This window comes from Ascidiella aspersa, chromosome 3 (assembly GCF_963924565.1).
Source record: "Ascidiella aspersa chromosome 3, kaAscAspe10.2, whole genome shotgun sequence".
Lineage (NCBI taxonomy): Eukaryota > Metazoa > Chordata > Ascidiacea > Phlebobranchia > Ascidiidae > Ascidiella > Ascidiella aspersa.
The window spans coordinates 33,224,640-33,488,566 of NC_139449.1; the positions used below are offsets into that span (position 1 = coordinate 33,224,640).

The following is a 263,927-nucleotide window of genomic DNA, read 5'->3' on the forward strand; positions in this document are numbered from 1 at the left end:
ACATGACGTCACGCGGTCGATAGGCTGTGACGTAGCACTTTCGAGTGGTATTCGCGACTGGGGGAGTGTCACGTATTTTTGGTGTTCTTTAAATCAGAAAACTGATCGTGCGTTATGACTTCTTGAAATCAATATAATTTTAAACAGTACGAGCCTCAAATACCAAAAACATTTAATGTCGATTTTTTTATTGATTTAACGGCATTCTTACGACTGAAGGAAACCTTTTGTCGTGACACCAATTATAACAAGTAACAAACGTTTTTCACGAACAACACGTAATAACTCAAGAGGGTACATTGGGAAGAATTTACATCAAAATCTACGAGAAGCTAACGAAAAGTGATACATAGCGTTAAATAAAGGGAGCGATTCAGGGAAATTTAAATCGGATTTTTATTGGATTAAAATTTAATGTCGATAAAGAATGTAAGGTAGAGCATGACAAAGGGGTTGCGCTTGTTAATAGTGTTTTCGATGTCATTGCATTTTCTTATGGTCACAAGATATGTTACTTTACCTTAAAAGGAACAATCTTAGTTAAAAATAGCTCGATTTAAGCCTAACACGCAAGTCTTTATGTAAAGCCGCAAATCCAATTTTTTAATGAAATATTCGTTTGCCAATAAGCGTCCCGCGACGATAACTGAAATTCTTACGGTCTTCCGGAAGTACGTCATTGAAATTTGCGTCACAAAGACTTTTTTGTTTCTATCGTTGACGTTGATTGTCGAAATATATCCTAAATATGTTTAAAAAATGTAAGATTTAGGTCGACAAGGGCATAATAATTACGATTTGTTATGGTAACTGTATGGGTTTTGGCGAATAAAACCCATACAATGCAAATTCCCATAAGACCATATATGTGCTTTGTTAATGCCTAATGCCATTATGACGTTGTAAAGAGACAACTTGTGGCGTCGTAAAGGGACAAACATTGTGACGTTGTAAAGGAACAATAGTTTTCGGGAGTCGGCGCAATAAAGCCTGTTCGAGGCCACTTAACATACCCGAATATCGATTTTCGAGAAGTTGATGACACATTAAGCGATCGTCGGACGTTTAACTGCTGTATACGTAAGTTGTGATACAGGTCGAACTTTATGTGCAATATCGTACAGTTTTACAGGTCTAAAGGAACTTGGCTTTAATTAGTCAGCATTGATTTCAGTTTTAAGGTAAAGGAGTAGTTAACATAACTTATAAATGTTTAACGTTTAACCGCAAGCAGACAAAAAACAACCTTAGGAAAAGCATCTTATCAAAGCTGTTTCACCATAAAAAAGTTACCAAAGATGGTTAATGTGTAAAGTGAGCTAATTTCTGAATAGCAAGTCGCATTAGAAGAATGACAAATTCATTATTCTGTTGGAAGCGAAATCTGTTGGTTATTTTTAGGTTTGATTTCTAGGTTAATAGGATTACGGGATACAAGCGAGGCGTGGTATAGCAAGATTGGGAAAGAACTTGAAAGAATGCGACTAATCGTTTGAAGTGGCCAACACCAGTCGGCAAGCAATGGCCGGGAACCCTTCTATTTTCGACGGCAAGGGTGCTTCATTTCTATTAACAAGCAATTCAACGCAAGCCAAAAACGGGTAAATCTTCAAGATTTTCTTTTTGCCTAAGTGATTTCAATTGGCCTTGTCGTGCTACCGCTATTAGCGTTCTATTGAAAGTCATTCAGAGACGCAAACGCTGGGAATGGCGAATGCTGCAATATGTTTTAGTTCAGTTTTCAATTTAGGCTATTGGCTGCCGAAGCTTATAATGATTGAAAGATGAGATATTATATTGGTCGCGTAATCCTGCGAGCTTTGGTTCAAATCACACTTAAAAATAATTGCAATGATTTGAACTTATTTTAAATGTTTTCTGCTCTATTAAAACTCTATACCAGCATGTTCGAACCGAATGTAGATGAAATTAAAATGGAAAGTTGAATTTAAAAAACGAAGATTGCTAACAAGTGTGCGACCTTAAATAATAGGGTTCAATTTTTTCAAGATACATTGTAAATGGCCCTTGCAAGAGGTCTGCTTCTTAAAAAATGATAATCTGTCTCGATGTACCTATAGAAAAAAAAATAGCAAAAATCTACCAAGTAAAAGAAAATTAGTATTGCTAACAAGTGTGCGACCTTAAATAATAGGGTTCAATTTTTTCAAGATACATTGTAAATTGCCCTTGCAAGAGGTCTGCTTCTTAAAAAATGATAATTTGTCTCGATGTACCTATAGAAAAAAAATAGCGAAAATCTAACAAGTAAAAGAAAATTAATATTGCTAACAAGTTTAAGAAACAAATATTGTCGTTTTTTAGTGGTGAGTTGTAAAATATGTAGCCGTGTTAAAAGAGATTTAGTTGTCTTCCGTTATTAGTTTGCGAACACAATTAGCTTGCCTGCAGGTTAATTAGGCTGCGACCAATAGGGCCGCGGTACACCGTCAGTCGGCCTTAATTAGGATACAATTGAGCGAATTGATTTTCGTTATGGGGGTGCCAAGCGCCTTTATTGTGAATCTGAAAATCACAGGTGCACAAAAAAGGTAGTGGATTATTTTTATCGATGCGGTTTGTAGAAAAAAATGCGTAAATTCTGTTCATATTGTCTATTGGTCGACAAAAACAACAATCTCAATGTGTTTCTCCTAAAGAAGACCAATATGTTGATTTTTTTTGCATTCAAATTGGGATTTGATAGTCACTAACAAACAGCTGGGGTTGAAGTCATGAAAAATACCCGAAAATTGAACCAACTGTCGAAAAACTGACTGTTTTAAAAGTGATTTATGCAAGCCTAAATAAAATGCGGCTTGCGTGTTTGTTGTTTCTGCCATAAAATGATTTTCCGTTATAGTTTTAGAAAAACGTGAGTTCCGTTAGAGTTGAAACACAGTCGCTTACGTTAAAAATTTACAGTCATTTGAAGTCTTGAATTGAGTTAACACGTGTCGTATCGTTTTTCACAAAATAAACGAGGGTGGAAAAATAGAGTGGACAAAGAAGGGTGGAAAATACATTGGGAAAATTGAAAAAATGGCGAAGGATAAGTGGTAAATTTAGTAGAAAAAACTAAGGGAGATAAAAAATGGGGGTGGAAAAGTCAAGTTCATTAACTAAGATTTCTTATTTAAACCTGTAAGCCTCTAGTGTTCCTCCACTTGTGATAAAACAAACATGTACAAGGGTTTGCTCGATCAGCCCACCTTTGTGTACACCGAGTGCAGCGACGTCACTGAAGTGTTTGTGACGGAACAAAGCAAACCCGCTGACGTCAGCGGGGGCGTTACGTCAGAGCAGCAAGCGCCGAAAATTCGCTTTCGCATTTTGGACCAAACGTCTAGCGGGAAGTCTCGCAAGACCGCGTCGCCGCCGCGCGAAAACAATGGCGACCACTGTGACGTAGCACCTGCCGATGACGTCACAGTTAGGCCTCAGATTCGCCTATCGGTGATATCCAAGCATAAGGACGAAACCCCGTCGCTAGAAAAACAACAGCAACAACCCGCCGACCGCCTCGACACGATCCCAGAGGACTCGCCTGACGTCATAAAGAAACCGCTTATGACGTCACAGCCGCGTCGCGCGTCGTCCGACGCCGAGTTCCTGGAGTTTGCGCGGGATTTTGCGCGCCAGGTGCGGCGCCGGCCAACCGAGACCCTCCTGAACCCAAACCAGTATGACGTGTACCTCCAGAAGGTTGCGTCGCGCGACCGGTTGCACGGCAACGGCGTGACGCAGGCGGTGACGTCACGAGTGTCGTGTTCTAATGTTCGCAGCTCGTCGCTGGAGGAGAAGGTGACCGGTGATGGGGGAGGTGACGTAGATGGTCACGTGGTCGGAGATCTGGTGTGCTTCGCCGCAAACACGCTCAGGTAACCATGACGACCGGTGGTTTAATAAAAATGACAAAGTAAAAAAAATAAATATGAATTTCAGTAGAAAAAGTAAACGGTGACCCAAGTGGTTCATAACGTTTTAAAGGCGAAATTTCATTGAATATGTTTAGATATTAATTTAATGAATAAATAATATCATAGGATGACCTACTAGTGGTATTCAAACGAACATTGAACATGTACACGATTGGAGGGCTGTATACAAACAACACTTGCAATTCAATGTGAAAATAGCATTGCATATCAACCTCACAATTACCCCCTTAAAAGTATTAAATTGTAATAACCCAAAGGGTAAAAATCACTCTTGCAGTATACTATCTTGGAGACAGGATTTCTTTACTTCTGCTCACCGAATCTAATTTGTTTCTACGATGCTCCTAATATATCAATCTAATTTGTTTAAGGGATCTGTTTATACATATCTGTTATACTGAAATGGCAACAAGTAGTCCCAATGTACAGAGTTTAGCACTGTTTATGGATTTGGTTGGATGTGGTTTACGGTAATGGCAATACATACTGCCATACCAAGTTTACCAAAAATATTCGTAAACAGTTGTCCTCGGGTACCAGCAGCAGAAGCACTAGAGACGAAACATTTTTGCACAAAAAATGTTGACATTTTTCTGTGAAAGATACCAAACCGTTTGTTTTTGGCTCAAATTTTCATTTGGAGTTTGTTGTGGTACATATTTTGAGTCAGAGAACGAATAACCCAGGGTTTTTAAACTGCCATCCGTAGAACCTTCAGGGTACGCGTTTTGGGTGATCCAAAGGATTTATTGATCTAACCGTTACTTAGAATATGTAAAGTTTAATGCCGACCCTGGCACAAGCAAACCAAAAAGAACTTGGGGGTTAACTCGTAAATTAATACCGGATTTTAATGCACTTATAAAAATAATGTCAAGATACCATCTTTGTCTGATTCAAAAACTGAAAACAAGTGGCACTATACACTCATGACAAAATGTATTTTACTGTTAACTAGCTTTATCTCAAAAGGTAAAGAAACAATGCAGTTTAGCCTCGTAAGTGCGATAACTTCATTACGTCACAGGTACTTCGACAACCCCGATCTGAGTGACGTCATCATCGTGATCGGAGAGCACCGCTTTTACAGCCACAAGATGGCGTTGGCTGCGCAGAGTGACGTGTTTCGTGACATGCTGATCGTGAGTGACAGGTGCACGGGATGTCCGGACTTTCAGAAGGTTGGTGACTGTAATGTCATTGTGTGTTCCCGTGCCCCCCTCTATGGAAGACTTATTCCGATTTATGCGTTATTACCACTATTAGCTATTAGTTCTATTTAGGCCTTGCTCCGAACTGCCTTTTTATTCCGACGTTTGACTCATGAAAGTTTGAGTATCACTGGTTACGTTTATGGAGACTGAATTTACGAAATCCCTTATAGCCGAAATGTCAAAAAAATCAATTCACATGATTGTGTTTATTTTAAAGATTGTGTTGTACTACTTTTATTGTGTGTCGATGATGGCATTTTTCCACTTTTATTATAGCTTGCTTTACAGTAAAATAAGTTACATCTTAATTTGACGTTAAAAAGAATAACCTTAAGAGCACAACATAGTTTGTTTATTTTGTTATAGTTCTAGGTCGCAGAGGTGTTACTCCTAATATAAAAGCTACGTTATGAAGATGTTATTTATTCGCACAAAGCGAAAAACGCCTTTTTTCATTTCGAAGGTGCGCGATAAGACGCACAATAAATTTACAAAAGAGGCTAAGACATACTAGAAAGAAAATACAAAAAAATCTGCATTTACTTAGTTAATCATCTTTTAATGGAGAGACATGGCCATGTGCCCTACCCCCGATGGATTCGCGAGTAACGCAACAAACATATTGTCTTATGGCATAGAGTGGCGTTTTATTAAAAACAAATTGGGGCTTTAATAAAAAATCGCTGTTTTTAATGCTCATGGCGATATTTTCTCTGAGACACAACACAAAAAATCTTGTTTTATTTCTTTTGAACTTGAAACATCGACAATATACAAAGCCCTTTCTGCACAACGTAAGCAATTGTCCTTCGAGTAAATAGGCAAAAGACATTTCTGTATCTGTTAACACATCGAGAACTTGTAATAGAAAGACAATTCTAATGTTTCGCTGTAAGAAAAATATTATCAAAATTCACCAGATTCAAAGTTTTGCAAACACTTTTGAAGTGTAAAGAAAGAAATACTATTTGCCTGGTTAGCGGTAAATATCCATTTAAGCACAAAACAACGCTTTGAACTTTTAAATTAAATAAACACAGAAAATAAAAACATGGATTGGTGTAGAAACAAGAAATTCTAAAATATAGCAGAAAACATAATAGGGCATATTTTATTAGGTAGGCTGTAAGTATTTTAGTTTAACAAAGCCGCAAAGCTGGATTGTGCTTTTGACTTCGGCGCTTTAGTAACAAATATAAACGGATAAAATAATCGACAACTGTTTCAACTGTAGAAACCACAAAAAAGGGACACATACGTTAAACCCATATCATAAATGGATTTTTTTTAAAACTTTACATTATATCAACAATCTATACGATAACTACGCGCTACATTATCCTCTCAAGTTAGGGGGTGTGGCATTGCACGAAAAATCAATCAAAATATTTATTTTTTTAACCGCTTGTTTTCGGGCTCGTTCCTGTGACGCAATTCGTCGGGCGCCGTTCTTTTCCTTGATTGGTCACAAGAGGGGGTGTGGCTTCGAGCGCTTCTCCGATAGTCTTTGTCGCTAAAATTATTTGCAGGCTTCTCGTTAAAGGGGCTGCCCCGAGATCGAGAACGAGTGCTGCAATGATGCATTTCTCCTTGGCGTTTTTCCGGTTTTTCGTTTACGGGATTGCTCCTTGAGTTTGGACGAATTCTTTTCTGGTAACGTTTGTCGTCCAAACTTAAAGGTGCTTTATTTGAGGTGCTTTCCCTCGAGCAATAACGAATTCTTTTGTTATAGTGCTTTTCGTCGCATGTCACTCGAGGATCATTTAAGGGGGCGCCGTTTGAGTTAGAATGGATTCTTTTTTGATGATGTTTCTCGTTGCATGTTGAAAATGACTCGTTTGATTTGGCATCCCCCGATTGAAAACAGATTTTTCTTTGTCCGATTTCGTCGTTCAGATTTACAGTTATTATGGAAGGTTCCTTGGATTGAGAACGGATTCTCCTTCGGTGATGCTCGTCCTTCAAACTAACCGTTTTTCCATTCAAGGGGTTGTCCCTCGGACGAGATTTCATTCTACCCTCTCTTCCTTTCTGATCAAAACTTGATGAATGCTCATTGGAAAGGGTGTCCCTCAAGCTAGAACGAGTTCTTCTAGGAGATTGCTCGACTTCGAAATTTTCATGTCTCCTGTTTAAAGAGGCATTTGTTATAGTAGAAGAAATCCGACCGCTGCGTTTTGTTTGCGTAGGTTGCTCGTCTTCAAAATCAGCTTTTTTGTTCAAGGGAACATTTTGCGAGCCAGAGCGTATCCTGGTACAACGATCGGGCTTAGTTGACTCTTCAAGACTCCTGTACTTCTCTTCTACGTTTTCCCGTGCGCCGCGAAAGGCCCAGACGCCGTCGGCGCGCACCAGCTTCAGGACGTTCTGGTCGAACTCGATGACGTCACGTGCCGAGAAAGCCTCAAAGTCCTCCACCAGTTGGCGCACGTGCCACAGGCCTCGGTTCATCAGTTCCCTGAGGCACTGACGACTTACTTCGCTTACGTCTACGAAGAGGTGCAGTACTTGCAGGTAGGTGTAGATGTAATACAGAGCTGTACAATAGGAGGAAAGTTCGTCTTGTTCGCAGCCGACGAAATGGTCAAGGGCCAGTTCCGAGATGTTTCTGTCTACCGTTGCAAGAGCGCGCTCCAGCTGTACGTGGCTTGGTTGAAGATGGAACCAATTTGTCGAAAGCTCCTGAGTTTGGTGTTCTTGTACGGGGAAGCTTTCGGTCATCGTGTTTAGTTCCTCATTTTCCGCTTCTTTGTGATTAGGCAAGTCAAACTTAGTCTGACATTTTTCTGAGCTTGCGGTTGTTATAGTGTTACTTAGTGAGGTTTTTGTTTCTTCTGGAAGAGTAGTTGTCTCGGGTGGATGTAGGAGGCCGGGTCTACTGGTGGATCTTTCAAGAAACGGTTTTGAAACTCCAAGAGAAGTTGCTGGTTGTTCTGGGGGAGTTTTTGTTTCTCCTGGAGGAGGCTTTAATCCTCTGTGGGAGGTATTTAGTCCGGCTAGAGCAATTTTTGTGCTCACTTGGGAAGTTTTCGACCCTCCTAAAGAAATATTTGAACTTACTTGAGAAGCTTTAGATTTTCCTTCAAGTGCTTTAGATTCTCCCCTAGCTTTTAATCCCCTAGAAAGCTTTTCCGCAGCGATTTTGTGTTCTGAAAGTCCATTGCTGTCTTGACTAATGCTTGCTACTTTTTGAACAGCATTTTCGCTCTTTAGAGATGGGAGCTCTGCGGACTGAGTACGATGGAGTTTGCGGAAGCGTATGCGGTCAGTTTGTATCGCCACGCTGCTGCAAGGCTGCTTCAGTCGCCAGCAGGTCTTACCATCCGCTTCCTGACTGGAAACCACCTTAACGGCAACGGTGCGTTTCACAGTGGTCATTTTGGTTGTGTGTCTGACTGGAGGATCGGTCATGGTCATCTTGGTGGCATGTCTGACTGCAGGATCGGTCATGGTGGCCACCGAGGAAAGACAAGTATCAATAATCTTGTCAGAGTCGGTTGAACACACGTTCTCTTTCCAATTCTCGGCTTCGCAGTTTGTTTGGGTTTCGGCTTCGGTTAGAGTTCTTGAGCAGCGTTCACAGCTTCGCTCAGATACGCTGAACAGCGACATTGCGCGCAGAAACCAATCGGCAGAGCACTCAAAGGTCTCAAAGATCTTCTTCTCGCCCCCCGAGCTTGGCCTTATCAGGATGTAGCGGTTGGCGAAGAGCTCCAGCAGCCCGCTCTCCAGCGTTTCGCTTTCCTGAGATTTCATCTTGGTGTGATTTTCATGTTTTATCAAGGAGCTATGTACAAGTAACCTGGAGCTACATAAAGGCATGTTAGACCAACCTTATAAGTTTGGCAAAATACAGACTTGACAGCTATTAAATATACTGCTACATCTTTCAACCACCATAAAGTGTACATTGACCTATAGGCTTTACAAAGTGTAATAATAACATTTATGAGCGCGATGCCGTTTATCTAGTTTAAGTTAGTAAAATTGTGATTTGAATTAGGTCTTTAACTCTGGGTGATTAAAAATGCATTTTTTTAAGTTTGAAAAAGGTATTAGAGTTGGCCAAGTTGCACACAGCGCATTTAGGCTAAAATATTCTCCAAATTATGTAAATATATAAATAGCTATAAACGATTTAGAAAATATACATTTACGTAATATTGGGTCCATAGCCTCGTGCCCTACGGACCCCCCTGTTTAACGAGTAGTAAAACTAATAGTTGGTGTTTAGTAAAGTGATTATTGGGTCTTACATCTGGCCACAAAATCTGAGCTATTTCAAATAGGTCCTTAGCTTACAATACAACATAGTTCAAGATAAGTAAAAAAGTGTTTTGTTACAGCTTGACACTTTCTACTATACTGATCGAATCTGTAAACTCTTCGTATACCGTTTGGCAGTTGTATAGCCTAGCTTTTATCCGATATTCACTTGGGTTTACAGCACAACTAATTGAAAGCACTATGTATAACTAATTGAAAAGCTAAACAACATGGTGTTAATTGTTCAAATTGGCTGTTTTGAGTAGGCCAATTGAATGCTTAGAAATCTGTCTGGGCCTAGATTACGCGCTACATTGTGTGTTATTGTTTGCCGTTAAAAATGAATATAGCAATTGTCAATGCCCTTGCGCGGATGCACTGTTGAGTTAGTTGAATTTATTTGAACAATCCCAAATAAGCCTATCATGGTTTTCACGCAGGTTTGATAATGTGCGTATTACGATAGTGTACCCAAGGCGTAACGTCTCGTTCTAAGTTGAACATATTGTCAATTTAAAGTTTTAAACCACATAAACGCAATAGTTTTAAAGGCGTTGCTGCCATCTCGTTGAATATATTTAAACGTCTTAGTGCAACATTTGTTCGACCGGGAATTTGATGCTTCCTGAAATTACTTCTATCATGACGTCACGTTATGACGTAACTTTGTCTCTCTAAAGGTTTTATTAAGTAGATCCGTCCATTTTACGGGACATACTAACTATACCTTGATGTGTACAACTTACATTTGGCCTTTAAAGCCGCGACTGAAACCGCCAACCTTACGAGTTTGCACCGGTGCTCCAACTGGCGAATTTAAGGCCTTGCTACTACGATCGACGAAAATTATAGGAATCGACGTTGATTAGATATAGTTGTACAATTAAAAAATAAATTTGCGAACACTATGTACGGATCTGTAATGTACCTTGACTATAAACAAGCCAAAGAGGTCGAGTAGATCGACATCATCTTGATAAAGACGTTTTGATACCTGCTTCTATTATCATAAGTTCATATGCAATATATTTTTAAGAAAATAAATTGTATGGAGCTTTCGGCATAATTAGTTTCTAAACAATATTTTGTTGACTATCCTTTAACTTATTCAACTGCGGAAACGCGACATAGTCCATGGGCTGACGCTGCCTCCGTCTGTTGGGCGCATTTCAACAACAGTGCTTGGATAATTTCGGAAACACCGCGTAACGTCAGGTTTTCCTGGTAATGTTAATAACTTGAAGCCGGCATACCCTCACTTGCGGCCGGTTCAATAGCCATGGGGCAAAACATTAAGCGGAATGGCTACCACAGGAAAACAAGTGCCCGCAAAATTACCAAATTTTTAGCAACCAACCAAAGGAATGAAACTAAAAGACGGAATAGCTGTATGAGAGTATGGGTTTTAATATGAGTATTATTATTAAAGACGGCGTAGCTTGTTGTATTACAATAATGGATGTATAGGTACATTTCTATTCCGAGAAAGCGCATATTACACTTAAAAGTAATTCTGCAGATATTAAGTTTGTGACTTTCCTCCAAGTTATGCCATTTGCTAACTTTCCATCACATCAGTTAGCTATAGCTAATGTCACCTAACTTTAAATCTCGTAAGGGTTAGAGCAGGGGTTATCAAAAAAGGGCATGCCCTCACCGATGGGGCTTGGCAAAATTTGAGAGAGCAAACACATCTTTAATGGGTGTGGTTGTTTGGGTGGGTAATAGCGATTGTTTAACACCTAAACTGCGGCCTGGATGAGAAAAAGTTTGAGAATCATGGGTGTAGAGTTTGTAAACGTTTTGACATGACACGAATAAAGGAAATTTGGCATTAAAATGGCTGGACAGCACACGCAAATACCACAGTACGGTATGCCAGGGTTTTAATTTTACACATTGTGCCAGCGTTTTGTTTTAAATTTTTATGCCTGAGCGATATAATTTCAGTAAAAGCAATTCAACCTACACCAAAGCACGTTCAAATGCCCCCACAACCCAACCTGGTTTCAAATCGTACAAGAGTGACGTTGCAACGTTCAACACAAACTCTCACATTTCGGTTGTTCAAAAACGTGACGCGAAAAAAAAACAGTATTTACATGACTTTTTTGTAAACCGTAATTTTGAAAACTATTTACTTCACGATGAAATAAATTTGATTTACATATTTTTTTCCTTTTTTATAACATATTTTGAAGGCTGTAAAAATCACACTTCCAGTAAGCTTAATAACGGTATGTAAGGTTTTAAATAATGCGCGGCTAATGCCTGGTGTTGGGCTGGTAAAAACTGCCTACTTATTTCTCGTAAAAGTGTAAATAAAATAAAGTAGAAAAAACATTAACAAATTGAATTAAAACACATGATTAAGTTACCAACTTTAAAGCCCCGTTGGACATATTTTGGCACATTTAACACTTGAAACCAAAGAGTTCCGTAATTTTGTAAAAAGGCACAAAATTCACCAGTTAAACCATTAAATTTCATTACCGTACAAAGCATATTACTTATGCTGTCGGTTAAATTTTATTTGTAGTCGTCTTATACAATTACAGTCAAGCTATATTGTGTGGGCCTTTGTTTTATGCAGCTAAACTTGTATTACGATAACAAAGCACTTATCAGTTCAAATCAGCGTTATCGTAAAACACGTACTAACCCTTGCCTTTCATGAAATTTTCTGCAATCAAATGTCTTTGCCGTTCTACGAAAGTGCAATTCGACTCCGACTTAAAAAAGACCAAGCATATGTTTTCTAGTACAGCGGTTTCAACCGAAAAATATAGTTACTTGAAATCAACCACTTTAAAAAAAAAAAAAAAGCCATAACATCCGTTGTTTAGCAGTTAAACTGTTTATTGTAATCCTGCACTTGTTATATACGTCGTTTTAAGTCCCAGTCAAGGTATTTGTCTGAAAGACTTAAGTTAGGTTAAGTCATGTTACAAAGAAGGACTTCAAATACTGCCTACCATACTGAACTTCAAAGCTCTACCAATTATACATTAATTGGTATCTGTATTCTTATCGTTTGAAAACCGATTCAAAAATGTAATTAATTACCACTGTTTACTAATAAAAAGACAGATAATTTGCATTGTTTTTTCCCCTGCCACACACTAAGACTTGGTTAGGCTACATCGCAAATATGCTCCCTCCTATATTAAACCACAGCTGTTTAGTCCAGTTTTGAAAGACTTGTACAACACGCCGATATCACAGCCGCCATGCAAAAGGAAGTGTCTAATTTAGTGTAAAGGATAACGTGTTTCCGTTCCGAGGCCATCGTAACTTGCTCCCACCGAAATTCTCACGGTCAGTTATTGTCCGTCTGAAGCTTTTTGTTAAGCTTTAAATTGTTATTTAAATACAGGGGTTATTTTAAATACAGTTTTAATTATTTAAATACAGTGAGTAACAAATTTTAAACGTTCCTCGCGCTTACCGGATTGTGATGTTTGTCGAAAGTTGAAAAAGCGAACTATTGTTTTTTGCTTTTCCTCTGGTGCGGTTCGCATACATATCTTTAAGGAGGACCATAATTCATTGCAAAAGAAAAATGTCGCTGCATAGCACCTGTAAACTCTCCCTGCGTCGAGATTAAAACTTACAATCTTAGCAGTTTTAAATCAATCGTTCTACCTACAGACAGTGGCAGTTGTATCACAAATAGAGAACAAGCCAAAAAAAAACAAGACGTCGCTATTACCGGTTATTTGCAATCTTAAAATGTCGACAGAAACTGCAGGTACCTTGTGATTCTATAAAATAGGGGGCAATTATTATATTATTTCAATTTAAGTCGAAATTAAAAGAAAGAAAAAAATGCGATTACAGGCTATTTGTTTTAAAACGAAAATTTTAATTTAGACATAGAGGGGAACGTCAAGCATTGAGCACAGATCAAAAAATGACATTGCTTGATATACCCCAAAATTGAGTTTAAAATACGTAAATATTTCGCGACGGTATAAATCGGGAGAAAACACACAACATGGCATTAAATAAACTGGGTTAACAAACCTTGAATCGTTATGTTTCAGAGTTTAAAAAAACGTCAGTATTTCGGTTATATTTTACAGACGGAATTCAGTTGTCCGAAGCGCAGAAAATATAAATATTTGGCTAAGTTTGTTATATTTTTTTGGGAGAAGGCTACGGTGCAGAGAAAGCTTTTTGTGTGTAACGATACCAAAAAATCGCTTGGAACTTACGAGAAAGACAGAAGAGATTGGTGCGAGGCGTGAAAACAATTTGCAGTTAAAACAGGCTAAACTACAGTTGGGTGCGGGTTCATGACTAGATCCGTCCCTGGAAAGAGTGTTTACGATACAACCAGTTTACGATACAACCAGATGTAGAAGCTCGCCCTTGTTTTTGCTTAGCCTATGATTTAGAAAAATGAGCCGCGTGCCGTATTAAACTGCTTTGCGGGCCGTATGTTACCCAGGTCTGTTCTAGAAGCTAAATTGTAAAACAGATATTCGAATTAACAACACCACCTTAAAAATATAACTTTTAGGTTTTCTTCTGAAATTCAAAGTTTTAATCTTGCCTAAAGCTCTAAAATCGCAAAGTAACATCAATTGAGAAAATTCTGTTTATAAAGGTGGTAATAGGCATCGCGAAGTTATTTTTTTGCAGAAGCTGAAGTTAAATACATTTAATAAACGTGATTTCACAGAACTCCAGCAATAAAACTATAATTTGAGTAAAACCAAACTCCCCTTTTTTATTTTGCGCTTCCAGGAGCTGGAGTTGGAAGAGTCGAAGGAGTGCGAGCAGGTTTTCTCCTCCTTCCTTCGCTTCTTCTACTGCGGCAGGATTAGCTTCACATCAGAGACTGCTCTTCCTCTTCTTGTCCTCTCGGCAAAGTACAGAGTCGAGTCGCTCCGGGATGCCTGCGACTCCTTCATCACCGGGATGATAGAAGACGGAGATCTCAAGAGCTCGGTCAAGTGGCTCCGATACGCGGCCAGATATCAGCTACACGTGAGTGAAAGCATTTTTTGCTGGGATTATGCGAAGAGGTTCTTTGATGAACTATATCAAGGTCCTTATTAAGCAGGGCTTTCGAAGTCGAAAGTCGGATTCGGGACTAAACAGGGTCGGTTTGTTTTACTGCAGTCGGACTCGGGACTCGAGAAAGACTAAGGGAAAACTACCCGAGTCCCGAGTCCGGCGTGCGCATGCGTTGTACCAATATTTTAATTTTTTAGATGCGCGGCTTGAGGTCAGCTGCACGTGAGTGAAAAAAAAAGTAATTTGGGTTAGAATAGGTTTTTTCATAAATAGTAAAACACCCTTTATAAAACTGTTTAAATGTTTTCGATAAATAGTTTAAAGATCTACTATGTAATTTAATTCAATATTCTTTTGTCTTTTGTATAGTTTTTCAAAAGTTTTGTTTAAGGTGAGGTATTTTTGCAAACCTTAAAAAGGGGGTTGGGGCCTGGTTGACCACTTAGAAGGTTTTACAAAAAACACTAACCTGGTACAAACGCACTCCAAGCAGCTGGTGATAAGTTTAAATGTAAGCAAACTAAAAATAAATAAAGGGACAAATCTACAAACGCCATACATAGAACATAAACTCAAGCTTATTTTCCAGGACCTTACGACAAAGTGCGTGGACGGTGCAGTGGCTGACAACATTGAGGAGCTGGTAGATTCCCCAGACTGGCTCTCGCTCCCCGTGGAGTGCATCGAGGCGATCCTGAGCAGCTCCAACCTCCTCGTTCCCGACGAATTCTTCCTCTTCGAGTCCCTCCAGCGCTGGATGATGAGCCGAAAAAAGTCCGGAGCCGAGGAACAGGTCGCTGATGAACTGAGGAGGGTAGGTTCCGTCGCATTACGTTAAATTAACGTACGTTTGTGTGTGTGTGTGTGTGTGTGTGTGTGTGTGTGTGTGTGTTTGGTTGTGTTTGTTTGTGTGTGTGTGTATGTGTATGTGTTTGTGTGTGTATGTGCGTGTATGTATGTGTGTGTCGTCCGCAATATGAGATACGATGTTGGTCGATCGCAAGTTAGTTTGTATGACAAGGTATTTACAAATATATGCTTAGGCCTAAGTGGGATATTTACGATATTTGCTATGTAACAACAATTTTTTTCTCCTTTAGAGCCTCCAGCACATTCGTTTCTCGCAAATGCAGGGAACGCAGCTTCTGGCCGTCGAAGAATCGCCTGTGGGACTCCACTACAGATCGATCGTGAGGACTTACTTGGGGGACGCTTACAGGTATTGAGACGTAATTATCAGATCATTTATATCGAACATTTTGCCGTCATTGGTGCTGTACTAACTAGAAATACTGATATCATTAGATCCGCATAAATGTTGTTCCTTGAAATGATTTTGATCGGTTACAAACCTTTCGTAGTAATGGTAATGTAGTATTGGGTAAATTTGTGGCAATAGAAAAACGACGTTTGGTTTTTGTTTGTTGTTGAACAGATTTAACGTGTTTTAAGTTATGACCACAAGAATCATATTATACTATGTTTATATTTTAGTAGCATCACCGATTTGCTTTATTCAACTACCGGCACTCTGTTGGCTGAACAAAAGTTACGTATTGGTGTATATGTTGTGCAATTACACGGTAAACAGAGTTCAGAGGTGCAACCTACTAGCTTGTCGTATGCTATTCACCTTAATAAAGCAGTTTTTATAACACCAATGTTTAGGATAAATATAATATCAGGTGACATTACATTTCTTAGTAATTCGACCACATGTCAGTGTAAAACTGAAGGGTTAGTGTATGTAATTAAAACGCAAAATAAAAGCACCCGAGTTTTTCAAGATATACAGCCCTAATAAAGGTATATTTCAAATTCTAACCTTCGTGGGGTCAATATAACATAGGTTTACGCTTTTCTGCATGGGTAATTTTGCGTCACTAGATGCCATATATTAGCTTGTATAACGTATCCTGGTAATTTTCTTTCTTGACAGATACCAGATATTAGCCAAAGAGAGTCCGGAGTTTCAGGAACCCCAGTACTTGCCACGTGATTATACGGACAAGCAGTGGTGTGTGCAACTCTTTTATCATCCGACCAGGAACAAACGAAACGCCACTTCTGTCTTCTACGGAAATGGGCGCTGGGAGATTCAGCCGAGGCGCTACTACGATACGCTGAACGTTGTCATTATATTGAAGGTAAAATGAAGTAAGAGTTAAACAGCGCGAAATCAAGCATTTAAAAAACTTAAGCCACAATTAAGTCATTTTCAACTAATAGAAAGTCAAGTATTTACTTAACCATGCTACGCCCCAAACCAAGTCATTGTCATCGCAAGACAAGTCCAAGTCATTGAATTCTAAATGTAATGTTAAATATTTTAAATTGGCAAACTCGCCGGATTCAGAGCAATATTTCGTTATCCATGTCAAAAACCAAACTTAACGAGCAACTGTTTTAGGTGCTGTAAGTAAAATTCAAGTAATTTTGCCTAAAGTTAGTACAAATTCATGTCTAAAGTGCCAGTAAAAATCATAGTATTTCCAACACTTATGCAACGTGTGCAGAACAAGTGCTATTAAAAGAAAATGACTGAATGCCTCTATTGTAAATATACGTGTGGCTATTTGACGGTGTCTTAATTCTAACCGCTTAAGGAATGATAAAACTCTCCAAACTTCACTTTATTTGATACTGCTTTTAGAAAGCCCAAGTCTGGAACTAGCAAGACATAACACATAGAAATGCATAACTAGCTGTTACATCGGTTCTTTTTTTGACAGAAACCATTGGAATGCGACGTCAAAGTCTACATTTCCATTTTAATATACAAGAGGAATGGAACGATTCAGATGCGGCTTCGCAGAAAGGCATGTGTTCTGCGCGCCCTTGATCAAAGTGTGAGGTCGAACTCATTGGGAATCGGAGGCAGCAACTCTAACACTACTTCGCCAAATAACACGCCAAGGTAGAAGAGAACAGAAACAGAACTAATTTACACCCCAAAAAACATCCTAATATGCCCAACAGGGGTTTCGCAAAGTAATCTACGTATTTTATTCTGTCACATATACCAGTAACAAAAAACAGATCCTTACTATAACTATGCTAGGGGTTCTTATATTGGGGGGCACGCGGACTATTTCTAAAGGCTATATGAAGGCCTAATGAAAACTTGAGTAGCCTATATTACTTAAAAAATAGAACACTTTTTTTCATAAAAAGAGTTAAAAAAGGGCTTTGGTGCCTTCTTCTTAACTGTATTTAGACTTGATTTCAGTATCATATTTGTCAGACTGAAAACATCCGGCTTTAAATCTTTTTCTTCCATGTCGTCATTTTTAAAAAATAATGCTGACCCATGGTCCACGCAAACCAATTTTTTTATAGGTCCGCTTTAAATAAGTTTAAGAACCCTGATCTAGGTACATACTGGTTTCTTCCTAAAACTATTACAGTTTTTTTTAAAATATTTCAAAAAAGAAGTTTCAGGGTTTAGGTCGTTACCTTTAGGTTATAAAGTGGAGTATATGTAAGGTACAGTATCTTCAAAATTCGTATAATCACATTTCTTATCAGATCGAATTCAGGTGCGTCTAACTCCGGTTCCACTAGTGGCAGCAAAGAGAACAGTCACGTGAGTCCCCACTCAACAACCTTGCATCCCCACCGTTCGCCCCACGGCCCCGCAAGCAAACTTCATGGTCCCCACAACGGACAGGAATACTACGCCATTGACAATATTATTAGCGATAGCGACTTTCAAATGGCTATGAGCCAATCCGGACCAGCTGGGTTGAAGCTCGGCGTCATTATCCGCACCTGGGGAGTTAGTGTTGCTTGAAATGCTCTTGTGTAGTTGAATTGTGTATACTCGGTGATGCAAATAAAGCTTTAGTGCCTTCGTTGCTGTTTGCGTACTGCCGTACACTGTTGAAATTTGGCAGAAAGTTTTATATGGTTAGAGTTATTGAGATAGAAAAATAAAAAAATCTAAAAAATATAAATAAAATATGCAACAGCAATAATAAAAAAAAATGCAACAGCAATATCCCTAAAAACATGCAACAGCAATATTTGAGTTTTGATTCCTTTAAGTTAAAGCTAACAAAAAGTTTAATCAAGAGAATTAGGTCGCCCAAGTTTTTCTGTTCAACTTACACTTGTTAGTTGGGTCGCAACGATTCATCGAGAAACACTATTCTATTGACAAATAAAATTAGAAGTAATAAAAAGGGAATTTCCCTAGGGTAATTTTTGTAATGCAAAAATTGTGGTTGCTTATTTGCATAAATTGCATTGCAGCAGTAACCATTTACGTTTTGTAGTTTTAGTTGTTGGGGAATACGGCATGTTAGCGCCTTACGATGGTGGTAATCTTTTAGTTAGAACTATGGAGGCAATCAAGTTGTTTTGAACTTATTTTGGACACTAAATGGCGTAGTTGAGAGTGGAGTTTGACTCTTTATGTACAGTTCATGTTTATTTTTGAAGTTTGTTTACGCTACTACGACGCTAACGAGTTAAACAACTAAAACAGCAACAAAAAAAACAGCAACCTGTTTGTCCATTCTTTTTAATTTGTTTACTTTTGCTTTGTCACAACACCACTAAAAAGTACGGATCAATTAAAAAATAAGATAGTGTTAAAACTTTAAAACGTGATATCCCATTGAGGTATTGAGTTACAGCAGTCAGTAACCTTACACCCAGCTTACTTTATAGAACTGATGATGCGAACGTGTAAATTATGGAGAAGACCGTTTTAGCTGTTAATCATGCTTAGCAAATCCTGTGCTAGAAAACGTTAGTTTTTCATTATGGAAGCTTCAATCAGTGTTTCACAAAGTATTCGTGTGTTGATTTTAGCTGTTGAGAGTGGAGATGTCTCAAAGGTAAGATTTTTGGTAATATTTCTTTAGATCTTCAAGATACGAACAGAACCACCATACCTTGGTTCAAAACTTTTTAGTATTTGTGGCTCCAGTGTGGAAAGTTTGGCAGATCTTGAAATTATCTCACAGGTGCAAAAAATTGGGGTTGCCGGCTAACCAAAGTAAAAACATTTAGAAAAAATCTGGTGCATTTTAATTTTGAGGGGTGCAAGTTCGGTTAAAAAACTTTTTTGCAAAGTGGTTGTTAGGGTCCATCCATTGGACACTCAAATCTCTAACTTATGTTTTTATTTTATTTTCTGATTTCTGTGTGACGCTGCGTTGATGTATTATCACTTGATACATTGATCTTGATATGAATTGTTAGGACTAGTCTTTGCTTGCAATAAATTCGCTTTAAATTTTGAAATGTACTTGGTTATTTTTTGTGCGAGTCTTTTAAGCTATGATATTAGCAGGACGCTCTTATATACATTACTGTTTGTTGACTTTGTTGACGTAATTCAATTCTTATGATGGACATTGTTTGCCATCAATGTTCAGAGCATCTTCAGTGACAACATTACATATAGTTGTCATATAACTAGAAAGCAAAATCTTATGTTTTTTATATTATTGTTGTTTAAGCATGGTTTTGTAAATATACACCTTATTCACCTTTCTAGGTTCAGAAGTTACTGGAACAGAATATATCTGTTGAAACAACAGATGCAGATGGTAACAGCCTGATGCATATTGCTGCTGCTAATGGACATGAACATGTTGTAAGAGTCCTTTGTATCAAAGGTAAGCCACAGAGGTATTGGTGGTTTCATTTTAACTAGTACTGGCAAAAAATACAGGAGCCTATTTCTACATGATGCTATTTTTGTTTATTAGTTTTGGTACTACTTAATATAACAAAATTGTTCTTTATTTTTGATACATATGAATGTTACAACAGTAGTTATGGCATTTAACTCATAATTCAATCACCAATGTATAATTATCTATATAATGATGTAACATTCCATTGGTAGTTTTGTAGGATTTTGTGAAAAAAACACCATTTTGCAGTATGAGTATAACAAGAACAAAATAAAATAAATCCCATCTACAATAAATAGCCACTAAGGTTTCCACTTGGTCTATTTCGTTCACTTTTCTATTCAGGTGCTTCATTAGACCGCACAAACCTCTATGGGTGGACGCCTCTGATGCAAGCTGCTCGTTTTGGTCACGAAGATGTGGCTTTGCATCTTCTGAACAACAAAGCGAAGATAAACCACACCACACCAATGGGCATAACTGCATTAACTTTGGCAATACATGGAGGTCATGGCAAGGTAATATCTCAAAAAAAAATATATATTTTTAATCTAAAGCAGTGGTTCCAACATTTTAGGTGCAGAACTTTTGGGTGCAGAATCTTTTAATGCCATCAATGCCAAAATAAACCATTTTTCTCAAATTTATATTTGTTTATTTAAGCCAAAAAAGCTGCATATTTAGAGTTGTTGGTAGATTTAGTGTAGCAGAGAGAGGATATAACTTTCAACAGCCACAATAAAAATTTGTTGATTTTTTAAAAATGTGCATAAACTTGAAAACTTCATGCGTTCCACTCAAAAACATTCACATACAACTTTGTACATGTACCACGGTTTAAGAACCACTGATCGAAAGAAATGCACAATATAAGATAGTTGGTCAATATAACATCTTGTTTTTGTTGTTGTATTTCTGTTGATGCATGTTTGTGCTTTTACAGAAAATTGTGTTAATACTTGGAATTTGTCCCTAATCTGTTTTTTAATATGGCCCAGTTTTGCATCTGGACCAGGAGTCACTATATGTTTTTCATGAAGGTTTGATAACATTTTGTACGATAAAATTGTCTATAAGGCTTAATATAACAAAAATATAATAAGCCTTTATAAATTGTGGTACAAAATTTCATCAAAAATTAGTTTGCAAAATATTGCATTTGAACCACATTTCAACTGTGCTTCATTTTCATTTAATAAATATACCCAGCTGGATTATTTGACTTAGAGGGCAGCAGTTTGGTGATTCTGGTCTGCATGGATAACCATTTACTCAAACCTGAGCCTTTTGTTTATTTTTCAGATGGTTGACCTGCTTCTGAGCAATGGTTTTGCATTAGACGACTCTGACAAGGTGACTTATTTCACCACACCTTTATCTGTGGCAACCCTCCACGGTAGAGATGATATATTAAGGAACCTTCTGAGGAAAGGAATTCCTGCAGATCAGAGCCTGAAAGACACAAATTGGACTGCTCTAATGGTGGCTGCCCTGACTGGTAAATAGTGCAAATATTTGTTGACATTACTTTTAGCCTAGGGTATCCTTAGTATGCCATTACAGGTTTTTTTTAGTATGCTATTACAGGGGGTTTACCAGTGTGTTGTTTGAACGTTTTTTCATCCTTATATAATGTCACCAAAAGTATATACAGATAATATAACATGCCAGTACATAGCCACTAAAAATAAGGTACTATCATTTTATGCTATTATTGGGGGACTAATAAGTCCTTGATTGGTATAACAGCACATAAATTTATGTGTGCTTATAGTAGAAGAAGCAGAATCTGTTTTGATTGTATTGCTAGTCAAGAGATTAGTTTTATTTCATTTGTAGACATCATTGTATTGCTTCATACAGTATAATAAGCACCTCAAACTGCTACGAAAATCACATCAAGAGAACACGTTTTGAAAGTTGGCATTGTATTTCATATAGCACCGTATTTGCTGTAATTTGTGTTTTGTCAGGTTAAATCCTAAAAGAACCCGTTTGGAACTTTATATTTCTCAAACAAGATATTTGCTGTAAATTGTTTTTTGGCAGGTTAACTCCCAAAAGAACCCGTTTGGAACTTTATATTTCTCAAACAAGATATTTGATGTAAATTGTTTTTTTTTTTGCCCAGGTCATTTCCCCCAAAAAACCGTTTGGAACTGGGTATAATATTTCATAAAACACAAAGTTTGCTGAAATTTCATTTTGTTCGTCAAGCTTATATTCCAAAAGACCCCGTTTTAAAACTTGTATTATATTTAGTCAACAATAAATTTGTTGATAATATTTTTTTTTTGTTTGGAACGTCAAAAAAAAAAAAAAAAAAAAAAACGAGAATCGCCAAAATCACAATGTTTTGAAATATTTGACGTTCCCAGGAGACAGCGAAAGACCGTAAGGTTCATCAAGTCAGCTGTCTCCTGGTTTAGATTCAGTTCGAAAAAACGATAAAATTGGAATGCTAAATTTAAATTACATAATTGACATTACTTGTATTACTTACAATACAAGTAATTGAATTTTAATTTCTTTGCCCAGATCATTTCCCAAAAGAACCTGTTTGTAACTGGGTATTATGTTCCACAAAACACAAAATTTTGTTAAATTTTAATTTCTTTGCCCAGGTCAACTCCCAATGGCCCGTCTTTTGGTCGACAAGGGGGCAAATGCCAACTTCAAGAATCGGCTGGGCAAAACAGCCCTGGAAATCGCCACCGATTATGGAATGAAGGAGGTCCGTGGTTACCTGGACAGGAAAACAACGGAAAAACCTGAACGCGTTGTTGAAAAGAACGACAGCATTATAACGGCAGTCAAAGAGGGTACAGTGGTTGCGCTTTCCAACATAATTTATTAACCGTTGGACCATAAAGAAATGCGGTTAAAAATTCAAATTTTTAACTTTTTTTTTTTTTTTTTTTGTGTTGAATATGACATTTTTTCTGTTTTGTTTTCAAATTATATTAAAAAGACGTCGAGCGATTCTATTTTTGATCTTTTAAATGCGATAGAATGTCTTTGAAAAGTCTTTAAATATCTTGAATTTTTTTCATAAAACTATGTGACAACCCAGTCATACAAAATTAGGTAGCTTTTTGGTGAACGTGACAAATAAATTTCCAATCATTTGATGTTCAAAATAAAAAAGTTTAATTGTTAAAGAAACCCTTCCAACTTCTTTGTGGGCTTTATTTTTTTAACCAGTGTTTTCATGTCATGGATTCCATTTATGCGAAATAACATAAATAACTTCTATCAAGTTAAAAGTGACATGACCTTTTTTGAAATAATTAGATATTTTGCCAAGAGGGTGTGAAAATATACGTAATTCTATTCTTATTTAATAATAGGATCCTATGAAAAGGTTGCCGCCATGTTGAAACAAGATTCCGGTCAGGCGAACAAATCTTCAAGCGACGGGGCAACTCCGCTAATGTACGCTTCCATCACGGGACAAATCTACACGATAAAGCTTCTCATTGAACACGGAGCCGACATTGACGCCACCGATTACGAAAACGGGTGGACGGCCCTTATGCAGGCAACCTATTACGGGTATAATAAAACTCTAAATTTTAAGATAGAAAAATGAATGTTAAAAGTTGGGATTTGTCTATTATGTCAGATTCCTATAGACAATGAACCATTCACACATATGTGTGTTAATAGCTGAGATCTGGCCCTTCGAAGCTGCTTTTTGACCAAGGACTACGGCTTACGTATAATTAGTACACCGAAAGCCATCGCAGACTCACCGAATCTGTTGATCTATGATGCAAGCAGAGCAGACTAGAAAAACAACTAGCCTGCAGTGAGGTTCGAACTCACGACCTGCGGTCAAGCCGGGACCGTCGCTCTACCAACTGAGCTATGCAGGCTCAGAGAGGAGCGAGTCGAGAAACAACCATGCGCCAATACTTGCACATTTTGTTAGTACAAGCAACCTCATTGAAGGGGATCCACATTCAATGATATATTCCTATAGACAACTGATAGTATTAAGTTAGCTTTGTCTAGGGATGTTCGATACTTGACATTTTAGGCCGATACCCGATATTTCGGACAAAAGTTTTGCCTTCCGATCTCATACCAAATGACGCCATTACTGTGCTTAAACGCAAAATAGATGAAATTAACGTTTAAACGTAAGTTTTTTAGGCTAAAAGGTTGTTAGGCTAAAATTTGGTATCGGATCGCGATAATTTTAGTCGAAGTATCGGGGATATCCGGTAAGACAATTTAAACCAGGGTGGTCCAAACCCAGGCACGCGGGCCACATGTGGCCTGTGACATCATTGTTTGTGGCCTGCGAAGCACTTAGAATTATTGCAATGCGTACCTTTGAGGGTTTATTCAAAGAAACCTAATTGACCAACGAACAGTAAGCATACTGCAATTGTTCGGTTATGATCACATTTTTCCGGTTATACCATTAAATAAACCATTTCACTATCGCTCACCAAATTCGGATCCAGGGTGTGGCAAGAACGCCTAATTTTTGTATGTGTTACACTCGTTTGAGAGAAGCCGCAGTGCGTCCTATATGGACATTTCTAAAATGCTGTATTGCGAACTTATAAGTTATATTTGCGTTTTAAACTAAATGTGCGATAAAATATATCGCGCTGCTTGAAAGGATTGTTTTACAGATTTTCACTGCGATTTTAGTCTAAACGCCCTGACCTTTTCCAAGATGCAAATTTATCTGGTTAATACCTTTTTGCGCGAAACAATAGCTTCTTTGTAATTTAGAGATTGTGCAGTATGCAAGATCTCTCTTAAAATTTTAGTAAGATACGCACGCGGTTTTAGCGAACATTCTACGCTCATAAAATGCAGTCTTCTGAACGTTTTTTTGTCAAATACGCAAATTTTTCGCGCTTTGCGCGCACCATTTTCCCCAGTCTCATAACACTCGCTTTCATTTGCGCACAAGTTAGACGATATCAGCAAGTTTCTGAAGCTTACATGTCTTTGACGATGCTTTGTTACGGGTCACTTTTCACCATTTTATGTCCCGGTCAAATGAATGATCCGCTCCTGGTACGCATGCAGCTAATTTACGTGGCCCGCGATGCAGTCAACCTTGGACCACCCTGATTTAAACCACTGTGTTTCGCAAATTTATTTTTTTAGTTTCTTTTTTCTTTTTGCTTTGACTTTCACACAATTTCTTGACCAGTAAACCTAGATAAAATGAATGATGTATTTCACCGTTTACTTACGATTAAAACGAACTGATGTATAGACAACCCTAATGTTGGCAAATTTATAGGATAGCAAAAAAGCCAAATGCAAGTAATTTGTGGATGCCGTGTTTTTTCTTTACCTGAAAGAAGACTGTACATTTTGTAAAATATGTTGAATATTATCTGACGTGATTGTTTGCCATTATTTTATCTGTGTGCAAACGAAGAAAATAAACATCCCAGAATGGCTTAAATAGCAAACAACTGTCCCCTTTACCCGATGTGCTTTATTTACACAAGACCGAGTGACGAAAGTAATCCCTTCCGGTAAAATTATTCGATTGGCTATATATGTTGTGACTTGACTTAAGTACACTTGAGTCACTGATTCGAATGCCTTGGATTATGTGTTTTTAAATGAGTATACTTGGACTTAGGCCAGTAAGCAAAATTTCTATATACAGTGACCCAAATGGTTTCACTAAACGACCATTTGGCAAAGTGGCGTTGTATACATTATTTGTTTAACCTAAAACAGTTTGAATGCTTTTTCATATAGCGTTATTGTTGTCTTCTATTTAAATATTTTGCCGAATTGAACGAGTTTAGATATTTTATTACATTAACATGACTTTTAACTTTGGGTAAAATAATTATTGTCGGTACGCCAAAAAATGTTCTTTTTTTGACCAAGCCACCCCGCCATCTCCTTGAATGTATTCTGACTAAGGTTTTAGTTGTATATTTGTACACCAAATCGAATATGATAATCTCAGGTTTCCTAAGGTTACCTGTTTTAGACCCAGAGCTTTAACGTAACTTTGTGATGCCATTTCTAAAAGTTTTTTCTTAATTTTCGCACGTTGCGTAAATAAATTTTTCTACTTTCTACATTTCATAGGTTTATTTTATTTTTTAAATGTGCTTTTTTTGCTCTTCGATTTTATTTTGATTTACGTTATTGATTGTATTTGATTGCAGAAAAACTCAGGCCGCCATAGCGTTGATCAAGTTTGGTGCCAACGTCCACATCCAAGCGCACAACGGGGTCACCGCCTTTGACATGGCCATGCTTATAAGTAGGTTTACTTTGTTCAGAAGTTTTTTAACGCTAAAACGTTTTCATGTAAATGCCCTTCGTAGCAATCGCCAGGACATCGACATTTCTACCTTTGGATCACCGCACCCCTGGCGCGTATAAACATAATTAAAATAAACCAAAAAACAGTAAAACACGGTATTAGGCGTTTGTTTAAAAGACCTATATATATATATATATATTGCGGTGGAATTGGTGATCTTACTTTAACGAGCATGTTTTCATTTCAACAAACGTACATCTTTATAAAAGTCTTGCTTTCACAAAACGTGTCCCAAGACTTTCTCCATCTAGTTGGTGAGTCGTAGAAAATGTGAAAATATAGCAAACAAAAAAAGTAAGGGGTTGCGAACCACTGCATTTGAACCAACGCCGCTTCAAACAAATTTTAACGTGTGGTAATTTTAATTCTTGGCCAACGTTTCGGCAACCTATGTAAGCCGCCTTCGTCAGAGAGAATGACGCAGAACCCTGGTACAATAAACGAGATGCTTATAACATGCCGAGAGCATCACGTCTGTCACCATGAACATCAAAACAGACGTGATGCTCTCGGCATGTTATAACTACATCGTTTATTGTACAAGGGTTCTGTGTCATTCACTCTGACGTTGGTCAAAGAATTGAAATTACCAGAGGAGCTGTTTTTTGATTTGTAAAATTTAAAATTTTTCACTTGTTTCCATTCAGACCTTAACGACACGACCCTCTTCCGCCTCCTTGCGGAAAAGGTGATGCAGGGCAAACGGGCGCAGGACGAAGGGACCGAATCCACGCAGCTCACCAAGGCCTGGCAGAGCGGTTCCGGGTCACTGCTCACCGACCTTCACTCGCAAGTGTCTAAGTCGCCAGGTGGGGCTAAAGAGTAAAACATTTTTTCGTTGTTTTTTACCAACTTTGATCTCCCATTGTTTGCGCTGATTCTATTTTAAATACGTGCGTTAGTTTTAAATGAATCGTTAGCGGTGGGAAAATTTGTTAGGATTATTGCAGAGCAAAAATTGTTTAAACTTATAATTCAAAAAATAAGTTTAAATGCAAGAAATTAAATATCTGGATTTTTTTTCAGGAGCATGAACTTTCAGAAGCATGAACTACGTAACAAAAAAATTTTTTTTTTACACGACTTGGTCCTTTGACTGGACTAGCGAATTGCCGCATACTTTTGAATTTGTAACCAATCGCATTGATATAATCGTAACAACTGCAGGGAATTAAACTGCTTAACGCCAAATAACCTTTGAACGTTTTAAATTAACATTTTAGTTTGTTTAAACATAGTAATGACGTCATATGTTATCCGATCAGATTGTGAGACTTTTTTCCAAATCGGTATCGAAATAAAGTGTCTTGTATCGGACATCTGTAAGCAAAGGTCTACCATTTGGTTTAAGGAGAAATAAATCTGTTTAATTGTAATTCAGAAAGACAACGGTAAATGCCAACTTACATATATATGCTAATTCACATATATATCAATGATCGGTCATCAATGGATTTTTGTTTTGTTTTTGCTGTTGAATGCCAATAAAACTAGTTTATTTCTAATAAAAGTCCGTTTTTCCTGCAGGCAACACGACCAACCTGACAGGCACGAAGCGTACTTTCTGGTCAAAGGTGACCCGCAGTGTTCGAACCATGAAACTTCCCCGGCCCTTTAAACCGACCAACAAGGTGCTTAACTTTGAGGAGACCCTTATTGCACCTGACGAGACTGACCGTAATCAGAAATGTGAGGGACTTGCTTGTTTGATTTTTTAGTAAAAGTGGCTACTCGACGAATCGCAAATTTTGTTAAAAAATATAGGGTTTGTATCATAGCCATTGTTTCCGGTGTTTTAATTCCCAATAAAATCAATTTTTTAAAGGGTTCAAAGACTTGAAGAAGACTAGTTTTTCAACTATACGCGAAGTCCATTTAATAGAAGTACTATTAGGTGGTATTTGATATAGGTTCAAATTAATTCAATTTATCTTTTTACCGAACGTTTGGACACCAAAGGATTTATTACAGCGCTTAGCAATGTTACCTTGCCCATTCTTAAGAGTTATTTTTGATCGACTCTCGGCCAAGTCTTTACCAACTATCCGTTCAAAACATGTGTCAGATTAGGCGCAATATGTCAGTCTTGCATATGTCAGTTTTGCATTAAACTGTAACAATGAAACACCGCCCCTCAATATTGTGTTTCATTTCCAGTTGATGCCAACGGAACAAGCAACATAACGATTACAGAGGTAAGATCGGAACCGATTTATTTTTATCCGTAATTTTTATTGAGCTACTTTATATATGCTAGTGACTGCGGTACCTTCTTGCAATGACCTAGATAAATTTGGTAAAATACTACTATTTGGAATACTGTAATAAAATTAGAGTTAAGCTGAATTACAAATCACCCCTTTTAAAGTGGTTCTCAACCGGGGTGCCGTGGCGCATTGAACACAAACATTTCTCTTAAAAGTTGTTGTAATACTTTTTAACCATTTTTTCTCTTTAAACAGTTTTAAACTGTTTCATTGCCTTTTTCAATTGAATCGCTTTCAGCCCAACAACCTGGCCCCTTCCACTCACTTCCCAATGGACAAGCTCTCGCCGGTGATTCCCCCCTTCCAGACCAGCACCGGCATGGACAAGCAGTCTATGACGTCACAGAGGAAGATGTCGTCATCAAAGACGTCGATGTCGAACAGCCTGAACAGCAGCGGGGAGGTTAGTGCTTTAATTTTTGGCCGCGTAAAGTTCTTGAAACGATGAAACTTATTGATTTTTTTCGTTGAGAAACTTTTTTCAAGGCGCTCTCGTTAGTAAAAAGATAATAAATTAGTTTAAACGAATTATGTTGTTTAATCGTGAGAGCCACCTTAAATTGCACACTTTAAACAAACCAAAAGTCCGATTCGTCGTTAAATCAGTTCGGTAAAGTTTAATCAAAAGTTAACTTTGGGTTAGGTTTGAATAAAAATTGTTAAATTCGGTATTACAGTTTCATGTAGTGTAGTTGAAAATTTTTCACGAAATATCTCTACCATAGCCGATATAATTAAGATGCCTGTCAAAACGACCACCCTAACACGTATTAGTATTCACACTGTGTGTTGGCTACATAAATTCCATCACGGCGTCGAAGCTCCTACAATTTATTGACTTGTATCTACAAAAAGCGATTGAATCCAAGTCGGAACAGCAATAATAATAATAATAATCGACAACTTAAACAAGCGAAATCAACACGGTACAGCATCCTAAAAAACAAATACAAATGTCAGAGTCTCATAAATCCGGTTAAAGAACTGCTGTTGGCGACTTGCTCTAGGCTAGGGCTTCTTAAACATTTTTACCGCGGACCTCCCAAATTTTTTTTCGCTTCGCGTGGACCCCGATAGGCAAGACATTTTTTCGATACAACTAGACTTCAGAAATCTACTGATTTCGTTCAAAAACTAATTTCTTTGAAAAATTGATTGCTTTTTAAATATACACTAACATTTCAATTAGGCCTTCACGGACCCCATAAAACTAGTTCACGGACCCCCAAGGTGTCCATAGACCCCAGTCTGAGAACCTCCTTTCTAAGCATACATAACTAACCAATACTCCAGTGCTCCCCAACCATTTTCAGTTCGCGACCCACTTTTAGTGCAAGTTTTATTGTGCAACCCACAATAAGATATGATCAAATAAATAAGGTTACATAAAACCTCCAACTGTATTACGTGCGTACTACAATAGTTTATGCGCCACAACACATTTAATTGTTAAATATACGTGACATTGTTGCATAAATGTTACGTGGTAATGCAAAAATTTCCCGATCTAATAGAAAACTGTAACGTTTAGAGATGCTTTGCGACCCATGAAAGCTGCCATTCGTGTTGTGGCAAGTCGCTTTGATGTGGCAACTGTCACTGCCATTGTCACACTTGTCAACGTATGTCGTATGTAGATTAAAAACTTGTTTATATTGTTTATGTCCTTCTATGATTGTGTCTGTAATAGTCTGTTTGTAACCCATTGAGCTTTTCAAAGATAACTCGTCAACGTCTGTAATTGAACTTTTACAACACTTTTATATTTGTTAAACTCGCGACCCTGAATCACTGCAATACTCCATTCCTTTCTTAGAGTTCCGCAAGTCGCTGCGTCGTCCGTCCATCCAAATTCCTCTACAGCCCCAACAGCTCGGGTCGTTACGCCAGTGGAGCCGGGGGGAATTCCCACAGCCCCCACTCGTCGGGTGGGGCCGCGTCGGCCACGCAGAGCTTCACCCTGGGGCACCGCCGCTTACCCTCGTCGGGGGCGCACGAGCCCCACAATGTGTCGGGTGAGTTTTTGTGATAAAGTACCTGTATTTAATATACAGAGTGTTAAAAAAGCATATATATTTTTTCTGAGTTCATCAGACTATTATTTAGGGGAAGCAGCTAAATCTGCATGTATTGAGATCCGCGCATGACTAGCAAGCAGTTATAACAGTACACAGTGACTTTTCAAACACCCTATATTACATTAAAAATAACAATAAAAAAAACAACAATGAAGAAATCATTTGCCTAAATGTATAAAGTTTTTAAATTATCAAGGTTGGTGGATTTAATTACAGATTAGCTTAAATAAATGGGACCATTCTTCCAAGAAAAAAAACAAGAGGTAAGGGTTGGACATGATTCTTTTCAGCCAAAGTGCTAATGTAAAGCAGTATGACAGAATGCTGACGTTGCCCGACGAATCAGCCAGAAACCATAGAAGTTGGTGCAAAAAACTTTAATTTGGTGCAAAAACACACAAGTTCGTACAGGAATGTTTTTTTACCTCGGTAATTATTTAAATATTTCAACTTTTAGTGGACAATTGCTTAATCGTTCCCTTGTTTGTCGACTAAACATGACAAGGTATATACATTCGTTAGGCGGACACACTTTTAGAGAAGTGTCCCACCAAAAAACAATTTTGGTCAAAACTGCTCGTAAGCAGAAAACTAACAAGATTCTTCCAGTCTAATGCAAAGTACCAAATTATCAGGAGACCGCCACTCGGACACTGTATTGTCCAAGATTGCGAAGAGACGTCAGCGAAAGTACGCTTCTACACCGGGAAGGTGAGTAAAGTGTAGTTCACGTTTATTATGACCCGGCACCTTAACTCTCTTAATCGGCACGAGAAGTAGAATTTTTTAACTTCAATTTGGTCGCTCAAATAATTCCGACCAATTATGTGAGGCGATGGAGTCCATATGAAATCGACTTTGGGAATTTTTAAAATAGATTTACACAATTATGACAGGCTGTTGTGTAAAGGCACAACAATTACTCCAAAAACCTTAAAAAATTACCAATGCCTAATAGACTAAACCTTGTTCATGAGTGCTTTAGCTAACGAAATACCTGGATAGTTAAAATCGATACCAGTAGGTAAAAATGGGAAAAGTAGTAACGCTACAATAGCCTAAATATAGTTGTATTCTTGTTTCAGCATGGACAATGTTCAAATACGGTCGACTGTTTCCGCTGAGCAACTGTCAATCGCAGCTCAGGTAAATTGAACTTAACTTGGTACTATGTTGGTCTGTTATGTTTAAAGTTTTTTTAGCCCAGTGGTTCCCAATCTTTTTTGTCTTGCGGCATCCTAAGAAAATTTAAACATTTTGCGGCACCCTTACTAACATTTTCCCTAAGTTGTTTACTGTTATGTTGCATGAAACGAAACTAAAGAAGTCCACATCAACTGTGCACAAAGCAGAAAAAACTTCTTAATTTGTGTCACTCTAATCGGACATAAAAATTGTATCAAGAAGCTTATCAATAGAACAAAAATTTGAACCTAAAAAAGTTGAAATATCCGGAACTCTTGGTTAAAAACCACACCCCGGTTGGGAACCACTGCTATAGTGTTAAGAGACGAGTCAGTTAGTCATTTACAGTTTTCTTTAGCAAACTGATTCAATTTGTAAGTTGTTTCTCGTTGAACATAACAATAAACTGTCTTTTATTCAGTAATTAACCGTATTGATCAAAACGCGGCAATCACTTCTCAGAATTATTAGATGAATCGATTTTTTGTTCAAATATGCTCTTTAGCATTTTCTATTGTCACGTCACAGATAACCCTGTCGTAACAGAAGGTGATGTAGCCGAAAACATTCTGGTGAAAAACGCATTTATCAGCATATTTGCCTCATTTATTAGAAATATGTCCAACTTTATGTGGAAGGGAGCTTTCCAAACTTGGGTCCGGACCCCATTCGAGGTAGCTTAACGAGTTTTAAGGGTCCGAGTTTTAGGGGTATTTGTCTTGACTAGGGATGTTCCATACTTGACATTTTATTCTGATACCGATAGCCGTAATTCTTGACAAAAAGTATCGCAATTCGATCCGGTAGATAATGACGTCATTGCTAGGCTTGAGCAATCAAAACGACAAAATTAAAACGTCAAAATAAAATTTTAACAAGGAAAAATTAAATAATGATAACATTTAATTGTTCTACCATTCAAATCAGTAGCAATCCAAACTACCTAACATATTTAAACTGTCAAATGATTTATTATTATCGTTTTAATTCACGAAGAAAGATAATCTCCAGACAATATCATGTATAACTAAATCAACTTGCACTCGAATACGGTGCGCGGAATTCCTAAAACTTCCTTATGGACCCCCCAGTTTGATAACTACTTGTCCAGACCCGACAACATTGCATAATTTGTGGCCACGAGAGATTCGCGCGAAAAGTTTTTATTTTTTGACCGACATTATTTCACGCCATCTGATGTCACTGGCAGGGTTTTGGGCAAGGTTGTCACTCAAAACATCTTTGGCTGTTTTGAACTGAAATACAATCAGGTTTACGCCAAACAGTGCTACAGCAAATCCCTTATCTTTATCTCCTAACGTCACACGCCCCTTTGTGTCGTCACAGAAAGCCATGCAGCAGCAACAGCAGAGCAACAACCAGTCAAGCAGAGCGCACAGGAGGCGCACGAGCAGTCGGGCGGAGTCGGTAGCCTCCTCCCAGAGCACCAACTCCACTCTCACTCCCACCCACTCCCCGAGGAGCGTTAGGAGGTCGGAGAAGTCGGACGCCTCCTCCGCTCGGAGCAAGAGGAGCAGCAAGAGCGTCCCGAGAGCGGCCCCACCGTCGCTGGACGAGGAAGGTGGGGCGTTAAATTTGTTTGGCTGCTTTTTTAGGCGGACATAGTAGAAATCAGTGGTATTGTTTTCTAAAAAACTATTTAGACTTCATTTCAGTTTCACATTTGTTTGACCCCAAAAGCAGGTTTCTGAAGTCTTTTTGTGTTATGAGGTCAATTTATAACATCATATTGGAAAAATCCCGCCGACCCTGGGAGCGCGGACCAATGTTTTTAGTCGGTATCCGCGTTAAATTTGTTTTTTCGGAGCCCCTGATTTGACATACATTCGGTTCCTGTAAGACAAGCTTTAGTTAGGTCTTCTTCCGAACTATGCTATATTACAACTATTGTTATTCTAAGTTTTTGGTGGAAGTTGTTGCTTGGGTTAAACTTAAGACTCTTAAGAGTCCAATAGCTCTCGAAATGTGCCTTAAGTTTGCGGCACGTGTACAACTTCAATAGAAATGTCAGAACATTTTATTCCTATACTGATACCCGATATATGTATCGCTACCAGGACGGCTTAACTACAATTAGATGAAATTGGAACGTTCGTTGAGAATATTTTACAGATTTAAGTCCATAATTTGGTTTAGTCGTAAAAATACTTAAAGTCGGTCTCAAAACGTGTTTAAATAATTAAACATGTATGTGTTCATTTAAGACGAGCTTAGCGGAATTCTGCTGAAGCTCTCGCTTGAGAAGTACCATCCTATCTTCGAAGAACAGGAGATTGACATGGATGCCTTCCTGACCCTCACCCATGGGGACCTCAGCGAACTCGGAATCACGCAAGAGTTGCCAAGACAACAGATCCTACAGGCCATCAGTCAAGTCAAGGTAAATATAGGGCTTTTTTGTAATGTTTTTGGTGCTGACTAACTGTTATGTTGGCCCAGAATCTTCATATTTTTCGCACTGGTAAACTGTTACAGGCTACAGCGTTTCGACTAAGATTTATGGACTCTGTACTAGAGATGGTGAAAATATAAAATTTGTGTTTAATGCCCGCACCGCAATTTGATAAGTTGTTCGCAAGCTGCGCTGCACCGCAAATTATTTTCGAAATCTTAAGCTGCACTGCACCGCAAAATTTGAGCACTATAAGCAATATATTCCAACACTTAAAAACACCATTACAAACACCTAGAAAGGCAGTTCAAACATAAAAGTACGGATAACAGCTACTTTTTAGTGATGAAACATCCATGTTTAAACTGCTTACTATTTCACTTCAATTAACTAAAAACACAACCTTGTCATGCTGCACGGCGCGGCAAAATCTTTAGACTTATTTACGCGGCGCTGTGCAGTAATTTGGCCAAACCGCGCAAGCGGTCGCATACGCTGCGCGGTTGACATCTCTACTCTGTACCTTATAAAACGTCTGTAAACAAACAGCTGGTGCTAAGGCTTTGTTTAGGTTCGTTTTTGTCATTCTCGCTAAGTTGGACTTCTGACGCTGGTAAACTGTTAACGCCCCTTGTTTACGATTCGAAACGTTTCTCTTTTTTTCTAGTTGGCCTACCACAAAGAAAAGTTTTGTGCTCCTTTTTTTTCGATTGCTTTATGTCGTCATTTTGGTTTACGTAAGCTATAGCCTGAAATTTGGGCCTGGTACAACATTAGGCTGCAGCTTTTCTGTTTTAGTTTTAAATTTTGAATCTGATATGGCCGCGAACTGTAAATTTTGAAGGCGGAATAGCATATGGTGGATATTTTCCAACCATGTATTGTGAGGGACTGAATTATATGACACCCCTAGAAGTGGATTGTTGAATATCAATTCGTTACATAAGTTGGGGGAATACAGGCTGTAAAGTCTGAGCCGGACTCGGGACTCGACGAAATTATACATTTTGCCGGAGTCGGACTCGGGTTTATGTTTTTGGCCGGAGTCGGACTCGGGTTATTTTTAACCGACTCCGCAGCCCTGGTTCGTAGGCTAGCCTCAAATCGAAAAGTTTTTTGCGCCTGGTGCAACATTAGGCTGCAGCTTTCTGTTTTAGAGCCCCTAACTGGGGCTAATTGTTTTTTCGGATTGTTTATACCCGTTAAATGAGTTCCGATTAGTTAACATCGAACTATTTGCCGCCGATAAACTCAAACTGTTGCAGCCTTGCGCTTAAATTCCTAATACATCTGCCTTTTTACAAGGACAACAAACAGAAGACTGGTTCTACTCCTTTGTTCGGAAATGGCCCACGAAGCACTTCATCGCAATCAGGATCTAATCAAGGTAAGTAACATTTGAAATGTCTACCAGGTTTTGTTCACTGTAGGCCTATAATCCTAATTCGTCACACTCTTTTGGCAAAGTGGAAAATGTTTAAGACTTTTTTATCTTTGTTTACGTTTTTAGTGAGATTATTTTCTTTTTTAAAGATAAGGAACAAAGTATTTCTTGTTCGGACGGACTTTCAAGTATTGGTCGTTGTCGGCCGATGTCAGAACTAGGGACGCGATATTTCTTATTTTTGTTTGATACTAATACTTTGGACAAAAGTACAGCCGATACGATACCAAATGACGTCATTGCTATGTTCAAATAAGGAATATTGATGAAGCGCTTGAAAACCTACCTTTATTGTTGACATCCTATTTTCTGAAAAAATCCCCTTTTATCTGGAAACCGTTCAGCTAATTGACAAAGCATGACTGAAATGCCTAAATTAATTTGTTGTATTTTTAGGTTCTTCACAGGGACACCGCGTTACACAATGGTCCTACAACTCTTTACCGCACATCTCGTCCTAAACCTAGCTCAAGTGCCAGCAGTATACGTTGCTTTACCTGTTCGCCATTCTCTTCTTCCCTGAATGTATTGTCTCCGTGCCTTTATCTACCTAACCATGTGCTATTGTGCTATATACTCGCTTCCACACAACTACTGTGCCAAATAAAGTGCAGAGATTATTATTACCTACACCACAGTGTGGAAAAAATAACAAAAAAGCTATTTACAGCTTGTTTTACAAACAAAAATTAGGCCTAACCTAACTTTATAAAAAATATTTAATGAAAGTTTACGTATATTTCGCTCTTATATATACTGACGGTGTATCCGCGTCAAGTTTGTAAGAAGACATTTTAGTTTTCCCATGACCTACCCTACAGCAACGCAGAGCGCTCCGTTTTTAGCGTAGTTAATTAAAGCATGTGATGTGTATTAACGTCAGCGTAAGGGGATTTTCATGAAAGGTTAGTCTTCCGCTTTTGTGCCGTTGGAGAACTGATACTATTTTAGTATCAGTTGTAAACAAGTCTTTTTAATATGACTCGAGCCCGAAACAAGCAATTTTAAAACAAATAGAAGGTCAAGTCAATTTATAAGTTAATAGTTACCAACGTCGAGTCCCATTCGCAGTCAAAAAGCAATATATAACTTACAATTTAGGTGACCACTGATCACGTTACATTCTGAGCAATATTTTGCACAGCAATCACCAAAACGACGCAATAGCAAACTAGGATTTTTACATATAACGATTACCCATTTTTACTGAAATCGATTTCAATTAACACAGTTGAGTTTAGGCCCAATCATTAGAGTAACCTATTCGGGAACACTGACTTAAGTGAATGTCAATGACTTGACTTGGGGTTCTAGGTCATTACAACACTGCTGAAAAGTAAGGAAATTTTTGCATTTCTTTATAAAGCTTTTTTGTGAAATATGTTTTCGATTTATATATTTCTATTTCACATACTGTAGTGCAATGCTTCTTAAACTTTTTGCCTAGCATCTATCTCCAGATTTCATTCACCCTTATGTCATTATACGATAAAACTGGCTCGTCTATATATAACAGCACAAAATAACTTAGGTTGTTTCGCCAGCATTCACCCACTTCTGATGGTTCACCCTTATTCGCCCCTTTTGGTTGGTTCTTCCCTGCAAAAAAATTGGTCACCCTGGGGTAAACCATTCACCTATTTAAGAAACACTGCTGTAATATAACACATTCCAAATGTAGTTGATTGAACAAAGGTTTTTCATTTGAAGTGGTGATGTAAAACATTTTTAATGTCTTGGTAGTCTTTTACTATCTTGGTTGCAGAGCAAGGTTTAAGTAAAGACAATCTGTAATTTGCTTTCAAAACAGTCTGTTTGTTTGTGAGACCGAAGTACAGTTATTTGATTTGATTCGATTAGTTACAGCACATAAACACACAACTGCATACAATACAAAAAGTGCAATTAGAGCACATTTACAAGTAATAGTAGTGTCTACCGAAAAATTACAGTCCGTTTAGAGTTTAGACCCTTAAGTTTAGTAGTGATGGAATGATGTGAATTTTCTTAAATGCACATTTAATTTAAAAACTAATAGGTGTAGACTTCAAAAAAAAAATATCACTATAAGCAAAGCATGTATGAAACTTTGTGAATACAGTTTGAGGGAATAGAAACGTTTGTTTTGGGGAGAAAAGGTACATGGTTTCAGTAACCTAGTGCAGAACAGCAATTGCGTGCCTCAAAACTGGGCCTTTTGTCTAAGACCTCACACTAAAAACCATGGTGAGAAACTGCTCATAGGAAACTTGAATCCAACCATTCTGATTGGTGTCTTGCTTCCTGAATGCATTTGTCAGAGTCTGCAATCAAAGTTGGTAAAAATGTTAACTTGGGGCATGCGAATGAAACAGAAACATTGTTTTTTTTTATATAGCTTCACATTTAATTTACACTAGGTAATGTTTAAAATATAAAAAATAAATAAAAACATAATAATTCATTGATTATATAGCTGATCCTTACATATTTATATAAGTTTAGTAAAACAGCAAATTGTCATCTTCAAATTTTACAATCAAACCCCTTAAGAAACACCTATTTGTTAACATTCCTGCATAAATACTTTTATAGAGCTAATTTGTTAATCCTACTGGTGGTTGGACCTATTTACTGAACTTGACACCTACTTGCAACACTACACAGCACTGTATGAAGTCGTCAAAGGCAATAGTGCCACGGTTTCCACGATCAAACTTGCGCACAAGAAGATTGTAGAAGTTATCTGACAGCCGATAACCTGCATGAAAAACGGGATAATTGAAATTACAATGAAATAAAACTTGTTTATCCAATGTTTACTTAGCATTTTGATATTATGTATTGTACTACCATGACTAACTTTTTAGACATGTTATTTAATACCAATTCCTATGATTATCATTCCTATGATAACAATCTCTTGGTGATACAATGAAAAATACTTGCTGTGTAGGCAGACTTCCTTTAACCTACATTAAGGTACTGGACAGTTGAGCACTTGTGAGCTACACTAATGTATAAAATGTTGACAATCACAGGCAGAATTTAAAGCTTTGTGTCAGTCTAATTAACCTGGTTGAAATTAAACAAAAAATATTGTGAACTAAAAAAACTGTATTGTTCAGTTTAAAATTTTGCCGAAGTCCGAGTTTCGTGAACCTTGACTTAGACCAAAAAATGAGACATTTATACATCCCAAAACACTAATTTGGTTTGGCGACCAAACAAATACAATAAATAATAATTAACGTTAGTTAATTTGTAAAATCTGCTGGTAATAATATAGTTTATAAAATATAAAGTTTTTGCAAACAACCAACAGACCAAATGATGTCAGAGCTGTTTGTAGTTCCTTCTTATCAATGGTTCCACTACTGTCTCTGTCATAACCTCTGAATGTGTTTTGCCAATCCGTCACATACTTCCAGAGGCCCGAAAACTCATTGAAGCCAATTGTACCGCTGTGATCATGGTCAAACATTCCTTTGGAAAAGTATAACACCAATCTTCAGTATAATGCTACTTTTGATAGTAATAAACAGGTAAATGATGAAATAAGAGAAAAAAAACTTTTTGTTTGTTTTTTTAAAAGGTTTGTTCAGTGGACAATGAAAACTCAAGAGTTTACTTCTTGTTGCACATTTACTTAAAATTCTATAATATTTATTTGTAAGTGTGTTTCCAGGTATGTTTTCTCTATAAGGCAGTCTGCATTTCTTATCACTTTTCGGCAAGAAATCAGGTGTGCAGTGACAAATTTTAGAAGATCATTTTCATTACACACCTGAGGTTCAAAATGCAATTTAATTTTTTTCAAATTTAGGTGTGCAAATAAATTGCTTTGAAAAAATCTTGGGTGTACACGCCACAGAATGCAGACAGGGCCTTAAGTGAATACACAAAATTCACAAACCCCTAATCAACTATTTGGCCTCTAGAACTACTGAATTTTAGAATGCAACTGGTATGCTAAAAAGTTTGCCCATGTCTGACATTGTCTGTACTGAAGTAATACAATTTTAGAGAATGCTATAATACTTTCCTGATTGTGATGTTGATTTTGCACTTTAACAAGAGGATTACTTACCGATCATAAGTCTGACAGTTTCTGGATTAAAAGGTTGCCATGTTCCATTTGACAAGGCTTCCTGTAATTCCTTAATGGTTATTTGTCCGCTGCGATCTCGGTCAACTCTTTGAAATATTTCCACAAGGTTTGGTTGCTGCAACAAAAAAGATAATTTTCAATTGATAGCAGCTTCACAATCCGCAAACTGCAAACACAAACTGACATACTAAAATTACCTTTGTATGTGAGTAAGCAAAACACAAATAATCATATTTGTATACTGATTTTTTAATGTTTATTGCCTTTTTAATATTTTAACATAAAAAGTGTTATATTCTTGTGCCAAACCACAGCAGTGATAACACTTGGTGTAAAAATATCGCTGCATTACAATGAAAAATAGCATTTCAACAAATCAGTGATTTAATGATACAAGTAATGCAGTATGTCAACTTCAGGTGTAGAATAATACATTTAAGCCAATATTATTCGTTAAAAAGAGATTTCAACAGGCCTAGATCATAGTTGTTGTACATGTATGTGTATATATCTTTCTTGTGTATATAAATTGCAGAATTTTGTCGAAGGATTTCGGCCAAAAAAAAATTGGCGGGAATCTTTAGTGGCCAAAAATTGCTGATTTAGATTGTTCATACCAGTTCTTTTCAACCCGTGGGATGGTATGCACTTGTGCGGATGAAAAAAATTGTAATGCGGATGATTAACGTCGTGCGGATAAAAATGGTGTAATTTTTTATTATGTGTAATACAGGAATCAAATAAGCTGGTGGGCCCACTTATGAGATACAGGTACAGTAATTTTGTCTCGTATAGTGGTTCATTGCAGATTAAGCTATCTATTTTATATCGGCCAAGGATTAGGCACACGGTTTTAATAAACAAACCCCCTTTTTCATTGTTGTTTCACCAATAAAACTTGCAAACTTACTGTGCTTGTTTTGTGCGGATGGAAATTTTCCGAAATAAAAAAGTGCGGATGGAAAATGTAAAGAAAAGCACCAGTTGGTTAATACCATTTAAACAATAATACTAAAAAATTGTAAAAAAATGAGCATAGGAAACTCTAAAATACCTGCGGTGGTTGTCCATATGCGCCAGGGGGTGGGGCACCATATTGTCCCGGTGGTGGGGCCCTATATTGACCCTGGGGTGGGGCCCCATATTGCTGTGGTGGGGCTTGACCGTACCCCTGTTGTTGTTGGTATCCTTGGGGCGGAGCTTGTCCATATCCTTGAGGCCTGTACGCCATTTTTAAGTCTAGTTTACTGCATCAAAAATACAGTTACAAATGTAATAGTTTACAGGTTTTTTTCGGGCGATCAATTATTCAGGATATAAGTATAAGGCAAATTAATAGTACGCCAGACGCTGTGATTAATAATCAATAACATTTTTGTGAACATAGTTTACACACTTTGAACTACACATTTTAAACATTGTTAAAACACTCAACTCCTTCCGCCAAACAACACCCTACGCGACAGAAAAATATCTAATATTATTTGTAAATCTAATATTATTTTAAACAAAATACATTTACCACTTATTACAGGTACAGTAACAAATATAAAAATAAAGCGGTTCGCGGTAACATTTTTGTTTTGTTTAGAAAATAATGTAAGTATTTTTAGATTATTTTTCCGTATTATTAGTAGTTGGATGCTATTTTATATTTATAAAAGTTTTGTTTTACAGTTTATTTATTTGAGTTTATTTGAGCCTGTACCTTACAGGATGTGGTATTGCTGTTACAAAAAAGTGCTGACTTATAGATACGTCACTTTGTCAACCTCAGCATCATTTACTAACGACCAACGTGAGTTGTTTACGATGACAGATAAAGGTGACTCTTCCTAAGCAATGGATTTGCAGGTATTTCTAATATAATTGTAAAGTACACTTTTTAGTAGAAGCTACTTGATACATTGATAAGAAATATCGTTCTTTAATACGCCTCATTTGCCAAACTTTTATTGTTTATAGCTGATGGTTGCAAACCTTATTGTAAACATTGGTAAAATAGAATTTAATTTGGCGGTAGTCTAGAATTCTATCACATTTTCATCATCGGGGTTTATAATGCCAAACTGTTTGGGTTCCGGTGGGCTAATATTATATTTGTTACCGCATTGTTCTTTGCAACTTCATTTTCAACAACTTGTTTTAATAATTAAAAAAAGTGGTAGGGTTCTAGACCAGCACCCTTAATTTATATGTATAATTTGTTATTTACATTCTGTGTGGCGCATATTATGCTATAATTTTATTAATAACAAAGATTTGTGCAGAACTGAATTGGTAAATTTTGTTGAAAAGTTTATCTGAGATTAAATGTTATATTGGAATAAGCTTACCTTCTGCACATTTGTGTTTTTGTTAACTTGCAAGCCTGAATAAAATTAAATTGTGTAGCTATGATTGCATTTTTTCCAACAATACCTGGATATTCTCAAAACTGCACTTAAATAGAATATTTTAAAGAATATATAAAGTCAACTAAGTATGTTTTAAAGGAACAAGTTAAGGCCTACACCGCTTGGGTAAACAGTCAATTAAAGAAGAAATCGCTACAAATTAAGGACTTGAGCAAAGACTTGAATGATGGTGTCCTTCTGATTGCCGTGGTGGAAATTGTTTGTAAGTTAATAAACGAAAAAAACAAAACTTTTTGAATAAAATTGAGTTGTTGTGATATTATATGAGTTGACAGCAGGGAAAAACTGCTTGTATTAACAAATGACTGAGCGAATGTACGCTTGATACCAGCATGATAGAATATGCATGTCGAGTGTAAAATAAGAATATGATATTGATACGGCATTAAATTATCATGGATATCAGACTAATCATCTGTAACAAAATGCTTTTTGTATTATTCAGGAATGTAAAGTTATAAAACAAAATTTGTCCTAATATTAGGTTGCCTACCAAAATGTATATTTATAAAAGTCTATTGTATTATTTTTTTAAATATTACTTTTTTAATTTTTGCAGCTGGCCAGCAATTGAAAACCGTTCAACCAAAAAATGATGAGGACAAAAAGGAAAATGTCCTGAAAGTAATAAACTTCATGAAACACAGTGGAATAAAGCTTCACCATGTAACAACAGAAGGTTGGTGCTTAACAGTGATGTATATTTGAAATAAAAATCTCCTATTAAATTTATAGATTAATACATTTTTAGGCTAGGCTCAAACTAAGTGTTACCAAATGCAGACTTAAAATGAAATTGTATTATTTTATAATTTTGTGTAAAAATGTAAATCACGAAACTTGTATATTCGCTGCATTCATTTAAAAAAACTATTAAAACTAATGTGAACACATTGAAAGCGTAGCGCTATGTAAACTTATGATTGCTAGGTGTCACAAATTCATGCTTCATTATGTTTAAAATATTGCTTCCAATATAAAAAACACTGATGATAAGTTGAATATTTGAAATGGAAATTCACGATGTCCCACATGTAAATAGTTACAATAAATTGTGAATCTTTTAGAGATTATTGCTGGAAATGTGAAAACCCTGATGCAGCTAATTCTCGCACTTGCTGCTCATTTTAAACCTGCCAGTATTGGCGGCCGACGAAGCGCGACATCCTCTCCCCACACCTCAACCCCCAACATACACAGGTATGGCAGTATTACAACTTTGAAGTGAAAGCTCTTTAAGTGTGTGATAGATTTATGATTGTTATATAGGGACAACTGTTTACTGTTCTCTATTGCAAGGAATTTTTTATTTCACATTATGCAAAATATATTTGTCTGTTGATAACTTTAATACGACTTTGTGCGATGCAAAAACAAAGAGTTTCCACATGTTAAAGTTTGTCTTCTAAAAATAAAATATACTTTACTTTTAAAACACCTCTGGTCCTCTGGGTATGCCATTAAGAAAAGGTCATTTCGGATGTGGTTTCTTTGATGTTGCTAAGGTTCAAAATAAGCATACTTACAACCAGATATCATGTCTTAAAAAGTATTATAAAAATTATTGTATTCAAAAATAAAAGTTTTTTCTTTGACAGATTAAAAACTTCTTCTCGTGAAAGTTCCCCACCAGCTAAGAAGCAAATCGATTTTCTTAAAGGTTTGCTTATTGCTTTTGTTTGATCAATAAATAATAGTAATACTAAATTTGTATTCATTTTGGGTTCACAAATTTGTATTAATTTTAGGGTCACAAGATGATTTTCAGCAAGAAATCAAGGAGATTGAAAGTCTAGCACTAAAACTGCAACAACTTGTAAGTTTATTGCATGTTATTTATTAGTGTGACACTTACTGTTGTACATTTAGTAGCAATTGACTTGTGCACTATTTCTGTTTGACCTGCACACAAGGCAATAAATATCCTTAATCTATGACCATGTGAAAAAGCAAGATATAAAAATTTGTGGTGAAAAGCTTTTTAGCTTTATAATTATAAATTTATTTTATAGCAATTGATTTTATTTACCAGTTTTGCCATATTTTTTCACTAATGTAAGTTGGATATATTTATAATAATAATTCTGCACCTAACACAACTGATAAAAGATGATTAATTCATCCCTCTTTATTAACTGCCAGTTCCTATTGTCACAAATTCTATATGTGGCATTGTATGATAATGTCATGACATTTGCTTTTTTCCATCATTTGATTGCATAAGCCCCATAGCTGTTTACTTTATTAGTGCCCTGATAAAAACGTAATTCTTAATCTAGTAGTAAAAGCCTTAGCTTTTTAATTAAATAATTTTTTTTGTTTAATGTTCTGATAAAACTAACCAACAAAATCCATGTTTAGTTATTGTTGGAGACTGATGGTGAAGCTATAGATAGCACAGAAGAACAGCTTGTTATCATGCAAGCAAAAATGAACCAAAGCAACGTTGCTAAACAACAATACGAAGTAAGATAGTTATATACTGTTTAAGCAATGCTTTACACCTAATAATATTCTCTTAAAGTAACTTTCTTAGAACTCAATATTTTTCAAGGCATTATATTATCTATGTGACAAACTAAAATAAAAAAAATAGTGTTAAACCTTAACTTAAGCACTATTTAGTATGGTGGTTTTCAACCCACAGTACACATACCACTGTTGGTACGCCAGGACTTTTCAGGTGGAATGCTAGCAGGCTCTTGTCGAGAGTTTGGAAAATTCAATTGTGTTATGACTATTGCAAACTCTCATTGCAATATCCAGACGTCACATTATCTCTGTTTAGTGTTTATTCCCTTTAATTACTAATAAAAACACTAGGTTGTGAGCCACCAGAAAAATTTGAAGAACTTTGTTGCCTTTTGGCAAATTTAGATATGAGATAAAAGGTATCTTACCAGGAATCCATTTTCCCAGGATGAATTGGTTCAATTGCAAGAAACTTGCAAAGACCTCACTACCTCCAACACTGCCCTCGAGTGTCGACTCAAACAGCAGGAGAACGAGCTGATGTTGCTGAAACAGGAGCTGATGCGAAGCAACCTCGCAAGGGATAAGTTGAAATCAGACAAGGTAATCACAATATATACTTCATAAACCGCTTTCCTGTATATTTCGTTAGATTCAACTCCAACAATATTATTTATAGTTGATTTAGAATTTTATTTAAAATTTATTTATTCAAAAATAAATAGAATTTTATTTGCTTATATCTTGTTGGACCTTGCAACTTGATTTTAGACAAAAATACTCTGTTAGGAAATGTTTTTTAAACCACTTTCTGTACATATGTTCAGATTACTCCAATAATGCAATTTTTTTTAATTGATATATTTTTTTAAGGCTAAACTCGAAATAGTTTAGCATTTTGTTTTATTGGTAATACTTAGTTAAATTGTTCAGAATATGTTGTAATACAGTTAAACTGAAGCTTATGTTTTAGAACTTGAACATTAGGATTTAAAAGGGATTGTTTAACATATTATTTGTTCAAACTTGTCCGCTCTGACTAACAGTTTACTATGATTTTCAGGCAGAGTTGTCGGTCGATGTTGAGGATTTTCGCGAAGAAATGGAAAAGTACCGAAGCAAATTTCACGAGAAAGAATTGCATTACGTGCAACTAGAAGACGACTTTATGAAAGCAAAAGTAATAAAATTTAAAATGCTTAATTGTTTGTTTTCTAGGACACAACCACCATGTCACTTTGGTGCAAGATTTGTAATATTGACTTGACTTTCATGTTACTAAGGTAGGTATTTCAATTTTGACAATCATTATCATTATAAGCATAACGAGTAAGATTTTTAATGTTTTTTTCAAATCTATATTTATTGAAAATGTCCTAAATAATCCAACAAAAATAAACACGCTGTTAATATTTCTACTATTTCAGGCCGACCACGTTCGTGCTCTTGCAAGGAAAGACAAACAAATCAGAGAAATGGAAAAACAACAGCAACTGGTAAGAATCAATTATTTCCAGCAGCTCTAGATGGTTGTTGACTTAGAACAATGGTTCCCTAATTTATTTGAAAGAAATAATAGAAACCACGGGGCCTCCCCCCTTTCTTGGAACCTGCTCCCTCTGGAGACTGGTTGTCTGTTAGCTATAGGCTTAAAAATCACAAAAAAATATTTTAAAGAATATATTTGGTAGACTCACTGCAAATTATTTGGTGGTTCATGGGCCCTTGTTATAATATTGAAAACAATATAGTGAAGTCTAACAAATTAGCAGCATTTGCTTTATTAAATTAATTTATCATTTCGGTGTTAACCTTGTTATAATGTAAAATAACAATATATTGAAGGTAAGTAAAATAGCAACACTTTGCTTAAGTTAATTGATCATTCGGGATTAAGTTTTCAAACTAAGACCTAAAAACACTTTTGGAAAACCACTATTATGGAGTGTAATCGTAATCACTATCGTTGTTCATACAAAATTTATAATTTATTTAATTGCATATTCTTTAGACTTTCCTGTCTCAACCAAAGTCAGTCTTTTCTAGTTCAAAGCCACAAAATAGGGAATCATTAGTCTCTTATTCAAATAGTTCTCATTGTTGTGATTTACTTGTGAGGGCGAGGAGATTACTTCTATTTTTGCACATTCAGTTCGTTATTACTGATTTGTTTATGATTTGTAGATGTCGCCCACTGTTGACAATGTATTCCGAGAATCGTCATTCAGGTAATTTTAATTTTCATTGTACTAATATCACTCCAAAATGTAGAAAAAGTTGTTTTGTTTTGGCAATCTAGTATTTAAAACTGTTTCTGTGGACCAGAAAAAAATGTTGCAGTAGATTCACAACAAACTTTCCCCCTGCGCTATCGTGCAATTAAAGTCTATTTATAGAAAAAATGGACGGTATTAAAATGTTATGCTGGTGCTTTAGCAACTATAAACAATTCACATAACAATAAATCAATCTATACATTTCACACGGAAGTTTAAAAGCTAATCTATTTATCATAATATTATGCCTGTTTTTGTATTTAGGGCCAATCGGAACTGTTAAGAACCCCTGTATTTTCTATCTATTTGGCTAATTTGTATCGCATAAGTTACTTTCCTCTTTTAGCTTTTTTAACACTTACTTTGCTTTAGGCATTGCTATTTCTCATAGGTCTACTTTTAACCAGATGTCTTGCAGAGGGAGTCTCAGGTGCGCCTCGTATCAATCTTATCCCTTTTACTTTTAGATTAAGCTCCCCCAACTCCCCCAAACTGGGCAGGAAATCCCCCAGCATGCTGAGCAGGAATTCCCCTACCCTTGCACGGAAATCCCCTGTTTCGAGACACAATCCGCCAAGGAGACGTAAGACCCAAGTTATCGTTACGATTCGCACACGAAGTTGTTAGAGTCCACTGGTCGGTAAACTTTTTTTGTCGCGGCCCAAAGTACTATTTTCAGAGCTATTAAAGGCCCATTACGTAAAACCACTACAAAAAAGCGGCTGATTCCGGACATTTGTTTTAAGGTGAAATATAACACACATCGCCTTGGCTCCCAAAACACTGCCATATCATAATGTAAACCATACTATAAAACGAAGAATTTACACGCGAAGCGCCAAGCGTCTTTAAACCTTTTTAAAAAACAAAACGTTATTTAAATGGAATGTTAACACTGAAATGAAAGTCAAACAAAAACGAGAGAAAGTGTAACCACTAAAAGTAGTTTCCTGTGTGCTCTGCTTATTAAAAAACGAACCTAGCGGACAAAAAACGGTTAATTAGGTTTTGGAATCCCCGCCTAAATACCCTCAAATTAATCAGTACCAATACTTCGTAAATGTCGGAAAAATTTCGATAATTTGACCTTGAACTGATATCGCTCGCTCCGATCTGATATTGTTTGACATTTCAAATGAGGGTATTCAGAAAAGTAGGTTAGTATGGAACAATGTACACTTTCACTTTCTCACTCAGCGGACTTGATTTCCACCGTCTGACTCTAGCCTGTTGAAATTGTTTGAGCTGTAATGGTTACAGGAATATGTGACTTTTCGAGCTGAAGAGCTAAACATAATTGGAAATATTTTTGACTAATTAAAGCAGTGGTTCCAGAGGGTCTGCGAGTCACTGAAAATTGAGACTAAAAAAAATACGTAAAAGTAAAATGTCTTGCATGTGAGTACCTAAAAAAAAACGGCTTCAAACCACTACATTAAAGAGAAATTTCCCGCCTCTAATACCTAAATCATTCGTCATTTCGCTAGGGAGCCTAAACAAGCACAGGCTAACTTATCACTGTTTTGAGCCAACCTTGAACTATAAGGAAAGATAACAACTGAAAAACTTACACGGTTGGAATCTATAAATCCAGGATTTTTTAAACCTGGGGTTCGCAAAAATATTTCCTTGGTCACTTAAATGGATGTTGAGTTTCCAAGTTTTACTATTACATGTTGTGCTATAGAATTTTTACTGAATGACCGGCCACCTGGTTGCCATATATCACAACTTTATTAGTTTTTGATATTTTGATAACTCGGGGTGTCTAAAATGGAAAAATTAAGAACCTCGGTATAAGGAACAAAAAAATTGGGCATAAAACTGAATTTGCTGGCTTAAAATACACGAGAACAGTCGCTAAAACTGGCGCACATTTGTTTTATTTTACAGGAAAAATCTCGGACAACTCGCAAACTCGAATCCTCTATTTCACCGACCGCGATATGACGCCCGCCATGACCACGATCGCCAAGCGGTGCGTAGCAGTGACGTAACCGTGACGTATTTACGACGCAATAACAAAAGGAACCAACACAAACGCAACAGCACGCAAGCGAAATCAAAACAGCCAGAAAAAAAATTTACATTAAGTTTAACGCTAGAAAAATTGCTTTATGTATATAGACTGTAAAATGTTAGCTCCACCAGGCAACATATCAATAGATACAAATCGCTCTTCTGGTGAAAACATAGTATCAACCGACGTTTCGGCAGCATATACATTATATAGGCTTTGTTGAAATGAATTTTTTGTCGTTAATCATTTGTTAGGATCAAAGCTTTAAATCTAAACATTCCTTTGTGTGCATTACAGTCAGTTGTGGGCAATAATACATCTGTCAGTCACGGCGAGATAAATATAAAACACGCACAAAAACACGAATTAAACCTGCACAATGTTATATTACAACGAAGAACGTTTTACTCTTGAAACGCTACAAGGTATGGCGTTTATTGTCATCCGTATTATGGCCCGGCATTTTTATTAACGATTTTAAACACTTTATCTTAGTTATTTTAAAACCTTCATTTTAAAACCATTTTATTTAAAAGATGAAGTAACCAGAAATGCGTCTACCGTAATGACTGGATTTTGTTAACCGAATATTTTTAGCTTTTTTAGTAATCCAGAACAATTCTGGGACTAAAAATCGCCCGGGCTCAAAAGAAAAAAACAAAAAATACACAGACCCTAAGACTTAAAAAAATCTTTAAAATTAAAAAAAACCTCCTGTTTATTCCAGAGTTGGCGACATTACGTTGGGAGAGTTTAAGGCTGCCGTGAAAAAGCAAGGAAATTTCCGGTTCATATTCAAAGCCCTCGACCCGGAGCTGGGAACAGTGAAAGAAGAGGTAGGGCGACCAGTGATACGATGATGTCAGATTTATAATTTATGACGTAATAACAAAAAAAATGGTGACGTCACGATGAAATATTTTTACAGGTGTTCAGAGACGACGACGTGATTCCGGGATGGGAGGGAAAAATCGTGGCCTGGGTCGAAGAGGTTTTGCACGTATGACGTCATTAAATGCGATAATGATGACGTCACGAGGCGATGGTAGCGATGACGAAATACGTACGCGGAAAAGGAATAATTAAAAAAATATATATAGCGTTAGGATATTTTTACTGTTACGTCATCACTGTCGCGGCCGCAGTGACGTCATATCTTTTGTATGTTGGTGATTCCATGACGTATGCTGTTGACGTCATCACTGTGCGATCGGGTGCAATTCGTTGTCTATTTAAGTGCACTTATACAAAAAATCTCTGGTCTTCAGTCTTTTTACTTCTCCTTGGTTCATTTGTCCATGATTGGACGAAGCTCGGGTACAACCAGTTCCTAGAAATGTCAACAAATTATTATGTTTTTTTCCTTTTTGTCAACAAGGTAATATCTGAAAGCGTCAACATTTTTGTTGGTTGGATATTTATATTCGTTTTTTTGGTTTGAAAGACTTTGTTTTATTGGTTTCAAATGATTATTGATTATAAGACTTTGTGTCCACTAAATATGTATTTTATTCGATCACTAACAGAACTGTGCCTGTGCTATTGTCATATGAATTACATTTTATGGTAAGAGTAAGTTAATCTTGGGTGCTTTGTCTTCTGATCAGATAGGGTATCAAATTGTTCTTCAATTGTTGGTGCTTTGGGGGATATTCTTTTGGGCGACTCAGTATATTTGTTGAGGAGGACCCAATCCTTCTAAAGCAAAACGTAAACTCTATTGCACAAAATTGCGTCATGTTTTTTTTTAATACGAACATTGACAAACGTTTCATTGTATTTTTTTAGAATTTTAATCAAGAATTATTTTTGTTATTGTTGCATTTACGCTAGAGTTACTGGACATATAGCGACAACTTGTTGTAAATGTTTTATTCAGAAACATATATTATTGCAGGTGCTTAGTAGTTTGAGGAAATATTGCCATTAGTTTTCAGCGTAATTGGTTTTCATATTATACACATCAGCTAATTTATCATGTTTATTTTTACATTTATTCTCCTTACGGTTGAATACTGATCCGGCTGGGCATCTTTTATCACACAAACAAAAGACGTGTAGTGCCATTTTCAACTAGTTTGTTTAAAAATCTGCCAAACAGCGCTGTTTTTTAGTTTGTGCTTCCATTTTGGAAAATTTTAGTAGTAGTAACGTGCTTTCTTCATTGTATTTTTTAAGTATTTTAGGCTTGACATGATTTGGTAGTCTTAAAGGTTTTTTTGTTCTATGATGTTCAACTTTCAGAATCTTATTCCAAGGCCGAAAACCTTTTAAAATTGCGATAATAGTTGTACAAGTTAGTTTTTTTAAACACAATATATGTAAATTTTAATACACAATATATATTTTTCTATTGTGATGATTGACTATACCTTCATTGCATTAAACAAATTGATCACAAAGTTGATTTGACCATTCGATTGTCATATTGCGTGTGTATGTGATAGGTAATAATTTAGCGTTGAAAGGTTTTTCTGTCATGATTATGTGGTGCCTTAATAAGGTTATAAGTTCATATTTATTGTATTATGATTGTGGTGCAGATTGCTGTGTAGATGTTGGAACAGCCAGTCATATGTTAAGTCATACGCCCCCCAAAAATTAGGGCATTTCCTGTTTTTCATTGGTGTATTTTTACAGCTGTTGAATAAAACACCATTCTTATTGAATTTCATCACGAGTTTGAGGTAGTATTTAAATGCAGGATATGTTTTTCTAAATTTCGTTTGTATAGTTAGTGCAGATTTATTATTAGATGAATGCAAATCTCTATATGTAATTTTTTTTTTTAGGCTGTTTAAGATTCTTACTATGACAACTAACAATTTGACTGGCCGTTTTGACATCTACCTAGTAGTATTCGGGGCGTAATTAAAAATTGCCGTTTTTTGTCGCTTTGTTACTTCAATGTTGCGCCATCATCCTAATATGGACGACCAGCTATACCAAATAAACTCAGTCTCGTAATTGTGTTTGTGTATTTATTATTTTCTAGTCGGCCTCCCAACAGTTTTTAGTAAAAGGCAGTAACTTTTATTTACTAATCAATGGAACTAATATTTTTCATCTTCCGTTTTAGTTCAAAGGTGAATAAAAAGTCGACTTTAAGTTAAGTTAATAGATGTAAAAAGAACATGGTACTTGTTTCAATTTCTATATATATTCAAGTCACGGGCCCAACTTGTTAATAATAAAAACTCCAATGCTTGTCAATTTACATATGGTTTTATTAAATTTTTGGTTGGAAATATATCTATCTAGCATCTGAAATGTTTTTTTGTGTGTTAGATGTCACTACATACAACATGACGCGAAACGCATTTCAACACTTTTTTGTTGAAAATTTTTAAATATTTTTTTTGAAAATTTTATTCCAATTCAATTTATATTTAATGAATTCTTGTCAGCAATAAACGCGCAAACCCCTATTGAACGGAAGGTTACACATTGGAATCTACCTCAAAGGGTTGGTCCTGCAGGAATCCGTAGAAGTTGTCGTAGAAAGAGTAGCTGTTGTCCACTTCTTCTTCACTCTCGGTCTTAGGGATCGGCTCCCTCGTTGGAGGAGCTGGACAAAAAAACGAGAACGTGGTTAAACGAGAGATAAAGTTCATGAAAGCGCCGAAGTGAAATTTGACTTTGCGTATTGAGCCCTTTGAATCGGTAAGCTATTGCTGCGAGGCATAATGTATAACCGAGTATTGTTCATCCAACAGCTTTATAATAAACAAAGACAGACATTCTCAATTGCAAGATATGCCAGTATCCTGATGAAGGCGTCTTGTATAGGACGTCGAAACGTCGGTTGTTTATTATAAAACTGCTGGATGAGCAATACTCGGTTCTTCAAAACGGTCTTTAAACAACTAAATACTTTTTTGACAAGTTGAGTTTGCACATTGTTTTTTTGACCACCCTAGGAAAAGGTCCGTAAGCTCAATTTTCTACTCACTTTTCGTAAATGTTGATTGCCAAATATTTGTTCCCCATGATTAAATAGTGTTGGGTTGATGTTAGCAACCTTTGATAGGAATCCGATGTAAGAAGTCTTATGGACCTTAATTCAGTCCCCCTGAATTGGGCATCACACAAACACAGTATAATGTTATGCCCCGTGAGTTTGATATGGCGTTGGATCAAAAATAGCCTTTGCTAAGGTATTTCCTTATGCGCAAAGATTAGGGCACCGATTTTTAAGAAATAGATAAGGCTTAACAAAGGAATATAGTGTTACTATAAAGCTACATTGTTGTACAGTTTTCTGCCACTTTTTAGTATAGAATTCCAATATAAAGCACAGCAATGCAACTAGTGTTGAACTGCCAAGCAGTAAGATAAATGGAACACGTTGTGTACGTTTTTCTACTAAGATCATTTTACAATTGTCAGACGCTAAGCACCGCATTCAGTTTGATCTCGTACTACAGTGCTTCTTAAGTGCGTCATCATTTGGTTCGACCAATCAGAGAACGTTTACCAGACACTCGAATTAACAAGTCGTATCTTCGGATGATTTATGCGTAATGAGCAGACAGTTCAAGTTCTTCCCCTTAAGGACACTTATGTTAATTTGTTATTGGTTGAATTTCCTTTATTTACCTTAATCTTGTAATTTATTGAAAAGCATGTTTGTCAGACAGTTTTAAATCGAACCAAGAGGACAACCTTCTATATTGCGTCACATCACGAATGTCACAAAAGGATATTTTTGCAATAATCGTATTTCCTATGTTTTTGACACAATTTTCGGGCCAAAACAAATTAAATCTTTTAATCCAAACAAAGTGACAAACCTCTTTATAACGTCACACGTGTCGCTTATTACATCACCTACAAACAATCGTCGCAGTCAGGCTTATTATCCTTGCTATGCCCTTTTCTCGGTATTAATTGAAAGGTATGAAAGCGAAACACTTTCAAATCCAAACAAAATCACAAATCCCAATTATTTCGTCACAAACTCACGTTTGTCGCAGAATGTCTCGTCCCTGGTTTCGAGCGTCTTTCCCAGCTCGCACCCGGCCGCATCCATTCGACAACGATTGATGTAGATCACCCCGTCCGAACCGCAAACCGGGGGGCCGTCGTATCCGCACTCATGCGTGCAATGGCACTCGTCGTAGTCGTTTGCGCAGCCATGCGTGCAATCGTCGACCGCTTCTATGACGACACAAAAACGTTTGTTTAATTATTTGAATCGTAGCACGAAAAAAGTTGTGACATTTAACGGTAAACGCCATGACCAAGAATGTGTTGTTTTTTCAGGCAAGGTAAATATTTTTTGAGAACCTGAAACAGCGGTTGTTTTACTTTGCTTGTCTTACTATTATTTGTTCTAACAGGTTGTTTTTGTTATTCAGTGGTTTAAAAATCTTTACGGGTCAAAGGACCAACTTTGCATAGTTATATTGAATTTTTCTTACTCTGGCATTATAAAGCACGGTTGTACAAAACGAAGAAATGAAAATACGAAGTGCCAGTAAACACCTGATTTACCATCGCCGCTTTCTGTGTGTTAAGGTTTTTCTGAGTAAAAATCTACATCACTTTTAGTCCTTTTATGCCGCCTATAAAATTCCCAATTTCTACTATTAAAATAAATATTTACATGTTTCTACTTTACTTACCCTGAGCCTGTACATTAGCTTGGCAACTTGTAACGTTTTCACACAATCCCTCCATCATTGCGGCTGAGGGCGAGTAGAGGTACTCGGCTGTGAACTCTGTGGGACAAAATTGTCGAATCAAGCAGCTGTGGGTTCCCAGGTTAAAATTATGTATGTTGGCTGATTTTAAGAGTGGCTGTTCTGATAAGTGTGGCAACTTTGTGATAAAATATTAATTCTTTAAAATTATAATAAAGCATTTTTAAGGCTCCACGTAGGCCTACATCATATTTTGTTTAAACTATAAGTTCTGAGCATAGTTTGCGTATTTCGCTTGGAGTTCTTTGTGGAATGAAGTTATTTTTAAGTTTAATGTTATATTTTTGTATCCCAAATATACCCCAAAGTATTAAGTCACACGTGTTTTCGAAAAAGTTTAATTTGCTCTGAAAACGATGTGTTTCAAGTTTTTTATTGTTATAAAAAATGACGACATTTTGTGAAGATCTCACCAGGCTCGTAATAGTCGTAAACGGTCACGACCTGTTGTTTCGCCTTGCCTACGTCATAGTCGCGATGTGCCAGGAACCGAACGCAAGTCTTGCAAGTGCTCGGGATTTCATCGAAATAGAAGAGAACCGTTTTACCCTTGACCTCGTAGCGTTTCAGGTTCACTGAGTTTTCCCGCAGAGCCTGGAAGGAAATTGTTGCAAGCATATCCGGTTAAGCCTTGGAACTAGCGACTGGTATAAGTAGGGGTTTAAATTAGTTTTACGCGATTCGTTTATGATGTATGTTATCTATGTTGAGCTTGCTTGGTTGGTTCTGGGCTAATAGTTTGAAGCTGTGGTTGGACGTCAATTGAATGCTAAATTCCATAACGAAGCGAGTAACGTGGCGGATATTCTAGTAAAAATTTTAACCATTTGAATGGCTTTACTAAAAGTTGGTACATCTGGGATAAATGTAACCAAAGGATTGCGTTACAAAACTCACTAATTTAATTTGGTAAATAATTGATTCTGAAGTAGAAAACTGGTAATTGCATTTTATAATTTCATATTGTTAAGTTGCTGATTATGATTAGGTTAAGTTTCCCAAATCATTCATTTAAAACACATTTGACTAGGTTTCAAGTTTAAGACAAGATTTTGAAAAATATGTTCTTTTGCATATATGTGACATGAAGTCCGTTTCGTATTTGTTGTATACAATGAAGTCAGGATAAATTGTACAATTTCGACAAGTACTCTTATTGTAAAAGCTAAAACACCGATCTAACTTATAGTTTACCCGCTCAATGCTCTCCATATCAGGACTGAGTCCTGACAGTAAGTCGAACTCCATAACAGCCATATTAGACGATCCACGGTGTGCCCATCTTACACAACACTCCATCTCGAATGCAACGTCCATGCGACGACTCACGATAATTCCACCCCCTGAGAATATAGAGAACACTGTTTAAATCTCAGTTATCAGACTTTGTTTTCTCTTCGTGATAAATGAAAGAGAAAGCACACAAGTTGAATACAAAGCGAACCTGTTATGCAACTTTTACACACTTTTAGGTGAATATTGTTACCACAAAAATAACGATTCTTAAGTTTAGTAGACCGAAAGCCATCGCAGACGCACCGAATCTGTCGATCAATGATGCAGGCAGAGCAGGCTAGAAAAACAACTAGCCTGCAGTGAGGTTCGAACTCAAGACCTTCGGACATACCGGGACCGTCGCTCTGCTAACTGAGCTATTATAAGCTCAGAGAGGAGCGAGTCGAGAAACAATCATTCGCCAATTCTTGCTTGCAGCTTCATACGGGCTATGTGTGTGCGTATCTCTCATTGGCTTTTTAATTTTGTAACAATGTAGACAATTTAATACATTATTTTGAACCATAACCTTAATTTCAACTTATTTTAATAAGGTTTTAACAGTTTACAGGAGTGTCTTGTAATTTTTAGCACAATGTTTTAGGTCGTTGTACTAAAACAGTTGATCAGCAGAAAACTGAATGACGTCACTCACCCATTGCGTGGTTGTCACGTGGCATCGGTCGATGACGTACTTTAATGTCGAAGGCGGGCCGCGTGTCGGGTTCGGGAATGTTGTAAGTGACGTCAATCTGCGTCATAATACGATTTAGGTAAGGGTACGAAATTGCTTGGATTTCTTCTTCTACGTCATGTAGTATTAAGCAGAAATGGAAATAAAGTATAAAAAGGGTAACAGCCTGAACATAAAAACAGACGTTATGCTCTTGGCTTGCTACAAACACTTGCTGAAAGACTACTAGAGGCTATTCATAACGCTAATTGTTTTCTTATCGTATTGTTACGCGTTTTTCTTTGCATTTTTTCCTTTTTTTGCGTTTATGTACAACAAGTAATCGGAAGTACAATACCAAGGGTTAAAACAATCAGAGAGTTCCGGAACCAAGATAGATCATATAAATGATAAAAAACGGTCATCTAAGGTACCCGTGGTACAAAAGTAAATATGTCAACCATTATGTTGGATGATGAAATATGCTGTTGCTACCAGGCATAGTATATTCTGAAAATAAGTTCTTCTGGTATTTATTTGTTTACCAACGTTTCGGCTACCTATCCAGGATGCCTCCATCGGGGAATATAACAAAACCACGGTATCTTGGATTGGTAGCCGAAACGTCGGTAAACAAATACTCACCGGAAAAACTTATTTTCAGTATAAGTCGGTCGATTGATTGCGGGACTTAACACGGTAAATCACCTGTAAAAGTGCACAGCCATCCCCAGTCGCCTCCACAAACATAGTGGTTGGCAAAGAAGGCACCCCGGCACTTTGAAGTACTTCGCTGTTGTCGTTGGTCAACTGGAACTGACGCTCGTAGTCGAGGTTGAGCGAAGCCAGGTTGATGTCCAGGTTCACTCCCCCGATGTAAGAATATATCGCGTATTCCGACAACGATTGGAGCGCGACGCACGTGTCCTGCGCGGGAAACTCAAATTTAAATTGCTAAATCAGAAAACTATATGGCTGATGCTTTTTTCTGTAACTGGTTTAACCCATTGGAGGGTCGGTGATTTTAAATTAGTGATTTTTAATCTAGTTGGCCTATTTGGATTACATGATCCAATCAACGAAATTAAAAAGTGAAATAACTGTGTTTAATGTGGAAAAACATTGTTCGATTTACTACACTCCGTACAGGAAGAATAGGAACAATAAGCTTAATGGAAAAAATGTAGAAATCTTAAATACTTTAAAATGTCTGGGTGTTTTACCTGCGTGGATGAGAAACCTCCGATTGAGTTTCGCTTTTGCGAAAGCCATTTCACGATGGGGAGAGCAGCAGTGACGTTGTTCTGGTGTGTGTACGCCAGAAGGGCGTATGACGTCATCTCGATTTCTGCCGAAGCGACTGTGGCAAAAATGAAGCAAACGTTTTAAATATCAAATAGCCTCACAAAGTAGGCACTAATAGTACATGAACAAATATTAGTTCAAATGAAGTAATTTAAGCTATGTGCCCTATGTCTTAAATGATTCGTTTTACTTAAAATGGTTTCTCGTTGATTCAATGGACATGAACCTATTTTTTCACCTGTTTGCTTAATGGAGTCACCCAACGTGAAAGCAGCATCGCCAGTAGTATGACTGTCCCTCAGACTCCAGTGGGTCAAGCCGTTGCGTGATCTGGCCATCCTGGTCAACCTGAACAGGGCGTCCTGTGCAAGGTCGCTGTGCAGAAGGGTCAGGGCGTAAGCCGTCAGCGCCGCCGTGTAGGGGTCAGTGTCCCGGTGAACCCCCGATTCTAGGAACTCCTTTGCCTTCATCACTGCTATTTCTTCGTCCTGTTGAAATATTGGTCGGTTTTTAAACTTACTGTGGATGAGCACACCCTAGTGTGGTCGTGTGGGAATCACAAGTTAGTTGGCTGTAGATATTGGAAATTGGGCTGCTAACGTTAAAGACCTGAAATATCGACAGCTCTAACTATCCATTTACTTACAGAAGCTGTTTACAAATGCTTTCATATTCAATGCTTATGATACTCAGGACAACACTGTTTCCTCTTATACAACTATCGCCCAACGTAATGTATTTTTCGTTATTTTAACGCCAGAAGAAAAAACCAACAAAATAAATAGCTCAAACGTATATCATAAAAACTCATTTTCCGTATATATTAGGCTTTAACTCGTACATTTTGCTCACAGAAGTTAGGGACGTTGTTTACAAGTAACATAAATTGCTACATTTACCATTGAAAAAGCAATTCTACAGGAGTAGCCGTACGTATTTTGGAAAACTCTAAACGCTCTATCCAACACAGACCGAATCGACCATCGAACAACAACTGACTCACATCGCGTTCCAATCCCGCTTCGAGCAGCGCTATTGTGACGTAAGCGGTGAGCGCGACGTTGCTGTCCACCCCGGCCTGGATGTCCTTATTCCAGATCTTTCCAACAGGAGGGAAAGCCCCGTTCCGCTGCTGCCAGCTGATGATCCACTCCTTGGCGTCGTGCAACTCGTCTGGGTCGATGTAGACGAACTCGCGCGCTTGCGCAAACGATTTCAGCACAAACGATGTTAGCCTGTTAAAGGTAAAGGTGTCATATGTAACGTTACGTAAGTATAAAGGTTGCCCGTGGGTAGAACGGACCAAACGAAATACTACGTAAGTTATTCAAGTTTGAATTGGGTTAACCTGTGGCTGGAACGAAACGGAACGAAATGTTACGTTACGCAAGTTCTTACGGAGTTTTCCATTGGTGGAACGGAACGAAACGAAATGCTACTTAAGTAACGTAAGTTTGAAAGATATTAACCTGTGGGGAAACGTAACGAAGCGGAACGTTACGTTACACAAGTTTGAACGAGGGTTAACTGGGGTAGAACAGAACGCAAAGTTAAATTTTTATTAATTTTTTTTTTCGCAAGTTAAATTTTTATAGGGATGACTCAAAAAGTTGTCAAATCGTGACGTCATAACATAATTAATCTTAAAAAGACGTTTTGTTGTCTAACGAACTTGTGGTAAAATATGGAACCTAAATACAGATTAATCGCGCGAAGCGCGAAAAAATGAGTTTATTACGTTTAGATTTGGCAAAACTTTTAATTAAATCGAAATGGGCTTAGGGACATAAAATAATCGCATATTGTTATAAACACAAGTATTTATGTAAGAAATGGATTTTATTATTAATGCGGCGCAAAAGGAAGTAGCACTTTTGATATTAACGGATTTACTTCAAAGGGACTAAAATACAATAAAGACAGATAGAAGAAGTTCGCGTAAAGCGCTAAAAAATAGCGTTTGCATTGAAATTTGTCAAAAAATAATATTTTTAGGGGGCTTGCTCTAATGCTCTTAGCCAATCTATTGAGCACCAATGGTAGACGAATGTCTGGCTGGCCTATAACATAAAAACCCCGTCTAATTTAACACCTGTTTCAAAGTTCCAAATTAAGCATTTGTTTTCTATACTGGCATTAGTTTTAAATTTCGTGCAAGTTTTTAATACATTGCCAAAAATTTAAAACAAATAAAAAATATATGTCCAAAATTTTTAATACGGTTTCCGTTTGTCCGCAACCCACTTGTTAGCCTTCCACTGTTTAACGGTAAAGAAGCGCTGATCTAGTGTAAAAGACAAATTTTACGCACTTGCCGAGTTAAAATAGTTAAAAAGTATTTGTACTGGACTCGTGTCTATAGTTTGTCTAAAGAGGCCGCGGGCCGGATAAATTACATTGGCAAGCCGATCCGGTCCGCGGGCCGTAGGTTGCCTACCCCTGTCATACACTGATTTATTTGTGCATCAACCAATCAATGAAATCAAGTTTTTTGAGCGCACATAAGGAATCTGTTCACTGAGAATGTAGCGAAAGAGCTTAGCTAACTGATTTAATTACACTCCCTAAAGTCGTAAAAAATTCTAATCTGCATTTAGCATATCAACCATTAACGCATGCCAGCACGGTCACGGCCGCCAACACATGCTTATTAAAATACGTGTTAACGGCCGCACAATTATTCATCGACGGCCGCAGGTTGGACACCGTTGATTTACAATATACTGGAAAACGACTTGGCAGCTGGCGTGCCATTTTAAAAGGTAGATTACGTAGGTCATTCCAACACAATAACTTAAAAGCAGCCTAACAATTAAAATGTTTCGCTACATACCACATGCTGCCGGAAGAATCTTTGTTACCGAACGGACTGTAAGAATCATCCACCCTTTTGTACGTTAGCTGACGTTGGTAACCTATAAAGCAGCGGGATTGAGATAAATTATTATCAACAAGGTCAAACTTAGAGAGTATGATTTCTTTATAAATTTGTCTAAATCATGTCAAACATAGGCAGCAAATATATGCAGCAGCTGCTTTTCATATGCCTATAGAACACAACAAAAAATGTCTTAAAGAAAAATAGTTAGTACAGTTGTCTCTAAAAATCTGTATATTTTTGGAATTTTACATTGCATTTCACACTGAATATTGTATTTCATGTTTTAAAATTGTACTCTGTTAAAAAAGGAATAGTTCAATTTTATTCTAAACGTTACCTGTTTGCAAATAATGCGTCGCCTCCGCTCTAACTTCATTCGTGATCTGCTTGGTGGCCACTAGATAGCGCAATACGTAAATGTTGGGGGCGAAATTTGCAAGGTTCTGCTCCCCACAACCGAAGGGGAGACGCAGAAGGTTATTCAGGTTGCTCAGGGTTGGTCCCATGACGTCACCTGCAATAAACACTTTATTGCACACACCTTTTTTTCTACACGCAGGACAATAAACTGCAAATTTGATTAAAATTTACACATAACATAATAAGTTGATTTATCACCTGTGAAATATTAATGTTGCACTGAATATGTGATAAAGGAAATCAATAAATTTAGACCTTAATTCCTGATTAGTAATAGCAGAATATCTAGAAAAGCTGGCAATTCAGGTCAAACATTTTTTATACATGTTAATATATATATATATAGGCCCTATATATTTCGCCAGCAAAGGCATCGTCAGTATATCTTATTCAAATACAATCTATAGAATCTATTCTTTTTGAATAAGATACTAATATACTGACGATGCCTTTGGTAGCGAAATACATATAAATATTTTATTTTAACAACCTTAAAAAGTGTCTGAGTATTAGTTTTAGTAAATTCAAATAATTGCAAATTTTCCAGTTTCCTCCCCTATTCGCAACTCGCTTCTTTGTTTACTTCATTTTGAGAAACAACTGAGGAGAAACGTCTGCTATCCTTTCAAAGGTCAAAATATAGAAGTTTAACTTACCGATCATTGAAGCCACTGCCCTTTCGGATCCACTAACAGTACCGGCGGGTAAGATGAGTTGAAAGATTTCCGAGAAGGAACCGCCAGAATCTGAAAACAAGTTGTTTTAAATTTGACAACGCGAAAGAATCGAATATAGTTATTCTTTTGATGTGGGTTTTCTGATGGGAAAATAACAGAAAAAATATAAAGGGATCAATGTACACTTTCATTATTTCGTTAGCTTTATCAACTTTGACCGATAAGATTATAGCGAATAACTTTTCGTTAAACATCAACAATGTTGTTTGATTTTACAAAGCACAGTGTGTTAAGGTTTTATGTGTAGAATGCTAAGATTTGAGAAAACGGTTCGACCAATGGTTCTTCAGCTGTGTGCCTCGTGTGCCAAGTAACTTAGTGTTATTTTGGAAACTAACCTTTTGGGCTTCTGTATTGCGATGAGGCATGCAAGCAAGCATTTGAGACTTGAATGCACACTTTTTACAAGAGACCCAATAACATTAAGGCATTTTCATCTAATGCCTTGTATTGTAAGCGATTATATCAAATGAATGTGTTAAATTTTAAAACGAGTGTCGAGAATGTTTTTTAATTTGTTTTGAAAAAGTTTGAGCTGAAAAAGGTTGAGAACCATTGTTTTATACACACGTAACTAATGGTTGATCAAACTTATTTATTTCTTCTGAACCACATTGCGTTGTTTCTAACCTTCTTTCTTCCAGAGTCGAAATTCCCCTGTAGCACCCTCACTCGTTGCGAACCCCACATATTCCGGGGGTGCACCGGGGTCGTCCTGGGGTTCACGCCACTGCATAAATCGCGATTCCGGACTCTCTAATCTCCCTGTTCCAACCTGTGGAGTAAATACAACTCTATTGTTAAACCTATAAAATTAAAGCTTTTTTTATTTTTTTTTAAATTATAAAGTTAGTATTGTCAGCTGTGATGTACTTGAACAAATCGTTATAGTGTCAACAAAAATAGAAATGTCTGTATATTCGACGAATAGAAGACAGTGTTTTCTAACCAAAAGGATATTGTTTTCAACCGATATGTTAATTTACATAAGATGCAACCACTAAAATAATATTAAAAAGGGTTTTGTTCATACAGCGGTAGGATTAAATGTAAAAAAAAGTAATTGCACATAGTTGTTTGCTTTTCAAAATGTTTAATCTGAAAACAAAAATTTAAAAGAGTATAGAAAAACTCTGGCAACGCATAAATAAATCACAATAAAAAACTTTAATGAAAGTAAAAAAAAACAAAAAATACACTGACAGTCTGACACACATTCATCAAAAGGCAATCAACAGCACTTAAACAACACCAACGTTTACCTGGATGTTTCCGCCAGTCCACGTGATCCAGAAATGGCGGAATTCTTCGGCTGAAAGGATCTGATTGGTTGCCGCTGTCACGAGGTGTTGCGACTTGCGAGCAATCCACGACCGTGTATTCTCAGCTCCACCCAAAACGACCTCGTACGAAGCACCAGTTGCCCCCTCCTCAGCAGTTAGAAGCAAGTGGACGTTTTTTTCAGCTGGGAAAGAGACGAGGTTAGGATAAAAACGTAAAGCGTTTTAAGTTTTTAAACATCATATTTAAAAAATGGCTAATTATTAGTGAACTGAATAACGCATTTTAAGCTTTTTTCTGGCGGGATTTTGATTTTGTAAATGGGCAAACAGTAATGCTGTCTCGTCAAGGTAATCGCAAAATTATACATTGAAGTCGAGTTATTAGTAAAACAAGTAATGAGTTACAAGTATCATGTTTTAGGGACACATAAAATCATTGGTTGTTCAAGTCTCCTTTAAGCGCAGAATAATACCATGTATGTAAGATAACAACTAGAAGTTTGCATGCCGAAATAGATTTTTGTCTTTTCTAAATTTTGAGTGTGTAAAACGTTTTTTTTTTCAACCTTAAATAAAATATTGTTAGACGTAATAAGAATATCAAAGCCCATACAGAAGTAGGTATCATTTTGGACGTTTCGAATAACTCTTTATTCATTTTCAACATGTTGAAAAAATTCTTATTACGTCTTACTACAACCTCCAACCATTATGCTCCAAAATATTGTTAAATTTTTTACAAAAAAAAAGGAAATTGAAAGTAGTATTTTCCAACCTAAACCTTTAACAAAATCAATGAACTGTGTAATGTTTTTTAAAGTTACTTTACGTTATCACTAGGGCGGTATGGTGATTAGGGATGTTCGATGCCAAATGGTATTATCGGGCAGCAACATCTTAGCAAGAACAAAACAAAAAAAAAACATTTTTAAACTACTAAGAAGACGCTTTCTTTATAAAGGTGCATACAATATGAAAATATCATTTTTCTGTTTAAAATGTTAGGGAACAAGTTAATCAAGATAGAAGTAAGTTACGCTGGGATACCTTTTGCTAGGAACTGAAACCCGGTCATGTTGCTTGGCAACCGTACAAACTGGAAGGTGTATGAGGAAGGAGTGGTGATGTTGATCCTCTCGTTGGGACAGAAGTAGACGCTGTGGGTGTACTCACGCTTGATACCCTCCGGCTATAGGAAATGCAAATACAGTGCAAATCACATTTTAACGTAATGCAACGATACCATCTTGCTTATAATATTGCTTGTTGAAGTAAGCAACATCCAAATAAAATGCGAGTTAATAGTTTTCTTTCACGCAAAGGTAAACTGTCGTTTAAGGCCAAAATGAAAACAAGACACTCTTGCACGATGGTTCACAAGAACAAATCGGACAACTGTATCTCACATTTGCAAACATTACTTTTTTAATTCAATAAACGACTGTGCGTACACATGAAGCAGCAATATACATGTTAAACATTATGTTTACATTTGATTAACCAACCTCAACGAGGACTGATCTTGTGATTAGATCAGTTGCTGCTGTTGACTTTCTTCCACTAGCGTTGGGACAACACGAAGACACTCCGTATACAGCAGTAGCAGATGCTGTAAAAACAATCACACAGCTTAAAATAATATATAGTTTTAAGTCAACAGGAAGTTGTGGGAAGTCAGGTATTATCTCAAGCCGTTCAAAAACATGAATAATACATTTATCGTTGCTAAGTGCGTGAATGATGCTGCTATGATTGCTTTTTAAACGTGAAATGTTTCTTGAAAAAGGGCAATATCGTCACATTATCGCATCGCTACTCACCAGTTACGTTCATGTTGCCAAGGTATTTGAACTCCAAAATCACTTCGGTGGTCCTCGTCTGTTTCGGTTGAATGCACATGTGACGCGTCATCCGGTTGCTATGGCGACGATTAAAATGGACGCCGGGCGGGATGATGACGCTAAGTTCCACCTGTGACGCAATAATGTGTAATGTTTAGATTATAATTTAGGGCAATTTGATTTCTTTTTTATGTCTATGAGAATAACTATTTTGTAATTATAATTTCATTCAGTTAATTCTTTACTTGGCTAAACTTTGTGCCGCGCCCAATAAACAAAACTTGCCTGTAAGCTCAAGTCTGTAAAGTAAAACGACTATACGCCCTCTTAAGATAGGCGCCCACTTAGTTTAACATATCAATGTTATTTTATAACAAGCAAAAGTTGTTTTATGGAACGTAAGAAAACTTGATAAAAATTGAACGATAGTTTATTAGCAGCCGGTAAAACTTTTATTCATGTACTGTACTGATTGCAAGGTTTATAAAACGAAATCTTATAAAAACAACTTTAAGCTTAGCTAGAAATATCAAAATCATCTTTCCTCAATTTGTTTCTTTCAACCTACCAGATTAACAATTTCACACCACTTGCCTGAACGCACGACGACAAGTAGTTGTACACCGTGAGTGGGATTCGAACCTGCTCCCCTCGTACCACCGAGTAGGGAATGTTAAAGTCGACGAAGAACTTCTTGAAACTTCGCACGTTTTCGGATTCTGAAAGGGCGACCCCAGTGCTCGGATTTAGCGACACGGCGTCGGCCTGCCACGTGGTTATTGAATCGGGGATTTGAAGAGTAAAGTTCTCTTTGCCAGAGCTGAATATAGATTTAGAGACTAGTTTGAAGTACACATTTTTGTGTAAGGGATACTCCAAAGACAATAAAGTGCAATTGAAGGTTCTTGCTTTAAATTACAATATTCGTAAGACTCTCGATTAAAATAGGATTTCAATATCCAAAAGTAAACAGAAATGTAGATCCATACGTATAAAAACCGAAAAATGGGGAAAAAAAATAATTTTCAATGTTTTATAACTGAAACCAAATTACCCTTAATAGAAAACGTTATATACAACACGTTATAACCAGGAAAAATCGTGCATTGTCAAATTTTTATCACAAATATTTAACCAATGTCTTAGAAGTTTACCAACCTCATGTTAAAGCACTTCCACATCCAAGTTTCTGGGAAAAACGTTCGATGTCTCCGCCTTGCTCTGTCAAAAAAATGTTGTTATGATGACGCTTGACAGTTTTATAAGTGGAGGTGCTTCGGTAAATTTCCCAAATAAATTTGTATAGCGTTCAGACAAAGGTTTACATTAGTTGTACACTAGTTGGTTCTGCTTTTTAATGTCTTGGTTTTGTTTTGTTACTGCCTCTTTCCTTTATGACTGTCCGGGCAGCTCACTTAGTGTCCAAACAATTTAGTGCGTATTGATAGTAGAATCATCATTTTTATGTTTTAGTAAAATGGTTTAAATGACAAATAACAGTGAACCAATGTAGAACAGTGGCTCTAATTGAAATAAGGTTAGCCCATTTAACTTGTGTCCTACATTCTAATAATCTGAAACATAATGGTTGAATATTGTAGTTAGACGTAGGAGAAATATTAAAGGTCTCATACATTTTTTAATTATTCAAAACGTACGAAAAATGTTGCCTACCTCTATATGGGCTTTAATATTTCTACTGCGTCTAACATTTAAATGCCCGTTTTTGTTCGGTCTTATCGCTATAACTCAAGGGTTCTTAAACTGGGGCCTCTGGACCCCTTGGGGTTCCGTAAAATAGTTTTACGGGGTCCATGAAGGTATAATTGAAATATTAGTGTATATTTAAGAAGTAATCAGATTTTTAAAGAAAACAATTTAATCAAAAATAAAACGGTTTTGCACTAAATGTATTTAAACTCCATTTCACTTTCACATTTTTGGACCAAAATCAGCAAATTTATGAAGTCTACGTCATTTTTTAATTTTTTTTGCCTACAGTGATCCACGCGAGATGAAAGAAAATTTTAGGGGTCCGCGGTAAAAAAAGTTTAAGAAGCCCTGCTTAACTCAACCTGTTTCTCTGGTTTCTAGCGTCATCTAACGGCACTTCTTGAGCGCGGAAAGCCTGCTTCAAATGGTGGAAGATGTGCGCGTTCATCTTGAAGTTGAGTCTTACTACGTCAGTCATGACAACCAATCCCGACTCGAGAAATGCGTGTTTGGCGTCACGTGACATGTCCAGCAGGAAGTTGTCGTTCCAGCGCCCCCTAGTGATACGCCACCAGTCGATTCCTTGCTCGTAGGGAAGGTTGTTAAGGTCGTAGTTGGCGACTTCTTGGAAGATCTGGAACACATATATAAGTAAATTTAAACGTTTATTTGCGAAAGAGTTATATGGCGTCAAAATTTGGTATATGACGATTAAAATATACGTCAAAGTGGTTGTCATTTAATGTTTTCTTTCTAGGATAAAAAAAATCTTGAACAAAATTTTGTGTTACCAAATTTACTCGAAAACTGTTGTTTTAGAATTTAAGCAAGCGTAAAATGACCGAGTACGAAGTTATGATTGTTTCCATAATAAAATAAGGGGCAAATGTATCAGTAAATATTACGCCATAACATAAATACCTGTACTAAAGTTTGGACAATAAAAAGAAATGGAAAAAAAGGAGTTACAGGACAATGTATCAAAGCAAATTATTGACGAGGTATCAAGCAGATTAATGATCGTTACTGATAGTTATTTAGATAAAAAGCTTGTCAAGTTGACAGTGTGAATAAAATGTTTAATTTAAATGGGTCATAAAACTGGTCGTAAGAAAATTAGTTTCGTGGGACTAAAAAACTACAGCCTGTCGCAAAATGGCGTCTTATAAGTCCAACTCACATCCTCTCGGTTCAACATATATCCCGGCTTCATGATATGAACGCTCCTGTCCACAAGAGCAAGGCAAGCGCATGATCCCGGGTCTGACGTCACCGTGACATCTACGTCATCACCGGGCTGGTACTCATCAGAATCGAACTCGACTTGGACCTGAAATTTCATTTTGGTAATTCAAATTTGAACAAGACACACAGCGTAGAATTAAAACAGCGATCCAACTCTCACTCGTCCAGAAGGGCTTTATCGCAAAATATACACACTTTGTACGTAAAATCGAAAATGTTTGAGTCACTATTAGTCATGACGTGAAATATTTTAATTTTTGATAATCCCTGTCGCGTATTTACTTATTTAACATCGGTAAAAGTATTTTAACTACTATAAATAAAAAACAGCTCCTCTGGTAATTGTAATTGTTAACTAACGTTTCGGCAACCTATATGTATTTTAACTAGATTTAAAACACCAGCTGGTTTGAAGGCCGACGTTTGTATGTTTGACTACAAAACTTAAAAAGAGCAACCCTGAAAAACCCATAGGCAACACATTACTTCAACCAGATATTCAAACCAGACCTTATTTTGAGTACAGCTTGACATTTGAAGATTATTTTAAAGCTTATTTAACCTATACTTCATTAACTTACTTCACCAACTTAGGTTTCACATAATGTGTTCCAAAATATTCCGCTCTTATCACTTACATTGTTTTCGAGCTGAGGTTCGACCGGAAGATGAATGCTGTCGGCGATTCCCTCCCCATCCTCTCTGACGTAATAAACCAACATCCGGGACATCGGCGACATGTGCGGCGTGACGTCAACAATGAGCGACGCTTCGCACGCTTCGTTGTTGACCACTTTGTGCGTAATAAAGCGTATGTAATGGTTTCGATGCGTGACCAATCGAATACAAACGGCGAAAACATCAATTTATTGACGAAATAAGCACGTAGGAATTTCTTTGAAAATTTTCGCTGTTGTTGCCCATATTATAAAGCAAAACGTTTGTAAAAATGCAACAAGGAAATATTTGGGTAAATGCCAGTTCACTTGCTTAGAAATCATTAAGCAGTTACAATAGAATTTACTGAATTACGTAAGCGTTACATCCCTTTTGCGTAGATAAACATTTACTTTTCGGATTTTTTTCTATCACACAGCCGTGCTTTATAAGATCGAATAAAGCAGTGCAAATAATGCTTTTTGAACTATTTAAGAATGCAAAATATTTTATCTAAGATTCTAAGTCTTTCCAGTCATAGCTTGACATAAAATGGCGGCCGTTTATAGAGCCCCTTCGTGTCACTCACCCTCATCGCCTACGTCCGGAATCTCGGGAGGAGAATCCCCAAATCCAGCCGTTTGAGCTGATCTTCTGTTGCGTGAGAGAACTGGGGAGCTGTCACTCGGAAGTACCCGCTTACTTCCGGTCTGCACGATGTTCCCACGCGCCAGGATCTCATAGTAGAGAGTGAAATTGCACGGACAACTGGATTTCACGAGAACCGTGACCGGACGGCCAGGCTAAAAATTCGAGATTTTTTAGGTTTCGTGGTTTTGTTAAAATGAAACTAAATATAAATCCTAGAAACTAAAATAAATATAAAATACAGATGAATGTATTTTACTCCTATGCGAGCAAGTGCCCTGATTTAGTGCCTAGTTTGATTTCAACTCATAATCAACTAAAATCTTTGTTTTTGACTATTTGCATTCAGGAAGATTTTTTTATGAAAGATGTGATTGTTTTTTGGTTTTTGGATAGAACAAAACTCACAGTTCATAGAAAAAACAAAACACAATCGTAATATTAAGACTGTTAAAACAAATTAAAATGGATAAAGGAGAATCTGATCAGGCTGTTGGAACCCAGGCATCAGTTACTATTCTTCTTTATTTATTAAGACTCATTGTCTTGACTTTTAGCAACAAATTATTTGTGGTAATAATTTACTCACCATTGCAGGTTCACCAGGTCCCTGGGCCATAATGTGGCAGTTGCTCGGTGCGAACCAGTTGTGCAAGTTCTTGTACACGGAGAGGTAATGAGCTCCCACCGGTTCACCGTTGATCGCGTACACTCGAGCCTACGGGTAAAAGTAAAATACCGGCTGACCAACTTGTATCTGACTGAAAATCAATATTACAAACGTACTACATTGACCTGGTTTAAATTAACAAAGAGTTTAAGCAGGTAAATAAGTTAAAATTGATGCGCTGTTAGCATGTTATAATAACCGAAACAACAGCAGAATTAGGGTAGGAATCCAGAATAATATAGAAACGGTACATAGAGCATTCTTGCTCGTCTCAACATAACTCCAACACTTTGGTTATTTTTACTTGTATCATCTGTAGGCTACCTGCGCACCGACAGGACAATATATATAGCCGTTTGGTTTTCATCAAAAGTTATTAGGTGGACAGTTTTGCTGTTGAGAAACTTTTAAACTGATCTTCTCAACACAGCCTACTGCGCCTTGAATCAGAGCTGGCAATGTGACATCAACACACAGCAACAATCAGCAGACTGAAGAGAAAGCTGCTGTAAACCTACCTCAAGCCAAATGACTTTGGCGCTATTGGGAAGAGCCGGCACCGTAAAGCGAACGATTCCTGATCTGTCAGAGCGCAAATGCTGCCTGAAGAATTCCTCCCCGTTCACCGCCACATTCATCTGGATCGTCACGTTACCAGCTCCACTTCCGTCAAGGTTCAGGGCACGCAACTGTGACGTAACAATGTTTTGTTTTCGTTTAAATTTATAGCTCATATAAGGGCGAGAATCAAGCTAACTTCAGGGAGATTTAATTCTAATTTTCTTAACCTGACCTTGAAAAGAGACACAGTGGTTTGAAAAGATCTTAAATAAGACAAAATTAGCTCTGCTAAGGTTGGTTTATATTTAATTTAAATTATGACTGTAATTTTCTTTTTGATTTGTTGATTTGAGTAAGTAAAGAATTAACTCAGCCTTGGTTTAACTTGAACTAATTTTGCAGTCGAATTGATTGAGGTTTATACCATTTTAAAATGACTTGTTCACAACAAAGGTAAAAATTATTTAGATACAGTTCTTAATAGCTGAATTTTCCGCCCATAAAAGTTTCAATTTTCTGAAAAAAAAGTCTTTGCGATACCTTTCCCTTGAAAGGGATTCCCGGCTTGAAGTGGGCGCGCGTGTCCTCTGTAAACTCAAGGTCACGCTTCTGAAAGGCCACTGGTGTCGTGTCGTCGAACGCAGTGAAGCGTGAACCATCCTGTGACGTCACTTCAGCGTAGACGAGCAGCGTCCCGCGAAAAAATGGACCCACTTCGGTGGGAAGCAGCTCGTTAAGGCAAACCGCGAAGCTGGTACTGCCCCGGATCTGCAAAAAAGCAAGTTGGTGTTTTTCTAAAGTTAAATCAAGTTAGTTCTTGCATTAAACGCTGCTTTAAGGAAATTGTTTTTTTTAGTTGTGAGTGTGATTGAAGCATACCAGATTATGGATGTTCTTTATGAATTTACACAAGGGAATAATGTCTAGCCCTGAAACTATAGGTTTTTTAACTCTCGCTATACAAAACAAACGTTTTAACCAGTTATTACATTCTGGTAAAAGGAATTTGTCTCCCATTAAAAAAAATGTCTTACAAAGAAAAAAGAAAAAAAACAATTATGCACCCTATATAACGTTTTATTATTTTGAATATCACGGCCAAAGTGAAAAACAAAGAAAAATTCTGTTGTTTTCCAAAGTTACGTTTCAAACCTACTATTAATTCTATTGAAGTAAAAAATAAAATTAGGAAAGTTGTCTTACCGTGAGGTTCCTCTCTACGGTCTGACCCCTCTCGAAGTATCGCGTCTTTGAGTATCCGACCCCGCTAATCGTCATGTTGACCTTGAGGCGACCTTGCACTGGCTCGCCAAACACGTGGTAGGCCCGCACCGAAACCTGCTCGCAGTCCTCACGAAAGTAGGGCGGCGCGACTATTCCAACTTCGAACTTTGGCAAAACTGTAAAAAAAACGATATTGGACTATTATAAGATGTTTAACAACAATTTTAGGTAACAAATCGTATAGTAGATAGTACAACGATGCCAGTTTTGAACTTAAACGGTAGAACAAACGACACTAAATAGCAGGGTTTCTAACCAGGGTTGCTAGCAACCCAAGCGGGGCGAGAACCGTTCCTAGGGGGTGCGGAGATGCTAATTCTGACACCGAAAATATATTACTGTAATTTCTTTATATAGGTATATGGAGATTTTTCCAACCAGTATACCTTTAACGATTTTAAATATCAGGTGTAAAGTAGGGCAGCGCCACGATTTCGACTTGAAACTTGAGAAAGTCTGGAATTTGGAATTGGTATTGGTACTGGATACAACGATGTGATATATAGCAAAATTAAAAAAAAAAGTATTTATAAATATTTCGATATAGTTTAAATTGAACTTTTAGCTTTCCTTGTAGTCAAATAAATTTATGTCGCCAGGTCTGGGTGAACACGACAGTTGCACAGTTAGTTAATCGCTTACATAAGTGCAGCGCATCTTCAGTTTGGCTGAATGCGCTCAATCTAAAATGCGATTCACGCCCGGGTAGAAACCACAGTTCCAAAGTACAAATCCAGAAGACGATTTATCGGCGAAAGGCATACACTGTTTGTTTATGCTCGACGCAAAATCTAATCTTCCAATCCATTTCGCTCGACACAACTGCAGCGAAACTACCTTTCAGGCGATTAGAGGGAATCCAAATGTCGCCTGCATGTTTAGGTAACAGGATCTCCCACCGATTCAGTCTAAGTCAGTAGCATATCGGTGCACAGAAATGCCAACCGTTTACTTAAACGTCAAGTCAAAACAACTAGCTTTTCTCGGAAGTGGATAAACGCTTCATGGAAGTCATTTGCACACTGCCAAAAGCCATATATATCTTCTTGCGTATAGACTCCTGTCGGTTGAAAGACAAAAGTCTCGGCTGAACCCATCCTACTTATTTGGATTCCTTAATGTCGGGTATAAACTCTTACTTATTCGGCCTTCAAGCTGAGTAGTAAATAGCTGCTTATCTACTGATTAGCCTTCATAAAATATATAAGCCACACATTTAAGGATAAGGGCATATATAACAAATAAAAAGCTAAACTGGGGTCATTTATTTATGAATCCATTCCTGACACCACCTGAACACAAACGCTCATCCTAACACCAATCCAAAATATTGTAATGTTTAAAAAAATTATAAACGCTGTAAGAAATCTATCTTAATAGCAATGAAGAAATAGCGTTTTTCTTTAAATTCGATTCTGGCGTGACGAGATCAAACCATACTATATCTATCAGACGATCAGCAACTAACTACTGCTCGGCTTGAAAATGGGAGAAGCTTTTAACATGGCTTAAAGCTTTTCAAAGTATTCGGTTTAGGAACGGGAGATAATAGCCCGACTTGTAGCGTTATCATCCAAAGTAATCGGATCAGGCAAACATGACTTAAACTTACCATATTTCTGGATCTCGAAAGTGCTGTTGTAGCTCTGCTGCTGAACTTCGGCGTAAATCCGCCACACTCCCAGCAATGGTTGGTCCGAAAGAGGAAAGCTGAATGATACGATGCCTGAACAAAGCGGAGCTGTTATTGTTGAAATCTATTTGGGAGCGGCGCCAAAATTGAGGAATATATTGATCGGCTGAAACTTGCATGGTGTGAAGTTAACTTTTTTCAGATCGTGATTGTATGTAATTTTTTAAAGACCAAAACTTCAATCCATGATTGTTTCAAAATATAAAAAGCAATAGACCGTTAAGCATAACAAATGTTTATTCATATTATGGCATCAAATTACAATCGAAGTATTTCTTATCGACTAAATCAGTAGCTCTCCAACTCGTTAAGCTTGCACTATTAAAAAATCTCGGCATACTTTCTATCATTACATAACAATCCAATATTACCTCGCAATATAGGTAAACAGTATACGATTATCCGTTATCTATTGGATAGTGCGCATTCAAGCATCACACGCTTCTCTGCATTTGTAGTACTAAACAACTAAAGGGTTATTATTTAAAATTACAATGTTTCGTGACACCTTTGAGAATCTCTCGAGTCACACTGAGCTTAAGACTAAATGACCTTAAGTTAAACAAGCAAAGATATTGAATATTCGACGTGTTTAAACCAAAACAAAACATAGTGTGCATTGTGACGTCACTTACCGCAGCACATCGGTCGCAGTCCTTCCCACTGCGCGATCCTGACGTCATTCGGAGCCTTAAGCGAGAAAAAAAGGGGGCGTAAAAAAGGTGACGTAATGGCAAACAGAAATTTAATTAGTACTTCAAAGGCATACTTACCACCACGTAGGCGGTCACCTGCAAAACAAAACGCTGGGTTAGTTAAAGCGAACTGTTTGCTTACGTCAACAATGCGTCGTTTGTGACGCAAACAAACTTACGTTGTCGTTGACCGGTCGGAGATCGCGATCCACGATAAAGACGTTGACGCTTACTGAAGGGAAAATAAAATAAAGGTTGTTCGGTTAATTTCTCGACAAACTGCTTTAAATGAACTTCCCTAGAGCTATGATTTCATTTTAAGATTACATTTGTTTGCACGGAGTCGATACAAAAGGTTGCTATTGTAAAGGAAGCTAGAGAGAGTGTACAGACAAACACTTGAAAAGTCGAGGGCTTGCTTTAACGCTGATACCATCAACACATAAAAACATATAATCCAGATAGGTACGTTCGATTCTCAAAGGCCATCGCTGCAAGGTTCCCTCCTTTTAACGGACTAACTTATAATGCTATAGACAAGTTCACATTGTTATATACAATTTACACTTTTTTTAAAGTGATAAAAATCTACACATTCATCATTAAATAATAAACAGTATAGAAAAATCCTTATGTATGGCAATAAAAACCTTTCAAGAGCTGCTATATTTAACTTTTATTCCAAACCGAAATGTCGTAATACATCGCGAGTTTTAATTCATTGTTTTCTCCTTAACGTTAAGCAAGCATAAAACTCAAGGTTTCGCGGAATTAAGATTTCTCCTTAATTACGGTCGTCAGAATTTAACATGCGTACGCAGGCCACCTTCAGACAACAAACTACTTAAACGCAAGGGAATCGCTATTGTCTTTAGCCGGAATAAAGCGCTTTAGACAAATCCTATAATCAACGTCAGTAAAAATCGCTCAGCAAAACAAAAACAAAAAAACAACAAAGAAAAATCGTATTTCACTTAATTTTGCCTTAAATACAAAAACAAATCTCCTATGAGCAATTGGTAAAAGCTGACTATCTAAAGTTAACATGATAGCCTCTTGTAGTGTTGTTGTCCATAATGCAATTCTGGCATACAGAGCAACTAAATTATCTTGTTTACAAGCGAGCTGAATGGGTTTGGGGGTGGGGAGTTTAATCAAGTGGCAAATGTGAACGAAACCATTTGTAAATGTGACTTTTCTGAAATTTACGTTGTTTAGTTCGGCTTAACTTAATGTTTGACAACTTCAATTTGTCTTGATTTACCGTTAAGCCGATAGGTTTAATGAATTGAACCAGGACATTGAGTACTTCCTAATTTACTTAACTTAAAATAAAATCGATGTAAAATGTCACGCCTAAAACACCGCAAGCGTGCGATCGTGTAGTAAGCTGTACCTGTTTGCGAGGGCTTGTAGACCGGCTTGTCGGTTTGAATGAAGGCCGAGGAGCCTTTTAGTACCACAGTTACTGGAGTAGAGTTGTAGAAGCGGAATCCGGAAGTCAGGTGACAATTGCCGCACACCCTCAGGCTCGCTTTGCCCTCGCGGCCGACCGGAACCTGAAACATGCGCATACAGTGACGTCACAATGGCGGTCGATTGTTGTTTGTGCGTTCTAGAACCGTAGACAATCGATTCGGCCTGTTTTCGACCAAACAGCATTTTGTGGACCTTCTGATAAGCCTGTGTGGCTAATTTTAATCTACTGGCACGCGCCGTTTGGGTTCTGCCAAAGGCTGCCTCATTTTGCACTCAAATCAACCGAAAACAGACCCTTTAAAATTAAACAAAATCTGAAAGTGTTTTGCCATCCAAAGCAGCCTGAAGCGAAGGGATCCTGTGCCCACAAGGGCAAACATTTGAAATGTTTTGGTACTTAATACTTTCACGCCGTATATAATTCCTTAATTGAGTGATTCAATCGCACATTGAAGCATTTCTCAATCAGCTACAAGAGTATGACGCGTTTGGTCTATTTCATATGAAGAAAAATACGGCGATAAGTGGCCAATTTCCACCATATTTCTAGAACACTGTCATTTTTGGGATGTTTGTTGTTTTTTCTGTTTAAGGAAGTGGAAAAAAAATCTGACAATTTGGAATACAATGATTTGAGATTGCAGTAAGCCGCAAAATAAATATACATAGGTATAAATATGCCCCAAAAGATTTTATTTTTTATTTTTACGTGTTTTGTTAATTACAATGACTTGCACTATATTACACATATCGGTTTACAAGAAGTGTTTCGGGAAATTTGACTAGTTAACGATTGCATAAAAATTCACAATTCACTGAATATTACAGGATTTTGTCACAATTCACTGAATATTACAGGATTTCGCCATGAAACGACAACCATCTTATTGAAGTAACATCTAGAATGTTTTAAAATTTGTCGCGATTTTTGAGTCAGTGGTTATCAAACTTTTTCACTTGCGGACCGCTGTTTTAAAATAATTTACGGCCCCATTTTTAAAACAGGAAAAATTAAGGCATTTTAGAGCAATACTATAACATTCAGAAATACTCACATATAAATTGCTTAACCTACACAAGCTGTAATAAATGCGTTTCTTGTCTTTTGATTTCTAATTAGAAGGTTTTTCTCCAGGTAATTTATTTCATAAAGTAATGAGTTTTTCGTATTCCAAAACTTTTTTACGGACCCCGATGGGTCACCGGACCCCAGACTTGGACAACTAGATAATTCCACTTTTCTAATTTCATGAATTAGAGCATAATGTGGCTAATCTCTGAAACTAGTTGTAATATAACTCTTAAAGTCGTGAGTATAAAAAATAGCACACACATATTGATCATTCACGTTCTGATTAGAATAAAACGCGATTTAAATGAAATTGATTGTGAATAATCAAATGTAATTCTAGTTGAAACTCGTTATTTTAGGAATTCGGCTGTTTTAATCTAATTTAAATCTAATTGAGAAAAATTAAAATGATCTAATTCAATTCTAAATTGGAAAAATAAATCTGGTTGTCCAAATTTGGCAAACCCCATAGTTTAAAAACCACTGTATAGGAAGAAAATAATCTATTTGTTACACATTAATTGTCCACTCACCCTTAGTGAGAGCGATCCAGATCCCATGATCTCCTCAGACATACTGGCGATCATGTTCTCACGGAGGTCGATCAGTTTCACGTTCACCCTCACCGGTTCATCGTGATTAAATATTCTCACGTTCACGACGTGATCAACGCCCGACCGGAACACCGATGGTGACGTAATAATGTAACCGCTGCATAAAAACAAGGATAAAGGTTGGAATATTTCAAGTGAAAATCAAATTTGGTATATAGATTTTTTTTATTTTTTTAAGAAACAGAAGTGTTCTGCTTATTAAGTTTTCAACTCAATTGTGTTTTCGGCGATACTGACTTTCCCCCCAAAAGTAAGACATACAATAACAAGCAGTGTTCCCTCTAAGATGCGCACTGTGCAACTGCGCAAATGATCAGCAAACCCATTAGGTTTGCTTTTCGCGCACTTGCATATATAGTAGCCTATTCTAAATTAAAAAAAAAATCTTTACATTGTTTGAACACAAATTCAGCAATAAAGCTGAAAATATTGTACATCGTAGGAAAAGCATCAATAAGAACCAAAGGTATAGGTGGATTTGGTTCAATTTTTGAAAAAAATTCGGAAACTTTTAAGCAACTTATTCGGATGCGATAAAGACAAACCGAAAGTAAATAACGTCATTGAAAACCGACGCTACCACAATCAAAACTGGTGTCAAGAAAACAGTCATTTCGGATTCTTTTTAAAATTTGGGTGTTAAAAGACTACTTTCATTTTCGAAATACTCTTACTACCACGTCACTACGCGTAACACTGAAAATTTTTGACGTAATAACCAGAAAAAATTACGCAATAGTAATCACTTAATGACTTTCGATAGACAGTATGATATTTCAAACTTTTACATATTGCAAATAACGCCGATTTAACAGTAGTGCAATTAACTCAGTTTTCCACACGGCCATACTTTGCCCACGTTATTCCCGTTTCCGAATTCGTAATTAAAACCAATTCCAATTGCGCAATGGCTACAACGAGCGTCATATTCGCGCCGCATTGGTCAACAAATCGTTTGTCACCACGGGGCGGAAGTTTTGGAGCGCCAAGAGCTGCCGAAGGCGTCAATACTAGGTTTGTCGTCAGAAGATCAATTTCCGACAAAAAACTCTGTCTTCGTTTGCGTTAAAGGCATGACTTCATCGGACAACAATAGGTTGAAGTATTTTATTTGAATGTTTTTCGTGATTTGAAAACAGCAAAATCAGCACTACGACTAGTTAACCTTAATTCACCTACAAAAATCCCATTCCATCACAGTTTCGGAGTTTTCGTTTTGGAACGACGCGGGCTTGGATATTTAAACGGTTGCAAATATTAAATCGAAAAGATTTATATTCAGTTTAAAGTTTCATAATGAGAATCTAGTTTAGGCCTTCAGTTAATTAAAGCAAACCAGACACCTGATCAACCTATTTGCACTTTTACAACAAAAATATAACGTATTTATTCATCTATTACCACTTTTGTTTTTAAACTTACGGGAACGACCTTGAAATAGTAATTTCTTACACTTTTGTGATCTAACCACCCCAATACTTTGCATCCTTTTAAATTTAACTGCTAAACGATTTTCCAATGCAGTGTTTGTTTATAATTGATGGAAAACTGGGGGTTATGTTAAAGACAAAAAATATACTACTACATAATTAGCCCATCTATTACAGGGAAAAAGGTTATCATATTCTGAATTCACACATACAGTACTCGCCTGAATGAGTAATTACATTATAAAAAAACATGTTTAATCTGGAGGATTTTTAACCAAATTTTGTACCAAAGTTGTGAAGTTTGACCGCAAAAATGTAATATTTTACATGATTTGTGGCAAAGTACAACGCAAAACGCTTTCCATATGACGTAACCTGCTTGTGTTAACGACTTCAGGAACGCGTTGATTATCTGACGACAACAAAGCAATTGTCATTCAGGCGGAAGTGGTTGAAGTGTGCCACCCAGGCGCGATTGGCCGCATCGGCGCCGCCATTTCGGGCGCAATTGGCCTACCAGGGCGCCGCCGGGCCTTTGAAGGCGAAAGAGCGGCGGCCAAGATACGATCTCGCGTTTTGAGTAGATTTTATCGCCAGATTCCTGGAAGAGCAGTTGCTTAAACTTGCCTTTGTCTGTTTGATGGGTCGCTGGTAAATTACGGAAACGGAAATAATCGAGCAAAAGCGGGAATTTAAACCGATTTGATTTCTATCGGGGTAAGGTGAGCCCGAATATGCGCCAGGAGTTCACAAACGAGTGGTACTTAACCTGTGGATAAATAACCCCAAAGAAGTTATTTAGCAATATGTGAGCAATAATTTTGAAAACGATATGATGTGCTCTTTTAGCGGCTGAAAAAGTGGTATTCAGCCTTCTGATGGTTTAAATCAGTGTTACTCAACCTTTTTTCTTTCGTGGCAAATTACGTGGCCAAAAAATTATGTGGCCCAGTAAATTTTATGAAAGAAAAAACTGTAAAATAGGTTTAGAACAAAACACAGCAGAACATATTTCAAAACAGATTATTTATTCCACCGTGCATTAGTGAGATACTTGCGGCTGAACAATAAATTTACATTCCTTTTTAATCCTCCCCAAGACATTATTCCTGTAAAATTAAATATAATGACACAAATGAAACTAAATCTAGCTTTTTTAAATTGGTCTGTGGCCCACTTGAAATGTTCTTATGGCCCAATTGGGCCATGTCCCACTGGTTGAAAACCGCTGGTTTAAATCTTTAATGTTTCTTTAAAAGCAAATTTCTAGGTCTTCTAGTGCTGCGTGATAATTAACTGATTTGTGGAATTAGTTGATTCGGTAACGACATCAAAATGTTAAGAACCACTATTATAGATAAATGAGCTATGCCCGTTTAGATGCAACAAATCAGTTGCAATAAAGAACAAAACCCGATACCGCTCAAATAGATATGAACTTGAGCTCCCTGAAACGTTCTGAAGGAAACTGTCCTAAAAATATCGAAAACTAATTTCGCCTTTGCTAGGTTCGACTCGCATTACGGAACATAGACCGCTTAAAGAGGCTGCAAAGACGCTCCGGCCCTCTTTGGTTTCGAAACTGGAGAAGGTTATCAAACCCCGGTTTTCCGGCGATTTGAAACATTGTGAAGCTGCATCGCCTAAAATACGACCCGGTTAACATTTGTAACATGAACTTGAAATGCTGCAAACCTAGGGGACCTCGTGCAAAATGCAAATGTTTTCCCAAACGATGATACAAGCTCGTATCAAAACGTCTTAATCAAGATAATCTCGATCTACTCGACATGTTTGACTTTTCAATTTATTATCTAGCTACATTGCAGAATATAGTGTTCCCAAACTATGTTTCTTTTTTTGGCTTGTTAAGTTAGGTTACGAATAAAACGATAAATAAATACTTTTTTTCTCGATTTGCAGGTACCATGGGTGCCGAGTGTTCCTGTTGTGAGGAAACAAACATTGGAAGATTAACAACTACTCCTATACACCTATAATAAACCTCCTAATTTTCTTTCTCGCACCCCACAATCACAAGCAAATGATGCTTTATCTGCCGATTTCCTTATTCCTTAAGTTTGGAGCAATTTCGCGTCACCCCCAATACGCAAAAAATAAGACTCGCAAAATAACTTTAAAAAATGAGGCTAGCAAAATATCTTACCTTTCAGAAAATCCTTGCGCAATATTCCAAAGCGAAATGGCGACGACGCAGAAAAATCTCAAGCCTATTTCCATGGCGTACAAAATCCGAGTCTTTTAAATTTTGAGATCCTCTTGGTAGCTCGTCCGCCGCTAACTGACTTGTTCCGGGCAGCGGTCGTTGCTTTTTGCTCAATCCTTGCTCAATTGTTACGCATCAATCGGCACTTTGTGACGCGAGCGAGAAAAAAAATCTGGCTCCGGGCGACGGCTTCATGCACATAACCAGCGACTCCCGTGTTGTGAAAGTTCGCGCTTCGCTCGCCGCCCAGCATTGTGACGTAATAGTTAAATGGGACGTAGGCTCTCGAGTTCCCACGCTTATTAGTGCGCACGGCTAAGCTGACGAGTTTCTGGTTGCGATGCAAGGGTTGATTTTTTAGACTTTATTTTTCGTTCGTTTTCGAAATAAATTTGTTTAGTGGAATTTATTATCGAGCAATGGTTTAAACGTAGTGTCATTCATGTAGGCGTAGAGTGATACAAAGTATGTGTTTTTCAGTAACGCTTGCATTGCATTGTTTTCGGTTTTGACTATAGACAAGTTTTATCTTATATGAAAAAAAGTACCAAACTTAGTTTACCCATTCGTTGTGTCATAAGTGCGTTTTTCAAACTTGGGTCCATGAGAAAATTTTACCGTGTCCGCTCAACATATGTAAATTTATTCTGGTGTGTTCTTATTGCGAACAACACTTCATTGATTTAAACCTTAAATCCTTGGTTTTAAACGTCGGGCCTAAATGTTTTAATAACGTGCAGCTAGACAACGTATATATTTTATTTTCTACTTTAACTTGTCGAAGCACTGTTGTGTGGAAGCTTGTCAACATTTCAATACAGATTAATCATTAAACAGTGTGAACTGATTTACCTATTCAGAATTAGTCAGACCAAACACATATTATAATGACATAAGATTGATCTGGTGGGGCCAGACGTTCTTTTGAAAACATGAGTGGAAAAAAAATCACTGCCTTAGTATTATTACTGTTTTTCATAAATTTTTTTTTTTTTTAGGTCCTTTGTTGATTCAGAAACACCCAATTGGAAGGCCGTGTAAAATAGTAAGAAACGCTGTTTAAAAAGGAGCAGACTAATGATATATATTTAAGAATTTAACCGTGTGGTTTTTATGCCTTACATTTAAAGGAAAATTAACTGCCACTTCGTTTCACTTAATCAGTCAATTCATTAAGCACAAAAAAACAAAAAGGATAAAGATCAAATTTACAATACTGTTCTATACGATTCTTCTTAATGGTAAGCACAATTTACCAAATGCTACTCATAAAGAACAGACAAAAAAGGTAAAATATTTTTTCGTGTGTTTTTTTAGACCTTGCGTGTAAAAAAATATGTCATTTTATTGGGGACAAATTGCCTAAAAAATTGTAAAATCGAATTTAAATTACTTAGCGTTATGAATCTAGAAACGTTTCGGTTTTCAATCAGTTGAGGCGCAGTGTTGTCTTTTGCGCGATAAAGGTCATTGTGAGTCATCAACCAGATAGTCGTGCGTCGACCGACGTAAGAATCCATTTTGAGAAAACGCGCACCGAAAGCTGTACATCAAAGGCAAAACACACATAAATCACTTCCAAATCCGCCAAAAACAATTTTGCTTAACTTAACCGCACAGACCCACCTTTATTGTTACGTCACAACGTTGCATAAACAGCACTTCTCGAGCTGTGCAGAGAACGTCACGCCGGATTGACTTTTCCAACAGGTGTGTGATGTCACAGCGGTTTGCAACAATGGCGCATTGTGAGCAACTCGAGGGTCTCGTATCATCTGAACAGCTGGTGTGCCACTGTAAAGAGTAACAAGTGTTTATGGGACTCAAAGACTTAAGGCAACAATAATTACAGCTTGTCAGGGATCGTGTAAATTGCTTGAACGCCTTACGGATCTAGTTTGGACATACTTGACTTCAATGCTGTCAGTGCTCAGCAATTATTGGCTTTGCGACTCCAGGAAGTCTTCCATCGTTGCTGCATTGGCTGAGTAGCTGACAGAAGGGATAATTTTAGAAGTTACCACAGCTGGGCTTCTGAAGGGGATTCGGAAACGACAAAATCGCGACCGTGAACGTAAACCAGCCTCAATAGCGACAACTTAAATGTTTATTTTGGGTTATGTGTGATTCTGTTGAAAAAGGTTTTCTTAAGGTCATTGAACCGTAGCCTAAAGGTCATTGGGTGAACTTGCTGTTGAGAATCCCATCCGTTGTATACCAGTACGCTCAATCGGGCAAGTCAGATCGTTGACTGTAAAGAAATAGAAGTAAACAAACCAAGAGTTGAAAAATTACAGGTACACCGTGTTTAGGCAAACGTCCATTTGTTCTGTTTTTAAACAAAATGTGTGTTGTTGCTTAAAATTTGTGAGACATTTGCTCCTTTGATTTACAGATATATCTTTAGTTTGCAATTCATCATAATTAAAAACTGAAAAGGTTACGTCAAACTTTTTAAGAGCATTGTTTAACTCATGAAAACAAAGGTTTGTCAAAGAACGACCAAAGTAAAATAGGGCATTATTGACAAAACAGCGCAAGGCAATTTATCTCTCTTAGACATGCAGACTTATCTACAAACTAAACAAAGTTCGTTTTAGTAACATGCTTACTTTCAGTCAATTACATAACGCTGATTTATCAAGATTGAAGACGTTGGGCTTATCAAAAAAGAATAGGCCCCTTTAGCGCATGTGGAACGGTTTCGCCTTCTACTTTCTCCTTTGACAGGTAAAGATACTAATCGGAGTCTTACGTTTCTCCTGATTGGGTTTTCGAGCAAAATACTAGCTCGTTTTACCTTGCGAACTAGTTCTGCGGTAGGCTTACAAGTGTTTAACAATTGCCACGTTTGTTTGTAGTTATGACGTCACAAATCGTAATAAACAGTTGCATTATTCAAAGTTCAAGCCATCACGTTTTTCTCTACACTCTACACCTAACTGTTACGTCAATGACTAAAACGATTGACTTGTGATTTATTATTATACATTACGCGCAGAAGATAGAAACCGTCACATAAGTACAATCGCTGTGGCTTTCTTTCTATTTTGGTCGAGATTTGGTATTTTGAAACGTATAGCATAACTAGCATGTAGTTCGAGCACCGCCATAGCCAAAGGCTCTGCAGTAGATTAGGATGTTATTCTTGTCTACAATCAACATAAAATGCTGACAGGGTTGCCGATTATCTGTATCTTAAAATAGCCGCAAACAGCAAAATGAATTGCATTGCACACTAAAAAAGAACCGACGAATTATTCTATTAACGTGAATTATACCAACTCTTATCATGCTTTTTCCTAGAAGTGGTCTGATTTAGTAAAGCGCTTGACCTTTCGTGAATTGTCATGTTTACATAAGTCAAAATGATCACGTAGCAAAAAGTAAGTTTGTTTTAATAAATAAACAAAGACAACATTGTTTTAAAATATAATTAAAAAATACACCTATTTTTAGTTAGGGGCGCAACCAAACGGGCACCAGGTCATGACCCTTCACTAAGCTATATTTTCGGCCATCTTTTACAATGTAAATATATTTTTTGTGCCGAATACGCCAAGTTTCCTTTAAGATTTAAAGTTTTGCCAATTCAAACCAAATAAACGCAGTTATCTGTAACTTTGTGACGTCATCCATAAATTTTCCATGTCCCCAAAACATAAAATAAAATCCTGGTTCGGCCCTTGCTTTCCTGCGACACAGATTTTTATAACATTTAGGACAATAAAAAATCATTATAAACCATAAAACCAATTTCCAGAACAACGTTAAACAGTCTCCATGCAGAGTTTTGCTTGGTCTTCTCCACTCGGAAGAGACTGTCAAAGCTACTTGGTCGGCCGTATCTAGTTTCAATGCGGCCGCCCGCAGTGTTCTTAGGGGCACGGAAATTTGAAGTGCTTCGACCCAGGCCACCTATAAAGCCGCTTATATATAACCTTCGAACCTGACATCAAATCCGGTTACTTTTTGAGAGGGCAACTCGTGAAGCGTGGAGCTGGGAACCTAAAATATATATTATTCTATCTTCAAACCCTAGAAGAACACGTGATTAATGTGACAGTTTTATTTTGCTGATTTTGCTTCCTGTAAACTTCGAAATAGCATCCATTTGGAAATAAGCTACGCTGTTTGGGGGAAACTAATCATAGGAGAAATTTTAAGGATATGAAAAATAAAAAAAATAAGCTAGTCAGGGTATTACGAAACGTTTTCGAATTGTTTTTTTAATCATTACCACCTTTGGAAATGTAACCTTATTCTTTAGTATTATACGAACTTAAATTTCTTACTATACCGAATACAATCCAATACATGCTATATTTACATATGTATCAAAAATTCGTGTTTTGGGTTAAATTAGTCATGTTTTACGTTACAGTATTTCGAGGTGATTTTATCTATGTAGTTCATCGATCGTGCAAGGAATCGTCCAGCACTCCTTATGTACAATTCAAAGGCCGGCATTACGGCTGTCATGAATCTGCAAGCACACCTTTGCCACTCCTTTTGGTTGCTTTGCTTCATCAAGATGAAACACAAGCTATGGGCTTAGTTTGGATTGACCTTGGGCTCCGTTGTTCAATAAATGCCTAGCCTCTTATCCGTTTCGGCAATCTATTACATGTACTAGTGGTCTCTTCCAGGAGAAATTAAATTATATAAGGTCATAACAATCCAAGGCCAGCCTTACTTTAATTCTGTTCGAACAGTTGTGAGTTGCAAACACAAATAAGGGTGTGGGTGGCATTTTTTTCCACTCCACGCGTGGTCTATAAGGTCAGCGGAGGATAATTCGTTTTTAAAGTTTCACACAACTGCGGTAAACTATGTAAGAAAGGTTTTTACGTTGTCGTACTGTGACCAAAAAACAGTGTTGTGAACAATTCATTTTAAAATGACTTAAGTCCCAGTCAAGTCATTCGGAAAACAACGTAAGTCCACGTCAGCTCATTATCAATATTTTCAAAACAGCAAGTCAAGTCCCAGATCTTATAGTTACGAAGTCAAGTTCCGGTCCAAGTCATTGCCATAATAATTTTTGGAAACTAATTAATTTTATAATTGGCTTAAATAACCCAATTTAACCGAAATGTATTTCATTTAAGCCCCTAAGAGTAAAGCCATTATAAACATCCGTCAGGTCAAGTAATTTGAAAAAAACGTGACTTAAGTGCACTTATACCTTAAAAAATCAATGAAGAAGCTACATAAAATCATCAACAGTTTTATTTCCACAAACGAAATCTTTGGCGGACTTAAAAAAACGCTTAATTACAATAAAAAAAATGTGTTCTACCAAAGTAATCCGTTGAAAGAAATTACTTAAATATATCAGACATCGCAATAAACGGTACAAGTAAACATACCACGAAGTTGCAAATATATACTTTTTCGTGCTGTCATTTCTAGGCAAACAACATAAAATCTAATGGCACACAAGGTAGAAAATAATGCAAAAAACGCCTTTGATTATTATTTTTGGAAACGTAACAGACGCCGCGTTTTTCAGGCATTTTTCCCGCTTTCAAGCACTTTTCAATGTAATCTAATACGACAAACAAACCTACAACATTGCAAAGTTAAAATCATGTAAAACGCATTTCTTTTCGATCTATATACCACAGTGCGTCGTTCGTTTAGCGTATGTTTCTGGTCACTTATATGTGACGTAACGGATGTCTCACGTCACGCAAACATGCTTGACGAATCCGTGGTCCATTGTTGCCACTGTTTTCCAGTTGTTCAGCTGCGTGTCATAGGCTTCGATGTATTGCAATGACGTCACTTTGCTCCATCTGTAAAGAAATGATAGTTTTTAGAGGAATGATTGTGCAATATCCTTGATGTGGAAAGAAATACATCAACTCTTTAGCTCTATAGCTACCCTTTCTTGCCTAACAACTCGCCTAAGACTTATTGGTGGTGTATAGAAGTGCCCCCCTGCATTATTCGCCGCGTAACAAATCGATTGTAAAGAATTTTCAAAGTTAGGTATTCTTTCAGTCAACCAACAATCGACGCACATGCATTGTGGAATGTGGATGTTTGGCAATCTACTTTCAATGGCAGTAGCCTAAAGCTTTTTTCTCGTGTTTCGGTTTCCTTTTGACCTAACTTCAGGACTGAAAAAATATTCAAGAAAAGTAGGATGCAAACAGCACATAGTTAAAGTTAAATTCGTTTTTAATGCCTGATTTGTGATTTATATGGTTGAGTTTAATCGAAAGCACATTTCAAAGAGCACTGACACATGAGTTCGCAAAATGTGGTAGATAGTGACACTTAAACTTTGTTCTAATTTGAACTTTATCTAATTCAAACTTTTTTAAACATTTCATATTATAATTTGTTATTTTTGTTAAACAACAAGCTTTATCTGAATGTTAATGATATGATAATTTCCTTACTTACCCGCCGACGAGATATATCTTGTTCCCCACTGCGCACGCGCAGCCCTGCGACCTTTCGGTTTTGTGGTCGTCAGCTTTGTACCAACAACCCGAGCCTATGACGTAACAATCGATGTTGAAGTGGATCGTCTGTGACTTCACAGAACCACCTGGAAAACATTTTTTTAAATAATGCAGCAGTTTAACGAGGTTAGTGTGGGCTGAAAACAAACGCGCTTTCCGAAGGTTACTAGTTCGAATCGCAATCGAGAATGACTTAAACTTTGTAAGTTTCCAGGTAAAAGCACTATTGTTTGTGAAATACTTTTCTAAGTTCGTGAAAAGAACTAGATATGGCAGTATTCTTTAACTTTTCCCGTTGTATACCATTATCTACTTATTAATAACTTAGAATAATTCACGAACTGCAAACCGCAAAAGAGCAAATAATTAGTTGTGTGGTTAATTCTGGCCCGAAAAGCACTTTCACATAGGTTAGAATACCCTGACTTTAATGATTAAAAAAAGTAAACAAATCCAACATAGAACTCTAGCTGATGTAGCTTTGATCCAGTATACACTTGGGTATACAGTATATACTCGGTTGAAGAGCACTATAAGGTAAAGCATTGTGTTAAACTCACCCTTGTCCGTACTTAGCTTTGCTTTTCTCCCTGCAATAAAACATAAATAAAATAAAGTTGAAGCAAAACTAGATAAGTATTTCGGTACACCATGCACTGATCTGTAATGTTGCTTAACAATAATTAATGAATTGCCAAGGTCGAGTAGATCGACATCATCTTGATTAAGACGTCTTCAGTTAACGTGCAAATTTATTACATTTTAACTGAAGGTCAAGATTATTTCGATCTAGTCGACCTTTTTGGCTTTGCAATTCATTAAAAAGTAATTATGATATTCGAGTAATATTACATCGCTTCTTGTAATAACATTTTGTAGTTTTTGTTAAATAACTTCAAACGATTTAACTGCCATATTATAACGTAGTAACATAATATACCGATGTCGTATATCGTTCCGTCACACATGACCGCGCAGAATCCGTTCCGGTTGGGTGTCCTTGTGACGACACAAGTGCTGCTGTCATGGGGGTCGAAGCACTCGATCGAGGGGTTTGCACCCCCGACACAGAAGATTTTTCCTGAATCATATGAGGATGGTTAACATCCTTTGCTAACTTTTAGAGAAATGGGTTTTATTTTTATATTTGCTTTTGCAACGTTTTGATTTGGAGGACAGATTTTTGGAAAACCGGATCACATTAAGAAAGGTATACAAAATCTTACTTAAAAAGTTAAGCCTGGCTCAGTATAAGCATGTGTAACACAACTATCGATAACAAATAAAGCATGTTTAAGTATAACTGAAGCCATGAAATCTGTAATTTAATGACCTGTAAGTGTTTACAGTTGACATTTTTTAGTACGACGAACGTAACTTCTGCATTTTCGATAATGGGAATAACTTGATACTCAAGCGGCAGCATTGCACCCAAACTTGCTATATGTTTGTGCAACCCACAACTACTAATATACTAAAAAAACAATGTATTTACTAGCAATTTACTATAAATAATGCTGAGCGTCTATATTGGAAATTACCAGCGGGAAAACGCATAATTCTATGTATTGTTATTAACAATACATAATTCTATGTATTGTATTTAATAATTGCGTCACGAAAATGAAACAATGTCCCTATGTTCACCTGAAATAGTATCAAGGTACACCAATTGGACTAAATGTTGGGAAAGCCCCGGTTTAAAGGTTAAAATCTAAATTTACAAACTTTGGAGCATCATAGTTGTAGTAAGACGTACAGTACGAATATCAAAGCCCATACAGAGTATAAGTAGCCTTTGAAACGTTTTTAATATATTTTTATTCATTTTCGACATAAGATTTATTTCAAACGTTTTAAAAGCTATATGCTTCTGTATGGGCTTTGACATTCTTATATAATATAGTTACAAAAATTTACCGTTGTGTTGAATGGCGCTGTGCCCAAACCTCCTTTTCTTTAGCTTCCCGCAATGGTTCCATGCGTTTATAGTCGGATCGTAAACCTCTATATTGGACAGAAGCTTGTGGTGTATATCGACTCCTCCCAACACGTAGATCTTGCCTGGGAAATATGATACGTGGAAAACTGATTACATTAGGATAATTTGCATACTGAGGTTGTGCCGTTGTAGGTTGATTAATAGTAATTAGATTGGTTACAAACAACTAGATATCTGATTTATTTTTAAGACTGCAATCAAGATATTAGAATGTTTAAATTTCTCAATATACGAACCAATTCTGCCTATGGAAAAATAATATATTAACACCATTGATGTTTTAGCATTTAAATTTAAATTATTTAAGCCTAAGAACAAAATGAGTATTTTTCTGAACCTATTGATGGTTAAATTATACTCCCCTAATGGCAAGAGTGTCCGTGCAGAATTCATTCTCGTTGGTTCTGGTCATATCCAATATAACCACGTAACAAACCACCGATGTAATCGGAAAATGTGAACAGTACTGGAATAGTTTCGATAATACGCAAATATTAGAATGATTTTCGAACTCGGGCCCCCCAAAACATTAGAGGGCATCAAATATAGGACGAAAACAAAAACGGTGTTACGAGTGTTATTCCGAGCAAGCAGCAGTCATTCTCGTTGATTATGGTTACATCTATTATATACATGTAACAAACCAAAGACGTAAACCAAAAAAGGTAAAAGTATGATTATCTCGAACAGCGTTAATGATTCGCAAAAACTAACATGATTTTTAAACACAGGGTCCCCCCAAAACATTAGGGGGCAAAAGTGAGAGTAAAACAAATACATTCAAAGAAAATACACACGCATATGTGTTCAACAACTGTGATTCAGCACGATTACGGCTTACGTATTAGTACACCGATAGCCATCGCAGTCTCACTAAATCTGTCGATCAAAAATTAAATGATACAAGCAAGGCTTTCGGTGTACCAAAACAATAACAGTATTAAGTATAGTGTTGTTTACATCTTCAAGTTATAACTATCCCAGTCACTTACCATTAACCACGGCGGCCGCTGTGTGGGTCCGGGCCGTCTTCATTGGGGCCCTGGACTCCCAAGCCCCAAATTTTGCACCCAGGTTGAGGGAAAACACCGAATTGGCCCCAATCACGAAAAGAGTGTTGTTGAGGACAATAGCCGTCGAGTTGTTCCACTCCCAGAAAAGACGCTAAATGTTAATAAAAATAATAGTGTGATTGGGCAAAAAGTTGGTTTAGAAAAGAAAAAAGTCACCTATAGGTATATGTTGGTAAAATTATATTATTTTTATACTTTAGGATCTATGCCTGTTCCAACACTGTCCGTTGTTGACCTTTTATCCATTCGTAACATAAAAAGCATGGTTCTAAGATTATTTTAAACTGTATTGTTAATAGCTATTTTCATTTTTTTTTGCGTTTTTGTCAGTTAAGAAGCCTGATGTTACGCTTTACGCAAAAACATCATTTTATGTTTTTTTCATAAAACGTTTTTATTTCGCGCTTTATTTCATCTTAATTTGGTAATAGAAGTTATGTTTTGACGCGTTCAAATTGATCACTGTTAATTGGCTTTTAAATTGGACTATTTTACAAAAAAGCCAAAAAACCTAAGATGTGTCACTGAATAGATTTTTTATTGCAAAATATTGCTTGAAAATCTAATTTAAATTCATTGCAGGGTCAACAAATTTTAAAGCTCTATAAGACTAAAAAGTCATCATCATACTCCCATAGGCGTTTTGATCTGCGAAAGGTCAACGAACGTGGGTTGAGCTTACCGGAAGGTCAATGAACTTTTTGGTGCTCGGCGTGAACTGATAAACGTCACACTGTTCCACCTCATTCGTGACGATGAATATGATGCTCTGCTCGTGTTGGGGACTTTCCCGAGGAGTCTGGGGCGTGGCAGGGGTTTTGGGCGTGGCCGGCGTCACAGCGTAGCTCCATTCTAAACCATTAACAGCGAAATGCAAAAATAACTTCAACTGGCTCTTTACTGTCGTCTGGTGGTAATTGAGTTGGCAAAACATTAAAAGAAATAAAGTTTGGATTTTGAGCTTTAAGATCTAGATATTAAGACTAAAAACTTTTATTTACTATACTTTACTATTAAGCAATTTATTTACTATACTGAAATGCCTATAATTTATTGAATAGATTTTATAAAAATTTATGTGTTGTTCCGTTTTTCAGTATATCAAACACAGCTTTTTCTAGAGAAAACCTGATTTGAACAGATAAAACATGTCAAGTTTTATAAAATGAAACTACTTGGGGTCCATGGATCCCAATTTGTGAACCCCGATTTAGGCTTACACAACATAGGTGGGAAAAATCGCTGTCATCGCAGAACGTTACCACTGAAAGAAAAACGTCTAAAGCACTGGTAAAATATCGTTTGAAGCATTAAAAAAACGATAATATCGGATCGGCGCCGATACCCGATGTCGAGGGTTGGTATCGGTATTCGTCCGATACTAGGGTGGTATCGGTAATGATTCGAAACCAAAGAACATTGTGCATTAGCGGCGTGTTTTTTATATAACGTAGAGTTTCTGAAATTGAATTTCTTAAAACTCAATTCACCTGTGCTTAATTTATTGCCTTTCTTAACTTATCGGATAAAGTCCTGCTGTGGAAAAAAAAGCGATTGAAGCACTGAAATAAAAAATGTCTAAAGCACTAACAACGTCTAAACGACTAAAAAAACACTGGAAAAACAAACCAGCTTCGCTTGCCGCTGGTGAAGTTGGCGTTCTCGGCGCGAGCTCGACTCGACTGAAGCTCTCCTCCAACGTCATCATGCTGGTGACGTCATGGTGATGCGGTTTGTGCGGTCCTCTGGTCTGGAGCGCTCGCGACGCGGCGGCTGTGAAGTCACAAAGGGTGATTGTCGACGACATCCGACTCAATTCAAGGCGAACTGTGGAAAGAAAAACACAAATTGATCGAAAACAACTTGATTTGTTTTTGCAAAATTTTCTTGGTTGTAAGCAAAATTTACTTTTACGAGCAACGGCATGTAAACTGCTTTTTGTTGACTTTATAGAATGTTAACGCATAAACCGCAAGCCCAATGGAAAAATTGAAATCATTTTACGAACTTTTTCTTTATTTAAATAGCCTAAAAATTTAAGATAATGAAGAGAAAAACAAAAAGAAAAAAATACCTTATTAACTATAACTTAAAGTTCGTAATGGTGGAAATAGCATGATTTAATATTTTTCAATAACATATTATGGGCGGATAAGATAAATAATACCCCTACAAGTCGATTGCTGCCTATCCAATCCTCATTATTACGTTAATGGTTAAACAAGGGCTGTCCAGTCGGAGTCGGGATCGGGACTCTGGAGTAAAGCTCGACTTTATTCTGGAGTCGGACTCGGGCTGTTTTAACCGACTCAAAAACAACCCTTAAAGCCAGCTATACAGTCTCGCTCCGAAGCTAAATTATCTACAGTTAAACAACATTTTCTAACCTGTTTCAATCTGCGGGCGATAGGCTGGATTCTGATCCCAGGTTTCCACCATCACTTTGCGCAGCAAATCGAATATCTCGACGTCCTGGGTGGACCGGGCAGCCTGTAGCTGGCCCCGTACCGTTGTTAGGGCGCCCTGGTCCGGACGTGTGCCCTTGGTAACGATGCTGGACAAGAGCAGGGTCAGGTTGCCCGAAATCTTCTGGTAAACCTTAAACCGCGTGATTGTTTCGTACACGATCATAGAAAAGCTGAGAAAAATAAAAGGCAAGCTCTTTGAGGAAATAACAAAATGGTTTTAATGAATATACTGTTGCAGCCAGGCATTATATAATTATAAAGGGCTTCTTCTGACAAATATTATGTTTACCGCCGACTTCGATAACCTATCCAGGTGATTTTCTTTAGGGCAAAAGACTAGTAACTTTACAGAAGGTTATATGGTATTAGTGGCAAATCCAAGAGAGGAATGTTGCCATGCCTCTACCCTTACACTGTATTTTTGCCTATATTTTCACTATTCGGAAACGCTTTTAGCGCTTCGCGCAAATACAGATTGTCTTTATAATAGGCTATGTCTTTTTTGCTGAGCTCGAACGGCAGTGTACATCTCATCGAACCCTCTAAAATGGCAGTTTTGCTATTTTTCAAACTATGCTAAGGCTTTCTAACGATATATGCGAGTGTTTTTCGTATTTTTTATTAAAAAAACATAATATTTTGATGTATCTTTGTGAAGTCACCTCAGACATTTGTTTTGTGCCCCCTAGTTTGAAATCCTTGATCTTCTCCCGGATTAGTGGCATGCGTAAATAGCTGTGATAACGACAAATCGGCTGGATTTCAAATTGAATAATTTGCCATTGCATTAAATAAAGAAAATTGAAACTATAAAAATAACGTTTTAAGAATTTTAAGTTGGGTTTAATAAAAATGAATTGACTGAAATTGAATTGCATCTAACGGCTTTTACCTTTAAATATATTTAGTTGGTTTGCCCTATACATTTTACCGAATTATATTTCAGTAAATCGTGTGTAGATTAATTTCCTAGAAATTCTAAAAATATTTTAAAAATAAACGTAAATAACTTCACTCTGTTTTTATGTGTCTTTTCTATAATAAAATAGTTTTTTTTCTCTAATGGAGAACGGTAAAAGTAAACCAATCTACCTGTACATATCCATCGCCCTGTTGTACTCCATTGTGATGTCATTGAGCAGCTCGGGCGCGGTGTACAACACTGCGTTCTGGTTGGTCGAGCCGTTGTGGACAGAGCTGGACGCCCCGCATGACGTAATAAGCGCGGTCAAGCCGAAATCGGCTACTTTGGCCCGAAGGTCATCGCTCAGCAAAATATTCTGTGGCTTTAGGTTTCCATGCACTGCTGGTCGGTCTGGAAAAGCAATCAACGAGTATAAATAATTTTAAATGATAAATGATAATGAGTCAATAGTTAAGTTGTCGACATATACATTCAGATAAGATTATGACGTAGTTTGAAGGCTTCCCAATTGGCTGGATCAAATTTATCGGAAAATAGCTAAACTAGGCTAAAATGGAATAGTAACAAATAAACTTGAATAAACGTTGAGTCACAAATATTCGGTTAGATAGTGAGGCAACTTTGCCAAGTATTCTCTTGAATAAATCAAGCGTTAAATCTATTTGCACAAGTTGATTTGAATATGCCAGTGGTATTATTTACACTATTGTGAATACATAATTTTTCTCTTTATATATTTAAAAAAGGGATAAACATTGGCTTTTTCATAAAATAACTCAACTTCTAGCGACGCAACAGAGTTGGAATGACCCAAGTCAATAACGACTAAAGTTACTCTTTCTAAATGATTTGATTATACTTAAGTCATTTAAGTAATTTATATGTTGACAATTGCTTTTTAAAGAATTGCAGAAAATAGTTTTTTTTAACACTAATAGTTGGACATTTATTTGAGGTGCACATAACTTACTTGGTTTGCCAATGAATTAAACTGAAACCCTCCCAACTATTTGTCGTGATCGACTTGAATTATACTAGGTTGTGGTGCAAATTACTTATTACGCACCTTAGTCCTTCAAATGTGACTTGTTTTACCACACTACAAGACCAAACTAGTCAACCTACATAATTTATCCTACGACAAACAAAGATGCTTACCTAGCATTTAAATTTTTAAAATATATAGACCAGTCTCACCTTAGCTGTAAAATTGATTTCAGGAAAAGTGCTACGTAAGTATGTTTATTTTGTCGAATATATAAAAGGACCGATTATTATATTAGTTGACTAGACTTTGGTCACCACAATATGCTTTCATGTAAAACAGTCACACCCCACTACTGACACAAAAACACTCACCAGGATCATAGTTGTGTAGGAATGCGAGACCGTTCGAAACGTCTGTGAGGATTCGTAACCTCAGGCACCAGGGGAGGTCAGCTCTTCTTGAGGCCAGCAACTCCCTTAAGCTTCCTCCCCCCATGAACTCTGAAATTATGCCGAAGTTACTCGACCATGAAGATACGCCATAGAGCAGAACGGTGTTGGGGTGAAATAAGCGGGTAAGACCTTCCATCGCTTCTGTTAAACTTTGAACAAAAATGAATGTTTTTTTACATGTTTGTAAATTGATTATACTTATATTTTATTATTATATTAAAATGAACAATATCCTGAAAAACCAATTGCATAACTGCAAGTTTAATCGTAAAAAACAAAATAGGAAACTGCAACTGACATAAAAAAACTATACACTATTGACCTATTGTACAGCATTAAGATAATGTACATTATCATTGCTAACTAACGCGTTGTTTCCCTAAAATCCTGATGTTACTTGTTTGTCAGGGTCGAACCGTAACCGAACCGGAACTTTATGAACCGGTTTTGGGTCAATTTTTTTCGAACCGTAAATAAACCTGAAGAGTTTTTAAACGATTTTAAGGAGTCGAACCGGAACTGAACCGAATAATTTAAAAGAACATGAACTTTAACCGAACCCCAACCTGTAAACAAAAGCGGTCACTCCAGCATGACGTCACAACGTGTATTTTAAAGACTCAAGTTATGACATGTTTAAAATTTTATAAACAAATTTGAATATTGATTAAAAAACGTTGATCTTTTTGATTTTTTATATATTTTTAATAATAAGTTGCTGTTTTTTAATACGTCACGTGACTTTAATTAAATGACTTACAATTCAAAGATTATTCTCTACATTTGTTGACGCACATTTTTAGATTTAACGCAACTTAGATTGTATCCGAACCGAAACTTTTTGAATCGGTTTTGAAATAACGATGGTTGAACCGGAGCTGAACCGGAACTTTTAAATTGCTCCGAACCGAAACCGGAACTGAACCAGATTCCGAAAAAATCCTTGAACCCGAACCGAACCTGAACAGGAAAAGTCAAACGGTTCGACTCCCTGCTTGTTGTTGTATCACTACAAAAGGTATTTTTCAGTCGCAAGTCTGTTACCTGATTGTCGTTAAATCATTATTAAAATAAAATAGTTTTATTAATTTCGGCGTCGATCAATCATCACGGGCAATAGGGGTGTACAATATAATTGGACCGGGCCTTGCCAAAATGAAAAAAACTTGAAACATTTTTGGGTTAACAGTTGAATAGCTTAACTTCTCAACTTTCAAGCTCGTTTTGGCTGACCTACTTTTGCGCTTAGTTTCGAAAGTTTAGTTGGTTTGAGCATAGTAGTTACGTCATTCGGTATCGGATCTGACAAAAATATATTTTTTTCTTAAATATCGTTTATCGCTTTTAGAATAAAATGTCAAGTATCGGACATCAGTCATTTCTTTTCTTTTTACATCCAGGGCTGGATCAACCATTAGGCAAAATAAGCACATGCTCAGGGCACCAAGGAAAGGGGCACTACATAACTTTTCACAACAGATATTTCAATCTTGCATCAGTGTTTAATGAAATAATTAAAATTGGTAAGGCGACTCAGACCTTAATAATGGCCCAGTTGAGATACATTTTGCTTATTTTACTTTTTCAGTATCATCTTTACCGTAATCATTGAATTTCAGATAACATGTGGTTTATTTTGTTAAATTTTTAATAACAGAGTGCTAAGGGCCTCTAAAAGGCATGCGCCGGACCTGTCTATCAACAATTTACATTTCGACTTACATAACCGAACTACTACTAGGTGCACACTTTTCCCAGATATACATATATGCATATATAGGTTCCATGCAAAGTGTTTGTCACTCATAAAAGCTATACCTTTGTTCCATCTCCGACAGTATTTGAGCAGTCCCGCTCACTTGCAAGCATTTCACTGCCACCTGACCCAACTTTCTGTGGTAACACTCCCTCACTACCCCGAAGCTGCCGTAACCAACCACCCCCTCGGCCCCATCGCGCGTGTGCAGCTCTGCCGCGTCGTACTTTGTGACGTCATAAGGCATGTCAGTGGTTGTAGTAGTGGTCCATTGTTATAGATTATACTTTATACTAAACAGTAAACAAGTCGGAAAGTGTTTACGTGATCTTAAAAATAAAGCTTTGTGTCAGAGTCGACTGTTAATTATTTTTAATTAAGAAAAAAAGAAGAACAAAAAAGGAATAAAAAACAACTTCAATTGATATGTTCTGACAATTAGCATAACAAATATTACAATTTCATTCACATATATGGAGATATATATATTAACGAGTGAAAGTTTAGAATAATTTTTACAGGAGCGAATTCTCTATAGCCGAACCTTGCAAGCTGGAAATTGCGACCAATCAATATTAAATGTACATGTTTGGCTTTCGGTAGGCACAAAAATCATACACAGCATATTTTGAGCTGTACATTACTCTACCGGATATGGAAAAAAGTCAACAAGACCAATTTTGGTAAATTGACCTTATTTTTAATAAATTCAAAGATTTTGAAACTAAAACGTTTTGGAATCCCTGCTCTGCAGCAAAAGTAAGGACGAAAAGTTTACTAAGATCCACTGGGAATGTTTATTGTTTATAGATTTATTGACTTGGCCGATTAATGACCACGGGGAGTCGTTTAATCGGAAAAGTTTGATGCTTTAATGTAAATTGGTCGATTAGTTCAAAACGTTAGCTTAGTAACTTTCTCCTGTACTTCAGTTTGCCTAATCAGAAAGCAACAATAATTCGTAACATTTCCAACGAGCTCTAGTTCCTTTTTTAAGATTTGAATATAAACGGTATTCTGCTTCGAAATGTAACGTTCGGTTTATAGTAGTAAGAGGTCGTCCTTTCCTTATGTCACACACGCATTGGCTTTTTAGGTGTTTTCAGGGACTCCAAAAAGAATAAATACGTCTCTCAAAATATCCTACTTCTGTACCTCGAGCTAGAAATCTCATACAATTTCCTTGGGATCATCAAAGCTTAAAAAACAACGTATATCGTTAAGCTAATATGTAAAGCTAAAGCTATTTTACCTAACTCAATCAAAATATTAATTACAATAGCTATAGTCTCAACAGCTTTGTGCAAAAAGTTTGAAATTAAATAGTCATAGCCCAATGTTATATTGGGCGCTGCGTTTAAATTGAGCTGTCTTGAAATAACTCAAACTGTGGCGCCAACATTGCCACAAAAGTGAAGAACATCACGGCCGGAAGCCAGTAGCAACACGCATAACGCCATGTAATATGGAGCATGCGTTGACTCGCCAAAGCAATGCAATTAGCATGATCATTGTCATAACTGAGTCAAGCAGGCGCTAATCTAGGATTTTTTGGGGGGCGAGGCATGATAATTTTTTAGAGACTACGTCACAATGTTGCATCAGAATGTGACGTCATAAAGTTACATCTAAGCGTGACGTCATAGAAAAAGTGAATTTAAGTGTACAACACAGTTCGTTCACTTGTCAAAGTTGTATAGGTTGGAGAGATGGTATCGATTTAAGCAAAGCGACAAAACGCCTTTCTGTTGTTTAAGTTCCCCGAGTTTTCATTTTCGAGGGTGCGATGAGACGCACGACACCTTTGGGCTAAAGCGATTTAAAAATATGTGTTAATTGAGGTACTTGAAACATGACTGAGATTCGCACGAAGCGCGAAAATAAAAACTGCCTATTTGGGCATGGCCACGTGACCCCTTTGAATTCGTCCTTGGCGTCAAGCTACATTTGAGCCTATAAAGCGAATTCGCATGTAAACTATAGTTTTGATTTCAGGCAGATAAACGATCCCACATTTACACGCGTTTATTTTACAAACATATTACAAATATAATTTATTTTCTCCAAAAAGGATTGTATCATGGAAAAACTGGCTGAATAGAAAATATAACTTTTTGCTGGTCAGGTTTTATATCATATTGCACAACTGTTCTACGCGATTTTTTTTTCGATTGGTATACCGGTGATTTTTGCTTTAGAATTCTGGTGTTTTTGTTTTCCTTTATGTTGTTTTCCTTTATGTTGTTTTTGCCCTTTACTTTTTGTGAAATGTTTGTATTGTGCTCCCTTTATTCTTATTTTTTTGCTAACTAAATGAAAGCAAAGAAAGTAAGAGAAAAGTAAAAGGTAAAACGGGCTAGTGGCTTTATCTTTCCATTGGCCAAAAAGGAGGCCGGGAATATCTGAAATGTCAGTAATGGTTCAGGCCCTCCTCCGGACAACCATTCCCAAAGGGAGATGGTGCCGCCACAGGGAGGGGCCCCGAGTTATAACTGCGCATTGGCAGAAGGTCAACTTTTCGCCTTTTTGTTTGGGTGTAGGTAATAGGTAATAAATAGTACTGTCAGTATTAGTAATAATTTTAGTTTTTATACTGGCCCCCCCAAAAAACGGTTTTACCCGGGAAAAAAATGCCAGGACACAAACCCCACAGTGATCCGGTTAAAGACCACTGTCAGCAGCTAGGGTAGACATTATTGCAGTTTTATTTGTGCCACTTAAGCTCTAAGTGTTCCTACGATTTATTTCAAATAAGGAGAAATGAGTTTCGCAAAAAAAACAAAATTTTCCGGTAGGTGGCGGGCTTGAGCATATTGCCGAAGTGAGAAAAAAATAGTTGCTTGACTACTGAGAAAAAATGCCCCGAGACAACACGCTGTCTAAATCCGGAGAAAGCAAAAGGCGCAAATTTGTCTTAAAACCAACAGTACAGTTTGAAGTGTGATAGTTGCTTCTGTATATAAATAGCAACTCTTTTGAGAGAGAAGTAATTGCGTGATTATAGTTTGGTAATTTTAACATGGAACATGTTTACTGTTAAAGACCAGAATCCAGGGTACATCGCAGTAGACATTTAAGGACTGGGGACTATGACTAATAACAGACTGCCTACAGCGGGCGATGTAATAAATATTACCGCTAGGATAGCTGTACTCGTACGAGGTTAGAAACACGATTGAAGTTAATTTAAGTAGGATAAAAAAACATCAAAGTAGAGACAGTAAAAAGAGCTTGCCTTCTGCGAAAGTTTATTCAATATATAATACAACTCAATGTCTATGAGATATTATAACGGAACTACATACGTGAAACAATCAAGAAAAAAACATAATTAGGAAACTTTTGTACACACTTTTTTGTGTTTTTGGCAAGTCTTTAAATATCCCTTATAGTCAAACTGTATTTATTTTCAGTTTTAAGTCAACGCAAAAATGTTTTGCGGTCTAGTCCTTGTTTTTCTGTTTGCAATTCTGTCAGCTCGGAATACGGAGGCGAAAAAGCATTTCATTCAATGGGACTCCTCACTCACCCCCGTGTAAGTCGCCATTTTATCTTTTGTTTATTTACCCGTTATTACGTATACAAACCTACGTTGGGGGGATTGTGACGTAACACAGGGGAAAGAATACACAATGGCTGTTTGTTTTTGTTTAACAATCGGAGGTTGTATAGTTGAAAACCAAGTTGTTTATATGCTGTTTGTTTGTTCGTTGTTCAGTATACTTGTGTGTCAGCGTACAATTACTTGGTATTACTATTGTGTCTGGCTTTTCAAAACAATGTAAAAAAATAGCTATGTTTTTATCGAAAAGTGATGCTTTTTAACTATCCATTTTTTGTTTATTATGTTTGCGTTGGTTATTTAACCTACAAAATTATTTTCTTTCTTTTTATCTAGTTTTGATCGCGGAAGTAGGGCCTTACAGAAGTTTTCTATTTGGTTTCCAAAATGTAAATGACAGCAAGAAACTCAAACTATCTATTCTTGATTTTTATAAACTTTTGCTTGCTTGTCAAAGTATAGAAGTGGTGTTTTATTGAAACTATTGTCTCCATGGTTTGTAAAATGTAAATGACACCTTGAAACCTAGTAAACATTCATTTCGAGCGCTGTTCGTCGTATCTCGGTTACGAGAAAGCTTAAGACTTGGGTTTTCACGCTTAGCTTTACCAAGAAAAGCAGTTGTTTACTCGCATATTATCGCGTTGAGATTGATCGCCCACCAGGCGTTCGTCTCTTGTTTATACTGCTCTTATCGCTGGCCCTTGAGAATGAATCGCGAACGGCCCGACGAAAGACAAGTCACCCCCTTAACAATGGAACAAGTTATGTACCCAGCGTCTCTCATACAAACTACAAGTCGAATCTACTAACTGGGCCGATAATTGGCTTTACACTATAGCGTTTTAAACTGCATGTCTTGTGTAGCCTTCTCGCTTACCATACAAGCTCTTAAATAGTTCGATCTGTTCCAAACCCATAATCCTTGCATGAGTTTGCCACGTAGGCATTCATGGGATTTAGACACTTTTTGTGGTCTGAGGAATAGAAGGCTGGTGCGCTTTTGAAAGATTAAGGATTGTATTAAGATTGCTGGGTTTGGGCTGGAATCAGTAAGACCTGAAATCCAGGGTTCTTTATACTTGACACTTTACTTTAAAACCAGTATCGTCTGGCCAAGAAAATGCAGCTTGAAGTCCTAGTTTATAGCAATTCGTTGATTTCCAAGGCCAACCGAATGAAGTGAAAACTCAAAACTGGCCTGTGAGATAATTTAAGTCATGAATATCTTCAATATATGAAATGCCACTTTGGATCGTTAAACATGGCTTAAAGCCGACAACGTATTTTACCTGGTATCGGCTGCGATCCGATATTATCTTACGTTTCAAAGCAAGGCGTTTTTCGGTGCGGTTTTGGTGTGATGAGAAAAGCAACTTTTGAATAGCACCGATATCCATCATCTTCTAATATTAAAGTTGAAGCAAAATGAGTCGGTTTTTAGCTGAAAATAAGCTTTTATTTTATTTAAAGCGCGAACATTTGGGAAGGAATTCTGTTCGCCTAGTAAACAGCAATTTTTTTTGAAAGCATTACGAATAGTTTATTTATTTTGGTACCATATACCACATGCCTGGTCATACCTGTATTTTTTTTATGAAACGTAAAGTGAGTTTAAAAATATTAGTGTTTTTTTATACGGACTCCCCCTTTAACACTAATGACCCAAATATATTGTTCGTCTGATGCATTTTCCTAAATAGCAGGTGCTTGCCTAACGAAATTGTCCTGAAGCGCTTTTAGATTTTACAAGGGTATTTGGCCATGGGTTTAAACATATTTGTTTGTTTTATTGTCATACACAACTAAATATATGTGCTTTCTAAAGAATAAAAGGTTGTTTGAAGACACATTCTGGTTTATTCAAACGACTTACTTATTATTAAGCGTATTTATTCATTTTATTGCTGTACGCTACATATCGGAAAACAAACCAACTTCCCACAGTTTCGAAAACCTAATCTCCTTTGTCGGCGACCGCACAATACCAGAGGCTTTATATCTGGTGCGGTTACGGCTGATACGACTGGTCGCACATTGCCTATAGTGCAAATATACGCGGGAATACAATGCCGTTGATCTTTACATGCACTACTCCTATTACAACCACTATGCTGTTTCCATTATTTTTCCCGGCGCGAGTATAAAAGCAAATATACGTTCGCTGCGTGTTTTCAGGCCGCGTATTTTATTGGTAAAAAGCGTTCGGCAAGTGTAATAGAGTCTGTGCCTAAATTTGTTTTAAAAGACCTAAAAAAATTTTGCGTTCATTGATTTATTATTATATTCGTCTTTAGTTAAAACGCTTGTTATGGGCATTACATTTTAATATTATTTTAAAATATTTAAATATGCCTAAAAATATTCCCAATAACTCTGTGTTTTACTCTATTATGTGTTCCACGATACTTTATTGTAAAACTTCTAAATGTTACTGCCGTATCTTGGTCTATTTAACTATGCTTTTTTGGGAGAATCGCAATTGCACATATAAAGATTCAGAGGTTTCCAATAATTTAAAAATATTAACGTAAGACGAAAAGGGTCCAACGAGATCATCCAATTGTTCAATACACTGCGCTGTGTTGAATTGCAACTCGCATTTGCCACGTGGTGTACCCGAGAAAGTGAAAAGATTAGGATTTATGCAAGCGTCCCACTTTCCAGCCGTTTGTTTGATACATCGCCAATAGAGAGGGGCAGCCGCGGTTGTTTATTGCGTGTAGAAGGCTCGGATTAGGCCGCCTCGTGGTAGCAACAACGCTGGCTTACACACGTTCGACAGCTGGGCACCATTCACTCCCCGAAAGCGCATATCCCGTTACTGGAAAGCCAAAAGGTAACAGAGCCCCGTTGGCGCGGCCCGAATAAAGCGCAAACAGATTGCCGTTCCAGACCTCCGGTTAGTTCTCACAGTTTGGGGGCCATTTAATCCCCCGTTTGTTAGTTCACCCAGCACTCGCTCGCACGCTTTGCCGACACAATGGCTGGCAAGACTGTATAGTGTATAGAGCCGCCCGGTCTAAGTACGCCTGTTGCTTTTTGCCGAAGGTAACCTAATCTCATTTTGTCCTAGCGCCTCGCGTGAAAGTTTGTCCCGTTTTCTAGCAATTGGGCCGCCGCAATTGGCTTTGTCACGGCGCCTGACGTTTTCTGCGCCGGTGAGAAAGCGATTAATCCATTTATTGGCTTCTAATCCTATACTGTCGCGACGCTTGGCGGAATAGAAAGCCACAGTGTGGTGTTTCGCTCTAACCTTTGAGATTAAAACCAAGAAAACCCATTTCGTTTGTTGCCTTAATTGCAACGGGAACCTTTTCTTCCCTGAGGCCTTTTTCATTTATTCTCAAAGTGGGTTAGACTGTTAGGCGCCCGCAACCCCCAGACAACCTGTTGTTTTTCTTGGCTAATTTCATTATTTTGTGTCTCGCCGAAAGTCCGAAGTCCCGGTTATCGAGAATTGTGTTTCTTTTCGCATCCGTAACCTAGATAAGAAGTCTTCTACTTTCATTAGGATAGGAAGTCTTGAACGTTTCGTTTACGCTTTCGTTAGGATTTCGTTTGGATATACGACTTAAATTTCGGTTTCCTAGTCCTTCAGTGTTGGTCAATTAAATCTCTTCCGTAACCCTTAAACATTCTACTACAGTTTTTCAAAGTGATCTATGGGGTCAGTTTTAACCCGCAGACAACCCTGATTTATAAACTTGATTTATTTCTTCTTATTTTATTTTTATTCCATTTGACTTTTAAAAGATGGTTAAGTAGATTAGTAAATCCGAGGCAAATTAAAGTGAAATACGTACAAAAAGCTGTCTTTGAATCTAGCCATTTTTATTCAGTTTCATATGCTGCGTCTAAACCTTTAGTTATTTTCCCAAATTATAGTGTTTAAGTGATAAAAGGACATCTTTAGTGATATTTTTTACATCTAAAAAGCTGAAGAACGATAACTTAGGAAGGGTTTCGAGCAGTTTCTCGTCAATGCTAATGTAATTACTGAAATGGTAAACTAAATGTTTACAAACAATATACCCTCGTGTTAATAACGAATATGATGACTCAAATAAAAAGGATAGAGAAGTCTAAAGAAGTTTTAGTTGTTTTAAGTTTTTTTAAACTTACACTTTTCATCATAAAAACCTAACTCCAAACTTTATTAGAAACGAAACGAGACCTTATCAGTCCCAAAAGTTAATAAAAAACATTAAATAAGTTCGTGTCAATTTGTGCAAATTACGCAGTCTCTCCCTTTTCAAGCATCGGCGACTTTCAAACGCTCAGCTGGGCGCGTTCACATGGCATTATCTTCGGAGCTACACGTGAAAGAATCACAAGCCATAGAGGCGAGAGTCGAAACCCATACAACCAAGGGAGTTGTTATGTCAGGCCGCTTTTGTGAGTCAATGGCGTAGTGAGCGTTCTGTACCCCCAACCCCCCAAAAAAGAACTGAAGGCGAAGTTAGCGCCTATCGCCTGGCAACCCACTTTCGCTAAGATGATTTTGATGCGAATTGGTTTTCAAAGCTACGCAGGCAAAACGCTTTCGAGTTTGCTACTTTTAGGTATTGAACGAGTTAAAATGAACCATGTCATAATGCATTTTAAGGCCTTCCTTGAAAAACATGAACCCTAAAACACCGTATAGTCACGCATTCGCCAATAACATAATCGTTTTCATTTTGCTGAAATCTGCTTATATACGCCTCTTAAGACAAACTAAATTTTACCCGCCTTGTCCATGTTGAAGTTACGATTCATCTGTTAAAGATACAGGCCTTTTTCGAGCCATGAGACCTGTAACAGCGTTCGGAGTTTATTTAGAACACACTTATTGGGTTTACAATGGAAACACTCGTGTAAAGCTTGCGGCTTACAAATTTGCGTATAATTCCGTTGTAGCCCCAAAATTACCTATTTTGGCTCGAGGTATTTTTATTCGGCGTCTGGTCCATTTTTTTATCTCCCAAGAAATCGAACAAGTTTTTTGTTTTCAACTGTGTCACTCTTTATTCTTTTTTTGAGACAAATGTTAATGCAAGATGAATTGTTTTAATTTTTTTACAGCTAAAGAAATCTTGCCGGGGATTCGCGAGTTCACTAAAAATTAACAGAATTTTTTAATATGAGATTACAGCTGATAAATGTTACGCTTTAGGAATGAGGATTTTTTATTTTAGTTGATTACATAATATGCATTATTGCCTTTGAAGTTCGTTAGTATTTGTTATTATCGACCTGTGTCGCAGAATTATGTTATATGATAGTTGTTAAGTTTTAAAACAATCATTAAAGTTCCGTAAGCTTGATAATTTGTTCTAACGAGACCGTGAAAAAAAATTGTTGGGACCATTGTATTACGTGATTAAACCAAGTTGATTTTCAACGGTCAACGATTCAAACGCGATTTGGGTTTAAAACTGATGTTCTCCACTCGCCAAAGAGTTAAACCTCATTTTGAATAAAGGCGCGATTTTGGTTCCAACTTGTAAAAACTTGTCGTTCAGCGGCCAAGGCAAGACTAGTGGTGCGCATCGGGCGAGACTAAAGAACTGAAGAGCCGTTGATTTCACTCCGGGCGTAATAACCGAGGCACTTTCTCGTTCGTTTCAAGGCTTTTTATCGTTTTATCCCAAACCGCACAAGAGGCAATAAGCCTCAAGCACCTGTGATCCGAAACGCTTCAGACCTTTGTCAGCTTTTTAGATAACGTTGTGTGGTAACGTTTTTTTTAATATGGAAATATCAAGGTATCTTTTAGGATTCAAGTTCTTACCTAATAGATAAAACATACTTTGAATCAAGAAATGGCATAAAGTATTACTTTTGTTCTGTGTAATGACGTCACATAAATATCTATTTTGAGTTATATTTTTATATATATATATTTATTCAGAGGGGCGTTTAATGCCGATATATAACGCCAAGGTACTGATGTACGGCCTAGCTTTTGTGATAAATAATAGTTACGGTAATGTCGGTTTGCAATTATGGAAAATATGTTTTACGACTATACCACCTGATATAGTCGTAATTTTACTTTCCTAAATTTTTTTTATTAATCGTTTTTGTTGTAATCTCGTTTGAAAGAGCAAGATGCTTTGAAATATATGAAATTATTTTGTCCAAAAATTTCCAAAAAATATGCCAGACGAACCAAAAAACCGTTTATAAGAGAGATTAGGTTTCAAGGAATAAGTCCAACGTAAACAAATCATAAAAAAGCGTTCAGAAAAGAATGTAAATAAACCTGTACGACCTGTCCACACTCCGGGCACGAAAAAAGTAACAAGAAAATCAAAACATCGCTACTACAAGTGTTCATCCGCCACAATCGCGCACCTCCTCATATGGTGTCCCTCCGCCGTGGCGAAAAAGTAGCTCAAATCCTCTTTTGTCAAATCCCATCGGTTTTCGGAATTTTACGATGCTATTTCGGTCGACGGCTCAAAACGTCAACACACTCCGACCTCGGCGAGCTGCGATGACGTCAGAAATCGTGACGTCACTAATGCGCTTTTGATCGCTTGATCTTGCTTCTGCTGCTGTCGGCGCTGTACTGGGAAAACACGTTAATCTGTTGTTTTTGTCGGGTTGTTGAGTTCGTTGGCTTTTAGGCTCCCGACTACTGAAGATTCTTGCGTTTTTTTTTTACTGAAGTGTGCTTGAAAAGTTGGTGAATCAACCGCTTGTTTTTGTGTTTTTTCATGCGCTGTTTGTGCTAATTTTGTACATGAACGATGATACATATTGCGCAAGCTGATCACTTTTTATCACTAAGTTTTACAATATTTGGATCACACAATTGGGTTTCTAAGGCCCCAGTTTTTGGTAACGCAAAGCCGTGTGTTGTTTTCGAGATTAATTTTATTAATTGCGATACAAAAAACTGGCAATTTTGACGACCATTTAAAACACCTCACAAGGTTATGACTTATACTCGTCAGCGTTTTTTTTTTATTTTGAAATATATTAATACCCGGTAACCCTCAAAGTTTTAACACCAGAAGCGTGGTTACACCCATGCTTTTTGTGATTAAATAAGTTTCAAGGGTTGGTAAACGAACCTAATGTTTTGATGCGTTTTTGATGATTCGTTATAAATGAAAAGTTGGCAAATGACGTTTTGTTAATTACTCCACAAGTATGTCGTTTGCGTTTTTCCAGATAATAAAAAAAACAACTATAAACACATTTTATAAAGCAGCACAAAACTCGCAAATCGTCGTTTGCATTGCCAAGTCCATGGCTCCCCCGTCTTTGTCTGATCAGAGGGTTTTGGAGTTTTTTAGTTAAAGGACTTAAATGTGTCTTTAACTCCGCTCTCGAATTTCAAAGGGTTACAAAAGAAAACTCGATACAGAGGTCTTCAAACGATTTAGCTCCTGTTTGAAAAGCGGCGGGTCAAGCGGCTGACGCTTAAACTTGTCTGTAAACAGAAAGATGAACGACTCTTAAGCGTCTTATACGTAAACATACAGCACCATGCCACTTGCCCTTTGATTTGGGCTGCAGGGAATTAAGAGGGCCGCTGTGACAACTCGACTTACCGCAGTGGCCCTGTAATTTATTTTGCAGGGAATTACGAGGGATTTTTGTTACCACTAGGGCCCTGTAATTTGCTTTGCAGTGAATTGAAAGAGCGAGGTTTTTAGAACAACTTGTCCCTCAAAAGGCGCAGCGCTACAAAGGAATTTAAACAGCTTCGGGCCTTCTGTAAACAACAGTCGCTCTTTTCTCGCAACGCTCTTGCATACATAAACAAACCAGAAGCTCGAAAAGGCCGCTTGTGTCTGTGCCTTAATGCGGAACAATTGCTTTTCGTCAAATTCAAGGAATTTTTCGGCGACCATTCCGTTTTAATAAAATTTGTTATTATTGAGTCGGGGATCAAAATTGGAACACGGTATTTAAACTAGTATTTCTTTTAGAAATTTAGACGGTTGTTTAAAAGCGATTTTGCTATGTATTTAAAGTGTGGAAATAACTTTATGCGTTTTTTATCTGATAGAATCCAATCTCTAGGTTAAGAATTGTTTTTTAAAACAATCGCTCTAGGATGTTGGAAATAATTGCTGTGCGGTTTTTATAGCTTGGCACAATGCAAAAATAGCTTAACGCACTTTACACTTTATTTTTTAACATTTTGGTTCAGTTTAACTTACTTGTCATTCGGTATTAGCGAAAACATTTAATATAAAAGCAGTTATTCGTGGCAACTCCCGTTTTCAGACAAATCCGTACAAAACGCAAAACTGACATGTCGAATGAAGTACCCCTCATAATTTACTTCATGATAAACAAACACATATAAAACAGTAGGCTTCGGGACTTTTCATGGTCGTATTCTTCCAGCCTTGGTCATGTCCTTTCCGTTAGTGTACGTGTCCCGCGATTCGTTTTTGCTGTTTTCCTACGATTGTTTTGGGGCCAATTTCCTTCTGGACGAGTTTGCCATTTTCTTGTCGCAAGTTTATTTAGCGCCGTGTAGCCCCCGACATGCTTAACTGAGCGTTTCCAAAACAAACGTGACTTTGACGCCATCGCCAAATAGGCATTGTGACGTTGTCGCGTGTGGCCTTTGTGACGCAACTGTTACGACGACCCGGCGAATAGCTGCGGTTCTGTTCAAACTTCCCCTGTGCGTGCCAGGGTGATCGTAAAGTGAAGAAAATAACTACACGAAATGTGAATTTGTCTGGAATGTACGTTCCCATACAGTTTGTACAGTTGCTTTGTAAAGCGATTCTCTTTTGATGAGGCGTAGTGTTTTGTTTAAATGTGGGCAACAAGCTTTTCTCCATATTACATCCACTAGCAAATTGATACCGCCATGCGCCGTTTTATACGAAAGATTGACCCATTATGACACAATTTATCTACATATTCCTAACCTTGGCGAGACTAACGTGAGCATTTCAGCTCTAAAACTTGATTTCGACTTTAAAACATTGTTCTACCTGTTTCACATAGACTTATTTGCACTTGACAAACACAGCATTTTAAACTCGCAAAGTAGTTAAAAAGCTTGCGACTACCCTTAAAACCTCCCCCTTTATTTCCCACCGGTGCCAAGTTTTACGATATCCCCATTCTTCATTGACGTAAAACCGCCTCGCGTTTACGAAAGCTTCGAAAGCTTTGAAGTTGGCGACAGCCTTGGCGTTAGTGGAATTCGGCGCCCCGAAAAAAACAAACCTGACTCCTTTGCCGATTTGTCTCGACCGCTAATTTAGGGGAGCGAGAAACGGGGGCATTTTATCGAGGGCGCAAACAGTGGGGACCCGTGGGTGGTTGTACCCCAAAATACCGTTTTCAAGTTCTGTTTCGGGGTAACGCATTGTTTCGTTTTACCGAACTAATTAAAAACGTTAAAAACGTTTAAATGAGCGTGAAAATTATTTTAAAATTATTGTTTGAAAAAGTAGTTTGCCTCTCAGTGTTGTTTTTATCCCTTTGGTCCCTTTGAAACTCCTGATCCCTATAAACTGACCCCTTTTGGGGGGCCCTGGCTGCCTACCTAGTTTCCAACGTTGTATAAATTGTAGACAATTATCGTGGGGTAAAGATTTTGGTTTTTCAGTGAGCTTTTCGCTTAATTTCACGAAAAATACAGGCTAACTAGCGAAAATTTAACCATCTGTTTCTTGAACAACATTGCCCAACCCTAATATCCAGGGGTATTTTGAGATGAAAGCAGAAAAACAGTCCCCTTGTCAAAACGCTGCAAGATAACATTTTGGGCGATAGGAGCCCCGTCTAATTAACGCCAGAGTAAAAGGTCGCCGATGAAAACACGGGGAGGTTTGCATGTCGATTGTGCGGGGTTATTACGGGTCACCGGGTTTACCTCGGGTCAGTGGTACTCCTGACTGACACGGGTTTGTCTGTGTTGATTCTGCATTCTTATCGCGAAATCTTCAGCTCTCTACGAGTTGAAGACTTGAGTGGATTTTTCGTGCGAATTCGGCGTAAAACTTGAACGTAAATTCGAAAGAAGATTAACAGTGCTTAAGTAAGCCTGCTTTAAAAGATGTTATCCGAATTTTGAAAGCAAATCATTTTTAACGAGTTAATTGTTTGGCTTCAGTTCTTAAACTGCTGTAGCTATTTTTTGTGTTCCGCTATTAGCTAACAGCCTTTTACTCATAGGATCCCTAATGCGACAAAATACTTACAAGGCTACTGTTGTCACCTACACACTTTAACGATTTTACGTCACAAAATCAACGTAAAGAACAAATATTTGCAATAGTGTTTGGGATTCGACCGTTTTGTCGGTAGCGTTTTTTTAACAATTTGCACCAAGCATTTTATTAAGGTTGGTCATGTTAAAATATCCGGAATTTTACATATATGGAGTTAAAAGCTTATGCTATTAACTACAGTAACTCAATTAAACTCTAACTATAGCCTATGTTGGCAATATTTCTAAATAAAGAATTTATTTCATTTTACAGCAGCTTTGGCGCAAACTATTTTGAAAATAGGTTTAGACTTCGTTAAAACCTAATTAAGGTATTTCGTAACCGTTTTGTTAAACTTCGCTTTAAGATAATTCTATTTTGTATTCAACAAAGCTGTCGCCATTGGGATATAGGCTTCCTATTTACACTTACTTAAATGAAAAAGACTTTCGCGAATATTATGAATCTCGTTCCCAATTAGTTTACTGGTTTCCAAGGCGCCTGCGGTTGTTTTAAGCCTGTAACCGTGCCTGGGCACTTGACCTTGGGCCCGTGACCTTGCTGATGTTGCGGCGTGCCGATCCGGATCACTAGGGGCGCTGACAAATTTATCTTTTTTTCGATTTGGGAGCTTTGGGCGATACCGAAATAGCGCAAAATTCGCGAGCGCAGAGTTCCATTAAAAAGCCGCAGACGGACGATTTCCAATAAACTTGTAACTGGATATCCTTCGTTTTCATCTCTGGCCTTTGCTGTTTTTACGTGTGGCGCCTTTTTACGTTTTGGTCGGCCAAAGTTGGGAAAAGCACGAGCTTCTACTCTACACACGGCCACATTAATGTCTCGGCGACAGACGTGAATGGCAATAACGTGTAACGGAATATCTTCAATTTACGTCTGGGCCTCCCACTTTGCCGCTTTTAGTATGCCACAAGCTGTCAGTGCGTTTACCAAAACTTGCCTTTTTTATCCGCATCCCCAATCTTGAGAAAGTACTTTCCTATGATTACTCCAAAGTGCGCATGAACAAACAAGAACTTACCTAAAATAGTCAAAGGAATTGCTTTGTATGCTTCTAGGCCCATTCACCTGTTGTTGTGTGGAGTTTTTTTTAGTCAGAATGATCTGTTTTAGGATGTGGGCAACTCAACCTCATACATTCAATCAACTTAAACGAATTTATAGCGTAACAGGCTTCTAAGTAAAACGTACCACATCATACATTCAATCAACTTAAATCAACTTATAGCGTTACAGGCTCTTGGTTAGAGAGTACCACTTAATAATTAATATCATCCACCAATGTTAACCAACTTATAACGTTACAGGTTTCTGATTGTAAAGTAACACATCGTACATTCAATCAACTTAAACTAACTTATCTCGTTACAGGCTTCTAAGTGGAGAGTACCACCTCGAGGTTGAGGTGGACGACTGGATGGACGTGCTGTGTCCACACAAGGCCACCGGAGCCAACCACGAGCGTTTCATCCAACTCTACAACGTCACGAGGGAACAATTTCGACGCTGTCACGTCACGAGTAAGTTAAAACAACGCCTTACTTGACAAACTAGGGCAGGGGCGGAAACCTATGGCTCGCAAGCCATATATGTCTCTTCTGATGAACGAATCTTGCTTGCCGAAATATTTAAGCTATTATTTGATCTCAAATAAAACTCCACGCGGCCACGACCGCTTTCTTAACTTTATTTTTCCTTTTTTTAACACACCTAATAGCAAAATTTTCGGCGCTTCGCGCGAATCCTATTTGTTTTTCGAGGCAGTTATCCCGTTCAAAGGAACCTCTTATTATCCAAAAGGCCCTATTGTTTCAACGGAACTCCGTAATCAAAGTTGCGCAAACTTTTCATTTTTGGTGCATAGCATGTTCTGGTCCTTTAAATGAGAACAAAATAAACGGCACTGCTCAATTTAGTATTTTTTGCCAACCCATACCGATATGGCTCTCATGGAAATATGGTTTATATCTCTCCTTTAACGAGTTTGAAACAGTACATAACCGTGCGACAAGGTTGATCAAACTTATTTTTTTAGTTTTTGGCACTTTTAATGTCCAAAAAAAATGTATTAAGAAGCTTACCGATAGAGCAAAAATTGGAATCCTAAAAAATTTAAAATATCTCCCGGCACCCTTAAGCGTTAAAATGGCACCCTGGAGTGTTGCCCCAGTTGATAACCACTGGTTTGGCTGATTTGATCGCTCAGTAAAATCAAGCTGGTAATTTTTTCACAGTATTTTATTCATTCGAGTAGCAGATATTATTGTAAAATCACTTTTTTGTTAACTACAAGTATCTGTTTTGAAGTAGTTTGTTACCCTCATTGTGTTTTACAATTATTACCCTTATTGGTTTTTAATATCGTTGTTAAATTTGGTGTTGGCTATAAATCTTGCTGGTCTAACTGGTCGTTGGTTCCGAACAAGTTCTTTTAAGTAAATGGATAGTGAAGTTGGTGGTAAAAGAAGGTTATACATTTCCAAAACCTAAACAACTTTGGCTCAGTTGTGTTCAAAGTCGCGTTAAGCAATTGACATTAAAACCCAACTGATATATCCCACGAAAAAATCGCTGCTGTTAGCTAAAGCGATTGCGCCTTGCTGTGTAACTCAAGAACGCCGAATCTCGCGATATCAAGCCCTAAATCGTCCCCGGCGCTAGTTATGTAACCCCACACCCCTTTGCACCCATTAACTCACCTGTCAGGGTACAATCGCCGATCGCTACGCGGGCCAGGCGTCTTTAAAACGCCGCGGAAAATACTTGGCTTTGCGGGTCCCGGCCGAACAGGCCTTATATAGAAGCGGAACTAAATCGGGAGAAGCTTTTTGGCAGAATAAAAGGTCACGAGTATGCTTTATCGTCGTCTGATCGAACCGCTTTATCGGAATCTTCATATCGCGAGCATGAGACCGAAAAACAAAACGCTTTTAGGCACAATTTAATTTATCCAGGCGAAACCAACTTTACTTTTTTTTCAGTATTTCAAAGAATGTTTTTGACAAAAAGTTTTTAAGCGCCAAGAATTTCTAGCAACAAAGAAACGGGCGCAAATAATTTGTTTCCAGCTAACAATAGTCGCTAATATAACTCTGGCCAAGCATGTTATACGCCGTACAAAACGGTAAGAACAAACAGAATATTAAAAATATTCGCTTTTCGGAATAAACAAATAGCAAAATAACGTTTGTTTAGCGCAAAGGTTTAAATAATGTCCAAATTTCAGTTTGCGTGCTTGCCTATTTCGCCTTGTAACATCTAACTCTATATCTGGTGCACCGTTTTTATGTAATAAAAAAAAGGGTATTATACCTACCTCCTACTCTGCTCACAGTTTACAAGTTTTTAAATGATTTATAATTTATTAACACTTAGTGAGAAGGCAGTGCTCTATAGGTAATATTATTGATTTAATCAGTTAACTCAGAATATGTTGCGCGTAATCCTTAAAATTCCTAACGGAACCCAGCTATCGAACCACCGGTCTAATTCGAGTATCCAATATCGCGCTGACCGGAACCTTTCGGAAGCCATTGCACGCGCTTGTCGTAAGATTAGGCTTCTCGCATTCGTGACAGCAGCGAGGCCAATATCCACGGTAAGCCATCTTTTCAGTGGAAACACGACGCCGCCTAATACCCTCGACATGTCGGATTTGGGTCGAAGATATTTCAGTGCTCGGCTACCTTTGTTGTTCGTCTAAACAGGTTTTGCTGAACCGGTCGTCTTTCGTTATAGGTTGGATAACCGCCGCTGTTTTTAGCCTAAGTCTGTTGATTGGCGTTGACGATTAGAGGTATTCAGTTTGCGTTTAAGGCGGCCTCGATCCCCTTTGCTGATTGTCTCGTGTCGATTAGGCCTCTCTGGTAAACTGATCAGATGTATGTAAATCGTTGTAACTTGATGCCACGCGATTGTAAGAAGACACGAAAAGACGCCAAATTTTCATGTGAGTGTGTGATTGTGTGTTAGGGTCGCGCCGTTTCCCACTGAAAAACGAAAGGGCACGTGGATAAATCCTTCGCCTACTTGCGACCATTTTACTCCCCTAAACATACTGGGTTTTCCTGCTCAGCAATTTGCATCTTAGAAACAATTTTCTGAGGAAACACAAAAGACGCAAACGCTTCCATGTGGTTGCTGCTAGTTTTGTGTGTTAAGGTCGCCACGTTTCCCACTAAGTAAAGATATGTGGCTTTTATTGTATTGTAAATTGTGACTGAACTAATAGCATACAATACAATAACTGGTATTGCTTATAAAAGTTCAAATCGTAATATTAGGGCCCAATCTTCCGAGTCAGTTTCCCTCATTCTAATTAATTCGTGAGATCTCATGTAAACTATACGCCTTTATATGTACCACGACTGTATTTCCCAAATCCCGTCGCCCAAACATATTATCGCGTACAAAGTACAACCTTGAAATTCAAACCTTTGTTTTCCCGCCTCGCAGAAAAGCAACGCATTCTGGACTGTCGTTTCCCCGAGCAGGAGACCAAGCTTACGACCAAGTTTCAACGTAGAAGCCCCACTCCCTACGGATTCGTGTATCAGCCCGGAGAGAGCTACTACTACATATGTGAGTTTGCTGTGAGAAGCTTGCAATTTTTATTATGCTTTGGTATAAGGCCAACTTTTAACACTTTGTGCCTGCTTTCAGGCTACTATGTGTAGTAAAGGTATGTACGATTATATCAGATCGAATATGATTGCAGAACTCTCATTTCTTATCAATGTAATAGGTATCAACCATACCAAATGGAGAGACCAAAAACGCTAAGTTATATAACTAGAAATATTTTTTGATAAAGGATATCTCTATCAAGGATAAAAACCCGTTTTTTTAATTTTTAGTGCGAAGCAGGCCTGTCTAACTGTAAAGCAGGCCTGTCTAAAAGGTGTAAGCAAGGGCTGCAACAACACAATATTGCGGGCCGCATACTGGCGTTCTTGTAAACATTGCAAACTGCACTAAATGTGTTATAGTCAAATAAGTTATGTTGCTCAGTCAAAATGACAAAGAAAATAAATGAACGCAACTCCATAAAGAGTTCATTTTAGTGTAAAACGTACAATAAAATATTGTAGTGGATTACGTTGTTGGCATGTCTTTGTAAGCACTAAGCAGGCCTGATGGAAAGCCAGTGATTTGATTCATTCTAAATATCAATTAGCTTTTCTCTTCAAGAAATATTTTCAAAAAGATACGGTTTAAGCATATTTTTTGTTTTGTTCGAGGTGGTTTGTATTTTATTTACAATTTATTACATTTTAATCGGATTTAATACTTTTTGTTTATTGAGCGAATCTCATAGTGTAATCCGCAAAAATATGTGTATTACCGACCTAATAAAATTTCGTTTCAATTCAGTCAATGCTTCACGGACTTTTGCACATCCAATGGTATTCCATAATGTTTTCGACTGTCGCGGGTCACCCCATTTACTTTGACACTTTGTTAATTGATCGTAAATATGCCTTTCGCGCAATGCACTTCATCAGGTCAAAACAACCGTTAAATCCGTCGCATTGCGTCCAAGACCTCGTCGCGCGTCCAAGTTAGAAGTGCGCTTTCCTTGATTAATGTGTTTAAACTAGATAGCACCCCGTACTTGAGTTGACATGTTGTTTGGATTGATTTCCTTTAAAGGTGTGCAGAGGGTCTTGGTATGGGTTTTCTTGCGACACCGTGCTAAAATAATGAATGTGCTTTTTGACCTCAAGGGTTTGAGTTGTACACCGTTGGATTTTAGACTATACACCAGTGTCTATCCTTAAACACCAGTGACCTATTTGATCGCTAAAACACGTTTACCTAGAGTTTTTCTATTTGCCACATGGAAAAACAGTAAGATATTCCGTTATCTCCTGGTTACCTGGATTATATTGGCTTTATGCAGTACGATAATGGGCAGCTATATATCGTTTTTCTTCATTTAAACTCATTCTTGAAAGTTGGATAAACTCAGCACTTATCATTGGTTTGGAAAAACAGTTCTGCCAATTTGTCCTTGTTTCACTTAACTGAAAGGGAATTGATGTAGCCCGTTTAGTTGAACAATTCGTGAATCTAGCTACATGAATTCATCACCATAGCCATTTTTAACATTGTGTTTTGAATTTAAAGTGGTTTGAAACCCATTCTAGCAAGCTAGGTCAGCTCAATACTTGTGGTACTGGCTTAAAAAAAGCATTTAGGAATTGATTTAATCCATGTTGTATAAATATCTTATATAGACACTTGAACATAAGGTCGTTGTTAGGCAGTTAAACATCAATTTTCTTACATTTAACCCAAAATTTTGTAACCTGAGTAAACCCAACATTTGTTTAAAGTGTTTGAAAAAAAAAAATGATTACCTTCCACTGAATTCTTGTTTAACTGCTGCTAGAATTGATGTAACCCGTATCGTGTGGAAACCTTATATAGACGTGACCCCTTGGAGTCTACAGACGCCACAATTAACCTATCACGTGTAAATTAAGAGATTAACCCCCCTCCCCTGCCTTTTTACCACATCTACCCTTTTACCGCCGGCATACGCTCGCCAAAGACCCGAAAGTTCTGTTTTAATCATGATTGAGTGTGTACGCCTTTGGCCTATTTACTTAAGGTCGTGTTACGGCTTAGCGTTGTCTTTTGAGCGCGTGCTAAAGTGCTCCATGGAACGGTGCCGACGAAGTGCATTATTCGGTCAGAGAGACCCAATTTTAAACTGAAAATGTTTTCGATCGTTGGCAAAAATCGGCACGAAAATGGTTTCGAGGGTGGAAATGTCAACTGCCTAGAATGCGGTCAAATAATATGCCAAGTTAAAAAAGAACTGCTCGAAACAGGGCGTGAAAATCAAAGTCGCTTGCTTTTAATACTTTTTGTATTAAAACTAATACGTTATGTATGCAGATACGAAAAGGGGTCCTATTCGAAAGATAAAACACCAAATTTACCTATGATGTACTGCCACAAACATAAAAAAATACCCAAAGCTTGGTACCAAACCAAATGACAACGTCTTCGAGTGTATGTAATTTTTAAACTTGAATTTATCTAGTGAATGACGGACATTCCATGGTCCAATACCTATGTTATTTTCCGCTCCTCGAGCTAGCTGTCGTAAATTTAGGTTAAGCAGAATCTTTTTGACTCAAAACAAATGAAGCTTTAAACATAAAGTGACAGATTTTATCGTGCAAAACTGTGCTATATCCTGCTCTTTGAGTTTAACATTAGTACCAATAAGTTGCCAGTAAGCTTTATGCGAAAAGTGACAAATTTAATTGTGCAAAACTATTTTATATTCTGTTTCTTGAGTTAACAGTAGTAAATTAGGTTAAGCGGAGTTTTTTCGGACTCAAAGAATAGTGAGCTTTGAACAAATACAGCCCCGTCTCTATTGACACAATACATCACACGACGTCCATTCGCAAACGTTCGAACAAAACCTACCGGATTCGAAAACAAATCATACCCAACCGTAGTCCTTATGGCTAGACGGAATGATGTTTAGCTTTTAAATTTAACCCTTTCAAGCACTTCAGAGTCCAGTGTTTGGTCAGCTAATCGATGTTCACTCGTGCGTAAAATCACCTGGACCGGTCATTTTACATCGATTGCTCAGGCGGCCAGCCGGACGCACTGTTACGCACTTGCACGAAAGAGCTTTAACTTTTAGCTTACCCCCCGGTTATCACGTCACTAATTTCGGTTTGTGACGTCATTTAGCCGTCGCTGGCGTAATTTTAAACTTCCTGGGAAAAACGTTTCAATATAAGATGCGAGACATGTTTTTGAGGCATGTGGAATTGACTACATTAATCCTGGTATTCATTATGTCCGTATAATTAGGTATTATGAATTGTCCTAATTATATAACCAAAGGTAGCGGTTGTTTTTCAGAACATACATAACCAAACTTTTTATAAAGCGAAATAAAATTACTGTTTTGTACCTTTTTAAGCTGTAATCATCAAAGCTTTAGTGTACTTTGAAATACAGTGTGAAAACTTAAGAACAGATTTATAATCTTTTATCATTTAGCATGTTTATATTATCCATAATAACCTAGAAATTTCGGCATTTTGAAATTATCATACCAAACGAAAGGCGAAAATAATACCTTATTCGAATATATTGAGAAAAAATAAAGGTATCAATTGACCCCCATTTCAACAAATAAGAGAGTTTAAAGTTTGCCAATCCCATGACCTTGAGTGGTCAGGTCAAGGACAGATAACGATCTCGCATGGCATTGGTCACATGACGCTGGGTTCGTGGGGCATTTATAGAAACCCTATAGAGGATTAGTAACTGAGACTGTACAAACTAAGCTTTATTGTGTTTTTGGCTTAAATGTGTTTCCGGGAAGCTTAATAACTTGCGTCTTGGGAAAAATGTAAATAAATTCTTAGTTTTTATATATTTTCGTGTTTTCATTATCCCTCACATCATCACGATTTCAGTTATTATGTCTGGTAAATTTTTCCTTTTGTAAAACGTATTATTTAACCAAGCAGGAATTGAAAACAAGTACCTGGCCATTAGGTTGTAACTAAACGATATGTTCCCGGTTCAGTTAGCGCTGCAAATTAATAATTTATGACAAAAATAATTACAAATACCTAGTGGAAGACTCGGCATCGTTTTGTTGAATCGATTTTATAGGTTGGTAATGTGAATTTAAGGTCTCGAAATACTCAATTTAAACTATAAGCCTTTTTTAGTGTCTGTGACGGTTTTAAATTACCCCTATTTAAAAATAAAAATAAAAAAGACTTAACTTGCACTCATTTCATAAAATGCAGCACTCGAGTGATCTTATAATTTAATTTCACAGTAAGAATTTAATTCGAAGGATGGATAATTGATAATAAATTGTCAATCGAAAAAGGTCGTGCAGAGCTGCATTACAGATCCGCGCCGAAAGTGTACCGAAGGATAGACAAAATTTTTGCATTGCCATAATTACCCCAGAAAAACTGTCAATCTACCCGTTGAGATTAGGAACCACTGTACGACGTAATAATAGTATTTCCAGCACTTTGCAGGGATAATGTAGCCTTTTAACAGAGGTTGTGATGGGATTCGTAAGTTGAGATAGCATCGCAGGCTAGATGTTTCCCAGTTTGCCTAACTTTTATGGAGTTGCCTTGCTTAAATTTCCAGTGCAGAAATTTTCACCTATTTCGGCAAGCTTCAAATTCCAAATTTTAGGATTACAAGTGTTCACGTCTTCACCGCTCGACATTTGCGCTTATGACTCCTGCGTAAGACAGTCGCTGGCATGTTTTCCTCCAAAAAGACACGCCAGAGATTTGCGCGCAATTTGACGGTTTCGCTTTCTACCGGCATTCCGCCGTTTGAAGCTGGGACTGGCGTTAATGCTCCCTGACAGGCCGAAACACAGCTTTCGCTCCCACCACAGTCCATCCCTCAGCGCTTGGCCTGTTTAGCTGCAAAACCCCTTAGTAAACCAGCTCGACTCTGTCGCCTTTTTATCGTGATTAATCGCTTAAGCGACGAGACGCGACGTAATGTGATTTATCTTGATGCTCAGGGGGTGTTTTTTTCGTTGGATACAACCCCGCGAAATTTAAAAGCGGACGTTGATTGAGCGAGCTTTTTACGCATGACGAATAATGTTGACATAGTTTGTTACAGGATCCGTGCTTGTTCCAACGCACTTAGTGGCTGTTCTTTTTTTACAAAGGAAGTTACAAATTGTTTAAAATGATTTAAATAGGAAACGAAAGAAATTGATAAAGTTTTGATTAAAAATCAAGTAGAGTTGATCGTTAAAATTGAGCTTAAGTTTGGATAACCTTAACTCGTCTTTAAATCTTACGAAACGGCGGTATTATGTGTGGAGAAGATATGCGTTTATTTAACCTCGATTCATGATGTCCGAGAAAGCATTTCCGCTATTTCGCTATTAAAACTAGCGCATTGACAAAGTTTAATCGACCACTTAATTGGACAGTACATATAAAATGTTCTCAGGGGACTGTGGGTCTACACTAATTACCCGTGTTTTCGACATGCATAATGCAACTCAACAATTTATTTATCAGCCCTATCCTTGTGTGTCCATTTCACTTAAAAAGGCCTTAAATGATTCTTTATAGAGTATAACTCTAACGCTACCAAACCGTTACACTCCATGAACATATTGTATTCGACATACTGAAGGTTAATACACATATTCAAGGCAAACCGGGTTTTGAAAATATCGATTAGGAACAAGTGTTTAATGCTTTGATACGAAAACCAACCGTATAGTGCAGGGGTTCTTAAACTTTTTTCACCGCGGACCCCACAAGTTTATTTTTGCTTCGCTTTGTCCAAAATGACGTTATAAATTGACGTCACAATCAAACAGACTTCATAAATTTGCAGATTGTTTTTATAAATTGACGTCACAATACAAATTGACATTCAGAAGTATGTTTTAAGTAAAATAGAGTCTAAATACATTCAGTGCTAAAAATGTGCACTAATATTTCAATTTGGCCTTAAGGACCCGCGAAAATTAGTTCACCGACCCCAAAGGGTCCGTGGACGTCAGTTTAAGAATCCCTGGATAGTGGTAGTGGTACAAGAACAACGCTTCAAGCGTTTACGTCATCATTGTTCGGTTCATACATAATTTCAACAATATATTGACACGGAAATCATAATTTCCACGTGACTAAAGATTCGTAACCGGTGAAGTGGGCCACCAGGAAGCTACATTAGGAACAATAGAAATACTGCCACCCTAAAGCGTCTGTTTTCCGTGCTTGTTTGCGGTTCCCAAACCTATACTGAGCGGTCTGCGCTAGACGTTCATCATTTCCGTTTTCTGCCCCCCTGAGCGGAACCCTAAATATTTGAAGACCGCTTTGGCGTGAATATAGAAATTTTAAAAGGGGTGAAATGTAAAATGACTTTATACCTTTAAAAGGTTTGTGTTTCCCTCGTATGCTTTATTGCCTTGACTGTGAGTTTTGATTGAGTTCAAAAAATATATATTTTCGATATTGACACGTTTAGAGAAAAGAATTAAAAAAAAATTTTGAAATATTAAATTAAAATATTTCTTGATAAACGCGAGTTGGTTTTCCACACACATTTACAAAGCGTAGACATTAAGTGTTCGTATGGCGTTCGATCGTGTCTTAAGTTACTGAGTCAAAGGGTTCGTTTTTGAACCAGGGTCTCACCGCCGCACGTTCCTTCAAAATATCTCCGTTTTAGGATTCACGCAATTTAAAAGCTTTTGCTATGATGCACGATTAACAGAGGACAGGCGATTTGTTATAATAATATAGCTGGGTATGTGTGGTCATTGTTTCAACAAAATGACAGATCATTATAGTTTACGAAAAACGCTAAATTTGTGTTATTTTCGTGGAAAACTGTAAGTTTTATTAAATATTTGACTGGACTTCCGCAAATTATCGCGTGGCTTTTTTGTATAACTAGTGTCAAAAACAAGATATCTGTTGTGTCAGAAAAGAAATAACTGAGATAGAAAATAACCAACGTATGTTGCTTCTGAAAATACCCGAGCGTTTTGTGAACCCTGAATACCTGACCGGGGTATAAACTTACCCCTTTAATCCCCTGTTTTGGCCCACAGCAACGTTTCGGTGCGATAGGCTTTCGTTTGCTTTTTACGCCTCATCACAAGAGATAAGCAAAAGCAAATATCACGTGATGCCGGTTCCGCTTGACTCGCTTCTGCAAACAGGACTGAGTACCAAGAAATGGCGAAGGCTTAAAAACAAAGTTCACATGACAGAATTTCTGGGTAACATTACTTTATTTGTAGTGGCAAGTCAGCAGTCACAAAAACTTTCGCACATCTACCCCAAAGTTGTTTTTATGGACAAAATACGCTAGGAAAGAGGAAAAAATGAGATATTCTCAACACCAGGGTGGTCCATACCCAAGTCCGAGGATCATTACTTAATGTAGTTATTCCTAACTGTATCTCTTTCACCTACCTTATTTCTTATTATATTGACGCACCACCTGCCACCTCTATCCATAAAATCTCCTATTATATTGTTTCCTATTATATTGACTTCCTATTATATTGACGCACCACCTCTATCCATAAAATCCTCTATGGTTTAAAACGTTTGGTATTAAAATAATAAAAATACTGTTTCTAATGTAGCTTACAGTGTGTGTAACCCGCGAAAAATCGGCACATAATAATATTGAGGTCCCCATGCTGGCAATCTTGGATAACCCTGCTCCATCACTTTGTTGTTTTAAAGTAAGATAAATTGAGGATGTTCCAAATTCCAATTGATATTTCTATTTCACAAACTTGCCTAAACCGCAACTATATAATCGACAGTTCAATTGGAACCATTATGTGGAATCCATTATTAGTTACTGAAAAGCGCAACTTTTGAAGGTGGCATAAGGCAGCAGGCACTTGGGTATCGTCTGTAGAGCCCTCACATGCCGTCTATAATAATTATCGCCAAAAATATATATATATCTAAATTATATGTGACCCAATTATATAAATGCCAATCGCAAAATACGTGAATTGGGTGGAGAGTGTGCGTGATACTATATGCCTTTATAGACTGAGTCGGATAACGTTCACTTTGTCGCAGTTAAATGCTTATAAATACGTACATATTTGTTAAACGCAATTTGTTATTTAACCTGATTTTAGTCTAAAATTTTTATCTTATTGAACCCATTTACCCTTGATTTTTAAATCTGTCTTTTGATACTTTTTGAAATGTACCACGGTCCTTTAAAATAACCGGAGGGTCGACTTATGAAAAATATCATCCAAACTTTCACTTGACGAAATTCCTTCTCATATACCTGCGTCAGACAACATTGCGTGGTATTCACCCCCCCCCCCCCCCCCACACACACATAATTTCTCTGCATGCATTTTGAGCCAAACAAATTTGCAACTCGTCAATCAGCCCTGGCGTTTCCCAGTCAAGCATAACCGCCGCCCGTCACTCCGCTTTTGCGCTTCCGATACGACTGAGTGACTCCGCCTCCGATTCCCGTCGCTTTCACATCTGTCTCAATTTGCGCGCGCCAGAACGTCGGGTCTGCAGGGATGCTCCCCGCTCAATCAATCTTTTCCGTATTCCCAGGCCCAATTTGGCCGCTTAAGATTACACTGACCACGGGTCATTTGGGACCAGACGCAAAAGCTAGACAATTCTGGTCACCTACTACAGTGCTTCTTAAACTGTTTTAGTTTTGTTCACCCCTAGCATCTATCTCCAGATTTTATTCACCCTTGTCTCATGATTTGATCAAACTATCTCGTCTATTTATATATAACAGCACAAAATGATTTAGGTTGTTATCATTTATTGCTGACGGTTCACCCTTATACACCCCTTTTGGTTGGTTAACCCATGCAAAAAGTTTATTCATCCTGGGGTGAACCATTCACCTGATTAAGAAACACTGATCTAGTAAATATTTCTAGTCGTCTAAATCGACGATCTATAGCGATTTTCTTCTAAAACTCTAATTTTAGTTCTAATTTTAGTTTCAGTCCAATTTATCACGGGTTAGTTGGGGCCGATTTACCACGGGTTATTCTAGTTATTTCGTAAACAATTCTAGTTGCCTAATTCGACGATCTAGAGCGATTTGCTGCTAATTTTTATCTGATCTGTAAACTGTAATTCCCATATAATTTTCAATTTTTAATTCATTAGTTAATTGCTTGTGTGTTCTGATAATGATTATTATTATCGTTCTCATCTTATTTCCGATTTTACCGAAAATGCCAATCTTTCCAACAGTGTTCTTTCACTTTCTCAGTCAAACAAAGGTTTTTAGCCATTCATGTGAATTACACAGCCTAAAGCGTGTCAATTATAGGGTTCGAATGTTTCTTTTTTATTTAAATTTTACGAAGGGAAAGGTGCAATTTTATGCAAACGAATTAAAATAAGTCAAACTTACGCAAATTACAGAAAACGCTCTAAATTTAATTTAGAAAATCTGAAAAAAATAATTCTATATAGTTGTCCAAGTCTGTTGAGGGTCCGCAGCCCCAGCAGCCCCATGGCTCCGCACCCTCCCCCTTCTCTGTATCAACGTGTGTCCATCCATCATATGACTCACCCTCTTTGCTGTGTGTTGTGCTTCGATAAACCCCTTCTATAACTATTTAAGATCGTTAGATGCAAACGTCAAAGCGGCGCTTTCTAGACAACTGTTCTTGCTTAATGAATAGGTTTCCTTAAACTTTGAGTCCGAACAGGGTAGTTAACATTTATCAAACGTTCTTTTAACAAACCTTTTGTGCCTTACCTTATTGGGTAGCACGAAAAATCCTTTTTGAACTTTGGTGTTTTGTTATGCTAACGAGTTTTATCTTGGTATGGTTTACTTTGTTGTAATTAACTTTAGTATTTTAATTGACTTTGGTAAATCCTAATTACTGTGTCTATTGAAATGAACAACTTAAATAAAAAATCGGATTTTAATTAAATCAGTGATTTACCACTACTAAAATCGAATTTCTAAAAATTTTATGCTGAATCACTGATTATTTTTTGCACCGATTTATTTTGGTTAAATCAAAATATTTTTTGTCGACACAAATTGACTTTCTTCGCCCTGACCAAGGAAACCAATCTACGAGACTCTTTATCAATCAACCTTGGTTAAATCGAATTATACGATAATTTTATGTTAAATCGATTGTTTATGTTAGGTCGATTACGTATGTGGAATTGATCGTTTTTTGTTGAATCGATTGATTTTTGTTGAATCGATTGATTTTTGTTGAATTGATTGTTTTTTGTTGGATCGATTGAATCTGTTAAATCGATTATTTTTGTCGAATCGATTGTTTTTATTGAGTCGTTTCTATATGTTAAATCGATTAATTTTGTTAAATCAATTGTTTTGTTGAATATAACTTACAGTTTCTTGTGTTCTTTCTAGCCAAGCCGAGCTCCGGAGGTTCGATCGGATGCGACAAGAACACGATGAGAATGGTGATCACCGTTTGCGACGAGAATCGCAATAGTGAGTAAAATTAGCTTTCTTCAATTTTTGGTTTGCAACAACTTTGCGTTGGATATTGAAAACGTTGATGTGGAATATCATTTGACGTTTTGGTTGTTGGTCCGGTTCATTGTTGAAGTAACAAGCAAAAAAAAGTTAATTTAACATAGCTATATTGTATATATTTAGTTATAGCAGCTTTCCAATTTTTGTAAGATTAGTTACTAGTGCTAAGTTCTTAAGGGAAACTATATTTTCTTAATTTAGGTTTTTAAGCAATGTGTTATAAGATATTTAGAAAATGTTGCAATGTTCACTAGTGGACGTTCGCTAATGATGAGTAAATTTGTTCAACTATTCGTTGAACGTTTTAAGAGTCATCAAACCTGACTACATTTTTATTGAAACGCCGGAACCCTAAAATTTCTTGCAACGCTAGTTAATACCCTACATTGTGCTTTTAAGGTGGCATTGTTGAAAGGCGCATTCAAACGACATACTGTTGTTACATTAAAGCAAAATAAAGTTAGGCGGTGATAAAGCGACGACGTAACAGGCTGATAAATACACGCATGGGCCTATCGAATGTTTGCTTTGTTCAACACTGACAACTTCATTTTGATCCTAAAATTATATAAACACAGTTGCAACCTAAATGAGGTTGTTTTGAGCGCTTTTTCCGTTGTATTTCTTTCACTTTAGATAATTTTGTGTCGACAGTTCGCTAATTAGTGTTTTTCGCCTTGCTTATGTATTTCCTGATTCTAACAAACCCTTCCGTAAGCTTTACCGGTGTAGTACATGAAACAGCTGCACGATTCCGCACGTGTCTTATCACTGCGCGGCTTATTTGTGTAGCAACGAATGTCCATTAGCAGCTACCTGTGTAGGAAATCATCCAACCAGTCGTGTGTCTGTGTTTCAGGTTGTCGCCACAAAAAGAAGCCCTACCTATCAGAGTGGGACACACTGGAGCACTTTCAGAATCCTGGTAAGCATGTAGCTTCATATCCCGGGCAAATATTTAAGCCGATATAATTGATAGCGACTGCATTACTCCCGCACAACGGCAAACAAGTTTTTATCTTTCGGGCGCCTTGGGTTTTTCGAGTGTTGATTGTTAGGCCGAAACTCTTGATCGGACTTTATTAAATTTACTTAAATGATTTGCCAACAATGTAACAAAATTTGAACTCTGTGACTATTGTCTTATTTTGGTATCTCGTTTATAATGTTTACTAATAGCTAGATTTTTTGAAAATCTATAAATTAAAGATATTATGTTATTTTTCATTAAATTATTTTTTTCCCGTTATTTTCACCATTAAATATATTATATTGTTTTAATCGGTATGGGTCCTATATGTATTTATGAAAAAAATGGTGTATAGAATCCGACTCTGATGTTATGATCAGTGTGCAGGAGTCAATGACTTGGATTCATATCTTGCTTAGATAGAACATAAATGAATACAAAGCATTGTATGTTTTTCAAATGAACTAGTGTTTTAATATTTACACTGAAATGCGCAAGGTTAATAGTGAAATAAAGTCACTGTCTAACCGGCTTTACTTGAGTGTTTTTTTGTCACTGTTTAACTGACTAGAGTTGAGTGTTATTAAGTCACTGTCTAACTGACTTTACTTGAGTGTTATTAAGTCTTTGTTTAAATGACGTTACTTGAGTGCAATTAAATCTTTGTTGAAATGAATTGACTAGTACAATTAAGTCGCTGTTTAACTGACTTGACCATTCCGGTTCTTTATCCCCAGGGCAGCGCAAAGGAAAGAACGGCAAAAGCGACTTCGAAAGCCGTCGAAAAAGTCCTTTTCACCCCGAGATTAAGCGACTGAAACCAGCTGTTGCAGCAAGCAGAGACAACACGGGACCTAATGGAAGCGGCTTGAGGACATCTCCTTCTTGGCCGCTCTGCATTTTCCTTGCTTCGCTACTGGGCGCGCTTGTGGTGGTCCTTGAGTGAAAGCGGCTGCCACTGTGAACTCACAAAGAGCTAGTTGTGACGTCACGCCACGTGGGTGCTACGTCATTGGCCGGATGACGTCGAAATTCGGGACCGACAGCTTCAAGAACTCGGGTGGAAAACAGGCGTTGGAAAGGTTTTACGCCGAAGAAATATATGAACACAAGATGGTGTTAAGCCAACGCAAGGCACATTTTTTGGTGAAAAATATTTATTTTTTGCTGCATACAAATCGTAAAAATCATGCCAAAATTATAATTACAATATGCGCTGTTTAAAGTGCATCAAAATCCAACATTGTGATATATGGTGTTTTCGTTAACACAGTTTAAATAGTTTGAATCACTTTTAAGATATATAAATTGTACACCTAACTTGGAGCAATCGGATATTTCTGGTCCTTTCTATACCATTTTACTACATTTTACTTGCTTCATTGTGTTTTAAATAAGTTTTATTATTTTTTTCTCTGTTTGGTTTTGCTTTTGTGATTTTTATTTTGTACTTCGATGGCGCTAATACTAATTTGAGAATGTAAAAACCTCGTCTACTCTTACATCAAATATAATGAATTTCGGGAAAATAACGAAAGTAAATTTGTTGATTTCCGTTTAGATACGTTGATATTTAGCAAGAAATAAAGAAAAGACTTCTCATCATTTTCACAAGAACATTTTAAAATCACATTTTTTTAATTTGAAAGTTGTAATACGTGTTTTATTGTTACCCATCAGCTGGCACTGTTTTTTTACAGTTGATTTCTGCTCTGATTGAAACAAAAAACATGGGTAAATTGGGCACTCTCTACCGCTTTCTAACGGAAAATGTTAGTTTCATCAATTGTCCTGATTGAAATAATAAACAAAACAGATAAGGCGTTTTTGTTGGCATTATGTTAGTTACCACAACTTTATTAAAGTTGCAATACGAATGAATTCAAGAAAACACTTGTAATGTGTTTATTATTGTTAAAAATGTTTCTTCAGTTAACGGTTTTTTTTGCGCTTTCGTATTAAAATTGTTTACAAAGATGTTGTTTTAAATTGTTTACGAGTTGTAAGGTGCACGTACATATTTCAAGATAGGATAAATCATTCATAATTAACTTTAATTAGTCTAAAACCTTTTTATTTTATATTACCTTTTATTCTGTAATAAATTAGTTCTACAGGTAGTAAAAAACATAATTAATTCCTATTAGACACCGTATATACTAGGGCGGCCAAATGTCGTTACCAAAACGGCTAATGTCAGACGGGTGGCTTCGACCGTCCCATACCCTCTCCCTACAGTAGTGGTTCTTAACCAGGGTTGGATGGGGTTTGACGCAGCTGTTTCAAGGGTTCGGCGAGAACGTCCTTTGAAACATGTTTAATGCTGTTATTTCAAGCTAAATTCGAATCTCTTTTAGGCGCCAAGGTGTCATGTAACGTTATAAATTGAACGTTTGGCCAATTTAACCTCTATAAATGCAAGTTTGTAATTTGAATATGCTGCTAAAAGTAAGAAACGAGACACTGAGCGAAAATTTGAGGTTCGAAGAAAGCTTGCAGAATAACGTAGGGGTTTGACAGGTTACCAAAGTTTAAGAACCACTGCCCTACAGTATCAGGCGTTTTTTGTCTACTTAGTCGTTATTCAGATGAATTTAGAACTTATTCCGACAGCTTTAGGTCTTATTCCGAACATTAAGATCTGATTCTGTAGTGGATATTACTGAGTATTTGGCTTTACTAAGTTGTTGGTACTTAGATCAAATTCAATCATTTGTCTAAGACCCCAAGTGACTTAAATCAAGTCAAGTGTCATTTTGTCCGAAGGCCGGAAAGTCAAGTCATTTGAAAACGTCAACTCAAGTCATCACAGCTCTGCTATTATGCTATATAAACTGATGAAACTTGAAATTATTGAATTTGAAAAAAGGTAGCCTCGACAAATATTTATGCCAGTTCGCTTTATGTACTAGTTTAGCGCTCCAGTTTCGGACTTTATTTGTAAATGCCAAATGGAGCAGGAAACTTCTGACAATTTAAACTACAAATTCAAAATGTAGAACCTAGAATATTAACATTAATTTTCCCTGAACCAGCTTTCTAGTTGTTTTAAAAAAACAGCTTCAAGTTGAGGGAAAGTTTAATTCGTGATACTGAGTACATCGGGCTTGTATAACGTACCGCTTATGACGCAAGACATTTTTGATGAAAAATCTAACATGAAGTTGAGGTAAACATAATTGTAGTCAAATAAACGTAGAAACATACACAAAATAGTGGCAAAAGCCCAGCATTTTTATTTTATTTATGTTAGATTTATTGCAATCAGACTGAGTAGGGAATAAGTACATTAAAATGCCTCATTTGTGCAATCTAATTAATATTTAAATCTGAAATTGCGGAAAAATAATTTTAGAAAATTGCGGAAAAATAATTTTAGAATTGAGTAAATACTACTGTACCATGTTTAAACCATGAATAAAGCTAAACAACTAAACTAATATAATTAGGCAAATTTATCACATAAATCAGAATTTATTAGACTTTTTTTTCAAAATGGAATTATGTCAAATTCGAAGGCAATAAAGGCCGGAGGACATAAAGCAGAAATGCGCCAAACTGGTTTGCGTTTCAAGAAAGAAATCAACAAATCAAAATAAGAATCTTTCGTTTTTTTTTCAGCCTTTTTGCTGGGTGGGAGTCAAGAAAGAGGCCAGGGCACACATAAGAGCAGACATAACTAACAGGAGGATCGATACATCAACGTAATCTCCTTCATCTTCCACTTGTTCTTGTTCTTCTTTTCCTTCTTCTGCAAATTCATTTGCGTACAGCTCGTCGTCCTCGTTGTACACGACCTCATCCAAGGCTGTTAAAAAGTGCCGTTTTTTTAAAACGAAGAAGACCTCTTGGCTCGTAGGGTAGATTTATTTGAAAAGGTTGGAAGGAGGGTGATTTTAAAAGTTTTAACAAAAATACTTAATTTTAATCCAAGTTATTTGACACCATGATCTAATTACAGTCAAGTCATTTGAAAACAGTGACTTAGGTGCACTTAGATCAAGTCACTGAGGTCGTTATAACATAAGTTTGTCAACTAGAGGCGCCTAAAAAGTTTAAAGGGGTCACCACTGCTTTGAAAACTAACAAATTTTATTAATGTTGGGCAACAATTACTGAATAGAATAGTTCTTTATTATTGGAATTTAAATACGAGATTGCATTGAAAGTCAGCTAAAATAGTAGGCTATGGATAAATTTAAGCATGGGATACCAAAATTATTATTTTGGGGTCATTGTTAATGTGTAATAATGTTGTGTTAAAGAGAGACTGTGTTGTAAACAAGTCATTTCGAATTCAAAGTCATTTGTGAAATACCTTGTTTAAGTCAAGTTTAAAACAAAATCAGGTCAATTCCCAGTCCAAGTCATCAGAAGTCCCTGTCTAGTCCCTGTTACGTTTTATGAGCAAGAAGTCAAATACAAAATACCCCCCCAAAAAAACAACTTGTAGCAACCAATTGTTTCAAATGCAAAACTCGAACTAAATAGCTCAATTTCAAAAATAATGTTGAATGAAAACACTTATTTTTAATCCAAGTAATTTGACTCAATGACTAAAGTCCAAGTCAAGTCTTTAAGTCAAGTCAAGTAATTTCACCACAACGACTTAAGTCAAGTCAAGTCATTTAAAAACAGTGACTCAAGTGCACTTAAATTAAGGTAAGTAATTGACTTAAGTCATTACAACACTGAACAGAGATGAATGAATTTACCTTTCGGTGTGTCCCAGTTCAAAAGACAGGTGAGACCGTCACTGCTTAGTGCCAGATGATCGGGACAGAAACAAGATGCGGCGCCCTCACGGTCGGAACAAACGTGCGAGCAACCTCCGTTATCCTGAAGATGGTAAGTTCATAAGATGTTATTCCTAGCAGAGTTGGATCAATTACAATTCAGCCTTTCTTAACCTGGGGCAAATTTACCCCAGGGGGTAAATTGTCTCGTTTTAGGGGTTAATGAGCTATCAATCAAAATATCCACACCAGCTGACAGGACAGAAAAAGTGTCAGCTGTTTGGGGTAAATCTGATATTCATCATTGTTAAAAAAGGGTAAAACATACAAAAAAGGTTAAGAACCCATGAATTACCGTAATTCAGTTCAATTTAAATTACGATTACAATTACAATTACTCCCATAAATGTTTCAATTACATTACAATTACATTAAAAACCATAATTAATTACATCAATTACAATTATAAATTAGGTTTTCTATTGATGCTGAAATATGGAAAACAGTTTATGTCTCATTGCTTTTAAAGAAAAAAAGTAGGACATTATTCAAACTTCAATTTTCTCAATATTAATGTATTGAGCCAAAATTGTAGCAAATTACCATTACAGTGACACAGAATGAAAATACCTCGATTACATTACAATAACAATTACATTAAAAACTGCAATTAATTAGTTACAATTACAAATTACTAATGATCCAACTCTGATTCCTAGTGATGCGGTTCAGACGAAGAAGTCACTATCTTTTATTCGGCTTAACTAAAGGTTAAATTAAATAAGATTTCGCAGAGTGAATTGACTTGGGTAATTGGCAGAGGCGTATCTAGGATATTTGTTTGGGGAGGCCATAAATTTGCTTTATGAAATGACGTCGCAAGTTACGTCATAAAGTTACGTCAAAATGTGACGTATTTTATATTATGTAATATGACGGAAAACACTTGAGGAGAAAAAAAACACTTTTGTATAAACTAATATGGCGGAAAACGCGTTTAATGTGCAAAAATGTCTTATTATAGTTAACTGACCCAATTTTTCGTTTAAGAAGGCGATGAGACGCACGGCGCTTTGGGACAAGCCGATTTAACAAAAAGGCATATTATAAACATAATGTGCATTCAGCGCGAAATTTTTTGTAGTTAAAATGGACAAAAATATCGTTTAGGGCAGCGATTCCCAAACTGTGTGCCGCGGCATACTAGTGTTCCTCGAGAGATTATCAAGTGTGCCGCGAAACTTTTTGTACTTCGGAAAAAAGAGGAAACGTAATGAAAAAACAAACATAAGTAAATGAAATTATTTACTGGACGGCCGATTTTTTTTAGGGCTATGTAGCCTCAGTATAGCCTAATAACTAATAGGGTACTACTTGTACGGGCTTGAGGCACTCTGTTTCTGTTTATGTAATTATTGACAAATCATAAAAAACACCCCATTGAAGCAATCTGTTAAGAATTGAAATTGAAATGAAGAATTCGACAAAAATAGAAGAAAGACGTTAATTGTCAGCAATACGTCATCAAACAGCTCGAAATAAACTTACGTATTGACAGGATCGCGCTGGATTTACTTGAATATTGCCAACTTGAACTTGGACAAGTGTTTCACCTTTTCTCAGCACTTGTCGCTTCTTGCGTTTCATGCAGACCTGAAACGAGGAGGTTTTTAACTTAAGTTATGAAAACACTCATTGAAAGTAGAGACCAATGCCAAGCGGTGATATCGATAATCGTCCGACACTTGGATGGTATCGGTGCCGATCCGATACTAAATTAAAATAGGAAATTCCAGCCATGATTTGCGATCTAACAATGGGATTTTATAAATCTTTGAAGGTAAACTTATGAAAAATTAAATTATGTTAACAAAAAACTGAACTCCTCTACTAAAGACTCTACTAAAAACCAACTCTACCAAAAACTTATTAATGACTGACTGTGACTGAGACAGGAAAGTCTAAAGAATATTTGCACCCATTTGAAGTCATTGTCGTCATTTACGTGTAAGGGCGAGAAGATATCTTCATTTTTTACATATTCAGTCTGTCTCCTTAAGTCTAAAGGAAATTTGATCTATATCTGAAAAAATACTACCTTTGAACCTTGTTAATGTCAACTACATTGCTTGTTTAGGCATAATAATGGCGTTTGCTTTTGGAACGGATCGCAACAATATTTGTCTAAAATATTGGGTATCGGTATTGGATTAACCTGTCAAGTATCGGATCGATGCGCGATATTTCGGGCAAAAAGTATCGAGTTCTATCCGATACCTTTGACGTCATTAATATTTCTAGATAATTAAACTGTAAAAAGGTTGTAAAAATATGCAATACTAATGATTTATGTGCTTGTTAATTGATACTTTACGCCTTTTCTTCAATATCTTTACCCCAAATTGAGTCACTGATGTAAAAAGAGTTAGATTGTAAACAAGTCATTTCGAACTAATCGGTTGAAAAGCAGGTTCTACTATATTTTACAAAATCAGTACCGAAAAGCAACACCACATTGGTAAAAATAAATCTTTCTCTGATAAAACCTCAAAACATAGTTTTACAGCCGTAAACCCTCAAATATATAAGCAAAAATATAGCATTCGGACAAATCATTTAAATAAGGAAATATGACTTTTATTTAGGGGTTTCTGTTTAACTTACCGCTGGTGCAGTGCAATTAGTGATCTCGGTGTCACATATAATGACGTCACAAATGACCATCACGTTTTCCTGAAGCAGACTGGGATCGTCGGCAAAAAGAAACGAGTTGAACTTAAAAGTGGACCGGGCTCCAACCCGGTCATTCACGATAGTGACCCCAGGAGTCGCACATCTGTGAAATCATTGATGTCTCAATCAATCAATCAATCAATCAATCAATCAATCAATCAATCAATCAATCAATCAATCAATCAATCAATCAATCAATCAATCAATCAATCAATCAATCAATCAATCAATCAATCAATCAATCAATCAATCAATCAATCAATCAATCAATCAATCAATCAATCAATCAATCAATCAATCAATCAATCAATCAATCAATCAATCAATCAATCAATCAATCAATCAATCAATCAATCAATCAATCAATCAATCAATCAATCAATCAATCAATCAATCAATCAATCAATCAATCAATCAATCAATCAATCAATCAATCAATCAATCAATCAATCAATCAATCAATCAATCAATCAATCAATCAATCAATCAATCAATCAATCAATCAATCAATCAATCAATCAATCAATCAATCAATCAATCAATCAATCAATCAATCAATCAATCAATCAATCAATCAATCAATCAATCAATCAATCAATCAATCAATCAATCAATCAATCAATCAATCAATCAATCAATCAATCAATCAATCAATCAATCAATCAATCAATCAATCAATCAATCAATCAATCAATCAATCAATCAATCAAAAAAGAAACGAGTTGAAAGAACTCACCCCAAACTGATCAGATCTAAAAAGTTGCAGTAGCACGGTGTCAAGGCGGTGCAGTGAACGAGCTGCGAAATAAAATACTTGCGGTGAGCAAATGGCAGTGTTTTGTCCGCGAGGGTAAATTTTCCTCGATTGTTGGTAGTATATTAACATAAATAATCGTCAGAGGTAAATTTTTTAACTACAACTTCAAAATATCACAATATATTTTCTTCATTAATATTCTGCCTATGATTCGCTTAATGTCGATAAAAAAAGTAGAAAAAAAAATTGCAAAATATTTAAAAGATTTATAAAAAATCGACAAAATATTTCGAATCTTGCCAACTATTGGCAGTCAATACAGTTATACAACTCTTCATAAAACCTTTGATGAGCCCCTGCTTTAGAACAATCATACGGCGGTATTTTTTAATAATGAGTATAGCGACGGGTATCCTATCGGATATACCCAAATTTCTAGTTAGTATTATTTATACTCGCGTTTGCTCGAACCCTTAACCCTTTAGAGGCGTTAAGCAAAATCAGTTAATCAGTCTAGGGTTTGTTATGCAAGCTAGACCAGATTAGTGAAATATCACAACATCGGGCATACCGGGACTGTCGCTTTACCAACCGAACTATATAACAGGCAAGCTATAAGAAGGAGCAGGTCAAGATACAACCATAGCACCATTGACCATTGCATTCTGCGTTCTGTCCAATCTCGGCCATACCGTGACTGTCGCTTTTCCAATTGAACTATATAGGCAAGCTAAGAATTTAGAGCAAGTACAACAATACAACCGTAGCCTACTGAATTTTGTCCAACCTTGGCCATACCGGGACCGTAACGCAAGCTAAGAATGGAGCACGACAAGGAACAACCACAAAACTGTTGGCTACTTCATTCTGTCCAATCTCGGCCATACCAGGACCGTCGCTTTACCAACCAAACTATAGGCAAGCTAAGGAGGAGGCAAGTCAAGAAATAACCATTGCACCTTTGTGCATCCTGACCGTAAAACTAGCCTGTGGTGAGGTTCGAACTCACGTCTCGGTTATACCGGGAACGTCGCTCTACCAACTGAGCTACACAGGCTCAGTGGCGAGCGAGCCGAGGAACAACCATAGAACCGTTGCCTACTGTACTCTGTCCAAACCTGCAGAATGAACTTTTCCGGGTCGACGTCGGCCACTTGTAATCCGACGTACACCGGCTCGGGAACTGACACTGAAATGTTGCTGACCGGGACGGAGAAGGTTTCGTCTTCAAAGAGGAAAGCGGACACCGAGAAACCGCCGTAAAAGTAACTGGGGTAGAGGTCTAGAACCCTGCGGCAAAAAAAGAATTAATATTCAAGCCCGGTCAGTGGTAGGTTTGGTTAACTTTTGGCACAATTGTTATTGCATTTTGTTTTTAATTTCATTTCGCTTTACCACATTGAGATAGATTTTCACGCACTGACTGACTTGACTTGACTTAAGCCTTTTGGACAAATGACTTGAGTTTAAATATAGGGTTTTCATTAAGCATATCTTATAAAATTGGGTTATTTATCTGTTTTAAACATAAATCCATTTGCTTGCTATATATATGTTGCTTTGGTCTATTTTTACGTGAGTTATTGCTCATAATAATCGGACGAATTTACCAATTTGAATAATTTACCATTAGCATTTCAATTTTTCGACAAAGAGTAACTTTCAAGTGACTTGTTCTAATTATGAGTTGACTTGGCCAGTTGTTTTACAAATAACTCGACTGGGACTTAAATCATTTTAAAATAACCTGTTTACAACACTGGCGATTACCTCCTGAAGGGTTCGATTGCTGTGTTGTTTGGAATCATCTCGAACTTGTTGGTGATATTGCACACAAGGGACACTTCCACTACCTCGATGCGTTTAATCACGTCAGCGTTGCTTCCTGTTCCGAAGAAGGCTTCCAAGTAAAGATCGTAGCTGTACGCGAAGGCATAGCCCTCGTCCTATAAAATCGTATACTGTACATCAGAGGTGGTTGAAATTATATTTCCATGCGTCAACAGATTTTACTTAAGATGTGATGGTTTTAAGAAGATAAGTATAATAACTTATAACTATAAGATATATAATAAATTGTTCTTCCGGCAAAATTTTATTAAAGAAAAACTGAAGCCTCGTTTTTCGTATTGTTCGGTAATAATCGGGTGTTTATTTCGTTTTTCGCGCCTAGTGCTTTGGAACGTGGTCCATTATTGTTTTTCTTTTACTGTTTGTCTGGTATATATATGTATTTTTCGCCTATCGTTGAAATTATATTGCCCTGAAGAAGATTACCCGAATATATGCGATCAAAACGTCGGCCATTTTTGCCGGAGGAACAATTTTACAAGTTAAACAATGTCTAGCAGCAACAGCATATCCATAACTATATAATATGTAATGTGTGCATATTATGTTATTGCTTGACAAAAGAGCAAGCGATAGAAATCATTAAATGTGTTGAAGTTACATAAATTCTTGTTGTACCTTGTTTTAGAAATCGTGTATTATTAATATATTTTTCTATCAGGAATGCCTTTTGTTGTATTATACAGGATATATATACTATAGGGTTGTCTGCTACTTTTTACCGATACCGATAAGCGACATTTTGGACAAAAAGTACCGCGATCCTATCCGATAGCAAATGACAGCATTAATATGCGCGAACTACAAATGCTTTTTTTTCTAGGTTATTTGGCAAAAAATTGTCCCGGGTCCGACTCTGGAGCCCTGGCTTCAACAAACCAGTCTCTATTGCGCACCAAATTTGTGACGTCATATTGAAAACAGTATGCCCCCCCCCAAAAAAGAAGTCACGGACCTGCCTCTTGACCACCTATTTCACGTACCTGACCCATGGCGCCGCAACCTGCTATTGGATTAATGGTGAAAAACTGTCCGTCGTCCATAAAACAGGCGTCCCCAGTTGTACCTATTCGTGCGTTTTGGATGTCGATGCCTTGAAGGGCGCAGTGGTTCACGCTGAAAACGTTAAAATCGCTATAAATGTTGACATATAGATATCAAAAAATAACAAGTAGAACCAGTTGTGTATCTAAACATTATTTTCCCGTTGGCAAGAAAGTCTAAAAACCTGAACAGAGGAAGACTTTGGAGCCTAATGGTTGGAGGTTGTAGTGAGACGTAATAAGAATATCAAAGCCCATACAGAAGTAGGGATCATTTTGGACGTTTCGAATAACTCTTTATTCATTTTTCCAAGTCCGTAAAAAAGATACGTCCTCTCGCGTTTTGGCAAGCTTGCGAACGGTACTGTCCAGCTTGCGTAGAGTGCTTGTCTTTTCTCCATGGTGGCTGACAATAAACTTTGGAGAATAATGGTTGAAGGTTGTAGTAAGACGTAATAAGAATAACAAAGCTCATACAGAATTAGGAAGCATTTTGAACTTTTAGAATAACTCTTTATTATTCGAAACGTTCAAAATAATACCTACTTCTGTAGAGGAAGACTTGTTTCACTCCCGACAAAACTTCCGGCCGGATCCCATCGCCAGAAATAATAGTTACGGTCTGCCGACCACCGTACAACGCAAAGTTTCGCGTTGCCTTGACTTTTTACCACTTTGTGCAGCGGTTAAAAACTGTCATGAAAACCACTTGGAGAACTGGCTTATTCGCTCGCGTGCCATACAGCATAAACTGGTGAACAAATCATTGGTGGCATCGTTAATATCGCTCTGGTTACAGTAACTTTCGCTTGGAACTTTTGACATGCACTGTGGTGCGTTGCTATAGTTCTATTCCAAAATGGCCGATATTTTAGCCACGTGCGGATTTGATTCGGTTAAATTTGCGAGAGTGAATTAAAGTGCAACTGTTGCACACAAAACAGCGAAAATTACAGGAAAAATTGGAATCGAAAATCTTTTTAATATAACCAAAATAAATAAAACTAAAATGCAGTTAAGGCAAAATTATACACCTAAAAATATATTTTGTTTACAAAATCTATCGATCCATACTAGCCTTTAATTCTACACATGCACTGGAAATCCAATCCAACCATTTAATAACAGATACTTTGTCATTAAGAAAGCCTAACCAACAAAGTAGAGTTTGTCATGGCGAGAAAAATAATCCCGCATATTTTTGCATTGCTTATAAAGTATATTTTCTCGCCGAATAGTTGGCATTTTCTTAAAAGTACAAAATGTGCTCTGCCTGGGTTTATAGATAACATTTTTTAAGCCTGAAACAGCTCACAAAGAAAAGGTGTAAAATATTCCTCTACGAGAGTTAGTAGATTAAAATGGTTGATAACTGCTACTATAAATAGGCTTTCAAAATGAAAAAACATTCGGGCGTGGAGCTAGACTGACTTTAGTGTGGGCTAAAAATAAATATGTGTCTCTATACCAATGGTCGGCAACCTTTTACCAATCTTGGGCCAAAGTTAAAAGCAGAACAATGTCGGCAGCCACTAATTTTAATTGACAATTTTGTTGTTAAAAAGTTTATTTTGTTGCATTTTAAAGAGGTATTACAAAGTTTCGAGGGACTCCATCAATCGAACCTTCAAGCTTTTTATATTTTGCTTTGTAATTTTAATATGGCTGAACACTCGGTATCATTTTCATCTTTAAAATACACAATGACCTATAGTGCGAAGCACATGTTCGTAGTTGGTGAAACCACAATTAATTATAAAGAGGGTTCTTCCGACAATAATTTATTCTGTACCGACGTTTCGATAACCTATCCAGGTAATCTTCATCAGGGCATATAAACTTGTAACCTTGCAGAGGTATATATACAGTGAAGAAAAGGTTACAAGTTTATATGCCCTGATGAAGATTACCTGGATAGGTTATCGAAACGTCGGTACAGAATAAATTATTGTCGGAAGAACCCTCTTTATAATTAATATAATGCCTGGCAGCAACAGTATATTCATTGAAACCACAATTGTTGATACTGATAGTTTCAGGTTATGCACGGCGACTTTAGGCCGTAAAGATAACCTCAAAACGTAAATACACCGGATGTTAATCTATTCATTGTACTCCGAGCGTTCGGTGTTATTCACCCTGAAGAAGGCGATTTAAATAGTTGGTCCAAACGCTGGTTAATAATTACAATTACCGAAGGATTTGTTTTTGATTATCATTACACTTAGTGTAAAACCCTTATTTGCGCGAAACGCGAAAGTCATTTACATTTACGTAGTTAAAATACCCCCAAAATATGGGAAATGGCCTCGTATCTATTTGTAAAAGAGGTTGCGGACCGAATGATTTAGATCAGGGTTTTTTAAACTGGGGTCCATGGACCCCTTAGGGGTTCGTGAACCACTTTTAGGGGGACCGTGAAAGCCTAAATGAAATATTACTTATTATTTAAGAAGTAATCAATTTATCAAAGAAAAGAGTTTATTTAAAAATAAAACAGTTCTGCACTAAATGTATTTAGACTGCATTTCACTTTCCAATTTTTGGACCGAAATCAGCAAATTTATGAGGTCTATCTGTACTGTGACCTAAATTTATGACGTCGTTTTTGAAACCGTTTTGTGTAAAGTGGTCAACGCGAGGCAAAACAAAATTTAGGGGTTCGCGTTAGAAAAAGTTTAAGAAACCCTGATTTAGATAGACGGGCAGTAGATTGTCGACCTTGCTTACTTTAGTCAATTCGGGCAAAAAACGATAAAACGAAACCAGAGTAGAACTATAAAAACGCCTAAGAAAATAGGATCGCAAAAAGTGCAGCCAGTTTTAAAAAAACTGCCTGCTTAAGCTCGTACACAAAACAAACTCACGAGACAGAAGCAGCAGCCATCCCGCACACCAAGTTCACACCAAGGTAGTCCCTGTACACGTCGTTGGAGTTTGTAGAGTTGCCCAGACTAACCGGTGGGTCCATGGTGGGACAGGCTAAAAAGAAAAATGACCGATTGAGCTGCAGCCTTTAAAAATAAATTGCGTTTGTTAATGTTAGCGAAAGTAAACTATAAACGGTTCTTAAGCTTTTCGAGTTTTCCAAAATTGTCTCGTAATCTGGGAATAATATGTTAAGTAACCACAAAGACCAAGTGTATTTATTGTTGCTTTTGCTGTAGAATAGTCTGCAGTATACAGCCAGGGTTTTTACAATAATATAACCAACGCAAGATATAAAGGTTATCAGCTTTTCTCAGTGGGTCCTTTCTTTTGCCGTCCCCCCGGTTTAAGAACCCCTGGTCTAAGACGAATATTTATTAAATATTTTTTTTAATCTAGATATTTTTCCTTTAAAGTGCCAGTGATTCTTAAACTGTGTGTCCAGATGTTAATAAGTCTGCGACTTTTTGGGTAACTTCGGAAAATATATTGTTGGTGTTCTAAAGAAAAGGATACGAAACTAGAATAGGCATTTACCAAATGCCAAAATGTACAGTGTGGCCTTAAGCTAAATAAGTTTAAGAACCTTTGCTGCACGGAACACTTGCTATTTTGTAGGCCCAACGGTTTAAAGCCAGGCTTTCCAAATCAGAAGGAATCAGTTATACACAAAGGGTATCTATAATAGTTAAATTTTCACATCCTTGCGATATGCAAAAAGTAATGCGCAACTTAGCCCTATAAGTTGCATATTTCTCTAACAAATACGCGCCAAAGCAGCTAGCAAGAAATGTTTTGTTTAACACACATAAAGAATCGCGAAAAGTTGTCGCAAACCTAAAAGTTTCGCAGACTTTAAAAGGGATCGCAGATTAATATATAGTTTTAGGAAGCCCTGGTTTGGAGTATTACTTTTTTTTCACGTAACACGCAAAGCTAAGTGACGGAGACCTAAAAGCTCACGTATAGCTAAGTTAAGTGACCGTACATAATTTCTGGCAGACGAAGTGTCGCTGTTCCTGGCACGCGTCCATGAACCAGGCCGACGTGCTACAGCCCTCTATGATCGAGCAGTCACGGAAATCGACGTAAGCGCATGGTTCGGCCGACGGCTGTCCCGGCGCCCAGTCGAAAAAGCTCAGGTTGGTCTCGTTTTGATTCTGTATATCGTCTCCGGTGCAGTTCTGGTCTGCGAAACACGAAGTGGCGAAATTGGCGCCCAGAAACGGCCCTGGAGTGTTGGTCTGGCAGGTCACGGTGTGTAGGGGGTTGTTGCAGTCGATGAAAAAGCCAGGGTCTACGAGCCAGGCGTTAAGGGTGGAGATAGCGCCGCTTCTGTAAGCACCAAACCAATACTGGCGAGCGTTCGTGCGTCCCACTGTGTCGAGCAGAAACTGCTGCACACTTGGAGCATCAATCTCTGCCAGTTTCCCGCCGTATCGATTGCAGTAAAGGAAGGCCTCGAATGAAGTGGTCTTCGAGAGGCTGAAAAGGTAGATGGAGCCGTCGAACTCCACCTCTGCGAAGAAAAACGACGCCAGGCTGAAAATGCGGTGCTTTGCTGTTTGAATTTCGCTTTTGTCAAGTTATTTTGCCGGGCGAAAAATTCGCCGTGAATTTCTGACGACTGTATGACATATAAAAGTCGCCGCATTTGAAGGCTGTAAACGCCAGAAAAGGTTCTTTGCTGAAATTTTGACGACAAAAACAAGGCACTGAAAAATCGATTTCGTTTTTGGATTTTCAACATGAGAATAATGTTATAAAGTGGCCGAGTACAAATAAAGTAGTTTATTCGATTTTTGCGACAAAATTAGGATCTGCAATATACATGATACTTACAATTTCAATATGTCTAGTATAAAATAAATTAAAATATTGACCTACCAATTCCACCAACGTTTCCGGTCGATGGTTCTGAAACGAAATTACACTTTGTTCAATTAAGCACAGCATTTATAATATCAAAGCCCATATACAGAGTATCATTTTGAACGTTTCGAATACCTCTTTAAAGTGAAATAAAGAGTTATTCGAAACGTTTAAAATGCTATACCTACTTCTGTATGGGCTTTGATATTCTTACTACGTCTTACTACAACCTTCAACCATTATCATAATATTTATTGAAAACGTTAACAACATGTTACCTACTATAAAGATAATGTTAGCATACATTTAAAATGTATTTCGTATTTTTACATTTCTAAATTATGTTAGATTTTGTTTCTACTTAATCTAAATAGAAGTAAAACTTACTTGGTTGTCCCAACGAGTACTGTGCTGTACACAACACAACTAAGAGTACAAGAAGCAAATTGGATTCCATTTTAACCTAACTTAAACTAATATCCAGTTGAGGTAAAATGTAACACACCTAAAAATAGCTTCTGTTTATGAAAACGTGAATCCATTAGAGTATTTTCCCCGTTTTAAATGGTCATTTTGTGACAAAGACAACTTAACTTTTGCTAATTAGTCTAATTTCCGCAGATAGAAAATCAAACGACAATATTGTCAACATATACTACCCGGTATTCACATCCCATTTCCAAATTTCACCCAAGAGATAATACTTCGATGAATGCCTGTTATAACGAGATCTGCGTTGTAACGCAAATGTCAAGACAGGATATAGTGACTCAACATAATAAACCATCGCTAGCAGAACAATAGACCAAGCGGCCTGGAATATATACTACGGCCCTTTACGGTGTCGATGTATGTACGTTGCTATATTGCGTACTGAGCTAGAAAACATAACGAAAAGTATTATTTGGGCGTATTTAGACTGTAGTACATAAAGTCGCACATAATGTACGTGGTAATCGTGCTTGCAAATTGCTGATGTAAATATTGCAATATGCCTCAATTTCAGTAAACTAATTAAAACTTTGGAACACTATATACGGATCTGCTCATAAGTTTAATGGTGAAAATAAACAACTGATGACTGATGATGGCATGAGCATTTGCCGAAACGTTTGAACAATAAAGCATGTCGCTTTTTATGTCTATTTGGGCCGTTATTTTCACCATTAAACTAATTAAAACTATTGCTAGAAAAAAGGAAGCATAATTTTTTGGGTAACCATCAAGGCTAACGGAAAATTGTTTTCTAAAGGGATTTCCAAAATGTCTATTCGCGTACCAACATTATCTATAAATTATACAAAATAAACAATCAAAATGTAAATTCCGCGACTTATTAAAAAAACAGCAACTCAATATTAAAATATCTAAAAAATAAAAAAATGAACTATTTTTTAATTGAATATTCATAAAATTTCGAACATGGCGTAACTTGACTCTGTAAAATAGAAGTTGTGACGTCATGCTGTAGCGAACCGCTTTTGTTTACAGGTTCGGTTAAGGTTCAGGTACTTTTAAATTATTCGGTTCAGCTCCTTAAAATCTTATAAAAAACGGTTCAGGTTCGGTTACGGTTCGGAAAAAATTGACCCAAAACCGGTTCATAAAGTTCCGGTTCGACTCCCTGAAAAACTCAGATAATTGTTTGAAATATAATTTTGTTGTAAATTGTAGCGGTCCCTCTATATTCTTTACTGCACAGGGTTGATACGAAATACAATATTTGTTGTTGAAAATATTCCACCATATGCCATTCAACCTCGATTTACTGTCTGGAGTGTCTGCGCTCATCGGGTTCTGAACTTGATCAGTCTTAGCCAAATAAACCGACTCTGCCCGAGTATGACTCCGACTCAGCAGCCCTTGCTAAAAGATGAACAAGGTGAAAGTGAGAATTACACATTTCATCAACAGGACACCTGACTAAAAAACGAATACTCAATATACGCAGCGTAAAAAAATATTTTATTTAATGAAAAGACGCTATACTACGATTTCACATATAGGCATATTAGCAATATATCAACACAAGTTTTTGCCAATGGCTTGCACAGTAAAAAACATTACTATTTGATAACGCCCTGATTTTCTTCACAATCAAGCACAATAATAAACACACTGGGTGACGTAATAGCAGCAAATTGAAACTTAAATAAGAAACATGTAGAAATGCAGAGAGCGAGACACTAAAAACAGCTAAACGAAAAGCATCACCGCTTGTGTTACAAATATGAGGTTAAGTATCACAGTGAAAGGTAGCAGCGCTGAGTGACATTTAAGCGCAATGATAAAGACTTGTGTTCTAACTTGCTTGCGAGACAATTCGTAAAAAATATCACTAATATTTAGGTTACCCTGACGTTGAGGCAGGTTAAATAGAACCCTGCAAAAAATCAATAAAAAATTCGTATATTTGTGTAGATCGTAGCGGCCCCTTTATTTTCTATACTTCACACTCTATGCTATTTAACCTTTAGGATTTACTGTGTGCGGTCTTATCGGTGCTGAACTTGATTTAAAAAAAAAAAATTGCACCATATATTTAAAAATTCCACCATATTGTATGTTTCACAATCTAAGGCAACAGCAGGAGGCAAGCCGGAATAGCTATTTGGTCAGCAGCGAAATTGAAGTTGTCCAGTTAAAAGAAAAGCTTTGAACGGTGCTCTACTGCCTTTGTAGCTCTTCGTCATTTTAAGAAAACATTCCATTGGATAACGCCTGTTTTTCGACCTCGCAAGTTGTTGGTTTAATATGCCAAAATAGCTTTAGACCTAAGCAGTTACCTTCAGTCAGGGTTGCCAGATGGAAAAAATAAAAAAAAGCCAAACTCACCTAAAAAAAAGCCAAAACTACTACAAACTCTAACAAGCCTATGTTTTTCCTTAGATTAATAAAAATACAATAAATGATCATGCTTGTACATTGAATTTCTCTTTTTGTGGCAATTTTTCTCAATTTTTTGTCGCTTTTGGTAAAATTTTATTGGTATTTTATCTCTTTTTGTACATTTTTTTTGTGATAGTTTGATCTCTTCATTTCTCAGTTTGATCTCTTCCTAACATAAAACTCATGAAATTTCGGAATGAAACAAAAAAAGCCTAAAAAAGCCAAATTTCATTTGGATTTTTTTTTTAAATAAAAAATCCCAAGAGGTTAAAAAAAAGCCTAAATTTTCAAATTTGTCTTTAAAAAATCCTAACTGGCAACCCTGCCTTCAGTTGCCTTAGATCGCAAGTGATGGCTGAAATTCCTATATCATTTGGTATCGGATCGGCACCGATACCACCCTAGTATCGATACACCCGCTTGAGGTGTCGGGGGTGTCGGCTTTGATACGATATTGTCGAACACTCGACCACCGACACTTTGGCAAACGGACACCAAATACAATTTCATCAGACATCCCTATACAAAGGCGGCTGCTGTTGAAAGCATACTTGCGCCCTTCCTAGGTTTGCCTTCGCAGCGTTATGTTGGTGATCTCGGGAAAGGAGCCGAGACGAATTGGGAATCCGTAGTAGACGCTTCCTTGCGAAACGTAAATGTGAGTGTTGGCTCTTTTGTGGAGACCTTCGATGTAAGAGGAGCCGAGACGAGCCAGCCAGACTATGGGGTACATCTGGCCGCCGTGGGTGTGCCCTGGTAAAAATGGGGGTGGGTCATTCGTTGGGCAAATAGCTAGACCGGACACCCTGGGCCAGGGTTATTTTTAAGGTTTGGTTTGGGTGACCGCTAAGTAGTTTTAAGAGATCGCAAGTGTTTCATTTAAATACCAAAAAGTTGCAAGTCCAAAATTTGGGAAACCGTTTCGGTCCCCCAAAACACCTTAAAAAATCACTGCCCTGGGTCACGACTTTCTAACACACACCACAAAAACAGTAGGTTTGACGATAATGCTAGACAAGGCACTAGGGATGTGCGATATTTTTTATTTCATTGCGATAAAGATACCCGATATTTTCGAAAAAAAGTATATGCCCAAATCAAAATGGATGACAAAAACAGTAGGTTTGAGTACAATGCTAGACCGGGCACTAGGGCTTTTCGATACTAGCATTTATACCGATACCCGATATTTGACAATACAAGTATCGCGATCCGATCTGATACTAAATTACATCATTGTAACTTAATGCCTCAAAATAAGGTCTTCATGCCATTTAGGTTACCTTATTAGACAAGTTGGCTGTCAAAATTGAAGTCATTTAAAATTTGCATTTAGAGTTGATATGACAGTGCGAAACATTTAAGGCAGGGTTTCTTAAACTTTTTTTACCACGGACCCCTAACATTTTTTTGGAGCTCGCGCGGACCACGCCAGGCCAAAAAATTGAAAAAAAATGACGTCATAAATTTACGTCACAATACAAATAGACTTAAATCTTCTGATTTCGGTCCAAAAATGTGAAAGTGAAAAGTCTTATTACAGTCAGTGTAAAGCCGTTCTATGTTTAATTAAATTGTTCTCCTTGATAAATTTATTTACTTCTAAAACATACACTAATATTTCAATTAGGCGTTGATGGACCCCCTAAAACTAGTTCACGGACCCCCAAGGGGTCCATGGACCCCAGTTTAAGAACCCCTGATTTAAGCTTACCTGATAAGACAAGCTGAATGTCGTATTTTGAGTCGGCGGCGGCCACAGCGGCTTTCGGTTGATGAGCGACCAAAATAGCTGCATGTGACGAATCGCATCCCGCGTAAGCTTTGTCCAAGTCCATTCCGTGACCCTCGTATCTGGCATTTACAGAAGCAAGACTTCAATATTTCCGGTTTACTCACTTCTCGGTATGTGTTTTTTACAAATAGCATACAAACAGCATATTAATTTTTTTACACTTTTTCCATAAAAAATATGTCGGCATGAGATTTGTCAGAGAGAAGTCATAATACACGTAGCCTAAGAAACCTTCTGTTTTCAGGGCGAACTCAGGCACAATATTTTTTTTAGGTTATTTTCTTTGAAAATTCATTACATTTGTTATAAATTTTACGCTAAGATTTCAGTAAGGCCTTTATGAACTAGTTCGTAGCACTTAAGTTTAAATAAAGTCATTTATCCAACTGACTTAAGTCAAGTCATTTTGCCCAAAATACTTAATCAAGTTTATCTAACAGTGACTTCATGACAACAGTCATGACAACACTTTTCGCTAGTGTATAGTCGCTTATAGTTATAAATACATTATTTCATCGACAAATGCTTACAACGCAGATGCAGCATTTTTCTGGGTTTTGATAATATTGTCTGACTAAACTTGTTATGAAAACTTCAGTGTTATGAAAACAATACTTTGAAAAACCCATGATGGTGGTTTAATAACTTTCTACAGTATGTTTTGAATGCAAGTGGTAAAGTAATGTAGGTAAGCACCTTATTTGGTTGGCTTGGATGTCATCAGTTCCAAGAAGGCAAAACCAGGAGTCTTCATCTGGTCCAGTGTAGATCTTTTTATTTGAATTATGCAGAATATGGAAACCTTCACAAAAAGCAGTTAGATTACCAAAGTCCAAAAGTATCCAAAAACTGTTTTAAGTCAGCAACTTAAAAAAAAAACTCAAAGTTTAAAAACCCGAGGAAAACCAAGATCAGACCTTTTTAAAAAGAATACATATTTGGTATATTTGGCAACTCTGTTAAGTTAAGTAAATGAGTATACCATGTATACTGTACATTGCAAAAACTACAAATACATTTGCTATGTATTTACTTTGAAGCAGAAACCTGCTGCTGATGGTTTTGGATTCCATAAAGATACAACCTTTTATTTAAGTCATATCAAAGTTCCTTCTCATCAAACATTTATGAATAGTAGACAAAAATTATGGAATCTTAACCATAGAAATTTTATTTTCAATGCAAAAAGCTACTGTGTTAATAGTTTAAAATTGAGTAATCACACAGGTAAGGTGTTTGAAAGAAACATTCATAAAAATTATGATTCGTTTTTATCTTACCATACTCTTGTAGCAACTGCAACCAGTTTTCAACATCCCCGGTATAGTACTCATGATTTCCTAACCAACATAAATATCACAAAATAAAGTTCATTCTAAGAATAATTGGTATAAGCCAGGGGTTCTTAAATTTTTTTTACTGCGGACGCTTAAAATTTTGTTTGGCTTCACATGGACCACTGTAGGCAAGAAAAAATACAAATAAATTTAATAAATTAGTTGATTTCAGTCCTTAAAATGTGAAAGTGAAATGGAGTCTAAATACAAGTGCAAAACCGTATTATTTTTATTTAAACTGATTAAACTGTTTTCTTTGAAAAATTGATTACTTTTGAATATAACTGATATTTAAAATAGGCCTTCATGGACTCCCTAAAACTAATTCACAGACCCCCAAGGGGTCCATGGACCCCAGTTTAAGAACTACTGGTATAAGCTTTACAGTTATAAAAAATGTATTTTATATATATATATATAAAGCAGGTTTTTACTGGGGTCCATTAACCCCTTGGGGGTATGTTGACTAGTTTTGGAGCTCCATCAATACCTAATTGATATTGTAAGGTATAATTTAAATATGGAATAATTTTTTTAAAGAAAATAGATTGAATAAAAAAATGCTTTTGCCCCTTCTCCATGAATGTACTTAGACTGATTTTTAGTTTAATGTTTGCACAGGTATTCAACTAAAACAGCAGGCTTTTTTCCAAAAAAAGTCACAATCTCCAATATAAAATGTGAAGACTTAATAGAACGGAAAAACTTTGAAAAAAATAACTGCTAGATCTATATAACAAACAGCTACCTGTGACAAAGTATTTTCCGTGCTTGGCTCTCAGCTGCTTTAAAGTTGAAGCCGCTTCACCCATTTCCGCCACAGTAGCGTCTGTCAAATCCCCAGCAAGGATAAGTATGTCTAAAGGGAAACAAACATCAAGTTTATATGTTAAAATTGTCATTATCAAAGAGAAAAAATGAAGGGAATAGCTGATTGGGTTGGATCTTTCCTGAGGAAAATAAAAAAAAATTGAATAGATTTTAGTAAACAATTGTCTGTTCAGAAAAAATGCCAATAAATTGTGTATTTCCTGAAAAATTATTGTTCAATGAGGAATGATTTAAAGCAGCAGTCATTCAACCTTTTACACGACGAACCCGATTTGCTTACTTAAAACAATTGTCGAGCTCACACATTTTTAAAATAAGAAAAATTTAACAAATCAGAGAAAAAACATTTAAGGTACAAATAAATAAAAAGGATGCGATACAAGTAATAAAATCTAATCAGAACCAATTTAAAAGATGTTAAGTGGCCACTTTGAAATTTACTTGCTCCAGTTTTACAAATCACAACCACTGGTTTAGAGCTCAGTGCTCCTCAACCTTATTTGGTTTGGTGCACCCTTAAAGTTGTTGTGACGAACTCACGCACGCTGTTTACTTGAAAGCTAAACTGAGGCAAAAAACAATTTGGAAAATCATTATGCATATCAATATCCACATGTCAATTAAGCCGATCGGAGCTGCCAAAGTTTTACACACTGTCGGTGAGAGTTTGATTATGGCTGCAGGCTACTTGCGAGTACTATTGCATGTCATTAAACAGCATTTAAACTTTACACAAAAAACAGAAATAGAACTTGCATCCTGACAACCATGCAGAAAAGAAAGACTTCATGTCTAAGAAAGTTAGTTCCCAATGATTACAGCACCAATGTCTCATAGAAATCGGTAATTGCTGGCAAATACGATGTAACATTTATAATAATTCATTTAAACTTTGTAATGCACCCTTGACCCTTATATCTATACCTTTTTGTACAGGTAAAACCCATGCATTTTTTTTTTTTGGTGCACCTAGCACACCAGTTAAAAAGCACTGGTTTAGAGTGTTTCCATGAACTTGACTTTACATGACTACATCATCCAAATATTTGTTTTTTTGGTTTGAAACTTACCAGCATCAATGTTCTTTGTTATCTGCACAACCCTGTTTAGAAGAGTGTAGCCAGCGGAAGGGCCGAGATGAATATCACAAATCATGGCTATTTTCACTTGATCGGACGGCAGTTTTGCAATCGGTATATCAACACTGTAACAACAGTAGCCAAAGAATTAGATGTTACACCAACCTTTTACAAAACCAGGATATATAAATGTAAATGTACCATCAAAGTTTATTGCATAATATAAAGGGTAACATACTTAAGGAAAAAAATTACAGATTCTATTTTGTTTTTCAAAGACCTGTTTTTATTAGGATGACTGTTTTTAAACATGGACATAATAATTTTGTTGCATTTATCAAAACCTCAAAGCATGACTAATGGATAAATTGTGAGTAAATTTGAGCTCCTCATAAAGATTTTAAGTTGGGGGGAATTCTAAAAGGCATTAAATTAAATTTTTATATTGTCTTCTTTTACAGGACTAAACCCCTTTTACCTAACTGATATGAATATTCTATAATTGCTGCACACACACACACATATATATATATATTCAACTGTAAAATCTATAGGCCAACTTATGTATAAAAAAAGGAAGTGGTTAGTTGATCCGAATAGCTATTAAGCACTTGCACTATTATATATGCGATTATTTATTGAATTGTGTTAGGGTTCGTTTTCATTTGGGTTTAGGTGGTGAGATTTAATATTGAGTTTTGCATAATTTTAATAATTTTTTTCCGAAATCAATTTAAATTACTTTGCTAGTCAGGTAAATAGCCTCAGAAGGTGCCTAAAGGCTATTTTATGCAGTGCACACATAAGTGATTATACGTTGATTCGAAATACTTGGCTGTCCGGGTAAATAACCTTTTTGTAAAAAAATTACCTGATGATTTGTGGTTCAGCTAGAGCAGCATTGTATCCGGTGTAAGTACAAAGAGCAGTAATCAGGACAGCAGCAAAGGCCTGGCGCCGGGCTGTGAGTATTTTAACCGGTGAAATGTGATTTAAGGCGTCAGAGATCACTGTCAGGGGTGCGAGGATGCTGAAAAGAATAATAAATGCACCAAAGCAGGTCCACGATGCCATTCCGATGAAAGTTGGGTCACGAGAGATGAAGTAGTTTGTGAAGGACGCCAAATGGGCGAATGCCAAGAAAACCAAAACTGAACATTTCCACAGAACCTTCACCAAACCAGGGGTCGATTTCTTCAAAACCTTGGAGACGAGATGCAGCCAGAAAAACCTGGAGCCGATTAAAAGGACACAGTTGAGGACGATGACAAACTGAAGTCGGTAGAACTTGTATTTGAATACTGAAGGCATTACAACAAATCCGACAAACTCAAGGCCAAGAAGAGATAAAAAGCCGACCGAGATTGACAAACTTCTTGTTGAAACTAAATTTTCGGAAGGCATTTTGGTCATGAAATGTGATGAAAATGACCTTTAAAAAGAACAGAATTTTTTGTAATTTTAGAGTGCATTATCTCTCAAGGTACATATTTCTTTGAAAACAATTTTTGACTGCAATTTTAGGGCTAAATAAATTGCCTTTATCTAAATCTTCAAATTATTTAAGAGCGTTAATCTATTTTTTAACATCTGTCAAAAAAATTTGTCTAAACAGATAAGACAATGCGCTTCCTCTTCATTTGATGTCAAACTTAGCTCTCCAAACACTAGGTTGCGCTTTGTTTATTCTAATTACAGGGATATTTTAATTCTGTGTTGATGGTATTTTAAAAATTCTTAAGTTTAGGTTAAAGTAAAACTGTAGGTTTTGGTATTATCAGGAAAGGTATTTTTTGTTTTACTTCAAGTTAAAAATTCAATAAATATCTTTAACAATATACTTGGGTACACTATGCGCAGATCTGTAATGTAGCTTGATAATGAATTGCAAAGCCAGAAAGGTCGAATAGATTGACATCATCTTGATTAGGATGTTTCAAATATTAATACAAGATTGTATTATCTTCAGTTAATGCGACTGAAAAGCAATTCAGCAAATTCGTTTATAAGTGGTGCCTAAATTGACTTTGCAATTCATTATCAAGCTATATTTAAAAATATTTATGAATATTTCGTTGTTGGCGAATGTGTGCTGTCCGCTGAATGACTGAAGCAAGAACAAGGTATGTGTGGAAATGTAAGATCTTTCTTATTTTGTATGCCTATCGTCTTGTAGTTTACATCGCAAAAAATTTAACAACAAAGCTCTACAATAAAGTATTAATATGGCTGAATATTAATATTCATATACATGAAATGTAGGAACTATACGCTGCAACGTTTTTTCAATGAAAAACATACATTTATTAGCTAAATCGAAAAAAAAAGAAATTAAATAAGCAACCATAGTATACCAAGGATCAACAGGGGTGCCAGATGGCCAAAATAAAAAAGCCAAATATACTACAAACTCTAACAAGCTTAAGTTTTTCCAAAGATTAATAAAAAATGCAATAAATGGCCATGCTGGTACATTAAATTTTTCTTTTTATGGCAATTTTCTCAATCTTTTTCATTTTGGTAAATATTTTTTGACAATTTTTCATTTTTGTTAAATATTTTTCGACAATTTTTTCCTTTTTGTGGGAAAGTTTTTTTTTTCTTGTGTTAGTTTGATGTTTTTTTAACATAACACTTAAATAAAACCAAATTTCATTTGGATTTTTTAAAAAACAAAAACCAAAGAGGTTTGAAACAGCCTAAATTTTTTAATTCGGCTTTAAACAATCCTAAGCTCCGAACGAGCAAGTCAAACCCGAGGATCAACAGATGGCATTGGAACAATGCAATAACAATCATTGTTATTTTAACCAAGGTTTTTTGTAGTTTATATTATTATTTGCCACCGCTTACCATGATTTTGGCAAAACAGATTTTAACCTTTTTTGGATAGATCAACAACTTGTAAAAAAAGTTTAAATCTCTTTGTTTTCAACGAAAGGATTATAAACCCTGGTTTATACTGCCCAAGTTAAATACTATAATGCAATTTTAACAATTTTTTATTAAAAAATTATAATAAATAATTGGAAGATTTAATTTTTTTCTAACAATCGGATTTTTTTGGTTTGCGTTTAAAACGCCTGAACAAAAATTAAAAAACAAAGTTATAAGATTAAAAAAAATGTAAGGTTTACATTACTATAATTTCTTCTATGGTAAACGGCAGTAATATTTTTTTAAATCAAAACAAAGAATTTTTGGGAAATTCCCTTAATAATAAAAGCGCCGATGATAAAAGTTAAACTTTGACCTGATGAAGCACGGATGTACGAAAGCTTGTCGAGAATTCAATACAATTTGTCTTTATACAGTGCCACCTGATTCCTCTAAAAGTCAAAGGATTATTGTAATTAGTAAAAGAATAGACAGTTAAGTAAAAATAAATACAGTCCAAAAAATAAAAAAATAAACCCGAGTCCGATTTCCGCTAAATGTGCAATTTTATCGAATCAGCCTCCGACTCTACAGTCTGTATTTCACCTAATTGGTGTAACTAAAATAGGGTGGATAACTGGATATATAGCAATACAATCACAGAGTTATCACCCAAATTATCACTTCACAATACGTTGTTGGCAAATATTCTACCACATACTATTAAATCTTTATAATTTACAGTTTGCGGCCTTATCGGTTTCAAAAATTACTGTTGCGCAGTGCGCATGCGCACGTCGGGCTCGGTACTCGGGTGGTTTTCAGTAGTTTTACTCGAGTACCGAATCCGACTCCGCAGCCGTAGCTGTTCGGAATATTTAAAATTAGGGAACTAACTGATTAAAGCCACGTTGAATGGTGAGTGAATAAATACCAGCTAACTGATTAAAGCCACGTTGAATGGTGAGTGAATAAATACCCATTCGTTACATGTTAACGTCACAACGTCAAGCCATATAGAACTTAGGCAATTTTACGTCCTTGCAAAGCTGGCTCAAATTAACAAACAGAACAGTAATGCGAGGTCGGTAACCGTTAATGTGCAACGCTTATATTTTTATTTTGATAAAATCTTCGACAATTTGACCAATGTTCTTCACAAATTCTGTTCCACCGACGTCTATAGTCTCGATATAGCCGGATTGAAGTTTCACATCACAAAAAGCGGTAAAACAACAGCAAGGGTTTCAGATGATAAAACATTTCAAAGATGGTTTCGGTTTTATTTCTTGGCTGACGGCAAGTTGCCTCTTTTCTGATGTCAAACGTATTGTAGGTAAATTCAGGGGTATAACAACAGCTGATTACTGAGTGCACAGTTAAATTGAAATCTGTTTTATCACTCGACGAGAAAATTTAGTTTAATTCGGCAAGTTTTTCATCGGATATTTAAAGCCATAAATCAAAATAATTACAAAGACTTATAGCGGTCCATAAGTTGTTCCATTAACAATCCACCCAAACACGATAATATCGGTGTTATGGTGTTCCTCTTATCCAGGGGTGTCCAACTCAAACATGCTGGCGTGCCAATTTTTATTTTGTAACTTTTTCCCGTGCCAAAGTTTCGTAACCGAACCAATTCTTTTTAATTATAAAAGCGCTTTTTTACCAAAATTAAGAACGTTTAGTTAAACTTGAAACAAAAAACTGTCTAGTAGAAATGCGCATCACTACATCAAAGTGTCTTTCGGTGAGCTGACTTCTTGTTTCTTCACAGCAAGCTATATAATATTATGTGAATGCTAGCCTACACACAGTATAATGTTACAATATCAAAAGTAATTGTTGGTTGTCGTGATTGTTTTATATTGTGAACAAACAATGGCAATTGGCTGTACAACAAACTTTATATTTTCTGACAATTGGCTGAATAACCAATTGGACTCTTTTGGCAATTGGCTAAATAACAATTTTAGTATTTGTGGGGAGGGCCTGCGTGCCATTTTTTATTAGGTCCGCTTGTTGGACACCCCTGCTGTAATCTGATAGATCAGCATGGTTGGCCAACCAGTCATTTCTGGTGTGTTAACCACAAAGAGCCACATCTTACAAATGAGAAACGACTATAATAAAACGTCGTTTCTACTAACATGCACCGATAGTCTATCTTTACTCAACCAAATTTGTACATAATGTCACTAAAAATTGTGTTGCTAATTTTCTATTGTGTTGGTAATGAGTGACTAAACTTATTACCTTAAAACATACTGATATAGTGATTGAAAGCGTAAAACGCGTCTCATTCAATAGAAAGGAAACAAAATTTCACGATAAATAGACAAACGCCAACTGTTATTCATATAATCGGGGATTTGATAAACGAAATAGAATGAAATCAAGCTGTTAAGCTTCTGAGGTTTAATTAGCAGTGATAGATATTCTTCAGAGTGAAAAGTCAGGGACAAAGTAAAACGACGACTTATCCGATGTTGACTTACAATCGAAAAAAATCAAATGCAACAAGAATCAAAGAGCTGCATAAGACGGTTAAAGAGCCGCGTGTTGGCCACGCCTGCTATAGAGAAATACGATGTTGTTCTCAGAAGAATCGTCAGGTTCGAAGACATAAAAACGTTTCGCTAGTCTTAAAACAAAGTGAAAATTATGATCTCGCTTAATTAAAAATAAGATCGATACTATTGCGAACAATCGTAGTAAGTTGTTCTTTATGCGAGTAATTCGCTGGTCAACAAACTATACTGTAGACTAAGCATCAATCCTTTCGAAGGGGGTGATATGTAATTCATTCGCCCACAATCCATGGATAAACTATTTCATCAAATGCAGTTCTATCATTACTACTTACAGTTTGCGGCCTCGTCAGTTTCGAAATTGGGTACAGCGCATGGACACGTCGGACTCCGTTAAACTTATGTTGTTTTACTCGAGTCCCGAGTACGACCCCAGGAAAACAAACCGACTCCGCCGAGTACCGAGTTCGACTCCTCAGCCCTTCAGATGGCTGATGCGATTGTGCTCGAGTAAAAGGTAGACCAGGTCGTTTAGCTCAGTGTTTCTTGATCAGGTGAATGGTTCACCCGGGTGAATAAAATTTTCGTAGGGGTGAACTAACCAAAATGGGTGAATAAGGGTTAACCGTCAGAAATGCATGATGACTTGCGAAATAACTTAAGTTATTTTGTGCTGTTATATATAGACGAGATAGTTTTATCATATCGCGAGACAAGGGTGAATGAAATCTGGAGATAGATGGTAGGGGTGAAAAACAAAAAAGATAAAGAAGCACTGGTTTAGCTCAAGCAAGCAGTACAAGACACAGGTAAGGTTGCACACACAGCGGCTAAAGTAGGTTACAACACGAGATTAAATAAATAAATTTATGTGTAATTCACAAAGCAAGATACTAAAACGTTTGCCAACTTTGGACGATTGCATTTATACACGAATTAAGGCGAAATATCCACACTTTGCGGAGTTGAATGGTTGCCCAATTGGTTTTGTATTGCAAAAGCAAACGGTGCCCAAAAATGCGCGGACTGTATATAAATGGATGTCATTATATGTTTATAAGCGTTTCATGAAACTGCAGAAACATTGACTCTTAAAATTTATCCCCCAAAAGAACCTTAAGAATTCGGCGCCATATGTAAAGCAACGTTCAGACGTTTGCAAATCAACATTCCGTATCCTGATAAGACGAAACCGCGACACCGCAGAAACAGGCAAAACAACCTCAGCTAGCATGAGCTTCAGTGCAAGGTACAAGCAAATGGAAGATCAGTACACGGAGACTTTGCCAAATATTACTGCGCTTACCAACCAGGCTCTTTCTTAAGGCTATACACCAACGGCTAGTTACAACATTTACGCACTACTGTCAACTACAACAACAGAAAATGTTTCGGCTTAGCTTTTTAATTCTAGTTTTGCTGCAAGTTTGCAAGACTCTCGCCTACGGACAAGTTCAGTCCAATGACTTCTTGGTGTGCAAACCAATTGGCAGCTTGTTCGAGATGCAACAATCCAGCACCGGAGGGAACTCAACAGCCATGAGGGGAGCTCAAGGACCTCCAGGCCGGAGAGGCCCGAGGGGCTTAGCTGGCCCGATTGGCCCAACAGGATCACAACCAACTGTTGATTGGAACAGAATTGAACAAAAGGTTGCCAAGAAAATTAAAGGTTAGATTTTTTAGGCAAAGTTATTTTGATAATCCGAAATATATATTCATATAATTTTGGTTTTAGTAAGTGTAGTTTTTATGTTTTAGAATTGTCGCGGTGCCCTGGCGTTGTATTCAACGGATCTTGCTTCTGGCTTCCACAAACTGTTGTATATCAGAAGTATGGAAAGGGCAAAGTTGCAGCAGAAAATCTTTGTCAGTTTCACAACGGAACTCTGGTTGATATTGAAAGTGAAGAAATGTACGAAGCGTTGTATTTGTACATCCAGCGTGCATGGAACATGTATGTGGACCAGTTTGCTGCCAACTTCGTCGAGGTGTGGTTGGCGTCAAGATACGTGGTAGGTTTTTATTAACTCGTTGGTTACAAAATATTGCGATTAATGCTCATGCATAAGAAATGTTTATACAAATCATACAAAGGGTTTTCTTTATTGTAAATCAGCAATTCGAATGCCTTTTAAATTAGTTACTTTAAATAAATACCTGTTTTTGATAGGTTGAAATATAATACGCTTAAATGTTTTAAAAAATTACAAGAAACTGAAAAATGTCATGCTCATTTAAGAGATATCAAATTTTAGTAAATACTTTAGGCCATTTGTTCCTAAAATTTCACATTGGGCAGAATTAATTTACGGTTTTCTCAGAACGGAGAGTTAAGAAGTTCAACTGGTGGAAGTGTTTACGTTCGTTGGTATCGGCGATATCCAAGAGGATCAGGTCAAGCAATGTCTTGGTACGTTGGAACAGATCCATCAAGACATATTAACATTGGCATGCAAAATTCCGGAGACCTCAACAACAAATGGGCGGTCCCATTGTGTCGTATTGGAATATCAAACTAACACCGATAATCAAAAAACATTTTGCTTTGCAATATTTGGCAGCACACGAAATATGGTATTAATTAGCCACTTGCTGATCGCATGTTGAGCAGTAAAGTGCTTTTACCGTTGTGTTGCGCTATTATGTTGAATATACAATGTAAATAAATAGTAATGCCATTTGATTAAGTTGTAGTAATACCAGAGTTCCCTCCGCCTAAAAATGCTCAGACCAGTTTAGAATCTTTCCCTGAGCACAGCCAATGGTTGCGTGGAGCCGCATCTCCTCTTAAAGTGCTGATTCAAGCTCTTGAAATGAAGGTTTGCTGGATGAGAAAGGGGCGCGTATACGCTCCGAACCTTTGCGCACTTCGCCTCAGTAACGTATTCTGTGGCGAATTTCGATTGTAAATGTTATAATTCTAAATAAAAAATATTTGGAAATAATGCGGGACAAACACAGAGTAATTACTATGCAGAGTAATGACGACGAGTTATACTTGTTACTTTTCCGAGTATGCATTATATAATTACTTCAAATGTAGCGAGTAAATCAAGCAGAACCGAAACAGTAGATCGGAAATGACTTTGACATAAATTTAGCAACAGTTTTCAATAATGAAATTAAAGCCGTACCTTAGTCAGTCTTGTAAATATTCAAATAATTAACAGTGCCAGCCTAAATCTTTATTACCTCACATATGCCGAGATTTTAAATAGCCTAAGCTAAGACTGATGGAAGCAAAATCAATAAGAAGATTCATTTTATCTGAACACGACCAAAAATTTAGCGCTAATTTTAACGGAAGACAATTAATGCAGCATAGACCCCGGGCTAACAAAAATTATGTATTCAAACAGTGAAGAACCTACCTTTCAAGGTTACTTTGCAAGATCGATACGTTTAGCGATTATTCCGATTTTTGAAAAACAAATCGCATTTTCACCTGGTATCATTGCCCTTCATAATACAAAACCTGATGTGACTTTTTTACGAATGCAAAATTAGATCTTATGCATTTTTGATTGTTAAGCCTGCGTTATATGTTGATTACAATTTACAGTTCTTGATAAGAAAGAGCCTATAAATAAGCAGAGTCAATGTCGCTTTTAGCTCTAAATGCCGCGCCATTACGACTTTGGTAATTTTTAAATTCTATGACGATAACAAAATTCGAGGGGCGCGCTTACAACATCATAAGTGTGAGTAGGTCACGGCTGCGAAAAATGTAAGTTGTAAAAGTGTAATAGAAAATGGTGAAATATGTTTAACCTTGTACTGTCTGTGGATCAATTATGACTCCCATATGAGTTGATTGCAGAATACCCACCCTAATTTAGTTGCGTAAATGGATAAAATACAAGCTGTAGAGTCGAAGTCGGACTCGGGTTTATTTTTTGGGCTGGAGTCGGTCGGGTTACTTTCCAGATCTGCAGCCCTGTTGTAGGCCTAGGAGGCTTGTGCCAACCGAACGGAAATATTTTATGTCAATAAGCCGTATTCAATAGCGTTTTAATTGTGCCACGAAATTAAATACAATATTGTTCTTCCTCGGTAGTAGCCTACGTGTGGTTTGCAGAACCGAGCCACGCTCATTCAGAACCGCCAAACTACAAAACCCTAAAACTTTTGACGTAACAGCACAAAACCTCGTAAAAAAATCAGCCAACTTTAAGCTGAATGGAACACAAATGTAAATATGTAATAGTGATTTAGGCCACAGCTTGCAACTATAGGCTATCGATATTGTATGTAGCCTACTCAATGGGTACAAAGCTTGATTGAAAACTATAAAAGTAATTAATAACGTTCAATTGACTTCCAAATGTGATTTCACTGTACTATCTACCTTCATGTTCAAGATTGATTATGCTGGTTTAACGAATACATCGAGACGACCAAGAAACAACAATTGTTGGGTGTGTATGGCGAAATTTGTGTGCCCTTATTTATCGCAAAATGTATATCGATGCTATTTTAGTAACAGTGGCGACCAAAGTATGAGAAGCGATTGAATAAAAGATATTACAAATGCACTGACACTATGAAGTTCGGTAATTTCAATGGAATTTGTAAAACAAGGTCATTGCTGTGAATGCCAATGTATGTGCTCATATGTTTTCATGAAACTGTAGAAACTTGCTAGTTGAAATTGACCCAACAGAACCTTGGAAATTCGACAAATAAGGCCCACTGTGTAACATGACGTTCTGACGTATGCAAACGCATATTCCGTAACCTTATAAGAGCAAACCGTTTCACAACGCGAGCAAAACAACTTTCAAATGCGAGCAAAACAACTTCAACTGGCATGAACCATACATAGAGAGTTCGCCGTATAAGGTTGGGTATACGAGCGAAACCTGTCTTTCCAAAGTCTATAAAAGAACGGTGAATCACAGCACCGACACACAACCTCGAAGGCAATCTCAAGGAGAAACTACAACAACAAAAGAATGCTTCAATTTTGCGCTGCATTTCTAGTTTTGCTGCAAGCTTGCAATTCGCTCGCCTACGGACAAGTTCAGTCCAACGACTTCTTGGTGTGCAAACCAATTGGAAGCTTTTTCGAGATGCAACAATCCAGCACTGGAAGAAACTCAACACCCCTGAGGGGAAGTCCAGGACCTCCAGGCCGGAGAGGCCCGAGGGGCTTAGCTGGCCCAACAGGACCACAACCAACTATTGATTGGAACTGCATTGAACAAAAAATTGCCAAGAAAATTAAAGGTTAGATTTTTTAGCTATTTGGATGGTATTTGGATAAAAAGGTATTTGGATAATCCGAAATATATTCATAGAATTTTGGTTTAGTAAGTAGGATATATTTTTTTTATGGTTTAGAAATATCGCTGTGTCCTGGCGTCGTATTCAACGGATCTTGCTTCTGGCTTCCACAAACTGTTGCATCCTATAAGGACGGTAAAGGCAAAGTTGCAGCAGAAAATCTTTGTCAGTTTCACAACGGAACTCTGGTTGATATTGAAACTGAGGCAATGTACGAGTCTCTGTATTTGTACATTCAGCGTGCATGGAACTTGTATGTGGACTACCCAAATCAAAACCTAGTGCAAGTTTGGTTGGCGTCAACATACGAGGTGGGTGGCTTTACATTTGTTATCGGCATTACATGAATTTATATTTCAAATAGAGGAAAAATATAAATCCGTATTGCATTTGCTTCTCATTTAATTTTTAAGCAAACAGCAGTTTTAAAAACCCTAAAATACACTGAATGTACAAGACACAAGTTATCAAACTAAGAATTTTACATTTTATCTGCACAGAATGGAGAGCTACGAAGTTCAACTGGTGGAAGTGTTTACGTGCGTTGGTACCCGGGATATCCAAGAGCATCGGGTCAAGCAATGAGTTGGACTATTGCAACAAATCCATCACGAGGATCTAGCATTGGCATGTTTAATATCGGAGAGCTCAACTCCAAATGGCCCGTCCCACTTTGTCGTATTAAAACATCAAACTAACACCGACGATCAAAGGACATTTTGCTTTGTAATATATGACATCACCAAAAATGTGGCCTTTTTAGCCACTTGCTCATCGCATGTTGAACAGTAAAGTGCTTTGAACGTGTTAGCGTTTTTATGATCATACAATGTAAATAAACGATTAATGCCTTCCGAATGAGGTTATATTAATACTAAAGTGCCATACGCCTAGACATGCTCAGAGCAGTTACGAATTTAACCCTGAGCACAGCCTTTGGTTGCGTGAAGCCGCATCTCCTCCTGAAAAACTGATTCAAGCTCTTTAATGTTTGCTGGATGAGCGAGAGGCGGGTCGACGGTCTGCGACGTGCGTATACACTCCGTTCCCTTGCGGAACTTCACCCCATGGACATTCGCGCACATTATCCTACACGAATTTTAATAGGAGAAAATTTGTACAATCAAACTTGCCAACGTCGTAGGCTAAAGACCTTTGCAAATATATGGCGAATTTACTTACGTACTTCGGTAAATGTTACAACACATTAAAAATATTAGGCAATTGTGCAGAAAAACACTTGCACATTAATAACAATGAGTTATACTTCAACAATAAAATTCAAATTTTAAAAACCAGAGTAAAACCAGGATCAGACATTTGTTAAAGAAATGTATATTTCAATCTTTTCTGGCATTGTAAGTTGCTTTGAGCAAAATACATATACAAAGAAAACTAGCAATAGAAGTCTGGAATCAGTAGAGATTAAGAAAAAAGCTTAAAAACAGATTTATACTTGTTAGATGTTCGAGTATTACCCAGTTACTGATACGGGCATTTAAAAATCAACAATAAATCGTTTAGAACTGAGACAAATACGGAATATTTTTCAATCGTGAAATTAGCAGCGTTTTCTGGGGCAATGTGAAAATCGTTATTAGACAAGTTTACAAATGAAGTGAAATTTATTTACAAATCAAAATAAAACTTTTTTGAGTAATAACCTCATACAGAATGTTTTTAATAAATAACACAATCGGCTGTAAAATAACCTTGATAATGTTTATAAAATTCACATATTAAAAAATTCAAACTTTAACATGGAATGTGTTACTTATAGTTAAAAATGACTTTTAAATAATTTAGTTTGCAAATTTAATATTTTATTTTTTGTAAATTATACTAGTGTTGAAAGAATATTATTAAATGCAAATATTTAAACGAAAGTTGATTTGTTATTGCCATTGGTAAATATGATTACTTTTGCTGCTTTTGTAAACAGCATTACCAAGCATTTTGACTTCCCTTACAAAGTCGCATTTGTTAAAAGGGATGAATGAAGTTCAATTGAGGAAAGTAATTAGATAAGATTGTGATCTTCAATATCCACCAGAATCCGGTAGTGAAAATTTGTATGAACTGCAAAACAGAAAACATCTTAAAAAAACAAAAAAATAAAATGCTAAAGTTTTACAAGAAAATAAAGCTTTTTAATAAAAACAAGCATATATGAAATGTTAAAATTTTAATCTAAATAAAAGAGCTGCTAAATTTCATTTGTGGAGATTGGTGCTGGTCTAGAATCTTACCAATCTTTCGTCCAGTGGTTTTATATTGCTAACAATATTTGTATAGGTTGGGTGTGAGTTAACGTTTGGGTGGTTCAAGTATTATTATTATATTTATTCTTTCGTATTTATTTATTTCTTGAAATTTCAGTTTTGACAACTCATTTTATTACTGTAAAAAAAAGATATGATTCTAGACCAGCGCCAATAGATCAAAGTAAACTATTTAACTTGTTATAGAAAGTATTGAGAATATTTGTTTGTACTTAAGATGATAAAATTTAGACAATGTGTAAATTATTTGCATACTAATTAATACATTAAAAATATGTTAAACAAACATAGCTAACATTCTTAATCTGTTTAAAACTGAAATGTGCATATACACAATGTGTATTATTGGAAGTCCATCTGAAGAAGTATCGACCAACCATAACAGCACCCATATATGTAGTACACAAGTTGCCCACGGAAATGCTCAATGAAATCAGTTATCCTGATCAAGAGATCAGGACTGGCAATCTTTTTAAATGAACAAAAGGTTTACCCTGAATTTAGCAAAAAAATAAAATATTAGGAATACAATATTACCCTAATTTTTAATTAATTAGGCAAACATTCCTTTTTCTTATCAATCTATTGTTTTTTGTTTTAAGCATGGTTAAATTTAAGTGTAAAACAGCCTTAACTTTTGCTATTCTTCTACATTTTAAATATTATTCATAAAGCTTATCCTAAAACAGTGTTTCTAAATTTGTGTAATGCTTACCGTTTGGATGTATTTTTATTACACAAATGACATAAGGCGCTGGTGTAGAACAGTGCTTTTCAATATGGTGCATTGTACACCTCAGCGTGCCAATCTACATTCTGTGGAAGGTGCACACCCGATATTTTTCCAAAGGAATTTGTGCGCATGTTTGGGTACGGGAGGGTTGTAGAGGAACGACGCATGTCTGTTTGTGCTTGTAATTATAGCGTGTTCGCCTGGTAAATTGTTAAATATTTCACCTCGATACTCATTTCCTTTCGTGGCCGTTCTGGCAAATCCAGCCGGCATTTTGACTCAATTTATCCCCATCGCAGTCGCTCTTGTGCTATATAGTGTCACGCTACTGCTGGATAAAAAACACTACAGTCAACTGATGCATGCCTACTTGCGAGACCCGTTTTTACTGCGCTGTAAGTTATTTTATTAAAAGTGAACTAAGCTGAATTATGTGAATGTACAATAAATCTATAAGCGACCTGACAGTACGCTCTTTGAAATGCAATGACAGTTCGTTTTAGTTTCGAGTCAGATAGCACGGTGGTCATGTCTTCCCTGTTGAAATATACAGGGTCAAGCATTGAATTCATTCTTTTTACAATTTTAATGTTGATAAAGTTGTTCGTCATGCAATCACTCTCACTTTGCTGAGTGTGTTTTTGGTGGTCTGTTACTTTCTCTTTCCACAATTTATAAAATATTCACAAAACATTTTTAAAAGAGAAACTCCACGAAGCTATATATATATTTGGTGGCTCAGCATTTTCTTTCAGCAGCAATTGTCAATTTATGGGGATTTTGAAAAAGTTTGCTGAGTAATTTATTTGTCGAGAACGCAAGATCTAGTTACGTGAGTTATAATTATAAGACAAATCACAAATCAACGAAATTCTCTTTGGAGAAATGCAGCAATTTTTGTAATGTTATATCCAATAGGCAACACTGAACAACAAGTTGAAGGAGACTTAAGCTTTTGATACTGAACAAACAACACTAGGTAAACAAATTCGTTCGGATATTTGAGCTTCTAAAAATAGAGCGACCATACAACGCCACAAATTAAAGTCAGCATAAATCTTCGTGACATTTTGTGAAATGCGAGAGCAAGTTAAGTAAATTTTATTCGAAATCCCTGTTTACCTTATATGTCCACACTAGGTATTGCAAATTAAGCGTTCAGCCTTAAACCTCAGTGTTTGACGTAATGGAGCTGGAGCCGGAGCTGGAGCCGGAGCAGTGGTATCAATAAGCTCCGGAGCTGGAGCTGGAGCTAACCTATGATAAAAGAGAGCTCCGGAGCTGGAGCCGGAGCCGTTTAACATTTACGCCAGCTCCAAAGCCCTGGTAGCAACTACACATCTCCTAATCGCTATAAAGCCTTTTTTTAATCTAGGAAAGATTTTGTATCAAGCATATAAAAACGATCGAATAAAACTACAAAAAACACATTTCATCGAGCCCAAACAATTAGAAATACTAATTACTATATGAAATATCGTTCAGTTGTTGATACGCGCATTTCGAAGTAATTAAAAAATAAACACATATTTTGAGTCAGCAAGTCAGGACAAAAAAGTTAAAGTTTAACAATCGCTTTATAATTAAATTAATATTAATTTTACATTAGATAATTAGGCTACCCAGAAATTTGTAAGTCGCAATTGTAAAAAATAAATTAAATGGCGATTAGCGTCATATTTTACACAAATATGTAATTCCGGTGCCAAAGCGTTCTCGGTTGGTCATCAAGTTGTTCCCTGTTAATTAGCCTACATATTATGTTGACCCATAACGTGTCAATGGGCTCATAGCTCGCTTTATACCCGATATTTAATATTTACTTATGGCGATTCAGCATGTAACGAGAGGTAATGTTTCCGTTAAACTAGGTCGTCGGAATACACATTTAAAATAAAACGTTTTAAGGATACACTCAGTGTTGTAGTTGAAACACCATTGCAATTTAGTGAAGGCGACAGTCGGCCCTAACAAGTACGTCTTCCCAGGACCACAACATTCTTGGGATGGCTTAGTACAGGGGTCGGCAACCTTTTTCAGAAAAGTCTCTGAGGGCCGCACCAAATGATAACTAAAAACTGTGTTATTGAAATGTTATAACAACTTTGAATTAGGCGGGCCTCGGATATTTTTTGCACTTAAAAGCGTGTTTATTTACATTTACAGAGTCAGTAAAGCGTTGGGCAAAGCGCAAACAAAGGCGTTTGTTTGGTTTATAATTCTACCTCACACTTCGTCTTCCATACTATTATGAAAAGGGTAATAAAATTACTTTGAGGGAACGCGATAACACTTAAATTTAACGTAGCTCAGTGTTTATTAACCGTTGTAAGAAGGCGCACCAGGCGAGCAAAGCGAGCGCGATTTTTTTGGTGTACCGCTATTTTTTTGTAAATTTCTGGCAAGTTTTTATCACATTGTGGAAAATAAAATAGGTAAAAAAAATATTTACCATATTTTTGAATAGGCTTTCCGTTTTTTCGCGACGCATTTGACAGCCTTCCACGGCGCATGAAAACGTAAACAAACCAGACGTAGGATGATCATTCGCGCGAAGTGCGAACATTTTTCGAAAATACGTAGTTAAACTAGTCAAAAAGTATGTGAAATGGGCTCGTGTCTACTTTGTCAAAGAGGCGGCGGGCCGGATGAATTACATCGGCCGGCTATAGGTTGCCGATCCCCTGGTTTAGTAGATGGGCGCTAACGCAACCGGCTCCAACGTAACGAAAGTTCGTGATATGTATTTCGATCGGGAATAACTAACAAACCAAACTTTTTTTACTTATCCCTAAACGTTGCATTATACAGTACGTGGCGCACGTTCGGTAGTCGGACATTTGAAAAAATGAGATGTGTTTTTGCATTTTGGCGGTCATTGGAACATGAAGCCCAAATTGTTATACAGAATATGTCTTGGTCGTACTTTGATTATTTCTCGCTGACTGCTTCTTTCGTTCGGCGACGATGGCGTTGATCTGTCTGCCTCTTTAAGATCACATGCTAGCGACCGACTAGCTAACATATGCCGTCGACCGTCAACAATCGACCGGCGGGCAAACTTATCGATTTATTATAAGAGATTTGTTTTCGCCTGCAGCGCATGCCGCATTTATACGGTTAAATGGGTGAACTTGCTGTTTTGCCAAACTACTTTCATGTGTAAAACCCAAACACATCCATGATTTTTGGCGCCTTTCGCACAAATTAAACTTGATAAATTTGCGATGTTTTTCAAAGTAGTTGCATTCTGGGCGCTTGAGAATATTAAAATTTGAAACTTAAGGCCCATGTCACCATAGCAAATTGTATTTCTGAATGCTGCTTAAACGTCTGTATGCATATCTGCACTACAATTAAGCATAAATTAAATACAAAAAATATATCTGATTATATAAACGGTTTTCGTTTCTTAGTGATGTTGGTGCGACCCTCAGTACTGAGACTTGAGTTTGTCACCCTTGTAATAAACGACCATGTAAAAATTTCACACTAACCTTTAAAAATTGTACTTTCGATGCTTGGTTTTTAATTTAGTTTATCGAGACATAATTGTAAAGTACTAAGCGAAAACACTAGTAAGGGTACCGCGTCCTGTTTTTCTTTTCTTCGGGGGTTGGCATCAGGCGAAAAATGTTCGTCAAAACTGGTTCACATATCTGACAACGCACCTTTAAAAAATGCGATAATGCCTCAGGTTATATTAAAGCCACAAAACCTAGATAATGCGACAAATAAGGCCCTTATTTATGCAAGTATACGTTCCGACTTGCGAAATTGAACATTCCATAACCTTATAAGAGAAGGCCGCGTCGAACTGCATAGAAAACAAAAACAAACTCAGCTAGGATGAAAATTCTTGCAAGTCAAAAACAGATTGAAGAACCATACATGAAGATTTGGCCAAATATGGCGCACATACCAAGGAAACGTGTCGTTTTAAATTCTATATAAGAACTTTCGATCACAGCACCGACACACAACCTTCAAAGTATTTCAAGAAAGATAAAAACTACTAAAGAAAATAATGTTTCGACTCGGCGTTTCAATTCTAGTTTTGCTGCAAGCTTGCAATTCGCTCGCCTACGGACAAGTTCAGTCTAACGACTTCTTGGTGTGCAAACCAATTGGCAGCTTGTTCGAGATGCAACAATCCAAAAGCGGGGTAAACTCAACAACCCTGAGGGGTGCTCAAGGACCTCCAGGGCGGAGAGGCCCGAGGGGCTTTCCCGGAATTTCGGCGCCGATCAGTCCCATGGATTGGAAAAGAATTGAGCAAAAAATCGACTCCAAAATTAAAGGTTAAATTCTTGTGCAAAAATTGCTTAAACGGAAAGATCTAAACGCCAAAACCCATGTAGTGCTTTCGAATGTAAAATGTTTTAAATTTCTAATAAAATATTAATTGTTAATCAATAATTTGTTAAATGTATTGTCTATAAAGTTGCATAGTTTTAAACATTTTTTTTTTCAAATCGATTAAAAAATTGACTGGGAAATTAAAGGTTAGATTCTTATGTAAAAATTGTTTAAACGGAAAGGTGTAAACGTAGGCTTAAACACTCTAGTTATGAGGAGGTTAAATGTATGTATATAATGTTAAATCGTTTTAATCATTTTAATGATTGTTTAGAACTGATGCAATGCCCTGGCGTTTATTTTAACGGATCTTGCTTCTGGCTTCCACAAACTGTTGCATCCTATAACGAACAAAAAGGCAAAGCTGCAGCAAAAAGACTTTGTCAGTTTTACAACGGAACTCTGGTTGACATTGCAAGTGAACAAATGTACGAGGCGCTGTATTTGTACATTCAGCGTGCATGGAACTTGTATGTGGACTACCCAAACGTGAACTTCGTGGACGTTTGGTTGGCGTCAACATACGAGGTGGGTGGTTTTACTTACATTTTAACTAGAAGAATATAACAGCTGTGTAATACATTGGATTTTCATTTTATTTTAAAACAAACAGCAGTTTTAAAGACCCTAAAATACACTGAATAACACTTACTATCAAAAAAAGAATTCTACATTTTTTTCGCCCAGAATGGAGCAATGCGAAGCTCAAGTGGTGGAAGTGCTTTTGTTCGTTGGTTGCCGACATATCCATCAGGTTCGGGTCAAGCAGTAATTTGGACTATTTCAACAAATCCATCAAGATCTTACATTGGCATGCAAAATTCTGAAGATCCTAACAAGAAATGGCCCGTCCCACTTTGTCGTATTAAAACATCTAACTAACACCGACGATCAAAGAACAGTTTGCTTTGTGTTATATTGCATCTATTAAAATATGGCATTTATTAACGACTTGCTCATCGCATGTTGAACAGTAAAGTGCTTTGGTCGTTTTAAATGTTTGCGTTGTTGATTAATGATTATACAATGTAAATAAACCCTAATAACTTGCGATTGAGGTTATATTCATTATAAGTTCAAATCGCCTAAGTATGCTAGGAACAGGTTGATGAAAAATGTGGCATTTATTAGCCACGTACTCATCGCATGAAGTGCTTTGAACGAGTCAGCAAGTCAGGACAAAAAAGTAAAAATTAGACAAGTGCGTTAAATTGAATTAAAAATAATTTTAAATTAGACAATTACCCTGAAAAATTAAAGTCTCAATTGCACAATACCCATACGCAGCCTGACCTTTAAACTGGCCTTGTTTAAAAATCGATGAGAGAAAACATATTATTTTATTAAATGCAAATAATATTCCTGAGAAAGGCATGTTGGTATTGGGGGAAATTTGTTTCTACAGAAAAAAGTTGTTGCATCAGTTATGAGCATGACGATAAAAAACATAAAACATCAATTTGGTTTACAATCTTTAACCAAAATACACTAACATTCCGCAATTTAAATCGCACCACACTTCCTTCTCTACTTGTCTGCTCCTGTTCTCCCGTTCCCTCTTGCAGAGGTGGGCGACCAGAGGATGCATGGAGGTCGTGTTCATTCTGGAAGAAGACGAGGACGTGCCAGGGAGGAGCCCGTCAAGCGAAGAAAGAGGCTCGGAGGACAGGAGTGCTTCAGCTACAGCTGAGTCCTAGCAACTACCGTGCCTGGTTCGTCGTAGTTTAAAAACTTCATGTGGTAAATTGCTGCTCTTTTTAAATCGCTTTATTGAATACAGTCTCTGATCGTGATATATTATTTTTGCCAAAATTTAGCGCCTAATTTAACGGAAGACAATTAATGCAGCATAAACCCCGAGCTAACAAAAATTGTGCATTCAAACAGTGAAGAACCTATTTTGAAAACCAAAATCGCAAAATTACATGGTATCATTGCCCTGCACAATACAAACACACCTTAAATTAGTTCATAAAAATAACAATAAGCTATCATTTCACCAAAATAACCAACGCGGTAATTGCAAATAACCACCAATTACACGCATCAAATACTGATTAATCAATGATTAATAACACATTCAAATCAGAGATTTACAGCAACCTAAACTTTTTTTCGAAGTTAGATCAACCTAAGACGTTAAACATGTTTCATAAAGATTATTGCAGTATTTATTATTTTGTTACAATTTTTCGGTATTTTTGCATTTTGTAAACGAATTTGATTTTAAATAAGTTTGACAAATTTTAACCGTGTAAATTTTAACAAAATTTTGACTTAATTTTAACAAAAATTTTGACTTCGTTCAAGTTAATCGCCCTAATTATTACATTGTGGTGGGCAAAATAAATTCCCGCTTATTTGCACAGAATGGAGAAATACGAAGTTCAACTGGTGGAAGTGTTTACGTGCGTTGGTTTCCGAGATATCCATCGGGAAATAATGCGGGACAAACACAGAGTAATTAATATACAGAGTCATGACGACGAGTTATACTTGTTACTTTTGCCTAGTATGCATTATATAATTACTTCAAATGCAGCGTTTAAATCCAGCAGAACCGAAATTGTAGATAGGAAATGACTTTGACATGAATTTAGCAAGAGTTTTCAATAATGAAATAAAACCGTAACTTAGTCAGTCTTGTAAATATTCAAATAATTTACAAATAAGTGACAGTTTTTTCAGTAGCAACCTAATTCTTTAATGTCCTCACATACCTTTTAAATACCCTAACAGTTAAGACTGATGGAAGCAAAATGAAAAAAAAGAAGATTCACTTTGAGTCGGATCTGAACACGACCCAAAATTTAGCGCTAATTTTAACGAAAAACAATTAATGCAGCATAGACCCCGGGCTAACAAAAATTATCTATTCAAACAGTGAAGAACCTACCTTTAGAGGTTACTTTGCTAAATCAATACGTATTTTTGAAAAACAAATCGCATTTTTACCTTGTATCATTGCCCTGCATAATACAAGCCCTGATGGCTTTTTTACGAATGTGAAATCAGATCTTATGCATTTTTGATTGTTAGGCCTGCGTTATGTGTTGATAACAATTTACAGTTCTTGATAAGAAGAGCCTATTAACAAGTAGAATCAATGTCGCTTTTTAGCTGGATGCCGCGCCTTTATGACTTTGTTGAGTTTTAGACTCTGTCATTCTATATAACGATAACAAAATCCGACGGGCGCGCTTACAACGTTATAAGTGTGAGTTAACCAAGGCTGCGGTTCGAACGACTCGAGTAAGACAACTTAAAACTACCCGAGTCCAAAGTCCGAAGGCGACAAAATGTAAGTTGTAAAAGTGTAATACAAAATGGAGAAATATTTGTAAACCTTGTATTGTCTGTGGATCAATTATGACACCCATATGAGTGGATTGCTGAATATCCACCCTAATTTAGTTGCGTAAATGGATAAAATACAAGCTGTAGGGTCGGACTTGGGTTAATTGTGCTGACCGGAGTCGGACTCGGGTTATTTTAACAGACTCCGCAGCCCTGTTGTATAGGCCTATAGGAAGTTTGTGCCAACCGACCGGAAATATTTTACGTCAACAAGCCGTATTTAATAACGACGCTGAGAAAAACGTTTGAAAGTTTACGACTGAACAGAGGCGTACCTAGGGGGGTGCGGGGTACATATGTCCCCGGGCGCTAAGGTAGAAGGGTGCCAAAATGAGGCTTACAAATTGTTCACAACATGGCAAAAAAAACGACCACAAGCAAGATAGCACCAGCGGCTGTGGCAGACGTCATCTGATACGCCACCCACGCCCAGACTGGTGCTGCCAAGATACTGATTCTGCGTGCAGCTGGTTTCATGTAGCTTAGTGCTTCTTAACCTTTATTAAACCGCGCCCCGTTCGGTAATTGTCCTATGCTTTGCGTCCCCTACGTAAAGCAATTCGGTATTTTGTATTTACATATTAGTTGGACAACATAAAAAAGAGTAAATGTGTATCGTTGGTCGCACGTAGCGCAAAAAGTTCTGTTAAAACATGCAATGGCACTCACAGAGACTTTGTGCTAAATACAACGGTCAACAAAACACGAAAAAAAACAAGAAAATTAGCGAGAACTTTTTTGAAGTTTCAATCGTTAAGTTGGGCAAAAAAACAAGTTTATACAGGCGTAATAGTGGTGCCCAACCCAATTGCACAACTATACCGTACAATTGTTTCGACTAAACATAGCCCTAATCGGTCGTAAAAGTAGCAATTATAATCCAGCAACTGAAAAAGTGTTAAAAATTAGTAGCAAAGATCGCAAATCGCAAATCCATGAACTATGTCTTCAGTCACCTATACACGTGTAGTTTTATGTAAATTATAGGACAGGGTTTCTCAACCGTGGCCCTCGACCCCCTGGGGGGCCACGGAGCGGTCATTGGGGGGGGGGGGGGGGGGGGCACGGGCATAACTCTCTAGCTAGATATTACGATAACCAAAGCGTCACTATTTTCAAAATTTATCAATTAACTTAATTTTTTTTTATTCGTATAAAGTTACGCCTAATTGGTCGTTCGGCAGTGGCAAGTTTGGTTAAACGCCTTTCGCTGTGGCGAAACAATTACTGTTCTGCTTCATACGTAGCCAATAGCCACGCAGTGCGGCGTCAGCATTTTTTCGGGCGGCCAATTATTACTTGATTCTACCCTTGCCTAATCATTAAGTGTCCGAAATGCTGTTAGGCGAGCAACTAGTGCGCAGTGCCAGGTGCAACGGTTTTGCAATTTTCTTTAGGGGGGTTAAGTTGCAAAAAAAATATTCCATCGTAAAACGCATAAATTACGCTACAGGGTTATTAAAATATTCAAGGTCATTTTTAGGGCAACATTCAGCGGTTCATGCACAGCTTATTTGTCAAGTACGCTAATAGTAACGCATTAATGAAACGAAAATTGAGAAATCATCTCGACGAATGCAGTGACATCGGTTGGCTCAGTACAAAACAGAGTCGAATATAAAAATACCTTGGCGGCGTCGAAGAACAGTATTTGTAATGACTAACTAAGTTAATTCAAATTAAAATGATTTATTTGTACAATTTTTAGTAAGTGCATTTATTCGTTGATTAGTGGCTGTATTTGTTATTAACTTGAAGAAGTAAAACTAGTAAAATACGTGAAGAAGTAAAACTAGTAAAATACGTACAAAATACTTGGTATTTTTATAAGCAGGGGGCCACGAGGGTTGAGAGCCTTTCAAAGGGGGCCACAAAGCACAAAAGGTTGAGAACCACTGGTATAGGACATCATAAAAACAGAATGAACACTAAACTAAACCATTAAAATCACTATAAAAGCCAAGACTCATTTCGTGATGCTATCAGCCAAGCTGCTGTATAACAGGACAAAACAAAACACTTGATCTGGAGATTGAGGTGAACAAAAGAAACAGGCGACGTAAGGGATTTCCTGAAAAACTGGCAAGATATGCAGTGGTCTTTATCAAAAGAAGAAATTGTGCGCGTTATGTAGAATGTATTTGATCGGCCTCAGCATGAGATGTCAACACGTGTTTTCGCGACTAAAAACCTGAACAATAAATTTGGATATTTGCTGGACGTTAAAGACTCTTCTATCTGACACAGATGAGGATGCAATGCGTAATTGTGCAGATTTTGCAAATTTCTACGACACGTACATCAATGGCAACGATCTTTTCATTGAAATTGGTGATTGCCGAATGCTGCTCAGTAACTGAACTGAAGCGCTACTAAAAAACTCCTTTGGAGTTTCTTGGTTTTATTGTGTTTTATGGAGATGACGTATTTCCGAATCCGCGAATTCCGCTACAAATTCTGTTAACAATAGCAGTTTCAATTGCAAGCTGTGAGCGGTCGTTCAGCAAATTGAAACTTATTTTGTCTTATCTGCGTGTATCAAAGGGAAGGATCAGTAATCTTGCTATTCTTAGCGTTGAACGAGAAACATTGGAAACAACAGATTTCGATGACGTAATTAATCAGTTTGAGACAGTGAAATCAAGAAAAATAATCTATAGTTGTAAATCATTCATGTTTGACAGTGACTAAGTGAGTAATACGTGTAGTTTGTATAACCAAAACTCTTATTTCCGTATAATTAAGTACGGTATATTATGTTAATTCAATTAAAATTGTGATTAATGATTCCTCATCCAAGCGTAACTTGGGTTAAGAGACTGCGATCCACTAGAGAAATGAAAAAACGTGAACCGCCAAACTACAAAAATCTTAAACTTTTGACGTAACAGCACTAAACCTCTTAAAAATTAGCCAACTTTAAAGTAAATACTCGACAAATGTAGATATGTAATAGTGATTTAGGCCACTGCTGGCGAAGTATTGATATTATATTTACTCAATAAGTACAAGGCTCTGCCATGCAGCTTAATTGTAAACTAAATAGCGTTACAATAATTTAGGCTTCACTTGTCTACGAAATGTGATTTCACCGAATTATCTGAATACTATTGTGGATTAAGATTGATTATGCTGGTTTGACGAATACCTCGCGACGCGCAAGAGAAAACAATTGATCTATTGGATTTATATAGCGGAAGAGGTATGGCGTTATTTATCGACCAAAGAACGAGACGTGATTGAATAAATGGAATTCTTTAGAACAATTACGAATGCTCTGACACTATAAAGTTCAGTAATTTTGCGTGATGTGAATGCCAACGCATGTGCTCACATGTTTGTCAGCATTTCATGAAACTGCAGAAACTTGCCTCAGGGAAATTGACTCAACAGAACCTTGTGAAATCGACAAATAAGGCTCCATGTGTCAAACGACGATCTGACGTATGCAAACGAACATTCCGTAACCTTATAAGAGCAAACCGTTTCACAACGCGAGCAAAACAACTTTCAAATGCGAGCAAAACAACTTCAGCTGGCTTGAACCATAAATTGAGTGTTCGCCTAATAAGGCTGCGTATATCAACGAAACCTGTCTTACCAAAGTCTATAAAAGTTCGGCGGATCACAGCACCGACACACAACCTCGAAGGGAATCTCAAGGAAGATGAGAAACTACAACAACAGAAGAATGCTTCAATTTTGCGCTGCATTTCTAGTTTTACTGCAAGCTTGCAATTTGCTCGCCTACGGACAAGTTCACTCCAACGATTTCTGGGTGTGCAAACCAAATGGAAGCTTGTTCGAGATGCAACAATCCAAAAGTGGGGGAAACTCAACAACCCTGAGGGGTGCTCAAGGACCTCCAGGGCGGAGAGGCCCGAGGGGTTTAGCTGGCCCGATTGGCCCCACAGGACCACAACCAACTGTCAACTGGAACAGAATTGAACACAACATCGAAAAGAAAATTAAAGGTTATATTATTTAGTCAAAGTTATTTGGATGATCTAAAATATATATTCATAGCAGTTTGCCTTATTATGTATGCCTTTTATGTTTTAGAATTGTCGCAGTGTCCTGGCGTTGTTTTCAACGGATCTTGCTTCTGGCTTCCACAAACTGTTGCATCAACGAAAGGTGGACAAGGCAAAGCTGCAGCAGAAAGACTTTGTCAGTTTCACAACGGAACTCTGGTTGATATTGAAAGTGAGCAAATGTACGAGGCGCTATATTTATACATTCAGCGTGCCTGGAGCTTGTATGTGGACCCACCAAATTATAACTACGTGATAGTTTGGTTGGCGTCAAGATACAAGGTGGGTGGCTTTTACTTTGTTCGGCAATACATTAATTTACATTTAACTAGCACAAAAATACATATTCTTAATGCATTTGCCTTTTCATTTTGTTTAAAAGCAAACAGCAGTTTTAAATACACTACAACACCCGTCTCCAACCTTTTAATAAGCGATCCAAGTTTAGCAAAAATAAAATCGGAATTTACATTGCGACTCCATATTGCTTTCAGATATCAATATAAAAATATTTTGAATAGTTCTAACAAAGTAACACGAGCGAATATGCGTAAATTATTCACAATTCAAGAAAAAAAATAATTTTAAGTTTAATAGACACTGGATTATTAAAATTACCAGCGGAGCTGTTTTTTCATTTTTATGACTATGCCTGATAGCAACAGTTTATACGTGGCTACACATGTGCAAAAAAAGATTGCTTTGGGGAATTATATTTAACAAATGAGTTTGTATTTAACACACGAAAAAATTGTTTCAACAATACATCACATCCAGTGTGATGGTAGCGCCTGCACACTATCCACTATTGTTTTGCAAACGCGGCTTCACTTTGTATAAGCATAACGGCATGTCATGCTCCTAATTTTTCTTAAATGTCAAGTTAGCTGATTGAGCAGCTCTAAAATCATTTTTATGTAGAAGATGCACTCAGTCACGTTTATTAGTGTGACGTCATTGTAAAGAAATACATAAATAGTTAAAGAGCAGAAAAATATGGTGAGTTATGGCGACCCCACAAAAATTTTAGGCGACCCCAACAGGTTTGAGACCTCTGCCCTACAATACACTGAATGTAAAAGACACAAGCTATCAAAATCGGAATTCTACATTTTATGTGCACAGAATGGAGAGCTACGAAGTTCAACTGGTGGAAGTGTTTACGTGCGTTGGTTTCCGAGATATCCATCGGGTTCGGGTCAAGCAATGATTTGGCTCATTGCAACAAATCCATCAAGAGGAACTAATATTGGCATGTATAATTTTGAAAATTTCAACTCCAAATATCCAGTCTCATTTTGTCGTATTGAAACATCAAACTAACACCGACGATCAAATAACATTTTGATTTGTAACACCACCAAAAATGTGGCATTTATTAGTCACTTGCTTATCGCATGTTGAGCATTGAAGTGTATTAACCATTTTAAGCGTTTGCGTTATTATGTGAATTATACAATACAATGTAAATAAACAATTAACGACGTTCATTTGGGTTGTAGTAATACTAAAGTTCCATCCGCCTAGACATGCTCAGAGCAGTTTGATCCCACCCTGAGCACAGCCATTGGTTGCGCGGAGCCGCATCTCCACTTAAAATGCTGATTCAAGCTCTTGAAGGTTTGCATACGCTCCGTTCCCTTGCGGAACTTCACCCCATGGACATTCGCGCACGTTATCCTACACGAATTTTAATAAGAAAAAATTTGTACAATCAAACTTGACGAAATCGTTATGACCTTTACACAATATATGGCGAATCACTTTAGGTACGGTAAATTTCAACACAATAAAAAATATTAGGCAATTGTGCAGAAACAATACTTGCACATTAATAACAATGAGTTATACTTCAACAATAAAATTCACAGTTTAAAAACCTGAGTAAAACCAGGATCAGACATTTGTTAAAGAAATGTATATTTTAACTCTTACTGGCATCGTCAGTTTCTATAAGCAAAACACATATACAAAAAAAATTAGTAATATAAAGTTTTAAAAACAGAGTTACACTTGTCACATGCTCGAGAATTACCCATTTACTGATTCGGGCATTTAGAAATCAACAATAAATCGATCAGAACTGAGCAAAATAGGGAATATTTTTCTGTCGTAAAATGAGCAATAATTCAGTTTGCAATTTTAATAGTTTATTTTTTGAAATTATTAGTATAGAAAGAATATTATTAAATGCAAATATTTTAAGTAGATTTATTATTGCCAGTGGTAAACATGGTTATTTTTGCTGCTTTCGTAAATAACATTACCAAGCATTTTTGATGAACTGCGTAAAGTAATTAGATAAAATTGTGATCTTCAACATCCATCAGAATCAGTTAGTGAAAATTTGTATAAACTGCAAAACAAAAAACATCTTAAAACAACCAAAAAATAATAAAAAGCTATAGTTTTACCAGAAAATAAAGTTTAAAAAAAAGCATCTATGAAATGTTTTTTTTAACCCAACTGAACCAACTTCTAAATTTCATTTGAAAAAAAATTAGGGCTTTATAAGATGCGTGAATGTTAAATGGCTCTGGCTCCAGCTCCAGAGCTTATTGATACCACTGGTCCGGCTTCATTAGGTCAACAACAGAGGTTTAAGGATGAATGTTTAATTTGCAATATCTAGCATTTCAAAATATTCCCAAACAAAACACCTAAATAAAAAAACGCCACTAAGGTTATTTAGAAAAAAGAAGCAATAATTCTTAATTTTGTAAAGGTTCGCTGTGAAATAATGTAAATTCAGCCATTAGTAGTAGCATAGCATCTTATAAAATAGATTGAAGCCGGGGCTATTTTTAAACCAACTACTTCAGCTCTGGTCAAAATGCACAGCTCCGGGGCTCCGGCTCCAAAGCCCTTGTGTAAACCATAGATTGGTGTTGGTCTAGAATCCTACCACTCTTTCGCTCAGGGATTTATATTGCTAACAATATTTGTATTGGTTAGGGTGTGAGTTATTGTTTGGGTGGGTCAAGTGTTATTATCATATTTATTCCTTCGAATTTATTTATTTCTTAGAATTTCAATTTTGACAACTCATTTTATTACTGTAAAAAAGTGATAGGATTTTAGACCAGTGCTAATAGATTAAAGTAAACTATTTAACTTGTTATAGAAAATATTGAGAATATTTGTTTGTACTTAGCATGATAAAATTTTGACAATGAATGAATTATTTGCGTACTTTTTAATACATTAAAAATATGTTAAACAAACAAAGCTAAAATTCATAATCTGTTTACAACTAAAACATACATAATATACACAATGTGTATAATGTGAAGTCCATCTAGAGTAGTATCGGCCAACGAAAACAGCACCCATATATGTGGTACACAATTAAAGAAGCCTTCCGAAAAGCTCAATGAAATCAATTATCCTGATCAGGTTTGGCAATCTTTCTAAATGAGAAAATATTTAATTTAGAAGTCAATAAAATAGTAAAATATTAAAAGTACAATAATACCCCGGTATGTAATATAGTTAATTATATATATATACGTGTTATAGTAGAGGCATGGCAACATTTCTGTTTCTTACCAATTTATTGTTTTTCTTATTTAATGGAAAAACAGCATGATCATATTTAAGTGTAAAACAGCCTTATTTTAAAAATATTATTCATGACGCTGATTCTAAAACAGTAACAGCGTTTCTAAATTTGTGTAATACTTACTTGGGTGTATTTGTATTGCACAAATGACATACGGCGCTGTTGTAGAACAGTGCTTTACAATATGGTGCATTGTACACCTCAGGATGTCAATCACATTGTGTGGAAGCTGCACACCCGATATTTTTCTAAAGGAATTTGTGTGCACGTTTGTTGGGTACGGAGGTCTAGTGTTGTATTTATTCTCCCAGTTTACAATTTAAATTTGGATTTCACGAAAAACATTTTCAAAACAGAAACTCCACGAAGCTATAGATCGGTGACTCAGCATTTTGGTTTTGCAGCGATTGTCAATTTTATGGGGATTTCCCATGAACTATGCTGTGTAATTTATTTTTCGTTAGCTTTACAAGATCTGGCTACGGGAGTTATAATTATGAAACAAAGCTGCAGTTTTATTGTATAGCACCCAATAGGCCACACTGAACGGCACATTGAAGTAGACTTTTAAAGCTTTTGACACTGAACAAATAACACCAGGTAAACAAATTCGTTAAATATATATCGATCTCATGATGCCACAACTTAAAGTCAGGGCAGCTTTTCGTGACCTTTTTGTGAAATCCTAGAACAAGCAAAGTCATTTTTATTCAAAATCCCTGTTTTCCTTATATGTTCGTGTATAGGCCAGGCCGCCAGGGGAGCTGTGCGGCTTGCAAGAAGAACCCACACTTGTGACACCTGTAAGTTGCCACTGCCGACTGCGAGGTGCCAACTTATTAAGGGCCACCACCGTCACCTTGTGAACAACCAAGAAGTTTACTGATTGCTATCCGTACAAATTTAAGTCTGGATATACACAAAGCAAGTGATGTACGATATTATCGTATCGAAGTTGACATCCGATATAATATGATATGTTTTGTACCAGCGCGGTACTAATACCAAATTAATTTGTGTATTTTTCCTACGGTTTGCAATCCAACGCAGCCTTTTCAATCTAAAAAGATTCGTTTTTGTAATAAAAATAACAAAAGAAAAAAATCGAATAAAAGTTAAAAAAACACATTCATTGAGCACAAACAATAAAATTTACTAGTTACAATTTCGAATATCGTTCAGGTTGTGATACGCGCATATCGAAGTAATTAATCAATAGACACATATTTTGAGTCAGCAATTTTGGACAAAAAGTGAAAATTAAAATCTCTTAAATTGAATTAAATTAGTTTTACGTTAGATAATTAGGCTACCTAGAAATTTAAAAGTCGCAGTTGTAAAATAACCATACCTAGCCTGACTTTTAAAATGACCTTTATAAAACAGCGATTAGAAAAAACATATTGTTTTATTAAACGCAAATAATGAAAGCCCTTTGAAAGGCGTGTTCGTATGGGGGAAATTGGTTCTACAGAATAAATTTGTTGTATCATTAATGGCGACGAAAAACATAAAACATCAACTTGATTTATAAAATTCAACTTTCCCCAAAATACACCAACATTAGGTAATTAAAATCGCACCACGCCACCTCCTCTACTTGTCTGCTCCAGTCTCCCCGTTCCCTCTTGCAGAGGTGGGCGACCAGAGGATGCATGGAGATCGTGCTCTTTCTTGAGGAAGGCGATGACGTGCCAGGGAGGAGCCCTTCAAGCGAAGGAAGACGCTTAAAGGACAAGAGGGCTTCAGCTATAGCTGTGTCCTAGCAACTTCGTTCTTCTGCCTGGCTCGTTTAGATCAAACACTTCATGTGGTAAATTGCTGCTCTCTTCAAAACACTTTATTGAATACAGTCTCTGATCGTGATATATTATTTTTGCTAATTAGAACTGCTAGAATGAAATTCTGCAAAACGTTTGTACAGCTTGCTATTATTTCCTGGCTAAAACATAAGAGCAACTAATATAAAATATGTTTTACTTCGGTAAAATGCTCATATAAAGAAAATTAGGCGTAAATATTGATTTCTTATGGTGGTAGGGGTACGGTATTTCTGACAAACAGTTAATTGTTATGTATTGAAATTACTACACCCGATTGAGTAAATTAAATTGATATGTATAGACGAAGTAGACAACCATTCGGCATTCACAGACGTTAACTTTAGAGGATTGCATCAGGACAGGAATAAGGAACAACTCTACATGCAGAGCAGAATTATTGTTTTAATTGTTTTTATTTTGAAAGCAAATAATGCGCAAACACCTTTGCTTTATAGCCCAAACATGATATATATATTCATGAGGAAGCTTGTGCAATGTGCATAAATATTTGCGCGCTTTTGAAAAACATTTTTACGCGCTTTTCAACTTTTAGCTATCAAAATCGCAATTCTACATTTTATCTGCACAGAATGGAGAGCTACGAAGTTCAACTGGTGAAAGTGTTTACGTGCGCTGGCATCCATAACGTCCGTTAGGTTCGGGTCAAGTAGTCTTTTGGTAGGTTGCAACAAATCCATTAAGTGGAACTAAAATTGACATGTATAATTCAGAAAATTACAAAATAACCCGTCCCACTTTGTCGCCTTCATAAAGCTAACTTACACGACGATCAAAGAACATTTTGCTTTGTAATATATGAGATCTCAGAAAAATATGGCATTTATTATTGCATGAAGTGCTTTGAACGTTGTAAGTGTTTGCGTTGTTATGTTGATAATACAATGTAAATAAACAATTAATGGCTTTCGTTTGGGATCTCACCCTGAGCACAGCCATTGGTTGCGTGGAGCCGCATCTCCTCTTAAAGTGCTGATGTAAGCTCTTGAAGGTTTGCTGGATGAGAGAGAGGCGGCACTTTTCCACGTGCAGCTGAAGGTCGACGTGCGTATACGCTCCGTAACCTTGCGGAACTTCTCCTCAGTAACGGATTCTGTGGCGAATATGGATTGTAAATGTTATAATTCTTAATAACAAACATTTGGAAATAAAGCAGGATGAACACATAGTAATTACTATGCAGAGTAATGACGACGAGTTATACTTGCTACTCGTCCGAGTATGTATTATATAATTACTTTAAATATAGCGAGTAAAACCAGCAGAACCGAAATAGTAGATGGGGAATAAGTTGAAATGAATTTAGCAACAGTTTTCAATAATGAAATTAAAACCGTTCCTTGTCAGTCTTATAAAAATTCAAATAAATTACAAATAAGAGACAGCTGTTTTAGTGCAAACCTAATTATTTAATGTCCTTACATATGGCGAGATTTTGAATATCCTCCCAGCAGTGTTTTTGTAGTGCGCAAGAATATTTAAGGATGTGTTGGCAGGAGCCTGCGGCAGATAAATGTTTTTGTATTGGGCAAGGCGTGAAAAAGATTACTCCACAAAGCGTAACGTCGTGAAACAAATATTCTCAATAAGCTTGTATGTGCAACTGCAATCGAGTTAAATATATTAAGTGTATGGCAACAAAGCGGTCGCGCGATAAAATATCCGAATATTTGGGTTAAATTGACAAAATCTCTAATTTTGAAAAATAGGATGCGTGATGCCTTTGTTTAAGCACAATCAAGAATCACGAACTATTCGCTCATTTGCATTTATCAAAATGATTTTGTCAATTTGGGAGGGTCATTATGTTGATCCCACAACTGTATCTGCACAGAAATCGTGTAAAAATTGCATTTGGTAAATTGGGTTGAAAATTTACGTCCAAAAAAATTCATTTTGGTTTCATGAACCCCAACTATTGTAACACTCCACTGTTGTGTTCGGCACTTTTTAAAACTCATTTTTTTCTTTAAGCTTGCGTCACAATCTTCAATGCGGATTTGATTTGTTTACTTGCTTTTAGCTGAAAACATCAACGAAATATGGCCAATGGGAAATCCTTAAACTTTTGTTACAAAAAAGTGAAGATGTTTTAGTTTCAATTTGAGAATGATGTAAGTGCGCAAAAGCAAATTTTACTGCGCAAGTTGTCTGCTGCGGCTGCGCAATTGCGCAGTTGCGCATATTTAAGTGAACAATGTCAACAGCTAAGACTGATGGAAGCAAAATCAATAAAAAGATTCATTTTGAGTCGGATCTGAACACGATCAAAAATTTAGCGCTAATTTTAACGGAAGAAAATTAATGCAACATAGACCCCGGGCTAACAAAAATTAGGTATTCAAACAGTAAAGATTCTACCTTTCGAGGTTACTTTGGTAGATCGATCCGTTTAGCGATTACTCCGATTTTTGAAAACCAAATCGCATTTTTACCTGGTATCATTGCCCTGCATAATACAAACCCTGATGTGGCTTTTTTACGAATGCGAAATCAGATTAAATGAAAATATGTAATAGTGATTTAGGCCGCAGATTGCAAATTAGTCTATAGATATTATATTTACTCAGCCTGTAAACATCTTGGCATGTAGCTTGCTTAAAAACTATAAAAGTAAAAACAACGTTGCAATAATTTAATCTCTATTTGCATGCCGGTTTTGTTTTTAAATTCTTCCTTTCCAAATTTTAGCAAGAAATTTTTTTCTTTTAAAACACTCGTAAAACATCGCATGGTGATGCTTACATACAGTCTTAGCAGAGTGGTTATTTCCTCTTAACCCAGCTCTCCACAAAACCACTTCCCTTTTTCTTCGACAATGTCCAAAATGTTAAACAGTGACTTAAATTTAGTGTATGTTAACTTGTGACAGTCATCCCTGGTAGCTTTTCCGATGCAGCAAATCACAAAAGCAGGTTCCATCTTCCTACAAAATGTTATTTCACCGTATTATCTGAATACTATCGTGGATTAAGTTTGATTATGTTGGTTTGACAAATACATTGTGACGAGCAAGAGACAACAATTAATCTGTTGGATTTATATGGCGGAAGGGGTATGGAGTTATTTATCGCAAAATGTATATCCATGCCATTTTATTAACAGTGGCGACCAAAGAACGAGACGTGATTGAATAAATGGAATTCTTTAGAATTACGAATGCTCTGACACTATAAAGTAATTTTAATGGAATTTGTACAACAAGGCCTGATGTGAATGCCAATGCATGTGCTCATATGTTTGTCAGCATTTCATGAAACTGCAGAAACTTGCGTCAGGTGAAATTGACTCAACAGAACCTTCGACAAATAAGGCTCCATAAGTACAACAATGTTCTGACGTAGGCAAATCCATATTCTGTAACCTTATAAGTGCAAACCGTTTCACAACGCGAGCAAAACAACTTTCAAATGCGAGCAAACCAACTTCAGCTGACATGAACCATAAATAGAGTGTTCGCCTAGTAAGGTTGAGTATACGAACGAAACCTGTCTTTCCAAAGTCTATAAAAGTACGGCGAATTACAGCACCGACACACAACCTCGAAGGCAATCTCAAGGAAGATAAGAAGCTACAACAATAGAAGGATGATTCAATTTTGCGCTGCATTTCTAGTTTTGCTGCAAGCTTGCAATTCGCTCGCCTACGGACAAGTTCAGTCCAACGACTTTTTGGTGTGCAAACCAATTGGAAGCTTGTTCGAGATGCAACAATTCAGCACCGGAGGGAACTCAACACCCATGAGGGGAAGTCCAGGACCTCCAGGCCGGAGAGGCCCGAGGGGCTTAGCTGGCCCGATTGGCCCAACAGGACCACAACCAACCATTGATTGGAACTGGATTGAAAAAAAAAATTCCAAGAAAACTAAAGGTTAGATTTTTTAGCAATTTGGATGGAATTTAGATAAAAAGGTATTTTGATAATCCGAAATATATATTTATTTAATTTTGGTTTAGTAAGTAGGATATATTTTTTTTATGGTTTAGAAATATCGCTGTGTCCTGGCGTCGTATTCAACGGATCTTGCTTCTGGCTTCCACAAACTGTTGCATCCCATAAGGACGGTAAAGGCAAAGTTGCAGCAGAAAATCTTTGTCAGTTTCACAACGGAACTCTGGTTGATATTGAAAGTGAGGAATTGTACGAGGCGCTGTATTTGTACATTCAGCGAGCATGGAACTTGTATGTGGACCATCCAACGTACAGTATGGTCGAGGTTTGGTTGGCGTCAAGATACGAGGTGGGTGGCTTTACATTGTTATCGGCATTACATAAACTTACATTTCAAATAGAGGTAAAATATAAATCCGAATTGCATTAGCTTATCATTTGATTTTTAAGCAAACAGCAGTTTTAAAAACCCTAAATACACTGAATGTACAAGACACAAGTTATCAAAATCGGAATTCTACATTTTATCTGCACAGAATGGAGAGCTGCGAAGTTCAACTGGTGGAAGTGTTTACGTGCGTTGGTATCCGGGATATCCAAGAGCATCGGCTCAAGCAGTTTGTTGGGTCATTGCAACAAATCCATCACAAGGATCTAGTATTGGCATGTTTAATCATGGAAATCTCAACAACAAATTGCCCGTCCCACTTTGTCGTATTAAAACATCAAACTAACACCGACGATCAAAGAACATTATGCTTTGTAATATATGACATCAAAAAAATGTGGCATTTTTAGCCACTAGTTCATCGCATGTTGGACAGTAAAGTGCTTTGCGTTTTTATGTCGATTATACAACGTAAATAAATGATTAATGGCTTCCGAGTGAGGTTATAGTAATACCAAAGTTCCAACCGCCTAAACATGCTTAGAGCAGTTAGAATCTTACCCTGAACACATCCATTGGTTGCGTGGAGCCGCATCTCCTCTTAAAGTGCTGATTACAGCTCTTGAAGGTTTGCTGGATGAGCGAGAGGCGGCACCTCTCCACGTGCAGCTGAAGTCGACGGTCTGCGACGTGCGTATACGTTCCGTACCCTTGCGGAACTTCGCCTCACGGACCTTTGCGCAAGTTTAATCGTACACGAATTTTAATAGGAGAAAATTTGTACAATCAAACATGCCAACGTCGTAGGCTAATGACCTTTACAAATATATGGCGAATTCGTTTACGTACTTCGGTAAATGTTACAACACAAAAACACATTAAAAAATTTTAGGCAATTGTGCAGAAAAACTACTTGCACATTAATAACAATGAGTTATACTTCAACAATAAAATTCAAATTTAAAAAACCAGAGTAAAATCAGCATCAGACATTTGTTAAAGGAATGTATATTTCAACCTTTTCTGGCATCGTCAGTTCCTGTAAGTAAAATACATAAACAAAGAAAATTAGTAGTATAATTATTAAAAAAATCAAAAGCATATAAAATCAATATAGATTAAGAAAAAAGCTTAAAAACAGAGTTATACTTGTTACATGTTCGAGTATTACCCAGTTACTGATACGGGCATTTAAAAATCAACAATAAATCGATCAGAACTGAGATAAATAAGGAATATTTTTCAATCGTGAAATTAAGGGCCAATGTGAAAACCGTACCTAGACAGGTTTACAACTGAAGTGAAATTTATATACAAATTAAAAGAAAATTTCTTTGAGTAATAACCTCCTACAGAATGTTTTTAATAAATCACACAATCAGCTGTAAAATAACCTTGATAATGTTTATAAAGCACAAATATTATAAATTTCGAACTTTAACATGGAATGTGTTACGTTAAAAATGACTTTTAAATAATTCAGTTTGCAATTTTAATATTTTATTTTGTTTAAAATTATACTAGTGTAGCAAGAATATTATTAAATGCAAATATTTCATAAAAAGTTGATTTGTTATAGCCAGTGGTAAACATGGTTATTTTTGCTGCTTTTGTAAATAACATTACCAAGCATTTTGATGTCGCTTAGAAAGTAGCATTTGTTAAAAGGGGTGAATGAAGTTCAAGTGAAGAAAGTAATTAGATCAGATTGTGATCTTCAAGATCCATCAGAATCAGGTAGTGAAAATTTGTATAAACTGCAAAACAGAAAAAAACATCTTAAAACAACAAAAAAATAATAAAAAGCTTAAAAAAAAGTTTCTTAATTGAAACAAAGCATCTATGAAATGTTTTTTAACCCAAATAAAACTTCATTTGTGGTGTAAACCATAGATTGGTGCTGGTCTAAAATTCTACCATTTTTTCGTCCGCGGGTTTATATTGCTAACAATATTTGTATTGGTTAGGGTGTGAGTTAACGTTTGGGTGGGTCAAGTATTAGCTTTATATTTATTCTTCCGTATTTATTTCTTTCTTGGAATTCCACTTTTAACAACTTATTTTATTACTGTAAAAAAGTGATAGGATTCTAGACCAAGCTAATAGATTTAAGTAAACTATTTAACTTGCTATAGAAAATATTGAGAATATTTGTTTGTACTTAAGATGGGGTGCATCTAAAATATACAGGATCGCAAGGATCGCAAGGATCGCAAGGATCGCAAGGATCGCAAGGATCGCAAGGATCGCAAGGATCGCAAGGATCGCAAGGATCGCAAGGATCGCAAGGATCGCAAGGATCGCAAGGATCGCAAGGATCGCAAGGATCGCAAGGATCGCAAGGATCGCAAGGATCGCAAGGATCGCAAGGATCGCTAGGATCGCTCGCAAGGATCGCTAGGATCGCTCGCAAGGAACGCAAGGATCGCTAGGATCGCTCGCAAGGATCGCAAGGATCGTTCGCTAGGACCGTTAGGATCGCTAGGATTGCTCGCAAGGATCGCAAGGATCGCACGCTAGGATCGCAAGGATCGCAAGGATCGCTAGGATCGCTCGTAAGGTTCGCAAGGATCGCAAGGATCGCTCGCTAGGATCACTCGCAAGGATCGCTAGGATCTCAAGGATCACAAGGATCGCAAGGATCGCTAGGATCGCTCGCAAGGATCGCAAGGATCGCTCGCTAGGACCGCTAGGATCGCTAGGATCGCTCGCAAGGATCGCAGGGATCGCTAGGATCGCTCGCAAGGGTCGCAAGGATCGCTCGCTAGGATCGCTAGGATCGCTCGTAAGGATCGCAAGGATCGCTCGCTAGGATCGCTCGCAAGGATTGCAAGGATCGCTCGCAAGGATCACAAGGATCGCAAGGATCGCTAGGATCGCTCGCAAGGATCGCTAGGATCGCTCACAAGGAACGCAAGGATCGCTAGGATCGCTCGCAAGGATCGCTCGCTAGGACCGCTAGGATCGCTAGGATCGCTCGCAAGGATCGCAAGGATCGATCGCTAGGATCGCTCGCAAGGATCGCAAGGATCGCTCGCAAGGATCGCTCGCTAGGATCGCTCGCGAGGATCGCAAGGATCGCAAGGATCGCTAGGATCGCTCGCAAGGATCACTAGGATCGCTCGCAAGGATCGCAAGGATCGCTAGGATCGCTCGCAAGGATCGCTAGGATCGCAAGGATCGCAAGGATCGCAAGGATCGCAAGGCACAAAGTACACAAGGATCGCAAGGTACACAAGGAAGGCATTTTTCAGTTTGTAAGTTAGTCCAGTATTAATTGTGGTATGCGGTCGTATAAATAAAAAAAAAACATTTCACCCAAGAAAATGTTGCAGATAATTGAAACGTTTGTACTACTCAACGGCACACTTTTAGAAAGCGTTGAAATATCCAAACTTTAGCTGAATGTGTAGTGCAATGTAGGTTTTGATATTATAAATATTGTTAGGTTTTTTTTATTACTATTGTTTGCAAACTATTTAATTAGCTAATAAATGTTAGCTAGGTGTGCTAAATAAAAACTATTGCTAAGTGATATAGGAATTCTCATATGAGGTAAAATAAGGTCGTTCTTGCCTTAACCGTATCCAGAACTGCGGAGTCGGAGTCGGACACGTAAAACTACCCGAGTCCCGTAACCGACGTGTGCAGTACCAAATTGTGAAACTGATATGTCTACCAACTGTAAATTGTAAAGGCGGGATAGCATATGGTGCATATTTTCTAACCATGTATTTTGAGTGGATGGATTGTGGTTACACCCCTATGAGTGAATTGCCGAAAATCCAACGAATTTATTTCAGTAAATTGGCGGAGTACAGGCTGTAGAGCAGTGGTCGGGAACGTTTTTAGCTAAGTGAGCCATAAAAGGGAAATATTCATGATTGTTTTTCCAGGAGAGCCATATAATACTTTTTACATAGCCTATATTATATGGTTGGAAAAAATAGTAAATTGAGCAGGGCCGTTTATTTAGTTATCATTTAAAGCAGTGCTCCGCAACCTTTTTATCACTTGCGGCACACCAACAGAGCTAAAAATATTCGGCGTCACACCAATTTACTATAAATGGTATTATAGTATCATTGGTCACACCTACGAAATATATGACAAACGACAATAGACAGCAAAACCAAATATGCTGGGCTACCCGAAAAAAATAAGCGATTTCTGAATAAACGCACCGAAGGCGCTTATAATTTGGCTTTTTACGTCCTATTATTTGCAAGTTTTGTGGTTTTACGCTCTTTCTAAAATGTCCTAATACGGCCAAAGGAACACCAGCCATAGAACTGAAATTAGAACAACACCAACGTCAGAATAAAACAAATTTCGGAACTATAATACCTATCGTAATAACGTCTAAATCAGAATAAGTCCTAAACCCGTCGGGATGTTAGTTAAAAAAATGTTTTGAAGTTCGCTCTCCGGCAATTGGACGTAACATAGGTTTTCAAAAAGTTTTAACTATGAAGGAAAGTTCATAAATTTACATCTGGATTATTGCCAATGTTTTCTGTAGATCCTTGCGATCCTTGCGAGCGATCCTAGCGATCCTAGCGATCCTTGCGATCCTTGCGATCCTTGCGATCCTTGCAATCCTTGCGATCCTTGTGATTCTAGCGATCCTTGCGAGCGATCCTAGCGATCCTTGCGATCCTTGCGAGCGATCCTAGCGATCCTTGCGAGCGATCCTAGCGATCCTAGCGAGCGATCCTTGCGATCCTTGCGATCCTTGCGATCCTTGCGATCCTTGCGATCCTTGCGATCCTTGCGATCCTTGCGATCCTTGCGAGCGATCCTAGCGATCCTTGCGAGCGATCCTAGCGATCCTTGCGATCCTTGCGAGCGATCCTAGCGATCCTAGCGAGCGATCCTTGCGATCCTTGCGATCCTTGCGATCCTTGCGAGCGATCCTAGCGATCCTAGCGAGCGATCCATGCGATCCTTGCGATCCTTGTGAGCGATCCCAGCGATCCTTGCGATCCTAGCGAGCGATCCTTGCGATCCTTGCGAGCGATCCTAGCGATCCTAGCGATCCTTGCGATCCTTGCGAGCGATCCTAGCGATCCTTGCGAGCGATCCTTGCGATCCTTGCGAGCAATCCTAGCGATCCTAGCGAGCGATCCTTGCGATCCTTGCGATCCTTGCAATCCTTGCGATCCTTGCGAGCGATCCTAGCGATCCTTGCGATCCTTGCGAGCGATCCTAGCGATCCTTGCGATCCTTGCGAGCGATCCTAGCGATCCTTGCGAGCGATCCTAGCGATCCTTGCGATCCTTGCGATCCTTGCGAGCGATCCTAGCGATCCTTGCGATCCTTGCGATCCTCGTGAGCGATCCTTGCGATCCTTGCGATCCTTGCGATCCTTGCGAGCGATCCTAGCGATCCTTGCGAGCGATCCTTGCGATCCTTGCGAGCAATCCTAGCGATCCTAGCGAGCGATCCTTGCGATCCTTGCGATCCTTGCAATCCTTGCGATCCTTGCGAGCGATCCTAGCGATCCTTGCGATCCTTGCGATCCTCGTGAGCGATCCTTGCGATCCTTGCGATCCTTGCGATCCTTGCGATCCTTGCGATCCTTGCGAGCGATCCTAGCGATCCTTGCGAGCGATCCTTGCGATCCTTGCGAGCAATCCTAGCGATCCTAGCGAGCGATCCTTGCGATCCTTGCGATCCTTGCAATCCTTGCGATCCTTGCGAGCGATCCTAGCGATCCTTGCGATCCTTGCGAGCGATCCTAGCGATCCTTGCGATCCTTGCGATCCTCGTGAGCGATCCTTGCGATCCTTGCGATCCTTGCGATCCTTGCGATCCTTGCGAGCGATCCTAGCGATCCTTGCGTTCCTTGCGAGCGATCCTAGCGATCCTTGCGAGCGATTCTAGCGATCCTTGCGATCCTTGCGATCCTTGCGATCCTTGCGATCCTTGCGATCCTTGCGATCCTTGCGATCCTAGCGATCCTTGCGATCCTTGCGATCCTAGCGATCCTTGCGATCCTTGCGATCCTTGCGATCCTTGCGATCCTTGCGATCCTTGCGATCCTTGCGATCCTAGCGATCCTTGCGATCCTTGCGATCCTTGCGATCCTTGCGATCCTTGCGATCCTTGCGATCCTTGCGATCCTTGTGATCCTTGCGATCCTTGCGATCCTTGCGATCCTTGCGATCCTAGCGATCCTTGCGATCCTTGCGATCCTTGCGATCCTTGCGATCCTAGCGATCCTTGCGATCCTTGCGATCCTTGCGATCCTTGCGATCCTTGCGATCCTTGCGATCCTTGCGATCCTTGCGATCCTTGCGATCCTTGCGATCCTTGCGATCCTTGCGATCCTGTATACTTTAGATGTACCGCTTAAGATGATAACATTTAGACAAGGTGTAAATTATTTGCGTACTTATTAATTCATTAAAAATATTTCAAACAAACATAACTAACATTCTTAATCTGTTTAAAACTGAAACGTACATATACACAATGTGTGCTATGTGAAGTCCATCTAGAGTAGTATTGGCCAACGAAAACAGCACCCATATATGTAGTACACAAGATGCCTTTGGAAATTCTCAATGAATTCAGTTATCCTGATCAGGATTGGCAATGGTTCTAAATTAAAAATATGTTTACCTTTAATTTAGAAAATAATAAAATAGTAAAGTATTAAAAGTACAATAATACCCCGATATGTAATATAGTTAATTATATATACGTGTTATAGTAGAGGCATGGCAACATTTCTGTTTCTTACTAATTTATTGTTTTTCTTATTTGATTGAAAAAACATCATGGTCATATTTAAGTGTAAAACAACCTTATTTTTTAAATATTATTCATGACGCTGATCCTAAAACAGTGTTTCTAAATTTGTGTAATACTTACCGTCTTGATTTTATTACACAAATGACATATGGTGCTGGTGTAGAATAGTGCTTTTCAATATGGTGCATTCTACATCTCAGGATGCCAATTACATTCTGTGGAAGGTGCACACCCAATATTTTTCTAAATAAATTTGTGTACACGTTAGTTGGGTGTGGGAAGGTCAAGTGTTGTATTTATTCATTTTACAATTTTAATTTGGACAAAGTAGTTTGTCATGCAATCACTATTGCTTTGCTCTTGTGTTTTTGTTCATCTTTTACTTAGTTTTCCTTAAGACAATTTATAAAAGATTCACGAAAAGATTTTCAAAACAGAAATTCCACAAGCTGTACATCGGTGACTCAGCATTTTGGTGCGGCAGCAATTGTCAATTTTATGGGGATTTCCCATAAACTTTGTTGTGTAGGCTAATTTATTTATCGTTAACTTGGCAAGATCTAGTTACGTTAGGTATAATTATGAGACCAATCACAAATCAAAGAGATTTTCTCAGACAAATGCAGCAATTTTATTAATGTTACACCCAATAGGCAACACTGAACGACAAATTGAAGTAGGCTTAAGCAATTGATACTGAATTAACAACAGTACGGTAGTTCAACAAATTCGTTCGAATATTTGAGCTTTTTAAACAGATCTACCTCAAAATACCACTAACTAAAGGTCAACGCAGCTCTTTGTGACCTTTTTGTAAAATGCTAGAGCGAGGAAAGTCGTTTTTATTCGAAATCTCTGTTTTCCTTTGACCGTGAATACGCCAGGGGCGCTGTGAGGTTTGCAAGAAGAATTCCAACTTGTGACAATTGCCAGTTGCCTCTGTCGACTGTTAGTTGCCAGCACATTAGAGGCCCGTCACTGTTGCCCCGTGCACAACAAGGAGTTTACTGATTGCTATTTGTACAAATTCATATCTAGTTATACCCATACCCAAAGCAAGTGATGTACGATGTTATCGGATCGAAGTTGATATCTGATGTAAAATGATATGTTCACTATTCTTTTCATACTAAGGCGGTAGTAATGCCAAATTAACTTGTGTATTTTACCCACAGTTTGCGATGAAATGCAGCTCTTGAAGCGATTTACTCATCAGTAACAACTACACATCTCCTAATCGCCAAAGCCTTTTTCAATGTAGGAAGGTTTTTGTATCAAGCATAGAAAAATAATCGAACAAAACTGAAAAAACACACATTCATGGAGCACAAACAAGAAGAAATACTAATTACTATTTCAACTGCATTCAGTTGTTGATACGCGCATTTCGAAGTAATTAAAAAATAAACACATATTTTGAGTCAGCAAGTCAGGACAAAAAAGTGAAAATTAAACAATCGCTTTAAATTAAATTAAAATTAATTTACTTTGGATAATTAGTCTACCCAGAAATTTATAAGTCGCAATTGTAAAATACCCATACGTAGCCTTACCTTTAAAATGACCTTGATTAAATGGCGATTGGCGTCATATTTAATACAAATATGTAATCCCAATGCCAAATCGTTCTCGGGTGGTCATCAAGTTGTTTCCTGTTAATTACATATTATGTTGACCCATAACGTGTCAGTGTGCTCATAGCTCGCGTTATAAATAATGATTTAATAATTACCTATATCAATTTAGCATATCATCGAAAGGTAATGTTTCCGTTTAACTAGGTCGTCGGAATACACATTTAAAATAAAACGTTTTAAGGATCAGTGCTGTATAGTTGCAACACCATTGCAATTAAGTGAAGGCGACAGTCGGCCCTAACAAGTACGTCTTCTTAGCACCACATCATTCTCGGGATGGTTTAGTACCGTGGTTCACAAGCTTGGTCCATGGCCCATGAGTGAGCCACTATATATTTTTTTAAATAATTGTAAGCATATCTATAGGAACGAGGCCTTTTCCCATTATTTCGGCTTTTTTTCAGGGAGTCGAACCGAAACCGAACCGTAACCGAACCTGAACCGTTTTTTGTAAGATTTTAAGGAGCCGAACTGGAACTGAACCGAATAATTTTAACGAAAGAACATGAACCCGAATATGGAATTTCGGAATTTCTGGGCCGATCCAGCACCGGAGGCGGTGCGGGGGAAACTCAACAACCCATGAGGGGTGCTCAAGGACGTCCAGGGCGGAGAAGCCCGAGGGGATTTCCAGGAGTTTCGGGGCCGATCAGTCCCATGGATTGGAACAGAATTGAGCACAAAATTGACTCCAAAATTAAAGGTTAAATTCTTGTGTGAAAATTGCTTAAACGGCCAGATCTAAACTCAAAAACCCATGTAGTGCTTTGGAATGTAAAATGATTTAAATTTGTAATAAAATATTAATTATTAAATAATAATTTGTTAAATGTTTTGTCTATAAAGTTGCTTAGTTTTAAACATTTTTTTTTTCAAGTCGATGAAAAAATCGACTTGGAAATTAAAGGTTAGATTCTTATGTGAAAATTGTTTAAACGGAAAGGTGTAAACGTAGGCTTAAACACTCTTGTTATGCTTTTTGGAATTAAATTTACAATAAAATATTCAGACTAATAGAGTAATTTAGAGGTTAAATGTATTGTATATAATGTTAAATCGTTTTAATCATTTTTATGATTGTTTAGAACTGATGCAATGCCCTGGCGTTCATTTTAACGGATCTTGCTTCTGGCTTCCACAAACTGTTGCATCCTATAATTAAATGCAAAATATATTCCTGAGAAAGGCAAGTTGGTATTGGGGGAAATTTGTTTCTACAGAAAAAGGTAAAAAAAACATAAAACATCAATTTGATTTACAAACTTTAAAATTCAACTTGCACCAAAATACACTAACATTGCGCAATTTAAATCGCACCACACCAACTCCTCTACTTGTCTGCTCCTGTTCTCCCGATTCATCTTGCAGAGGTGGGCGACCAGAGGATGCATGAGGGTCGTGCTCTTCCTGGAGGAAGACAAGGATGTGCCAGGGAGGAGCCCGTCAAGCGAAGGAAGAGATTCGGAGGACAGGGGCAGCTCCGAACAACTTTTATTCCTTCGCCTGGCTCGTCTTGGCTCGGAGGACCTAGCAACTACTGTTCTTCTGCCTGGTTCGTCGTAATTTAAAAACTTCATGTGGTAAACTGCTGCTCTCTTTAAATCGCTCTATTGAATACAGTCTCTGATCGTGATATATTATTTTTGCCAAAATTTAGCGCTAATTTAACGGAAGACAATTAATGCAGCATAGACCCCGAGCTGACAAAAATTATGTATTCAAACAGTGAAGAACATATTTTGAAAACCAAAATCGCAATCTTACATGGTATCATTGCCCTGCATAATACAAACCCTGATGTGGTATTTTTGCGAAGGCAAAATTAGATCTGATGCATTTTTGATGTTAAGCCTGCGTTATGCTCGATAACAATTTAAAGTTCTTGATGATAAGAACCTATTAACAAGCAGAGTCGCTTAATGTCGCTTTTCAGCTAGATGCCGCGCCATTATGACTTTTTTTGATTTTTAAATTCTGTCATTCCATATGACGATAACAAAATTCGAGGGGCGCGCTTACAACGTTATAAGTGTGAGTAAGCCAGGGCTGCGGAGTCGAACTAGACGAAGTTAGTTTGTTTTGCTGTAGTCGAATTCGGGACTCGAGTAAGACAATGAAAACTACCCGAGTCCAAAGACGGAAAATGTAAGTTGTAAAAGTGTAAAACAAAATCGCGAAATATTTGTAAACCTTGTATTGTCTGTGAATCAATTATGACACCCATATGAGTGGATTGTAGATTATCGACCCTAAGTTAGTTGCGTAAATGGGTAAAATACAAGCTGTATAGTCGAAGTCGGACTCGGGTTATTTTTAACAGACTCCGCAGCCCTGGTGTAGGCCTAAGAGGCTTGTGCCAACCGACCGAAAATATTTAACGTCAGCAAGCCGATTTAATAGCGAGGCTGAGAAAAACGTACCAAGAAAATCTTACAATTCAATTGGATCACAAAATTTTATACAGTATTGTTCTTCCTCGGTAGTAGCCTACGTGTGGTTTGCAGAACCGCGCCATGCTCATCCAAGCGTAACTTGGGTTGAGAGACTACATTCAGAACCGCCAAACTACAAAAACCTAAAACTTTTGACGTAACAGCACTAAACCTCTTAAAAAATAGCCAACTTTAAAATCAATGAAACCACAAATATAGGCCTACATACAGTATGTAGTAGTGATTTAGGCCACAGCATGCAAAGCATTGATATTATATTTACACAATCGGTACAAAACTTGGCCACGCAGCTTGCTTAAAAACTATAAAAGTAATTAGTAACGTTCAATTGACTGCCAAATGTATTATGTGAGTACCTTTATGGCTTAAGATTGATTATGCTGGTTTAACGAATACATCGTGACTAGCAAGAGACAATAAAAATTGATATATTGGATTTGAATGGCGAAAGAGATATCGTGTTATTTATCGCAAACTGTATATCCATGCCATTTTATTAACAGAGGCGACCAAAGTAGGCCTTCGTGACTCGATTGAAATAATGGAATATCTGTTGAAGAATTTCCAATGCACTGACAATAAAAGTAAAACTCATAGTTAGAAACATGAGTTAAAACAGGATTAGACTTTTGTTTAGAAGGAAAAAATATTTCGCCAAGTGGCATCGTCAGTTCCTTATTTGAATAGATTCAATTCTGTTTCTCATGTTTCTAACTAGGAGTTTTACTTGTTAATATAGGCGTCACTGGAGCAGTGATCGACTGGCTAAAACCTGCCGCCGATGGTATGGAAATTTATAAACATAAACCCTAATGCTGACAATACAAAGTTCGGCTAGTTTTAATGGCATTTGTACGGTACAACAAAGCCAACAATATACGCTACTTGCGTAACCAATTGGTTGTTAATTGGTTCTGCGTGTTAAAAGCAAACAATGCGCAAACGTCTTTACTGTGAATGTGATCAATATATGTGATCAAATGTTTGTCAGCTTTTTATTAAACTGCAGAACATGCCTCAGATGAACTTGACCCAAACTTGGGAATTCGACAAATAAGGCTCCACGTGTAAAACGACGATCTGACGTATGCAAATGAACATTCCGTAACCTTATAAGTGCAAACCGTTTCACAACGCGAGTAAAACAACTTTCAAATGCGAGCAAAACAACTTCAACTGGCATGAACCATAAATAGAAAGTTCGCCGTATAAGGTTGAGTATACGAACGAAACCTGTCTTTCCAAAGTCTATAAAAGTACGGCGAATCACAGCACCGACACACAACCTCGAAGGCAATCTCAAGGAAAATAAGAAACTACAACAACGGAAGAATGCTTCAATTTTGCGCTGCATTTCTAGTTTTGCTGCAAGCCTGCAGTTCACTCGCCTACGGACAAGTTCAGTCTAACGACTTCTTGGTGTGCAAACCAATTGGAAGCTTGTTCGAGATGCAACAATCCAACACCGGAGGTAACTCAACACCCATGAGGGGAACTCAAGGACCTCCAGGCCGGAGAGGCCCGAGAGGCTTAGCTGGCCCGATTGGCCCTACAGGTCGACAACCAAATGTTGGTTGGAAAAGGATTGAAAAAAAAATTGCCGAGAAAATCAAAGGTTAGATTTTTTAGTCAAAGGTATTTGGATAAATTGAAATACATATTCACATAATTTTTCTTTATTAAGTATACCTTTTATGTTTCAGAATGGTCGCAGTGTCCTGGCGTTATATTCAACGGATCTTGTTTCTGGCTTCCACAAACCGTTGCATCTTATAAGGACGGAAAGGGCAAAGTTGCAGCAGAAAGACTTTGCCAGTTTCACAATGGAACTCTTGTTGATATTGAAAGTGAGCAAATGTACGAGGCGCTGTATTCGTACATCCAGCGTGCATGGAACTTGTATGTGGACCACCCAGATATAAACTACGTGGACGTTTGGTTGGCGTCAAGATACGAGGTGGGTGGCTTTTTACTTTGTTCGGCAATACATAAATTTACATTTTAACTAGCACAAAAATACATATCCGTAATGTTTTTGCTTTTCATTTTGTTTTAAAGCAAACATCAGTTTTAAATACCCTACAACAGTGGTCTCCAACCTTTTGAAAAGCGATCCAAGTTTAACAAAAATAAAATCGGAATTTACATTGCAACCCCATATTGTTTTCAGATGTCAATATAAAACTATTTTAAATAGTTCCAACGAAGCAAAACGAGCGAATATGCGTAAATTAACACAATTCCAGAAAATGTGGCTAAACCTGTGCGAAAAAAGATTGCTTTGGGGAAGTTATATTTAACAAATGAGTTTGTATTTAACACATGAAAATTTGTTTCAACAATATATCATATCCAGTGTGATGGTAGCGCCTGCACAGTATCCACTATTGTTTTGCAAACGCGGCTTCACTTTGTATAAGCATAACCGCATGTCATGCTGTACTTCCAAGCGATTACGATGTTTCGTTTTTTAATATGCTTATTGCATTGAATCCCGCTTCGCAAACCATGTGGTTAAAAACAGACGGATCAGTATCATTTAATAATCTAATTAGATAGAGTCTGAAGTTGGGACGTTGATTGCATCGAAGTCCAAAATAAATATTCGCTGAAACTATTTTATTTTAAACGAGTTATACGAAATGCGTTATGCTGCATCCACTTTCATATTTAGGAGTATAAAGCTTCCAGTCTTTTTAAAACCCAGTAAAATAATGTCGCAATAAAACAATTTGCGAAAGTGCGACACTCGCTGCGCTAAATCTTAGAAACTAATTTTTCTTAAATGTCAAGTTAGCTGATTGAGCTTAAGAGCCTGAAATCATTTTTATGTAGAAGATGCACTCAGTCACGTTTATTAGTGTGACGTCATTGTAAAAAAAAATAGTAAAAGAGCAGGAATATGGTGAGTTATGGCGACCCCAACAGGTTGGAGACCACTGCCCTGCAATACACTGAATGTAAAAACAACAAGCTATCAACATCGGAATTCTACATTTTATCTGCACAGAATGGAGAGCTACGAAGTTCAACTGGTGGAAGTGTTTACGTGCGTTGGTATCCGGGATATCCAAGAGCATCGGCTCAAGCAGTTTGTTGGATCATTGCAACAAATCCATCACAAGCATCTCGCATTGGGATGTATAATTTGGGAAGTCTCAACTACAAATGGGCGGTCCCATTTTGTCGCCTTGATAAAGCTAACTAACACCGACGATCAAAGAACATTTAGCTTTGTAATATATGACATCACAGAAAAAATAGGGCATTCATTATCCACTTGGTCATCATATGAAGTGTTTCAAACGTTTTAAGTCTTTTGCGCATGAGGTGTTTTGAACGTATTAGCGCTGTTATGTTGATTATAGAATGTAAATAAACAATTATTAGCTTCCGAGTCGACGGTCTGCGTGCGCATAAGCTCCGTAACCTTGCGGAACTTCGCCTCACGGACAAGTTTTATCATACACGAATGTTACTAAGAGAAAATTTGTATGATTAAACTTGACGAAATCGCTATGACCTTTACACAATATATGGCGAATTATTTTTCGCATTTAGGTAAATTTTGCAACACAACCAAAAATGTGAGGCAATTGTGCAGAAAAAATACTTGCACATTAATAACAATGAGTTATACTTCAGCAATAAAACTCAAAGTTTAAAAACCTGAGTAAAACCAGGATCAGAATTTAATAAAGGAATGTATGTTTCAACATTTTCTAAAATCGTCAGCTCCTTTGAGCAAAATAGATATACTAAGAAAAAAAGTAATATAACTAATAAAAACCCAAAAACATATAAAATCAGTATAGAGTAAGTAAAAAGCTTAAAAACAGAGTTATACTTGTTACATGTTCGAGTATTACCCAGTTACTGATACGGACATTTAAAAATCAACAATAAATCGTTTAGAACTGAGACAAATACGAAATATTTTTCTGTCGTGAAATTGGCAGCGTTTTCTGGGGCAATGTGAAAACCGTACATAGACAGGTTTACAAATGAAGTGAAATTTATTCACAAATTAAAAGAAAATTTCGTTGAGTAATAACCTCCTACAGAATGTTTTTAATAAATCACACAATCAGCTGTAAAATAACCTTGATAATGTTTATAAAACACAAATATTAAAAAATTCAAACTTTAACATGGAATGTGTTACGTTCAAACTGACTTTTAAATAATTCAGTTTGTAATTTCAATATTTTATTTTTTGTAAATTATACTAGTGTAGAAAGAATATTATTAAATGCAAATGTTTGAACGAAAGTTGATTTGTTATTGCCAGTGGTAAATATGATTACTTTTGCTGCTTTTGTAAACAGCATTACCAAGCATTTTGATGTCCCTTAAGTCGCATTTGTTAAAAGGGATGAATGAAGTTCAATTGGTAAAGTAATTAGATAAGATTGTGATCTTCAAGATCCATCAGAATCAGGTAGTGGAATTTTTTATGAACTGCAAAACAGAAAACATCTTAAAACAACAAAAAAATAAAAAGCTAAAGTTTTACAAGAAAATAAAGCTTTTTAATAAAAACAAGCATCTATGAAATGTTAAAATTTTAACCCAAATAAAAGAGCTGCCAAATTTCATTTGTGGTGTAAAACATAGATTGGTGCTGGTCTAGAATCTTACCAATCTTTCGTCCAGGGGTTTTATATTGTTAACAGTATTTGTATAGGTTGGGTGTGAGTTAACGTTAGGGTGGGTCAAGTATTATGTTTATATTAAATCTTTTGTATTTATTTATTTATTGGAATTATAATTTTGACAACTTATTTTATTGCTGTAAAAAAGTGATAGGATTCTAGACCAAGCTAATAAAGGTAAACTATTTAACTTGCTATAGAAAATATTAAGGATATTTGTTTGTACTTAAGATGATAACATTTAGAAAATGTGTAAATTATTTGCGTACTTATTAATTCATTAAAAATATTTTAAACAAACACAGCTAACATTCTTAATCTGTTTAAAACTTAAACGTACATATACACAATGGGTACTTTGTGAAGTCTAGAGTAGTATTGGCCATCGAAAACAACATCCATATATGTAGTACACAAGATGCCTTCGTTAAAGCTCAATAAAATCAATTATCCTGATCAGGATTGGCAATCTTTCTAAATGAAAAATATGTTTACCTTTAATTTGGAAAATAATAAAATAGTAAAATATTAAAAGTGCAATAATAACTTGATTGTATTTATAGTTAAGTAATTGGTATTGAAGAGCAGTGGTTCTTAACCTTTTTTCAGCTGCGCCACCCTTTGGAAATTTTATCATGCCTTGCGCCCCCCTATGAAAATATAGAAGGGTGTCGTTGGTCACGCGAAGCGCGAAAAATTTTGAGTTTTATTTGGTCGAATTGGCTAAACTGCAACCGAAGAGGCGTTTCGCAATGGGCACTCAACAAATTGCGCGAGCTCAACACATTGATTTTATCGAGCTGATTTTGACAAACGTGTTGCGAGGGCATTTACTCCACAGTTGTAAGAGTTATGATGTCGAGCGCAAAAAATGTCAAGCGCAAATATTAAACATTCCGTTATCGTGTTTCAAAAGATGTAACGACACACAATACAACGGCAATATTGCAAAAACAATATAGTTTCGCGCAAAAAAAAGTTCGACTCCCCCTGTTGCTATATAGCCTTTTATCATATATAAAATATAGATGGAAAATAGTCCGAAAGGACGATAGCTTTTATCGTTTATCTATAAGTTAATTTAATAGGGTGGTGATAGCATTGATTTTCTATAAGGGAATTAGAAGATAAATTATTGCAGTTTTCATGTTAAAGTTGGCAAAAAACAGAGTTTGTATGTAGGAATTATGCCTAACCCAAACGAAACCATTAAAATCACTGCAAAAAGTTAAAATATTGACGTCGAGCTCGTGTCCCCCCAAGAATTCCTCGCGCCCCCCGGTTAAGAACCGCTGTTGTAGAGGCATGGCAACATTTCTGTTTCTGATCAATCTATTGTTTATCTTATATTATTAAAAAAACAGCATGATCATATTTAAGTGTAAAACAGGCTTATTTTTTAAAAATTATTTATAAAGCTGATCCTAAAACAGCGTTTCTAAATTTGTGTAATACTTACCGCTTGGATCCTTGGATGTATTTTTTTATTACACAAATGTCATATGGCGCTGGAGTAAAACAGTGATTTTCAATATGGTGTATTGTACGCCTCATGATGCCAATCTACATTCTGTGGAAGCTGCACGCTCGATATTTTTGTAAAGAAATTTGTTTACACGTTTGTTGGGTAGGGTAGGCAGGTCAATTGTTGTATTTCTTCTCCCAGTTTACAATTTTAATTTTGATAAAGTAGTTTGTCATGCAATCACTATCGTTTTACGGTTGTCTTTTTGTTCATCTTTTACTTAATTTTCCTTTCGATAATTTGTAAAAGATTTTCGAAATCATTTTCATAAACAGAAACTCCACGAAGCTATAAATCGGTGACTCAGCATTTCAATTTTATTGGGATTTCCCATAAAATCTACTGGGTAATTTATTTGACGAGAACTTTGCAAGATTTAGTTACGGAAGTTATAATAAGACAAATCACAAATCAAAGAGATTCTCTTTCGACAAATGCAGCAATTTTAATAATGTTACACCCAATAGGCAACACTGATCGACAAATTAAGGTAGGCCGAAGCTTTTGATACTGAACAAACAACAGTAGTTGAACAAATTCGTTTGGATTTTGGGCTTCTAAAATTAGAGCGACCTCAAAACGCCACAAATTAAAGTCAGCGCAGCTCTTCGTGACCTTTCTGAGAAATGCTAGAGCCATTCAAGGTCATCTTTATTCGGAATCGCTGTTTTCTATTTATGTCCATGTATACTCCAGGGACGCTGCGCGGCTTGAAAGACACTTGCCACTGCCGACTGCTAGTTGCCAGCACATTAGAGGCCCACCACTGTCACCCTGTGCACAAGCAAGGAGTTTACTGATTACACAAAGTCTGGATACAAATTCAAGTGTACTGGTAGTTGTACCCATACCCAAAGCAAGTGATGTACGATATTATCGGATTTAGGTTGATATCTGATGCAAAATGATGTGTTCAGTACTCTTTTCATACTAGAGCGGTAGTAATGCCAAATTAACTTGTGTATATTACCCACGGTTTGCGATCCAATGCAGTCCTTGTAGCGATCTACTTACCCCGTAGCAAATCTCTAAAGCCTTTTTCAATCTAGAAAGGATTTTGTATCAATTATAGCTAAATGAACGACCAAAACTACAAAAACACATGTCATTGAGCACAGACAATATAATTCACTAGTTACAGTTTCTAATATCGTTCAGTTGATAATACGCGCATTTTGAAGTAATAGGTAAATAGACACATAATTTGAGTCAAGGTAAATAGACACATAATTTGAGCAAGTTAGGATAAAACAGGGAAAATTATACATCCGCTTTATATAAAAATAAAAATAATTTAAAAAAAAAAATCACCCAGAAATTAATAAGACGCAATCGTACAATAACCATACCCAGCTTGACTTTCAAAATGTACTTGATTAAAGAGAAATGAGAGAAAACATAGTGTTTTATTAAATGCAAATAACGAAAGTGCTGAGAAAGACATGTTGGTATTGGGGGAAATTTGTTTTACAGAAGAAAGTTGTTGTATCAGTTATGAGCACGACGACAAAAAACACAAGCGACAAAAACATAAAAACTTCAACTTGATTTACAATCCTTGAATTCAACTTGCCTCAAAATACACTAAAATTAGGTAATTAAAATCGCACCACGCCACCTCCTCTCCTTGTCTGCTCCTGTCTCCCCGTTCCCTCTTGCAGAGGTGGGCGACCAGAGGATGCAAGGAGAAGGTGCCCTTCCTTGAGGAAGACGAGGATGTGCCAGGGAGGAGCCCTTCAAGCGAAGGAAGACGCTTAAAGGACAAGCGGGCTTCAGCTATAGCTGTGTCCTAGCAACTCCGTTCTTCTGCCTGGCTCGTGTTAGATCAAAAACTTCATGTGGTAAATTGCTGATCTCTTCAAAACACTTTATTGAATACAGTCTCTGATCGTGATATATTATTTTTGCTAATTAGAACTGCTAGAATGAAATTCTGCAAAACGTTTGTACAGCTCGCTATTATTTCCTGGCTAAAACATAAGAGCAACTAATATAAAATATGTTTTACTTCGGTAAAATGTTCATATAAAGAAAATCAATAATGAAATTAAAACCGTTCCTTGTCAGTCTTATAAAAATTCAAATAATTTACAAATAAGAGACAGCTGTTTTAGTGCCAACCTAATTATTTAATGTCCTCACATATGCCGAAATTTTGAATATTTTTATTTGTCGTGAAAAAAAATATTCTCAATAAACTTGTATGTGCAACTGCAATCGAGTTAAATATTTTAAGTGTATGGCAACAAAGCGGTCGCGCGATAAAATATCCGAATATTTGGGTTAAATTGACAAAATCTCTAATTTTGAAAAATAGGATGCGTGATGCCTTTGTTTAAGCACAATCAAGAATCACGAACTATTCGCTCATTTGCATTTATCAAAATGATTTTGTCAATTTGGGAGGGTCATTATGTTGACCCCACAACTGTATCTGCACAGAAATCGTGTAAAAATTGCATTTGTTAAATTAGGTAAAACATTTACGTGTTTTTAAAACTCATGTTTTTCTTTAAGCTTGACTTTCCTGAGTAGACATTTAATTTTACGTGCGCTAAAAAAATATTCACAGCATGGATGATGAAAACCGATTAGACAAAGTAATTTATTACGTCACAATTGTCAATGCGGATTGGATTTGTTTACTTGCTTTTAGCTGCAAACATCAACGAAATATGGCCAATGGGAAATCCTTAAACCTTTGTTACAAAAAAGTGAAGATGTTTTAGTTTTAATTTGAGAATGATGTAAGTGCGCAAAAGCAAATTTTACTGCGCAATTTGTCTGGTGTAGCTGCGCAATTGCGCAGTTGCGCACGTTAGAGGTAACACTGTCAACATCTAAGACTGATGGAAGCAAAATCAATAAAAAGATTCATTTTGAGTCGGATCTGAACACGACCCAAAATTTAGCGCTAATTTTAACGGAAGACGATTAATGCAGCATAGACCCCGGGCTAACAAAAATTATGTATTCAAACAGTGAAGAACCTACTTTTCGAGGTTAGTTTGCTAGATCGATACGTTTAGCGAATATTCCGATTTTTGAAAACCAAATCGCATTTTTACCTGGTATCATTGCCCTGCATAATACAAATCCTGATGTGGCTTTTTTACGAATGTAAAATTAGATCTTATGCATTTTTGATTGTTATAGGCCTGCGTTGTGTGTTGATAACAATTGACAGCTCTTGATAAGAAAGAGTCTATTAACAAGTAGAGAAAATGTCGCTTTTTAGCTATATGCCGCGCCATTGCAACTTTGGTAATTTTTAGATTCTGTCATTCTATAACGATGCCAAAATTCGAGGGGCGCGCTTACAACGTTATAGGTGTGAGTAGGCCACGGCTGCGAAAAATGTAAGTTGTATAAGTGTAATAGAAAATCGCGAAACATGTTTAAACCTTGTATTGTCTGTGGATCAATTATGAGACCCATATGAGTGGATTGCAGAATATCCTCCCTAATTTAGTTGGGTAAATGGGTAAAATACAAGCTGTAGAGTCGGACTCGGGTTAATTTTGCGGACCGGAGTCGGACTCGGGTTATTTTTAACAGACTCCGCAGCCCTGTTGTAGGCCTATAGGAGGTTTGTGCCAAGCGACCGGAAATATTTTACGTCAACAAGTTGTATTTAATAGCAACGCTGAGAAAAACGTACCAAGAAAAGTTTACGACTGAATTGGATCACAAAATTTTATACTGTATTAATTGTTCTTCCTTGGTAGTAGCACAAGTGTGGTTTTGCAGAACCGCGCCATGCCCATCCAGGCGTAACTGCGGTTAAGGAACTGCGATCAAACACAGATGTGAAAAACCTTTAGCGCCAAACTACAAAAACCTAAAACTTTTGACGTAAACACAAAACCTTTATTAAAAATTATCCAACTTCAAAGTCAATAGAACAACAAATGAAAATATGTAATAGTGATTTTGGCCACAGCTTGCAAAGTAGGCTATCGATATTATATTTAGGCGTACTCGGCAATCGTTGCAAAGCTTGATTGCAAACTATTAAAGTATAATTACAGTTGCAATGATTTTTTGTCTACAAAATGTTATTGGAGATATTACCGCAATACCATCGTGGAATGACAATGATATTGATTATGTTGGTTTGACGAATACATTGTGACAATGAAGAGACAACAATTGATCTATTGGATTTATATGGCGGAATAGGTATGGAGTTATTTATCGCAAAATGTATATCCATGCTATTTTATTAAGAGTGGCGACCAAAGTAGGCCTAGGAGACGCGATTGAATAAATGGAATTTCTGTTAAAGAATTACCAATGCTCTGACACTATAAAGTTCGGTAATTTTAAAGGAATTTGTACAACAAGGCCTGATGTGAGTGCCAGCATGTGATCATATGTTTGTCAGCTTTTCATGAAACTGCAGGACATGCCTCAGGTGACATTGACTCAACAGAACCTTGGGATGTCGACAAATAAGGCTCCTTGTGTCAAACCACGTTATTTTAATGGCACCTGTACAAAACGCTCAACTATACATTACTTGCGAAACCGATTAGTTGCTAATTTTTGTACGTTTTTTTAACGTCTTTGCTGTGAATGCGAATGTATGTGCTCATATGTTTTCATGAAACTGCAGAAACTTGCCTCAGGTAAAATTGACCCAACAGAACCTTGGAATTCGACAAATAAGGCCCCACATGTAAAACGACGATCTGACGTAAGCAAATGAACATTCCGTAACCTTATAAGAGCAAACCGTGTCACAACAAAATGCGAGCAAAACAACTTCAGCTGGCATGAACCATAAATAGAAACTTCTCCTAATAAGGCCGCGTATACCAACGAAACCTTGCTTTCCAAAGTCTATAAAAGTTCGGCGAATCACAGCACCGACACACAACCTCGAAGGCAATCTCAAGGAAGATGATAAACTACAACAACAAAAGAATGCTTCAATTTTTCGCTGCATTTCTAGTTTTGCTGCAAGCCTGCAATTCGCTCGCCTACGGACAGGTTCAGTCCAACGACTTTTTGGTGTGCAAACCAATTGGCAGCTTGTTCGAGATGCAACAATCCAGCACCCGGGGGAACCCAACACCCATGAGGGGAGCTCAAGGACCTCCAGGCCGGAGAGGCCCGAGAGGCTTAGCTGGTCCGATTGGCCCAACAGGACCACAACCATCTGTTGATTGGAACAGAATTGAAGGAAAAATCTACCAGAAAATTAAAGGTTAGAATTTTTAGTCAAAGTTATTTGGATAATCTTAAATATATATTTATATAGTTTTGGTTTAGTAAGTATTCTTTTATGGTATAGAAATGTCGCAATGCCCTGGCGTTGTTTTCAACGGATCTTGCTTCTGGCTTCCACAAACTGTTGCATCTTTTAAACACGGAAGAGGGAAAGCTGCAGCAGAAAGTCTTTGTCGATTTCACAACGGAACTCTGGTTGATATTGAAAGCGAGCAAATGTACGAGGCGCTGTATTCGTACATTCAGCGTGCATGGAACTTGTATGTGGACAAACCACATAATAACTACGTGGAAGTTTGGTTGGCGTCATCATACGAGGTGGGTGGCATTTACTTTGTTATCGGCATTACATAAATTTACAATTTAAATAGAATAAAAGACAAATCATTGACGCATTTGCTTTTCTATTCATTTTTAAGCAAAGTGAAGTTTTAAATACCCTAAAATGCATTGAATGTACAAGACACAAGCAAATTCGGAATTCTACATTTTATCTGCACAGAATGGAGAGCTACGAAGTTCAACTGGTGGAAGTGTTTACGTGCGTTGGTTTCCGGGAAGTCCAAGTGGTCCGGGTAGAGCAGTGATTTGGACTATTGCTACCAATCCATCAAGAGGAGCTTACGTTGGCATGTATAGTCTTCGAAATGTCAACCGCCAATATGGTGTCCCACTTTGTCGTATTTGAAACATCAAACTACGAACATTTTTCTTTGTAATATATGACATCACATAAAATATGTCATTTATTAGCCACTTGCTCATCGCATGTTGTAAAGTGCTTTAAACGTTTGAAGTCTGCGTTATTATGTGGATAATACAATATTGATCAACGATTAAAATTAAAGTTCCATCCGCCAAAACATGCTCAGAGTAGTTAAGAATCTTACCCTAAGCACAGCCATTGGTTTCGTGGAGCCGTACCTCCTCTTAAAGTGCTGATTTAAGTTCTTGAAGGTTTGCTGGATGAGCGAGAGGCGGCACCTATCCACGTGCAGCTGAAGGTCGACGGTCTGCGGCGTGCGTATGCGCTCTGTACCCTAGCGTAACTTTGTCTTAGTAACGCACTCGAATTTCGATTGTAAATGTTATAATTCTCAATAACAAACATTTAGGAATATTAAAGGACAAACACTGAATAAGTACTACTATGCAGAGTAGTGACGACGAGTTTATATTTGACTAGTGCACGTTATGGTGCAGAAATATTATTCAAGGAAAAATTTATACAGTCAAACTTGACGAAATCGTAATGACTGTTACAATACATTAAAAATAACATGCAATTGTTCGTTATACTTGCTAGGCTACATGTCCGAGTATGTATTACTCAGTTACTGATACGAATATTTAAAAAATAAAAAATTAATCGATCAGAACTGAGATAAATAAGAAATATTTTTCTGTCGTGAAATTAGCAGCCGTTTACAGTGCAATGTGAAAACCGTACCTAGACAGGTTTACAACTGAAGTGAAATTTAATTATAAATCAAAAAATATTTTTTTTGAGTAAAGGCCCGTTTACACTACAGCTGCACTGAGCGGAGCTGAGCTGCACTGGGCGTGGAATTGTTTTCACTACAGCTGCAGTCAAGTGAAAAAAGAGGCTCGGAGGACGGCATCACTTCTTCTATATCTGTGTGCCATGTGTTAGCAGTGTCTTTAATTTCCTGGGAAAAAATCTTAACATGGAATATGAGACTTATAGTTTAAATAAACTAAATAATTCATGTGGTTGTTTCTCTACTTGCTCCCCTCTTTGCCATTGTAGCTCAGTTGGTAGAGCTAAAGTCCAGATTTGGCTGGAGGTCATGAGTTCAAACCTCACTGCAGGATAGCTGTGTTTCAAGCCTGCCTTGAATCAGTTATTGACAGATTGGTTTAGTTTGCGATGGCTTTCGGTGTACTAATGACACAAAAGCTGTAATCGTTGGTCAAAAAGCAGCTTTATAAAGGCTAGATCAAAGTTGTTTAATACACATGTGTGTGCATCTTTAATCCAATTTACAATTTTAATATGTTATTTTTTATCAACTCTACTAGTGTAGAAAAATATTAATAAATACAAATGTTTTACAGAAAGTTGCTTTGTTATTGTCAGGTGTAAATATACTTCATCTGAAGTAATTAGATAAGACTACGATATTCAATATCCACCAGAATTAGATAGTGAAAATTTGAATAAACTGCAAAACAGAAAACATCTAGTGTAACAAACACGGCTAACATTCTTAATCTGTTTAGAAGTACCTGATACGTACATAGACATAATGTGTATTCTGTGATCAAGTCCATCTGGAATCATACTGGTCAATGGTAAAGCACACCTATGTATAGTAAACAAGATGCCTTTGAAAAAGCTTAATGAAATTAGTCAGCCTAAATAGGATTGTTAATCTTTCTAAATGAAAAAAGGTTTAGCTTTAATTTTAGAAAATAATAAAATAGGAATAATTTTGGCTATTTCTTTACATTTTAATATTATTTATGAATTGGATTGTAAAACAGATTTATAAATCGGTGTAATATTTTGTTGTTTAGATGTGTTTTGATTACACAAATGACATATGGCGCTGGTTTAGAACAGTGCTCAGTGCTTTTCAACTGTGTGTATTGTACACGTCAGGGTGTACTATAATTCTTAAAGGGTGTACCACTTTGATACTGGGGTTTACAAGATACCACAATACAATATTCAGGTTGATTGCCAGACTGATTGAAGTGTACAATAGATCGCACAACATGTATTTAAGTGTATGTAGCTTGTAAGATACTATACTCTATTTGTGACACCATAACCAAATATTTATCTTGATAATCGTTTTTGTGAGGTACTAACTAGTATTCGTCATACGTTTAAAAGTTCTTTTTGCAGTACAACAGGGTGTAGTTAGCACTTGGTTAGCTTGTGATTTGAGAGGATTATTAGGTGGCTGATAAAGTATTGTGTTTGTATGTTTCTAAGTTTAGTGCATTGCGAAGATTGGTATACATACAAGTTCTTAACATAAAAGTAAACATAAAACTGTGCACTGTTCCAAAATACGGTTGAAGCACTCGCCAAGAATTATACTACTATTTTTAGGTACAATAATGAAACCAGTAATCAAAATTTAAATTGCAAATTGGACAATAAATATAAAAAAAATGAAAAATGGGAGAATAAATAGTAATAATGTGCATTGATTTAATAATCACATATGTTTGGGTTTCGGTTTTGAAGGGTCCAGTTTGCAATTTCAATTTTTATTAAGTTCTTGTTATTCACTTTGGGTACCTGAAAAAATTGCAGGATTCTCTATAAGGGTCACAAAATATTTCTTTTAAACAAAATTTGATCAAACAGTTTATGAGTTATAAGGTTTTTAAAATATCACACAACCAATGTATACTCTCCTAAAAGGTAATCTCCGAAAAATACAAATTGTCCTTCATTTTTAAATATGAAAATATGTTTGTTGTGAAATAAAAATGAAAATCAAGTCATGTAAATACTATCACTCTGCTGAGTTGTGTATACCATTACTTTCACTTAGTTTCTCATTGCACAGTATAGAAAAGACTCATGTAAACATATTTAAAACTGCAACTCCAAAACAGTTCTAGATCTGGTGACTCAGCCTTTTGGTTTCACGGCCACAGTAAAGTTTATGGGGATTCCCCATCAACTTTGCTGACTAATATATTTGTCGTTTTGTAGTAATCTGGGTTAGTTCATTAATGCAACTTTGCACAAAAAACAAGATATTGCAAGATCCAGTTACGGAATTGTATTTTTAATGCAGATCAGCAATTTTATTAATACCATACTAAACAGGCAACACGGAACAATAAATAGTAGGCTTAGCTCATTCAATTTTGTATAACGTTGCGTGAAATCTATGCAATACAAAACGTGGGCAGTAAACGCAAATTTTGACTTAACAGTAGTTAAACAAAATCGTTCGTATTCTTCGGGCTCCTCATAACAGAACGAAATCGAGTGCAATCAACCGTAGCGACGTCACAAATTAAAGTCAGGGCAGCAACTTTAATGAAGCAAAAAAAAAGTCAAGGTCGTTTGACGTGACTTAAAGGTCAACATCCCCGAATTCCTTTCCGCCCATCATTCGTTTTGCCCACTTTGCGAAGTAACTCATGTCCGTGTGTACCCCAGGGGCGCTGTGCGGCTTGCAAGAAGAACTACACCTTGTGACACCTGCCAGCTGCCACTGCAAACTGTCAAACTGCCAACACTTTGAGTTTAGGAGAAAGCAAAAAGTCTAAATTCTATAAAAATTATACTTAACCCTACGTTCAATGAACCTTAATTAAAAGCAAGGAGAGCGAATATATATTATTTTTGTTTACAAAAAAAAACAATTAAAAATATAATAAATATTTTAGAAATGTTGTATTTGTAATAGAAAAAAGGTTGGAATTGTAATTGAAATAGAGGCGCAAAAAATATTTGACCTTACTGAATTCAATGAAAAAGATTACACTACAGAACTAAGTAAATCGAAAACCAGTTTGTTTTGATGTTTTGTTAGGTGTGTATATTTCAACAGGGGGGGCATGACCACCGTGCTATCTGAACTCCACTAAATCGAAACTAAACAAACTGTCATAGCATTTCAAAGTGCATACTGTCAGGTCGCTTATAGATTTATTGTACATTCACATAATTTAGCATATTTCGCTTTCAATAAAAGAGCTTACAGCGCAGTAAAAACGGGTCTCGCAAGTAAGGCATACATCAGTTGACTGTCGTGTTTAATCCAACAGCAGCGTGACACTATATAGCACAAGAGCGACTGCGATGGAGATTAGCTGAGTCGAATGTCGGCTAGATTTGCCAGAACGGCCACGAAAGGAAATGAGTATCTAGGTGAAATATTTAACACTTTACCAGGCGAACAAGGTGCATCTAAAATATACAGGATCGCAAGGATCACAAGGATCGCAAGGATCGCTAGGATCGCTCGCAAGGATCGCAAGGATCGCTAGGATCGCTCGCAAGGATCGCAGGGATCGCAAGGATCGCTAGGATCGCTCGCAAGGATCGCTAGGATCGCTCGCAAAGAACGCAAGGATCGCTAGGATCTTTTTACATAGCCTATATTATATGGTTGGAAAAAATAATAAATTGAGCAGGGCCGTTTATTTAGTTATCATTTAAAGCAGTGCTCCGCAACCTTTTTTCACTTGCGGCACACCAAATGAGCTAAAAATATTCGGCGTCACACTAATGATACTATAAATGGCATTATAGTATCATTGGTCACACCTACGAAATACAAGACAAACGACAATAGACAACATAAACGCACCGAAGGCGCCTATAATTTGGCTTTTTACGTTCTATTATTTGCAAGTTTTGTGGTTTTACGCTCTTTCTAAAATATCCTAATACGGCCAGGAACACCAGCCATAGAACTGAAATTAGAACAACACCAACGTTAGAATAAAACAAATTTCGGAACTATAATACCTATCGTAATAACGTCTAAATCAGAATAAGTCCTAAACCCGTCGGGATGTTAGTTAAAAAAATGTTTTGAAGTTCGCTCTCCGGCGATTGGACGTAACATAGGTTTTAAAAAAGTTTTAACTATGAAGGAAAGTTCATAAATTTACATCTGGATTATTGCCAACTTGCCAAGGTTTTCTGTAAAATTTGCCGGCTAAAAGTTCAAACTTAAAAAACATCACGAAGCACAATTTGTAATTTTATGCCTACTTTTGAATAGCATTATATTGCCCCTTGCTGTTAGAGCGATTATAAGCATGTAGCCAATATAGAACAACTATCCCCAGAGATTTATTGATACAAAAACGAACAATTTTTTTCTTTACAGTAAAGTTCTGTTTTTTAAAACGTAATTATAGGATTGTATTGAAAACTGCTGCGTTATGGGACGTACTCAATCCACTTTTAAACACCAAAAAAAATTGCGCCGGAAGTGTCCATCTTACTTTTCTACACATATTTATAATTTTGTCTGTTTTTAGACGGTGCACAACGAGAATTACGGTCATAGGAATATTGCTGCCGATGAAGGCTTGCCATCCGAACAACCTTTTTATACGCATTCGACAGTTGGTTACCAGCCAGAAGACCCGTTTGTTACTGCTATTTTAACGATGCTTGGCAGAAAAGTGGACACCTCTTCCTACCAGCGATCCTTGCGATCCTAGCGATCCTTGCAATCCTTGCGATCCTTGCGATCCTTGCGATCCTTGCGATCCTTGCGATCCTTGCGATCCTTGCGATCCTTGCGATCCTTGCGATCCTTGCGATCCTTGCGATTCTTGCGAGCGATTCTTGCGATCCTTGCAATCCTTGCGATCCTTGTGATTCTAGCGATCCTTGCGATCCTTGCGAGCGATCCTAGCAATCCTAGCGAGCGATCCTTGTGATCCTTGCGAGCGATCCTTGCGATCCTTGCGAGCGATTCTAGCGACCCTAGCGAGCGATCCTTGAGATCCTTGCGAGCGATCCTAGCGATCCTTGCGAGCGATCCTTTTATCCTAGCGATCCTAGCGAGCGATCCTTGCGATCCTTGCGATCCTTGCGAGCGATCCTAGCGATCCTCGCGAGCGATCCTAGCGATCCTTGCGAGCGATCCTAGCGATCCTTGCGATCCTTGCAATCTTTGCGATCCTTTTATCCTAGCGATCCTAGCGATCCTTGCGATCCTTGCAATCCTTGCGATCCTTGTGATTCTAGCGATCCTTGCGATCCTTGCGATCCTTGCGAGCGATTCTAGCGACCCTAGCGAGCGATCCTTGCGATCCTTGCGATCCTTGCGAGCGATCCTAGCGATCCTTGCGAGCGATCCTTTTATCCTAGCGATCCTAGCGAGCGATCCTTGCGATCCTTGCAATATTTGCGATCCTTGCGAGCGATCCTTTTATCCTAGCGATCCTAGCGATCCTTGCGATCCTTGCAATCCTTGCGATCCTTGTGATTCTAGCGATCCTTACGATCCTTGCGAGCGATCCTAGCGATCCTAGCGAGCGATCCTTGCGATCCTTGCGATCCTTGCGAGCGATCCTAGCGATCCTTGCGATCCTTGCAATCCTTGCGATCCTTGTGATTCTAGCGATCCTTGCGAGCGATCCTTGCGAGCGATCCTAGCGATCCTAGCGAGCGATCCTTGCGATCCTTGCGATCCTTGCAATCCTTGCGATCCTTGCGAGCGATCCTAGCGAGCGATCCTAGCGAGCGATCCTAGCGAGCGATCCTTGCGATCCTTGCGATCCTTGCGATCCTGTATACTTTAGATGTACCGGGCGAACACGCTATAATTACAAGCACAAACAGACATGCGTCGTTTCTCTACATGATCAATACATGATCAATACGCGCGACTAAAAATATCATCAGTGTTTAAAAACATAACACAATATAAATAAAGATGTACGCTATTAAAAACTCACACCAACTGTTCTAGGCAAGTGGTGCACTTCGCAAGCCGCAACTGCTGCAACTAAATGACTATGAAAAAATGACGTAGCCTAACAAGTGATAGCACACATAAAAACTTGATGTTTTATTTTGTTTAATTTTTCTCTTTTTAGCCCTCCTTTTTATTTCCACTTCATGGAGCATACATTTTGCCCGTTTAAAAGTGCCCTGTATAGATAAAATAGGTATAGGCCATATTGGTCTTTAATGGCTAAATGGATAACGCTGTATTTCTCTTTTCTTGCTTACTGTCTAGGACTATTTATTTGCTGACAACAGTGGTTCTCAAACTTCTCAGCCGGTGTCGTTGGTTATTTTGGATTCTTCGAGGTTCTATTTTTGCTCGTTTTATAAGCCGCTTGATTACATTGCTTGCGTGCGATTTGGGTTCAATAAAAACGGGATTTGCTGTATGACAAATAGTAAAACTCATAAGAGGGAAAGATTACTTTTATATATTGAAGAAACGTGGGTGGTACGATATATATAACATCAGGGGTGTCATACATGTGGCTACGACTAATAACCGCCATTTTTTAACACCATTGTCATGTGCTATTGTCCAGTAGCTGCCAACAAAAACCTAAACAATTAATATAAAGTGTCAAATTCGTCTGATTAAAATTGAGAATATTAAACTAAACCAAGTGTGTCAAGCCTACTGTCTCTGCACCGCATAACGCCCTTGCGAACACACAGCGCATGTCGCATTTGAATACTATCTAATAGGTGGATTTGCTGCTTTCAACACTAATTTAATGCTCTGTATGCATGTCTACAGTACAATTGGATACATTAAATATATTTGATTAGAAAATAGTTTTGGTTTCTTAGTGATATTGGTGCGGCCTTCACTACTAAGAATTGATTTTGAAACCCTGAGTTTGACCCCCTTGAACCGACCATGTGCAAATTTTACACTGACCAAAAAACTGTGTTTTTGATGCGTGTTTTTTAATTTAGTTTATGGCGACTTAATTGTGAAGTAGCCTACTAAGCGATAATACTAGTAAGGGTACGGCGTTCTTATTTCTTGTATTTAGGGGTTGTCGTAAAAAGAAAAATGTTTGCAACCTCTGGATAACATAACTGCCAGCTTTCAAACTGTTGTGTAATGCCTCAGGTTATGTTAAAGCCACAAAACCTGGAGAGTTGGACAAATGAGGCGCTTTATGATTCAAGAACAGGTTCTGACTTACGCAATGAAACATTCCGTAACCTTATCAGCGTAAATCGCGTCACATTTAAATATAAGAAAAGCAAACACAGCTAAGATGAACAATCTTTAAAATTGAAGAGCCATACATGGAGATATGGCCAAATATGGCTGAATTTACCAATGAGACGAATCTTTTCAGAGGTTATAAAAGAACGACATATCACAGCAGCGATACACAACCTTCAAGGTATTGCAAGGAAGCTGAGAAACTACCACAACAGAAGAATGTTTCAAGTTAGCCTTTCAATCTTAGTTTTGCTGCAAGCTTGCAATTCGCTCGCTTACGGACAAGTTCAGTCCAACGACTTCTTGGTGTGCAAACCAATTGGAAGCTTGTTCGAGATGCAACAATCCAGCTCCGGAGGGTACTCAACACCCCTGAACTTAAAAATTAAAGGTTAATTTCTTGTGTAAAAATTGTTTAAACGACAAGATCTTAAAAAGATGTTAACGTAAAAATTCTAGTGGTGCGCAAAAATGAAAAATGTTTTAAATTTACAAAAAAATATTGAGTATGATATAGCAATTTGTTAAATGTATGGTCTAAAATGTTTAATCGTTTCAATTACTTTTATGATTGTTTAGAATTGACGCAATGCCCTGGCGTTGTTTTCAACGGATCTTGCTTCTGGCTTCCACACACTATTGCATCTAAGGAGTTCGGACCAGGCAAAGCTGCAGCAGAAAGACTGTGCAGGTTTCACAATGGAAATCTGGTTGATATTGAAAGCGAGCAAATGTACGAGGCGCTGTATTTATACATTCAGCGTGCCTGGAATATGTACGTTGACGAGCCTCTATCAGACGCCGTAGACGTCTGGTTGGCTTCAACTTATGAGGTGGGTGATTCTAACTTAAAACTTATTGAATATTGCTGTTCATGCTGATACATAAATTGGTTTTATAGTTCTACCAATACGACTTCAAACGGTAATGCATCATTTGTGTAAAATTAAAATCCACTAAAACCTTAAAATCCACTAAATATTGAAATACAATAATGACATTATTAACAATATCGGAAAGTAGTTGAAATTGTCTGCATTGCTTTTTATCAATTAGCAAAACATTGGCCGATCAATAAATCATCATTAGGGCGGTTACATTTTAACCTGAAAATGAGAAATTCTGACCTATAAAATTAAAAGTTCGACAAATTTTGACCTAAACTTTTTTTTTTTTTTGACAAAATTTTGACCTGTCAGATATACTTTGTTTTAAACCTCGTTAGTCACTCGTTTTCGGCGTTTTCGGCGTTTTACTGACGGCTAGTAAAACAAATATCAGTTATTTTTCGTGTTTATGCAAAACTCTTTAAAATGCTCAGTTGCGTTATTTGGCATATCACAAAAAATTAAAAATGCCAAAAAAACAAGACGCGGGTTATCTTTAAAATTCTTGAGTAAAGTTTAGTTGTATAATTTCATAAAATTAGCAAAGAGCTGTCATATTACAAAAACTGCCAACGCGATATTTGCAAACCACCACCAAAAACACACAGGTCAAATACTAATACATTTGTCCAAATCGGAGATTTACAACTATCTAAAGCAAAATCGAAGTTGGATGAACCTAACGCGTTAAACGTATATTGGATAATGCCCTAATACAAATTTAATATAGTTAGAATGTTGTTGGATGTAATTTAGAAATAAATTTCGATAAAATTGTACGCCAAACGACCATCTCAAAACAATTCTTGAAGTATTTGTTAATTTTGTAGCGATTTTTTTGGCATTTTGTAAACGATTGACTTAAAATAATTTTGACAAATTTTGACCCAACATGTAAATTTTAACAAATATTTGACTTCGTTGTAAAAAAAAACAAGTAAAAATAATCACCCTAATCATTACATTGTGGTAGGCACAATAAATTCTCCCTTATTTGCACAGAATGGCAAGATACGAAGTTCAACTGGTGGAAGTGTTTACGTGCGTTGGCACCCAGCACCATATCCAAAAAGTTTGGGTCAACAACTGTTTTGGAGTATTGCAACAAAACCATCAAGAGGAATTCACTTTGGCATTCGGAATACTGCAGATCTCTACTACCAATGGCCTGTTCCGCTTTGTCTTATCAAAACATCAAACTAATAGCTTTGACCTACGACTAATAAACGCAAGCAGATTTGCTCGGCAATATATAGGCCTGTACCAATGCAATTTCGAAATATATTAAACCCCAGAGGATGCCGTCTTTCGTATAGTTTAAATTGTTCTTTTTTACACATTCAGTAACAAATTGTGGCAGTTAATTTTTGCCTTGCTTAATTTTTAAGGAACAAATCAGTTCCAAAATTGAATCAATAAATCGTCCTTATTCGATCTCCCTACTGCAATACCCCGTTTTTTCGCAATTGCTAATTGCTTTTGTGCATTATTGTACTTTACTGATGATTGACAGGAGGAATTATGTCGCGCGACAATAATATGGCGTTTATTAACCACTTGCTTATCGCATGTTGAGCAGTACAGTGCTTTGATCGCTTCAAGTGCTTGCGTTGTTATGTCAATTATACAATGTAAATAAACGATTAGTGGCTTCCGATTATTATAGTAGTACCAAAGGTCCATCCGCCTAACAACGCTCATAGCAGTTTGTATCAGGGAGTCGAACCAAACCAGAACTCGTTGAACCGGTTTTTGGCCAACTTTATGCGAACCGTAACCGAACCTGAACCCCTGCATTAATTTTAAGAAGTCGAACCGGAATTGAACCAAATTATTTGCAAGAACCTGAACCTTAACCGAATCTGTTAAGAAAGCGGTTCACTCCGGCATTGTGTCACAACTTGTATTTTACAAAGTCAAGCTATGCCATGTTCGAAATTTTATTAAAACAAATGAATATTTATTAAATTAAACATTGATTTTTCTTTCATTTTTTCGATATTTTAATATGGATCTGCTTGATTTTTAGCATGCCGCGAAACTTAGATTTAAATATATTACGATTAAATAATCATTCTCCAAATTGATTGACTACAGTTTTAGGTCTAACGTTTGTCATTTTTTATCCGAACGGGAACCTTACAAACCGTTTATAAAAATAAATTTAGTCGAACTGGAGCTAAAACGCAACTTTTGAACTTTAACCGGAACTGAACGGGATTTTAAAAAAACATTTGAACCTGAAACGAACCTGTACAGGAATAGTCAAACGGTTTGACTCACTGTTTAGTTTCTCACCCCGGGTACAGCCGTGGAGCCGCATCTTCTATTGAAGTGCTGATTCAAGCTCTTGAAGGTTTGCTGGATGAGCGAGAGGCGGCACCTCTCCACGTGCAGCTGAAGGGCGACGGTCTGCGACGTGCGCATACGCTCCGTAGCCTAGCGTAACTTCGCACCACGGACATTCACGCACGTTATCGTACATGAATGTTCCTAAAGTCAAAATTTATACTATCAAACTTGACAAAATCGTAATTTACAAAAATATCTTGAATTACTTTACGTACTTCGGTAAATGTTACAACACATTTAAAATGTTAGGCAATTGTGCAGAAAAATACTTGCATATTAATAACAACAGTTATACTTGTTACATAGACAGGTTTACCATTAAAGTGCTATTTATTTGAAGTTCGAACGAATTTTAAGTCTCTTATTATATACGTCATTGCGGTGTTGTAATGACTTAAGTCAATGACTTGACTTGACTTAAGTCATTTTAGCAAAATGACTTGACTCAAGTCTTTCGGACAAATGACCTGACTTGACTTAAATCTTTTGGACAAATGACTTGGGTTGAAATAAAGTGTTTTCTTAGTATTTTTTTATAAAATTGAACTATTTATTCAAAGTTTTGCACATAAAAACAATTGCTTGCTATATGTTGCGTTTTTCTTATTTTCTAGTTGAGCTATTGGCCATAATCGTTTTAGTTTAAAACTTCTAATAGTTTAACATTTATTTTTATGGCAAGGACATGACTTGAAGTTGACTTTCTCTAATTATGACTTGACTGGGACTCGACTTGCGCAACTGATGACTTGGATTGGGACTTGACTTGTTTAAAATAGACTTGAGCTTAAGTTAACTTATATATGACTAGACTATGGGACTTACGTCATTTTAAACTGACTTGTTTACAACACTGCATCATTGTCATTACAATCATCAAAACAATTTCATCGCACAACACATAGTTTGGCAATTTAAATCATACATCCATTTTTTCTCCGGTCGTATTGTTCCCTCTTGCAGAGGTGGGCGACCAGAAGACGCATGGAGGTCGTGCTCTTCCTGGAGGAACACGAGGATGTACCAGAGAGGAGCCCGTCAAGTGTAAAAAAGGCTCCTTAATCCAAAACTTTGCTTCTTACTTTGAAACGACTTAGATCTTTTAAACCTAGATCTGGTGACTCAGCATGTTTTTATGACACTTGTCAATTTTATGGGGATTTCCCATATACAATGCTGTGTAATTTATTTGTCGTTTTATTTTAATCTGGTTTAGTAATGCAATTTTCCGTATAAACCAAACATTGCAAGATCTAGTAACAGTTATTATATTTATAAGGTAAAAACAGCAATTTTAGTAATATTATTCACAATAGGCAACACTGAGCGACAACCGAGAGTAGACAATGCATAGAAAATATAATTAAACAAATTTGTTCGAAATTTTAGTGCTCTACAAACCAAGGCAAATTGAAGTGCAATCAACCGTAGTGAACTCCAGACGCCACAAATTAAAGTCAGGGCAGATATTCGAGAACTTTTTGTAAAATGCAAGAGGTTGTTGTAACTTGAAAGGTCAACTTCAACCTAATTCCTTTTCGCCCATCATACGTATTATAGGAATCAATTAGAAACAAGAATTCTCACAAGCGTGGTAAAAACTCGTTATTGTTGCAATAGATTTGTCTTTTAAAAGTAAAACTTGGGAAAAATCAACATTTCGTTGTTTACAAAAGTCAGTGTAAAAAAGTGTTAGCTTCACTTAGTTTCTGTGATGGCTTCCCACTTGAATTTTTACACTTAATATATAAATCGTGTGATTATATAACTCGTTTCTACGCCAGGGGTGCTTTGCGGTTTGCAAAACAAGAACGAACTCATGACATATGCCAGTAGGCACCGACCCAACCCAACCTGTATTTTTTGCCTATTTTAATTAAACAAATTTAAAACTTTTTCGCGGTGCGTGCGATTCTATTCATGTTTCCACAATGTCATGTCCAACTTTTAGAAAATTGTTTTAGCGTAATTCAACGAACCGTGTTGTGTTCATAAGGTTATACTTTTTATGACGTCACGTCGAGATGCAACTTTGTAATGTCACAGAAAGACGTAACTATTTAATGTCACTTTGTAGGGCCATGGCGTAAATTTGTGACGTCATCTGAAAAAATTGTCAGCCCCCTACACAAACTAACCTTGATTAAAGAGAGACGAAAGTGAAATTAATTGTTTTACTAAATATAAACAATAAAATAAAATTGAAAAAATTGTTAGGTTTATTTCTTAATAGCAAAAATTGGTTGTAGGCCTACCTGGCGCAAAAATCATTCGATCTTATTCAACAATATTAATTAGCAGTATATTTAAATTTATCTAAAATCTTTAAAATGTAATCAACAAAATATACCCACATTTCGTAAGTTTAATCGTATTTCATGTATTTTTCTCTCCTCCCACTGGAGCAAAGGTAGGCGACCAAAGGGTGCATGGGTATGAAAACGGCCTGTGTAAAAGCGATTAATCGATTGGCGTATTTAATACAAATATGTAATCCCAGTGCCAAATAGGTCCGGGTGGTCATCAAGTTGTTCCCTGTTAATTACATGTCAGTGCACTCATAGCTCGCTTTAAAACGGATGATTTCAAAACAACTTGTGGCAATTTAGCATGTAATCGAAAGGTAATGTTTTCGTTGAACTGGGTCGTCGGAAAACACATTTAAAAAAAGGATACAGTCAGTGCTGTAGTTACAGCACCACTGCAGTTTAGCCAAGGCGATGGTCGGCCCTAACAAGTACGTCTTTCCAGGGCCACATCATTCTCGGAAGGTTTAGTAGATGGTCGGCGGTCGCTAACCCAACTATACGTGGCGCTATACGCGTTTGATAAACCAACATTTTAAAACATGTAGTGTGGTTTTGCTTTTCGCCGGTCATGGGAAACGTGTAGCCCAAATTGTTATACAGAATATGTGTTGGTCGTCTCTTGATTATTTCTCGCTTACTGCTTCTTTCGTTCGGCGACAATGACGTTGATCTGTCTGCCTCTTTAAGATCACATGCGAGTGACCGACCAGCTAACATATGCCGTCGACCGGCGGGCAAACTTTGCCATTAATTATTATAAGAGATTTGTTTTCGCCTGCAGCGCATGCCGCGTTTGTAAACGGTCTAATAGATTGATTTGCTGCTCTGCAACTCGGCTTCATTTTGTTTTGTTTTGGGGCGCATTTTTTTGCACAAAAAGTTTTTGGCGCATTTTTTGCACAAATTAAACTTGTTAAATTTGAAATGTTTTCCTAAATTGTGGCTGAACTTCTGTAGGCTATGCATTTCTGCACTAACAAAAAGCACAACATAAATACAATAAATATATCTGATTATAAATATACTTTAGTTTTCAAGTCATGTTGGTGTGGCCCTAGGCCTACTGAGATTTGAGTTTGACTCCCCTGTAATAAACGACCATGTGCAAATTTCACACTGACCTTTAAAAAACTATATTTGTGATAAGTGTTTTTTAATTTAGTTTATTGAGACATAATTGTAAAGTACTAAGCGGGAATGCTAGTAAGGGTACCGCGTCCTGTTTTTCTTTTCTTCAGGGGTTGTCGTAAGGCTAAAAATGTTTGCAACCTCTGGATATCAAAACTGACAGCGCGGCTTTAAAAAATGCGGTAATGCCTCAGGTTATATTAAAGCCACAACACCTAGAGAACTCGACAAATAAGGCATTAGATGCAAAAATACTTTCGGATTTACGCAATTGAACATTCCGTAACCTTATAAGACAATATCGAGTCACATTTTAACAGAAGAAAAACAGACTCAGCTGATGGGATGAACATTCTTGCAAAGTCATATCAGATTAAAGAACCATACATGGAGATTATGGCTGGGCATACCAACGGAACGAGTCGTTTTGAAAGTTTATTTAAGAAGGACCGATCACAGCACCGACACACAACCAAGATATCTCAAGGAAGATAAGAAACTACAACAACAGAAGAATGTTTCAACTTGGCGTTTTGATTTTAGTTTTGCTGCAAGCTTGCAATTCACTCGCCTACGGACAAGTTCAGTCCAACGACTTCTTGGTGTGCAAACCAATTGGCAGCTTGTTCGAGATGAAAGAATCCATCACCGGAAGAAACTCAACACCCATGAGGGGACCTCAAGGACCCCCAGGGCGGAAAGGCCCGAGGGGCTTTCCAGGAATTTCTGGGCCGATCAGTCCCATGGATTGGAACAGAATTGAGCAAAAAATCGACTCCCAAATTAAAGGTTAAATTCTTGTGTAAAAATTGCTTAAACTGCCAGATGTAAACGCAAAAACCCATGTATTGCTTTGAAATGTAAAATGTTTTAAATTTCTAATAAAACAGTAAGTATTAAATAATAATTTATTAAATGTATTGTCTGTGGTTACATAGTTTTAACATTTTTTTTTCAATTCGACAAAAAATCGACTTGGAAATTAAAGGTTAGATTCTTATGTGAAAATTTTTTAAACGGAAAGGCGTAAACGTAGGCTTTTTGAAATTAAATTTACAATAAAATATCCAGTATTATACAGTAATTTTTAGATAATGTTAAATCGTTTTAATCATTTTTTATGATTGTTTAGAATTGACGCGATGCCCTGGAGTTCTTTTTAACGGATCTTGCTTCTGGCTCCCACAAACTGTTGCATCCGGAAAGGACGGAAAGGGCAAAGCTGCAGCAGAAAATCTTTGTCAGTTTCACAACGGAACTCTGGTTGATATTGAAAGTGAGCAAATGTTCGAGGCGCTGCAAACGTACATCCAGCGTGCGTGGAACTTGTACGTGGACCGCCCAAATCTAAACTTCGTTGACGTTTGGTTGGCGTCAACTTACGAGGTGGGTGATTATAACTCAAAACTTAAGAAATGTTGCGGTTCATGCTAACGTATAAATTCATTTTTTAGTTATAACAATACGACTTCAAACGGTTATACATCTTTGTCCACAAAAGCTTTAAAAAATGCACTGAATTTTAAAAAACAATAACGACAATATTAACATCTTCGGGAGTAGTTAAAATATTCTGGAATGCCTTTTATCAATCAAGAAAACATTGTAATATATCATGAGTTACATTTTCACCTAACAAATGATAAATTTAGGCTTGCCAATCAATTTAATCCGGCTCGCGGCCTATTTTTCTTGAAATACGTTAGTAAAAACAAGCTTAAGTTTTAATTGTTTTTCGTTGTACAACTTTATCTGTGCTCAAAGCGTCACGCCCCCCTGTAAATCTAAACTAAAGTTTACTTTTAAACCAAGTAGCCGCAATTTTCCGAAGTAGTTGGGGAGAAAAAATGGACAAAAAAGCAATTATTTAATTCCTTAGACGCAAATAAAAAAAATATTATTAAAAACGACTAATATGGTAAAAATTCTGTTAGGCCCATTATCGTCTGTTGAAGGAGTCACCTATGGCGATTATTTTTCTCAGGATACCGAATGAGAAACACAAAATGCCACGAAGGGTCGGGTTATAAGATGAACTAAAATATATAAAGTGTGATTCTTTTTTAAATAGAGCTGTAAATATCCAAATTTTACCAAGCTAGTAAGCACAGGGAATCAGGGATCGATGTTAGAACCACTTACAAGCGCAATTTATAGCATAAAATATGTAAGGTATTATATCCCCGGCGCCATAATGAGGCTTACAAATGCCAAAATTAGGCTGCCTCTTCTTTAAATACAACATCATATTAAAGTTTAAACTGTTTTTTCGTATAAACTTAGTTATATTATGTTAATGTCATGGAAAATTTGATTGAACATGAATGAGGGGGCGCCAATGTTATAGTTTGCCCCCGGGCGCCAAATAAAACATACTATTGCACGCTAAAAGATATAAAAGTAATACCTAGCCAGTGGCCGGCAAACTGGTTGCCATTGTTCAAATGTTAAGTAATTTTTGGGGGGCTGGGAGCTCTTTTTTATTATTCCAGTGTTATTATGTAGTTGTTTTCCCCGTTATAACTCTACATTCATTGTACCGTACTTCATTTAAAAAGTCAGTGTGGTTAAGATTTTTTGTTTACATCAAAGTTATTAGTAAAAAATGATTTTTGCTAAGGAGGAATGGACAGTGTTTGGGTTTGTAAAAGAGAAATGTGAAACACCTTTGAGAAAACAAAACGACAAATTTCAAATCAATATTGCAGTATTTGTTAATTTTATGACGTTTTTTCGGCATTTTGTAACGATTTTTGGGCACTTTGTTAACGATTTTGACTTTTGATCTAACATGTAAATTTTAACAAAAGTTTGACTTCGTTTGAGAAGTTAAAGAATGATTGCGCTAATCATTACATTGTGGTTGGCACAATAAATTCCCGCTTATTTGCACAGAATGGAGAGATGCGAAGTCCAACCGGTGGAAGTGTTTATGTTCGTTGGCAACCAACATATCCAAAAGGTTCAGGCCAAGCAATGATTTGGACTGTTGCAACAAATCCATCAAGAAAAACTAAAGGCGTTTTTAATACAGCAAACTTTAACTACCAATGGCCTGTTCCGTTTTGTCGTTTTAAAACAACAAACTAATATCAATGTTCAACGACTAATAAATTCAAGCAGATTTTCTTCGCAATAAACCGGCCTGCACCTAAAGAATTTTTATTTTGAATTATATTAAACCCCCAATGTATACTGTCTTTTCATCTAGACTAAATTTTCTTTTTTACACTAAACAAACTTGATTTTTGCATTGTTGCCCAATTTGCAAAGAAACAAATTCTTTTTGTGCATTATTGAACTTTACAGATGATTGGCAGGAGGCATGATGTTGCACCGCCTACACTGTAGCGTGACAAAAAATGTGCCATTTATTAACCACTTGCTTATCGCATGTTAAGCAGCAAAGTGCTTTCTTTAATCGTTTTAAGTGCTTGCGTTATTATGTGGATTATACAATGTAAATAAATAATCATGACTTTAGATTAATGTAATATTAATAATAAAGTTCCGTCTGCCAAAACATATACAGAGCAGTTTAGAATCTTACTCTTAGTACATTGGTTGTGTGGAGCCACATCTCCTCTTGAACTGGACATGCCAGGTAGGCAATCGAAGAAGAGGTTCCGAGGACAGGGTTGCTTCAGATATAACTGTGTGGCATGTGTTAACCATGTGTTTCTTTCCTGAGAAAAATAAAACTTTAGTTAAAAATGACTTAAATAATTTAGTGCAATTTAAACATAAATTTGTTTTCTGTAAATGATACTAGTGTTGTAAACAGGTACCGGTAATTATTAAATGCCAACATTTATAGAAAGTTGAGTACCATCTGCACGGATCTGTAATGTAGCTTGATAATGAATCGCCAAGCCACAAAAGGTCAAGTAGATTGATATCATCTTGAAAAATAAGTTTTGATAAAAGCTTGTACATATAGTTACTTGCTTTTATAACTAACATTACCAAGCATTTTGATTTTACAATTTGTACCATTTGTAGAAAGGGGCGAAGATCAACTGAATAAATTAATTACTAATTAGATAAGATTGTGATCTTCAAAAGCTAAACAAACAACAAAACTAAGAAAAGCTATGTCTTTAACAAAAAATAGAGTTTTTTAATTAAAATAAATAATCATCTATGAAATGTTTTTTAACCCAAATAGAAAAAATGAATGTAAAACCTACCACTGCTTTTGTGGTGTAAAACATAAATTAAAGTAAATTATTAAGCTTGCCATACAAAGTATTGGGAATATTTGTTTACAATTTGATTAAAGTTTGACAATGTGTAATATATGTGTCGTTCTAATCAATATATTAAAAATGTGTTGCACTTCTGTAATAAACACAGCTAACAGTCTTAATCTGTTCAGAAGTAACTGGAACATACATATACACAATGTGTATTCTGCGATCAAGTCCATCTGGATTATTACTGGACAATGATATTGACACCCCTATATATGGAATACACAAGACGCATTCGGAATAGCTTTAATGAAATTAGTCAGCCTGATTAGAATATTGGCAATCTTTCTAAATGAAAAAAAAAAAGGTTTACCTTTAATTTAGAAAACAATAAAAGTAGCAAAATATTTAATTTTTAAGAACATGCCCCCTTCGGTAATTGTCCTACGCTTTGCGTCCCCTACGTAAAGCAATTCGGTATTTTGGAATTACATATTAGTTGGACAACATAAAAAAGAGTAAATGTGTATCGTTGGTCGCACGTAGCGCAAAAAGTTCTGTTAAAACATGCAATGGCACTCACAGAGACTTTGTGCTAAATACAACTGTAAAGAAAACACGAAAAACAACAAGAAATTTAGCGAGAACTTTTTGGAAGTTTCAATCGTTAAGTTGGGCAAAAAAACAGAGTTTACACAGGCGTAATATTGGTGCCCAACCCACATGCACAACTATACCGTATAATTGTTCCGACTAAACATATCGGTCGTAAAAGTAGCAATTATAATCCAGCAACTGAAAAAGTATTAAAAATTAGTAGCAAAGATCGCAAATCGGAAATCCATGAACTATGTCTTGAGTCACCTATACAGGTGTAGTTTTATGTAAATTATAACACAGGGTTTCTTAACCGTAGCCCTCGGACCCTGGGGGGCCAAGGAGCGGTCATTGGGGGGCCACGGACATAACTCTCTAGCTAGATATTACGAAAACCAAAGCGTCACTATTTTCAAAATTTATTAGTTCTTAATTTTTTTTTTTTTTTTTTTTTAATTTTTTCGTTTTTGTTTTTATTCCTATAAAGTTACGCCTAGTTGGTCGTTCGGCAGTGGCAAGTTTGATTCAACGCCTTTCGCTGTGGCGAAACAATTACTGTTCTGCTTCATACGTAGCCAATAGCCACGCAGTGCGGCGTCAGCGTTTTTTCGGGCGGCCAATTATTACTTGATTCTACCCTTGCCTAATCATTAAGTGTCCGAAATGCTGTGAGGCGAGCAACTAGTGCGCAGTGCCAGGTGCAACGGTTTTGCAATTTTCTTTAGGGGGGTTAAGTTGCAAAAAAAATATTCCATCGTAAAACGCATAAAGTACGCTACAGGGTTATTAAAATATTCAAGGTCATTTTTAGGGCAACATTCAGCGGTTTATGCACAGCTTATTTGTCAAGTACGCTAATAGTAACGCATTAATGAAACGAAAATTGAGAAATCATCTCGACGAATGTAGTGACATCGGTTGGTTCAGTAAAAAGCAGAGTCGAATATAAAAATACCTTGGCGGCGTCGAAGAACAATATTTGTAATAACTAACTAAGTTAATTCAAAATGAAATGACTTATTTGTACAATATTTAGTAAGTGCATTTATTCGTTGATTAGTGGCTTTATTTGTTATTAACGTGAAGAAGTAAAACTAGTAAAATACGTTAAACAAAATACTTAGTATTTTTATAAGCAGGGGGCCACGAGGGTTGAGAGCCTTTCAAAGGGGGCCACAAAGCACAAAAGGTTGAGAACCACTGGTATAGGACATCATAAAAAACAGAATGAACACTAAACTAAACCATTAAAATCACTATAAAAGCCAAGATTCATTTCGTGATGCTATCAGCCAAGCTGCTGTATAACAGGCCAAAACAAAACATTTGATCTGGGGATTGAGCTGGACAAATGAATCAGACGACGTAAGGGAATGCCTGAAGAACTGGCAAGAGATGCGGTGGGCTTTATCAAAAGAAGAAATTGTGCGCGTTATGAAGAATGTATTTGATCGGCCTCAGCATGAGATGTCAACACGTGTTTTCACGACTAAAAGACCTGAACAATAAATTTGGATATTTGCTGGACGTATAAGACTCTTTTATCTGACACAGATGAGGGTGCAATGCGTAATTGTGCAGATTTTGCAAATTTATACGACACGGACAACATTGGCAACGATCTTTTCATTGAAATTGGTGATTGCCGAATGCTGCTCAGTAACTGAACTGAAGCGCTACTAAAAAACTCCTTTGGAGTTTCTTGGTTTTATTGTGTTTTATGGAGATGACGTATTTCCGAATCCGCGAATTCCGCTACAAATTCTGTTAAAAATAGCAGTTTCAATTGCAAGCTGTGAGCGGTCGTTCAGCAAATTGAAACTTATTTTGTCTTATCTGCGTGTATCAAAGGGAAGGATCAGTAATCTTGCTATTCTTAGCGTTGAACGAGAAACATTGGAAACAACAGATTTCGATGACGTAATTAATCAGTTTGAGACAGTGAAATCAAGAAAAATAATCTATAGTTGTAAATCATTCATGTTTGACAGTGACTAAGTGAGTAATACGTGTAGTTTGTATAACCAAAACTCTTATTTCCGTATAATTAAGTACGGTATATTATGTTAATTCAATTAAAATTGTGATTAATGATTCCTCATCCAAGCGTAACTTGGGTTAAGAGACTGCGATCCACTAGAGAAATGAAAAAACGTTAACCGCCAAACTACAAAAATCTTAAACTTTTGACGTAACAGCACTAAACCTCTTAAAAATTAGCCAACTTTAAAGTAAATACACGACAAATGTAGATATGTAATAGTGATTTAGGCCACTGCTGGCAAAGTATTGATATTATATTTACTCAATAAGTACAAGGCTCTGCCATGCAGCTTAATTGTAAACTAAATAGCGTTACAATAATTTAGGCTTCACTTGTCTACGAAATGTGATTTCACCGAATTATCTGAATACTATTGTGGATTAAGATTGATTATGCTGGTTTGACGAATACCTCGCGACGCGCAAGAGAAAACAATTGATCTATTGGATTTATATAGCGGAAGAGGTATGGCGTTATTTATCGACCAAAGAACGAGACGTGATTGAATAAATGGAATTCTTTAGAACAATTACGAATGCTCTGACACTATAAAGTTCAGTAATTTTGCGTGATGTGAATGCCAACGCATGTGCTCACATGTTTGTCAGCATTTCATGAAACTGCAGAAACTTGCCTCAGGGAAATTGACTCAACAGAACCTTGTGAAATCGACAAATAAGGCTCCATGTGTCAAACGACGTTCTGACGTATGCAAACGAACATTCCGTAACCTTATAAGTGCAAACCGTTTCACAACGCGAGCAAAACAACTTTCAAATGCGAGCAAAACAACTTCAGCTGGCTTGAACCATAAATAGAGTGTTCGCCTAATAAGGCTGCGTATATCAACGAAACCTGTCTTACCAAAGTCTATAAAAGTTTCGGCGGATCAGCACCGACACACAACCACGAAGGCAATCTCAAGGAAGATGAGAAACTACAACAACGATAGAATGCTTCAATTTTGCGCTGCATTTCTAGTTTTGCTGCAAGCTTGCAATTCGCTCGCCTACGGACAAGTTCAGTCCAACGACTTCTTGGTGTGCAAACCAATTGGCAGCTTGTTCGAGATGCAACAATCCAGCACCGGGGGGAACTCAACACCCATGAGAGGAAGTCCAGGACCTCCAGGCCGGAGAGGCCCGAGGGGCTTAGCTGGCCCGGTTGGCCCTACAGGTCCACAACCAACTGTTAAATGGAATAGAATTGAAAAAAAAATTGCCGAGCAAATTAAAGGTAAGAATTTTAGTCAAAAGTATTTGAATAATCTGAAAAATATATTCATATAATTTTGCCTTATTAAGTATAACTTTTATGTTTCAGAATGGTCGCAGTGTCCTGGCGTTGTATTCAACGGATCTTGTTTCTGGCTTCCACAAACTGTTGCATCTCAAAAGGACGGCAAAGGCAAAGTTGCAGCAGAAAATCTTTGTCAGTTTCACAACGGAACTCTGGTTGATATTGAGAGCGAGGAAATGTACGAGGCGCTGTATTCGTACATCCAGCGTGCATGGAACTTGTATGTGGACTACCCAAATCAAAACTCCGTGGAAGTTTGGTTGGCTTCAAGATACGAGGTGGGTGGCTTTTTGCTTTGTTCGGTAATACATAAATTTACATTTTAACTAGCACAAAAATACATATCCGTAATGTTTTTGCTTTTCATTTTGTTTTAAAGCAAACAGCAGTTTAAAATACCCTACAACAGGGGTATTCAACCTTTTTTAATAAGCGATCCAAGTTTACCAAAAATAAAATCGGAGTTTACATTGCGACCCCATATTGTTTTCAGATGTTAATATAAAAATATTTTAAATAGAACCAACAAAGTAACACGAGCGAATATGCGTGAATTATACACAATTCCAGAGAACTGTGGCTACACATGTGCAAAAATAGGTTGCTTTGGGGAAGTTATATTTAACAAATGAATTTGTATTTAACACATGAAAAATTTGGTTCAAAAATATATCACATCCAGTGTGATGGTAGCGCCTGCACAGTATCCACTGATGTTTTGCAAACGCAGCTTTAATTTGTATAAGCTTAACCGCATGTCAAGCTCTACTTTCAAGCGATTACGATGTTTCGTTTTTTAACATGCTTTGCATTGAATCCCACTTGGCAAACCATCTGGTTGAAAACAGACGGATCAGTATCATTTAATAATCTAATTAGACAGAGTCTGAAGTCGGGGCGTTGATTGCATCGAAGTCCAAAAGTAAATATTCGCTGAAACCGTTGAATATTTTACCTTAAACGAGTTATACTAAATGCGTTTTGCTGCATCCATTTTCATATTAAGGAATCTAAAGGCCAATTCTTATATATGCAAACCACCATGCCTAATGTTAATAACAAGATTTGACTTTTTGAAAATCCAGTCCTTTTAAAACCCAATAAAATAATGTCGCAATAAAACAATTTGCGAAAGTGCGACACTCGCTGCGCTTAATCTTAGAAACTAATTTTTCTTAAATGTCAAGTTAGCTGATTAAACAGCTGTTAAAATCATTTTTATGTAGAAGCGCACTCAGTCACGTTTATTAGTGTGACGTCATTGTAAATAAATACGTAAATAGTAAAAGAGCAGGAATATGGTGAGTTATGGCGACCCCACAAAAATTTTAAGCGACCCAACAGGTTGGAGACCACTGCCCTACAATACACTGAATGTAAAAGACACAAGCTATTAAAATCGGAATTCTACATTTTATCTGCACAGAATGGAGAGCTACGAAGTTCAACTGGTGGAAGTGTTTACGCGCGTTGGTATCCGAGTCGTCCATCAGGTTCGGGTCAAGCAGTCTTTTGGTATATTGCAACAAATCCATCAAGAGGATCTAGTATTGGCATGTTTAATTATGGAGATCTCAACTACAAGTGGCCCGTCCCATTTTGTCGCCTTGATAAAGCTAACTAACACCGACGATCAAAGAAAATTTAGCTTTGTAATATCTGACATCACAGAAAAATATGGCATTTATTATTGCATGAAGTGCTTTGAACGTTTTAAGTGTTTGCGTTGTTATGTTGATAATACAATGTAAATAAACAATTAATGGCTTCCGATTAAGTTGTTCAGTCATACCTGTGGGTTTAAGCACAATGAAAGAATATTTATTGCAAATAAACAAACGACAAACAGTACTTACAGGTACTTGCGATATATACGTACAATAATTACCTCCGTAACGTACGCGATCTGGACTCCACAATGAACAGTATGCAAGACTGCTGTTTTTGGCATAAAACAAAATCCCTTTTATGCTTAATACCAGATGGCGTTAATTATAATTCATAACAGTTGGATTCGGCGACGCCTTGAAAAAGAGGAAACTCGGACAATCGACTAAAACACGATCAGGCAAATAAGCTGTCAATTTGATGAATTCACAGAGGCTGGTGTGACGACGTCACAACCGGCCAGCCTGCTTCATCTGGATGGCCGGGGTTTTAAGCCGGTAATAATATGGAGCAGCGCAAGGTGCTACATACCAAAGTTCCATCCGCCTAAACATGCTCAGAGCAGTTTGGAATCTTACCCTAAGCACAGCCAATGGTTTCGTGGAATCGCATATTCTCTTAAAGTGCTGATTCGAGCTCTTGAAGGTTTGCTGGATGAGCGAGAGGCGGCACCTCTCCACGTGCAGATGAAGGTCGACGGTCTGCGACGTGCGTATACGCTCTTTACCCTTGCGGAACTTCGCCTCACGGACATTCGCGCAAGTTTTATCGTACAAGAATGTTACTAAGAGAAAATTTGTATGATTAAACTTGACGAAATCGCTATGACACAATATATGGCGAATTATTTTTCGCATTTAGGTAAATTTCGCAACACAACCAAAAATGTGAGGCAATTGTGCAGAAAAAATACTTGCACATTAATAACAATGAGTTATACTTCAGCAATAAAACTCAAAGTTTAAAAACCTGAGTAAAACCAGGATCAGAATTTAATAAAGGAATGTATATTTCAACATTTTCTAAAATCGTCAGTTCCTTTAACAAAATAGATATACTAAGAAAAAAAGTAATATAACTAATAAAAACCCAAAAACATATAAAATCAGTAAAGAATAATTAAAAAGCTTAAAAACAGAGTTATACTTGTTACATGTTCGAGTATTACCCAGCAACTGATACGGACATTTAAAAATCTACAATAAATCGTTTAGAACTGAGATAAATAAGGAATATTTTTTTGTCGTGAAATTACAAGCCCTTTTCCGGGCAATGTGAAAACCACATCTAGACATGTTTTGATTAAATACTAATTATGCATGTATAAATGTTTATAAAATACAAATATTACAAAAAATCGAACTTTAACATTGAATATGTTACTTATAGTTAAAAATGACTTTTAAATAATTCAGTTTACAATTTTAATATTTTATTTTCGCTAAATTATCTCAGTGTAGAAAGAATATTATTAAATGCAAATACTTGATATATATAGTTGATTTGTTATTGCCAGTGGTAAACATGGTTATTTTTGCTGCTTTTGGAAATAACATTACCAAGCATTTTGACTTCCCTTACAAAGTCGCATTTGTTAAAACGGATGAATGAAGTTCAACTGAGTAAAGTAATTAGATAAGATTGTGATCTTCGACATCCATCAGAATCAGGTAGTGAAAATTTGTATAAACTGTAAAACAGAAAAACACATCTTAAAACAACAACAAAAATAACAAAAAGCTTAAGAAAAAGTTTCTTAATTGAAACAAAGCATCTATAAAATGTTTTTTAACCCAAATAAAACTTCATTTGTGGTGTAAACCATAGATTGGTGCTAGTCTAAAATTCTACCATTGTTTCGTCCGCGGGTTTATATTGCTAACAATATTTGTATTGGTTAGGGTGTGAGTTAACGTTTGGGTTTGGGTGGGTCAAGTATTAGCTTTATATTTATTCTTCCGTATTTCTTTCTTTCTTGGAATTCCACTTTTAACAACTTATTTTATTACTGTAAAAAGTGATAGGATTCTAGACCAAGCTAATAGATTTAAGTACACTATCTAACTGGCTATAGAAAATATTGAGAATATTTGTTTGTACTTAAGATGATAACATTTAGACAAGGTGTAAATTATTTGCATACTTATTAATTCATTAAAAATATTTTAAACAAACATAGCTAACATTCTTAATCTGTTTAAAACTGAAACGTACATATACACAATGTGTGCTATGTGAAGTCCATCTAGAGTAGTATTGGCCAACGAAAACAGCACCCATATATGTTGCACACAAGTTGCCCTCGGAAATGCTCAATGAAATCAGTTATCCTGATCAGGATTGGCAATCTTTCTAAATGAGAAAATATGTTTACCTTTAATTTAGAAAATAGTAAAGTATTAAAAGTGCAATAATACCCCGATATGTAATATAGTTAATTATCTATACATGTTATAGTAGAGGCATGGCAACATTTCTGTTTCTTACCAATTTATTGTTTTTCTTATTTGATTGAAAAAACAGGATGGTCATATTTAAGTGTAAAACAACCTTATTTTTTAAATATTATTCATGACGCTGATCCTAAAACAGTGTTTCTAAATTTGTGTAATACCTGTACTTACCGTCTTGATGTTATTACACAAATGACATAAGGTGCTGGTGTAGAACAGTGCTTTTCAATATGGTGCATTCTACATCTCAGGATGCCAATTACATTCTGTGGAAGGTGCATATGTTTTTCTTAAAGGAATTTGTGTGCACGTTTGTTTGGGTTCAGGAGGGCCAAGCATTGTATTTATTCTCTTTTCAATTTTAATTTTAATAAAGTGGTTTGTCATGCAATCACTATCACTTTTCTAAGTTGTATTTTTGTTCATCTTTTACTTAGTTTTCCTTTCCACAAATTATAAAAGGTTCACTAAAACATTTTCAAAACAGAAATTCCACAAGCTGTACATCGGTGACTCAGCATTTTGGTTCAGCAGCAATTGTCAATTTCATGGGGATTTCCCATAAACTTTGTTGTGCAGGCTAATTTATTTATCGTTAACTTGGCAAGATCTAGTTACGTTAGGTATAATTATAAGACAAATCACAAATCAAAGAGATTCTCTTTGGACAAATGCAGCAATTTTATTAATGTTACACCCAATAGGCAACACTGAACGACAAGTTTAAGTAGGCTTAAGCAATTGATACTGAATTAACAACAGTACGGTAGTTCAACAAATTCGTTCGAATATTTGAGCTTTTTAAACAGAGCTACCTCAAAATACCACTAATTAAAGGTCAACGCAGCTCTTCGTGACCTTTTTGTGAAATGCTAGAGCGAGAAAGTCGTTTTTATTCGAAATCCCTGTTTTGCTTTGACCGTGAATACGCCAGGGGCGCTGTGAGGTTTGCAAGAAGAATACTAACTTGTGACAATTGCCAGTTGCCTCTGTCGACTGTTAGTTGCCAGCACATTAGAGGCCCGCCACTGTTGCCCCGTGCACAACAAGGAGTTTACTGATATTTGTACAAATTCAAATCTAGTTATACCCATACCCAAAGCAAGTGATGTACGATGTTATCGGATCGACGTTGATATCTGATGTAAAATGATATGTTCACTATTCTTTTCATACTAAGGCGGTAGTAATGCCAAATTAACTTGTGTATGTTACCCACGGTTTGCGATCCAATGCAGCCCTTGTAGCGATCTACTTACCCGTAGCAACTACACATCTCCTAATCGCCAAAGCCTTTTTCAATGTAGGAAGGTTTTTGTATGAAGCATAGAAAAATAATCGAACAAAACTGCAAAAACACACATTCGTGGAGCACAAACAAGAAGAAATACTAATTACTATTTCAACTACATTCAGTTGTTGATACGCGCATTTCAAAATAATTAAAAAATAAACACATATTTTGAGTCAGCAAGTCGGGACAAAAAAATGAAAATTAAACAATCGCTTTAAATTAAATTAGAATTAACTTTACTTTGGATAATTAGTCTACCCAGAAATTTATAAGTCGCATTTGTAAAATACCCATACGTAGCCTGACCTTTAAAATGACCTTGATTAAATGGCGATTGGCGTCATATTTAATACAAATATGTAATCCCAATGCCAAATCGTTCTCGGGTGGTCATCAAGTTGTTTCCATGTTAATTACATATTATGTTGACCCATAACGTGCCAGTGTGCTCATAGGTCGCGTTATAAATAATGATTTAATAATTACCTATATCAATTTAGCATGTCATCGAAAGGTAATGTTTCCGTTTAACTATAGGTCGTCGGAATACACATTTAAAATAAAACGTTTTAAGGATCAGTGCTGTATAGTTGCAACACCATTGCAATTTAGTGAAGGCGACAGTCGGCCCTAACAAGTACGTCTTCTTAGGACCACATCATTCTCGGGATGGTTTAGTACAGTGGTCCATGCCCCATGAGTGAGCCACAACACTATTTTCAGTGGGCCATAGAGCTATTCGAAAATATTGGAGCTAACTATATATTTTTTCAAATAATTGTAAGCATATCTATAGGAACGAGGCCTTTTCCCATTATTTTGGCTTTTTTTCAGGGTGTCGAACCTGAACCGAACCTGAACCGTTTTTTGTAAGATTTTAAGGAGCCGAACCGGACTGAACCGAATAACTTGAAAGAACATGAACCCGAACATGTTAACAAAAGTGGTTCATTCCAGCATGACGTCACAACTTGTATTTTACAGAGTCAAGTTATGCCATGTTCAAAATTTTATGAAAAAATTTGAATATTGATTAAATCAACGTATACTTCAATAATGAGTTGCTGTTTTTTTTAATACGCCACGCAACTTAGATTAAATAAATTACCATCCTAATTTTTAGATTAAACGCAACTTATATTGCATCCGAACCGGAATTTTATGAATAAGTTGTAAGTGTAAAACAAAATCGTGAAATATTTGTAAACCTTGTATTGTCTGTGAATCAATTATAACACCCATATGAGTGGATTGCGGAATATCCACCCTAATTTAGTTGCGTAAATGGGTAAAATACAAGCTGTATAGTCGAAGTCGGACTCGGGTTTATTTTTTGGGCCGGAGTCGGACTCGGGTTATTTTCAATAGTCTCCGCAGCCCTGGTGAAGGCCTAGGAGGCTTGTGCCAACCCACCGAAAATGTTTTACGCCAGCAAGCCGTATTTACTGAAGACGATGAGAAAAACGTACCAAGAAATCTTACAATTGAATTAGCTCACAAAATTTAATATAATATTTTTCTTCCTCGGTAGCCTAAGTGTGGTTTGCAGAACCTCGCCATGCTCATCCAAGCGTAACATGGGTTAAGAGACTGCGTTCAACTACAGAAGTGAATCAACCTTAACCGCCAAACTACAAAAACTAAAACTTTTGACGTAACAGCACTAAACCTCTTACAAATTAGCCAACTTTAAAGTCAATAGAACCAAAAATATAGGCCTACATTCAGTATGTAGTAGTGATTTAAGCCACAGCTTGCAAAGCATTGATATTATATTTACACAATCGGTACAAAACTTGGCCATGCAGCATGCTTAAAAACTATAAAAGTAATTAGTGACGTTCAATTGACTGCCAAATGTATTATGTGAGTACCTTATGGCTTAAGATTGATTATGCTGGTTTAACGAATACATCGTGACGAGCAAGAGACAATAAAAAATGATATATTGAATTTGAATGGCAAAAGGGATATCGTGTTATTTATCGTAAACTGTATATCCATGCCATTTTATTAACAGTGGCAACCAAAGTAGGCCTTCGTGACTCGATTGAATAAATGGAATTTCTGTTGAAGAATTGCCAATGCACTGACAATAAAAGTAAAACTCATAGTTAACATGAGTAAAAACTGGATTAGACTTTTGTTAAGAAGGAAAAAATATAGTGGCATCGTCAGTTCCTTATTTGAATAGATTCTATTCTGTTTCTCATGTTTTTAACTAGGAGTTTTACTTGTTAATATAGGCGTCACTGGAGCAGTGATCGACTGGCTAAAACCTGCCGCCAATGGTATGGAAATCTATAAAGATAAACCCTAATGCTGACAATAGAAAGTTCGGTTAGTTTTAATGGCATTTGTACGGTACAACAAAGCCAACAATATACGCTACTTGCGGAACCAATTGGTTGTTAATTGGTTCTGCGTGTTAAAAGCAAACAATGCGCAAACGTAGTTGCTGTGAATGTGATCAATATAGGCTATGTGATCAAATGTTTGTCAGCTTTTTATTAAACTGCAGAACATGCCTCAGATGAACTTGACCCAAACTTGGGAATTCGACAAATAAGGCCCCACGTGTAAAACGACGATCTGACGTATGCAAATGCACATTCCGTAACCTTATAAGTGCAAACCGTTTCACAACGCGAGCAAAACAACTTTCAAATGCGAGCAAAACAACGTCAGCTGGCATGCACCATAAATAGAGAGTTCGCCGTATAAGGTTGGGTATATCAACGAAACCCGTCTTTCCAAAGTCTATAAAAGTACGGCGAATCACAGCACCGACACACAACCTCGAAGGCAATCTCAAGGAGAAACTACAACAACAAAAGAATGCTTCAATTTTGCGCTGCATTTCTAGTTTTGCTGCAAGCCTGCAGTTCAGTCGCCTACGGACAAGTTCGGTCCAACGACTTCTTGGTGTGCAAACCAATTGGAAGCTTGTTCGAGATGCAACAATCAAGCACCGGAAGTAACTCAACACCCATCAGGGGAACTCAAGGACCTCCAGGCCGGAGAGGCCCGAGAGGCTTAGCTGGCCCGATTGGCCCCACAGGACCACAACCAACTGTTGATTGGAACAGAATCGAACAAAAAATTGATAAGAAAATTAAAGGTTAGATTTTTTTGTCAAAGTTAATTGGATAATCTGAAATATATATTCATATAATTTTGCCTTATTAAGTATACCTTTTATGTTTTAGAATTGTCGCAGTGTCCTGGCGTTGTATTCAACGGATCTTGCTTCTGGCTCCCACAAACTGTTGCATCTTACAACGACGGCAAAGGCAAAGTTGCTGCAGAAAATCTTTGTCAGTTTCACAACGGAACTCTGGTTGATATTAAAAGCGAGCAAATGTACGAGGCGCTGTATTCGTACATTCAGCGTGCATGGAACTTGTATGTGGACGAACCAAATAAAAACTCCGTGTATGTTTGGTTGCCGTCAAGATACGAGGTGGGTGGCTTTTACTTTGTTCGGCAATACATTAATTTACATTTTAACTAGCACAAAAATACAAATCCTTAATGCATTTGCTTTTCAATTCATTTTAAAGCAAACAGCAGTTTTAAATACTCTACAACAGTGGTCTCCAACCTTTTAAAAAGCGATCCAAGTTTAGCAAAAATAAAATCAGAATTTACATTGCGACCCAATATTGTTTCAGATAACAATATAAAAATATTTTAAATAGTTCCAACAAAGTAGCACGAGCGAATATGGGTGAATTATTCAATTCCAGAGAACTGTGGCTACACATGTGCAAAAAAAAGATTACTTTGGGGAAGTTATATTTAACAAATGAATTTGTATTTAAAACATGAAAAATTTGGTTCAAAAATATATCATATCCAGTGTGATGGTAGCGCCTGCACAGTATCCACTGATGTTTTACAAACGCGGCTTCACTTTGTATAAGCATAACCGCATGTCATGCTCTACTTACAAGCGATTACGATGTTTCGTTTTTTAATATACTTATTGCAATGAACCCCACTTCGTAAACCATGTGGTTGAAAACAGACTGATCAGTATCATTTAATATTCTAATTAGACAGAGTCTGAAGTCGGGACGTTGATTGCATCGAAGTCCAAAAGTAAATATTCGCTGAAACCGTTGAATATTTTACTTTAAACGAGTTAACCGAAATGCGTTTTGCTGCATCCACTTTGATAATTAGGAGTATAAACCTAATTCTTATACATGCAAACCACGTTGCCTAAGGTTAACAACAAAATTTGACTTTTTAAAAATCCAGTCCTTTTAAAACTCAATAAAAGAATGTCGCAATAAAACAATTTGCGAAAGTGCGACACTCGCTGCGCTAAATCTTAGAAACTAATTTTTCTTAAATGTCAAGTTAGCTGATTGAGCAGCTCTTAAGAGCCTAAAATCATTTTTATGTAGAAGATGCACTCAGTCACGTTTATTAGTGTGACGTCATTTTAAAGAAATACGTAAATAGTAAAAGAGCACGAATATGGTGAGTTATGGCGACCCCAAAAAAATTTTAGGCGACCCAAACAGGTTGGAGACCACTGCCCTACAATACACTGAATGTAAAAGACACAAGCTATCAAAATCGGAATTCTACATTTTATCTGCACAGAATGGAGAGCTACGAAGTTCAACTGGTGGAAGTGTTTACGCGCGTTGGTATCCGGGTCGTCCATCAGGTTCGGGTCAATTGGTCTATTGGGTTATTGCAACAAATCCATCAAGGGGGTCTCGCATTGGCATGTATAATTATGGAAGTCTCAACTACAAGTGGCCCGTCCCATTTTGTCGCCTTGATAAAGCTAACTAACACCGACGATCAAAGAAAATTTAGCTTTGTAATATCTGACATCACAGAAAACTATGGCATTTATTATTGCATGAAGTGCTTTGAACGTTTTAAGTGTTTGCGTTGTTATGTTGATAATACAATGTAAATAAACAATTAATGGCTTTCGATTAAGTTGTACAGTGATACCTGTGGCTTTAAGCATAATGAAAGAATATTTATCGCAAATAAACAAACGACAAACAGTAGCCTACTTACAGGTACTTGCGATATATACGTACAATAATTACCTCCGTAACGTACGCGATCTGGACTCCACAATGAACAGTATACAAGACTGCTGTTTTTGGCATAAAACAAAATCCCTTTTGTGCTTAATACCAGATGGCAGGTGAAGGTCGACGGTCTGCGACGTGCGTATACACTCTTTACCCTTGCGGAACTTCGCCTCACGGACATTTGCGCAAGTTTTATCGTACAAGAATGTTACTAAGAGAAAATTTGTATGATTAACCTTGACTAAATCGCTATGACCTTTACACAATATATGGCGAATTATTTTTCGCATTTAGGTAAATTTCGCAACACAACCAAAAATGTGAGGCAATTGTGCAGAAAAAATACTTGCATAATAATAACAATGAGTTATACTTCAGCAATAAAACTCAAAGTTTAAAAACCTGAGTAAAACCAGGATCAGAATTTGATAAAGGAATGTATATTTCAACATTTTCTAAAATCGTCAGTTCCTTTAACAAAATAGATATACTACGAAAAAAAGTAATATAACTAATAAAAACCCAAAAACATATAAAATCAGTGAAGAGTAAGTAAAAAGCTTAAAAACAGAGTTATACTTGTTACATGTTCGAGTATTACCCAGTTACTGATACGGACATTTAAAAATCTACAACAAATCGTTTAGAACTGAGATAAATAAGGAATATTTTTTGTTGTGAAATTACAAGCCCTTTTCCGGGCAATGTGAAAACCACATCTAGACATGTTTTGATTAAATACTAATTATGCATGTATAAATGTTTATAAAATACAAATATTAAAAAAATCGAACTTTAACATTGAATATGTTACTTATAGTTAAAAATGACTTTTAAATAATTCAGTTTGCAATCTTAATATTTTATTTTCACTAAATTATCTCAGTGTAGAAAGAATATTATTAAATGCAAATATTTGATAGATAGTTGATTTGTTATTGCCAGTGGTAAACATGGTTATTTTTGCTGCTTTTGTAAATAACATTACCAAGCATTTTGATGTCCCTTACAAAGTCGCATTTGTTAAAACGGATGAATGAAGTTCAACTGAGTAAAGTAATTAGATAAGATTGTGATCTTTGACATCCATCAGAATCAAGTAGTGAAAATTTGTATAAACTGTAAAACAGAAAAAAACATCTTAAAACAACAAAAAAATAACAAAAAGCTTAAGAAAAAGTTTCTTAATTGAAACAAAGCATCTATAAAATGTTTTTTAACCCAAATAAAACTTCATTTGTGGTGTAAACCATAGATTGGTGCTGGTCTAAAATTATACCATTTTTTTCGTCCGCGGGTTTATATTGCTAACAATATTTGAATTGGTTAGGGTGTGAGTTAACGTTTGGGTTTGGGTGGGTCAAGTATTAGCTTTATATTTATTCTTCCGTATTTCTTTTTTTCTTGGAATTCCACTTTTAACAACTTATTTTATTACTGTAAAAAAGTGATAGGATTCTAGACCAAGCTAATAGATTTAAGTAAACTATTTAACTGGCTATAGAAAATATTGAGAATATTTGTTTGTACTTAAGATGATAACATTTAGACAAGGTGTAAATTATTTGCGTACTTATTAATTCATTAAAAATATTTTAAACAAACATAGCTAACATTCTTAATCTGTTTAAAACTGAAACGTACATATACACAATGTGTACTATGTGAAGTCCATCTAGAGTAGTATTGACCAACAAAAACAGCACCCATATATGTAGTACACAAGATGCCCTCGGAAATGCTCAATGAAATCAGTTATCCTGATCAGGATTGGCAATCTTTCTAAATTAAAAATATGTTTACCTTTAATTTAAAAGTTAATAAAATAGTAAAATATTTTACAATAATACCCCGATATGTAATATAGTTAATTATATATACGTGTTATAGTAGAGGCATGGCAACTTTCTGTTTCTTACCAATTTATTGTTTTTCTTATTTAATGGAAAAACAGCATGATCATATTTAAGTGTAAAACAGCCTTATTTTTTAAATATTATTTATGACGCTGATTCTAAAACAGTAACAGTGTTTCTAAACTTGTGTAATACTTACTTGGATGTATTTGTACTACACAAATGACATACGGCGCTGGTGTAGAACAGTGCTTTTCAATATGGTGCATTGTACACCTCAGGGTGCCAATCTACATTCTGTGGAAGGTGCACACCCGATATTTTTCTGAAGGAGATTGTGTGCACGTTTGTTGGGTACGGAGGTCAAGTGTTGTATTTATTCTCCCAGTTTACAATTTGAATTTGGATTTCACGAAAAACATTTTCGAAACAGAAACTCCACGAAGCTATAGATCGGTGACTCAGCATTTTGGTTTTGCAGCGATTGTCAAATTTATGGGGATTTCCCATGAACTATGCTGTGTAATTTATTTTTCGTTAGCTTTACAAGATCTGGCTACGGGAGTTATAATTATAAAACAAAGCTGCAGTTTTATTGTATAGCACCCAATAGGCCACACTGAACGGCACATTGAAGTAGACTTTTAAAGCTTTTGACACTGAACAAATAACACCAGGTAAACAAATTCGTTCAGATATTTAAGCTTCTGAAAATATATCGATCTCATGATGCCACAACTTAAAGTCAGGGCAGCTTTTCGTGACCTTTTTGTGAAATCCTAGAACAAGCAAAGTCATTTTTATTCAAAATCCCTGTTTTCCTTATATAGTCGTATATAGGCCAGGCCGCCAGGGGAGCTGTGCGGCTTGCAAGAAGAACCCACACTTGTGACACCTGTAAGTTGCCACTGCCGACTGCGAGGTGCCAACTTATTAGGGGCCACCACCGTCACCTTGTGAACAACCAAGAAGTTTACTGATTGCTATCCGTACAAATTCAAAGAAAAAAAAAAAAAAAAAAAATATGGCATTTATTATTGCATGAAGTGCTTTGAACGTTGTAAGTGTTTGCGTTGTTATGTTGATAATACAATGTAAATAAACAATTAATGGCTTTCGTTTGAGATGTCACCCTGAGCACAGCCATTGGTTGCGTGGAGCCGCATCTCCTCTTAAAGTGCTGATGTAAGCGCTCGAAGCTTTGCTGGGTGAGAGAGAGGCGGCACTTTTCCACGTGCAGCTGAAGGTCGACGGTCTGCGACGTGCGTATACGCTCCGTACCCTTGCGGAACTTCTCCTCAGTAACGCATTCTGTGGCGAATATGGATTGTAAATGTTATAATTCTCAATAACAAACATTTGGAAATAAAGCAGGATGAACACAGAGTAATTACTATGCAAAGTAATGACGACGAGTTAAACTTGTTACTTTTCCGAGTAATATTATATAATTACTTCAAATGTGACGAGTAAAACCAGAAGAACCGAAATAGTAGATGGGGATTAGTTGAAATGAATTTAGCAACAGTGTTCAATAATGAAATTAAAACCGTTCCTTGTCAGTCTTATTAAAATTCAAATAATTTACAAATAAGAGACAGCTGTTTTAGTGCCAACCTAATTATTTAATGTCCTCACATATGCCGAGATTTTGAATATCCTCCCAGCAGTGTTTTTTGTAGTGCGCAAGAATATTTAAGGATGTGTTGGCAGGAGCCTGCGGCAGATAAATGTTTTTGTATTGGGCAAGGCGTGAAAAAGATTACTCCACAAAGCGTAACGTCGTGAAACAAATATTCTCAATAAACTTGTATGTGCAACTGCAATCGAGTTAAATATTTCAAGTGTATGGCAACAAAGCGCTCGCGCGATAAAATATCCGAATATTTGGGTTAAATTGACAAAATCTCTAATTTTGAAAAATAGGATGCGTGATGCCTTTGTTTAAGCACAATCAAGAATCACAAACTATTCGCTCATTTGCATTTATCAAAATGATTTTGTCAATTTGGGAGGGTCATTATATTGACCCCACAACTGTATCTGCACAGAAATCGTGTAAAAATTGCATTTGGTAAATTGGGTTAAAAATTTACGTCCAAAAAAATTCATTTTGGTTTCATGAACCCAACTATTGTAAAACACTCCACTGTTGAGTTCGGCACTTTTTAAAACTCATTTTTTTCTTTAAGCTTGCGTCACAATCTTCAATGCGGATTTGATTTGTTTACTTGCTTTCAGCTGCAAACATCAACGAAATATGGCCAATGGGAAATCCTTAAACTTTTGTTACAAAAAGTGAAGATGTTTTAGTTTCAATTTGAGAATGATGTAACTGCGCAAAAGCAAATTTTACTGCGCAAGTTGTCTGCTGTGGCTGCGCAATTGCGCAGTTGCGCACATTTAAGTGAACAATGTCAACAGCTAAAAAGGAAGCAAAATCAATAAAAAGATTCATTTTGAGTCGGATTTGAACACGACCAAAAATTTAGCGCTAATTTTAACGGAAGACAATTAATGCAACATAGACCCCGGGCTAACAAAAATTAGGTATTCAAACAGTAAAGAATCTACCTTTCGAGGTTACTTTGATAGATCGATCCGTTTAGCGATTATTCCGATTTTTGAAAACGAAATCGCATTTCTACCTGGTATCATTGCCCTGCATAATACAAACCCTGATGTGGCTTTTTTACGAATGCGAAATCAGATCTTATGCATTTTTGATGTTAGGCCTGCATTATGTATTGATAACAATCTACAGTTCTTGACAAGAAGAGCCTTTTAACAAGCAGAGTCAATGTCGCTTTTTAGCTGGATGCCGCGCCATTATGACTTACAACGTTATAGGTGTAAGTATGCCAAGGCTGCGAAAAAAATGTAAATTGTAAAAGTGTAATAGAAAATCGTGAAATATGTTTAACCTTGTATTGTCTGTGGATCAATTATGACTCACATATAAGTGAATTGCAGAATATCCACCCTAATTTAGTTGCGTAAATGGGTAAAATTCAAGCTGTTAGGTCGAAGTCGGACTCGGGTTTATTTTTTATGCCGGAGTCGGACTCGGGTAATTTTTAACAGACTCTACAGTCCTGCCAACCGACAAAAAATATTTTACGTCAAAAAGTCGTATTTAATAACGACGCTGAGAAAAACCTACCAAGAAAAATTTAGGACTGAATTAGCTCACAAAATTTAATACAATATTGTTCATCCTCGGTAGTAGCCTACGTGTGGTTTAACCGCGCCATGCTCATCCAAGCGTAACTTTGGTTAAGAGACTGCATTTAACTACAGAAGTGAATCAACCTTAACCGCCAAACTACAAAACCTAAAACTTTTGACGTAAACACAAAACCTCTTAAAAATTAGCCAGCTTTAAAGTCAATGGAACGATAAATGAAAATATGTAATAGTGATTTAGGCCGCAGATTGAAAATTAGTCTATAGATATTATATTTACTCAGCCTGTAAACATCTTGGCATGTAGCTTGCTTAAAAGCTATAAAAGTAAAAAACAACGTTGCAATAATTTAAACTCTATTTGCATGCCGGTTTTGTTTTTAAATTCTTCCTTTCCAAATTTTAGCAAGAATTTTTTTTCTTTTAAAACACTCGTAAAACATCGCATGGTGATGCTTACATACAGTCTTAGCAGAGTGGTTATTTCCTCTTAACCCAGCTCTCCACAAAACCACTTCCCTTTTTCTTCGACAATGTCCAAAATGTTAAACAGTGACTTAAACTTAGTGTATGTTAACTTGTGACAGTCATCCCTGGTAGCTTTTCCGATGCAGCAAATCATAAAAGCAGGTTCCATCTTCCTACAAAATGTTATTTCACCGTATTATCTGAATACTATCGTGGATTAAGTTTGATTATGTTGGTTTGACGAACACATCGCGACGAGCAAGAGACAACAATTAATCTATTGAATTTATATGGCGGAAGAGGTATGGCGTTATTTATCGCAAAGAGAATATCCATGCCATTTTATTAAGAGTGGCGACCAAAGAACGAGACGTGATTGAATAAATGGAATTCTTTAGAACAATTACGAATGCTCTGACACTATAAAGTTCAGTAATTTTGCCTGATGTGAATGCCAACGCATGTGCTCATATGTTTGTCAGCATTTCATGAAACTGCAGAAACTTGCGTCAGGTGAAATTTACTCAACAGAACCTTCGACAAATAAGGCTCCATAAGTACAACAATGTTCTGACGTAGGCAAATCCATATTCTGTAACCTTATAAGTGCAAACCGTTTCACAACGCGAGCAAAACAACTTTCAAATGCGAGCAAACCAACTTCAGCTGACATGAACCATAAATAGTGTTCGCCTAGTAAGGCTGCGTATACGAACGAAACCTGTCTTTCCAAAGTCTATAAAAGTACGGCGAATCTCAGCACCGACACACAACCTCGAAGGCAATCTCAAGGAAGATAAGAAGCTACAACAATAGAAGGATGATTCAATTTTGCGCTGCATTTCTAGTTTTGCTGCAAGCTTGCAATTCGCTCGCCTACGGACAAGTTCAGTCCAACGACTTTTTGGTGTGCAAACCAATTGGAAGCTTGTTCGAGATGCAACAATTCAGCACCGGAGGGAACTCAACACCCATGAGGGGAAGTCCAGGACCTCCAGGCCGGAGAGGCCCGAGGGGCTTAGCTGGCCCGATTGGCCCAACAGGACCACAACCAACCATTGATTGGAACTGGATTGAAAAAAAAATTTCCAAGAAAACTAAAGGTTAGATTTTTTAGCAATTTGGATGGAATTTAGATAAAAAGGTATTTTGATAATCCGAAATATATATTTATTTAATTTTGGTTTAGTAAGTAGGATATATTTTTTTTATGGTTTAGAAATATCGCTGTGTCCTGGCGTCGTATTCAACGGATCTTGCTTCTGGCTTCCACAAACTGTTGCATCCCATAAGGACGGTAAAGGCAAAGTTGCAGCAGAAAATCTTTGTCAGTTTCACAACGGAACTCTGGTTGATATTGAAAGTGAGGAATTGTACGAGGCGCTGTATTTGTACATTCAGCGAGCATGGAACTTGTATGTGGACCATCCAACGTACAGTATGGTCGAGGTTTGGTTGGCGTCAAGATACGAGGTGGGTGACTTTACATTGTTATCGGCATTACATAAACTTACATTTCAAATAGAGGTAAAATATAAATCCGAATTGCATTAGCTTATCATTTGATTTTTAAGCAGACAACAGTTTTAAAAACCCTAAATACACTGAATGTGCAAGACACAAGTTATCAAAATCGGAATTCTACATTTTATCTGCACAGAATGGAGAGCTGCGAAGTTCAACTGGTGGAAGTGTTTACGTGCGTTGGTATCCGGGTAATCCATCAGGATCGGGTCAAGCAATGATTTGGGTCATTGCAACAAATCCATCACAAGGATCTAGTATTGGCATGTTTAATTATGGAAATCTCAACAACAAATTGCCCGTCTCACTTTGTCGTATTAAAACATCAAACTAACACCGACGATCAAAGAACATTATGCTTTGTAATATATGACATCACAAAAAATGTGGCATTTTTAGCCACTAGTTCATCGCATGTTGGACAGTAAAGTGCTTTGCGTTTTTATGTCGATTATACAACGTAAATAAATGATTAATGGCTTCCGATTGAGGTTATAGTAATACCAAAGTTCCAACCGCCTAAACATGCTTAGAGCAGTTAGAATCTTACCCTGAACACATCAATTGGTTGCGTGGAGCCGCATCTCCTCTTAAAGTGCTGATTACTGCTCTTGAAGGTTTGCTGGATGAGCGAGAGGCGGCAACTCTCCACTTGCAGCTGAAGTCGACGGTCTGCGACGTGCGTATACGCTCCGTACCCTTGCGGAACTTCGCCTCACGGACCTTTGCGCAAGTTTAATCGTACACGAATTTTAATAGGAGAAAATTTGTACAATCAAACATGCCAACGTCGTAGGCTAATGACCTTTACAAATATATGGCGAATTACTTTACGTACTTCGGTAAATGTTACAACACAAAAACACATTAAAAAATATTAGGCAATTGTGCAGAAAAAATACTTGCACATTAATAACAATGAGTTATACTTCAACAATAAAACTCAAATTTAAAAAACCAGAGTAAAACCAGGACAAGACATTTGTTAAAGAAATGTATATTTCAATCTTTTCTGGGATTGTCAGTTGCTATAAGTAAAATACATATACAAAGAAAACTACTAATAGAAGTGCTAAAAAAGTCAAAAACATACAAAATCAATATAGATTAAGAAAAAAAGCTTAAAAACAGATTTATACTTGTTACATGTTCGAGTATTACCCAGTTACTGATACAGGCATTTAAAAATCAACAATAAATCGTTTAGAACTGAGACAAATAAGGAATATTTTTCTGTCGTGAAATTAGCAGCGTTTTCTGGGCTAATGTGAAAATCGTTATTAGACAAGTTTACAACTGACATGAAATTTATTTACACAACAAAAGAAAAAAAATTTGAGTAATAACCTCATACAGAATGTTTTTAATAAATTACACAATCGGCTGTAAAATAACCTTGATAATGTTTATAAAACACAAATATTAAAAAATTCAAACTTTAACATGGAATGTGTTACGTTAAAAATGACTTTTAAATAATTCAGTTTGCAATTTTAATATTTTATTTTTTGTAAATTATACTAGTGTAGAAAGAATATTATTAAATGCAAATGTTTGAACGAAAATTGATTTGTTATTGCCAGTGGTAAATATGATTACTTTTGCTGCTTTTGTAAATAACATTACCAAGCATTTTGATGTCCCTTACAAAGTCGCATTTGTTAAAAGGGATGAATGAAGTTCAATTGAGTAAAGTAATTAGATAAGATTGTGATCTTCAAGATCCATCAGAATCTGGTAGTGGAATTTTTATGAACTGCAAAACAGAAAACATCTTAAAACAACAAAAAAATAAAAAGCTAAAGTTTTACAAAAAAATAAGGCTTTTTAATAAAAACAACCATCTATGAAATGTTAAAATTTTAACCCAAAAAAAAGAGCTGCCAAATTTCATTTGTGGTGTAAAACATAGATTGGTGCTGGTCTAGAATCCTACCAATCTTTCGTCCAGGGGTTTTATATTGCTAACAATATTTGTATAGGTTGGGTGTGAGTTAACGTTAGGGTGGGTCAAGTATTATGATTATATTAATTCTTTTGTATTTATTTATTTATTGGAATTTTAATTTTGACAACTTATTTTATTACTGTAAAAAAGTTATAAGATTCTAGACCAGCGCCAATAGATTAAAGTAAACTATTTAAGTTGTTGTAGAAAGTATTGAGAATATTTGTTTGTACTTAATATGATAAAACTTAGTCAAGGTGTAAATTATTTGCGTACTTAATAATACATTAAAAATATGTTAAAGAAACACAGCTAACATTCTTAATCTGTTTAAAACTTAAACGTACATATACACAATGGGTACTTTGTGAAGTCTAGAGTAGTATTGGCCATCGAAAACAGCACCCATATATGTAGTACACAAGATGCCTTCATTAAAGCTCAATAAAATCAGTTATCCTGATCAGGATTGGCAATTGTTCTAAATTAAAAATATGTTTACCTTTAATTTAGAAAATAATAAAATAGTAAAGTATTAAAAGTACAATAATACCCCGATATGTAATATAGTTAATTATATATACGTGTTATAGTAGAGGCATGGCAACAGTGATTTTTCTTACCAATTTATTGTTTTTCTTATTTGATTGAAAAAACATCATGGTCATATTTAAGTGTAAAACAACCTTATTTTTTAAATATTATTCATGACGCTGATCCTAAAACAGTATTTCTAAATTTGTGTAATACTTACCGTCTTGATTTTATTACACAAATGACATACGGCGCTGGTGTAGAACAGTGCTTTACATTATGGTGCATTCTACATCTCAGGATGCCAATTACATTCTGTGGAAGGTGCATATGTTTTTCTTAAATGAATTTGTGTGCACGTTTGTTTGGGTACAGGAGGGCCAAGCATTGTATTTATTCTCTTTTCAATTTTAATTTTAATAAAGTGGTTTGTCATGCAATCACTGTCACTTTTCTGAGTTGTGTTTTTGTTCATCTTTTACTTAGTTTTCCTTAACAGAAATTATAAAAGATTCACGAAAACATGTTTAAAACAGAAACTCCACAAGCTGTACATCGGTGACTCAGCATTTTGGTGCGGCGGCAATTGTCAATTTTATGGGGATTTCCCATAAACTTTGCTGTGTAGGCTAATTTATTTATCGTTAACTTGGCAAGATCTAGTTACGTTAGTTATAATTATGAGACAAATCACAAATCAAAGAGATTTTCTCAGATAAATGCAGCAATTTTATTAATGTTACACCCAATAGGCAACACTGAACGACAAATTGAAGTAGGCTTAAGAAATTGATACTGAATTAACAACAGTACGGTAGTTCAACAAATTCGTTCGAATATTTGAGCTGTTTAAACAGAGCTACCTCAAAATACCACTAATTAAAGGTCAACGCAGCTCTTCGTGGCCTTTTTGTGAAATGCTAGAGCGAGGAAAGTCGTTTTTATTCGAAATCCCTGTTTTCCTTTGACCGTGAATACGCCAGGGGCGCTGTGAGGTTTGCAAGAATAATCCCAACTTGTGACAATTGCCAGTTGCCTCTGTCGACTGTTAGTTGCCAGCACATTAGAGGCCCGCCACTGTTGCCCCGTGCACAACAAGGAGTTTACTGATTGCTATTCGTACAAATTAAAATCTAGTTGTATCCATACCCAAAGCAAGTGATGTACGATGTTATCGGATCGACGTTGATATCTGATGTAAAATGATATGTTCACTATTCTTTTCATACTAATGCGGTAGTAATGCCAAATTAACTTGTGTATGTTACCCACGGTTTGCGATCCAATGCAGTCCTTGTAGCGATCTACTTACCCACACCAACTACACATCTCCTAATCGCCAAAGCCTTTTTCAATGTAGGAAGGTTTTTGTATGAAGCATAGAAAAATAATCGAACAAAACTGCAAAAACACACATTCATGGAGCACAAACAAGAAGAAATACTAATTACTATTTCAACTACATTCAGTTGTTGATACGCGCATTTCAAAATAATTAAAAAATAAACACATATTTTGAGTCAGCAAGTCAGGACAAAAAAATGAAAATTGAACAATCGCTTTAAATTAAATTAGAATTAACTTTACTTTGGATAATTAGTCTACCCAGAAATTTATAAGTCGCATTTGTAAAATACCCATACGTAGCCTGACCTTTAAAATGACCTTGATTAAATGGCGATTGGCGTCATATTTAATACAAATATGTAATCCCAATGCCAAATCGTTCTCGGGTGGTCATCAAGTTGTTTCCATGTTAATTACATATTATGTTGATCCATAACGTGTCAGTGTGCTCATAGGTCGCGTTATAAATAATGATTTAATAATTACCTATATCAATTTAGCATGTCATCGAAAGGTAATGTTTCCGTTTAACTAGGTCGTCGGAATACACATTTAAAATAAAACGTTTTAAGGATCAGTGCTGTATAGTTGCAACACCATTGCAATTTAGTGAAGGCGACAGTCGGCCCTAACAAGTACGTCTTCTTCTCACATCATTCTCGGGATGGTTTAGTACAGTGGTCCATGCCCCATGAGTGAGCCACAACACTATTTTCAGTGGGCCATAGAGCTATTCGAAAATAGTGGAGCTAACTATATATTTTTTCAAATAATTGTAAGCATATCTATAGGAACGAGGCCTTTTCCCATTATTTAGGCTTTTTTTCAGGGTGTCGAACCTGAACCGAACCTGAACCTTTTTTGTAAGATTTTAAGGAGCCGAACCGGACTGAACCGAATAACTTGAAAGAACATGAACCCGAACATGTTAACAAAAGTGGTTCATTCCAGCATGACGTCACAACTTGTATTTTACAGAGTCAAGTTATGCCATGTTCAAAATTTTATGAAAAAATTTGAATATTGATTAAATCAACGTATACTTCAATAATGAGTTGCTGTTTTTTTAATACGTCACGCAACTTAGATTAAATAAATTACCATCCTAATTTTTAGATTAAACGCAACTTATATTGCATCCGAACCGGAATTTTATGAATAAGTTGTAAGTGTAAAACAAAATCGTGAAATATTTGTAAACCTTGTATTGTCTGTGAATCAATTATAACACCCATATGAGTGGATTTCGGAATATCCACCCTAATTTAGTTGCGTAAATGGGTAAAATACAAGCTGTATAGTCGAAGTCGGACTCGGGTTTATTTTTTGGGCCGGAGTCGGACTCGGGTTATTTTCAATAGTCTCCGCAGCCCTGGTGAAGGCCTAGGAGGCTTGTGCCAACCCACCGAAAATGTTTTACGCCAGCAAGCCGTATTTACTGAAGACGATGAGAAAAACGTACCAAGAAATCTTACAATTGAATTAGCTCACAAAATTTAATATAATATTTTTCTTCCTCGGTAGTAGCCTAAGTGTGGTTTGCAGAACCTCGCCATGCTCATCCAAGCGTAACATGGGTTAAGAGACTGCGTTCAACTACAGAAGTGAATCAACCTTAACCGCCAAACTACAAAAACTAAAACTTTTGACGTAACAGCACTAAACCTCTTACAAATTAGCCAACTTTAAAGTCAATAGAACCAAAAATATAGGCCTACATTCAGTATGTAGTAGTGATTTAAGCCACAGCTTGCAAAGCATTGATATTATATTTACACAATCGGTACAAAACTTGGCCATGCAGCATGCTTAAAAACTATAAAAGTAATTAGTAACGTTCAATTGACTGCCAAATGTATTATGTGAGTACCTTATGGCTTAAGATTGATTATGCTGGTTTAACGAATACATCGTGACGAGCAAGAGACAATAAAAAATGATATATTGGATTTGAATGGCAAAAGGTATATCGTGTTATTTATCGTAAACTGTATATCCATGCCATTTTATTAACAGTGGCAACCAAAGTAGGCCTTCGTGACTCGATTGAATAAATGGAATTTCTGTTGAAGAATTGCCAATGCACTGACAATAAAAGTAAAACTCATAGTTAGAAACATGAGTAAAAACAGGATTAGACTTTTGTTTAGAAGGAAAAAATATAGTGGCATCGTCAGTTCCTTATTTGAATGGATTCTATTCTGTTTCTCATGTTTTTAACTAGGAGTTTTACTTGTTAATATAGGCGTCAGTGGAGCAGTGATCGACTGGCTAAAACCTGCCGCCGATGGTATGGAAATCTATAAAGATAAACCCTAATGCTGACAATAGAAAGTTCGGTTAGTTTTAATGGCATTTGTACGGTACAACGAAGCCAACGATATACGCTACTTGCGGAACCAATTGGTTGTTAATTGGTTCTGCATGTTAAAAGCAAACAATGCGCAAACGTCTTTACTGTGAATTTGATCAATATATGTGATCAAATGTTTGTCAGCTTTTTATTAAACTGCAGAACATGCCTCAGATGAACTTGACCCAACAGATGAACTTGACCCAACCTTGGGAATTCGACAAATAAGGCTCCACGTGTAAAACGACGATCTGACGTATGCAAATGCACATTCCGTAACCTTATAAGTGCAAACCGTTTCACAACGCGAGCAAAACAACTTTCAAATGCGAGCAAAACAACTTCAGCTGGCATGCACCATAAATAGAGTGTTCGCCGTATAAGGTTGGGTATATCAACGAAACCCGTCTTTCCAAAGTCTATAAAAGTTCGGCGAATCAGAGCACCGACACATAACCTCGAAGGCAATCTCAAGGAGAAACTACAACAACAAAAGAATGCTTCAATTTTGCGCTGCATTTCTAGTTTTGCTGCAAGCCTGCAGTTCAGTCGCCTACGGACAAGTTCAGTCCAACGACTTCTTGGTGTGCAAACCAATTGGAAGCTTGTTCGAGATGCAACAATCAAGCACCGGAAGTAACTCAACACCCATCAGGGGAACTCAAGGACCTCCAGGCCGGAGAGGCCCGAGAGGATTAGCTGGCCCGATTGGCCCCACAGGACCACAACCAACTGTTGATTGGAACAGAATCGAACAAAAAATTGATAAGAAAATTAAAGGTTAGATTTTTTTGTCAAAGTTAATTGGATAATCTGAAATATATATTCATATAATTTTGCCTTATTAAGTATACCTTTTATGTTTTAGAATTGTCGCAGTGTCCTGGCGTTGTATTCAACGGATCTTGCTTCTGGCTCCCACAAACTGTTGCATCTTACAAGGACGGCAAAGGCAAAGTTGCTGCAGAAAATCTTTGTCAGTTTCACAACGGAACTCTGGTTAATATTAAAAGCGAGCAAATGTACGAGGCGCTGTATTCGTACATCCAGCGTGCCTGGAACTTGTATGTGGACCAACCAAATCAAAACTTCGTGGACGTTTGGTTGGCGTCAAGATACGAAGTGGGTGGCTTTTACTTTATTATTGGCATTACATAAATTTACATTTTAACTAGCACAAAAATACATATCCGTAATGTTTTTGCTTTTCATTTTGTTTTAAAGCAAACAGCAGTTTTAAATACCCTACAACAGTGGTCTCCAACCTTTTAAAAAGCGATCCAAGTTTAGCAAAAATAAAATCGGAATTTGCATTGCGACCCCATATTGTTTTCAGATATCAATATAAAAATATTTTAAATAGTTCCAACAAAGTAACACGAGCGAATATGCGTGAATTATTCACAATTCCAGAGAACTGTGGCTACACATGTGCAAAAAAAGATTGCTTTGAGGAAGTTATATTTAACAAATGAATTTATTTTTAAAACATGAAAAATTTGGTTCAAAAATATATCACATCCAGTGTGATGGTAGCGCCTGCACAGTATCCACTATTGTTTTGCAAACGCGGCTTTACTTTGTATAAGCATAACCGCATGTCATGCTCTACTTCCAAGCGATTACGATGTTTCGTTTTTTAATATACTTATTGCAATGAACCCCACTTCGTAAACCATGTGGTTGAAAACAGACTGATCAGTATCATTTAATATTCTAATTAGATAAAGTCTGAAGTCGGGACGTTGATTGCATCGAAGTACAAAAGTAAAGATTCGCTGAAACCGTTGAATATTTTACTTTAAACGAGTTAACCGAAATGCGTTATGCTGCATCCACTTTGATAATTAGGAGTATAAACCTAATTCTTATACATGCAAACCACGTTGCCTAAGGTTAACAACAAAATTTGACTTTTTAAAAATCCAGTCCTTTTAAAACTCAATAAAAGAATGTCGCAATAAAACAATGTGCGAAAGTGCGACACTCGCTGCGCTAAATCTTAGAAACTAATTTTTCTTAAATGTCAAGTTAGCTGATTGAGCAGCTCTTAAGAGCCTAAAATCATTTTTATGTAGAAGATGCACTCAGTCACGTTTATTAGTGTGACGTCATTTTAAAGAAATACTTAAATAGTAAAAGAGCAGGAATATGGTGAGTTATGGCGACCCTACACAAATTTAAGGCGACCCCAATAGGTTGCAGACCACTGCCCTACAATACACTGAATGTAAAAGACACAAGCTATCAAAATCGGAATTCTACATTTTATCTGCACAGAATGGAGAGCTACGAAGTTCAACTGGTGGAAGTGTTTACGCGCGTTGGTATCCGGGTCGTCCATCAGGTTCGGGTCAATTGGTCTATTGGGTTATTGCAACAAATCCATCAAGGGGGTCTAGCATTGGCATGTTTAATATCGGAGAGCTCAACTACCAATGGCCCGTCCCACTTTGTCGCATTAAAACATCAAACTAACACCGACGATCAAAGAACATTTTTCTTTGTAATATTTGGCAGCACAAATGGTATTAATTAGCGACTTGCTAATCGCATGTTGAGCAGTAAAGTGATTTGATTGTTGATTTGCGCTATTATGTGGAATATACATTGTAAATAAACAATTAACGCCATTCGATTAAGTTGTAGTAATACCAAAGTTCCATCCGCCTAAACAGACCAGTTTAGAATCTTTCCTTGAGCACAGCCATTGGTTGCGTGGAGCCGCATCTTTTATTGAAGGGCTGATGTAAGCTCTTTAAGGTTTAGTGAATGAGCGAGAGGCGTCAACTCTCCACGTGCAGCTGAAGGTCGACGGTCTGCGACGGCGTATACGCTCCGTACCCTTGCGGAACTTCGCCTTAGAAACGTATTCTGTGGCGAATTTCGATTGTAAATCTAATAATTCTAAATAAAACATATTTAGCAAAACTGCAGGACAAACACAGAGTAATTACTATGCAGAGTAATGACGACGAGTGTTATGTTTCACTTGTCTGAGTATGTGTTATATAAATCCTTATTCGCGCATTGCAAAATAACGAGTAAATCCAACAAAAACTCTTTAAATGCCGAAATTTTAAATGACCTAACACCAAAGACTAATTGAAGTATAGAGAGTGAGAGTAAATATTTGGTATTTAGCGAGTTCGTTTTGCGTGTGCAATTGAAAAGTCTGTTTAAAGTCGTTCTGTCCTAATAATTAGTTACATTCTCACTTATACCTAGGCTTGCCATACGTCCCGGTTTAGCCGGGACAGTCCTGGTTTTAAGGCCTTGTCCAGGTGTCCCGGTCGGTTAACCAATTTGTCCCGGATTTTTAAATTTGTGATTTACCAAAAAAAATTTAAAAATGTAAAAATTCTTGAGTTGGTCATTTAGCAATTTTTTCTCAAAACCAGAGAGAGGGTGAGGTTGCTGGGGCAAGGTCATTTTTTGTGTGTGGTGAGTAAAAAAATTGAATGGATATTATCTGGCGGGTGTTGGGAGATAACATTTTGAAAGAGGTAAGCGAGCGCCGTCGCAAACCGGTCACTGTTAAGCAATTTTTATTTTCAAGGATTTGTTTCACGTATGACGCAGTTTGGTGCCGGTATTATTGCTTTTACGCATGTCTAAACAATTGCTGTTACAACTTAAAGTTTAACGTTTGTAAGTAATTCTATATCGATAAATGTCGCAGGTTTTCAGCATTACATATCAAATTGAAGTCATAACACACTGATTGCTTTCACACTGATTAACAGAAAAACGTTTTAATGTTTCCAACTCAAGACTTATATGTTTAAAAACTTCTTGATGCCTTTTACCGCGCAAAATTTAGGTAGAGTTCGCAAAATTTATGGCGACCCCACAAAAATTTTAGGCGACCCCAACAGGTTGGAGACCATTGCCTTACAATACACTGAATGTAAAAGACTCAAGCTATTAAAACCGGAATTCTACATTTTATCTGCACAGAATGGAGAGCTACTAAGTTCAACTGGTGGAAGTGTTTACGCGCGTTGGTTGCCGGGAGATCCATCTGGCTCGGGTCAAGCAATGGTTTGACGTATTGGAACAAATCCATTACAATCTAACATTGGGATGTATAATTATGGAGATCTCAACTACAAATTTCCCGTCCCACTTTGTCGTATTGGAACATCAAACTAACACCGACGATCAAAAAACATTTTTCTTTGTAATATTTGGCAGCACAAATGGTATTAATTTAATGCGGCGGTTTTACTACTAACCAAATTTCAGTTTCAATCGAGATTTTACTTATGTTGGACGCAACATGGTACAGGGATTACGTCTCGGCCTAAAGGTTTTACCTTTGTAAGTGGTTACAAAATTGCTTTTTGGTTACATTGTATAAAAAAAAACTGTGTAAAGATAGTATTTTAATCGCACAGGACGAAGAATTGAATTTGTTTCTTTAAATAATGCTTTTTGGTTACACTTTGTTGTACTGTATAAAAACTTTAATAGCAATTACCTACGTGGAAATAAAAATAAAATTAGGTATATTGCCTTAATTTAAATTAGTTACTTTTAGGTTTAAGAACTTCTTGAAGTATGTTACCGCGACAAATGTAGATAGTTCGCAAAACATCGCATTTAATGTGGCGTTTTTAATTGTAACCAATTTTCAGTTTCAAACGAGATTTTACTTACGTTGGAGGCAGTATGACACCAGAATTACGTATTTGCTGAATATCACGACGTGCGAACAATGGCTGCTATAGAACTTAAGGTTTTACGTTACTGAGTGGTTCCCTATGGATAAATGTTACTGGTTTTCGTTACGTAAAAGATGTTTGACGTTCTTAGTCGTTGGGTATTTACTCGTTTCAACGCAAATAAGCACACATTATTTGCAATTTTGTTTCAACAAAATGTAAAATGTTAGTTTGCAAAGACGAACAATTAGATGTTTCACAGTTACGCAGATAAATTCGATAATTTATTAACACGCCTTCCGATTAAATGCTGCTTTCACACAGGCTACAGAATGTAACTCCATTTGTGGGGAATCATTTAGTTAAACCATTTCAGGCACAATAAGCAAAAAAAAAGTCAAGGGACGACCAACATATATGCTGTATATAGCAATTAACGATTGTAGAAATTAAAATGTTTATTTAGAAAAATTAAAATGTTTACGACGTTACACAATATTTATCAAGCCAGGATATTACGCTCTCCGTAACATTACTTAATAAAATGGTAAATTACCTTTTTAAACCATTGGCAATAACACGCGGCTCGAGGCCAGCTTGATAGAATCCTACATTTTGTTTAACTTATGCTTGAGAATGATTTAGTCCAGGAATACGAATTTGTCACGTACACAGCGGCTTTGCCAACATGTACGGCCTATCGGTACGCTAAGATCGCTAGGATCGCAAGGATCGCTAGGATCGCTAGGATCGCAAGGATCGCAAGGATCGCTAGGATCGCTAGGATCGCAAGGATCGCAAGGATCGCTAGGATCGCTAGTAAGCCTTTATCGGCAGCAATATTCCTATGACCGTAATTTCCCTTGTGCACCGTCTAAAAACAGACAAAATTATAAATATGTGTAGAATGATTTATCATTTGTTAATTTTGCGTAGTAAGTTTTAGTCACTATTATTTCATCATCGTTTGGTTGTGGCCGCAATGTGGTATATGTTCCTTTTCTTGGGTTTCTAATACACAACTGCTTCTTAAATTCTCTCACTTCGATTAATTTGTTCTCCTTTTTGTATAATACTGTTTTAATATATTTTAAGCAGCTCCAACTCCAAAAATCGTCATTAAATTTTTTATTGATTCCTGACTTGATTCTATTAACGTTCATGACGTTACTAACAATATAAAAAAATCCTTCTTTTTTACCATTAGGAATTTTTTCCAGAGGCTCGGTGGAAAATGTGGCAAGTAAATTTACGGCTTGGCTCGGTGGCATAAATGAGAAATCAATGGGCCCTTGAAGGGCCGACGTCTCATTTTCCTCTTTTTCAGACACAATTTCAAAAAAACTTGAACTGGAAATTTCCAAATCTTCCGTACATAGCGATTCTGAATTTGAATCTCTGAACGCCTGTGATGGATTTTTACAGACATGTTCTGGTTTGGGGGACGACAAAAACTCTTTTCCTCGTATTAGAGCAACAAAATGGCTAGGAGTCCAAATAACAGCTTTTTTAGAGCCCACTCGGGACCACATTATATTAAGTGGTTCTAATAACCCAAAATCATCAGCTTGAATTGTTCGGTTTAAAATGCCAACTGTTTTATCCTGTAAACCGTTGCAGGTCGGATAAATACACTGGATTGGCCTTCAATTATACTTGTTGAAAACCCCCCAATTTCGGCGCAGTCAGTACATGCATCATCGTAGGACGGTGACAAGAAACTAAAGGAAGCAGCTAGTTCGTGCATAATATACGCATCCTTATTTCCAACAAGTTCAACCCAGGTCCGTGCACGTAGCTCTGTTGATATTTTTTCTGAGTCTGAGAGGCAAATTGATACTGCATTAAACAGGCAATCACCGTCTGCGCTGGTAAGAAGAGGTGTCCACTTTCCTGCCAAGCCTTGGTCGGTTAAAATAGCAGAAGCAAACGGGTTTTCTGGAAGAAAATCAAACGCCGAATGCGTATCGCAAAAAAACGGCTGTTCAGGTAGTAAGCCTTTAGCAGTGGCAATATTCCGAAGAAAATAATTTCCGTTGTACGCTGCCTAAAAAACAATAAACAAAATCATGAATATGTGTAGAAAAGTACATCACACACGTCAGGCGCAATTATTTTTTCCGTGTTGGAAAGTGGATTAAGAACGTCCTCATAAAGAAGCAGTTTTTAATACAACCCAATATTTACGTCGTGTTTATTTTACTGTTAAGAAACAGTTTGATCGTTATTTTACCAATAATTCTCTGGGTTAGTTGTCTAATTTTGGCTTCATTATGTTTATAATGGCTCTTACAGCCAAGGTGAAAACAATGCTCACCAAAAGTAAACAAAAAAATACAAATTGTGTTTCGTGATGTCGAATAAGTTTCAACTTTGAGCCGACAAATTTAACAGAAAACCTAGGCAGGTACATTTGATGATCAGTTGCGAATTAATGTTAGCACACCCCCTAAGAATAAAAAAAGTTTTTTTGAGGGCCGTTGCAGGTTTTCTGTCTATTTGTAATACGCATATCATCGACGGTATCACCGCCCTATTTAATTAACTTATAGGCCTAGATAAACGATAAACGTTAAAGTTACCGCCCTTTCGGACTATTTTTCATGCATATTTTATGTATGATAACAGGCTAGCAACAGGGGTAGTCGAACTTAATTTGCGCGAAACTAAAGCTCATTGTTTTTTCGATATTGCCGTTGTATTGTGTGTCTTACATCTTTTGAAACACCATAACGCAATGTTTAATATTTGCGCTAGACATTTTTTTGCGCTCGACATCATACAACCTTATAACCGTGGAGTCAATGCCCTCACAACACGTTTGATACAGCAATTGTGACGGAATTTAATACAGCAATTGTGACGAAATAATAGCATCAGTTACACGCCGGTTAATCAATATGATATAACTATGTTATAAAGGCATAACCGAAAAACTAACTGAGCGTAAATTCATCCAAAATGCTTTGAACCAAAGAAATCGTTTAGCCTCTCCGCCTTGTATTGGAAGCTTTTTATTGCGTTTCTGGCTACGGTTAAGGCAAGAACGACCTTATTTTACCTCATATGAGAATTCCTATAACACTTACCAACAATTTTTTTTAGCACACCTAGCTAACATTTATTAGCTAATTAAATAGTTTGCAAACAAAAGTAATGAAAAACAAACCTAACAATATTTATAATATCAAAACCTACATTGCACTACACATTCAGCTAAAGTTTAGATATTTCAACGCTTTTTAAAAGTGTGCCGTTGAGTAGTACAAACGTTTCAATTATCTGCAACATTTTCTTGGGTGAAATGTTTTTTTTTATTTATACGACCGCATACCACAATTAATGCTGGACTAACTACAAACTGAAAAATGCCTTCCTTGTGTACCTTGCGATCATTGTGTACCTTGCGATCCTTGTGAACCTTGCGATCCTAGCGATCCTTGCGATCTTTGCGATCCTTGCGATCCTTGCGATCCTTGCGATCCTTGCGATCCTTGCGATCCTTGCGATCCTTGCGACACTTGCGATCCTTGCGATCCTTGCGATCCTAGCGATCCTAGTGATCATTGCGATCCTTGCGACACTTGCGATCCTTGCGATCCTAGCGATCCTAGTGATCATTGCGATCCTTGCGACACTTGCGATCCTTGCGATCCTA

General features: G+C 36.9%; 16 protein-coding genes and 1 long non-coding RNA gene across 18 annotated transcripts; 13 read left to right on the top strand and 4 right to left on the bottom strand.

The window, feature by feature from the left end:
* The first annotated feature begins 3,183 nt into the window (after positions 1 to 3,183).
* On the top strand, positions 3,184 to 18,239 carry LOC146162587 (uncharacterized). Its single transcript, XM_083385239.1, has 8 exons — positions 3,184 to 3,881; positions 4,969 to 5,122; positions 14,174 to 14,416; positions 15,036 to 15,260; positions 15,547 to 15,665; positions 16,386 to 16,593; positions 17,179 to 17,363; positions 17,975 to 18,239. Exons 1-8 carry the CDS (start codon positions 3,184 to 3,186, stop codon positions 18,237 to 18,239), a joined length of 2,097 nt encoding a protein of 698 aa, XP_083241365.1.
* A 767-nt stretch (positions 18,240 to 19,006) lies between these two features.
* LOC146162588 (ankyrin repeat and SAM domain-containing protein 6-like) lies at positions 19,007 to 36,445 on the top strand. The gene is made up of 18 exons (XM_083384687.1): positions 19,007 to 19,290; positions 19,956 to 20,076; positions 20,443 to 20,615; positions 21,400 to 21,595; positions 22,722 to 22,919; positions 23,448 to 23,652; positions 26,268 to 26,365; positions 27,076 to 27,237; positions 27,956 to 28,117; positions 28,586 to 28,623; positions 28,934 to 29,098; positions 30,512 to 30,710; positions 31,409 to 31,484; positions 31,859 to 31,919; positions 33,327 to 33,540; positions 34,184 to 34,359; positions 35,677 to 35,758; positions 36,212 to 36,445. Exons 1-18 carry the CDS (start codon positions 19,216 to 19,218, stop codon positions 36,274 to 36,276), a joined length of 2,466 nt encoding a protein of 821 aa, XP_083240813.1. The 5' UTR covers positions 19,007 to 19,215; the 3' UTR covers positions 36,277 to 36,445.
* Positions 36,446 to 37,831: 1,386 nt separating this feature from the next.
* Positions 37,832 to 41,171, bottom strand: LOC146162589 (programmed cell death protein 6-like). The gene is made up of 5 exons (XM_083384692.1): positions 40,960 to 41,171; positions 39,885 to 40,020; positions 39,122 to 39,280; positions 38,446 to 38,555; positions 37,832 to 38,118 (listed from the first exon to the last, which is right to left on the bottom strand). Exons 1-5 carry the CDS (start codon positions 41,134 to 41,136, stop codon positions 38,017 to 38,019), a joined length of 684 nt encoding a protein of 227 aa, XP_083240818.1. The 5' UTR covers positions 41,137 to 41,171; the 3' UTR covers positions 37,832 to 38,016.
* A 529-nt stretch (positions 41,172 to 41,700) lies between these two features.
* LOC146162590 (dixin-like) lies at positions 41,701 to 52,038 on the top strand. Its single transcript, XM_083384690.1, has 15 exons — positions 41,701 to 41,759; positions 42,401 to 42,524; positions 42,882 to 43,001; positions 43,390 to 43,522; positions 43,921 to 43,982; positions 44,071 to 44,138; positions 44,684 to 44,788; positions 45,242 to 45,397; positions 45,858 to 45,974; positions 46,222 to 46,290; positions 46,979 to 47,022; positions 47,538 to 47,653; positions 48,964 to 49,048; positions 49,818 to 49,926; positions 50,019 to 52,038. Exons 1-15 carry the CDS (start codon positions 41,748 to 41,750, stop codon positions 50,094 to 50,096), a joined length of 1,398 nt encoding a protein of 465 aa, XP_083240816.1. The 5' UTR covers positions 41,701 to 41,747; the 3' UTR covers positions 50,097 to 52,038.
* LOC146162591 (C3 and PZP-like alpha-2-macroglobulin domain-containing protein 8) lies at positions 48,938 to 81,265 on the bottom strand. The gene is made up of 36 exons (XM_083384679.1): positions 81,139 to 81,265; positions 77,461 to 77,638; positions 75,773 to 75,935; positions 74,556 to 74,608; positions 74,455 to 74,472; positions 74,317 to 74,371; positions 73,601 to 73,714; positions 71,908 to 72,104; positions 71,245 to 71,472; positions 70,662 to 70,832; positions 70,063 to 70,191; positions 69,415 to 69,628; positions 68,807 to 68,961; positions 68,104 to 68,253; positions 67,286 to 67,557; positions 66,369 to 66,431; positions 65,805 to 66,030; positions 65,190 to 65,340; positions 64,875 to 64,978; positions 64,417 to 64,558; positions 63,349 to 63,551; positions 62,717 to 62,861; positions 62,006 to 62,095; positions 61,267 to 61,443; positions 60,882 to 60,963; positions 59,052 to 59,283; positions 58,287 to 58,536; positions 57,967 to 58,103; positions 57,452 to 57,670; positions 56,726 to 56,822; positions 55,990 to 56,138; positions 55,209 to 55,389; positions 54,718 to 54,813; positions 54,056 to 54,250; positions 52,549 to 52,658; positions 48,938 to 50,420 (listed from the first exon to the last, which is right to left on the bottom strand). Exons 1-36 carry the CDS (start codon positions 81,210 to 81,212, stop codon positions 50,379 to 50,381), a joined length of 5,262 nt encoding a protein of 1,753 aa, XP_083240805.1. The 5' UTR covers positions 81,213 to 81,265; the 3' UTR covers positions 48,938 to 50,378.
* Positions 81,266 to 100,752: 19,487 nt separating this feature from the next.
* LOC146162592 (ephrin-A4-like) lies at positions 100,753 to 129,130 on the top strand. The gene is made up of 6 exons (XM_083384743.1): positions 100,753 to 100,876; positions 112,483 to 112,631; positions 115,567 to 115,692; positions 126,055 to 126,138; positions 127,043 to 127,108; positions 127,891 to 129,130. Exons 1-6 carry the CDS (start codon positions 100,773 to 100,775, stop codon positions 128,097 to 128,099), a joined length of 738 nt encoding a protein of 245 aa, XP_083240869.1. The 5' UTR covers positions 100,753 to 100,772; the 3' UTR covers positions 128,100 to 129,130.
* A 1,640-nt stretch (positions 129,131 to 130,770) lies between these two features.
* Positions 130,771 to 152,419, bottom strand: LOC146162593 (uncharacterized). Its single transcript, XM_083385240.1, has 20 exons — positions 151,876 to 152,419; positions 150,996 to 151,129; positions 149,843 to 149,953; positions 149,038 to 149,097; positions 148,454 to 148,559; positions 147,677 to 147,816; positions 146,535 to 146,715; positions 145,381 to 145,456; positions 144,843 to 144,939; positions 143,089 to 143,118; positions 142,190 to 142,720; positions 141,141 to 141,255; positions 138,214 to 138,346; positions 137,150 to 137,325; positions 136,498 to 136,669; positions 135,359 to 135,420; positions 134,554 to 134,725; positions 133,438 to 133,542; positions 131,869 to 131,992; positions 130,771 to 130,961 (listed from the first exon to the last, which is right to left on the bottom strand). Exons 1-20 carry the CDS (start codon positions 152,406 to 152,408, stop codon positions 130,771 to 130,773), a joined length of 3,249 nt encoding a protein of 1,082 aa, XP_083241366.1. The 5' UTR covers positions 152,409 to 152,419.
* Positions 152,420 to 161,342: 8,923 nt separating this feature from the next.
* On the top strand, positions 161,343 to 162,531 carry LOC146162594 (uncharacterized). Its single transcript, XM_083385664.1, has 3 exons — positions 161,343 to 161,644; positions 161,759 to 162,012; positions 162,202 to 162,531. The coding sequence occupies exons 1-3, from the start codon at positions 161,371 to 161,373 to the stop codon at positions 162,397 to 162,399; spliced, it is 726 nt and encodes a 241-aa protein (XP_083241790.1). The 5' UTR covers positions 161,343 to 161,370; the 3' UTR covers positions 162,400 to 162,531.
* Positions 162,532 to 185,456: 22,925 nt separating this feature from the next.
* On the top strand, positions 185,457 to 186,524 carry LOC146162595 (uncharacterized). Its single transcript, XM_083385241.1, has 3 exons — positions 185,457 to 185,708; positions 185,789 to 186,109; positions 186,297 to 186,524. The coding sequence occupies exons 1-3, from the start codon at positions 185,457 to 185,459 to the stop codon at positions 186,492 to 186,494; spliced, it is 771 nt and encodes a 256-aa protein (XP_083241367.1). The 3' UTR covers positions 186,495 to 186,524.
* Positions 186,525 to 186,734: 210 nt separating this feature from the next.
* On the bottom strand, positions 186,735 to 203,417 carry LOC146162596 (uncharacterized). 2 transcript variants are annotated; one of them, XR_014494679.1, is made up of 4 exons: positions 203,112 to 203,417; positions 201,993 to 202,126; positions 201,332 to 201,458; positions 186,735 to 186,882 (listed from the first exon to the last, which is right to left on the bottom strand). It is a non-coding gene; the product is annotated as an uncharacterized LOC146162596 (long non-coding RNA). The 2 variants fall into 2 exon arrangements; XR_014494678.1 differs by lacking the exon at positions 186,735 to 186,882 and having other exon boundaries at positions 201,169 to 201,458.
* LOC146162597 (uncharacterized) lies at positions 198,307 to 200,245 on the top strand. The gene is made up of 3 exons (XM_083385357.1): positions 198,307 to 198,612; positions 198,701 to 198,954; positions 200,008 to 200,245. Exons 1-3 carry the CDS (start codon positions 198,330 to 198,332, stop codon positions 200,203 to 200,205), a joined length of 735 nt encoding a protein of 244 aa, XP_083241483.1. The 5' UTR covers positions 198,307 to 198,329; the 3' UTR covers positions 200,206 to 200,245.
* A 4,654-nt stretch (positions 203,418 to 208,071) lies between the features above and the next one.
* LOC146162598 (uncharacterized) lies at positions 208,072 to 209,233 on the top strand. Its single transcript, XM_083385728.1, has 3 exons — positions 208,072 to 208,389; positions 208,477 to 208,730; positions 208,915 to 209,233. Exons 1-3 carry the CDS (start codon positions 208,083 to 208,085, stop codon positions 209,098 to 209,100), a joined length of 747 nt encoding a protein of 248 aa, XP_083241854.1. The 5' UTR covers positions 208,072 to 208,082; the 3' UTR covers positions 209,101 to 209,233.
* An 8,076-nt stretch (positions 209,234 to 217,309) lies between these two features.
* Positions 217,310 to 219,634, top strand: LOC146162599 (uncharacterized). Its single transcript, XM_083385242.1, has 3 exons — positions 217,310 to 217,481; positions 217,670 to 217,923; positions 218,980 to 219,634. Exons 1-3 carry the CDS (start codon positions 217,310 to 217,312, stop codon positions 219,178 to 219,180), a joined length of 627 nt encoding a protein of 208 aa, XP_083241368.1. The 3' UTR covers positions 219,181 to 219,634.
* Positions 219,635 to 224,267: 4,633 nt separating this feature from the next.
* On the top strand, positions 224,268 to 227,251 carry LOC146162600 (uncharacterized). Its single transcript, XM_083385734.1, has 3 exons — positions 224,268 to 224,555; positions 224,899 to 225,152; positions 226,662 to 227,251. Exons 1-3 carry the CDS (start codon positions 224,282 to 224,284, stop codon positions 226,854 to 226,856), a joined length of 723 nt encoding a protein of 240 aa, XP_083241860.1. The 5' UTR covers positions 224,268 to 224,281; the 3' UTR covers positions 226,857 to 227,251.
* Positions 227,252 to 231,515: 4,264 nt separating this feature from the next.
* Positions 231,516 to 233,662, top strand: LOC146162601 (uncharacterized). The gene is made up of 3 exons (XM_083385534.1): positions 231,516 to 231,836; positions 231,924 to 232,177; positions 233,326 to 233,662. The coding sequence occupies exons 1-3, from the start codon at positions 231,530 to 231,532 to the stop codon at positions 233,521 to 233,523; spliced, it is 759 nt and encodes a 252-aa protein (XP_083241660.1). The 5' UTR covers positions 231,516 to 231,529; the 3' UTR covers positions 233,524 to 233,662.
* A 15,054-nt stretch (positions 233,663 to 248,716) lies between these two features.
* On the top strand, positions 248,717 to 249,900 carry LOC146162602 (uncharacterized). The gene is made up of 3 exons (XM_083383549.1): positions 248,717 to 248,999; positions 249,116 to 249,369; positions 249,557 to 249,900. Exons 1-3 carry the CDS (start codon positions 248,717 to 248,719, stop codon positions 249,752 to 249,754), a joined length of 735 nt encoding a protein of 244 aa, XP_083239675.1. The 3' UTR covers positions 249,755 to 249,900.
* A 6,180-nt stretch (positions 249,901 to 256,080) lies between these two features.
* LOC146162603 (uncharacterized) lies at positions 256,081 to 256,760 on the top strand. Its single transcript, XM_083385243.1, has 2 exons — positions 256,081 to 256,382; positions 256,471 to 256,760. Exons 1-2 carry the CDS (start codon positions 256,100 to 256,102, stop codon positions 256,758 to 256,760), a joined length of 573 nt encoding a protein of 190 aa, XP_083241369.1. The 5' UTR covers positions 256,081 to 256,099.
* Positions 256,761 to 263,927: the final 7,167 nt, after the last annotated feature.

Excerpts from the sequence above, each read along its gene's own strand:
- LOC146162587 (XM_083385239.1), top strand. The coding sequence starts at position 3,184 with ATGTACAAGGGTTTGCTCGATCAGCCCACCTTTGTGTACACCGAGTGC. Across the intron at positions 3,882-4,968 it reads TTCGCCGCAAACACGCTCAG|GTACTTCGACAACCCCGATC; the intron begins GTAACCATGACG and ends ATTACGTCACAG. Across the intron at positions 15,261-15,546 it reads TCGCTGATGAACTGAGGAGG|AGCCTCCAGCACATTCGTTT; the intron begins GTAGGTTCCGTC and ends TTTCTCCTTTAG.
- LOC146162588 (XM_083384687.1), top strand. The coding sequence starts at position 19,216 with ATGGAAGCTTCAATCAGTGTTTCACAAAGTATTCGTGTGTTGATTTTA. Across the intron at positions 22,920-23,447 it reads TATAACGGCAGTCAAAGAGG|GATCCTATGAAAAGGTTGCC; the intron begins GTACAGTGGTTG and ends ATTTAATAATAG. Across the intron at positions 35,759-36,211 it reads GCAATCAGGATCTAATCAAG|GTTCTTCACAGGGACACCGC; the intron begins GTAAGTAACATT and ends TTGTATTTTTAG.
- LOC146162589 (XM_083384692.1), bottom strand. The coding sequence starts at position 41,136 with ATGGCGTACAGGCCTCAAGGATATGGACAAGCTCCGCCCCAAGGATAC. Across the intron at positions 40,021-40,959 it reads CATATGGACAACCACCGCAG|CAACCAAACCTTGTGGAAAT; the intron begins GTATTTTAGAGT and ends TTTTTGTTGCAG. Across the intron at positions 38,119-38,445 it reads AGTGCTGTGTAGTGTTGCAA|ACTCTGACAAATGCATTCAG; the intron begins GTAGGTGTCAAG and ends CTTTGATTGCAG.
- LOC146162590 (XM_083384690.1), top strand. Across the intron at positions 47,023-47,537 it reads TTCCGAGAATCGTCATTCAG|ATTAAGCTCCCCCAACTCCC; the intron begins GTAATTTTAATT and ends TTTTACTTTTAG. Across the intron at positions 49,049-49,817 it reads ATGACCACGATCGCCAAGCG|AGTTGGCGACATTACGTTGG; the intron begins GTGCGTAGCAGT and ends TGTTTATTCCAG.
- LOC146162591 (XM_083384679.1), bottom strand. The coding sequence starts at position 81,212 with ATGGAAATAGGCTTGAGATTTTTCTGCGTCGTCGCCATTTCGCTTTGG. Across the intron at positions 69,629-70,062 it reads GACCTGGTGAACCTGCAATG|CCTGGCCGTCCGGTCACGGT; the intron begins GTGAGTAAATTA and ends TCGAATTTTTAG. Across the intron at positions 68,254-68,806 it reads AACCTCAGCTCGAAAACAAT|GTCCAAGTCGAGTTCGATTC; the intron begins GTAAGTGATAAG and ends ATGAAATTTCAG.
- LOC146162592 (XM_083384743.1), top strand. The coding sequence starts at position 100,773 with ATGTTTTGCGGTCTAGTCCTTGTTTTTCTGTTTGCAATTCTGTCAGCT. Across the intron at positions 115,693-126,054 it reads AGAGAGCTACTACTACATAT|CCAAGCCGAGCTCCGGAGGT; the intron begins GTGAGTTTGCTG and ends TGTTCTTTCTAG. Across the intron at positions 126,139-127,042 it reads TTGCGACGAGAATCGCAATA|GTTGTCGCCACAAAAAGAAG; the intron begins GTGAGTAAAATT and ends TCTGTGTTTCAG.
- LOC146162593 (XM_083385240.1), bottom strand. The coding sequence starts at position 152,408 with ATGCCTTCCGAAAATTTAGTTTCAACAAGAAGTTTGTCAATCTCGGTC. Across the intron at positions 143,119-144,842 it reads GAGCGCAGACACTCCAGACA|AACCATCGACCGGAAACGTT; the intron begins GTAAATCGAGGT and ends ATTTCGTTTCAG. Across the intron at positions 134,726-135,358 it reads TTAGATCTGATCAGTTTGGG|ATGTGCGACTCCTGGGGTCA; the intron begins GTGAGTTCTTTC and ends ATGATTTCACAG.
- LOC146162594 (XM_083385664.1), top strand. The coding sequence starts at position 161,371 with ATGCTTCAATTTTGCGCTGCATTTCTAGTTTTGCTGCAAGCTTGCAAT. Across the intron at positions 161,645-161,758 it reads AATTGCCAAGAAAATTAAAG|AAATATCGCTGTGTCCTGGC; the intron begins GTTAGATTTTTT and ends TTTATGGTTTAG. Across the intron at positions 162,013-162,201 it reads GGTTGGCGTCAACATACGAG|AATGGAGAGCTACGAAGTTC; the intron begins GTGGGTGGCTTT and ends TTATCTGCACAG.
- LOC146162595 (XM_083385241.1), top strand. The coding sequence starts at position 185,457 with ATGATTCAATTTTGCGCTGCATTTCTAGTTTTGCTGCAAGCTTGCAAT. Across the intron at positions 185,709-185,788 it reads CAACCATTGATTGGAACTGG|ATAATCCGAAATATATATTT; the intron begins ATTGAAAAAAAA and ends AAAGGTATTTTG. Across the intron at positions 186,110-186,296 it reads GGTTGGCGTCAAGATACGAG|AATGGAGAGCTGCGAAGTTC; the intron begins GTGGGTGGCTTT and ends TTATCTGCACAG.
- LOC146162597 (XM_083385357.1), top strand. The coding sequence starts at position 198,330 with ATGCTTCAATTTTGCGCTGCATTTCTAGTTTTGCTGCAAGCCTGCAGT. Across the intron at positions 198,613-198,700 it reads AATTGCCGAGAAAATCAAAG|AATGGTCGCAGTGTCCTGGC; the intron begins GTTAGATTTTTT and ends TTTATGTTTCAG. Across the intron at positions 198,955-200,007 it reads GGTTGGCGTCAAGATACGAG|AATGGAGAGCTACGAAGTTC; the intron begins GTGGGTGGCTTT and ends TTATCTGCACAG.
- LOC146162598 (XM_083385728.1), top strand. The coding sequence starts at position 208,083 with ATGATAAACTACAACAACAAAAGAATGCTTCAATTTTTCGCTGCATTT. Across the intron at positions 208,390-208,476 it reads AATCTACCAGAAAATTAAAG|AAATGTCGCAATGCCCTGGC; the intron begins GTTAGAATTTTT and ends TTTATGGTATAG. Across the intron at positions 208,731-208,914 it reads GGTTGGCGTCATCATACGAG|AATGGAGAGCTACGAAGTTC; the intron begins GTGGGTGGCATT and ends TTATCTGCACAG.
- LOC146162599 (XM_083385242.1), top strand. The coding sequence starts at position 217,310 with ATGTTTCAAGTTAGCCTTTCAATCTTAGTTTTGCTGCAAGCTTGCAAT. Across the intron at positions 217,482-217,669 it reads CCTGAACTTAAAAATTAAAG|AATTGACGCAATGCCCTGGC; the intron begins GTTAATTTCTTG and ends ATGATTGTTTAG. Across the intron at positions 217,924-218,979 it reads GGTTGGCTTCAACTTATGAG|AATGGCAAGATACGAAGTTC; the intron begins GTGGGTGATTCT and ends TTATTTGCACAG.
- LOC146162600 (XM_083385734.1), top strand. The coding sequence starts at position 224,282 with ATGTTTCAACTTGGCGTTTTGATTTTAGTTTTGCTGCAAGCTTGCAAT. Across the intron at positions 224,556-224,898 it reads AATCGACTCCCAAATTAAAG|AATTGACGCGATGCCCTGGA; the intron begins GTTAAATTCTTG and ends ATGATTGTTTAG. Across the intron at positions 225,153-226,661 it reads GGTTGGCGTCAACTTACGAG|AATGGAGAGATGCGAAGTCC; the intron begins GTGGGTGATTAT and ends TTATTTGCACAG.
- LOC146162601 (XM_083385534.1), top strand. The coding sequence starts at position 231,530 with ATGAGAAACTACAACAACGATAGAATGCTTCAATTTTGCGCTGCATTT. Across the intron at positions 231,837-231,923 it reads AATTGCCGAGCAAATTAAAG|AATGGTCGCAGTGTCCTGGC; the intron begins GTAAGAATTTTA and ends TTTATGTTTCAG. Across the intron at positions 232,178-233,325 it reads GGTTGGCTTCAAGATACGAG|AATGGAGAGCTACGAAGTTC; the intron begins GTGGGTGGCTTT and ends TTATCTGCACAG.
- LOC146162602 (XM_083383549.1), top strand. The coding sequence starts at position 248,717 with ATGATTCAATTTTGCGCTGCATTTCTAGTTTTGCTGCAAGCTTGCAAT. Across the intron at positions 249,000-249,115 it reads AATTTCCAAGAAAACTAAAG|AAATATCGCTGTGTCCTGGC; the intron begins GTTAGATTTTTT and ends TTTATGGTTTAG. Across the intron at positions 249,370-249,556 it reads GGTTGGCGTCAAGATACGAG|AATGGAGAGCTGCGAAGTTC; the intron begins GTGGGTGACTTT and ends TTATCTGCACAG.
- LOC146162603 (XM_083385243.1), top strand. The coding sequence starts at position 256,100 with ATGCTTCAATTTTGCGCTGCATTTCTAGTTTTGCTGCAAGCCTGCAGT. Across the intron at positions 256,383-256,470 it reads AATTGATAAGAAAATTAAAG|AATTGTCGCAGTGTCCTGGC; the intron begins GTTAGATTTTTT and ends TTTATGTTTTAG.